The 277770-nt window shown below is 36.8% G+C and overlaps 5 protein-coding genes and 2 pseudogenes across 8 annotated transcripts; 5 read left to right on the forward strand and 2 right to left on the reverse strand.

The window, feature by feature from the left end:
- Positions 1-3335: 3335 nt before the first annotated feature.
- Positions 3336-40725, forward strand: ASB15 (ankyrin repeat and SOCS box containing 15). Of its 3 annotated transcripts, none has more exons than XM_012762061.2 (11): positions 3336-3456; positions 9394-9465; positions 14154-14290; positions 15896-15948; positions 16033-16164; positions 16724-16882; positions 22598-22843; positions 24475-24646; positions 26249-26819; positions 27340-27493; positions 31685-40725. In XM_012762061.2, exons 3-11 carry the CDS (start codon positions 14184-14186, stop codon positions 31855-31857), a joined length of 1767 nt encoding a protein of 588 aa, XP_012617515.1. In that variant the 5' UTR covers positions 3336-3456; positions 9394-9465; positions 14154-14183; the 3' UTR covers positions 31858-40725. The 3 variants fall into 3 exon arrangements, with proteins under 3 accessions (XP_012617515.1, XP_075862706.1, XP_012617516.1); XM_012762062.3 differs by lacking the exon at positions 3336-3456 and adding an exon at positions 3465-6222; XM_076006591.1 differs by lacking the exon at positions 31685-40725 and having other exon boundaries at positions 27340-29602.
- Positions 40726-47922: 7197 nt separating this feature from the next.
- On the forward strand, positions 47923-56825 carry LMOD2 (leiomodin 2). The gene is made up of 3 exons (XM_012762068.3): positions 47923-48309; positions 54583-55932; positions 56444-56825. Exons 1-3 carry the CDS (start codon positions 48037-48039, stop codon positions 56468-56470), a joined length of 1650 nt encoding a protein of 549 aa, XP_012617522.2. The 5' UTR covers positions 47923-48036; the 3' UTR covers positions 56471-56825.
- Positions 56826-71265: 14440 nt separating this feature from the next.
- On the reverse strand, positions 71266-143159 carry WASL (WASP like actin nucleation promoting factor). The gene is made up of 11 exons (XM_012762069.2): positions 142728-143159; positions 103910-104044; positions 101237-101323; positions 100785-100881; positions 97173-97196; positions 90273-90441; positions 89191-89233; positions 88051-88204; positions 82320-82840; positions 77743-77851; positions 71266-73893 (listed from the first exon to the last, which is right to left on the reverse strand). The coding sequence occupies exons 1-11, from the start codon at positions 142842-142844 to the stop codon at positions 73832-73834; spliced, it is 1518 nt and encodes a 505-aa protein (XP_012617523.1). The 5' UTR covers positions 142845-143159; the 3' UTR covers positions 71266-73831.
- A 14890-nt stretch (positions 143160-158049) lies between these two features.
- Positions 158050-158234, forward strand: LOC142873176 (uncharacterized; annotated as a pseudogene).
- A 50907-nt stretch (positions 158235-209141) lies between these two features.
- Positions 209142-218441, forward strand: HYAL4 (hyaluronidase 4). The gene is made up of 3 exons (XM_012762084.2): positions 209142-210095; positions 216054-216143; positions 218046-218441. Exons 1-3 carry the CDS (start codon positions 209142-209144, stop codon positions 218439-218441), a joined length of 1440 nt encoding a protein of 479 aa, XP_012617538.2.
- Positions 218442-236145: 17704 nt separating this feature from the next.
- Positions 236146-258163, forward strand: LOC105869919 (hyaluronidase PH-20). 2 transcript variants are annotated; one of them, XM_012762070.3, is made up of 4 exons: positions 236146-236285; positions 247127-248283; positions 248731-248820; positions 257579-258163. In XM_012762070.3, the coding sequence occupies exons 2-4, from the start codon at positions 247333-247335 to the stop codon at positions 258083-258085; spliced, it is 1548 nt and encodes a 515-aa protein (XP_012617524.2). In that variant the 5' UTR covers positions 236146-236285; positions 247127-247332; the 3' UTR covers positions 258086-258163. The 2 variants fall into 2 exon arrangements, with proteins under 2 accessions (XP_012617524.2, XP_075862301.1); XM_076006186.1 differs by lacking the exon at positions 236146-236285 and adding an exon at positions 245158-245243.
- An 8849-nt stretch (positions 258164-267012) lies between these two features.
- LOC105869921 (transmembrane protein 229A-like) lies at positions 267013-270287 on the reverse strand (annotated as a pseudogene).
- Between the last annotated feature and the right edge of the window lie 7483 nt (positions 270288-277770).

The raw sequence follows: 277770 nt of genomic DNA on the forward strand, positions 1-277770 counted from the left end.
GAAAGAAAGAAAGAAAGAAAGAAAGAAAGAAAGAAAGAAAGAAAGAAAGAAAGAAAGGAGGGAGGGAGGGAGGGAGGGAGGGAGGGAGGGAGGGAGGGAGGGAGGGAGGGAGGGAGGGAGGGAGGGAGGGAAGGAGGGGAAGGAAGACCAATTAGCTTTTTAAAAATTTATTATGACTTAATTTTAGTTGAATTAAATTTTAGTTACATTAGGCAGGAAGTAACTGTTAACCCAAATGAACCCATATTTTGTGTTTAACAGAATATTTAACACACATGAGTGCTTTCCATGTGCCGAGGACTTTGCCATTTACTGTGGTAAATGTAACTGAGACCCAGTACAGAATACTCCCCACTCTCTGCTCATCACTAGTGTAGTATAACTAAACATAGCACCACCTTACTAAAACCTACCCTCTTGTCGCAGGCCTTTGTGCAGCTGCATGGCAACTAAATGACCAGAGTGATGTCAAGAACAGTAGTTCTTCCAGGGGCCTGTGACATCAGCACTGCTGATACATTTGTCTCACATGGTATGAGTTGTTTGATTTCCAGCTTGAATAAAATAGTGTAAAGCACAGCAAAAACAATTATTAAAGTTCTGTGAAGCATACTGGAAATAAAGGGTTTATTTTCTTTTCTCATGTTTTTCTACTCTGTTTTATGCACATTTTAAATAAAATGTGCCTTTTTTTTTTATCACAGATCCCAAGGCTAAAATAATGAACAAGCACAGAAAAGGAGGAAGGAGGAGCAGGAGAAAGTCGGAAAGATAGCAAAGTAAAAATGGAGTATACCAAGTTAGTTGTATATAGGAATTGCTTACTAAACAGCAAAATAATAGGATGACTTCAAGTAAGGCTCTCCAGGGTATTTGAAGAATACCATTGTGCTCAGAAGGCAGAGATAAAACTGTAGTTCTGATAAGGCTTTTTAAAGAATAGGCTGGATTAGAAAGGACATGATAAATGTCTTTGTTGGGGGTATGACTAATATGATTGTATGACTAATCACAGCAAGAAGTGTATTTTTTAATTCACAAAGGCCTGCAAGCTCCACACTTCTTTTCAGGAACACACAGTACCTGTGGGCAAATTAAGGGGTATAATAGTTGTATGTCCCTTACAGGTGAAGGCCAAGATGCTACATTGCTCCCTGGAAATTCAGCAACAATGCTATTCAAATCCTTTATTCCCCAAATAGAAATGGATAGGTCCAAGGACAGTCCCTCTAACACTGTGCTCCACCTATTTTAACCTGAGACTCTTCAGTTGCTATAATTATCATCTTGAAACAGGACATGCATTCTTGCTATATATAGATAAAGGGATGTGTGTTAGATCAACAGTAGTATTCAATAGTCCTTCACTGTTAAATCACACCCTCTCCTAAAACTCACCAACACCAGACAAACCAGAGACACATTGTTCTAAAAGCTAAGATACACTTTTTTTTTTCCACTTTGAAAAAACCCAGAGTAAAGCCAACTTTCAAAACAGGCAAATGTGGAGATTATTATTAACATTATGAACAGATCATTCTTTCAAATATTTGAGTTACTCAAAGTATGTTTTATTGTGTATGTATAGGTAACTGCTTGAGAAATAGACCTCATAAATACAATAGATGATGGGAGCCATTATCGTTGTGTTGTTATTATCATCATCATCATTTGCTCCCATACTACAGAGGAATAAATTGAATCTCAAATTTACATAATGCATCTAAGGTGACAGAGAGAGTAAGCAGTAAAATAGGACTTGTTCATAGGTCTTTGTCTTCAGTACCATGTTCTCATGCATTTTACCACACAGTCTCTCTCTTTTTTTGTCCTTTCTGTCATGTTAAGCATTATTTTAAATACCATATGGTATAGGTAGATCTATAATAACTGCTATATAAATGAATAAAACAGGCATAAATTCACAAAACAGGCCTAAGTTAAGAGAAGAAATGTCATTGAAATGTACCAAGTCACATTTTTAACTGTTTGGTTCACATTTTCCCATAAATTTGCATTATACTCTCTATAAAGTTTTATGTGGAATTTTAATATTGTAAGTAAAAAAGTGTCTGAAAATTAAAGTATTTCATAATACTGGTTGCTTTTTGAGATTTATTTACTGAAAAATTTCATATTAGATTAATAATTATAAAATGTGCACAATGACATAAACTTCATCCTTGACTATTTCAGCTAAGAAATGGTATAGACACAAAATATTTCTCAGAATTTGCTTCTGGGATGGCTGAAATGCACCCTCCTATATCGCAGTTAAGGAGGAATCAAGGCCTCTCGTTTCACATTCATAGTTTTTCAAATTTTGAAACAAAACTGGTAAAGTCACCACAACCCACATATTTATTCATGAACACTGAGTACAAAGAAAAGATCAGAGAACTGAGAAGAAAAACAAAAGCATATAGTGTTCCCAGAAGCCTAGGAAGTGGAGTTTCAGGAAAAAAGAAGAAATCAATGGCAGCAAATCCAACAGAGGGACTGTAAAATGAGAAATGAAAGTGAATTTAAAATAAGACATAAGTTTCTGATGTAAATTAGAAACTAAGAGGCCACTGAGATTGTCAAGAGGAGCTGTTTAGTGTGGTGGAACGGACAGAAGCCAGATGGCTTTGTGAATGCTGACAGTGGCCCGGGTCAATCCAAGGCCAGCCATGTAAAAACAAATTTAAGACAGTTTATTTTCATTAGAAAATCAGCATGACTGTAAACTTATCACTTTTTTTTTAGAAAACAATCCTCCTCAATTAAAATTCTAATTTTATGCTTGTTTTACATCTGCTACTCACTGTTTTTAGATTATATGTGCTCAATGACTTGACCTAAAAATTCTTGATCAGATTAGATGTCACTGACTGACCTGTCTCCATCTGTGTATCAGACTGGCAGTTATTAAATGCAAGTCAAATGAAAGACAGTAAATTAGCGTAACAAAAAGATTATATTTAATGAAATCAGACCTGAGTCTAAAAGTTGAAGAATGAGAAATAGTGCGTGTTAAAATTTGTCAGCAGAGGATTAGGGTCTGCCAACGCACAGATTCACAGATTTTTCTCCTGAACAAACACCTTTAAAATATGTTTTAATTCTATTTAAGTGGTTTCATTTTGTTCCTTCAGCAGGAACCCTCCTTGCAGCTGAATTGGCAGATCTTCTGTTTTCATGAGAGCTCTTTGAACCAATCAGGACACAGATAATCTTATTATACCTCTGTGGGCTTGTGTTCCTTTTGATGAGAGTCTAGTGAAGTCATGGGTAATACTTTACCATGTGCCAGGGACTGCTTATGTTTCAGTTGTACAAGGTCAGATCTTAATTTAACCACCAACTGGATATTTAATTTTAGATACACAGAGGAACACATTGGCTCCAGGGCACTTCCTCTGGTTTAGGAAGGCAAGTCCCTGGATGAGAATGACAAGATGATCATTCCAAAAGGTGAGATTATGAAATATTTGATCTGTACTTCACCAAATGGCTTATTGAGCAGTTCAGTATTGGTAATATTTTAAACAGATGGAAATGCAAATTGGGGCAGCTACTCATTTCTTTCTTTCTAATGGATCACCTGTGGGTTTGTCGGTCTAGGGCCTTTTTAAATTACAGAATAAAGCCAGGGTTGTTTTGTTTGTTTATAGAACATCAACTCAATTGCATAATTGTTAAGCATAACAAAAAAAATGTATCATGAGAAAAACAGCTCAAGAATGAATATCCTTATAGGAGTTGTCAATATACTTATTATAGACTCATAGACAGGTCTTAGCTGACCCCTTGTTTCTGAGAAAAAAATGAAATGATTTCTGTGAATAATTAAAATAAATCTCTGTCAAGGTTTTTTCATCACCTGTTGCAAAAGATGAATGCTTTATGTCCAGATAGAAAAATTCCTTAAAATAACTTAGATGAAAAAGAATACATTGAATAAAATTGGAAATTTGCTCCTGCAAATTACGTCACAAAATGTTGAAGTTGGAAAGTCCTCAAAATTTATCTGATACCATCACCCATATGGTTCTAAAATGAACAGTTACCTTTTAAGAAACATTTTACATCTAAATGATTTGATTTTCATGAAATAGTGATATGGACAAGGGAAGTCCTATCACTGCTTTGTGCTGAGAGTGTTAAATTATTGTAATAAAAATTACAACCTTACACTTCAGTTGTTTTCATGGGAATACCTTATTTTCAAATAAAATTTTGCCTAAATTCTTTATATTTCCACTGGAGTTGCTGAATGAGTTTGCTAGGTTTTTCTTTGTTTGTTTGTTTGTTTGTTTGTTTTTGCCTTTAACACAGACTTTATTTTTTTAATATTTTATTTATTTATATTTTAGCATTTTATGGGGGTACAAATGTTTAGGTCACATATATTCCCTTTGCCCCACCTGAGTCAGAGCTTCAACCGTGTCCACATCCCCTGGACGGTGTGCTCAGCACCCATTAGGTGTGAATATACCCAACCCCGCTGCCTTCCCCCCCACCTGCCCGACATCGGGTGAATGTCATTACTATATGTGCACATACGTGTTAAACAGTTAATACCAATTTGATGGGGAGTACAGAGTTTGCTAGTTTTTGCTTAAACCTCTTTTAGAAAACTTTTTCTGAGGCTTTTGAATTTTTAGCTTGCAAAATGAGACCACCCTCTTTTCCTTCATAGCAACCAGACCATCAGTTATAGTACATTGGTTAAGCCTGCGTGGACTCGATTGCCATGTGGCTGGGTTATATCCCACATCTCCACCGCTTGATAGATGTGTGGGCTTAGGGAAATTACCTAAACACTCTGTGCTTCAGTTTCTTCATTTGTGGAGTGGGGGGAAAGTATGTTGTGGAAATTAAATAACAATCTATTTGATGCAATGCCTGTCACAGGTAAACACTCAACAGCTGTTAGTTATAATAATTACCAAATTCAATATAACAACTATTTATTGAGGACTTTCTGTGTGCTTGACTGCATGCTAAACTTTGAAAATGAGGGAAGAGATTTGTGTTGTTTCTGCAGAAAAATCTAAAATACATTATTTAAATGCAGCAAACTCCCTGAGGACGTGGATACTATATGTCTGTGCCTAGCTCCGTTCCTCGAACATAGCAGACATTGAATACATATTTTTGAATGAACGCATAGAATGGTCTGAGAATCCTTAGAGAAAAAATAATAAGAACCGATGCGTCAACTCTCCTCCTTCATCTTTTTGATTAGTAGAGCAAGGGAACGTAGTAAATGCTGTGCATCTGTATTTCAACAAGGAATTTGGCAATATCTCTTGATGATGGTCTTGTTATCAAAAAGGAGAAATTAATACGGATGGTTGTGTCTTTAAGAGGATTTGTAACCGGATAAACAGCTTTTCTCGAAGGGCGCTAACTAATGGATCAATGTCGACCAGGAGACCTCTGTCCTGTGCCAATTTCTGTTCAACATTTATCATTATCAATGGAACATAAGTGCATACGGAAGGCATTCTTATTAAGTCAGCAAGTAGACCAATACTTGGAGAGATAGAAAGTGCATTAGATCTTAGCAGATGGAAATAAAGGTCAAATGTTAAAAAGATGAAATGTAATAGGAATAGAGCCCTGCACAGAATTTCACAGTAAACAGTGTGGGGAAAACACATGACTTGCAGGATTTAGGGAAACAGGGGTCTAAATCAAGTGTGTAACATGATAGCCCCTAAATTAATCTGAGCTTGGGCTAAATTAACAAATGTATAGTGGTTAAGAAAAGGGAGGTGGGGAGTGGTCCACACCCACTTAAAGCTGTATTGCTCTGACTGCACCTGTTGTGCTTCATTCAGAGCCTGTGTGGTTCAGAGCCACTTTTAGAAAGAGATGGGTAAATGAATGTGTTTACAGGAAAGCAATCAGGAATGCTCGAAGAAGGTGAAACCAGTCACAGGGCGAGTAGTTATCCAGACTTGAGAACAGGACAAGGCTCAGTGGAGACCTGACAGCCTTTCTGGGAGACATTTAAAGGGCTCTCATGTTGCAGAGGAGTAACACTTTCTCAGCGTGGCTCTGGGAAAAGAGACTATCTCTGGACTACCAAATAACGTTTCGAAGAGATGAATTCAGCTTCACTATTTTTCCTAATTGTTAACGCTCGCCGAAAGTGAAGGGCTGCATGAGGAGGTAGTAAGCTGAAGCTGGCCAAGTACCCGCGGGGCATGTCGTAAATGAAATTTACAGGTGGGGTTACCTGATGATCTTTAACTCTGAAGTTTCATGATTCTAGGGAAAAAAGGAAAAGAAAATAATAAGGGTGTCAGAATGCCTGTTCAAAGGTGAAGAATAGAACTAAAACTGCCAAGAAGTATTAGAATCCTACTCTTCCATTCCAGAGGAGTTCACTCACAGAATAACAGCACGTAATGTTCACTGACTACTTGTAACACAGCAGACACAGCTAATCAGGCAGGCCAGGGTTTCAACGAAGTTTCAACCACTGCACTCAACTGCCTTGAGCAGAAAGAAGCCAATGGCCTGTACATGATTTCAAAACAAGATATAAAGAAATGGAATGCCACATTATTGTTTGAGTGAGTTTCAAATAGAAAAAGATTAGACTTGAGCATCAGACGGGAACTTTTGCTGTCTCCAATGAAATACACCATGCTAGGAACAAATACTTTTAGAGAAAATATATGTATTTGTATGTGTATATTTACATGTATATGCATAAGAATAATACTTTTTAAGGTCCAGAGGTATTTGATTTTTGTTATTGTAGCTAATTAATGTAGCCAAAATGTTTTTCACTTACCCAATTGTGCAAACAAAAAGCAGCTTTTTTTTTTTTTTTATTGTCTGTAACTGGCCTCACCTTCCTGAGGAGTCACACCTCTCTAATTAGTGGAAAATAAAACTTTTGGTCTCAAGCAGACAGAACAATAACTTAGGTATTGAAGCCTCTGCTTGGATGATTCAGGTAAATGGATAGGTCTTTTTTTATTTCTGCTCCTTCTCAAGCCAAGAAACTCTCCCCACCCGTTTCTACCTGCTTTACTGTGCATTTGGGCATTTTCCTTTCTCCTCAAGGTCACCAAGGTTGCTGGCCTGCTCAGCCCTGAGAGGTAGATGCCAGGCCAGTTTTCCGGGCTTTGTGAGTTTTGGCTCTATGAAGTCCATCTCAGTTCTCTTTTGTTGTCGGTGGTGGTCGTGAAAACACTTAAGATCTACCCACTTAGCAAATTGCAAGTAAACAATACAATATTGTTGCATTGTTGTACATTAGATTTCCGGAAATTATTTAACCCCTTGACCAACATCTCCCTATATCCCCTCACCCCAGCCCTTGGCAATCACCATTGTACTCTCTGTTTCTATAAGTTCAAGTTTTTTAGATTCTACATATAAGTGAGATCTTGCAATATTTTCTTTCTGTATCTGGCTTATTTAATTTAGCATAATGTCCTCCAAGTTCATCTATGCCATCACGCATGGCAGGATTGTCTTCTTATTAAAGGCTGAATAATAATTCCTTGTAAATACATAGCACATTTTCTCTATCTATCAAGGGACATTTGGGTTGTTTCCGTATCTTGACTATTGTGAATGAAGCTACAATGAACATGGGCGTGCAGATATCTCTTAGAGATACTGATTTCAATTCCTTGGGATATATACCCAAAAGTGGATCATAAGGTAGTTCTAGTTGTAAATTTTTGAAGAACATTCATCCTGTTTTTCATAATGGTTACACCAAAAAAAAAAAAAAAGATAACTATGTGAGGTGATGAATATTTTACTTAGCTTGATTGTGGTGAATATTTCACAAAGTATACATATATCAAATCATTAACTTGTACACTTTAAATATATACAATTTTTCATTGCAAACTATACTGTAATAAAGTTGGGAGAAAATGTCACTCTTAATTCTTTAAAAGTGGTTAGTCATATGTAGTTAAATATCATACTTAAATTGACACTTTTCCCACAAAATTAAATATTCTTTAAGTATATGAATTTTAATAAGTGTATAGTATTCCATTGATTTTGTATATAATAAAGTCTTATAAAATGTCTTATAAAGTATATAATACTGTCTTATAAAATGTCTTCCCTATTGTTGGACATTTATGTTGTTTCTAATGCTTTGGCAATTTAAACACAGCTAAGATAAACATTTTCACATAAAAATCTTTTTCACATCTCTGATTATTTCTATAAGATAGATTCCTAGATATTGACTTTTAGATAAAAGAGAGGGCTTTATTTATAAAGCATATTATCACACTAGCTTGTGATCAGGGCATGTCTATTAATAAGTTGCCTTTTCATGGGCCATTCTTGCTCTACTCTTTTCTATTCCATAGGTTTATATTAGCCTAGAAATCCATGAACTTGTGAACCTAAATCTCCTTCCTAAACTGTTGTGAGTGTAGTTTTCAAAAGCTAACAAGCAACTTCCCACATGTCTGTCATAATTTAATTTGAATTGGAAATCAATAGTAGAGAGTAAAAATTTCTACTTTTGTAATATGAAACTAGAGATCAACAAAGCTAGTATGACAGATTCTATCATGAGTATATTTACAAATTAAGCATCACTCAGTGGAGCCCCAAAATTGAAAGTGAATTTGGCAAAAATATATCTATGACCTATAGAGGAAAGACAAGATTAATCTATTCTTTGGCTAATCCTAAGAGTAGTGTATATTTGATCATTCAATTATTCATTTGTTAAGTAAATACTTACTGAATTCTCATTACATGCCAGATATTGTGCATAGTGTCCATAGAGACTATTTTGCCTTTTATATATTTTCTAAAATGTTGAGTTATATCTCTTTGAGGCAACACAAAATTAGCATTTGTTTTCTGGACTAAGATTGTTCGTATGTGTGTATATAGGTTTTAAATTTATCAGCAGAATGTATTGTACTGTTAAAGAAGATGTTATTTAAACTGATCTAATTCTCCACAACCATCCATAGAATTCCTTTCTAGTAGAAAAGGCAAAAACCATAAGAGGGAATTGCTGTAACTTATTCTTTGTAAGTAAAAGTTACCTGTAACTGTGGGTTGGAATCCAATTCTGATAGAGAGTTATACCCCTCTCTCTGAAATCTCTAGGGGGCTAGTTGACTCTGATGCTGAAATCAGCCCAGTGAAACCATTTATCTGATTAGCCACTTTGTGCTACAGGATTCTAAAAAAAAACAACTGTTTAGCCACCAAATGAAAACCAAAGTTATAACAAAATTTTATGTGTATTGATTTCACTATATCTTTAAAATTACATAATAAGTAATCAACATACAGAAAAATGAAAATTAGCATTGTTTTGAATATAACCACTGTATTTTCTTAATAATATCTAAAAATGAAAATGTACTTTTACTCTTCCTTTAACAGGGTACAGATTGATGATTCTTCTCTGGGACCCCCAGTAGATGAGCTCAGTTCAAGAACCATAGCAGTTTCAAGGTAAAAGAAAAATTCCTCAGGGAATTGGTATCCCCCCCATTCCATGCAGCAAAAACCTGCACTTCCTTCAGAGCCCCAGGGTTTCTATTTGATCTGACCTTGTATAAAACTTAAAAAAAAAAATTACTGTATTGCTTTTCTCTTATCACCTCCCACTAGATCTCAGCCTTAGACCTTCTGTCATGTTCCCAGCTTCGTGCCATCCCCAGTAACTATTCCAAGAGATCCTGGTTCTATACTGAGTGTAGGGATGATGCTATTGGTATTGTAAAAGGGACACTGGAGGATGGAACAATAAGCCCTATAGGACAGAATCTCTTACTGATGTAACAGAATGACACTGATGTGACAGGTGCTGGGGGCAATGTGACATTTGTGGACACAAAGCCCATCCTTGCACCATGGAAGCAACTGTCCACTCAGTGTACTCTTAAGGCCAGCCCTGTTTAGGACCCCATGGAGATGGTTTCAATTTTGTTATATGCCCAAGATAGAGTGTGAGGGCAGGTGGGGCAAACAGACTTGGATATAATCGGGATTAAACCAACTAAACAGTTCATGGGGGTAAAAGTTACATTCATCCTTGTTCAGGGAAAAGGAGAACCTTGGTTCCATGCTATGGGAGCTGCCGTGTTTCAAAGGAAGCTCTGAGGGCCGTCTCAAACATATCAACTACCTTAACAGTAAGGCATTAGCATGAATCATAGATTGGAGGTAGTTTAAATAATCTGATGCAAGAAGGTGCCATGTGCTTGTGTTCACTCCTGCCTCATACCTTGCAACATCGTACTAACCGCCTGACCACTTCAGTCAGGCACCAACTGGTATGTTGATCCTGTTTTCTGGACAGTAATGTCCAAGACAAAAAGTACAGGATTGAAGGCAAGCTTTCACCTCAGACCACCCTAAGCAACATAAAGCCTTATTGAATGGAAACAAAGAAAAAGATTTATGTGTCCCTGGAAGCTATTTTTTATTTTTGGAAGTTATTGTCATCAAGAGCTGGCTGTTAAGAGCAAGATCAAAGTGTTTTCTTTTAAAGGCAACTGCCTGTAGGATGTTTTCCAATAACTTCTAAAAGACCTTAAAAGTGAAGGTACTCGCTGCTCTGTCCAGGCTCTACTTACTGTCTATGGCCATACCACCCTGAACGTGCCCAATCTCGTCAGACCCTACTTACTAGCTCTGTAATGTTGGGTGAGTCTTTTAACCTTTTGAAGCCTCAGTTTCCACTTATGCACAATGATTCTGTAATACCTATAACACAGAATCGGAGTAAGGATTTAAAACAAAGTAGTCCATACAAAATGCTTTGCACAGTGCTTAAAACAAAACAAGCACTTGGTAATTTATGATTATTACTATTATCACTATTTTCATTATTGCCAAATATATTCTAAAATTTACATTACCACTAAAATTTCTCTTTTCCAACTATCTAAATTTAGGATTTAATTTAGCCTGTCTATAAACTAAACAAATAATTCTTGATATCTGAGTAATATATTTGGCATTTAGCATTTAGAAATCTTTAATTTAGTGGTTCTTTACCAGGGAAACATGAAAGAACTTCTGAGGATCCATGAGTTCCCTAAAATTATTTGCAAAATTTTGAGGGGGTATGTCTTCTTCTGGAGAGAGAATCCATAGCCTTCATCAGATATGTTCCTGACCCTAAGCAAGGCTAACCAGACCTTTAAATCCTCATTTAAAGGTTAATTGTACCATTTATTTGCCCCAATTATTTTATAAACCATCTACTTATGGAGAATAAATGATCTCACTAATGGGCTTCCCCAGAATAAGATTGAGTGTTAAATGGAAAATTATTAAGAAAGAATCAATTAATTTCTTTAGACTGAGAATTCTTTAGACTGGCATAACTGTAAAGAGGTCTTAAAGAATGTCAAAATATTATCTGGCCTTTTCTTGTACTTCTGAGTGATAATTTATTTCAATCATTTCTAATACACTGTTGCTGGCCCTCAGTTGGGATTGAGTCCTAGTCATTTTAAATTTGAAGTATAGATAAATAACTTTCCTTTTGCCTTTCTCATTGCATCTTGATGTCTCTAAGTCGATTGCTAAAATGTTCCTTTGATTGTCTGGCTGACACCTTGATTCACCTACACACAGATCTTCACTTCATCCCAAGCTTTTGGTAAAAGACTAGAGACAGCCTGTGTCAGGTTGGAGTTTGTCCACATAGTAAGAGTTTTCCCACCATTTCTATACTGCTGTCAGGTACAAAACAGTTAAGAACTTAAATAACTTTCTTCTTGATAGTAGTTAAAAGGACATTTTAAAAAAATAAAAAACTTTTTACAGACCAACTAAGTTCTCCAAGGAGCCTATGGTATGTCATGTACTGGGAGCCCAAATTTCAAACGAGATTAGATTTAAGCCAGTGATTTAAATAGGTGAAAGGCTCTGTATCCCATTACTAATCCCAGAACCATGCAATCCCCCATCACCATGGAAATATCAGCAAGAAAGGCAACAGGCAATGCCACAGGTTTAACTTTGTCATCTAGCTATGCTGGCTGAAGGACTCAGTTCTTAGCCACTAGAAATGAGTCAACAACTTTTTTCCAGTGACCACTGAGAGCAGCCATTTGCTATAATTGGCCAGGAGTGGAAATAGAGGGAAAAGATCTAAAGGAAAAGGAAAGTAAATTTTTTCCTCAGAAAACTAATTGTTCAAATGAGAAAACAAAAATATGTGAAGAACTTGTAAAGCAAACATGAAATGAGTGAGTAGAAATCCAAACGTTAGAAAAACATTACATAGGAGGAGATAATTACAGATAAAGAAGACTGGAGAGAAACTCGAGACTGTAGGAAGGGCTTCCACTGGAGGAACGTCTTGAGCTGGGTGTGAGGCAGCGTGGGCTGTGGGTGTGGAACAGCTGGGAAGGCTTCGTGAATGAAGAGGAATAAGATGGAAAAGCACAGAAGAGAAAAAAATGAAACAATCACACTTGTTCAGTTGAATAAAAGACTCTGTACTGAGGGAAATGGAGAACAAGCAGAGCCTGGGTTATGTTTTAGTGGTCATTCAGTACCTCATTCAACACATATCTGTAGCCCACAAAGCATGAGATGATGCTTTTCTAGGCACTGAGGTTACACACTAATTCCCTGATCTTATTTCATTACATTCTAATGGGAGGAGCTAGACAATGAGCCAATAAATAATAAATTAAAAGTAAAATACCATTTGGATTTCTGTGGTAAATCAGATTCCTAGAGCTCACATCAGCCTTTTGAGGAGATTGAGATATCACAGTGTGAGGGAGCATGCTTAGCGGAGCATTTTACCAGCTCACGTGTGGTCTCTGAACATTGTCACTATTCTATCCCTTCTGTCCTGAGGTGATGGTAAGGCCACTGCTATGGAGCAATGAACAATACAATCATAATGATGCCATTGAGTTCATGTGCAGTCTGTCTACAGGTCAGGGACCTTGGCTATTAGCAGGTATAGAACTGTCTTCAGAGTTTGAGATTATCTAACCTTGGAGAATGAGAAGAGTTAAAGCTGTGTTTTATAAATTGCCTAGAGAACACTGTTTTGTTTTTCTCCCCTTGTGAAGAAATTCTACAATGTAAAATTTCATATAGAGAATATATTTTGGCTTGAAAATACCAATAATCAAAAATAATTTCATATTGGTCAGTCAACACAGCTGTAGAACTATTTGATTTCTGCACTTTGCTAAGTTTTCCCTCTATAGAAGATAAAACAATTGATCCAATAGTAAAGGGAGATATTCGCTCTTCTAACTGGATATGTGGAAGAAATAAGTCAGTGAGGAATAATCTAGATTTTTTAGTATTATATTCAGAAGAGAAGGGCCAGTCAAGAAAAGTGGCTTGTGATAGAACTGGGAAAAGGAATGAATGAGGAATCTACAGGAGGGTTGGTCTCTGGTCTCTGGATAGAGTTCAGATGGCTTTTATCTTCAAAGGATACTCCAAGATGAGTCATACCTTACAATGAACCATTGCTGGTTTGTAAAGAATATAAAGGATCACTGTTCTACATTACTGCCACCATCTCCTCTTTGAGTTGAATTTTAAGCTTCTAATGCACTAAATAAAATAGTGTCACAGAAAACTGACCAAAATTAGTGTAAATCAGAAGCTCTGAAAAAAGTGAACTCTTATAATCTCATTACTGAAAAGAAAACCAAAGGTTAGAAAGTGTTGGAAGGCCGAGGTGGGAGGATCACTTGAAGCCAGGAATTCAAGATCAACTTGGGGAATAGCGAGATCTCATCTTTACAAAAAAAAAAATTAAAAAATTAGTCAGGTGGTGGTATATGCCTGCAGTCCCAGCTACTTGGGAGGCTGAGGCAGGAGGATCACATGAGCTCAGGAATTCGAGGCTGCAGTGAGCTATGATCATACCACTGCACTCCAGCTTGAGCAAGAGTGTGAGACCCTGTCTCAGGAAAAAAAAAAAAAGAAAGTACAGACACCTTAAAACCTTAAAGGGTAGGTAATTAAATGTTTCAGCAGTTAAACCATTTTAAGTTAACAAAAGGGACCTTATATATAATGGGGATTAAAATGTTAACTGCATTCATATTTGTTAAATAGGGAAAGGAAAATGCATTTTAGTTTTTAATTTTGCATTTTTCATGTTAACTCTGTTCTGTTTGGTGTCATTTGCTCATAACAAGAAATTGCCTCTTTCAAAATTGTGTATCGACATGGACACTAATGATGACCCTGATGAAGACCATCTTACAAGTTATGATATTCAGCTCAGTATCCAAGAATCCATTGAAGCCAGCAAGACTGTATTTTATCCTGAAAGGTAGTATTCAAATTGACTGTCCTCCCCCAAATTTCTTTATGGCATTCATTTCTTTTTTTCTAATTATTTTATTTTGTACAATTCCCTTGTTTTCAAAAGTTATTTCTGTCTTGTCATTTCTTATTTTGTACATGTGTGCTTTCTCCTTTCTTTCTTGATTAAATTAGCTAGGGGTTTGTCTCTTTTCCTGTTTTTCAAATATAGTGTTTTATTTTATTTTATTTTATTTTAGCGTCTTATGGGGGTACAAGTGTTAAGGTTACATATATTCCCATGCCCCCCTCCCCCCCCAGTAAGAGCTTCAAGCATGTCCATCCCCCAAACGTTGCACATCTTACTCGTTGTGGTTGTATATACCCATCCCTCCCCCCCCACCCTCCCGACAGCCGATAAATGTTACTCCTATATGTCCACTTAGGTGTTGATAGGTTAATACCAATTTGCTGGTGAGTACATGTGGTGCTTGTTTTTCCATTCTTGAGATACTTCACTTAGTAGAATGGGTTCCAGCTCATTTCATTATAAGATAAAATGAATGCTGTTTCCTAACTTCTTCCCTAAGAAAATGTTTATCTTTCTTTTCTGGCAGGGAATCTAATGGTTTGACAAGGACCACTGTGCATAGGTTTTAGCAATCTTATCTTCCATAAATCTCAACTCATGTGGAAAACAGAAATAATCTAGCTGGGAAATTCCTAGTTGAATTTTGGTGTATAGAATTGCCTATTTTCTAAATTAATGTGGAGTCAAAATGACAATAAGTAGTTAGAATAAATTTGCAAGTACAGTTTATGCAACCATTGTATAGAAAGGTAACAGAGGTCTGTATATTTTCGAGCTTGTTCTGCTACTGACTCAGCTAACCTTTTATAAGTAACATATTACATTTTTGCATTTTTAAAATATGAAGAATAATGCTAACTCACCTCATTTAGTTCAATGAATGGGAGGAGAGCTGTGGGCTTTTGTTATATATGACAAAGTAATATATAAACCACCACCTATGTAATTATCTACTATCCACATGATAGGAGTTAACAAATTAAGATGTGCATAAAATTGATGGATTATGTAAGTAGGAGTTATTGAATCTACAAATGCAAAACTAAATTTATGTCTTGAACAACACACATTATACTTCTGACAGAAATAAAGTTTAGTCTACCTTTACATTCTAATATTTAGAATCTTATATTATGAAATTTAGTAGTAGTTTTCAATAGATTCAGTGTTATAAAAATTCTTGCTTTTGAGCTTTTAAAAAATGAACATATTACATATAAATTTCTGGTCTTTAAAATTTTTCCCTTATCTCCAATGGATTTGGGAACATTAGAGTTTCCTGGAAGACATTCACAACCCTAGAATGCTAGCAGATATTTTCTGCTTAATAGGGTTAAACAAATTTGTTATGGAATTCCTTGCTTTTATTTATAAAACATACACAGAAAATGTTCTTAGTTCCAAGCTATCATAAATATACTCCGTATCTGACTTCTAGACATTTATATTTTAAAAGTAGATAAAATGAGTAGAAATTAAAATTTGGAGTTCCTTGTAGTATACCACTACTGTAAATATGACTTATTTTTATTTCTTTGGTAGATTTGTACCCCTAAGTGATCAAAACAGAAAACTTGTGGAGGCCATAAGACGAGGTAAATGAGTATATTGTCTACAGGGATTGGAGAATCCTCCTTGCAAAGATAGACATTTGTTATTAATCCGTGTGTTTAATTTAGGTCACATTCTTGAGCTCCAGGAGTATGTGAAATATAAATTTGCATTGGATGAAGCTGATGATAAAGGATGGTTTCCGTTGCATGAAGCTGTTGTTCAACCCATTCAACAAATACTTGAGATTGTTCTGGATGGTAAGAGAACATAAAACCCCTATGATCAAATCAAAGAAAGAATGTAGAAGTTATATGTGTTTTCAATGAACATAACAAGCAAAGACAAAAAAAAAAAAGCAGAATAAATGATTAGTTGAAATTTGAAAAAGGCAGTACCCATGTTTTAAACTCAAAGTACAAAAATTAGCACATTTTGTGACAGGGCGTATGCTTTTACCTAGGAATGTGACACAGGTTGGTGAGAAGGTATGGTTACCCCAAAAGCTATAAAAAGTTTGTATATGTCATAAATTAACTGATTCAAATATGAAGGCTTTTTTTCTTTGGGCTGGTGAGAATTCTACCATTGTACCACCTATGTACCGTACTTTTTTTTTGGAAGTCGGTTTTTAATTTTTCATCTTGAACTATCTCTTGATAGTTTGCCATTTGGTAAACTTTTAATCAAAGTCTTTCCTTTTTCATCAATTGTGTTTGTTTGATCTTATATATATATAATATTGGGTTATTATGATTTATGTGATATCCTGGTAAGTAAATATTTTCAACTTTTCAACATGATGTTTTCATGTCTTAGCATCCTATAAGACACTCTGGGAATTCAAGACCTGTGATGGAGAAACACCCTTGACTTTGGCAGTCAAAGCTGGTCTGGTGGAAAATGTAAGAACTTTACTGGAAAAGGGAGTGTGGCCCAATACCAAAAATGACAAAGGAGAGACACCCCTTCTCATTGGTAAATGACCTTTTTATTCTTAGAAATTTTGTAGTTTGAAACAAATAACAAACATTTAATAAGTATTTATTGAAAACCACTGTATATTGGCTAAAATTGTGTGACCTCAATTGCCTGAGCCCCTCTGTAACCCTCATCTCTTCTGTCCTATGATTTTGTTTTCCCATCCCACAAAGAGGTCAAATGTGAAAGATGGCCACATCCATTAGCACCCAGTTATAGAGAGTTCAGTTAGCCAGGAGGGATCTGAATTAGTTTTATGAAGCCAGAGACACCAATTCTAAAGGAATATTCTCTAGGTACCCCCCAGTTGCAAGGAGGGTTCCATGTGCAATAGGTGTCCCGAAAAAAGTGATAGAAACGGATTCCACATCAGAATGATCAGGCCAAACTGGAAGGATGTAGAGCCAACAGATTCTGAGCACACAAATGCAAAGCATGGCACTATCAGGGGGTTCCCATTGTGGCACAACAATGGAAGAATGATAAATCGGAAGGTTCATTTACCAGCTTCTTCTCTGTCTTTTATGGCCTGCTATTGGTGAACAATAAGAATTGGCAGATCTGTTTGTAAAAGGGGAGAGAGATGCAATCATGGGCCTACAGTTTCCTTGTATGTAAAATTGAAACACATCTACTGTGTAGAATTGTTATAAAAATTAGAGGAAATGCATATATAAAACCTTTCATACATGACGCTCAGGAGAGGAGAGCTGTTGGGAAATTGTGTGTGTGTGGTGGGAGGAGGGGAGGAAGAGGAGGTGAGGACATAAGACTATTTACCAGCAACCACAGAGGAAGGGGATAAAGCGCCATGAGCTACATTCATAGCTAGTTAAGCACCACCACTGAGTCTATTCACAGAGGAATCACCAACAATTTTTTAAACAACCTGAATATTGCTAAGAAAACTTAAACAAGTCATCAACATTAGTAAAATATCTGCACTCGATGGCATGAATCCAAGAACATCGATGCAACAAACATTTATGGAGAAGTCACGTTAAGCCAGATGCTGCGCTGGACAGTGTGGATGTACAGATGAATGGACTAAGCTTCCTCTTCTCATAGAGCCTAGAAGGAGAGTTGGATATGATTTAAATGGAATATTAGTGTTACAAATGCTATTAGAAAGGTATATATGCAACGTAAATTAGGAGAATAAAAAAAAACAGTGAATCTGTGAAGCCTTCAAAGAGCCTTGCTTTCCCGAGTTGAGACTTGAGGGATATAGAGGGGATAACTGGCAGACAGGGGAGGGGAAGGCTGCTAGGCGGCTGTTCTGCCCCTGACTTGTGGTCATCCTGGTCTGATTCCTTCCCTCCCATTCTTGCCCCCGCAGAGCTCTCAGCCTTCCCAAACTCAGATCAGATCAAACGATCTAATCATGATAGTTAGAGCACAGGCAAAGCTTCCGTAACAAAAAACGAAAACAGATACACAAAGCAAACAAGTAAATGAACCATGACTTAAAGAGAAAGAAGCCATTTCTCTCTCACACATCATCCCAGAGGTGAGTGGCCCAGGTTTGTCAGGGTGGCTTTGCCAACATTGCTCAATGCTTGCTCTAACGTCACCATTTCCCAGGAAGCATGAAGGAGAAAAGAGGAAGCCAGGAAGCCCTGAGAAAGCATCTTCAATTTAAAGTGGGGACCTCAACGTTGCACAGAGTGTTTCCATTTATATCCCATTCGTTCAGATTTTGTCACATAGCCACACCTGGTGCAGAGGAGGCTGGGATATTTAGTCTTTACCTGGATGGCCTGTGACCAGCTAACATTTGGAGGCTTCTGATACTAAAAGGAAAAGGGGAAGCATTAATACTGAGGAAGAAATAGTACTCCCTGCATACATTTCAACTAGCCTTTCTGTGACAATATCATGATGCTTTTCATAAATAACCAGAACTCTTTTCCTGAAGCAAGCTTTACAGATGCTAAATGGAATATGCACCTGTGGGTTTCTTCACCACTCTTAATATGATCTGTGTTATATTTTTTAAAGCCAGCATAGACCATGTAATATTTGCAACAACACATGTGTTATTTCTATAGGTAGCCTTTGGTTTCAGCAAAAAACAAACATCTTTTCGGAATTGTACACTGCTTCACGTTGCAAATATGGAATTATTCTCCACTTGCTTTCCTCAATCCACTTATTTCTTAAAGGAAATTAAGTCATGATTACTAGTCATTGGTTTTTGTTTTGCTTCGTTTAAATTTTTCTTTAATGATTAAGGCCCACAACACAGAATTAAGCATTTGACATGCATTTCAAAATTCCATATGTTCGTTTAATCTCTACTCTAGCAAGATCTAGAGTGCAGGAAAGGAATTTTTATCATTGAGTTACCAAAATAAAAATAGAATTAACATTCAGAAATAATATATCTTAAAAACCAATGGTAATATCAAGAAAGGACGAAAGTCTTTGTAGAGGCAATATCCTGGAGGTGCCCCCGTATGTCCTCATCATCCACACATCTGCAGGAGAGGGATTTTCTTGGGTTACCTTCTTCAGGATCTTTGTTGTGAAACCCATGCCAGGTCTTTTTAAGTTCTATAGGAAAATGGATCATCCATGGCATGTCCTCGGTTTTCTTATGGGCTGCTTTGAAATTCGCTACTCACAGTTCCTTAAGTTGCAGAGGAGAGAGAAGAGAAAAAAAAGTATTGTCTCTTTTTTTTCTGCACAATGTCATTTTTATTTTTCTTTGTCTGGTGCCATCATCTTTGTCTCTATTTATGGAGTATCCTTAAATGGCAAAAAATAAAAATACTTTTGGTCCCTCCAGGGCCCTTCCCTATGAGCCATCTGGCCCTTGCTTAGGGTACTTTTTTATATGTTATAGTCATGCTACACAGTTACCTGCTGAATGGTGGATGTCTAATTTGTGAGGATCTGACACCCATTAAGGGGTTTGGGATTTGGACTTCCTCTCTACCCACCCCCAGGAGTTGGTGTCCCAAGCCACAAGCTTATCCAGGCCAATGGAGCCCGGGCTAGAGAGAAGGCTCGGGGAACCGACTAGCATGATACTTCAGCCCCATGGCCCTCTGTTCCTGACAACCTACGCCATTTACAGATCAGTTCATTTTTCCTTCAGACAGTTACTTTCTCACAGATCAATAGACATCTTCCTCACTCCATCTCTTGTTTCAATCTTGTCAAGATATCTCAGAAAAATCTTTTTTTCTGTATATTTTATGAGTCAGAAAAACATTCATAGCTGATAATACGTTACATGAGCACAAAGAAAGAAAATGACAAATTCAAAATAAAAAGGAAAAGTACCTGCAAATTATACAGTGTTTGAAAGTGCCTATAATCTATGCAAAACTCACTATCTAATTTCCTAAACTCTTCAAAGTAAGCTTGATTTTCTTTAAGCATTACTATTGAAGACACAAGTTGTTTTTTGTTTTTGTTTTTGCGACCGAGTCTCACTTTGTTGCCCAGGCTAAAGTGAGTGCCGTGGTGTCAGCCTAGCTCACAGCAACCTCAATCTCCTGGGCTCAAGCGATCCTGCTGCCTCAGCCTCCCGAGTGGCTGGGACTACAGGCATGCGCCACCATGCCCGGCTAATTTTTTCTATATATATTAGTTGGCCAATTAATTTCTTTCTATTTATAGTAGAGATGAGGTCTTGCTCTTGGTCAGGCTGGTTTCGAACTCCTGACCTTGAGTAATCTGCCCGCCTCAGCCTCCCAGAATACTACGATTACAGGCATGAGCCACTGCGACCAGCTGAAGATAAGTTTTAAAGTTTGAAAACTAAAGAATTAAAACATTTCTGAAAAAATTCTAAAGAATTCTAAATTCTAAATTTTGGAATTTTAAATTCTAGAGACTTAAAAATTATATATAATAAATATAAAGCATATATAAAATTTTATATATATTAAACTCTGGAAATTTTTAGTTATTTTACTTAATCAGTTATGTTACACCAATACTGTGCCTTTTCGTTATTTCAGTCATTTATGAGTTAAGAATGTCTTCATGAGTTAGCTTGAGAGAGGTTTCCCACCATCTGCATTATTATTTCTATGGAAAATATATTCTTATTTCCCAAAAAAATTAAATTAGAAGTGAAGCTTTGATTTTTAAAAAATTAATATTAAGTTGAAGATGTCCCATATATGCTATTACTCTCATGAAAAAAAAGAGACTAATGTTGCTAATCAGTATGTTCTGAGTCAGAAAAAAAGGAAAATAGATCATGAGGGAAGAAGTTCATTATTTTAATATATTTTTTCTAATTATTAAAAAAACTGCAATAGGAGCAAGAAGATAAACAAGGACACATTTCTTCATTCGTTTAGCTCGCTTGATGTGTGCTTTGCAGTAACACCAGCTAGGATGAGGTAATTCACTGTAATTTGAGCTGCCAGTGGCAGATGGGAGATTCCAGAGAGAGGCATTTGTCAACACATTCTACTTTAGACAGTGAGCAGGAGAAAATGTGGAACCTTGCTGCAGTGGTGGCTTGCTTTCCTCCAAAGGAAGTAGGCAAGTTTGTCTTCATCCTCTTATTACACCATCGGGAACCATTTTCCTTGCTTTGGCATTAGAAGCTTCCACCTCCTAGCTGCCCTGGAATGTTCTATGTGGCCTCACATCTCCTCCTGCCTTTCCCAGCAAAGGCCCAGTCTTTTGAGTCTCTCTTCAAATAGAAGACAGTATAGACTTCTTCTCCAGACTGTAGATTCCATGAGTGAGAGCCCAATCTGTCCACAGTGCCCAGCACAGAGCCTTTCAGTTAGCCAGCAGGCATTAACTGAGTGAATGCATGAATGAGTGAGTGGATGAATGAGTGAATGTAACTGCATTTATCTCCATTTGCAGGGGGTAGTGCTCACCCGGATCTGTTTCACATTAAGATTTTACTTATTGACAAGAAAAAAAAATGTTTTACATATCTCATAAGTATTTACAGCAAAATGGAGACAATCTCTTAATGATCCAAAGGGGGAAAAAACTTTTAACAGTGTAATTTGAGCTATTAGAGACAAACAGAGAGGGAGGGAGACATGTGATTTACTGAGCTTCTTAAATTGTACTATATTATCTGCCACTTCACCTGTTTAGAAAAGTTGACCTGCCTGGATTCTAAACTGTCCCGTTGATAACCTCCCATTAAAAGTATAGGAAAGAGAAGTTCATGCAATACTTACTGCTGTCTTTGGTGGAAGAAAAAACCTGTTTCTATGAAGGAAAACTTGGTAAACATTATTTACACATGAGACTAGGACTCCCAGGTCCTAGGAGTGATAAAATGTTATTAATAGTAATTATTATTTACTAAGTTCCTATTATATAGTGGGTACTATACTAAGCATTCTACATACATTATTTAATTTGTACAACCCCACAGTAGATGTTATTTCCATTTTGTTAATGAAGAAATGGAAGTTTAGAACGAGTAAGCACGGCATCCTTATCCAGCAACGCACACTGTTTTCCATGAAACTCTTACCCCTCCTCCGGATGTTAAAGAAAAATCAGTATTATCTTGCATACTTATACTCCACAAATGGAAATTTGACTACGAGAAACAGAAGGCATTAGAGAAATACAATATTCTCTTGTAGAAGAAAAGATTATAACTAATATATATTTTAATATTAAATTTGGTTATTAGTTTCATATCTCCTAAGGTATTTGTGTGAATATACTTACTGTTGTCTGTTCTTTTTTAAAATAATTTTCAAGCTGTAAAGAAGGGCTCCTATGACATGGTGTCCACTCTGATTAAACACAACCCCAGCCTTGACCAGCCGTGTGTCAAGCGATGGTCGGCAATGCACGAAGCAGCCAAGCAAGGCAGAAAAGACATCATAGCTCTGCTACTAAAACATGGAGGCAACGTCCACCTGAGAGATGGATTTGGAGTCACACCGTTAGGAGTGGCTGCCGAGTACGGTCACTGTGATGTGTTGGAACATCTAATCCACAAAGGTCTGTGAAAAGGAATTACACTCTCCTGACTTTTGTCCTGCCTCTTGGACACTCCTTTTCTCCTTTCCTCGCTGTGTCCTCTTCCTCCCCTGAGTGTAACTGGGCATCAGGCTTTCACACTCAGCCCCACCAACAAGCCCCTATGCCACAACTCAGTTAAACCCTATATATTGTGGCCTACTGCTTTCTGTAGAAACAGCAAAATTTTCACATAGATAGCTCCTTAAGGCTTCTCCTAAACTGAATTTTTCCTCATTTTCTACTTACTGATATAATTTCTCTCAGCCAGGACTAAAAGGTTGGGTTTACCTCTTTTTCTCCATCCCCTTCTTTCCTAAACCCAATCAATTGCAAAATCGTATAGCATCTCTCTTGTCCCGATTTTTGCAATCCATCTGCCTTCATGGTCAGGTCCCTCACATCTTCCCTGGACCAGTGCAAATATTTTCTAATCATTCTCTGGCTTTCCAGTCTCGCCATCAGAGAATCCATGCTACATACTGCAACTTGGTTCCTCTCCCTAAAGGACAGCTACAATAGTGTCAACTATTCAAAAAATCCCTACGGCATCATCCTGAATTGTTTCTCCAGGTTTATCATTTACTATGCCCATCTTGTATGCTACACTCCAAACAAAATAGACTAGCAGTATTCCCCAAAAAATCTGGCATGCCCTCTGTCTGGGTTTAGTTCAGGTCTTTGCCCTCATCTCTCCAGCACAATTCAAAGTCAATTTCTTGAGACACCTTTTTCCCTAATCCTTTCCTAATTCTCCCCACCAGATTGTGTCATTGCCCTTCTTTATATCCTCAAAGGATATAACTAAACAGAACTACAGAACCAGCAGTTAAGAGACCTAATTCCTAAACTGGTTAGGTTGGGTCACCTACTCATTGTGAGACCCTCACCAGGTTAGCTCAACATCTGGTCCTCAGTTTTCTCACCTGCAAATGAAGAGTAGGACCACATGGTCCCCAAGGATCCTCTATGTGGAAAAGATGAATATTTTTGAGCAAACTGTATTTAAATATCAACTAAGCCCTGTGAAACAAGCTGATTTATTCCAGTTTAGAGATGCGGCAATAGAGGTGCATAGAAGTAAATGGCTTGTCCCCAGTTCTCACAGTAAGCAGCGGAGCCATAATTCAAACACAGCCCTCTGTCTCCTGCATCATACCACCTAGTCCTGATGTCATTTGAATGTCACACAGTTTGTGTTCTCTGATGACATTTTGTTTCATTTCCCCTCTAAGCTCCTTAAAGTAGTCAAACTTATTCATCTTATGGTCACACACAGTGTTTGTGTATAGAGGGTGATCGATAAATATTTGTTGAATCGAAAGAGTGTTAATTATCGTCTTGAAGTAAAAAAAGTCTAATGATCCCTTTTTCTGAAAGTATTTGCCAGTCATGAAAATTGACTTGCTAGTTTCTCTCATGTTTTTGTGACCCAAAGATTTTCTAATAAAGGGAAGGATGCTGGGTAACTCTCTGTTGAAAATATTGAGAACATAGCAGCTCTGAATTCTATGCGTTTAAGTTCTAACTAGAAAGGAAAACAACAGGTTGTTTTTAAGGGGACTATTTTAACAAGGCCAGTTATCCTCATGCCATGTGTTTTATGCTGCCAGGTGGTGATGTGTTTGCTTTGGCGGATGATGGGGCATCAGTCCTGTTTGAGGCAGCAGGAGGTGGCAATCCTGATTGCATCTCCCTCCTGCTGGAATATGGAGGAAGTGGCAACGTACCTAACAGGGCAGGGCATCTTCCTATACACCGAGCTGCCTACGAGGGACATTATCTGTGAGTGATAAATTACAGGGTGATCATTTTAAGTTAAAAATGCAAATTTATATATGCAGTATAATCACAAGTCTCTCTTTATATATATACTACCCTCCAAAAAATCCAAAGAGAAATAGTCAAAATGTTCACAAGTTTTGTATTTAGATGCTTGGAACTTGTTTGATTTTCCTCCTTCTTATCATATTCTTATACTTCCAAAAAATGAATTTATAATAACTTTATGAAGAAAAGAAATTCTCTTTTAAAAGGAATTAAGTTATGTGAGAATTCTGCACAAGCCAACCAAGAGTGCCTTCCTGTTCAGCAAAACACTACAGAATTTCTAAAAATTTTGCTTTTGATAAAGGATTAAAATTTGTAACAATACTATCATTGTTGCTACAATTATTTCTTAACATCTCCAGGATTTTATAATATAATGTCAAATATATTATGTCAAATATATTCTTCAATAGAAAAGTTTCATTATGAGTTTAGATTTCTTTACTCCATAGAAATGGTTGGATGGATTTTTAAATCACAAAATGTGCCATAATAAACACATCAATAGAAGTCTAGAATCACTGTATTAAACTACCCACCGTGAGAAGATGGTTGCAGTCAATTCAATATATTCTATACGTTGAAAAACTTTGAAGTAGTTAGGATATGTAGTTTTCAGTGGCCACATTGGCTAAGTGGCCAATTACGTGTCATTGATGCTAAGTGACATGTTGTTAAAGTTTATCTGGATTTACTCCCAGTGTTCATAAATTCACACATGGGAGCTCTGAATTAGGCACAAGAGATCGAGTTATCCTTGCTTGTGGCTCTCATACATGTCTAGTTGGTTAGTCAAGTGTGAAATTTACAACAGTTTATCACATGTACTTAGACACATAAGCTGTTACCTCAATTGGACAGATGTAAGGTTGATAGAATAATAAAGACTTTTATTTTGGCTAATAATTCAATTACAAGTTGTATGAAAGCAGACAGTATGTACATGGTCAATATTTTAAAAAAATAGATTGCTTAGGAATCAGTAAAAGAGGAATAATTAATGAGAAACCTAAATTCTAGACCACCTCCACATCTAACCGTGTGACCTTGGACAAGTCATTTTACCTCCCCAGACTTCATATTAAATGAAGCAGTTGGACTAAATTATATCCAAGGTCATTTCCACCTCTCACTTTCTATGATTCCATGATTCAAATGGTCAAGATTATGAAGCATTCTTCTATGGCATCAGAAAGGCTTACTTTTATATTTTTTTATTAAATAGCACTGGTTGCTTATAAAACTTGTATTGTTCAGAGAAGAATTGGAAAGTAGGGAGGGTTCCTGAGGAACCAAAGTTCTAGGACCATTCATATAAGATCCAGCACGTTTCTCAGGAATATTTAGAATAGGAAGATAAATCTAAATTGAACTAAATCACACTAAAGTAAATGTTAATAATAGTTTGATGGACAAAGATTGTTTCAGTATAAGGTTGTCTAGTGAAATTAAGGGAAACTAAACAAATTGCCTTCACTTATTTAGTGAAGAAGCTGATTTTTTTCAATTTCTTGGTTTTCTTTATGCCATGTGGATATTTGACTTTTTTTTTTTTAGTGTACTGAAATATCTTATCCCAGTAACATCCAAAAATGCAATTCAGAAAAGTGGGCTAACACCAATTCACTCAGCAGCAGATGGACAAAATGTACAGTGCCTAGAACTGCTCATTGAAAATGGTTTTGACGTCAATACCCTCCTTGCTGACCACATTTCCCAGAACTATGATGATGAGAGAAAGACTGCGCTATATTTTGCCGTTTCTAACAATGATATCCGTTGCACGGAAGTCCTTCTGGCAGCAGGTGCAGATCCAAACCTAGATCCCCTCAACTGCCTACTTGTGGCAGTGAGGGCCAATAATCATGAAATCGTCCGACTGCTTCTCTCCCATGGAGCTAATGTCAACTGTTACTTTATGCATGTGAACGACACGCGTTTCCCCAGTGTCATTCAGTATGCCCTAAATGACGAGGTAATGCTGAGGCTATTGCTGAATAATGGCTACCAAGTGGAGATGTGCTTTGAATGCATGCATGGGGACATCTTTGGAAATTCCTTTGTGTGGTCAGAGATAGAGGAAGAGGTACTGCCAGGATGGACATCTTGTGTAATAAGAGATAACCCGGTGAGTTACATCCTTTTCTGTTTCATATTGGGTCATCATCCTAACTCTTACAAGCTTTCGCTCATTTAGGGATATTACAAGAAAAGAAAAATCAACTCTAATTTTTAAACTTTTTTTATTCTTGAATTTTTGTTTACAGTGATATGGGGATATAAGCATAAAGCTAACAAAAAAAATGATGTTGTTTATTCTTCTTGAATTGGAAACTGAATGTAGAAGAACTTGAAAATTTATGAGATTAATCACTAATGCTTCATTGGTGGAATATCAGGGCTAAGTGAAAAGAAGCATAATTCTTCTATGTTATGTTAACTACAATCACATCAGAGCCATGCATATGTCTTCAGAACTGATAGTTTCACAGAAACAAGGAACCAATTTATCTTTCATTTTTGTTCATTATAAGGAGGGATTTTTTTATTTTCTGTAAAAGATAAAGAGTAATTTTATAACAAAATTGAGTGTTTATATATGTGGTAAATTAAAGTACTACAAAGTTAAATTTTGTCAATTCTCTCAGTTTTGTGAGTTTATTACAGTTCCTTGGATGAAGCACTTGGTAGGCAGTGTAATTCGTATATTAATAGATTACATGGATTATGTCCCTCTGTGCGCTAAACTGAAGTCTGCGCTAGAAGTACAGAGAGAATGGCCAGAAATCCGCCAAATACTAGGTAAAAAACAAAACTTTGCCTACACTTTCTTTTTTATTAAAAATGTATGTGAGAAAAGTCTCTTAAGGTCTTCTTTAATATTTTTTTCAGTGCTACTTTATTTTCAGAATTATCTGGGGTTGTTAAATCATCCCTAACACTTTCTTTGTTGTAAGATATTTTTGTTGTTGTGTTTCTTGATATTTTCCAACTCTTTAGTTGTATAATGAGTAATACTATACCTATATTAACATTCTGACTAGAACTCATTTTTTGAAAATTAACTTCTATAATATCATGCAATATGTAGTCTGCAATCTCCATGTGGGCAGGGATCTGTATTGTTTCTTTTTCTAGTATATTCTCAAGGTTTAGCATAGTTCCTAGTAAGTAGTAAATAATCAATACTTATGGAGTAAATGAATAAATGGTAGGGATTATAATTACCCTTTTTGACTTGCTTTCACTCAGGTCTTTATTGATATAATCTTACCATCAAAGATTAGTTATTGTGAAAATGAATCCTATTATAAAGGCTGGGCACCATGGCTCCTGCCTATCTAATAATCCCAGCACTTTTGAAGGCCGAAGCAGAAGGATCACTTGAGGCCAGGAGTTCAAGACCAGCCTGGGCAATAGTGAGACCTCATCTATAGATATTATAAAAGTTTCAATAAAGTACATTTTAAATGACTCAAAACAAGGGTAGAAACTGGAAAAAATTCATAGATTGGAGAGGTTTTCTCTTTCAAAATATGAGTTTGGAAAAATAAACTTTCAAAACCTACTTGGAAATCAATGTCATGAAGCCTAAAGAAACATCATAGAACTTAATATACTTAAATCTGCCTTCCCCTGGAAGGAGTTCTTTAATAGAAGAGATTTTGTGGCAACTAAAGCAGAAATATTAGCGATTCTGATAAAAATTTAGTATCGTGACCCTAGAAATTGAGTTCTGTGGTCACATAGACCCAAGATAGGGTGCAAGTCTGGCTGTGCCTAGGAGTAGGATTGCTGGATTATATAGTGTAAATATAATTCAGGGCTATTTTCATTGAAACAAGCAATAATTTATTGATATCATTTTTGCTTCTCTAAGAGGAGAAAGACTTTTTATTTCCTGTAAAAACACCAAGATAGTCATACTAGCTGTGTGACTTTGAGCAAGTTACTTATCCTTTTTATACCTGAGTTTTCTCACTGCAAAATGAATTTCACATAGTCATTAGTGCACATGTTCACTCTTGGCCTTCAAAAGGAATGGAGACATTGCAAACCTCACCAGCACTGATTTTGATCAGTTTCCCCAGAGAATACAGATCCCTAGACACACTGGATACCAGAATTGGTTGACACTGGTAGATGGCATTCATTGGTTTTATCCGTAAGTCAGTCTTACAAGTGAAAGACAGATTCATCTTTAGAGAACTAGATTATTTCATATCTAGGGAAGGAAATGTACAAGATGAACCTGGATGGAACATCTGGATACCAGATAGAAAAGAAATTCTTAAATATTTCAAGAAGCATGTCAAAAGAAGTCAGGAACCCACATGAAGAGAGTCCCACTGGCCAAAGATAGGACAACTTAAGTTTCAAAAAGGATAATTATTTCAATGAGTTGAAACTTACCCAATAAGTTTAAATATATGATATTTTAAAAACTGGTCAGCTCCAGAGAACAGTAAAAGTTCAACTTATTACCTTGAAAATTGGGATAAAAAGAAAGATTTAACTGTTTGTTCTGCCTTACCTATATGATTTGTGCTATTAGTAACCAAAAAGTAAATGAGTAATCCCTTAATAAAAATATTCCAAATAATAAACGAAAAGGAAATTCTATAATTAGATTCACCATTTTGTAGCCCCCACTTTGATATAATATAATTATATCAAATTACATTATTTGATATAATTAGATATCACCATTTTGCAGTTTATCCCCAGTAAACTAAAGGATATAATTATTGAGCATCAACTGCTGCTAGTATCACCTTATGCAGGCCCCAGTGAAACGACACAGCACCACTGCAGTTTGCCAGAGAAATCTAACCTGAGTCTGATCAAGTCCCTGGGTCCAGCTACCAATTTGCAAAAAATAGAGAAGACAATGGAACTGCACCGTGAAAATGTAATCAGTAAAATTCAGGTTGTTGGAAACTGCAGGGCATTTGGGTTCTTCCAAAAATTAATTGACAGGACGAGAAGAGGGTGCAGAGAAGAAACTGCAGATTAAAAAACATTTAAAGGACATAACAAAATTTAAAAGTAATATTGTCAATACTATATAATGTGGGGATAGTGCACTTAGATAATGAAACTTTGAAGGAACTGATTACTATACAAGTCAGAAGGGTTATTACTTATGGGGGAAGGAAAAGGTGAAGACTGAGTGGATTGCGGAGGAAATTCTAGGGTGTCTAGCAAAGTTCTATGTCATGACCTTGGTTGGACTTTGGAGGTAACTAAAGATGTTAACCTGATCACTTTTAATAACTTAGAAAACTATACATGTGTGTAGTTTCTCTATCTGTATGTTATTTTGCAATAAAAGTATTAAAACAATTTGGAGATTGTAACTAGGAAAAAACTCAAAGGCTTAGATAAATTAATTTTCCATAGTTATAAACAGAAAAAGCAAAGACTTGAACCCTCGCCTGTCTTACTTCAAAACACAGGCTCTTTCTATAATACCATAGTACTCCTGTCATAGAAAGAATAGATACTGTTTCTAAGTGGGAATAATTGTCTGCATGTTTTTATTGAAAAAGAATCACCAATTCTAATGACTTTGGAAAGGCAATCCAAGTAAAAATAAAACCAGGGAGTTTTTTGTTGTTTCAGTCATACGTTATTGCAACCAGACTCAAAGCCAGTTTATTGCTATGAGCACAGATAACCACTGGATGTCAGGATTCTTCCAGGTATACGTATGACAGCGTATTTGTTAGGGAAAAAAGTAAAATAGTAATTTTTTTAAAAAGATGGATTTTTTCCCTACCTATTATGGTAATAATAGTGTTGCCTTAATTTTTGGAAAACATTGTTTTAATTTTAAAAAAGATAATTTGAATGCTTATAATATCACATGTAATAGAAATGTGATCACATTTATTATTAAATTGAATGATAGTTAACATTTATTTAATGGTTACAATGTGCCAAACACTTTTCTAATACTTTGATTTAATATGATTTAATTCATTTACTCTTTAAAGAACTCTGTGAGGCAGATACCATTAATATTATCCACATTTCACAGATGAGAATACTATAATAAAATCACAGAGTCAAGTAACTTGCCCAAGGTCACACAAATACTAAGTGGCAGAGTTAGGACTGAGTCCAGAACCTTCATCCCAAGCCTGTGTGCTATGCTGCCTTTTCATTAATTCATATTGCTGGTATAATATATCAATATATTATAGATCTATATAATATAGATTAAGAATTGAAGATAAAGATTAACAATAGATACTTAAATAACATTAGTGTACTTTTTTGAAAATATAAAATGTTTAGACATCAGACACTGGAAACAAACCTCGGATTGAATCATGGATGATGTGGAATCACTTGCATTAATGTTTCCTGGATAATTATTCATCAGAAAGTTTGTTGTTGTATTTCTTTTTTAGAAACAGGTTCTCACTATATTGCACAGGCTAGAGTGCAGCGGCTATTTGTAGACATAATCATAGCACACTACAGCCTAGAACTCCTGGGCTCAAGTGATCCTCTTGCTTCAGCCTCCATAGTGGCTGGAACTATAGGTGTGTGACACCATGCCTGGCTTCTATACTACTTAGTTCTAAAAAATGGACAGGTTATATGAGTATTTACTTTCTTTTTTTTTTTTATTTATTTATTTTTTTTATTTTAGATAGCCTTTTTCTGTCAGAGAGTATTTACTTTCTTAAATCAAGTCTATTCATTCACTTAACAAATTCTAGTTGAACATCTATTGTGAGCCAAACTTTTCTTGGCACAGAGGCAGACTAAATCTCTGCCCTCATGGAGTTTGCATTCTAGGGGAATGGTCTAAAATACTTAATTGCAATATGAATTTCACTTAAAACCACCACTTCCTAAAGTGCATATACATGTTTTGCAGAAGGACACTATTCATGTTATTCTAAAACAATCTGTATCTTACAGATCAATCCACTAATATTATTTTAAATTTTTGCTTGTTTTCCCCATTCATTGTAGAGAATCCTTGTTCATTAAAGCATTTGTGTCGGTTAAAAATTCGAAGACTTATGGGACTCCAAAGACTCTGCCAGCCAACCTTAATGGAGAAGCTTCCTCTACCACCAGCTATTCAAAGATACATATTATTTAAAGAGTATGATCTCTATGGACAAGAGCTAAACTTGCCATAACTTAAAATTAATATTTTAATATGTGGTTTAAAAATATTTTAAAATGTGATTCCCTCAAAGTATTTCTTAGAATCAGTTGGCATCCTTAAGTATATTTAAGTCCATTGACAATTTTATAGGTGAATCAAGTGTTCTAATGGGAACATCATGATTTACTTCTTTAGCCACTTCAGTACAGCGCTCACGGGCCTCGAAACCTTGCCTACAGCTGGCACTTACAGTCCCCACGATAGTTTGTTCTGTGCATTGAGGACAAATCCATTTTGCTCTTGTGTGATGAGGAAAAAAGCTTTAAAGCACTGAAAGCTTGTCTTACTTTACAGGCAGCTTTACTTGTAATGTAAATCAGAATAGGTGACATATACATATGTTTTCATTAAGGTAATTTTTAATGTTCACAATTTTATTTTGATAAATGAAAAATTAGAAAAGTCATTATCACGGCTGTCGGCTAAAGTCGATGCTGGTACCGAAGTGGCTAAAGACCTTTATGTTTTTAAAGATAGCCAATATTTTGTATTTGAATTATTGCTGGTTATCTTCATTTGCTACAAGTCTTCAAACTCTATCAAGTGGCTCCCACAATGTCCAGGACCAAGTCTCTATGTTTAAAAAACAAATTAGCCACTTTCTCAAACCCACATCTCTTGCCAGTTGCTGACCTATTTTCCCTGTCTTTCATGGCTCCACTGCCTAAAAGAGCTCCTCCTGCCTGCATGTTCACACACTGTGATCTAGCATCTACCCCTCTGTTGCTCTTAAGGTCCCTAACAGCCTGTTTGTTGCTCAATTCAGTGAGCATCCTTCAGTCCTCTGTCCAGTGGATTCCCACAGCACCTGACACTGTTGTCTGCTCCCTCCTTGAAATGGTACCTCTTCCCTTTGCACAGTACCTTGCTCTCTTGGCTCTTTTCCCACCTCTCTGGCCACTCTGTCTCAGGCTTCTTTCTACATTACTCATCTCCTGCCAGTCCTTTAGTAATATATCTTCTCTTCTTATGCATTGTTCCCTGGGAAATTTCATCCACCTCCACGGTCTCAATCATTTTGCTAGTGACTACAAAATTTATATCCAAAGCTCAGCTCTTTCTCTCATGTGCTTGAGACCCATGCAGACAATTGCCCTGATGGACATTTGAACACAAAGACATCTCAAATTCAACATGTCCCCAAAGGAACTCACTACCTTCTTCCACACACACACACACAAAAAAAGGCTTTCTCTTTTATATCCTCTAGCTCAATAGTTAGCACAATGAGCAATTCAGTTTCCAAAGGAAAAAGCCTGGACGTCAGCCTTGACCACTCCATTTTCCTCACCCAGTATAACAAATCACCAAATCCTATTATCTCCTAAAGTTATCTTCTTCTACTCAGTGCCCTGGATTGGGCCCCAAAGCTGACTGTTGTCTCCTTTCTCTGGGATAATACAATGCTGCTGTCTGGCTTCCTGCCTCTGTCGCACCCTCTCCCATACACACCCTACATGGGTCCTTTACACACTTAGGGAGAGCCTCACTCCTCTGCTTCAGGTCATTCCCATTGCTCTTAGGTTGAACTCCAAAGTTTTCTCCTGGTCGTTCATGATATAATTCCTGCCTTTCTCTTTCACTTCATCTCTTGATGTCTCCCTTTCCTCCCTTCCCTTTAACTATATTAAACACCCTCTAAAAGTTTACTCTTTACACAGCGATTCTCAGACTTTAAGATTCTGTACAACGGTAGTTTTTGCTTTGTTAATTTTAAAAACAGAATCACCTATTTTTTTAAAAAAATGCCATCTACTATCATCATCATTTCATAAAAGAGGGGCCATTTTAATGCCAGAACATAAGATAGTCATAAACTTAGCCATTACAATTGATTGACTTTAGCTTTGCAAAGACTTACCTCACTGTCCTTATTCCCCCATTGACGGGTGAAAATTTCACTGTGGCTGGAAACCACTGCCATAAAATAGACCACACTCTCTTACACCTCAGGGTCTTTGTATTTCCTTCTCCCTCCACCTGAAACACTCTTTCCACTTTTTCTGCTCTTCTTCATCTGATCAACTCCCTCTTACCCTGCAGGTCTCAGCTGAGATATCACTTCCTCTAGGATGGGAGACCCAAGCACAGCGCTTCTCATGCAGTGTTATAAGTGCCTATGTTCCCGTCTGTCTTCCTCGCTAGATTGCTAGACTGTAAGCTCCGTGAGGGCAGGGTCTGTGCCTGTTCTATTTTCCAGTGCTTTTTCAGGGCCAAACACATTCCCTAGAGAATAAAGAGAATTTATTCCCTAGAGAATAAAGAGAGTTCAATAATTATTTGTTGAATATATTGAATAAGTGAATGTTATATAAAACCCAGACAAAAATAATCAGTGACCTCATGGTAAAGTGATAGTTTTGAATTTCTGAATTAGTTATGTGATCTTCATTGTAATTATTTAAATTCATTATTATTATATTTTAATAATGTATTTTTCTTATATTTATGTTTATCTTAAGAGTTACTATATTCTTTCAATGGTAATACTTCACTGGTTTGTACGTTTTTCAAGTTGTGTTTCGATTTAGTTACCTTTGAAAGATAAATAAGTATGGGGGAAAAAAACCTGTACAATATAGGGCTATAATTTTAACCTCTTATATTCTCTAGAAGATATATTTTATATAAATTAAACTGTAATGTATTTAATCTCATCTGTAATGTGTCGTATAATTTTATCATTTCTATTTTGCTCTTTTAATTGTGATTAAAATTTATTGTTACCTAAAAATAATGCTCTAATAAATAAAAAATAACAGCGAGGATGTAAGTCTGCTATATGATGTTTCAGTACACTAAAGCTTTGACTTTTTCTTTGATGTATTTTTGTGTGAATATATTCAAGAGATACTTGGATATAAAGGAATGAATTAACTGCACATGCTATGGGTTTTGAAAGTGGTTCTTTTGTGAAGCAGGAGAAAAAAATGTGTCTTATGAAACTGAAAACTGAAGCAATTGCTATATCCAAAACAGATTTGATCTTTTGCTCACCACATTTTGGACTTTTCTAGCAGTGGTTTTTGTTTTTGTTTTTGTTTTTAGTTTTAGTTTTAGTTTTTTGAGACAGAGTCTTGCTCTGTCACCCTGGGTAGAGTGTAGTGGTGTCATGGTAGCTACAGGCCTGCACCATCACACCCAGCTAATTTTTGTGTTTTTAATAAGGATGAGGTCTCACTCTTGCTCAGGCTGGTCTTGAACTCCTGAGCTCAAGCGATCCTCCCCCATCTGCCTCTCAGGGTGCTAGGATTACACTGCACCTGGCCTCTAGCAGTGTTTTTATTTTTGAGAGGGCTGGATGGAAAGAGGAATTAGTTTCTATCTCATTAGGACTCTGTTTCTGCTAGAGTGTGTCACTTTATCTGGGAGAGGGTAACAGCTGCACCTCCCCAGTGAGCCTTAGGAGAAGCCAAACATTCTACCGTGGGGCCTGTTTAACCACTGTGGAATCAACTTGGTAGAGTTTGGATGCCATCTTCCCATGCTGCCAAGATGTCTGTGGCTGTTTCAGACGCTGTGTTTTGTTTTATATCACACATAGAGTCTGGGTGGAAAAAAACAGATCTGAAACTCTTCTTTGAGTGTGCGTTTTTTTGTTTTGTTTTGTTTAGTTTTTCTATAGGTCACCATCAAATAGGATCTCCATTTCTGGCTAAAAATAATTTCAAGAAGGACATTGAAAGCAAGCCTCCTGAAGAATATCATTTAATCATTTTTAATTAGTCACAAGACACATTTCCAGGCAATACGGTGACAGTGCTGAAGATGCAAAAACGATGAGATAATACTTATAGGTAGTACCCCCTTTAATATAGGCTTTTGAACAAAATCATATGGGTCATATATCATGGAAACTAAAACAGGATGGAGTCTCTCATGACAAAGAGAACACACTTAAGCCTTTTGCTAATCATCGACCTTTTACTAGAAATTCCTATCCAAATTTTGGTTTCAAGTAATTATTCTTATGTATATAGCCATCATCCAAATCACAATTTTTTTATTTAGGACATGAAAAAATTCTAAGCTGTTTCAAGTTATTTATGAAACAAAATAAATGTTACATGCATATATACACATGAGTCTATGTATATAACATATACACATATAATATGTACACATACACATACATACATGCACTGCAGTATTGCAGGTTATTGCAGTGCCATATGTAATGCATTAGGCAAGGACATATGCTTTATACTTAAATAGACATTATATTAAGTGAAATACGCCAGGCACAGAAAGACAAATACATGATCTCACTTATATGTGGAATCTAAAAAAGGCAAATTCATAGAAACAGAAAGAATAGTAGTTACCAGGGGCTGGGAGGTAGGAGGGATTGGGGAGCTGTTGATCAAAGGATACAAAATTTCAACTAGACAGGAATAATAAGTTCAGGAAATCTATTATATAATATGGTAACTACAGTTAATAACAATGTACTGAAAACAAGAAAGTAGATTTTAAGTGTTTTCACCACAAGAAAAGTATGTGAAGTAATGCATATGCTAATTAGATCAATTTAGCCTTTCTGTAATGTATACATATTTCAAAACATCATGTTGTACACTATAAATATATATGTTAGTTAAAAAATACAAAAATAGACCAAAAAACTCAATTACCTTTATAGTATCTTAAGTGAAACATGCAAATAAATATTATCATAAAAAAAAAGACTGTGAACCATTTTGAACCAGGCTGTGGATATTATTAGCTTCTAGATTTTGAACAAGGCATGAGATAAGTGTATAAAGCACTATATGTAACACAAAGTAAGTACGTGTGAAACCTGAGCTCCCCTTATCACTATTACATAGTAGCAGTGCCAATGACAGAATTACAAAAGTCAAGAACCTGGTCTTAATGGTACAGAGCTGCAGATTGTCGTGATTAGATCTGAAAATATGAAAAAATAATGTTAGGAATACATATGGCATCTTACTATCATCTCTAAATTCTTTGACAACATTTACAGAATGAAAACTTAGCAGAGAATTGTCTCTAGGCAATAAAACCCCACATACTCTTTTGCTTAGTAAAGCCCTGATTATTAATTGTTGATAAGAGAAGAAAGCGCTTCTCAAGGGAGAAGATGTGTAGAAGAAATAAACTTATTTGACCTCAGTGGCCTGTGTTGTGTAACCTCCATACTAGGGATGTCTGGGGATTTGCTGTTTTCAGAAGGATACAGTCTAGTAATTTGAATCTGGGCACTGGGAGCGCCTGAGTTCTAATGCTGCATTGGCCAGTGATTGCACCCGAGGCTCTTGACAGGTACTCAACATTCTGTGCTTTGGACTCTAGTAAACTGGGGACAGCCATTGCCCTGAAAACCTTCCACCCTGGGATCTCCCAATGAGATTTAAAACTTCTTAGAAGCAGCCTATAGTGTTGGAAAATGTAGAAGGTATAGGAAGCACTAAATATGATACTTACCTTTGGATTGAGTAGGTGTGAGACACCAGTATCTGGTTCTTTCTGTTTGAAACAAAGTCCATGCCGTCTTCTCAAGGAAGCTCCTTTTTTACGCTTTGTGCAAGTTATACAACTAGGCATGATATGCAGTGGCCAACAATTTATGTTCCTGAATGTCTGAATATAATTACCCAAATTGGTTTAGTATTGTTTCAATGATGCAAAAATTTTAATCACTTTAGAGGATTTGGCTCTGCTTTGCTTTGACTCAATGGAAGCCCCTCAACCTGGGCTCAACTATGCACCCAGTTTCCTCATGTGGGGCCTGCCCTTCACAATCACCTGAAGTACCCCAAGAGGTTAAATTGAGTCTGTGGGTTGGAGGGTGCCCTGATTAAACCTGAACTTCAACAAAACTGAGTTGTATACTTCCTACAGTGATGCTAGAGTATCTGAAGACCTTCTCTTCAACAGGAAACAAAGCCTTTTATTTCACAATCAAAAATAAGGTTTAAAATCAAGTAAATTTGAGAGCGGTAGAATGATATTAGAGCCTTTGTAAATAACAGGCTTTGATAAGGGCAAAAGGGTGAGAACCTCAAGTCCATAGAAGAAAAAGTGTAGATATTTTCTACAGCTCAGAGACTTGATCATTTATTTTATGAATATGGAAAGACTCTGGAGAAACATCAAGTGCATTTTAATACATATGTAAAGACTATTTCAATAATAATGTTTTTCATTTGTCCCATTACAGCTCACAAGGCATTTCACATATATCATCTCACTTGATTCTTATAATTACTCTAGGAGCAGGGCAGGGAAGGGGTTAATTGCATCCACTCTATAGATCAGGAAATGAAACTTACAGTTAACTAAGGTGGTAAATGACAGAGGTTCCTGACTCCAAATCCCAAGTTCTTTCTATCTTATCATTTCTAGTCCATCAAGAATAAGGAGGTCATCATTTGCAATAGCCACAAATTGGGAACAATTCCACTTCCCATCAGCTGGTGAATGAATAAACACAATGTGGCATATCCATACCACGGTGTCAGCGTGCTACAACTTGGATGAACCTCCAAAACAGTAGGTTAAGTGAAAGAAGCCAGACATAAAAGATCACAAATTGTATGATTCTATTTACATAAAATATCCAGACACAGTAAATGTATATAGACAGAAAACAGGTGAGAGATTGTCTGGCTTCTGTCTGGAGGGTGGGCACAAGGAATCCCTTTGAGGTAACAGAAATATTCTAAAATTGGTTTGTGGTGATAGTTACATAACTTGGTAAAGCCACTTATTAAAAAAATCATTGAACTTTACAGTCAAGGTGGGTGAGTTGTGTGGTGTGTAAATTATATCTCAGCAAGTCACCCTAAAGAAAAGAATAGGAGGAGCACATCTCTCACTGGCAGTGATGCCATGTTTGCAACCTCGCTGGGTGGCCCAGCAAAACAACAGAATCTGGCTCCGAGGAAAGCATTTGGTTCTTGTGCTAGCAGCACATGATTTATTAGTTTTGTCCTGCTGATAAGACCAGTAAGAGCAGATGATGACACAGGCTTCAAGGGCAACACAAAACTTGCTGCCTTCACTGATCTTTCTGGACCTCAACCTATAACAGAAATAAGGGCCTGAAAAAGGTCAAACTGTATTACAAGTTGTCCCTTTCAATCCATCCCCAAATATTTTTGGGAATTAAAACCCACGTTCCTAACCAAAGCCAGTAATCAGAGGGCAGGGGAGTGTCCTTTATTCTTCGTACCACTGGAGATGGCTCAATGGAATTGTCCAGGCAGAAATCAGGAGATTGTCTTCACCAGAGTGGTATAGTGAAACAGCAATATCCCAAAGCTGAAAATTCCTTTTAAAAGCTCTGCATTTCTGCTTATAGATAGGACATTGGTACTTTAAGATAGAGTCTGCAATCCTCTTCATTTGCTGGTATATTAATAAACTCCTCTTTCCTTCTCCTCAAACCACCCGTCCTGGCTGCAGAGACAAGTACCGAACTTTTGGTAACAAACCCAGATAGATGCAGCTTGCTCTGCCAGCCTCTGACATCTTCATGCTGGTTGTATTATAACTTTTCTGTTTTTTTAAATTTAAAAAACAAATACATGAAAACATATAGATTGTTTTTAAAAGTGAGTTTCCAGTACTGTTAAAGGCATGAATTGGCAAAGGATCATATAACTAGTAGGATGAGTCTTTTGAAACACTGAAAACTAGCTCATATTCCCTGAGGATGCAGTAGAAAGGAGAACTAGGAGAAAGGGAGGAGAGCCAGGCAGAAAATCAGAGAAGGCAAATACTCCAGAGGCCATGCATCTCGAAAACACAGGGGAACTGTGGAAGTACAGGTCAGTTAGGAGCTGTGAGTCTGTGCGAAAAGACAGTGCCCTTGATTTTCATGATAAAATTGCAAATGAGAAAGCTCAGTAAGCAGATACCAGCTTTTAAGCACTAACTGTCCCATTATCTGGCACAGAGTCCCCATATTTCTGTCCTCTGATATTGACTTTACATTTCTACCCCCCTTCACCACAGGATTCAAGCTTGTCTAACCTTTAGGGTCCCATTTCCCTGCAGGACTTGGGCTTTCTAAAGTGACAGTCATCATGAACCTGAGGAGGGAGCCATCCCAAGGAAAAGACTCATGTCTTGGTCTCTCGCCCTTCCCATCATTCTTCCTAATACCATAGTGAGCAACTCTGTTCAAAACCGTAACACCAACACTTGGGGTTGCAGCTAAGGTAGCTGCTAAAATGAATGAAAGACCTTCTAGTCCACCCCAAGTGAAATTTCCTTTATTAGAACTTCAGGTGATGTATCCCAAATGTTCCTGTTCCATAAGTGGAATTCCATATTGGTAACCTGCTGTATAAGATTAAAAAAAACCTGATTGATAAAATTCAGCCATTTGTTTCTCCATTTCTTTTCCTGGAAATCATTTTTTTGTCTTTGCAGTCGTAACATTATCAGTTTATCTTTTCATTTGCTTACATGGGACTCATTTTTACATGTTGAATCAGATCAACAAATGGTAATCAGACCTACTATACACAAGGTAAAACATTAGATGCTCTATTATAAATCTCTGTCTTTCATCCCATCTGTCTTTCACTTTGGTACATTTTGAAATGACAAACTAGTAGACCTCAATGTGAGAAGCAGTTTGGACTTATAGAACATAACTATACCCACCATTTACTAGCTGAGCATACGTATGGAGATTTTTTTCTAACCTTTCAGAACCTCAAAATCCATTTTTATTCCTTGTAAAATGGAGGTAATACAGTAGTAGTTAATTCAAGTGTTACCTCACACACAGTAAGTGGTAGTATGCATAATTATTAAATGGAGATCATATAATTATGTTATACTGCCTGGCACACTGACTGTATATAAAAGTATTTGGTAAACTATAAATGTTATGGAGTTGCAAGATATTATATTATAAATAGCTCTAATAATTTTAAATTTGACTCATGCTCACTACCACAAGCTGACATAGCTGGGAGATTTGCTTGACTGCCAAGCCTGAGAGTGAAGACTTGATAAGGGTATTGCCAGTTCTCATCTGATCCCTGTGGCCTGTTTGGTTGTTGTCTGTGCAGAGCGTGACCTCTGCTTGACATTCTCCCCTGGGAGCCTCTTCCCAGCCATCTGAGAAGCTCCCAGCAAACAGACTGAGCAAAGTCGGAAGCCTAACTTCCTTAGGAGCCATTACATTAGTTTGGCAGCCTGATTACAAACCATCTGTAGGAAATGTTGAAAACCCAAACCTGTGTAAGTGGGAAACACGTTAGATCTATTTCAGAAAGCAACCTTTCCCCTGTATAGTGAGAGAGATGAGATAAGACTTTTTTTTTTAAATGGCAAGTATTATAGGAGGGTGAAAATTAGAAACACCTTGTTAACAGTAGACTTTTGACATTTATGAAAATAAAAGAATTTCCAAGTTTCTAAATTTGCAAGTGACAATATAGCACGATTTCCATATTTCTGCATCAGCAATCTGAGGACACTTTAAATAAGAAAGGATCCATCCATGAAATGAACAAAAATACCACCATGAGACCTGAACACTTAGTAGCCAGTTGGGCTTGTTCATTTGTTTGATGGACACATTCAAAGGCAGACTGACCATGAAGCTTCAGGACTTTGTAAATGTTAGGGTCCTCAGGAGTAGTGGAAAGTTCTGGGTGCAGGGAGAAGCCAGGTTACAATTAGGTAGCATTTCTCTGAAAGCATTTTATAGAAACTGCTTAAAGATGCCTCAAAAGAAAAAAAGTTTAAATCATCTAAGATCCAGTAGGTTGTCATGATTTCTATTATCGTTTTAAGTACATCTTCACTTTCATAACTAACTAAGTATTATTATTCTTAAAGAGGTCCCCAACACTGTATAACCCTCAGGCTCTATAAGACTTGGTTTCACCCTTGCCTATACCCCAACTCATCTGATTTGTGTTTAACTACTTCCTGAATATGTAATAATTATGCTAGGCCTTGGGGACAGGGAATGGGGCAGACAGTCCCTTCCCATGGAGAAAACACCTTTCCTGTGAAGACCTATTTGAAACATGTAATTACAATTGGGATACTGCCATGAAAGAGAGTTTTGTGGGAACTAGAGAACTACGCTGGCCCCGGACATCAGGAAAGACCTCCCTGAGGAAGCACTACTTAAGATCTGTGCAAAGTATAAGAGGCAAAGGCTTTCCAGGCAAGGAGAGGAGAAAGTGTAATATGCTTGGGGATGAGCAAGTGTGGAGAATTCAGCCCGGTGTGGCTCAAGGGTGAAGGCTGCAGGAAGTGACCCAAGTGGAGGCTGGAGAGGTGAGGAGAGCCTGATCCTGAAGGGCCCAGAGATCACAGTCAAAGGTTCTGTCTGCAGGACAATGGAAGTCACTAGCAGGCTTTAGAAAGGGAATGACCTGATGAGATTTCCATTTTTAAAAGGTTACTCTGGCTGCATTGTAGAAAAGGGAGAAAGAATCATGCAACAGTGCATCGGGGAGGCTGTTAGTCCATTGTCACCATCACCCAAGAAAATGAGGACAGCTTAGGCTCAAGTTGAGACAAGGGGAATATAGCAAGAAGTGAAATAGGAATTCAAGAGCTGCTTAAAATATAAGAGCCCAGGCCTTATGATCGAATATGACCACGTTGGTGAAGGAAGGAAGCAGGGGTAACACACAGGCTCTAGCAACTGGTGGAGGAGGACACCATTTTCAGAAATGTGGAAGTCTGAGGGTGAGGATGGTGAAGGCAGAAAGGGACATCAAAATACTGGTTTAGGGGAGGTTGAGTTTTAGGTACCAGCAAGACACTTGATAGAGATTTTGTAGGTAGTTTCATGAAACATTCCTAAGCTTGAAGATACAGATCTTCTCAAATCATTGAAACAAAACATATTTAGTCTGTGAGTGACAAGGGTCTACTGTAGAATAAAGCAGAGGACCAGTGGAAATGAAGATTTTAATTAAATATAAAATATATATTACATGCTATATATTTTAATATTAAATATATTAATTAAATATATTCATGTTATACATTCATTTAACTCTGTCTTGTGGTTATAATTAGGAATGCCTAAGCATTTGGAAGTATGAATAATCTCTGAAATTACCAAATTCTTCCTGAAATTTGGGGATTATTAGAGTAGGAAAACAAAAAACCAATTGGTAGAGTCTCTCGATACTTCTAAACATTAACTGCCTAAAGAATACAAACCACAAGCAAAGTAAATTGTCTTCAGGAAGTGGGACTGTCCTTCCACACAGATTGTTACACTGAAGTAGGCATGACATGCATGTGTAGTTAGGAGGGCTCTGATCACCACCTATAAATACTATTTATTGAAATACCAGATGTGCTGGCAGGGCTGGTGTTGCTGATTTTTTGGAGGCTCTCATGAATTTTGGTCACTTTCTTGTTGAGTCTCCATTAATGTCAGGACACTTGCTAAGAAGAGCAGTGGCCTGTTAGGCAACTGTGGCAAACGATGGCTGTGGATGATGGCTATCGGGTAATGCTAGAGACGCCCACTTAACAATAGATGATAATAAAGTCTACAACTACTTGGCATGAGCTAGAGAGCCCCTCAAATAAAAAGTATTCAACAACTTTAAGCACCTACCATGTGCAGGACATGGTACTGGTTGACTATTAAAAAGGGGTTAGGGGCAGATACCAATGCAATTTTTAAAAAATAGTACATGAATCAGAGACAGTTTCTGCCTCAACTCCACCTACTTTATACCTCTTTGCCAAAGTCTGGTTTTTGTTTTTGTTTTTTCCTTTTTCATATTCTTTTGCCTTTGCTCAAAGGCTGCTCTTTTTGCCTGGAAAGCTCTTAATCTGATCCTGTGCCTTCTCTGACTCTAAGGACATGGGCTGCGCTGCTTCTTCTCTCCTGTCCTTGGCTCCGGGCTGGAGCTGTCACTGCACTATGTTATTGTCAGCCGTCTGCCTCCCTCTCATGAGTATGAACTCCTTGAGGGCAGAGACTGGATCAATTTCTGGTTTTCTGTTTGTAATCCTACCTTTCAGCACAGACCTGTCCCAAAGCAGGTAGTTGGAAAATGTATGTTGAATAAACAAACAAACACAAATAATAGCATTTTCAGGAAAAAAAACAAAGGGGGAAAAAAAGGTTGAAAGAGGATGCTGTATTTTCACTGAAAAGAGAATTACCAGTATATTAGGAGATACAGTATATCTGAGTGCATCTTACTGGGAATCAAAAACTATGAAAAAAAATTCTCCCCTAGGTAGAAATTTTTTTAAACAAAAAGATGCTAGTTTTCAAAAGGCTTGTATTATTGTTGACTCTAAAAACAATTCTCAAAAACACAATGTGACCAAGTAAAAATTCCAAAATATAAAATGCTGATGCTTGGAATACATATGTGATTGGATTTTGTTTTTCAGTGTAGAGAAGGTTCGAAAAAAAATCTAAATTATTCATCATACTTCACTCCAGCCAGGGTTAGGTGGTGGTGTCTGATTACTCAGCAGAATTTACTCAATAGATTTAAAGTTTATGGAGGATACTTGCAGGGGGATCCAGTGAACTAAGATCATTCATGAGTTCTAATTATTATCATCACCAGAGTGATTTGTAACAAATATAATACAATATCTAAATAACCCTTGTTTTTAACATAGTATCCTTGAGAGGTCATAATTGTTTTTCACTGATGTTGCCACACAGCAAAAATGCTTTTTCCCTTCTGGAGCCATTTTCAGAGTCATTAATGACACACCCAAGATTTGGGAGAAAAAACTCATGTGAAGCTAAATTTATTCTGGGTTGTCCCAATAAGAAAATTAAAAACATATGGATGGATTTTTCAAGAGATCGGTATCAATAAAATAGAAAGAAGAATTTTCTATAGATTTAAGCCATCCAACAATGGAACGAGTTTTTGAAAATGTGCTATTTTCACCGAAGATGTTCCCAAGCAAACACTAGATGATCACTTACAGAAGTGATGTGATAGAGAATTCATGTATTTGAAATTCCCTTTGAAATCTAAGAATTTGTGATTCTAAGAATATCTGAGTAATTATTTTATAGTCACACAAAATGTGTATTATAATCTGCATGCAACAAGTCCTAACTTTCCCACATCTGTACTCAAATATTACCTTATTACAGAGATCATCCTACATGAATATTACCCCATGATCTTTCTTCCTTCTTATCCTGCTCTATTTTTCACCACAGAACTTCTGTCTGTTCTAGTCTGTATTTATGTGTTTGTTTATACATTGTCTGTCTCCCTCAACTAGAATGTAAGCTCCATGAAGGAATGGACTTCGTTGGTTTTGTTCACTGCTCTACCCCCAGCAACTAAATTAGAATCTAGTATGTAGTGTGTGTTTAGTAAATTGGCAAATAAAATTGGCAAAAAAACATAAAAGTGTTACAGAAAAATTACAAACATGAGAGAGACAGAGTAAAACACAATTCCAGTACTTTTGTACATAATTATATACCCTAAAACTTACACAGTGGTCAACATATGAGACATGTTCAATAGATAATTGTTAAAAGAATGAACTTGTGCTATCATTTATATGCATTTTTCTCTCTTTTATTAAAGCACATAGTTTTTTACGTGGTTGTAATCCTTATTCATCTTTTTATCTAAAATGTCTTTATACAACTGAATAACTCATCTCATCCAACAGATTTGGCTGTCATTACTTGAAGTCATTGCCAAAAATCAAACCCATTTCAAATTAAAAAAAGATGTTTTGCCACTGAGGCTATACAAAATTATATGCTACAGGCTATAAAAAAAAGCCAGTGAACTCATAATTTCTAGTTTCATCATCATCATCTCTCTTATTAGCATCATTGAAAAGTGTCATAGTTATTTCTGGAGGCAGAATACTCCAATGAGTTAAGATCAAAATAGCCAAAACATTCTTGCAAAAGAACAAAGTTAAAGGACTTACACTTCCCGATCTCAAAGTGCAAAATGAACTGCAAAGGTACAGTAATTAAGACCATGTAGTATTGGCATAACGATAGACAGATAGATCAATAGAACAGAATTGACTATCTAAAAATAAAGCTTTACATTTATGGTCAATTAATTTTTCACAAAGGTGCCAAGGTAATTCAATAAGGGAAAAGATCGTCTTTTTAACAAATGGTGTTAAGACAACTGGAGATTTGCATGCAAACAGATGAATTTATACCCTTACCTTTTACATACAAAAATATTAAGTCAAAGTGAGTAGAAAGTACAAAAACCTAAAACTATAAAGTTTTTAGAAGAAAACATGAGCAAATATCTGTGGTCTTCGGTTTGAAAAAAATTTCCTAACACTAAAACACAAGCAATAGAAGGAAAAAAAATCAATAAATTAGACTTCATGAAAATTAAAATTATTTGCTCTCAAAAGACACCAAAAGAAAAGACCCAGAATTGGAGAAAATATCTACAAATTATATATCTGATAAAGTACTTGTGTTCAGAATATATAAAGAACTCTTACAACTCAATAAGATGACAACTCAATTTAAAAATGGGCATAAGACTGGAATAAATATTTTACCAAAGAAGAGCTAAGATGGCTGATAAAAACATAAAATGATGATCAACATCATTAGGAAAATGATTACATTACTAGGAAAATGAAAATTAAAACTACCATTTCACACCCACTAAAATAACTATAATTAAAAAGACAAACAGTAATAGAGGAGGATGTGGAGAAACTCTCATCCATTGCTGGCAGGAATGTAAATTGGTACAACCATTTTGGAAAACAGTTTTTCAAAAAGTAACTTTACAATATAACCCAATAATTCCACTACTACATATCTACCGAAGTGAAATGAAAACATGTGGCCACTCACAGATTTGCATTGTAAATGTTCACAATAGCATTATTCATAGTAATCCAAACCTAGAAACAATTCAAATATTCACCAACTGCTGAATGAATAAACAAATTATATATTATACATGTATTCATAAATGTATATTTTTATACATATATATTTTAATAGACTTTTATATATCTATATGTTAACATGGTATTTGTCTTATGAATTCCTATAGGCAATATATCTATTTTAACACATTTATAAGAATATGTTCTCATATATAATTTCAAGTTAGCATCTCTTCAATTTTCAGTCCAGGTAAAAATCTGGGTTCAAATTTTAGCTCTACCACTTCTTAGCTCTGTTCTCCCAGGCTAGTTTCTTAACTTCTCTGAGCCTGTACTAGTAAAATATGGACAATAATATATACCTTACAGCATTGTGGGATTAAGTGATATAAAACATGTAAAATGCTTAGCACTACAATGACACAGCGTAAGTCCAGTCCTTAATAAATCATACCCAGTATTTTTATTTGTCTTTTTGGCGCTTTATTTGCAAGTTTAGTTTTTCACTAACACGTATGGTAAGAAGAAGGAAGCCATTTTGTGCAGTGGAGAAAGCTACTTCTGCACTTCCAGCTGTCTGACTTCAAATTTTTTCACTTAATCTTTTTGGGCCTTCAGTTGCCAAAATCTATAAATGAGAATCATGTTATTCATCTCACAGGACTTAGGTTAGGGAACTATATTAGAGTGCTTTGTAAACTGCAAAGTGCAATACAATTATAAAGTACTAAATCATTATGACCTTCTGTTCCCATCAATACCACCCACAGAATGTTTATAGAAGAACCAGAAAAACTACCCACAGAGTATTGTAGAGACATGCCTCAACCCCTAAAATTATAATGAAAGGATCTTTTCATGGCCACTGCGGTGATAGTAAGTCATTTTCAAAATAAATTTTATTCCCTGTTGTTTGAACACACAGTAAGACATGTGTTAGTCCTTGTCTGAAACACTCTCTGCCTGTCCTCATGAGCTATCAGCTCAGCTAAATATGGCCCTGGCCAGTATGTTAATAATCCCCACTGGTTCTGAGACCTCCATCCACCACCGATGTGACATTCTTTGTGTTCAAATGTCTAGCTGACGTCTGATGCTTAAAACAGCGCATGCTTTCACCCCTCTCCACATTGTCACAGCCCTGTCTCACCACTCTTAAAAGGCTACTGCAGCCACTCCTAGCACACACAGTTGCTGGCCTGCCTTCCCACTTGCCTCTCTGACTGCTTCTGGCAGCCTTGAATGCCTGATTCTTCGAGCTCCTTGCGGGTCTGACAAAGCAGGGACCATGTCTACCTTTGGCTACAGAAGAGGACTTAGTAAATATGAATCCATCGATGAGGACGAGCTCCTCGCCTCCCTGTCGGCTGAGGAGCTGAAGGAGCTGGAGCGGGAGTTGGAAGACATTGAACCTGATCGCAACCTCCCAGTGGGGCTAAGGCAAAAGAGTCTGACAGAGAAAACCCCCACGGGGACATTCAGCAGAGAGGCACTGATGGCCTACTGGGAAAAGGAGTCCCAAAAACTCTTGGAGAAGGAGAGGCTGGGGGAGTGTGGAAAGGTAGGCTGCTGGGACTTTTCTTTGGCTACTCCCACCACCCCACCCCAAACCCAGGCACCTCTGCTTTCTCTAACTTCTCAGTCCGCATCACTCTAATCTTCTTATAACCCATTTGTAACTGCGACTAAAAAGTGTCTCAGGCTGAGATGTAACTTCTATGACCACCCTGTGGATCATAACATGTAAAATTCTTAACTGGGGTTCTTTGATTGACTAAAAATGGGAATCTCAAGAGGAAAATAATTCACAACCAAGGTATGGGTTTAAATATTTTCCTAAACGTAAGTCTTATTTGAGCTATAAGTTGGTGATATAGCATATAAGTTTCTGAGATAAGTGTGTGTGTGTGTGTTTCAGTTAAGCACATTTATTTTCTCCTATAAAAACAAAAATGGGAATTCTGGTTGCTTTGATTGTGACAGTGGCTATAGTAAACATAGTTCTTTTTTTCTAACACCAGGAAGTGTAGGGTGGCGGGAAGTGCATGGGACTGAGAGTCGGGGGCCTTGTAGTCCCTGCTCTGTCATTAGTTTGTTAGACCTTGAATAGTCACTTCTTCAGGATTCTCTTTCTCTTTGTCCATTGAGGGAGTTAGACACAGTGTTTCTTTTGCAAATCAAGAGTCTCTTTGAGATTTTGATAAGTTATGGACCTTCTCCTCAAGAAAATACACATGTGCTTATGCAAATACACACAAACTTTTGCATAGGTTTTTCACATGACATCCTGAAACCCATCTGAGGACCCAGGTGAAGCACACCTGTGTAGATGATCTCTAAGACTCCTTCCCACTTTATAATGATGATTCTGAGGCCAGGAAATGTGCTTATATTGGAGCTCAAGTCTACTAAGCTCTTGTGTACTGCCTAGTAAACAGTTACTTTGAATTTGCCAAATGAGTCATTCTCAGAAGCAAGTTCAAAAGACTGTCCTCGGGGGGAAAGAACAATCACATACAATGTTAATATGACAAAGAAATTCTTCCTGAATTTATGAAAGAACACAGGTCAGCCAGGAACAACAGTTTAAAACCTCTACACTCCACAGGAATCATCTAAAGTCAAATTGGCCTAAAGCCGAAGGCAAGACTTCCACAGTACTAATCTAGGCGCTGTTAGCTGATCTTGATGATAGGGCATGCGGGCCACAATTGCAGCAAGATATGTGTGAGCTGTGTCCATGTCAATCATCGCAGGATCGGTCACTGGGATCTGGCCAGTGACTGCCAAGGGCCACAGCGGCCACCCAGGATGAGGAGCTACAAGGGGAGGTGAGGAGGAAGGACAGTCAATTTCTCCACAACCATCATTTTAAGAGGTTTTTCTTTTTTCCTCTGATGTGGGAATGAGCATCTAAACAAAGTCTGATAAAATATAATGACATTTTTAATATATTCGTTAAAAAATTTCCCTAATAAGTAAAAAATTATCTCAGAATATCCAGGACATAACAGCCAACTGTAGCAATAACCCAACAAAGGCATTTTAATGTCGTAATGTCATGAAAGTGGTGGGAACCAAAGGGCAAAGCCTGTTGTCAGCTGTGGACAAAACCCACCTGAGCCTGCCAAACGTTTTGCTTATCACTGCCAATGGCTTATCAGGTCAATTAGAAAGGCTGCCGTGTTTATGAACTTTGATTCCTTTCTCGGCTAGTTAACTTTTCTCCCACTACACTTTCCCCGCTGGCCAGCTATCTGTAGTCACACGGAGTGCTGAGCAGAAGCTTGCTGATTGGGGCGGGGGGCGGGGGGGGGGTGGTGAAAATCCAATTCCCACCACTGGAAAAAACTCAAAGCAGCTGAGCGGTGGGTTGGGGGTAGCTGCATGAAAAGCCCCAAGGTAGGGACCATGAGAAGGGGTGAGGGATCTTGGTTAGCAGGTGCTCTGTAAAGGCTTATGAAAATCAAGTGTACACCTGTTGAATGACAGCCTCCTGTCCACCTGGGTTCACACAAACTTATGCTGCACTGGTGTTCCCAGGGGCCCTAGGAGACCCACTGGCCCAGCTCCCCCAGCTGGGGCATCTGCTGGATCTCAGGCACAGGTGCCAATGAGTTTCCTCATATTACATATACATTATCTCACTTCCTTCTTACCTTTCTGCACATGAGACTATGTGAGGTTAAGAAAGGTGAGGTTACTGTGAGGTTACTCAATGACCGTGCAATCGTGAATGGTGCTGCCATAAACATTCAGGTGCAGATGTCCTTGTAATAGAATGTCTTATGCTTTTTTGGGTTGAACACGCTTGAAGCTCTGGCACAGAGAGGGGGAGGGGTTGTAGGGGCAATATATGTAACCCCAACAATATATGTACCCCCATAATATGATGAAATAAAAGGAGGAAAAAAAAGAAAGTTATTCAAGGTTAACGTTTTGCAAATAGAACTGAAATTCAAACTAAGTTCTGTTGGCCCAAAGACCATCTCAAAATTGAGGGTGCTCAATCAGCAGCATCACCTGGGAACTTCTTGGAACTGCACATTCCAGGCCTCCCCTCGATCTGTTGAATGAGAAACTCTGGGGATGGGGCCCAAGGATCTGTGGTCTCACAAGTACTCGAGGTGATCATGACACAAGCTAAAGCTTAAGAACTGCTCAAATACAGCTGACCCTTGAACAATACCGGCGTTAGGGCAACCAACCGTCCAGTCCAAGATCTATATCTAACTTTTGACTCATCCCAAACTTAACTACTCATAGCCTACAGTGGACCAAAAGCCTTACTGATAACATAAACAGTCAATTAACACATATTTTATATATTATATATTTTCTATACTGTATTCTTACAATAAAGGAAGCTACAGAAAAGGAAATGTTAAGAAAATCTTAAGGAAAATATATTTACTATTTATTAAGTGGAAGTGGATCATCCTAAAGTTCTTCATCCTCATTGTCTTCATGTCGAGTAGGTCGAGGAGGAAGAAAAGGGGTTGTGGCAGAGGTCTCAGAGGTGGCAGAGGTAGAAGAAAATCCACATATAAGCGGACCCGTGCAGGTCAAACCCTTGTTGTTCAAGGGTAACTGTATACTATAGTTTGTTTGAGACCCAGAGAAGTTTAATGACCTGTCTAAAATCGATCTGTTCTTTATGGGAGGAACCAGAACCAGAACTGAAAACCAAGCCTCTTGTCTCTTTGTTCATGTGATGATGTCAGGGAGGTGATCACAGGAAGTGCTTGGCCCCCTCCTTCTCATTGCCTTATGTATTCTCTAAGTGTACCAACATCCACCTTCTCCCCATTCAGCCCCTCACCATCCCCTACCTCCTCACCCTACCCCCCCTTCCCACCTCCATTCTCCAACGTATCAGGGTTGACGCCAAGGCAGTGGCATATAGAAAATTGCAATAGAACAGTCTCCCAGTGCCAGAATAATTTACAAAGTAGGCAAAGTCCGGTTTTTGCATCCTTCTACCTCTCATCTCTAGGCAACTTTCTCTCTTCTGGTGTTCTTTTTCCAGATGTCCCCCACCTAGTGTGACTAGCCATCTCAGATTCTCCAAAACTATCTAGATTTTAGAACTAAAAATCCTGTTACCTGGGCAATGCTTTAGGCTTAGGCAAACGGGGAGAGTTGGTCTCCTTATCACCATCCCCACCCCCAGACTCTATCGTTGCTTTTTCCTAGAGCTAGACCTGGCTCTCAGCTGCTGCTAATCAATGTAAACTTAGATCCATTCAGGAAACAAATATTCATTGAATTCCTATGACATGCTAAGCACTGCGCTAGGTGAGAAAAACAGACATGGCCCTGCCCTCACCCAGCTAACAGTCTTAATAACCTAATACTAATAACCTAACAAAGTTGATGGATATTTTATGGGGGAGGTATAATGCTGTGAGAACCCCTATTGCAGGAATAATTTGAGGGGGCTGCCTAAGAAGGCTTTCCAAAAGAGGTGTCATTTAGATGTTATATGACAACTCACTTCGTTAAATAATTATCTTTCTAGGTACGTTTTGAGGGAAAAACAGCTCTTGCAGGTAGAGCCTAAAGGTCTTTGTAAAACCAAAGGGGATAAAATATAAAGGTGGCATAAAAAGCCATATACCTTGGATTTTGAGACAGACCCCCTTTACCTCCAAATACTAAAACAGCTAAAAACGCACACTTATAAACACATACACACACACACAGCTGAGATGGCATACAATTATAAAGGATTTGGGGCAGGGTGGGGATGAAGAAAACTCAGCCTACGATTCTTTCCTTCCTCCAGTTAATCCATTTATTCCACTGCTGGCCATCTAAAGCTTCCTCCCTCTCCTCACACATGCCAAGAGGGTTAGCTAGAGCCAAACTCTTTTTTGTGTGTGTGTTTTTGGGTTGTGACTTGCAGCCAGCTACAGCAAGACATCTCCCTCTCTCTCTCTCTCTCTGAGTATCCCTCTCCCTCCTGCTCCTAAAGCAGTGAGTAAATTAAGACTGGACGGGTCATCCCAGGAGGGGTTGAACCCTTCCCCAGGCCATCACTTGGTGCCTGCCACTCCAAACAAGTGGATAACTGGAAGCTGTTTTGTGATAGCAACCGGGCAAACAAACTTGGAAACATGTACAGTGTTTTCCAAAGCTCATCCACATGCCTCAGGCAGCAGGAGCTCTGGGGGTCAAAAAAAAAAAAAAAAAATAGTCGCCATTGTAGAGGGAAGAATCACGGCTTTGAGGACAGAGGAGGGTCCTAGGGCTTCAGAGATTATAAAGAGAAAAGGACTAAAAAGATAGCATGAGGGAACACTGGGCTCTATCATCAATTTCTAGACTTTTTTAAAAAAAGAAAAGATAGCAAGAGGCCAGGCGCAGGCCGAAGCAGGAGGATGGCTTGTACTCAAGAGTTCAAGACCAGCATGAACAAGAGCAAGACCCCATCTCTGCTAAAAATTAGAAATAATTAGCCAGGAACTACTAAAAATAGAAAAAAATAGCCAGGCGTGGGGGTGCTCACCTATAGTTCAGCTACTCGGGAGGCTGAGGCAGGAGGATCGCTTGAGCCCAGGAGTTTGAGGTTGCTGTGAGCTAAGCTGACAACACAGCACTCTAGCCCAGGCAACAGAGCAAGGCTCTGTCTCAAAAAAAAAAAAAAAAAAAAAAAAAAGGGAAAGGAAAAAAAAAGAAAAGATAGCAAGAAAAAGAGAAGAGTCACTTGGGCTTCTCCCACCCAAGTATTAATTAGCTTCCAAGATCAGACAGGATCAGGCACACCCAAGGTGGTATGGCCTAGACACTTGGGCTTCTTTGTACAGTAAGTGTTGTAAATAGGAAAGACAAAGGTAGAATGGAATTGTGTTTGCCTGAAAGCCTTTCATAATTGATACCTGCTAAATAATTTAAGACCATCAGGCTGGGCAATGACTTACTTCAAGATTTTCTACTGTTCTGTGCTGTTCCACATTATGGGTTAGAATCCAGTGGGCACCACGAGTGATTATCTTCTTGTCTTCTGCAGTCCGTCTCATTTCACCCTGACCTCACTGGAGGTTTCAAGCTGATTTGCTGAAAAGGGCGACCTGAATGTTTTCTGGTTTTTGATCTCCTGCTGTCCTGAGCAACAGTCCCACCCCCGGACTGCTCTTCCCCAGACCTGGGACCGGCACAGCAGCGCCCTCAGGTGGTGTGGAGTCGCCGCGTCCCGGTGCCGGGCTCTACTGCATTAGGCAGAAAATGCTGGAGGAGCAAATGACACCCCTCCTTCTGTCTACACTGAGACAAGCCAGGGCAGAGAGCACTAGGCTTTTGTCACATCTACTATAGATGGCATATTTGGAGAAGAATTTTTGAACATCAAAAAGGGGAGCTTATGAACATGTTGTACATTTTTGTTGCAACCTTTGTTTTGGGTGGAAAAGCAAGGAAGGACAAGGGGTGATTCCAGAGGGAGAGATGAATTTGCTAAATTGAAGTAGATGAGGAGTCAAGTAGTGAAGAATCAGCAGTCAAGAAATTGAAAATTCATCAAGGGTTTTCCAAAGCTTAAGTTCTGGCTTATTTGTTCAAACTGACAAATGATAATAGATTTTTATTCAATAATTGAATTCTGGATATTCTGTAGCAAACAAAAGAAATATTTGCATAAAAAGCTTTTGAGAGTTATGCAACAAAATGCTAACCTTGGTCACCACAACTAAAGAGATCTCAGAAGCAGGGGAATGCTAACTTTTTTTTTCAATTGTAGACTTGTGTATTATAATACTTGCCATGTGCTACTTTTGTAAATTTTTAAAAACGTGCTTAAAAATGAAAAACTTAATGATGATACCATACTCTTTAGGTTGCAGAAGAAGATAAAGAGGAGAGCGAGGAAGAGCTTATCTTCACTGAAACTAACAGTGAGGTTTCTGAGGAGGTGTATACAGAAGAGGAGGAGGAGCAGGAGGAGTCCGAGGAGGAGGAGGAGGAGGAGAAAGACAGTGATGAAGAGGAAAGAACAATTGAAACGGCAAGAGGTATTAATGGAGCAGTCAATCACGACAGTGTCAATTCTGACAGCTCTAAGCCAAAGACATTTAAAAGTCAAATAGAGAACATAAACTTGACCAACGACAGCAGTAGAAGGAACACAGAGTCACCACCGGCTGCCATCCACCCTTGTGGAAACCCTACGGTTATTGAGGATGCTTTGGACAAGATCAAAAACAATGACCCCGACACCACAGAAGTCAATCTGAACAACATCGAGAACATCACGACACAGACCCTTGCCCGCTTCGCCGAAGCCCTCAAGGACAACACGGTGGTGAAGACCTTCAGCCTGGCCAACACGCGCGCCGACGACAGCGCGGCCCTGGCCATCGCGGACATGCTCGGCGTCAACCAGCACATCACCAGCGTCAACGTGGAGTCCAACTTCATCACAGGGAAGGGCATCCTGGCCATCATGAGGGCTCTGCAGCGCAACGCGGTGCTCACGGAGCTGCGCTTCCACAACCAGAGGCACATCATGGGCAGCCAGGTGGAGATGGAGATCGTCAAGCTGCTGAAGGAGAACAGCACGCTGCTGCGGCTGGGCTACCACTTCGAGCTCCCAGGACCACGGATGAGCATGACGAGCATTCTGACCAGAAACATGGACAAGCAGAGGCAAAAGCGGATGCAGGAGCAAAAGCAGCAAGAGGGGCATCATGGAGGATCCGATCTGAGGACCAAAGTCTGGCAAAGAGGGACGCCGGGCTCTTCCCCCTACGCATCGCCCAAGCACTCTCCCTGGTCGTCCCCCAAAGTGCCCAGGAAAGTGCAGACTGTGAGGAGCCGCCCTCTGTCTCCCGTGGCCACACCCCCGCCTCCTCCTCCTCCTCCTCCCCCCCAGAGTCTGCCCGCACCTCCTCCCCCGCCGCCCCCTCCTCCTCCACTCCCCGAGAAAAAGCTCATCACCCGCAACATCGCAGAGGTCATCAAACAACAGGAGAGCGCCAAACGGGCATTACAAAATGGACAGAAAAAGAAAAAAGGGAAAAAGGTTAAGAAACAGCCAAACAACGTCCTAAAGGAAATAAAAAATTCTCTGAGGTCAGTGCAAGAGAAGAAAACGGAAGACAGTTCCCGACCTTCCACCCCACAGAGATCAGCTCATGAGAATCTCATGGAAGCCATTCGGGGAAGCAGCATGAGACAGCTGAGGCGGGTGAGTGACCTGAGAACAGCCATTCGGGTGCAGATTTAGTAAATGGGTTGGCCTCCATTGCATGATGGTACTAAAGTCTCCTCTTTAAAAACTTATTAATATTTTAAAGTATTTTAGTGTGTGGGAGTAAGCATACCACGATGGAAGCACAGGAGCAGGCATGTGAGTGAGGACAGTTCCATTTGAGAGGTATGCCTGGGCCACCTTCTTAGCCTGTGAGTCTTATAAGGGCCAGGACCATTTTAAGACACTCCAACATATAAAAACCCCACTTCCTTTAATAAGAAAATCAGGGAGTATAATCTACATCCCAAAAGGATTCATCACTTGTCAAAACTTTTACCGCAAAGTTGCAAGTGATTGATACCTAATTTATAATGTAAATTATGTAGCAATAATCAGTCTGTGTTTCAGTTCTTCTCAGAGAATCCTGCTAGAGACATACCCTACAGGTACTTTTCACTCTATCATTTGTGTTGTTTCATTGAAAGAAAATCCCCTATTTTTGTAGGTGGAAGTTCCAGAAGCTCTGCGATAAAAACACGATCTTTAGAAGAGGATGCAGAACTGTTCAGTGGTATTAAATAAAATGGATTGTGAGATGTTTCTTAAATAACTTCTTCAATTTGAAATGTTCCCTGACTTTAAAAATAGCCTCACCTGTTAATTCCAAAGAGAATTTTAAGAAACAATAGCATGTTTCTTCTGTAAATATGAACATAAATTTCTTTTTTTATGTTGTGAGATTTGTATTGGCAAGAAGCATTTAATTTAAAGATGCTCTTCATATCTCTGGATGTGTTGGTAACTCTGAGCTATAACCAGTTAATGAAATGTGCTGTTATTTTTGTAATCCCAATAAATTTGGATTGAAGTTTTCCCATTTTTTAAAAGCAGAACTAATACTTTTCTGTGAGTTGATACATCTTTCAGGTGTGTATGTAATGTTACTGAATATTAAAAATATTACATTCTGACCCAAACAAGGTTTGGGTCCTTAGCATTTGCATTCTTTGTTTCCTCATGTCTAAGAAAATCTGATCAGACTTCTTTCTAAAGGACTAGAATCAAGAAACTTCTTAGAAGCCTCTTTTGAGAGTGAGATAAAAGGCTGGGAAAAGACCTCAATGTGGCCATTACCATCTTGGATTTATTGATGCTAGACCCAGGATGGCAGCTGATGCTCATGTATTTCCATAAGTCCAATAGGTACACAAAGGTCAACTTAACCGTTATTAAAATCAATTATTCCAGAAGAAAAATTGAAAGTTAGGAATTTTCCTGGTAGGAAGGAAATAAATGCTAGGAGAATGCCTGGAAAATAAGCCCCCTAAATTCAAAGCTACCTTGTAACTGATGCTAAAGGTGAACTATTCAAATCTCCCTTTATATTCTCCTTGGAGAAGCCTTAGTCCAGCGGGTCTCAGCCTTTTTTTTTTAATTTTTATTGTTTTTGCTCTACAGAAATTGTGATGCTAACATTCACAAAATACACTTAGGGACATAGGCACATGTATTTGCAATCCACAGCTATCCCTGCACCCCGCCCTTGTCACTCAAGAAGGGTCTGAATTCAAACAGAGAAAGATGTATTGAATTGCTTTCACTACACACTAGTCCTCCACTCTAATTTATGAAAAGCTATAAATCCTTTCTAAAGTCCTTTGTATTAACTATGATTAGTGATGTATCCTTTGTGTCCTACAGATTATAACAGTGGTCTTGGCAAGCTCTCTGGGCCACTCATTCGATAATTGTTTGTTTCATATACAGAGTTTTGAGTTATCTACAACTGAGAGGATTGTTTCACTAGAAAATTTCTCCATTAGTTCTTCAGTCTCATTCCTTTAGTCTGTCTCTACTGTTCAGCCATTCTCTTACCGAATAAGGATCACTGATATAATCATTTAAAGAGGGTTCCAGAGTCCTGTGAGCTAAGTCAGCGCCCTGGCTCCATGTGGTGGGGGAGGGTGATGGACATTTTCTGAGCTAAGTTGTCTCATGCACTTTTCACAACAGCCTTAAGAGGTGCTATTCCCATTTTACGGATAAAGAAACTGAAGCACAGAGAGGTTAATGTTAGTATTCCCGACCATAAAGCCTATACTCCTGCGTCACTGCGCCTCTCTGCTTCTGTCTGGACAGAAATCTCCCACAGGCTCCCCATCCTTAGAACAGTGGAGATTTCCATTTCCTTGGTAGTAATTTCACTATTTTGAGCTCTTTCCATCAGTGTTCATAATTATGTTCATTCTTGTTGTTCAAAGAAACAAAGGCTAAAATTTAGGTTTTTAAAAAGGTGTGTGTATGAATTTAGAACAGAAAGACAAGACAGACCTTCCTTTTCTCCGCCCCTTGTATGTGGGCGAGGATGGGGCTCTTGTAAATCGAAGGGGAGGAGTGAGAGGTGGATAGCTTCTAAATCCATTCTGATATGGCAGAGGAGCAAAAGTTTGCTGATAAACTGGGTCATTGATTAATCCCTGCGGGAATCCCAGAAGGGAGGTGTGCAGCAGCCCTCCTGAGTGAAGAGGGCTAGCATGTGTTGCTGAGTGCTGTTAGGGCTGGGGAGACTGTCCAGGCCTTCTCACCACAAGTGAGTGATTAGGAAACATGTTTTCTTCTTTGCATTTTAAAAGGCTGGAGCCTTTTGTGCCTTAGGAGAGAACAACATGTACTTTCTAGAGACGTCACAAAATTTAAGATACAGGCCTTCACTTCCAATCTATAAAACAAAATATTAGAAAGCCCATAATAAGACAAGTATGGTATGATCAGATACTAAGTGGGTACATTTATCACTAAGAAAAAAAAAATTTAGAATGTGTTATTTCAGAATCCAGTACTGTGAACATGCAAAGTATCATGATGATCATTATTCAGCATAGAACAGGGATCCTAGCTCATCCTCCCTGGAAACTCACAGAGCTGGTATGAAAACTAATTAGTTCATCCTCTATAAAGAGCTTTCAACTCACTGGGAGGGAAACAGTCCAAGAGCAGACAGAGTGTTTAGGCTGTGATTAATATGTGCACATTAATCTCTGCAAGTACAGCTCATCCTGCTTTGCGACAGGGCCAGGATGCTGAGTCCACTCTGCTTTATGAGCCCTGCTGCCATAGGTATTTAATAACTCAGTGTCAGCAGGATCTTGATTTAATACCTGCCATGCGATAGTTATTACCAGTGAGTGAAAGGAAATGGTAATAACAGGTTGCAATGTCTACATTCAGATGCACTAAAGACACAGGTAAATCAATATGTTCTTGCAAAGCGTTCATAACAACTTCCTTTCACAACAAAGTTAAAACTGTCCCTTTTTTGTTTCTCTAAGGCTCTTAGGGAGGAACTTTTGTTTTGACAAATTGCCAAATAGCATGTTCTAAAACATTAAGAATTAATCTAAGACTTACAAAACTCAGAAATACGATACTGACATTGATGGACTTAAGGTCCACAAATATTTTCTGAGTGCCTACCATGTTCCAGATGCTCCTCTGGACACTAGAGATATACAGTGAACAAAGGGAATAAAACCCCTGTCCTCGTGTAACTTACACTCTAGTGTAAGGAGGGAGCATGCACTATTCCTTCATGCACCCACGTATTTATTTATCAAGTGGCTCCCGTGTACAAGGCACTATCCTCTATGCTGGAAAGAACAAATTAGAAATTGTCCTCTACCTCAAAGCAGTGGGAATCCTAAGGAAATCAACCCTCCCAGAAGAACTCTTAGTTCACAAGCTGTACAAAAATAGGTGTTGGATGAATTTGAGCCAAATTTTACCATTAATCCTTGACCTAAAGCAGATATGGGGGTAAAGGAAATCTTCTCAGAGAAGGTCACACTTCATCTGGATTTTTAAAGAAGAGAGAAATCACTAGGCTAAAAAAAAAAAATCTTGTGATAGGGGTGGGGAATGGGGTAGGACATTTCAATTTGAGGAAACAGGGTATTATAGAAAAGGGCTGGAAATCATAAGACAAGGTCATTCTGTAAAACCAACAATTTGGTAAAAAGTTAATATTTCAGTCTTTTTTCTAGTGTTGATAATTTGGGTGGAGTAAGAATAGGACTATTGTATGTGATCATTTAAAAAAAATCGGAACATAAATATACACAAAAGGACAAAAGGAATCCCCATAATCCCACCCACGCAGAACAATTACTGATGATCTTTTAGTGTATATCTTTTTAAATCCCTTAAATGCATATTTGATCATACCTATAACTATTTTTTCTACAAAAAGGGAAAGACAGCTTATATGCCATTAAGCAACCCCATTTTATTTCAGCAATTTCAGTAACTGTTGTATAAATTATTTTGATTAGTCTTCTCTCTGGCGTTATATATTTTGTTTGTTTCAGCTCATCCTTTAGTATTTGGTTATTCTAACTTTTAACTTTTGCAAAAGCCCTTAGAAGAAATGATTGGCTGACAAGTCACGGCTAAAAAGCCATCTCCCAGATAGACTAGAGTTGTGTGGCATCATTGTGGTACACCAAAACTGGAAATTAGGTTTTGACTGAATTGTCATGTTTACCAAGTTTCTCTCAGCCAAATTAGATGCCTGTCTGAACCACGGAGCCCATATTAGTAAGATGCATTTCAAAAATCTGGTAAAAATTTCTATATCTGCTTAAAAAGGCTGGTCTGGGCTGAGAGCCACAGGAACCTGTCCTGAACAACTTAGTGTAAGCTAAGGAATGTGAACTTAATTATGAAAGCCAAGAGGAGAGCCAAAGGATTTCAAGAGGAGGAGTGACATGATGTTTTTTATAGTCTTTTAAAATATGACTGTGTAACCAGGAGAAGCACAGATTCAGCGAGGCCCAGGCTGGTGGCAGGAAGACGAGTTAGGAGACCAGTATAATGGTCTAAAAACGAAGTGATAGAGACTCTAACTGTGAACGCTTTGTAGGTGTGAGGAGGTCAGAACCCAGAGAACAGTGACTAAGAAAGCATCAATGCCACAGAATTTGGTTACTAGTTAGATGTTGGTGGCAGGGAGTAACAGAAGAGCAGTGTCTAGGTTGATACCTGCATTCCTGGCTGGGCCAGGAATTTGGGTGGCCCAAAATGCCAGAAAATGGGACAAGGGATTTAAGATACATTATGTTTGAGGTGCCTGTCCATTTGAATGGATCTAGAATGGTGGGCGTGGGATTGATGCTGGCAGTAAGGATGTGGGGATTTCCGTGAGACCAACTCAGTGAGATTGTAGAGAGTAGCAGAGACAGAGAGAAACCAGGAGAGTCACGTTGTGAAACAGAGAGCTGCACTAAGGAAGGAGCAGTCAACAGCATAAAATGCCTCAGTGAGTCCTAATGCTTGAAAATATTAACAAGAATTGTTGACCTTGGCCAGAGCAAGTCCATAAGACAGTGGAGATGAAAACCAAACTGTAGGGTAGCATGGTATGACTCCCCAAGGTGAAGAGTGTAGTGCAATGCTTCAAAACGTGAGTATGCTGCTCTGGGATAGAGTCAGAGGGTCTACAAAGTCTCAGGTTAAAGAAGGCACATCTTCTGGTATGTCATTTTACTTGACATGAAAAAAAAATATTTCGTGTGTGTGTGTGTGTGTGTGTATATATATATATAAGATCCAGATAAAATAGACTGAAAACTTCATTCCATCTTTGACAGCCCAAAGTCTTCTGCAGAATTTCTAGAATTCCTGGATGGAAGTGTGGGCAGGGGGAGGCTTATCTGCTTGTGGTCCCCTTTGGCTCCACATTCTAAGTTTGCACTTTGCAAACCGACGATTAATGCCCCTATTCCAAACCACATTGACCACATCAGCCCTCTTTCTTGATTTCACAAACTCAATATTGCATGAAAATTGGGGAAATGAATATGGGGTTGACATTACAGCAACACAAACCACTTCAAATCGAACATGCCCTGTTAGTAAACATCCTCTGGCTAACTCACCACTAGAGATTTTTTCCCACTGGCTATTTAATCCCACACATGGTCTGCATTTTTTTGCTAGTGTATCACTTCCTTCCTCTTCTCTTCTCATGATTCTGCCTCATTACCACCCTCCTAGATTACTATTGAGAATTCCAAATTTTTCTTCTTTATTATGCACAGCAAATTCAGCTCTCTCCTCTCAAAGGCAGTTCTAGCTCTATCTTTGCATATCCAAACTGGTCAATGTGGTCAGCAGATTAAAGGGTCTTTTATTTAACAGGACCTACCCTAAAGTTATAATTGCGAAAGGAATTTTCTCCCCTCTGTAAAATGGTACATTCTCTCCTTGACCACCACAAAACCCTTGTTGAGTCACTGATAATCTTTTGTCTGGACTATTGCTGTTGCTTCCTAACTGGTTTCTCTGTCTCCATTTTTTTTCACTCCCAATTTGCCATCAATGTGCCAGAGTGATACTTTTCCAAATGCAGTTCTGATCACATCAGTGACCTGCTTAAAATTCTTTAATGGTAACCCGTATTCTACAGAATAACATGTCCTGATTATTTTTCGGCCTCATCTTCCATTGCTTGTCCTCACATAGCCTGTGCTTGAGCCAGTACTGAGAAACTTGCAGCTCACTGAATAGGTTATGTCCACCTCTTGACAAACACCTTTTTACATGCCATCTACCTGTTTGGAATTCCCTTCCCACTCTTCATATCTGGTTAACACCTACTCATCCTTCAAAAAAGGCTTTGAGAGATGACTAGCTTATTAACCCAAGGAGATGGGGGAAAAAACACCGTTCAATAGAGTGTATGTTCTACTCCACAATCTCCCTGGGTGACTTCATCTAACCACCTATCTTTAAATACCATTCACACCATATGACTCCTACATCCTTACTCTAGCATAAATTTAACCCTTACAATTCTAGACCCACACATTCAAATGGCACCTCAAACATAACATTTAAAACTGAACTCATCTTCCTCTTCCAAAACCTGCTCCTACTACATTCCACAGTCTTGCATATAACTCATTGCACAGTTTTCTCTGCCCTCATCCCTCCCATCTTCCCACTGGACAGTTAGCTGTCTTTGATTTCTGTAGACTCAACATTGATGACAAGTTCTAACAGGGTATTTGCCTTGAGCTCTTTAAGGACATCAGCCATGTCTGATCTTGTTAGTGTCCCAGAGTCAAATGCATTTGATTAATGTTTGTTGAATGAATGACCCCTAGAACAGATACTTTACTTGCATTGTAGTTTTTATGATAATAGCATTCTGTGTTTCTGATATTGTACAATGGCTACGATATGCTAGACAGAAAATACCTCTGGTTCACTCAACACCTTCAGTCAGCATGAGACTCAGGTCTTATTCCTCAAACACCATCCTGGCTTCCCCACCTCCTTGTTTTTGCTCCTGCTATCTTCAGTTCAGAATGCCCTTTTTTCCATCTCCTTGGAAAATAAGCTACTTATCTTTCAAGGTTCACTTCTGTGAAATTTGTTTCATTCTTCCCTCCGAGTCTTCATGGTCCCTCATCCAGACTTCTTTTCTGGTACCTACTACATTTTGCCTTGTATTATACTATTTGTATACATGTCTTAATCTTTGTACTATCCTACTGGATAGATATCCTGGAAGTCCAGCACTGTATCTTATCTTTGGGCCTTAAAAACAACAAGGACTCAATACATATATTTGAATAGATGGAAACAATCAGCTACTCAACAATGAAGAGAAAACATGCCAATATCCTGTCACTACTCCTTTTCCATTGTTCAATGACCAGATATTACATGAATGGTTTTGCTCAGCTATGAAGAACACTCCAATCAGTCACTCATTTTGGAACTTCATGACAGAAAAGACATATTTTTGAAAACCATATAATTAGATGACATGTTGACATATTAAAATATTTCCAAGCCAAAGAGGGAGAATGTTAAGTATTTTACCCTCAAATACATTTAGTGTGTAATATTACTGGACTCTATGGTAACATGGTAAGCTCCCCAACAAAGTCAACTGCTTATTAATAGAATTGCTGTATTCCATGGCTTTTACTTCTTGAAGAAGGATACCAAGATCTGTGGAGCAATCCATGGATTAATGGTGGGTAAGCCCAGAGCCTATTTGGGTGGATATATGTGGGGAGACATCCAGCCAGCAAATAAAAAGCATGTCTAGTTAGGAAAGTCATTATCATGTGGCCCTTGTGTAGTGGTGGTGCTGGAGGTGGGTGCATGTGTGGGACATGTAACCATGGGGTTCAACAAGAGCAAGCAGTGACCTAGACTTTGGCAATGGGGCTTAAGGCATTTGTCTTCCACCCTTGGCAGGGCAGGAGAAGGGCTAGACAAGCTATATTCCAAATCTGAGTAGCTCAGATGGGACAGGTGGAGCCTAGGAATAAAACAAGAGTACTAGTCACTGGTCCTGTTTGGATAGTTAAAGAGCAAATGGCCTAGAGCTCCTTATAAAATAAGCGTCTCCAGAGTGGAAGCATTGGAAATGGTGCAACAGGAGAGGAATATAAGCATGTCTTGTCCTGTTATATATAAGCTGAAAACAAATCATTTGTCTTCAATTTTGATTTTACTCACAAATATTTATTCTGAATTCAAAATTTTTATGTTGATCAAAAAGGCTCATAGTTGAAAAACAAGGTTATAGAGGCAAGATGTGTCCCAAAGTCTAGGACAGCAGAGGACCTACCCATGAAGGCTAAGCGGCTCCAAGGAGCATATCACTAAGGAGCAGCCAATGAAAGTATTTCACTCTAACATTGCCACATTTTTAAGCCAGAGTTCCAAAAATATCCTCCTCCCTCAGACTCCACCCCTTTCCTATGTGTGCGCTGGGGGCAGTGGTCAGGCTGTAGTCATGAGTGGCTGTGCAGGCTTCACCCAGAGAGCCTTTGGGCAAGCCAATGATTGACGACAACAGGAAAACGGAAGTCCTATTCCCTAAATAAACCATCCTGGGGAAAAATTATTATAATCTTTAAAACCCTAACTCTTGAGTACATTAGACAAATTTGCAATCTAAAGCTTAGGTTTTTACTTTAAGGTATTATCTCTTTGAACCCTGGCTACTCTGGAATAATTTTTATATGACTAATCACTTGTTCCAGATTGAAACATTGTCTAATTAACTGTATAATCTTTACAAGTTAAAAAGCAACACAACTTTTTTGGAGTCATATTTTTAGAATTTTTAAAAATTAGGCACATAACTGAAAAGGATGGTAATCTCCTCACATCAAAATACTGTAGTCATAGCACACACTGCTAAATTTCTCTCTCCCTGAATGAAATCTCAGTTGATCCACAATGATCCAATCCCTGTTCCATAAACAGAAAAACAAATTATCTAGTCACTCTAAGGTTACAATTTGCAAGTTATCTTTCCTGAATTGATCATGGAATAATTTCACTTCAAGCTGGGGGTGGGTTAGTGGTAGCACCACAGATTAAAATCCAATACATTCACATGAACAAATGATTCAACAAATAGCAGGTCAAAAGGACACTTTACATTGAAGCAAAATTGGAAAAATGAAGCATTTGTTTTTCCCTCTGAAATCACATTTAAGGGGAAGAGTCAGAGGGAAAATACATTTATTTGTATCTATTTGTGAATGTCTTTCTAGAAGTTATACTTCAATCTTCTGCAGCTCTTGCTTTTTCAACAAGTTACCAATTGGGAGTTATGGAGACTCTGCAGAAAAGCAACAGATGGCTGAAAATATCACATTCAAGAGGAGCAAGGTAATACTCACCAACTTTCTCTAAATGCTGCCACAAATTTTTGGTGACTCTTTGCAAAGACGTGTAGAAAATTTAACAGGAATCTTGACCTGTCAGAACTTGTTGGAGTGGATGGCAATCCTGTTACCCTAGAAGCTGTCATTAATAAAGCTGTCTTTAAAAAATGCAAACTTTTAAAAAAAATAAGCAAAAAAAAAAAAAAGGAAAACAAATCCAAGTTGTTCTTGACATCCATAAATTAAAAATCACCATTGGGTTAATATGAAAGAAACAGGAAATGCTTAAGAAGACACACTGGCAGAGATTACTTCAAATTCACAAAGAGGACGCTGAGGTAATTCCAAATAAATTCTTGTGTAATCATTTATGAAGCACTTGGGATTACTCAAACATACCAATTACCTAATCTGAGATTTCAAATGTAAAAAAAATATTTTAATGGTGTTGGAGTTAAGGAATGAGGATCAGGGATGAGCAAAGCAAAGAGGAATTATAAAAAGCATTCTATTTACATATTTCAAAAATCTGGGGCTGTCCTAATCTCAAAATTTGCCTTGGCTTGCCTTAGTGGCTGCTGCTTTAGCTGCCTGGTTATGATTATATTTTCCTTTCTGTTGCATTTTTGGGTTTTGGTTTTTTTTTTTTTTTAAACAAAATGTATTTTCCTTTGGGTCTTTGCATGTGCTTATAAGCGGAAAAATCCCAAGCTTTCTATAGTTGAAGATATTGGAGTAACATTTTTATTTTTTATCCATACTATCTCTGTTGCCTTAATGCCACCTGGCAGGCAGGGTACTACAGTGGTTAAGGGTTTTTTTTTTTTTTTTTTTTTTTTTTTTTGAGACAGCGTCTCACTTTGTTGCCCAGGCTAGAGTGAGTGCCGTGGCGTCAGCCTAGCTCACAGCAACCTCAAATTCCTGGGCTCAAGCAATCCTGCTGCCTCAGCTTCCCAAGTAGCTGGGACTACAGGCATGTGCCACCATGCCCAGCTAATTTTTTACATATATATATCAGTTGGCCAATTAATTTCTTTCTATTTTATAGTAGAGACGGGGTCTCGCTCTTGCTCAGGCTGGTTTTGAACTCCTGACCTTGAGCAATCCGCCCGCCTCAGCCTCCCAAGAGCTAGGATTACAGGCGTGAGCCACCGCGCCCAGCCTGGTTAAGGGTTTTTATTAAGACAGACTTGAGTTTGATGCCCAGCCCTGCCATTTACTAGCTATTTAACTTTGTGCACATTATTTAATTGAAGTTTCATTTGTCTTAGCTGAAAAATTGGAGTATCTTGCACATATAAAACATTTCATGAAGTACCCAACACTTAATAAGTACTGGTTAGTATTATAATGAATGCTTTTACCTAAAAGGAACATGTTTTTCCTAAAAGGAAAACATCTCAGTGATGAAAAGCCTAGGGATGGGGTGAGCACAGCCAGTAGACTTTTGGAGGTCCCTTTAAATGGCTTCATCATTGTCATCAAAAGTAGTCCAGTCTGAAACTAGGTGAGGGCCCACCCATATAACACCCCGTCTTGTAGAAAGGAAACAGGGCCAGAAGATGGCCCCCTGAGGAAGTTAAGAGAACACTCTACACTGGGGAAATGTGAACTTAGTGGGCAGGTGTCAATTGTGCCTTTTGGAAAGTGTTTATTAGAAAAACATTTCAATGGACTGGGAAAAATATAGCCACAACAAAGCAGGACCAATATTTGAAGGTGTTACTGCTATTACAAGACATCCGTGAAGTTTTCACTATGCTCCCCATCCTCCAATATCAATTCACTTATAAGTTATAGAACCCGCATGTGCAAAACCAAATCCTCCTTTGTGCATTTCATATGTCCCCTACCCTTTTAACATCTGACAGTTACTATCAATTGCTGTAATAGGGGAGGGAAGAGGGAATGGTAGGAACTATAAAACAAAATTGTATTGGATAATTTCTATAAGTAGTAAGCAGAATGGAGGTTATTGCCATAAATCAGAGAAAAGGCAAAGCTGGAGAGCGATTTAAGGGGGCAGTGCTTTCAAGAGAAGCAGTAAATGAAGACTTAAAATCAAGCCCCTTAAGCCTCAGAAGCCTGTTGTTTCTTCTGGCTTTCTGCTCAACATTGTACAGTAGTTTCTATCTTTTGAGAAGATGCTGTGGAAAAAAATGCCATTGGAAATTTAGGTCTTGAAACCAAACACTTGGGATAGATAGTTTTCTACATTTTAAACTCTCCATCTCTACAAAAAATAGAAACATTAGCTGGGCACACAGCAGGGTGTGAGCAGTTGGCAAGCGAGCAAAACTTCATCTGTATTTACAGCCGCTCCTATTGGCTCACATCACAGCATAAGCTCTGCCTCCTGTCAGATCAGCAGCATTAGATTCTCATAGGAGCGCAAATCCTACTGTAAACTGTGTGTGGGAAAGACCTATGTTGTGTGCTCCTTATGAGAATCTGATGTCTGATGATCTGAGGTGGAGCTGAGATGGTGATGCTAGCGCTGAGGAGCAGCTGCAAATACAGATTATCATTAGTAGAGAGGTTTGACTGCACAATTAATGTAATGTAATTGAATCATCCCCAAACCAATCCCCACCCCACCCTACCCCCTGTCCGTGGAAAAACTGTCTACCATGAAACCAGTCCCTTATGCCAAAAAGGTTGGGGACTGCTGGTCTAGCGTACATTGAGATTTAGCTGATAATCTGAGTAAAATTTGGCTGTTATACATTCACCTCAATAACTCAAAAATAATTTTATCAGCTTTTTCCTATTAAAAGTTTTCATCCTTCAAAATGGAGATTCAAATACCATTCTTATTAATAACTCTACTCGCTGAGCATTCTCTCAATCATCAATCTGTAAAAAACAAAAGCTTGGAAATTCTTTATATTCTCTGCCTTCTTTATAGACTCCCACTCTAGCTAAAAAAGAAGATTGTTTCTTTTTATGTCAGAAGCTGATTTAATGGGCTAAATTATACTTGCTTTACAGACAACTATAAAATTGAGACATGAACAGCTTTGTTTCCCTATAGTGAACTAGACATAATACCTTTTACTTTCACTTGTTTTTTCGAACACCATGAACACTAGATCCATGTTTTAATTTCCTACCTCTTTTCCATTAAGGTTAAAGTACATGAAACCAAATTAGAATCTCCTCTTTCTCATAATAAAGCCATGAAATTGCATTTAAAGTGTTCAGTTTGTCCTTGTGTTCCTTGGAAGAACTCCCGGTCTTTAAATTGACAGTGCAGCTGCTGACTGAAAATTATTCAGAAAGATTAATATGTTTTCAAACTAATTTTCTGTCAGAAAAGTTGATCAAAAAGGTTTACAAAATTATGTTTAAACAAAGACAATTTCTATTTATACCCATAAGAAACAAAAATAATTTTGATATACAATGAAAAACTCGACCTCATTTCAACTCAGTACTAAATGACAGAAGTACCCTGTGATGACCAAATGCTTGGGCAATGTAGAGTGACCGCCATCGCTGAGCCAAAACACAATCACATGCTTCCGAGTCACAGACTGGCTCCTCAAAGTGAGCCAGCTTTTCTGGGCAGACATGGGCGCAGGATGCTGGTGGCTTCCATCAACACCCAGATGTTATGAGAGAAAGAAAGGGTGACATATGTAGTCATAAATCTTTTAGAAGAAAAACTAAATCTGCACTTTATCCTTAAATTTAAGAAAAACAGAGAAAAGGATACAACATTATGGTGCATGAAGAGCAAATGAACTAGTCTCAGATCTGGCTTGTAACATTAGATACCTCTAACTGACCTTGGGCAAGCCCAACGACTCCATTGTATGGTACTCCCACCTGTGAAATCAGAGCATGAGCTTGGTGGTATCCACATGCCTGCTTGTTCTGATATAACTCAATGGTCTCCAAATGTCTTTCAGTTGTGAAATAAGTATTTTAGATTTAAAGGATGTTAGTAGTTAAGGACCTATCTTACTCTATTGTTGTATCTTAATGTAAACCACATATTTAGTTAATAATTAGCTGTTTAAATATGGTGACACGATGCTTTAAAAAATCCTTAGAATTAGCTTTGGATGAAAAGCCTCCCACAGCAATAACTAGCAATAACTAAGATAAAACTAAATTTAGGTCATGATAGACCAACCAATTCAAGACAGAAAATAATGTGTTTTGTTCAAGTTCCGTAATGTAATTTGATACTGTTAAAACTGAACTTTCTCTTCTATAAAAAATTTTTTTAAAAAACCCTTCTTAAGGTAGGAGATTATGGTGATTGTTAAAGAATTCAGGGGCCACTTCGAATTTACTAAAATTCTCCAATACACAAATATCTGACTGAAAACCACCTATAAATTACTATCTTATATTTTACTCAAAATAATTGCTGTTCATACCTTAATTTGTCAATCTTGATGGTGATGCAGTGACCAGTTTTGATTTCTACTGGACTTTTGTAAAAGTAAATACAGTATCAATAGTTAGTATAATCATTTATACATATTTTTTTAAAAGCTATGGTAGATGAATCTGGACACATTTTATTATAAAGACAAATATTTCAGTAGGCTCCTCACAGCAATGGAGGGCTACCAGTTATCACATATAGAAGAAGTAAAGGCAGTCTTAGCATTAGCTACAAAGTATACTTCCAGCACATTTGTAACAGTCCATTTATTAATACTATACCTTTTCCCAGTGGCTCCTTAAAAAGTTAAAAAAAGAATCCATGAATAAATGACCAACAGATTATAAAAGAATGCTGTTTTGGATGTGGGATGTGACAGTATAAATAAAACAAACATGGCAAGGTAAAATTTCCCAACTTTTCCATAAAGGATTTTTCTGTTGTACTATAAATAGTTCTTATCTCTATGCTTGTCCTTTAGGAACTTCATTGCTAAGACAGAGTTATTTCAGGAATCTCTGCTAATTAGAAAAATAGATGGCAGGAACAATTCCGAGGCACATTTCTCTTTAAAAATATTTTTTTAAGACTTTAATACATTCTTAAGTGTTTATGTTTATATAACAGAAACAACTTTTTAATAGAAAAAAATATTCTTGAAACGGTTGTTAAACTTGGCTAAAGCTCTTAAAAGGCATTTTGTAGCATCCTACACACTGGATTCCATAACTCAGTTTAATCTTCAGACACCCACTTGTGCCAAGGCAGTGAAACAGAAAATTCTGTTTATCAAAAATAGAGTTTCCTGTTTAAAATGAACACCAGAGATACTGTTTATTAAACGGTATCTATGTCCCACACAAACTGCTATATTGGGTATTTACTAAAACTACCAGTAAACTCCAATATCATTCTCATTTAAAAACTTCAATATTTTTGGTACATGAAAGAATTCCAAACAGTTTGACCTTGCAATGCGAATGCTCTGTATGCCACAGCAGTGGCTTTCAGGGGAGCCACTGAGCAGCTGTCATGTTTCCCAATAGAACAGGGTGTAACATTCTTTTGCTCACCATGTTTATTTAATGGCACACTCTAACTCTCAGGGCATGCAGTCTGCTGAAAACTTCAACCATTATCATTCCCTGCTGTGAACCCTTTGCTATACAGTTTGAAATATTTTTACGCACTGTGATCTCTTAACAATAAACAAATAAAAACACACTATTTTTTGCTATTTGGGTCAAATTAATTTTATTATGCTCCATGATGAATTGCCACCAGTGCAACATCCTATTCACTATACATTTCAAAAAAAATTCACATACTAAACAAAATTTCAGTTTGAAAATGAAATGATTGAAAGTCTTTATGAATCTCATACATACAATATGTGGCTAGCCGAAATTGTCTATCACGTTGCATTTAGATATAAAAAGCCTCATGCTAGTTTGTTAAACGCGAAGGCTACCAGACAATCATTTAGCTGGAGTATATGCGGGAGGCTTTCAGACAATGCACAGGTATAGTGCTGCCCAGAGTGCAAGATGGTGGAGGACTGAAACATGCAACCTTTTATCTTACTTGGTAAAGTGGATTCAGTCTTCCTGCCTGGACTGAATTCCACAGCTGCTGTGTTTCAACCAATAGTAATTTAGACTTTGCGTAACAACAACAAAAAGTCTTCTTTTTCTTTAAGAAAAAAGAATAAACGTAATTACGTTTGGCAAATTACATATTCATCTTATTTAAAATTGTGTTTCTAGCTCAAAGAATTGATATTCTCTTCTCAGAGAGTTCCAGATAAATATTTATATATGAAATTTAGCTGGAAAATCCTGAATTCCTTGGCCAAAAGTTAAAAGAGATCTTAAATTGGCATTACCTTAAAGACATCTCTAGAAAATTTAAAATTTTTTATGTCGGGAAAAAAAAGAAAATGTTTAACATTATTTAAAATAATTATAATGTTCCATTTATCATTTACACAAATTCCTAATTTTATTGGTTAGTAGTTGTTCAGCCTCATCCACACCAGACTCACTGAGCTCAAGCCACAGTAAAAATGATAGTAAGCAGAAAAAGGTTTCTAGCAGCAGAGGGCACTGTTTTTGCAAGAAACAAAAAGTCTAGAATCTTTCCCATGTGCTTAAATTACTCTTGCAAGGAAGGTAACATTCTTTGAATAACTTAACTATTTTACTGCACCACTTACTGCTTTCAGCAATAAAACCTTTTAAATTATTTCTTATGATAACTAGATGCATGATCACTAGAGATTATGTGATAACTGGTTAAAATTCAAGCCACATCTTGCAGGTCCAGCCTGTCAAGATCATGCCAATACTAGATTTTGGTCGGTACAATTCTAGATAGCATAATTTTTAGTTGGATATTGTGACTATAGTAATGAAATACATCTGGAACTACATTCTGTATATGACTCAATGTGAGAAAAATATGTCTGTATTTAAATCAGATAATTTTCTACCTAAAATTTAAAGTAGGTAGGTGTGATAATTAGCACTATAAATATGAAACAACCACCTTTAGGCAGATTAGTGTACTGTAGAGAGGCAAGGAAACCCTAATTTTAACACACCGTTTAGTATGCATAACAAATGTGCAGGTTGTAAAATTTATTTTTAAAAATCTATCACTCAGTTATGTGTTCCAAAAAAATTTGACATTGGGACCACCAATCTTTTAAGAAAAATGTAACCCATCACATCATACTTGACAAAAACCTTGAGAAATTATCAAAATAAAAATTATGGCATGTTAGGTTCAGCGTTAGCATGAACCTAACATTGGCAATGGCATTTCTTTGCCAACTAGATTAACCTCAAACCATACAAACTGCAAAATAAAAATACTTAAATTCCACATGATTTCAATAATGTTCTGATTTGTAAAGCATTTTTAACCAAATATTGGTATAACCATAAATGTATACCCTTTTCAGTTCATGTAAAACGAAACTACTCCCCAAGCGCCCTAAACTCCAACTTAAATATTAACTTTTCTATTTCAAAATAATACCAAAAATATTTTTAGAATTTTTGTCAAAAAGAGCCTACCACATTTGCTATAGCATAAAAATAACCTCCATCACGAATAGGTATATAGGGTTCCTTATGAATCCAGCCTGCACATACCACTCCTGTACCAATAACAGGCAGTATTGCTATAAGAGGTGTGTTACTGATTTTCTCCACTAGTATCTCTGTAGTGATTTTATGTAGAGCATATTGCTAAAATTTGAGAAACTGCATCAGTGTAGTGATGTCTAAAGAACTGTGCAATCTGTCAGCTTCAACATTCATATGTAGCTTTGTATTCAAAATGAAGGGGCTAAAGAAACTAAGGTTTGCATCACTTAAAAAAGAACGTAGTGCTATACTAGATTTTTATAAGAAAATTTAGGTACAGAAAAAGTAGGGTATGAAAATAGTGTTTTCCTTCTGGCATTATAACTAAATTACATTAAGGTTTTTGTCAGTCTCACATATAGTATTTAAACTCCCTTGTTGATGGAATGAAAAATATTCACAAGTCAAGTGAGCATTGTGGTGTAAACTTGCACACAATAACAGGGAGTAGCTTTGTAGAGGATTATGACAAACCTTTACAGATTAAATGAGGTATTGCACAGATTAATAAAAAAAAAGCAAAAAAGGCAACAAAAATATACAGCAAATTGGTAGAACATTTACATGATAATTTTACAGAACCCATAGACAGAAAGTAGTGTTTAGTATTTCACCTTAAAAATATATATATAATATATAGATCAGTCTTCCCATTCATCATCGTCCTCAAAATCTTCTTCATCATCTTCATCTTCATCTTCATCTAGAAAAAAATCATCAAGACAATTAAAATATATTCATAAATAAAATGACATTAGATAATTCTTGAGTGAGTTCTCCTATTAACTCCTAAAAGACAAACTGTTTGATTCTTGGAGGACTCTGATTACTAAAACAGCTTAAAATAAATTTTATAACATACATCTAAAGAACTATACACACACACACACACACACACACACACACACACACACACATATATAAAATTCTATACAAAGGGTTATTTGAAACCAATCCATGGCAATACTGGTACTTGAAACACTGTGAAGTGAATACAACATTGAACAGTTACAAATCTGGGACAGTCCATTCTATGAAAGTGCTGAAATTAAATTAAAATCAGTCTTACATGAAGTATGTTCCAACTCACATATATACATGGGAACTTGACTCATCTGGCTAAAGAGTGCTAGATGATATAAAAATGCATTACTGTTTAAACCAGGGGTCCTCAAACTTTTTAAACAGGGGGCTAGTTCACTGTCCCTCAGACTGTTAGAGGGCCGGACTATAGTTTAAAAAAAACTATGAACAAATTCCTATGCACACTGCACATATCTTACTTTGAAGTAAAAAAACAAACGGGTAAAAACACCCGCATGTGGCCTGTGGGCTGTAGTTTGAAGATGCCTGTTTTAAACAATGTAATCTCAAATTTAAAGACTGCTCCAGATAGCCTGCATCTGCGATGGAATAACTGACAAATCACAAGTGGTTTACTTGGGGAGGGCTTTGATCATTCAAAAGTAAAGTGAAGATTAAGATAGGAGTCAAAACATTTGGGTCTTTTTGCCTTAGTATCTACCAAACAAATTTCAACCTGTATGTCTGTTAATGTGTTAATCACATCTGGGTTCTCCTATCTGAATTTCAGACTTGCCTATCATGAAACCAACTGCCTTGTATCCTTCATGTGGATTCTCAAACTCAAAACTTCGTAAGTTTTATCTCCTTCTTCAACTTTCTTCTCCCCCTCCACCCTAGTCTGCTCCTTCTCAATAAATGGCATCCTCTCAGGTGATAGGCCAAAAACCTAGAAATTATAATTGCTTCCTCTTGTTTCACTATCCAGTCATCAGGTCTGCTCCTCCTCATCACTTTTACTGCTATTCCTCATACCACCATCATACTCTACTTGGATTATTGCAACTCTATAGTCTACTTACCTCACAGCAAATAGAATGATAACATTTAAATTCTAAGATTTAAAAATATGTTGCTACCTTTCTTAATGTTCTCCTGTGGCTGACCACTGCTATTTGAATAAAAGCTGATGTTACCTCACTCTACAAGACCCTATGTGATTTGTCCAGTTACTCTCTCCTCCTCTCCCAAGTTTTTCTCATAATGCCCGCTCCTTCAATTCACTATTTCTGGTAAATGGCCTCTTTTCGTCCCTCAAACTTTCCAAGCTTACTCTTGCTTCAGAGCTTTAGCAGTAGCAATTTCTTCTGTTTGGCTGAGTCTTTTCATCATTTAGGTGCCACAAAAAACACCTCCTCTTCTTTCCTCACCATCCTATACATAAAGTATGTCCCTTCCTCACAATCAGTAACTGTCTATTCCATTTTATTTTCCTCATAACCCTCACCACTACCTGAAATTTTTCTATTTAACTTGTGGATCAATAGTCTTCATACTAGAATATAAGCTCCATGACAGCAAGGATTTTGCCTGTCTCATTTATCATTGTGTTCTCAATACCAGAACAGTGCTGCACAGAAGCTATTCAATAAATGTTTGTTCAATGAATGAATAAAAATTCAGATGTCATCAAATTCTATGAGCACACTTCTACTTTATATCAACTTTCCATAATTACTAACCTCTTAAATATATATACTTCATAAAAGCCATAAAAGGCCAAGTTTGTACAGAGAGATAGTGGCTAAGCAACTGCACTTGACAATGATAAAGAGCCCATAACATCTGAGTGATATTACGTGTGGGCTAGATGTTCATTTTCCCCATATAAAATAGATTGTTTGAAGGTTTTTATAAAATTCTTATAAAGTACTTGAGTGCTAGTATTAGAACTTGAAAATTAACAGAAGCCAGATAACTTGCCTTGGCACCCAACTAAGTTATTACAACAATAATAGTTACTTTTTACTTATTTAAATCTGGTGGTGAGCTCTAAATTGTTACAGAATTTATTTGGAAAGAAGTTCTATTGACTTTGTGTTAACTTTTATGTTTACTTTACTAGTAAGGGAAATAATACCCAACCCCAAAGTTACTAGACATGCTTCACAAAATTACCTGGATGAAAAGCATCCAGTATACCCAACTATGCTGCCATTTGCAAAGTGACAAAAATAGGAATTTATCAGCATCCATGGTGAAGAGAAGTAGCTAATAATTCCATGATCAGGTACTACCATAGGAATAATAGTTAAAAGAAATGGGACCAGAAATAAGTAAAAAGCATGCTATTTATTCATTACATCATCATGACTATTATATAATATTAATTATATCTTAAAAAAAAACCTCACTGTAGGGAAGTATTTAGCAGAACCCACAGACATCAGAACACAATAAATGCTTCCTCATGATCATATATTTTATAGAAACCTTACATTTCTTCTAGACAGAATGAGGATCTTTTCTTTATCTCTGATATTAGCAGCTATCAAGATTCTTCTTGAGCATTTTCCATATCTGAAGTTATCTTTTCCTATTCAGCCTAAACTTCTTGGTGTTTAGTTACCTGAGTTTACTCTCAACAGTCTTAATTCTAAGAATTCTTAATTCTTGCCATCTCAAACTTTTGCCATAAGGCTCCTCCGTGCCAGTCGCTGTATGCATTCAATGACACATTGATGAAGGACCTATTTTTCCTGCCTTCAAGTGTCTTCAGTGGTATGGAGACAAATGTACAAACATAAGCTGAGACTTAATACTGATGTCAAATTATTGCTGCATGTTATCTGACACCTACCCTGAGGATAAAGGTGGAGTGAGAAAATGGCCTATAAACAATTTTCAATTTAAGTAGCCATATTTTTAATAGCATTTTCAGTATCAATTGTGATGTCTTTAAAGTTTAGTTAACTTTTTAGCATGAATCAGGTCAGAAAGTCACATTTTTCACAGGAAAATTTGGCCATCTGCTAATAAAAATAATGTAAACCAGCAGATAAATGTGTTCTAAATAAATATTTAGAATAATAAAACAAACCTAGGAAAACAAAGCCCTCTTTAATGACTGTTTCTAAAGAAAAGGTGTCAAAAATACAACTGACAAGTAGTTCTGCTACCAATTCTAGTGATGGGCAGAAACCTTGTCAAAACTAAGCCATAAAGGAAATAAAGTAGGTGGTCCCAATAATCACAGTCTCTCTTTCTACCCTTCTAATTAAAGCTCAATTCCCTGTCCTCATCTTTGATTTATCAGAAGCATTTGAACTTCTGATGATCACCCTATTTTCCTTTAAACTTCTTTACTTGGCTTCTAGATACCACTATCCAACCCCCAGATCTTATTAGACTTCTCTTTTCTATCTAAATCCACTTCTTTGATCTCATCCAGTTCCACAACTTCAAATACATACCATCTATGTATATCTTATTGACATGCAAATTTATATTAACAGTTCAGACCTTTCCTGTGAATTCCAGACTCCTAACCAAATGCCTACTCAACATCTACATTTGAATTTTTAATAAGTATCTCAAATTTAGTATGTACAAAACAAAATTCCTAATTTTTCCTCTCAGACTTTCTGAGAGGAGAAAGTTAGTGACAGTCATAAAACAAAAATAATAGAGTATCAAACAAATTTATTAAACAAATAAATCACACACACACACATACACACACAAATACCTGAAGAATGAATGGCTTTGCTCCTTTTCTGCATCACTTCCATTAATGCACCCACAATTCCTGAAGTGGGTGCAGGTGTCGGTGGTGTAGACTCTTGGCCATCAGATACCTTGGAAAAGAAAGTTAGCAAAACTCAATAAAAAATCCTTAGTAAAGAATCTTTTATTCAGCTCTAAGAAACAATGGTGATATAGCACACCTTATATTTTCCTGGTTAGAGCTGGAACCCATACTACTAAGTGAAGTATCCCAAGAATGGAAAAACAAGCACCAGATATATTCTCCAGCAAACTGGTATTAACTGAGTAGCACCTAAGTGGACACATAGGTGCTACAGTAATAGGGTATTGGGCAGGTGGGAGGGGGGAGGGGGGCGGGTATATACATACATAGTGAGTGAGATGTGCACCATCTGGGGGATGGTCATGATGGAGACTCAGACTTTTGGGGGGAGGGGGGGAAATGGGCATTTATTGAAACCTTAAAATCTGTACCCCCATAATATGCCAAAATAAAAAAAAAAGAATTAAAAAAAAAAAAAAAAGAATCTTTGTTTCAAGAAAGTCTTACTATCTTAGAATCACTTATTATCTTAAAAGAAAATTAAAAAGAATCAAGCCCAAGACTGGATTAAATAAAGAGAAATAAATTGCTGTCTTAAAAGAATTACTCAAGAAATATTTCCTCTTCTTCTTAGTCTATAAGCCATTGATACATTTCCAAATCAATATTTATATTTAGATTAACAATTCAATCCTTGCCTAAATGATACTTGCCCTTGCAGCTAAGTTATTTCTGTTCATTCCAGCATACAAAGCTTTAAATGATAAACTTTAAAAACTATTACCAAAGGGCATATTTTATAAACCTAGGGTAATATTTACATTCCTAGAGTTGTTAAGTGGGATGCCTATTTAAGATATCTAAGAGCAACCATAGAAACTTACGTTCTCCTAGAAAATTCAGCTCTATGTGTTTATGTTATATTTATACCTCATATAATTTAAAGTTGTACCTAATAAGTATATATTGTAATTCAAAATGAACCTCCCTTCTCATAGTGTATAACTTTTGAGATCAGTTGAGAAGCTTTCAAAATGTATTTTCCTCATAAGGCAACTATCCCTAACTGAAGTAAATCCATCTAGTCCAAACTACATTCAGAAAACATAGACTCTCATTAAAATCTAATTTCTCAGGACAATAGTCCATACAAAATTATCTCTTGCTTCCAACATTCATACTAAAAAAGAGAGAATACAGGAAACCTATAGATGTTTTCCCTGTTTTTTTTTTCCAGGGGAAAAAAAATACAATTTAGAAAGTACTGCTGCTCTAAGTGGACTTTGACCAGAATGAGCAGTTGTTTTTACATGTTCATTTTGTGAATTTTGTCTATGGACTTTTATTATCCATGTAAAGGTATAATTGTGTGTGTGTGTGTATGTGTGTGTGTGTGTGTGCATGTGTGCACGCTTGTGTGAGTTACTTATTTCAATAATTAAAGGTATAATTAAAGATAAAATAGCATAGCTGTACCAAATAATTACCTAAGTTTTTAAATGTATATTTTTATTTATTTGAAATTCTAAATCATTTCCCACAAAAAATTATTTTATTAAAATAAACTTTTTTAATTTTTTAATTTATTTTTTTTTATTGAGACAAACTTTTTTATTAAGACAAACCGCATTTTGTCTTTACAACTCTTCTCCTAATACTACTTGTTCTTTCTGGACTTAAGACCTTTATTTTTCTTTTTTTAAGAAAAAGTAGCTCCCCAGAAAATACAAACTCATTCATTAGTATTTATGCTTCAGGGACTGTGTATTAACTGTTACCAATATAGAAATGCCACAAATGAAAAAGATAACACAAATAGTTTCAGAGCTTTGTATTTCTGTATAAGGCTCTCAAAGAAGTATAAAAGCAACCAGGACATTTAGATTACCTTTAAGCAATCTGATAATATAAAGGAGATAATACAAAGTAAAAACACACATTAACAAACACATTTTTTTAAGTACTTACAAGGTGTACTTGTCCAAGTACTTTGAAGTACTATGAACACTTCAATTATTCAAATTCAAAATAGGTGAGTACTTACATACCCTCCTGCTAGCTCTTTAAAGTAAATCTATGTTTTATGTTCTTCATATTCATCACAGAATGGATAATTTAGACAGCATATTTAAAGAAACACAGCCAGAGAAATTTCAACCACAGAATGATTATTTTTTTGAAACATAAAATTGTGGACTCAGATCACATGTATAACATGCCAATAATGTACTGATTATGCATTCTATGATAATACACTGAATGCAATCAGAAGGAAAGTGATGACGATGATAATGATTCTGAGATAGTGTCTTGCTCTGTTGCCCAGGCTGGAGTGCAGTGGCACAATCATAGCTCAATGCAATCTCGAACTCCTGGACTCAAGTAATCCTCCCCTCTCAGCCTCCCAAGTACAGGGGAATATACCACATCCAGTTATTTTTTTTTTTATTTTTGTAGAGATAGAGGCTTGCTACATTGCCCAGGCTAGTCTTGAACTCCTGGCCTCAAGCAGTCCTCCCACAGCATTGAGATTATAGGTGTGAGCCAATGTGCCTGGCTGGGAAAGTGATCATCTAGGATAAAAATGGCCTACTATTCTACACTTAGAACGGGAAATATTTTTCTCTCTAAAAGAAATTTAGAGAGCAACTGATAGGGTTGGTTTTCTTTTTTTTTTCTTGGTGGGGGGTAGGAGGGGTGGGTTGAGATGGGAAGAAATGATGGTGAGAGTAAATAGAAAATTTAACTCACCAACTTTTTAAATTAAGAAAAGAGGATTCAACTTTATTCATTAAAAATAAAATATCACCTTATTATAGCTAAATGAGAGGAAAAAAACCCAAAAGCTTGTAAAAAGGAAATAGAAAAGGAAAAGCAAAAAGGTAGATTAGGAGTGGGAGATATGGGAATGAGAATGACACAGGAGCTAGCAATGATTCCAAGGCAAAAGCTGACAGTAAATGACCTTATGAAAACCTGCTATTCACCTAAGTTGTGATCATTTTGACATTAATTCTCCCCACTAACCACTCTTTAAAGTTCTTCAACCCATCCTGGGAAACCTTCAGTCTGAACTAAATGGCAAAAGGGAGCAAAAATGATTGCCATTCTGAATACATGTAAAGAAAAGATCTAGACGTACTTTAAAGTTCAAATACTTCTTAAATCTATGCTATGCTAAGTTTAAATGTTTTCATTCAATTAATTGTTTCCTATTCATCACTCTCCTCCTAGCCAATGTGTCTCAGATCTAGAAAGTTACTTTAATTCCTTAACATTGTGAAATAATTTCAGTTAAAATATCCTTCTGTTATCTTCATTCTTCTCACAGAAAAATCTACCATCCATTACCTACCTTAAGTCCTGTAGAACACATTACATATAAAGGCTCAGAAGAAAGTATGTAAATGTAGACAGGTTAGGCTCTATGATAGGAGTCAGCAAACTATAGTCCATGGGCCAAATCTAGCCTGTCCTCTGGATTTTTGTTTTTTTCCCCCTGGTTTGTTTGTTTACAACTTAAAAGCTAAGGATGGTTTTTACATTTTTAAATGGTTAAAACAAAAAACCAAAAGAAAAATATTTGTGATGTAAAATTATATGAAATTCAATTTCAGTGTCCAAAAGTAAGTTTTATAGAACATAATCATGCCTATCCATTTAGGTACTGTCTGTGGTTGCTTTTGTGGCGTAACAGTAGAGTTGAGCAGTTGTGACAAGAGACTATAAGCCTAAATAAAATATTTAATACCTGATCCTTTATAGAAAAAAATTTTCTAACCTCTAGAAGATTAAATGATCATCTCACCCAATTCAGATAATCCTAAATTATCTGCCATTACTGTCAGAAATTCTATTAGAACTCTTTCAATTTTCTGAGTCTGATTCTCTACTAATCCAAATTTCAAAACATGGACACTTTAGAATATGATTTAGTTTTCATAAAGTTACTAGTCTGGATTTACCAAAGTGATGGTAGTTGGTATCAAGTAGAGGTATTTTTTTTATTTAATTTTTTAATATATTTTTTTACATTTTTTTCCTCTTTATTTTTTTTCCCATTGGATGCCAAGTTCTAAAGTAGGGCTATTTTTAATTTCCCATAGTTTAATAAGAATTTTTCTTTAAATTAAAGTACCTTTCATTTAAAAGTAAAGTCTAGAACAATGAATTGTAAAATTATATGAAATTCTAGAATAGATAAAACTGATCTATGGCGATTAGATCAGTGATTGTTTTTGGAAGAACTGAGAAAAGGCCTGAGGGAACATTCTGAGGTGACAGAAATGATGTATATTTTAGGTATGGGTTACACAGTTACAGATAATTATCAAAACTGAATTAAAAGTTTGTGCATTTTTACTGTACATAAAAATATTAACATATCCATAGGGTTAAAAAGCTAAATAGCAAGAGAAAAAAAACAAAAGAATAAACCTTTCAAAATGTCTTATAAATTACTTTAAAATACCATTATGACAGATGATCTAAAATGAAAAGAACAGATTACTTACAGATTTTAGTTGAATACCCTGTCGTATCTGGTCTAAAAGCGCATCCCGTCCAGAGCAGGACACTGGTCGACTGTTCTGTTCCACTTTTTTTAGTTGAGCACCCTCTCTAATTTGATCTAAAAGAGCTGCTTTGCTTCCTGCAGGAGTTGGAACTTGATGGTCCCCATCAGAAGGGAGGCCAGGAGGAGGCGGCGGCCCAGGTGGAGGAGGAGGTGGAGGCGGTGGGGGTGGTGCCACTGACCCTGCCACTGATAGAGGTGGAGGTGGTGGTGGAGGCCCTGAAGGTGCTGAGGAGGGAAGAGCTGGAGGTGGAGGAGGGTACATCCTATTTGGCGGCGGTGGAGGGACTCCTCCACCAGGCCTGGAAGGAGGCGGTGGTGGAGGTGCAGCTGTGGGAGCTCTTGAGGGTGGTGGGGGAGGAGCACCTCTTCCTCTGGCAGGAGGCGGAGGAGGCCCTGAGCTATGTGGAGGGGGAGGAGGAGGAGGAGGCCCTCCCCTTGACGGTGGTGGAGGTGGTGGTGCTGAAATGAAAACAGAAAAAAGGAAAAGCATGCTTTTTTCCCCCCATAATCATCATATTGAAAAGCAACTCACTTTAACAAGTATGAAAATGAAATAATACCAAGAAAAAAGGGCCTCATCTTTGCATTTACTTTTCAATTTTATTTGGGAATTCTCAGCTTAAAGATCACCTTTCTTTTGTCTCTTGAAAAATATTGGCTACAACAACAGAATTTAGTTTTTAGGAATCAGAACCAGTTCTGAAGGTAAGGAAGAATAAACCCTTTTCTACTTTATATAATAATAACAAAATCATATCAATGAAACTAAACACTCTGATTAATAAGCATTACTTTACATTTTAATAAAAATTAATGAATACTTTCCCTATTTAAAGAATCAAGTATATACAGGTTTTTTTTAAACAAAATTCACATTCAGAACTATATAGTGTGGCATAACATATTAGAATTTATTAACATTAATTTGAGCTAAAACCCAAATACAATGCTTTTCTTTTAAAATGTAAGCCTTTGTCATCTAATTTATATTTGTACTTTTATTTTACAGTATAATGTCATATATTTCTAAAAGATAGCCTACAATTCTAGTTATGGCATTATGAGAGGTTGGCTGCCTACCTGAAATGTTCAATCACTTATTCAGGAGATATGAACTGATTATTAACTGAGAACTTCTATGAAGTATAAAATTAAAGTTATTAATAAAAAATTACCATTATTCTAGTAGTAATGATATTTGTATTCTTATTCAACAAGTGAAAATGTAAGATATAATAGTAAATCAAACTCAAAGTAGACCAACATTAAACTATATTGGAGAATATGACTAAAACATTAAAATACTAAAATTTATTATATTTCATGGTTTTACTAACAGTATATACAAACTCATGTAATACAATACTTCATTATTTCTCCATTCATTTAAAAAACAGAAAAATTAATATTTTTAGGAGTAGAGAAATCCTAGAATCCATAACAGCTATTTGTATTTACTGATACAAAGTATAATATGATATCCATGGATAGTCCTACCCAACCTATTCAACTATAAATATCTATCTTAATTACAAAGAACATCTGCTCAATAATGCAACAACACAAGAGAGGAAAAAACTCCTCACTTCAAAGGGAATAAAATAGTGTCTTATGATTTCACCTATGACGAACATGGGAATCATGCTAGAAAAATTTATCAAATGTAATTATATGCATTGGATGAAACATGCAGAAAAGCTAATACTCACATAGCTATTGTATCCTGGTATATAAAATTTTCAAACTGGAAACCATATAAAGCTGAAAGCAGGAGAGTTTTCCCACTAAAACATAGGCTACTGCAGTGGCATGCTCCTATGATATACTCCAAAGGTACAGTGGAAGTCTGGGTGTTGCAACTGAAATTCACCCAATTTTATAAATGGACTCACAAGAAGGAGACTTAAAACTAGCTATAAACAAACTCCTTTTCTAAGATATTTTGCAATCAAAGAGGAAAAAGGGATGATATGACATATATGTATTATGTATACTCCCTAAATGATATGGTCTATTAAAGCTTTCAAGCATATACAAAATTTCATTTTAATAAGTTTTAGTTTTGTATTTCAAATATCAATGATATTTGTCTAGACTGACATTTTTATGATTTGATCATGTTATTCAAGAGGAAAAGGAGTCAGCCTATCCTATTTCACATGGTATTTAGATAATCATTTCTTGGGGTTTCACTAAGAACTTTGGATTCATCATTTTTTGTATGAGTTTTACATATAAAAAACTAATGTTCTCTTGAGCTTGCAGTAAGTAAATTTATTGAATTAATTTGTATTTTCACTAACACCATTCAAATAACACTAAATCTTTGCTCAAGAAAAGGAAAAGCCTTAATTTATAATGAATAAATTATCAGCTGCATCCAGTTTGAGTGTAGCACAAGTTCAGGGTTTCTATTATCTTGAAAAGTGACAGCAAATGTCTTTGTATTTTCTTGAGGAAATGATCTATTACCAACTTTCAATTTTTACAGTCTACATTATAAGTACACTAAAAAGAAAGTATGCAAAAGATATGCTATATCCCAAGGTAAAAATGTGAATGAATTAAAACAGGAGAGGAAAGGACAGATGTAATGATGTTAATTAGGTTTACATGCACAAAAATGTCTGCTAGGCAGACACCACACACCACTATGAGAAAGTCTGTAGTCTACAGACTTCTCATAGTCTATTTTCAAAACGAATAAGTCACCACAAACACCAGAATCAGAATTACAATAGTATTTTTTAGATTTTTAAAAAACAAAGTAAAAAGCATGAAACAAAAGTTATAATAAAAGCTGCTATTATCAAAGTTTAGTTAAAAGGAGGAAAGAATGGAGCTTATAGAAAAAAGCCTTTCTTGATGGCATACTATTAAAAAAGGTTGATATACTTAAAAATAAGTATTATTTCAGATCAATATTAATATTAAGAGTACTGGTATATATGAAATAACTCTCTAGAAAGTTACAGGAATTATAAGAAGAAATTATAAAATAACATTAACTTATACTTTAAAAAATGCAGTATTACAGAATTCAAGAAACATTAAAGAACTACTCTCATGTACTCTCTCATCAAGATAAAACAAACAGAAAAATTTTACTTGACACAAATTAAAATTTATGGAAATACTGGCAACTCCCTGAATAGCCATGTGTAGAACTGCGTGTTTACTTACGTTAAGTTCCCCCCTCCCCAACCCAAATTAATGTATAAATGTAAACTTATTTTATACAGGTTACCGAAAAAATGTCAAGTGTCAAAAGCAATCACTAAAAATAATAAATATAATTAGTATTAATCAAAACAACAGAGGTGCTGTGGGCAAAAAGAGTTGTTTTTTTTTTTAATCCACAAAATTTCAATGAAATTCTCTAAATTACAAAGTTTAAGCTCTGGCTCATATAAAAATTAGTTTTCTTTTATTTTAGCATCTATATGCCCAAAACATTAGTTTAAGTGCAGGGTACAAAACCTCACTGGAAGTTAGATTTGGAGGCAGGATATAGTTGGATATAGTTGGAGGCAGGATATAGTTTGGAGGCAGGAGCTTTAGTTGCTTTGAAAATCAACATATCACAGCATGCACAATTTAGAGCACTGGGTCAAATAATGTCTAACATACATACCACTCCATTGTGGTGGACCTACAGAACAGATCACTATGAGTTAATGGACTTCAAACAATGTCACGCACACAAAAAGAAATGTTGAAAATCACAAGTCTATTACCTTTTTATACGCCTGATCACGTGATTTTACAAAGTAAGTGTCAAGAGATTTGACTCAGTAGGTTTTATAAAGCCATTTCTAAAACAACTTCATCAACTTCTCCCTTTCTAATTTATTTTTTCATAGTTTAGTATTAATTTACATTATGTGCTCTGCCTGGGAAACATTTCCTTAACAAATTGTTAATTTACCTTTCTACTAATCCTTTTTTTAAAAAATTGTCTTATGAAAAATCATTCTTTGGCATCTAAAAGGTTCCATACTAAGAGTTAGGTTCTTGAATACAGTAATAATTTTTCAGACCTTATCCTTTGTTCCCAAAGTATGTTTTTTAATACCTGTGTCTTTTTTGGCTTGTTTTAGGTAATTCAACTAAGGAAAGACCTTGCCTAATTTAATGTTTTAAAAACAGGTAAAACAAAAAGCAATAATAATAAAGTTATAATGAGTGAGATGTGCACCATCTGGGGGATGGTCATGCTGGAGACTCAGACTTGCGGGGGGAAGGGAGGAATGGGCATTTATTGAAACCTTAAAATCTGTACCCCCATAATATGCTGAAATAAAAAAAAAATAAAAATAAAAATAAAAACTAATCAAGTTAATATGGTCAACTCTTAGTTTATTCAGGTGACAGGGCAGCAGTATGCATGGTCCAATAATGTTCAAGAGTAATTTATAAACTTATAAATTCAGAAAGCTGAGAGACCCTGAGCACCTTAAACCTGGTAGTATAAGGTGTAGGGAGGTGTAACAGTGGAGAAAAAGAAAGTCAAGGAACACAGAAAAGTTCTCAAGACCTGCTATCATCTACACCCTAACAGTAAGTATGATGGCCTGGGAACATTTAGAAACAATGGTACTACTGCGCCCAAGGTGTGTTTTTAAAAAATCCACAGAATTTGGAAATGCAATTTTTTGCAAAGTAAAAATAAATTAGCATCATGCTAGTTTCCAAAGAACTGTGTATCCACAATAGTAATTATGACATTATATTTGCTTTACATATCTGTTTCCATGCTAGACTATAAAATTTCTGAAGGCAGAAACCTTATCTTTACATTTAAATATCCTGAGACTGGTGCTGGCATTATAATGTTTACTGAATATGGGAATAAGTGAATGAATGAATCAATCAATCAAAGACTGACTGAACACTGGCAGTGAAATAGACAGGCAAGCCAAATATCTAATTTAAAATGACAGTTAAAATCTTCAGAAGAATGCTTTAACTGAAAGTTTTACTCTGCCACACTTCGTATTATGAGTATGCAAAATCTAGGAACAAGAAAAGAAAGGAATCCCAAATTAAAAGGTGGCAAAGGCATGACTATTATTAGAAAACTGAGTTATTTTATCTGCATTGTAATATGATAATTGTTAAGACACAACTAAAATGCAAGGTGCTTTAATAAATTATCAGATCTTAAAAGGTTGCAAATTGTGCTCTCAGGTACTAAAAAGAAATTTTAGACTTTATCCAAGAAAAACAATTTGTATTTCAAAATTAACAGAAAGTTACAGTATTTATATTAGGAAAATGTTTGCATTACTAATTACAGAGTGATTATATTTAAATTGTTACTTCTGAATTATAATAAAAATTTAATGGTGGTTTCTAGGATTCATTAAGTAAAACATTTAGACAACTATAATTTCTTATTCTAAAATAGTATATCTGGAAGATTTTGTATGAATTTTCATGAATTTAATAAAAGAATTTTTAATAATAAAACAAAACCTTGCCAAGTTTTTTTAGTTATATGAAAATAATGTAAGACATAGTATGATGGGCCATATAACATGTCCATAAATTCAAACATTCTGCTCAAAGAAAGGTTCATGTGAATATATGTAGCTATCTTCCATTAAACTGACCTCAAAAGATTTAAAAGAAAAACAGACCAAAATGCCTAAATAAAAATAAGTTACCTTGCCTTCGTAGTTCATTTTTAACAGCTTCAACACCTCCTGTTTTTTCAATAAAGTCATATATAACTTTTGATGTTTCTCTGTCTTTAAGTTGTGCCTCTGAGATTCCACACATATCAAAAAGATTCTTCAATTCTGGATCCAAATTATTCAGCTACAACAGATAAAATAACTGCTAACTATAAAAAAATCTATCCCAATTTTCTAAAAATAAGCATGATAAAAATTAATTCTCAGCTATATCTTATGAAATTATTTTAAGTTTATAAACCTTTAACATGGCTATATTATTTATGTGCTAACTAAACTTTCTCATTAAAAAACTGAACAGATAAAAAGAATAGATTTTCTATTTTATCCTATTTCTTTTTCATTTCCTGTCTTCAGAAAGAGGACATTTCATTGAAATTTCTCCTAACCTATTCATGATTTAGACATCTCCAATGCTTACTTATTTCAGCTTGTCCTAAATAAGTTTATGCATAATCATGAAAAAACACACAAAAAGTAAATCGATTAGAAAATCTGAGGGCAAGGACCTCCCTATAATCCCAAGCACTTTGTACAGTGCCTAACAAAATGGCACTCAATATGTTTGTGGAATTAAAAGTGCAGTTATAATAAAAATAACCCAAAGAATTTTTGACCCCAATCAAAATAATATTTCTCTTCAAAACAGTTTAGCCAAACCCTGATTTTTACCAGCAGTTTCACCTACCTTGCTCATAGTGCTAAAAAATAATAAATGAAATTGCCAAAAAGGATAGGAGAATGAACAGATCTAGATAATTCAACAACTGAATATTCAGAATTTGATTATACTACTTTCCAGTAATTTGGTATATATTCCCCCCAAATTATCACTTGGCAGACATGACTTTCTTCCCTTGACTTTCAAAGCATAAGGATTTTTACTTATATAGTATGTAAAGCCAAGGGATTCAAAAAATTTGTCTTTAGAGACTTAGCCATGAGTAATACTATGGTTTCAAACTTCAGTGGTATACATACCTAAAACACAAGTACATTCATATAGACTCTAAAATCCATAAAAATGAATAAATATAAAAATTTAAAGATAGGTTAAAACATTCCCACATATTTCGAGTAATAATATACATGGCTTGAAAATATACTTACATCAAAGCCTGTATTTGGATCCCAACCAACATGTCCAATGTGCCTAAAAGAGAAAATAGAAAAATACGGAAAAATAAAATAATGGGCATTAAAACCATAACATATGTGAAATCCAATAAACATTTGGCTTTGAATTTTTAACTGGAACTAATAGTTTTCATAGACATAACCATATTCTAGGAAAAACTATATACAAGGAGTCAGGAGACCAGGATTCCAGGCCTGGCTCTGCTACTAATGCAATCTAAACATTTTTGTGTACTCTCTCTGAACATCTATTTCCTTAAAAGTCAAATTAGAAGAAGAATACAAATATTTTATATTTGAAAGGATAGGAGTTTTATAATGAGCTAATAAAATGATGCTTGAAATATGTTATATAAATACTAAAGGTTTTTTTTTTTTTGTTTTTTTTTTTTGAGACAGAGTCTCACTTTGTTGTCCAGGCTAGAGTGAGTACCGTGGCGTCAGCCTAGCTCACAGCAACCTCAATCTCCTGGGCTTGAGTGATCCTTCTGCCTCAGCCTCCCGAGTAGCTGGGACTACAGGCATGCGCCACCATGCCCGGCTAATTTTTTTTTTTTATATATATATATCAGTTGGCCAATTAATTTCTTTCTATTTATAGTAGAGACGGGGTCTCGCTCTTGCTCAGGCTGGTTTTGAACTTCTGACCTTGAGCAATCCGCCCGCCTCGGCCTCCCAAGAGCTAGGATTACAGGCGTGAGCCACAGCGCCCGGCCAATACTAAAGGTTTTTACTGCCTCTAGGCAATTTCCAAATATTATTTATAAATTGAAGAAATCATTTTTGCCCAATAATTAGTTGAAGAAACAACTTTAATTTTTCTCTTCTGATGGGTAGAAGAGTAAATAAAATGTAAGATTAAAAGAACATCTACTGAGCCATTTCCCTTTTTAAAAATAACCAAAAACTCTAACAAAGTCCACGGTTAAAAATATATACAAGTGATGAATGTAAGCACCCTCCCAAAAAGAAAACAAAATAAATTTTCTAACAAGTCAAGAGCAGCAACGAATACATCAAAAGTAAAGATAAGAACAACAAAAGAACTGTCTCACTGGAAATTGCTTGGTGTTCCAATATCTGCCTTGGTTAATCTCTTCTTTTTAGCTTTTCCTTTCTTCTTTTCTTTGGTATGAGAGATGTTGTTGACTTGTGGACTGTAAAATCTATTTGTTGTGATTTCTGGATTTTTTATGTCAACTGTAGCCATGGGCAGATTAGGACCTACAAATAAAGCCACAGTAAGTTTAATTTAAACCTAAACTTTGTTTGTAAATAATAAAGTATTGCCTGAATTTCAAAAACCTCTAATAAATTCTTAAACACACTAGCATAAATGCATTATTTCAAAGCAAACTTGTATTTTTATAACATTAAATCTCATAAAGAATATGAACTTTCAACTACAATTTCCATTTCATTGGTCTGATCTCTTAAATTTTAACTATAATAGACTCATACTCAACACAGTGCTCATTGGTCAAGTGTATATATCATACAACAATAAGGATAAGAAAGTATTAATAAAAGAAGCATCTACTTTGTTTTAAATTTAACAAAAAAATCTAGTCCTAATTCTGTTTCAACTATTAGTCCATGAGGAAAAAGTACTTAGAAAATTTTTACTACCATTTTCCCCAAAATTGTCATATTTAAGTCCAGTAATATTTTTCACATCAGTACAAATAAACCCTGACTATGAGAAGTACAGAGTTTTTTAAGTTCAAAAACTTAAAATGGAAAAATTATTAAAACATTCACCTTCTGCAAGGATCAATAGTAAAAATAGGCCGGGCGCGGTGGCTCAAGCCTGTAATCCTAGCACTCTGGGAGGCCGAGGCGGGCGGATTGCTCGAGGTCAGGAGTTCGAAACCAGCCTGAGCAAGAGCAAGACCCCGTCTCTACTATAAATAGAAAGAAATTAATTGGCCAACTAATATATATATATAAAAAAAATTAGCCGGGCGTGGTGGCGCATGTCTGTAGTCCCAGCTACTCGGGAGGCTGAGGCAGCAGGATTGCTTGAGCCCAGGAGTTTGAGGTTGCTGTGAGCTAGGCTGACGCCACGGCACTCACTCTAGCCTGTGCAACAAAGCGAGACTCTGTCTCAAAAAAAAAAATAAATAAATAAAAAAATAAAAAGAAAAACGAAAAAATAGTAAAAATATCTCAGGCACTTTCAGCTAATATCAATAAATAGCATCTTCAGAAGTGACACTAAATGTAGCACAAAACTTGTCTTATAAATCACAGAAATATTCTTGATCTTAAAAGCATGAAAGTCTGAATGCAAAGTATTCAACTTAAAACTCTTATAAATTTAACTAAAGGACAACACATGTTCCTTAGAGACCCCATTTTAATATTATGATTCTCTGAAAAAAACTCCTATCAGATCAAATTCCTCTGAGGTGATTACATTAATGACAACTTTCAAAATTTATAAAATATTGATACTATTATTAAGAGTTAACACACAGCAAGCTTAAGATTGTTCTTCTTAGACCTACTTGCAAGGTTGGTCCTTAGCTGGTATCTGGGAACTTGGATTTCAAAGGGTTCCTACCATTCCTTAATAAAGTAGGCTCACTGTCCCCTAAATTGTTTGTGCTAACAATGTGGTTTACACAGAACACCTGCTTTCCTTCTGGGAGTCTGGAATCTTGGTATGTGCTAAGCAAAGGATACTGACATGACTAGCCCCTAATAAAAACTCTTGGCACTAAGTCTCAATGAGCTTTTCCTTTAAACACATTTCACATGTTGTCACAATTCATTACTGGAGGATTTTTTTTTTTTTTTTTTGAGACAGAATCTCGCTTTATTGCCTAGGCTAGAGTGAGTGCCATGGCGTCAGCCTAGCTCACAGCAACCTCAAACTCCTGGGCTCAAGCGATCCTCCTGCCTCAGCCTCCCGAGTAGCTGGGGCTACAGGCACGAGCCACCATGCTCGGCTGATTTTTATATATATATATATTAGTTGGCCAATTAATTTCTTTCTATTTTTTTTTTAATGGTAGAGATGGGGTCTCGCTCAGGCTGGTTTTGAACTCCTGACCTTGAGCAATCCGCCCGCCTCGGCCTCCCAGAGTGCTAGGATTACAGGCGTGAGCCACCGCGCCTGGCCATTACTGGAGGATTTAAACATATCCTCTGTGACTATACTGGGAGAAGCTTATGTGTGGTCTCCCATGAAATTCATCCCATGTGTCTTTCCCTTTGCTGATTGTGTTTTAAATCTTTTCACTATAATAAATCTTTGCAATGAGTACAACCATATACTGAGTCCTGTGGGTACTTATGGTGAATCACCAACCATGGAGATGATCTTGGAGATCCCCAACACAATCACAGAATGGCAACTACAAACCTTACAAAGTTATAAGTTAATATATATTAGGTGATTATTAAATGCCAATTAGACTGTAATTCTTCAATTATGTTAAAAATATCAAATGTGGGGTGGGGGGGACCTAATCTTAGGGAGGTGGCGAGTATTTTGGAGGGGAAGGGCATAACTCTAACCCTTCTTAGGGAGAGGCAAAGATATACAATGTAACAAAAATGTCAAAAAAAATCAAAACAAAACTTTTTATCGGGTGGTGGGCAGGCGGTAGGGGGGAGGAGGAAAGGGGTGTATGCTTCCATAACGTGTGTGATGCACACCACCGGGGGACTGGACACATAGGGGGAGGGTAGGGGGGCAGGGGCAATATTTGTAACCCTAACAATATTTGTACCTCCATAATATGATGAAATAAATAAATAAAAATCAAATATATCCTATCATTAAAGTTATCTGAAAGAAAAGTGTTTACCTATATATGTAAATTTTATATAAATTTTCTCTCAACTCTACTATTAAAGATGAAACAGAGCTAAAACAAATTCATGAAAGCCATGTGTCACCTTACCAGACAGGTACAGAATCTGGAAAGATGAATATTTTCAATATCACCGAAATTCAGCTTTTTCCCTTAATACTGAAAGCCTATTTACATATAAATATAGTATGCAAAAGAGCTAAATGTTTTATTTACAATTTCATTTAAAAATCCATAGGAAGTTGCTGATATTGGGAAAAAATAATTCTTGGAAAAAATGGAAGCTAGTGAATAATATGGAAAAAATCACTAGAAGCTCTTTCAGTGTCAAGGAATAATCTGAAAATAACTAGATAGCACAGAATGATCTGAAGGGTTGACTAAATCAATAGGAGATTTATAACTTTAATTTTTCAAATTTGTTCAATTATCAGATTTTAGCATTTACTATAGTTTCACAAAATAAAGGATTTATTGAGAAATTCCAGAATTGAAGGGTTAGAGGTTGAACTGGGGTCACACTCATACCTTCACAGACTGACCTAGTGACTTATTTTTACTTCGTATTTCCCTTTCTGACCTCTCTGCCCTTACAACTTATCTTTACTAGTCAGTATCAGCAACAGCATCCACAATAAGATGTTATAAATTACTACTGACTCTCTTATCTTTACATCTAATAAAATTTAAGAATTAACTTAAGATAGATTTAGAAGTATCAGAATTAAGCACTATATTTATACCACCCTTTCCTGAAACAGGTGTTTAGTAACTATAAGGGAACAATAAGACATATTCACCAGTAAAAAACAAAACCAAAAAGCTGCTTTAGCTTATACAAAAGCAATCTATATTATACTATGGGTGATATAAATGAAAACAAGAGTTGGATTAAATTTAATGGTTTAAATTATCCAACCTAGACAGTTCTTTTCTGAAAAGTAAGTTAAGGTTCTTGTAAGCCTGATTTATAACTTACTAGAGAAAGTAATTCAGCTATCTCTGAAGAAGGTTCAAGAATGAAGAGAAGAGTAACAAAACAAGAAGTGGTATGCATAACGAATAACAGTGTTTAATTCTATTGTAGCTGACCATGTTTCTATTCTTCCCTCTCCCCAAAAATCAGGCATAGATATATTGTTATGTATCTGCCATGCAGTTTACAAAGCCTTGGCATTACCTCTGTAGAATCATTACAGACAAATTCCATTAGTACTAGTTAAAACATTTTTTAAATAAGTTTACATAGGAAAATCTAGATTACAGAGATGCCTGAAGTTTACAATCAGAGGCAAAGGTGAACTTGAGTATCTTGGTTCCTAGCCCCTTACCCTTTCTATTAACTATTCTACCTTTTACACAAAAGTCAAACTACAAAGTGATTGACGATGCTAACTTTACAAATGTCTTAATATATTATTTCTTTAACAATTTATCAGTTCGCTCAGTTTGTAGTTCAACAATTCATCACTCAATAAATATTTACTAACAACTTTCAGAATTTAGAAAAAAAAAAGATTTTCTACACATCCAAGAGATTAGTTTCTTGGTTATTTCTGTTGACAATCGTTATTAAAGATTTTGAATACTTTAGGAAATAAGTTTAAAATGGTATTCTAAAGCGTAATTAAATATCTATTTAAAAAATGACACACTAGGCCGGGCGCGGTGGCTCACGCCTGTAATCCTAGCTCTCTGGGAGGCCGAGGCGGGAGGATTGCTCGAGGTCAGGAGTTCGAAACCAGCCTGAGCAAGAGCGAGACCCCGTCTCTACTATAAATAGAAAGAAATTAATTGGCCAACTAAAAATATATATACAAAAAATTAGCCGGGCATGGTGGCGAATGCCTGTAGTCCCAGCTACTCGGGAGGCTGAGGCAGCAGGATTGCTTGAGCCCAGGAGTTTGAGGTTGCTGTGAGCTAGGCTGACGCCACGGCACTCACTCTAGCCTGGCCAACAAAGCGAGACTCAGTCTCAAAAAAAAAAAAAAAAAAAATGACACACTAAAAAAAGTGATAACATGTTTAAGGCAAAGAATCGTTTTGTAACAGTGTAAAGTTTATGAAAGATCTGGTAACAGATATGTACTCTTGAGTCATTTCTAGTAAAGTTTAATTATTCCATTTATGAAATTACATTCATCCTAAGAACACCTACCACCTACCCTGGTAGGTGTTTCAGCCTTCCTGAAAAAGAAGGGGGCTATTTTCCTTATTTTTCAAAAAACAAATGATAAATTATCTCCTTCTGATTAAGGACAACTGTCACAGGAAAAGGTTTTTAAATATTCTTATGAACTGACATTTCTAGTTATTTTTAAATCTAAAAGAATTCAAGTTTTCCATCAATTAAATAAAAAGCAGAGAACTCTCACCAAGGTAAAATAGTTGAGAAACAGGTGGCCCAGAGGCCTCTGATGTCAAGCAGTCATGAAGCTGAGAACATATCATTGGAAAGCAAATAAGCTAAAATATGAGACTGACCAATAAAGAAACTGAAGGAGTTAGTGAGGAAGACACTGAATTACATTTTAGGAATATATGTAAATTCTACATAAATTTTCCTTTTAATAATTGTAATTTGAAAAGGTCTGGTAAACTGATAACCTAAATAAGCATCTGAGAAAAGGCAACTCTGTGGATACTGCAAGACATGGTTAAGGTGCCCACTGCCACCTAGTGGTAGTACACCAAATGCAGTAATGCTGCCTCCAAAACAGTGGTCTCCACATAGTGGGGGAGAATAAGATAATGAATCGACTGCAATGTAGGAAAAAATATTAAAACTTCCATTTTTTATTTTGTATGTAATATAGTAATGCCATACTATATGTAGATTTTATAAATAAATAAATATACAAGTATTTTCAATATGTGCTGCATAATTTTGTCCTTTAATGACACTACTTTAAAAAAAAAAAACCTCTCCATTTTTTTTATGTCGGGAAAACAAACTTAAGGACAAAATTAGCAGGCAATATATAAGAAACAAACCCCAACAATCCCCAATAGTTGTCACAGATTTAGAACTTGGGGCTGGGTGCGGTGGCTCACGCCTGTAATCCTAGCATTCGGAAGGCTAAGGTGGGAGGAACCCTTGAGGTCAGGAGTTCAAGATAAACAAGACCAAGACCCCATTTCTACCAAAAACAGAAAAAATTAGCTGGGCATGGTGTAGCACACCTGTAGTTCCAGTTACTCAGGAGCCCGAGGCAGAGGATCGCCTGAGCCCAGGAGTTCGAGGTTGCAGTGATTTAGATAATGCCACTGCACTCTACCCAGGGTGACAGAGGAAGACTCCGTCTCAAAAAAAGAACAACAACTTTGTGTTATATAGTAAAGTCTTCCTTGAATAATCATTCTAAGTTCTAATAAGAGGCTCTGAGAGGCCTTTAAAAAGAAGCAGCTTTATTTCTTATTATAATGAAGGTTCCTGGTGCAATGGTTCTTTACTTTCATAGTCAGGGACCCTTTTAAATGTGATGAAAGCCATGGATCCTCTTTCCAGAGAAAAGAACACAGATACTTATAAAATTTAGTACATAATTTCAGGGAGAGTTTATGGAATTCAGGATGGAAACCGTTGAAGATCTTTTACACCTTGATATCCTATTTTTACTCCCTGGTATTAAATATTTAGAAAATGAATTCATAATACTTCAAGTGTTCATTATTAAGTTAAAGATCAATGTTACACGGAGCTATGATTAGTTCTAAACTCACTATTACAGTAAATTAAAGTATAAAATAACTATTTTGAAATAAGAAAAAAGGATAAATCTTAAAGTAGAAAAGCAACAAATATGTTAGATAAAATTTACTGCCTTTAGGGAAGATCTTAAGACCAGACTGTATAGTTTCCAAACTTAATCTACCATGGATACAGAATTAAAATATAAGTATTAGTGATCGTCACCCTATGTATTCTTCCTCTATGCTATGAAAAAAAACCCCAAAGAACGGTATGTTTCCTAAGTCTCACCTGTCATTAATTAATTTAAAATAAGAGCACAAGAAACTTTAGTATTTGCTCATAGAACTAAATATTAGGTATTAATGTAAGGTACATGTATCCACAAGAATTAAACTATAATCTAAAATCTTCTGATCAATGATTGTCAAAGAGCTTACCATTTGGGGGGTCTCGTCTTTTCTCTGTTAGAAAATAAATTAGAAAACGTTATTAGACATATGTAATACACCACCAACATAAAAAACTGAATTCACTTAAGCTCTTCTAAATTGATGTACAGGTGATTAAGGAGAAATGATATTTGGAAGAACTGACATTTAAGCAGAGATCTAAATAAAATGAAAAAGGGGACAATATATTCAAGGGCCCAAAGGAAGGCACAACATAAAAGAACATTACTAGGACTAGACTGGTGGGAGCAAAAGGCACAATAAAAAGAAACAAGTCAGAAGGAACAGTCAGGGACTGGATTACGTAGGATCTCACAGTCTGTGGTTAAGGACTATAGATTTTATTCTTTATATGATAGGAAGCTCTTATAGGGTTTTGAATAGGGCAAATGACATGATCTAATGTATTTTGTTAAAATTTTACTGTGGCTACTGTGTGGAAAAAAGATAATAGAAGGAATAAAGTGGCAGCAGGGAGACTAATCAGGGAGCTAGAGTGGTAGTCTAGATGACAGATCATAGAGGCTTGGACTGGGATGGTGGTAGCAGAGGTGGTAGAAATCATCAGATCCAGGGACATATTTTTGAAGGCAGAGCCAACAAGAATCATTGAGAGGACTTAAAATGGATCATGGTAAGCCTGAGAGACGAGGTAGAGCAAATACCTTTTACTGAGACAGGAAAGAATAGAAGAGGAATAGGAACAGATTTGAGTGGTGCTGGGGTTGAGGATACAGACATAGATCAAGTGTTCTGACCAGACATGTTAAGTCTGAAGTCTGTACTGCCATCCAACTTGAATAGACAGTGTCTGAAAGTCAGAGGAAAAGTCAGTACTGAAGATAACATTTTGAGAGTCATCACCACACAGATGGTTTTGAAAGTTATGGGACTGGACGAAAGCACAAAGGGGATGAGAATACCCAGAAAACTCTAGGCACTGGGACAGACCAGAAAAATACTCAAAATACAGCCAATTAATAATTAGGTAGGAGGAAAACCAGAATGTCTATCAATTCATTGCATTCATATTCTTACATACCAGGTGTGCTCAGAATAAGACACTATTTTGGCTTTAAGAAAGTTCAAAAGTGGTTTAAGAATTTTAAATGTAATTTCCACAAATTTTCTAATATAAAACTTTCTGAAATTATAAATAACTGAGGCAATAATTAGTTTATAAATAATCACAAACAAAAATCAATAGGACTTAACTGGTAGACAAGTTAAAAATCCTAGCACTAGGATATATAAATGTATTACTCTATCTGAAGATCTGATAAAGTAACTGTCTTAAACATTTGAAGTAAGCCAGTCCTGCCTACGTCAATAAACGTCAAACTCCAATTTCCAAGGTGATGTTATCTCTGTACCCAGGGAGGAAATACTTTTTTAATTGGTGGATGACACAAAAATGGAAATATAGTAAGATAAATATAAAAGTTCAGAGTATAATATAAATTCCAAGAAGCAATTACTTAGATTTATGACACCATCCTGGCTTGAAAGTGAAAAGAGGGGGAGGAACTGGTTGAACAAATCAGAATGGGAGCTAATGGTGGGAGGCATTTGTTAGAAATATTTTCAGAATAGTGTTTAATCAAACTGAGGGATGTTTTAGTATCACAGTGCTTAGACTACATATGGAGTACTGTGTTCAAATTTGAACACCATATTTTGAAAAAGATGTAAAATCTATAGTGGATTCAGAGCATAGTATTTAGGATGATATGACTATAAACTATATCATAGGACTATTTCAAGAAACTGGAACTGGTTAGACTAAAGAAGAGATAAGGAGAATAGGATAGATGGTTCCCAATACAAAGTGGCTATTGTGAGGAAAAGAAAATAAACTAATTCTTTGTTGCTCTACAAGTTGGATACCGTGGGTCCAAGTTAACGAGAGGTATAGATGGAGTTTGACTCAGCATAAAGGGCTATCCAATGATGACTCAGCTGCCTCCCTAATGTTATGATCTTTCTGTTTCTGAAACACTTTGCCTAGAAGTTTAAGAACAATATAAAACAAAATGCCTGTGCCAGGTGAAAGGCGCCTTTAACTTGCCAATTTCAAAATCAATTATTTTATATTTTAAGAAGTATTTTTTACCCTTTTTTATATTGAAAATGTCACGTTTTGATTGAAAAGAGCCCCAGACAGCCCTGGCCTAGCATCATAGGATGCCTTTGAAATAAGCAGTGAATTATTCCTAAAGCTGTGGTTTCAATACCATAGCTTTAAATCCTTCCCTATCATGGAATCAAGTGATAAATGTCCTTGGCCCCCAAAAGTAACAAAAAATAATAGGCCCTTAATGATTCTCCTATTCACTCACAATAAGTACAATATAGTAGTAACATGGCAATAGTGAAGCAACAATTTAGTTCATCTGATTTCATTTTTGCCTCACCTCTCTCTTGGAAACTTAGTAAAATAACAATAAAGATGTATAAAGGATGAATATATGCTTTTGCATTGCTGTTTTCCATATCTGCCTTTTCTTGCTTTATTTCCTCTTATTGGTAAAGCACATCCTTGAATACAGTGATCATCAAACTGGGGTAACATGTACCCTTGGAAGTAGAGAAAAACTTTTCAAGGAATGCATGGGTATGGCTAGTTTTAAGAGGATCTGTTTGTCAACCTCAACTCCCATATGTTCCCTCCTAAAAGTGATCTGCTTAAGATGATAATTTTAGAGAAGTTCACCTTTCCTAATCATCCTCCACTTTAAAAGAGAAAAGCTTTATATATTATTATTGTTAAACAACAGTTCCACACCAATTAATTTAAAGCTCTACACCAGGCGTCCTCAAACTATGGCCTGCAGGCCACATGCAGGTGTTTTTGCCTGTTTGTTTTTTTACTTCAAAATAAGATATGTGCAGTGGGCATAGGAATTTGTTCATAGTTTTTATTAAACTATAGTCTGGCCCTCCAATGGTCTGAGGGACAGTGAACTGGCCCCCCTGTTTAAGAAGTTTGAGGACCCCTGCTCTACACTATCCTGCATTATTCTCTAATTGTTTTATATGTGTTAGAGTTGTCTCATGCACTAAACTAAGTTCCTTATAGTTTTATAGTATATAGCATTAGGGGCAGAATAGACAGGTAATGTTTACAGATCTTGTCTGCAACTCTACTTATTTGCTTCTAAACTTGCTTAAAGTCTTTGTTGAAAAAATATTAAATACTTTAAAATATGTAAGCTACAAATGATGTCATTAAAAATATAATTTAAGAATCACTATACATGGAATTTTATCAACAAAAATGATTACGAGGATGGATCCTTCAGTAAATCTAAAAAAATTAGTTCTCAATAAAAATATCATGTCTCTTAAGGTAGGAACAATCACATTTTTTTAAATAAAGGGCCAGATATTAAATTTCAGGCTTTGAGGGCTATATAGTCTTTGTTGTAGCTATTCAACTGTGTTGTGGCAAAAAAAGTAGTCACAAGCAATGTAACCAATGAATGTAACTATGTTTCAATAAAACTAATTACAAAAACAGGCAGTGGACCACATTTTCCCCTTGAGCTGTAGTTTGCTGTCCCATTTTAAGTAATTAATTTAAAAAAAGGGGGTGTTTACCAGATTTCCTTTGTCGCCGGCACAACAGGTCTGTAACTGCTTTTCGGAATTTTTTTGCTTCTTCTTCATTGGCAAAATTAAGGGCAACTTGACAAGTCTGAAATGTTTTCATAAAAAAGGTGAAAGAACAAAAATGCATGAATTTAGCCTTATATAACAAAAGTGATGATGACCAACAGAAGTACATTTTTAAAGAAAAAAGGATAACCTTATTAGCAGACATTATTTTATGATCTGAATAGCTTCAGAAGGCAAAAAGCATGGAGAACCTAAAATAAAAGACTACGTTACCTATCACAGTAGACACTCAAATAATCAACTAAATACTTCATTTTCAGCAAAACAATAGTACATTAAATTTGATCTTTCAATAGGGCTCTATAAATAATTTGGATTAGAAAAGGCAAGCAAAGTAAAAATTAAACATGGCAATAAATAAAAATATGACTTACATCTCCAGCAAAGGTATGAAAATATCCTCTAGGACTATTATATACAAAGTTATTGTATAGCTCTTGTTCCCACAATAGTTTCCCATCCTAGAAAAATAAATTAAAATTAAAATAAGAACTACCAAGAAAAAACACCTCTAGGAAAACAAAGTAGATGGCTCATATTGAGGAACTGTTTATATAAACAATAACGTTTATAAACACATATATTACATACATGTATAACATAATTAGCATCAGATAATTCAATTAGTAATTTCTTAATAACAAAACAATGAACACTAGATAATGTTTCTTTTGTAAAACCTACATATCAAGCAAGTTTAATTCAGTATGTTAAGATATAATCTCATTAGCCAAGCACTTCCAAATACAGTTACTTGGTCAAATACATAACCAGAGTAATTACTAGAGATCATCAATTCATGTAGAAGGAATAGGATACTTTTGTACATGTACTGATTACCAATACATAATTCATTAACAGTATTTAGACCATGTGCCATCAAATACTACAGGAATACATCATACTCTTTACTTCAATTTTATATTAATAAACGGAGGATAGTCAAATGTATCTTCTCCGTATTGCTCATTAACAATCTTCGAATTCTTAACTTACAGAGTTGTCTGCTAATTAAATGCTAGTACAAGTAGTATCAATCATGCTGCAGAAAGAGACTGATGATTAAAACACATCAATTTTAAACTATGGATACGAGAGCCACGGATGATATCCATATCAATCACCATAGTATAAAAAATATATTTAACTTTAATACCAAAGGTGGCTAATTGTAAGTTTTCATCAATGGTTATCTATAATTGGAAATAAATGGTTAGAGAAACAACTACTGCCTTATTCAGAAATGCAAGGTTCCATCTAGATCACAATTTTAAAATATGCAAAATATAATGTACACACATTAGGACCACTGTAATGAAATTCCTTTCTGAGTCTTAGTGGAGTTGTATTTGTGTTCCATTTCTAAATATTGCTTCCTATTGGTGATGAAAAATATATCAAAGTACTTAGCAAACCATGCATGTGTTCTCCATCCTGCAGAATTACTACCACAACAAGCCACTGTTACTAACAGGAGCATGCCATATCTCTCAGCTGTCTTGGGATACCGGGAAGCAGATATTAAGTAGCACTAATCAGCCAGGTTTGGTTGGCTCATGCCTATAATCTCTGCATTTTGGAAGGTCAAGGCAGGAGGATCACTTGAGGCCAGGAGTTCAAGACCAGCCTGGGCAACACAGCAGGATCCCATCTCTACCAAAAAAATAAATAAATTAGCCCAGCGTGGTGGCATGCACCTGTAGTCCCAGATACTCAGGAGGCTAAGGTAGAGGATCCCTTGAGCCCAAAAGTTCAGGGCTGCATGCAGTGACCCATGGTCCCACCACTGTACTCTAGCCTGGGCTACAGAGCCCAGGCTATCTCTTAAAGAGATATCTTTATCTTTAAGAGCCTATCTCTTAAAAAAAAAAAAAAAAAGGAAGCAGCAGAACTAATTTACAAATTACAGTACAGTAACTTAAATCTCATTTAATCTTAGTGAAATACTTGGTAACAGACCCAGATGATCATCCCATTTTACAAATAAATTAGCTGAGGCCAGAGATGTAAAAATGTTTGACTGTGATCTGTCTGACCATATTAGTGCCTGAGAATACAAAGGCAGTTCTAGTGTTTGGTAGTTAAAATTCCATTACACTTATTGCCACATATAAATTTAACCGTGGAAACTTATTTACAGAAAGAACTTAAAAGAACTAATGAAGACTTCACCTTAGCAAAATGATAATTACTTTTACAACAACTATAAGAGATGAATACCTGAGAAAGGACATCTAATCTATGACAATATGATCTTATGATTGGGAGTGAGAAATATCAGGCTATAAAAATCTGAATATATCTATTATGAGAAACAAGAAAAAATGGATAGCAAATACATTTTTATAAATATTGTATAATGCTTTAAATCTGGGCTAAATAATGGTACACACCAAGCTAAAATATTCTTTTGTTGTTCCCTGAAAGGACTACGTATGCTATTCTTTAATGGACAACATGGAACGGAGTACCATTAGAAAAAGAGAGAATGTGAGTAATCCTAGCACTCTGGGAGGCCAAGGTGGGCGGATTGTTTGAGCTCAGGACTTCGAGACCAGCCTGAGCAAGAGCAAGACCCCATCTCTACCAAAAATAGAAAAAATTAGCCGGGCATAGTGGCACGTGCCTCTAGTCCCAGCTACTCGGGAGGCTAAGGCAAAGGATTGCTTGAGCCCAGAAATTTGAGATTGCTGTGAGCTAGGCTGATGCCATGGCACTCTAGCCGGGCAAACAGAGTGAGACTCTGTCTCAAAAAAACCAGAGAATGTGCAGAAAGCCCAAGACATAAAGGCATAAATTTCTTTAAAAATGAGCTTTAATATGTAGTAGCAGTGGGAAGATAAAAAAGGAAACCATTCAAGTTCTGGGTTAGGACATATTCCCATTTGGTCACATGTCCATACTTCAATATCTAAAATCAAACTTCATCCTTCTAATATTAGTTTAATTTAAATATTACATAGAGGATAAAACATCTATAGTAAAGTATAATTGAGGCAGAAAACCTAATCACCTACAGTTTAAACTGAAAGCAAAACAAAACTCACCTTAATGTCAAATATTCTTAAAAAATAAGATCTCTGTGGATTGTCCTTAACAAGACAAGCAACACCACTGCATTTCTTTGACCACATACAGTTCCGATCTGCTGCAAATAACTGCACTACTGCTGAAGACATAGTCTGCAAAATATAAAATTTATAACCATTACATTCAAAATAATACTCAGATGACCACAGCCCCTGCTGATATCTTGATTGCAACTACCCAGCTATGGTGCTCCTGAATTCATGATCCACATAAACAAAAAGATAATAAACATTAATTGCTATTTTAAGCTTCTACCGTGTTTCTCCAAAAAGGAGACAGGGTCTTATAATATTTATTTTTCCTCAAGAAGACACCCTAGGGCTTATTTTCAGGGGATGTGTTATTTTTTTTAAGTACAGTACAACAATCTACATTTATTCAAATACAGTTAAGTCGTCTTCTTCTGGAACATCATCATAGTAAAATGGCAGCCACAGCTTTCCTTCTTTCCCCTGGGGACACACAATACCTAAAGCGGAGCGTCCGAGCGTCCGGCTCCTCACTTCACTGAGGAGACTTTCCCCTCAAAGCCTCAGCTTGCAGCACACACAGGATGGCCGGGACCTGACAGGGGGAGCTGACCTTGTTGGTGGGACTGCCTGCACCTTTCCGGTCACCTCTGGGATAGCAGCTGTCACGATGGGGCAGAGGAGAAGGGCTGCTCATCTTCTTTACCACTCCGTGAGGAAATGCATGGGTAGAGCAGATACGCTGCACAGACATGCCCATCACTAGGTCTTATTTTTGGGGTAGGGCTTATATTGCGCAAATGCTTAGAAATCCTGCTAGGGCTTATTTTATGGGTAGGTCTTATTTTCGGGGAAACATGGTACTTTTTGAAGTAATTTCTTATGCAGTAATTAATAATACAATAACCATATTCTAATACAAGCAACTTGTGACTTCAAATCCTGTATTATTACTCCTGTATATAGTTTCCCAATAAAGTGAACATTTAAGCAATGAAATAGTAGTATTGGTAAAGGTTGACTTCTACAAAGCAGTTAATCACTTTAGTATAAGTCAAACTTGAAAGCAAGATTTATGGTTACTGATTATAGTGCTATATACTTTTAACATATTATCACCCTGGAAGGTAAACTATCATCTACCTTCTTTTTAAAAAATGATAAAAGTGAGAGGAAAAAAGATCTTAAGTTATTTGCACAAGTGACCACATAGTTTGAAAGCTATACTGATATGAAAAATGATTTAAGTGACTACTGTTTTGATTTTTCCCAGCATAGTACCTAGAAAACCCTTTCAAATGCACAGGAGAGAAGCTAACTCATTACATGCACCTTAGCGCATTAGGGTTTCCCAGTATGCCACTGCTGCCACCTTCCTCAAGACTGTATCATAAAACTATGGAACTTCCATTTTAGTCTAAGTTAAATTTCTATTATATTATAACCTTAGAATGTAACTATTTAATCTTAGTTTCTGTAAAAGTGATACACCCATTTACTGATAATAGCACTTATAAAACCTCTGAAAGCAAAAATCATGTTTCCTGATTTAGTAACCTCATTCCTAAACTAGAAATTAAGGAAATTATTTAGAAGTTAAAATATCTGTACTTTAATGAAAATATAAATATTTTATATGGACATGTTAATTATGTTTTTTTAAAATAGAAAGAAGAGAAACAACTAAAAATAGGATCTGATTAAGTAATTATAGTACCTTAGTTAAATGGAATTTGGGCTTTGTAATAAAAAATAGATCACATTAAGATCTGGAGATACGTGGTTTTAGGTTTACTTAGCTATGCCTGAGGACTGCCTCCTTTGGTAAGGATTCTAAAGCAGTATTATCTGTACAAACCTTCTATAACAATTACTAAAGTCAGAAATGTAAAATCAGTTTACCACTAGGGATCAAAAGTTCATAAATATTTGCCCAGATAACAGCGTTCAATGTACATTTTTACCTTCACACGCTAAATTCATCTTTGAATTTCACGTCTGTCATGAGGACACAAAGAAGTAGGACAATTTCCACAAGAAGAGCCATTAAAAATTAGGAAAACTTAGAAACAAGAAAAATGTTTATATTCGGACACTGGGTATAAAAGAGGAGACTAAAGAACATGAATACACCTTTGGCCTGCTCAAAACATGCCCTTATTTTTCTGCAAGTGTACAATCTCAGGATGATAGTACCATACGCTTCCTGCCCCTAGGACTGAAAACTTCAGAAAAATGGATTTTGCAGATATTATCCAAAGGTATCAAATACCACGCTGAAAAATTCAAAACCAAGTAAGAAAATTTGTTTTTCTAATGAGAATTCATACAAATTAAAGCCTCTTAAGGATATTATTATCAAAATGCAATCATTTCTTAAAAGAAGAACAATTAGGAAATGAGATAAGCCAACATGAAGATCTAAAAATCTCCCTAATTTACTTTTTAACTAGAAAACAAGTAATAGCTTATGAACAAAAAATCTGTTCTTTATTAATAGAGTCTGAAATTTAAGTATGAAAATCCCCTTGCCAAAGGACCAAATATTAACATTGTAATATATCGCGTGGATATACATGTGAACTTACAAAAAAAACCCAAAAAATCCTAAATTAAAAATCCACATTTAAACATTTATATAAATTTAAAACAAACTCTTAAAACATCTGCTTAAGAAATACTCATTTAACAATGCTACAATTTCCCACACAGACATGGTTTAGCATTATAAACTTTAATCTTAAACTGAAAACCTAACTATTCATAAGCAATTTTCAGTAACTGGATTTTTAAAAATTTGCTACAATCTTATCTAAGTGTTTCTTATCTATTTCACTTCTTTCTTTAAGCTGGCAAAGTCTGAAAATGATATAACATAGCACCTTGTAAAGCCTTTTCTGATTAATTCAGAATTATAATAGCTTACACACATTTAATACAGTATATAAATGCTAGACAATATAAAACAGTAACTATCCCTTAAACTCTAGATTGACAGTGGCTTAATTAAGTTTTTAAAAACATTCCTTCCATTCTTTTAAATTAATTACAACTAATCAACTCCATTACTTCTTGTCTTTCATAATCAAGAAGATATTAATGAAAAACAACCTAAGAACACATGCTTAGGAAGGGAAATCTATTTCTTACTAGCTCAATAATGTTAAGGTTAAAATTTGTTAATTAAAAGAAAAAAAAGTACTGTATCAACTTTTGTAGAAACAGAACTTATCATATCTTATGTATTCCTGATATTTCACTAATGAGTAACTGCAATAACACATTCACCCTCAGAACTTTGATTGTTTAAGGGCAGAAATAAGATATGGCATGTATTCTGGGAAAATGAATTCCTTCCCCCAATTTCTTAGGTTGAAATGACTGTCTGCTTTTTCGTCACATTTCCAGAGTACTTGTTTGTGTATCTTCTGTTACTCTGTTCTTCATTGATCCTATTCTAAAATAGAATAATATTTTTATTGATTTCTTACTCATTAAACAAACTGCAATTCCCTTAAGCGCTTAAAATAGTTTTGTAAGCCTATACTTTCACTCCACCTATACATTGTCCCCAAGTAAACAAATATTTGTTAAACTGAAAATTGCATGTTGTGATTTTGATAATGATACTAAGATAATAAGAGAATGACTTTGATTATAGAATATATACCCTGAAATATTGTAAAGGGGCATTATGTCTGCAACTTACCCTCAAGTTAGTCAGAAAAAAATAACATGCATGTATGGATGCATATCCACACACACACATATGGGGGGAGAGGGAGATGGAGAGTGAGATGGGGAGGGAGGGGGGGAGGGGGGAAGGGAGGGAGAGAGATCGATCGATCCATGGTAAATGTTATAAACATTTGGCAAATCTGGATAAAGGATATGTAGGAATTCTTTCTGCTGTATTTGCAATTTTTCTGTAAGTATGAAATTATTTCAAAATAAAAACTTTTAACAAGCACAAATGATTCATAAAAATTATAGGACTCTTAGCCCTCTTTCACAGGCGTAACAATCTTGAAAAGCTGGTTCTCTTCTCAGAGCCATTACCACCACTATATACATTAGCCACTGTCGTACCAACCCAAAACTAAGAAGATTGCCACTTCTTCCAATTTCCTCTTTATATATAACAACTTTGTTAAAAGGAGTTCCATCCTGAGTAAGACTTAACCTGCGAACATCTAGCACTTCTACTGTTTATATTCCTTTCACGTTTTCAGAACAACTACGTTACATAACAGGTCAGGATAAGAATTTCAGATCAGGAAAACAGGTGTTTCTTTAATTACAGAATAAGCAAATGACAGAGTAAAGACTGGAAAATACCAGGCCTCATGGGTCACTTTTTTTTATCAATTAACTTTCTACAATAAATACTAAGATGACTTAGTACTAAATAACTGTTTGTAATATTTTAATAATGTAAGAAAAGATACAGTGTTGTTAAAGAAAATATTTAAAGATATACTTTAAAGAAATATCTAAAATAAACTGAGTATGAAGAAAAATCATAAGAATAAAGTCAAGTCTTTTCTATGATCACTTTGGCCTAAATTAATAGTGAAACACTCCAACTTTTATATGTATGTACATGTCTGTGTGTGTACTTGGCCTCAATGCCTAAAAACTTATCTGGGAAAATCTATCCTAAGTTTCCTCATTACATAAAAGCTAAGCTCTAAACACATTCCTAAGTGCTCTGATGATATATAAATACAAAATCACCCATTATTTTTTTTTTATTTTGGCATATTATGGGGGTACAGATTTTAAGGTTTCAATAAATGCCCATTTCCCCCCCTCCCCCCAAAAGTCTGAGTCTCCATCATGACCATCCCCCAGATGGTGCACATCTCACTCATTATGTATGTATATACCCGCCCCCCCCTCCCACCTGCCCAATACCCTATTACTGTAGTACCTATGTGTCCACTTAGGTGCTACTCAGTTAATACCAGTTTGCTGGAGAATATATCTGGTGCTTGTTTTTCCATTCTTGGGATACTTCACTTAGTAGTATGGGTTCCAGCTCTAACCAGGAAAATATAAGATGTGCTATATCACCATTGTTTCTTATTATACTAAACATAAAGTTGACCCTTGGACAACATGGGTTTTAATTGCATAGGTCCACTTATACACAAACTTTTTTCCAATAAATACCCGCCATATGGATGGGTTCCATATCTGCAACCATACGCCACTCAAAAATAGAGTATATGGAGGGTCGACTTTTCATGTTGGCGGGTTCTGCAGGGCCTGAGAATGCATGGCTTTTGGTATCTACAGGCAGTCCTGGAACTAATCCCCTGTGGTTACCGAGAGGTGACTGTGAAATTTTAATCTATACATTATAGAAGGAAGTATAAAAGAAAAGAATTTGGCTGAATTCTTATGGTTAATTATGCAGTGATCTCAGGCAATTTTCTAAATAATGAAAGTATGACAACACCTCAGTTATATGTCAACCTCAAAAAACCAATACAGAAACCAGCAATTTGAAAAATAAAAACAATATATCTGGCAGTAAACAAGCAACTCCTGAATGGTGAGTATCATTAAAAACTATCCAGGAAGAGAAAACATAAAAATTCACTTTGAAAAATTCACTTATCACTCGGTGATTTCCAAAATGAGAAATAACCAGAAAAGGAAAGAGAAAACAAAACAAATATACAAACAAAACCAGTAGAGATTAAAAAAGAATACAGCAAAGACAGAAGACTCCACAAGAAATAGTTAATTTTTTTAAAAAAGCAAAGCTGGAGGAATGGATGAGGAGGAGGAGGACAAAAGCAAAAAGTAACAAACAGAATCACAACAGTGATAAGAAACGGAGCCAAAGAAAAATAGCTGCCATCTTAAGAACCAGTTTTTTTGATCTTAGATTTTCAAGAAAATATCGTGCTAGACATATTTGTTCACCAAATGTTTACAAAGTACTTACTATGTACAAGGGACTGTGATAATTGGGGAATGAAGACTGGAATAAAAAGGGGGGTTAAATGCAAAAATGAATTAGACAGATAGGGTCCTTGAGAAACACACAGTTTAATGAGGAGACAGGCATTAATAACTATTACAAATGCTATAAAAGAAAAATCCAGTATGCAAGAAAAATGTAAAACCTAACTACGGTAGGAAGGCTTCCCTAAACTGACATTTTACCTGAAGAATGAAAAGGTATGAGTCAGATGAAATAGGGAGGAAAGAGTATTCTAAGTAGTTACATCAACAAAGATTTTGCCATGGCAAAGTGCTAGGGAAGGTTTGGAACTGTGTAGGGTAGGAGATAAGAAAGAGAAGAGTGGCATGGGAAGAAGTTACAGACTTAATAATAAAATAATATCAAACATAGCTCAACTCTGTGGTTTAAAAAGATAAACACCCATATACAGTTTGGAAACCTTGAGTGGAGAGAGATGTGGTACAATAGTATATTATTCCATAACGCCCCTTAACCCAAGTTCTTACATATTCTCCAGCCCTACTGATTCTGGATTTGTCCACATGACTTGCTTTCTTGAAACTAATGCCCTAAAATATGAAATCGAAGACTACATGGAGAGAAAGGCCCCAGCCCATTCCACCTATCCCTTCTGGGCCCAGTCCCCATTAGATGTGGTAGCTAAATGCAAGTGCAGGAGTGAGCCTCAGTGGCACCAGCAGACGAACCACAGAATTATGAGAAATAGGCTGATATTGCTTTAAATCACGAAGTTATTAGGTGGTTTGTTCATAGCAATAGATAACAGATGTAGGGGATTATTTTAATATACTAAAAACATATGGCTTGTAATAGATGGTTCTAGCTTCTTCCTCCATTCCATTTTTACTGGACATGTGTTTAAAATTACAAGTTATCAAAATTTTTTAGTTACAAATCATAAAAGTTTTAGACCTCATTTTCATTACCAGTGCATATTCCTTTTTGAACTATTTATAAAAGTACTTTATATACAAAAGTCATACTGAAAGGTGTGTGCTGGGTAGTAAGCTAGGCTCATTCACTAAGTCACAATCACACACTAATCTCATATGGTACCTATGATTTAAATTCATACATCTAGAAAACTGTCAATTACTACGTGGCATAGATTATTAGCATTACCTGCAAGCAATTAAAATTACAGATGTTAAACTGTAAGTGGCAAGGCTCATACTGTATTCTCCATGTTTCTACTTTAAGGATAGTCATATACAAATAAAGGTTGAGAGGGATACTGATCTTATTATAGACTGAGTCATATTTGCAAATGGGTCAGGACACTGTTAAAAGGGCAGTTCATATGTGTGGCTTGCTCTTCTGCCTCTCCCTTCCTTATAGTTTAAGTAGACCTCCTTAATAGGAGTTTTTGTTTTCTTTCCTCACTGTCTCTCTTACAAGGTTGGTTGGATTATATAGCAAAACGTGAAATTCGGATTTTCAGGGAATAAAGTTGAGAAGGAGGTACCCTAGGATTCCCACCTCAGTTAACCAAAGTTTAACATTACCAGCTGAAACTCAAGTCCTGATAATAACGGAGAGAAAAGAAAGAGACAGAGAGAGAGCGTTTTCTTTTACTCTGCTACTACTTTGAAAGAGAGAGAGTTTTCTTTTACTCTGCTACTACTTTGCCATTACTCTTCCCTCAAAGAACAGTTTGGGATGACAAGGTGAAAAAGTAGGTAAAGTAGGTACTACATATTGTGGTCACTGGTAGGATTTGTGTCTTCCTGAATTCTAGACCCAAATAGCATCTAATAACATTTCACCATAAATTTTACCAAACATTTAATCTCATCCCTTCATTTTACAGATGAAGTCAGTTTATTTGCCAAAGGTTATATATATATTTTTTTTCTACAGCTTTATATGAACTTCCCAATTAGCTATTAATTTTATGTTCAATATACACTATTCAATAATTCATCCCACTTCCTCATGTGTTATATTTTTGCTCTATCTCATCTAAATGAACCTCCAAGAACCATATATCCTTAACATGATTTTATTCTTCTACTGCCCCTCCCCCTAATTTGGTTTGCTTCTTACCTTATTTTCAGGGAAGGAAAAGAGAAGCAAGGCTTGGCAGTGGGGGTGGTAGAAAGTATAGGATTGTAGGTGCATAGAAAAAAGGATCTTTATGAAAGAAAAAAGTCCAAACAGACATAAGTTGTTATGTCCTGGGACAAAGGTAGATTTACCATGAAGCCAATTAAGTTTAAGTTTCATGGTCCTTCACTTGGAAGATCCTCCTAAAAGGCTTGGCTTAATTAGCTGGGCATGGTAGTGGTAGCGCCTGTAGTCCCAGCTACTTGGGAGGCTAGGGCAGGAGGATCACTTGAGCCAAGGACTTTGAGGTTGCTGTGAGCTAGGTAGACGCCACAGCACTCACCTGGATGACAGAGTGAGACTCTGTCTCAATAGATAGATAGACAGACAGACAGACAGACTTGGCTTGTTCTCCTCTGGGGCCACATAAGAAGTAACAGCAACCCCAACCTCATGCATATGGGCTCCTCTCTAGCTAGCTATCCCTGAAGGCAATAACCTGTCCTATCCCTCCTGTACCATATGATGCATCTAGACTCAATTTTTAACCCCAAGGCAAAGGATCTGAATGAGCACTGCCCAGCTCCTGCTGGGTTTGGTATACTATTAATATGACTAAACTTCATGGACACTTCTGGGGTAGTCAAGCCAATTGATATCTAAAGTTCTTCCCTGGGCAAGAAGCATCCTTGAAGCAAAGTGAAGGATGTTACAGATGTGCCATTACCAGTAACTAGTTTCAAAAATTATCTTTCAGCTTCACAACTATCAATAACAAATAAATTCTGAATAAATATGTTAGAGCAGCATTTTTCTGTAAAGGCCCAGTTAGTTTTTATTTTAGGCTTTGTGGGCCATATGGTCTCTTTCAACTTGGCCACTATAGAGCACAAAAGCAGCCATAGATTATACAGAAATGCCTGTGCTGCAGTAAAATTTTATTTAAAAAAAAAAAAAACAGGCTGGATCTGGTCCATGGACAGTAGTTTGTCAAGCCTTAAAACTGTCATGTAAAGAAGCGATCAATGAATATGTGGCCAAAATAAGCAGGAAAAAAGTAGCAAAGAGTTATATCATGTAGTTAATAATAACTTACAATTACTAATATGTTAACTTAATAAGTTATAATAATGAGTAATAAGCTATTTTTCTAAATTTTGTAATGTTTATGGTATTTTTTATTTGTTGTGATCTTTTCTGATATGAAATAAACACTTTTATACGTAATTTTGGATTCTTTTTCTTAAGGAAAAGCCCTTCCAAACTGTACAAAAGCTTCAGACTACAAAACCCAGATCAGCCTTGCCTAGGGTGAGAAAATGATGCATCAATCCAGAACAACAGCATTTTTATATGAAGCAAATGAACAATGATATAAGCCAATATATTCATTTTGCCAAACCATACTTAATGAGATAACCTTTTAATATACAGTGATCTTATCCACTTAATTTTCTTAAAACCAAGGCTAAGCAACTTCAAAAAACCACGTAATAAGATAGGTAGGAAATGGCAATGGGTGTGTGTGCCAGGAGACTCTTAAGAATCCTTCGTGTAACATTCTTGATAGATGATTGATTGCATAGCATTTGATTAAATGCTTGCTGAAATGGGGAGTTCACAACTTCAGGGAAAAATTATCTCTTTTAGCAATAAGTATATCTTACTGTTTTAGCTATTTATCAGCTTAGTTAGAAAATTTTTAATGCTGAACCTAAATATCTTTTCTGAATACAATACTATCGTTATTGTATTCTTGATTCTTTCATTCAAATATCTGTTGAGCATTTGCTATGTGGCAGGCACAATGCTAGGCACTGTAGCTACAATGATACAAAACTGGAGGCATATAAAGTATCCTCTAATTATAATATACTTCTAATTTCTGTGTAGTGGCAATGACATTTTTGATTCCACAGAGATGTGCCTCCAACAACACTACTTCTCTTTTTAAGGTAAAATTTATTTTGATAATTCCTCCTATGACCTGATTTATGAAGCCCTTATCGGTCTAGTCACCCTTGTTAAAAATGAAGTAGATATTTTACATGTGGTCTGATCAGTGCAGAGTATTAGCAAAATGATGAGGAAAACAATGTGATTCCAATTGTAAGAAGAAATGTATGTGCAGCCTCATTATTATCTATCACACTATATGCTGAAGACACATGGAACTGTCTCAAAAGCTATTATCCTCTCTCATATCCTGATTCTCCATTTCAAAATCCATACTCCCAAAAGTGAAACACCCTCTCTCTCTCAACCGTCTACCTGGCTAACTCTTCTTGCCTTTCAAACTTCAGCTCAGATATCACCTATGGGACCCCATGCCCTACTCTCCCTCAATCTGGGACAGAGGCTTATCCATTGAGTTTCCACAGTCCCTAAGTGCCTTCACTATAAACATTACTGTATTATGATCAGTTCACTTAGCTCTCCTCACCAGATCATCAATTCCTTAAGGATAGGGTCCTGTCTTATTTCTATATTCACCTAGCTCAATACCAGGCACATGGCATGCAGCTATGTAATTGTTAAAATTAAAAACAAATAAAAGTGTTAACATTTAACCTACCGTCATAGCCCACTACTTATGAGGATAAGCACCATACGCTTGCCTAACAAGATACTGTGTTCAGCTTCAGTCATCAGAAATCAGAAGGAAGAAGCAGTTCCTCTTATCCATGAAACTTGCCAAAAAGATTCTCTTCAAAAAAGTCAGTGGTCTGGTCAGGTAAATAGGTCCTTTCGAACTATACAAATGGTTGGGCTAAATATTTTTTAGTGAATAAGAAATGCCATTTAAAAAGATGAAATATAGAGTCAAAGGCCAATAAGAAGCAAACATGCTAAGAAACTAATTTCTTTTCAGAAAAAAAAAAACTTTCAACAAGAAAAATTATGATATCTGATAATAGCTAATACATGGGTTTTCACATTAAGAGGCATAGATACTAATAACAACTCTCCTGGGAGGAAGCCCAATCTAAGGCTTAATTGACGGCAGAACTGCCAGAAATTCTCTCTAGTCTACGCCACATTCTCAGAAAATACAGGCAAGGACTGCTTAAACAGTATTACTTAAGAAGAATGCAACAAATCTACAAAACACTGAAGTGACAGTTTCTGACTATTAGCAGTGATGAGAAATATTACAGAATCAAAGATAATAAACAGTATTAAAAAAAAAAAGCTATATCTGGCCATCAATAACCCTAAAAGTCAAGTCTCACTATGGTCAAAAACGAATAAATTCAGAAGACACAACAGGATAAGACAGACAATTTGCATCCTACAGTAACAAAAGTCTCTAGAGCAAGAAATATAGCATAGTAAAACATATGGTACCCAAAATGTTCACGTAGACAACATAATTTATCATATAAGAACTGAAATACGTTCAGCAATGTATTTGGTCTATTTAACCAAATGAGAGTGAAGGGGTAACACAACTTTAGAATGATTTCTATAAGAATCATTAAGTATGTAGGCTGGGTGTAGTGGCTCATGCTTGTAATCCCAGCAATCTAGAAGGCCAACAGGAGGATCGCTTGAGGCCAGGAGTGGGTAATACACAGAGACCCTATCTTGATGAAAAATTTTAAAAATTAGCCGGGTGTGGTGGCACATGTCTGTAGTCCTAGCTACCCAAGAGGCTGAGGTGGAAGAATCACTTGCGGCTAGGAGTTCAAGGATGCAGTGATCTGTGAATGTGCCACTGCACTCCACTCTAGCCTGGGCAACAGAGCAAAACACTGTCTTTAAAAAAAAAAAAAAAAAAAGCCATTAAGTATTTTAAATCTTAAGCTAATTCAAATCTTCAGACCTTAAAATTATCCAAAATTACTCAGGCAACTGGAATTTTCTAGATCACCAAGAAAAACACCCACTGACTTATGAAATAAGCTACACAATATGACACTATATAGCTGCTTTAAAAAATAGGCTCTTTAAGGAAAGATGGATGAGATACACTTCTGTGGAAAAAAAAGCAAGATGCAAAAGGTAGAGTATGGGGCCGGGCGCGGCGGCTCACGCCTGTAATCCTAGCTCTCTGGGAGGCCGAGGCGGGTGGATTGCTCGAGGTCAGGAGTTCGAAACCAGCCTGAGCAAGAGTGAGACCCCGTCTCTACTATAAATAGAAAGAAACTAATTGGCCAACTAATATATATAGAAAAAATTAGCCGGGCATGGTGGCTCATGCCTGTAGTCCCAGCTACTTGGGAGGCTGAGACAGAAGGATCGCTTGAGCCCAGGAGTTTGAGGTTGCTATGAGCTAGGCTGACGCCATGGCACTCACTCTAGCCTAGGCAACAAAGTGAGACTCTGTCTCAAAAAAAAAAAAAAAAAAAAAGGTAGAGTATGGTAACATCTGTACACAACAGCAGGAACAAAATAAATAACTTGCATTTGCCTAAGTATGCACAGAATTGTCTGAGACGAGACAAAACTAGTATCAGTTCCTGGCTGTGTAGAGGTTTTGTGTGTGCATATGTGTTTTGTCAGGGAAGGGATGACAAGGCAAATGTAGGATCAGATATAAGAGAAACTTATTTCTTTTCATACTTTTTCATTTATAAACCATGTGACTATTTTAGCTCTTCCAAAATTAAATACTGAATTGAAAAATATACACACAAAGGGAAGAAAAAGACCTATTCAAGTTACAATATGGTATAACTCTTGGGAAAAAAAAGATCATCTTTCTGACCTAGAAACTGTAACTCAGAAGAATTTTGAGTACCTTTTAAGCCTCCCCCTAAAAATTGAAAATGAACATTCCTGAATAACATACTACAGTACCTATAAGGGGTTAAAGTAATAAAAATCAAATGTCGGTTACTATAGGGAGATAGCCTATGTCTATAATGAAAGCCAACATCTATGATTTCTTTAACAAACTTTCTCCTTTGAACTCTTAAATATGATTAATCAAGATAAGCAAATTTAAAATTCAATTGGCTTTATCTTCCATATTTGTTATTCTATATTCAGCAACTCTTAATTATTCAAGCATTTAATGATAGTCACAGGGATATATGTACATATTATATAAATAGCCACAATTAAATTGCTTGACTTACACATACACAATCAAGGTGGGGGAAGAACATGCAAAGGTAAAGTTAATCTGAAAGCAAATGAACAAAACATGAGAATCTGAAAGCACAGGGTAAAAATATAAGGACTTTTTTTTTTTAAACAAGGAACAGTTTAAATTCAACATACAACCTAACTAAGGACTTCAAGAACAACATTTGAGACGCTCCCATACATTATACATAAGAATTGGACAGGCAAAAAAAAAAGGGCAAGAAACCTTTCTCAAGTTTTGTTTTTAAGATTTATATTCTATTCATAACTTAAGAGACTTAAAATTAAAGCATAAAACATTAATAATGAGCTATTCAATAAGCTGAATAAATTATTTCTTTAATAAACTAGGGTTTATACTTCCTCAGAAAGCTTAACATGGCCAGTTTCAAAAACCAACTTTTATTCAAAATGTATGAGTCAACATACATTTAACTAACTCCAGTTATTACTGCAATTCAATGAACATGCATAATTAGATATTCAATTGACACTCCCCTCAAAGGAACAGGAAACTGACTGTATTAAAAGGAAAAAGTACGTCACGCTATTTTTCTTTTAAAACACCTTTACCACTAATTTTACCACTAATAAATCAAGAACTCGGGGAAGGAGAGGAAAGAATGTGAGGATTTTATGTAATACTACTCTATAAAATTACATTATGCACTGTAAAGGCAAAAACAACAAGCTGATGATTTTTTCTTTAAACAGAAAAGGTAACCCTTAGATCTCATGTACACAGTTAGTAACTTAAATGTTCTATAGTTTTTAAAATGTCTCAATTATTTGGGAATGATTTCACTTCAAGTCAAACAAGCTTTCCACACGTTTACTGTTCTTTCCAGGGAAGCCCCAGATCTGGGTGGCTGGGGGTAGAAGGGAGGTAAGATGCTACTGTTAGGTTCTGGACTCCTTTTCTTTTTGCTCTCTGGAGCTGCAGTGTCTAATAAGGTAGCCCTAACCACATGTGACTGAAGAAAGCTAAAAATTCAGTTCCTCAGTCTTATAAGCTATATTTCAATTTGTGCTCAATAACCACAGGTGTCTACTATCTATAGTAGACAGCATCAATAGAAGATAGCATCATAAAATGTTCTGTTGGACAGTAATGTTCTGGGAAGTTCTAGGGAAGAGATTTTATGCAAATACTTTCTTAACACAGCATATGGATTTTATAAGGTCAAGGGAAGGTCAGAGTTGAGATCATTATACAAAGGAATGTTCATAATGAAACGAATTAACAAAATCATATTTATTCACAAAATGTCTGGCTAACTTAGAGACTAAATTTGAACAGGGCATTAATTCAATTTAACAAATACTACATGCAAAAAATAGAAAATTAAGAAATGGTCCCTGTCTTCAAGGAGTTAATAACCTAGGAAAGGAGACATGTTTAAAAAGTATGCTATAAGTACCAAAGTGAAAGCAAGAACCAAAGTGCTCTGGGAAAGAAGGGAGCCCTGAATTCTGACTGGACACAGGTGAAGGCAGAGAATCAGGGATGTCCCAGGGATGAACAATCTCATGACTGAAAGCATAGACTCTGGGATAGATAGATTCCACCACTTACTAGCTATGTGATTTTAAGCAATTATTAAACTACCCTATCCCTGTTTTCTCATCTATAAAATAGGAATAATATTAGTAACTTTATTTAGTTAATACATGTAAAATGTTCTGAGCAGTCCCTTCATAAAAGGGTTATTAGGATTAAATGAAATAATAATATGCATAAAGTGCTGAAAACATTGCTTGGCACTGTATGTACTTATTAAATGCTAAGTATTATGATATTCATATTATCAGATTTATCAGTTGCAGTATTTCCAATCAGGTCATTTTACAGCTCTATCACTAGCTTACAGAAGCTAGTAATTAAAGGACGAGTATTAATATTTCTTTTACTTTCCACAAGTTAGTCAATTAAAATAAAGAGAACCATAAAAAAAGCCCAAGCTTCCAAAAACAAGATAGCCTTATGCCTTAATATCTGCAAATCTGGGATCACAATTCTAACTGAAAAAGTACTTCAGTATAGTAAATATTTTACACAGTGGCATCTAAAACAAGTTTAGGTCAGTGAGAAATCAAATTAATAACTATGTACAATATTTTAACAGGGTTTTCTCTAGCTTATACACATATGACAAACCTACCTTGCAGGTATTGCCTGTTCCCCACCCCCAATATTTCCAATGTTAGAGACTTACAGTCTTCTTTCTAGGGACAAGCATCTGTACTAAGCTCAATCAATTAAATTAAGATCCTCTCCCAGGAATTTAGAATTCCAAACTGAGACACAAGACTCATGGGTTGGAGGAAGAGATACCTGGAAAGAAGTTCCACTGATTCTTGCTGTTTTTCTTAGAGCTTCTCAACCTCCTGCTGTTCCTGAAGCTTTATTATTCAATTCTGTTTTGGATTCCATGGGATCCTCCAGTAGTCAATAAATTCATTTTTGCTTAAGCCAGCCAGAACTAGTTTACATTATTTGTACAAAAAGAACCTTAACTAACAATAAACTTCTTAAAGTACATATTGTGTATACGCTCATATCTCTGATATTTAAATAGGATTCAATGAGAAATGACAAACTTTTGCTTTATATGTACATGCTATTACATACGAGTATATAAATGAGATTTGAAACTTATACGTTGCTTTGGCCTGAAGTATTGTAACAGCCCCCTAAAAAAAGACTCTGCCTCTTATTCTCTCCTTCATGAATTATTGCCAACTATCTTTTAATATATAATGTTCAAAATGTAACAGGTTCCTACTTGATAAAATAAGGTCGAAACTCTTCTTCAAGGATTCAGACTCTTTTTAGTTTGAGGCAATTAACACTTTCAAACTCATCACTTGCTATTAACCCAATATATGTCAGAAATAGCAGCCAAATAATCTGCAGAACCCCCCCCCCAAACATGCCATATTTTCTCAGCTTTCACAGTGTTTACTCTGCAAGAATATCATATTGGAAACTTTTCAAGCTCCATATATGCAGTTCAAATATCACTCTCTTGACTTTTTCCTGATTTCCTCAAGCAAATACTTCTCCCTCTCTGCTTTCCCATAATATTTCACTTATACATCTAATGAAGCATTGATCATTGAATGCCTTGTTATAGGTTACAGTGTGGGGATATGCTTCACCAATACACAGTTCACCTTCTAAAGATAAGGGCCACGAACTCTTCAACTATGTATCCTTAATCCCTAGCACAGAATTTATATGCATTTTGCACTTATTCATTTGCTGAACCGAAAGGGGTATCTTTCTTAGAATCATATTGATTCTAAGAAATTTGCTACATTATCAAATTATCTTAAATAAATTTTTCAGAAGCATAAAAACTGCTAATCTGTGGTATTAAATTTTTTTTAGAAGAATGACAATTTTCTTGTTGGCACTTCAATTCATCATAAATGTTTATACGACATGGTGAAAAACCTCAGTTAATATAACCTAATTTTTTAAATGCCACAAACTACAGGGATTTGCTTCCACCACATCTTCCCCCATGGAAGGAGTAAAAGTTTGGGGACAAAGAAAGCATACCAAAGTCAGCATACATTTTTAGAAGGAATGTCCTCCCCCGACTAATTTTCAACGTACATCAAGGCCAGATGAGCACAAAAGCAGGAAATAATTTCCAGTACATTTAGTTAACTGAACAATTTTGTGGTTTTCAAGTCAGTCTTAAAAACAGATGGTGTTCCATCTTTTATATTATACATTGTTGTGGCACATACACTGTACATAAATGAAATGTTCTAGTTAATTGCTCAATAAATACTAAGTATGCCCATCACTATTGTGCTAAGAAAATATAAGGCATGGACTTCTAAACTCAAGATGCCAATCTTTAAAGAAAGGAAAGGAATAATTTGAAAACTAAAGATATGCAAAGATAACACTTAGAACACATGTAATTTTACAAGGAATTTACACCTCTGAAACATATTTCTATTTTAATTTATATCGGGATATATTTCTAAAAAAAGAAAACCAAACCACTTTCTTGAACTATCATATGCCTTTTTCCTCACCAGTATCCCAAATAAAAATATTAATATCAACTATTTAGAACTAAACACTTGTATCAGGCATAGTGCTGAGAACTTTACTTGTATTTTCTTATTTAACATCAACCCTAGAAGGAACCAACTTCGCACATGGGTAAGTAAAAGTGAATCAGATTCAATAACTTGCCCATTGCCATAGAGGTAGCAACTGACGGAACAGGGTTATAAACTCAAATATGCCTATTGGAGAGCCTGTGTTAACCACTGTACTGTGTTTCAGTGCAAAAAAATATTTAAATTAAATGTCCCACTGGCTTCTAAATCGTGGAGGTAGAATATCAATTCCTTCTCTAAACCAAAAATTTTAACTGCACATTAAGTCTGTAAGAATCCCTAATAGTTAATTTTGGTCACAAGAAAGAAATATAAATAGATGAGTGTTTTAAAGCAAACATAATTTCACCATTACATATTAGCTAGATATCTAAAGGGTATTTTTTAAAGGTTCTACAAAGCCAGCATTAATCCTGTTAGCAAAATCCTGTTAATAAAACAAAGTTATTACAAGAAAATTTTAAACCAAAATACCTCATGAATATGGATGTGAAAATCCAAAATATTAGCAAGTCAAAGACAGCAATTCATAAAAAAGAGTAATTATTACCAACTGGGGTTTAATTCAGGAATGTAAGATTGGCTCAACATTTTAAAATCAATGTACTTCACTACATTAACAGAATTAAGAGAAGTATCATATGATCATTTCAACATATACAGAAAAATGTGACAAAAGTTAATACCCGTTCATGATTAAAGCTCTCAGCAAACTAGACAGAAGGGAACGTCTTCAATCTGATAAAGGGCATTTGTGAAAAATCCTGCTTTCTCCACACATATCAAGAAAAAGGCTATTTGAGTTCCGGCAGAGTCGTCAAAAACAAAACAAAACAAAACAAAACAAAATAAAATAAAGAACAAGGCTAGTATGCCCGTTCCTACCATTTATATTCAACACCGTATTAATATTAGAAGTCCAAGCCAGATAAGTAAGAACAGTAAAAGGGAACAAACAGGGGAAGAGAAAGAAGTAAAACTGGCATTACGCACAGAAGACATGGTTATGTACATAAAAAATACTACAAAATGCCAGGTTTGGGCACAAACACAAAAAAGAACTACAGAATTTTTGTAAAAAGAGCTACTAGAATTATTGAATTTAGCAACAGTGTAGGATATAAGATCAAAATATCGTGTAGTTATGTATGTTAACAATTCACAATTAGAAATAAATTTAAAGTATCACTTATAATAGCAGAGAAAAATAAATTCCTAGAAATAAGTAAATATTGAGATATTTCCATAGTTTGAAAAATTCAATATTGTTACAATATCCATTCTCCCCAAATGAATCAATAGATTAATTCAATCCCAATCAAAATCCCAGCAGGCTCTAGGAAAGAAACTTGACACATTCACTTTATTTTATTTTATTTGAGACAGAGTCTCACTTTGTTGCCCAGGCTAGAGTGAGTGCCATGGCGTCAGCCTAGCTCACAGCAACCTCAAACTCCTGGGCTCAAGCGATCCTACTGCCTCAGCCTCCCAAGTAGCTGGGACTACAGGTATGTGCCACCATGCCCGGTTAATTTTTTCTATATATATTAGTTGGTCAATTAATTTCTTTCTATTTATAGTAGAGACGGGGTCTCGCTCTTGCTCAGGCTGGTTTCGAACTCCTGACCTAGAGCAATCCGCCCCGCATAGGCCTCCCAGAGAGCCAGGATTATAGGTGTGAGGCACCACCGGGCCTGACACATTCACTTAAAAAGTTAGATGGAAATTCAAAGGACCTAGAATAGCCAAAACAATCTTGAAAAGAGAAAAAAAGTTGGCTCATCATACCTGATTTTAACTACAATAATAAAATCAATATTATATTAGCATTAAGGACAGAAAAACAGATTAATGGGACAGATTAGAATACAGAAATAGATCCAAACATACATGGTTGACTAATTTATGAAAAAGGCTCCAACTCAATTCAATGAAGAAAGATAAGGCTTTTTAACAAATGGTTCTGTATCAAACAAGCAACTATATAAAAACAGAACCCGAAAAGAAAAAATTCATATGATCATCTCATATGAATTTCACATAAAAATAAATTAGAGATGAATCATAAACTTAAACAAAAAGCTAAGAGTAAAAAGCTTCTAAAAGAAGCAGAAGACTGTCTAGGTGACCTTGGCATAGGCCAAGATTTCTTACAATACAAAAAGCATTTTCTAGAAAAAAAAAAGATAAATTAGCCCTTATCAAAGCTGAAGTATCTAACCCATCAAAAAACATAATTTTAAAAATATTATGCAAGCTACAGACTGGGAGAAAATATCTAAAGTACCTATCTCTAACAAAGTCTTGTGTCCAGAATATACAAAGCATTACTTCAAATCATTAATAAATAACCACTGTCTATATGAACAAAAGACCTCAAAAGCTACATAAAAAACAAAGATACACAAATGGCCAGTAAGTTTATGAACATGTGTTCAATATCATCAATTATCAAAGAAATGTAAATGAAAATCACATTGAGATACCATTTCACATCTACTAGAATGGCCAAAATTAAAAGGACCAGACCAAATGTTAAAGAAAATATGGTGCAACTGGAAGTGTCATACATTATTGGTGGAAGTGCAAATATTGTACAGCCACTTTGAGATCTGAAAGTTTCTTATAAAGATAAATATACAGCTTCCCAATGACAATGTAATTCCTTTCTTAGGTGTCAGTCCAAAACAAATAAAAACATGTGTTACACATACCAAAAACATTCACAGGAACCTTATTCATAATAGCCCAAAACTGGAAACAACTCAAATCTCCATCAAAATGAAAACATAAAAACAAATTGTGGAATATTCATCAATGAAAAACTACTGAGCAATAAAAAAGGAACATGTATGCAATAACATAGATGAATCTCAAAAGCATTCTGAGTGAAAAAGGCCAAAGCAGGCATAACTAAAGCCATGATGATATGAATCAGAAAGCAATTGCCAAGGGTGAAGAGGAAAGTGGGGGAGAGGCAGGAATTAGGAATTAATTGGCTAATAGGGACCCAAGGGATCTTTTTGAGGTGTTACAGATATTAGAAATATTATTTCTGAAGTGCTGGTTATATAATGTCTCACTTGTCAAAATTTATCAAACTTAATATTTAAAATCTATGTATTTTATTGTATAAAAATATAATTTAATTTTTAAGTGAAAAAAAGTATCACGATATGAAGTATTAAAGCAAACCACCAAACACTAATGACTTCTTATATTTGACACAATTTTGTTTCAAGGTAGCTACATAACTTAGGGAGAAAGTTCTTATTAACAATAAATATTAATGCATCCTTCCTATTTGCTTTATTTGAAAGGAAACAATACCTCACTTTACAAGGGAAATACATAAACTTGACTGTAAAATACATTATTATATTTATCTTCTCACTCATTCACTTTCATTTTCAAGTTGAGATATCTCAAAGAATACTTAGAAAAATCATGCCCAGCATTCAAAAATCACATTTTAAAATTCAGAACAATGTTTATGAAATTAAATATAAAAAATACAACTACTTATATTTGTTTAAGGTTACATGGGGATTGGGCACTTTTAAGAACTACAAAGAATACACTAGATTATCATTATAAAAGGTACAAATTATTGGAAAGTAGAATTTGGCAAGGCAAAAATCAAATTTTAAAAAGTGCTTACCCTTTAACTGAGCAAACCTATTTCTTGGATAGTATCTTTGTAAAATAACAGATCAAGTCTGTGAAAATAGATAAAATATGTACACACACACACCCTGCAACACTACGTTGGCAGGGGAGGAAGAGGAAAAAAGCCTGACCATCCCTAGGGAATTGGTGAATCCATATAATGTGTCCACTGATAGTGATATACCCACTGACATGAAACAATGTCCATAAAAAATTCATGTCTGTGCCTGTGGAGGTGTGTCTGCTGAGAGTAAGTACATTATGTGTGTTGACATCATTCAATAGTTCATGAAAAACAAAATCTGGAAAGATTTGGACAAAAACATTAATAAGTGTTATTTCTGGATGATGGATAGATGATTTTCACTATTATCATTATTACTCTGTGAACTGCCTAGTCTGAACTATCCAAAAGAAATATAATGTGAGCCAAATAAGCAATTTCAAATTTCTAGTAGCCAATATATAAATAAAAAGTGAAACTAATTTTAATAAATTTTATTTAACTGAATACATAAAAAACACTATTTCAACATGTAATCAATATTAAAATATTAAATAGTTCACATCCTTTTTTGTATGCCTTAAAAATCCAGTATATATTTCATACTCACTAAACATTTGAATTTTAATCAATCATATTTCAAAATTGCTCAATAGCCATATGTGGTTAATGTCTACTAAATACTATACTGGACGTTGCAGGACTAAACCTTCAATAATGAGCACTATATTTTTAATGAGAAAGAAATATTTTTTAAATAAGTCACTTGACTGCTATTAGAGCTTTTTCTAAAGTCTCACAGCTGTGTATTACATAATTTTTTGGATTCCTTCAAACTGTTTCCTAGCATTCTGTAGCATTCTGTGGAAGATTCTTGTTTTTAGAAATGAACAGGTTGATCTAAGGTTATGGAATAAAGAGATACAACATGACAAAATCAATTTAAAATGTAGTACTAAAATGAGTCTTCCAGTATGTGTGTGGGTGTATGCATGAAACCAATTCCTTATTTACAGGTTTTCTGATAGTGAATTTCTGACAGTTAAATTCAATAGTTACTGAATAGGTATATACTATAAGCATTACTTTGGGCCCCCTTAATATAAAATTATAATCGTTTAGAGTACATTTAATCAAATAAGGAGTTAAAAAGCTTCTCAAACTTTCCTAGGTCTTTCTCAAAAATAGGAAAAAGATTATAATAGTTGCATCAAACAGAGACTCAAAAAATTAAGAATTCAATCAGTCTGGCTGCAAATAAACCTAAAAATTCCTACTGGAGGAATTTTCTTTTCCTGTAGAGGGAAAAGGATAAAACTGCATTTGACGTCTCTCAGAACCAAGCAAAGAGAAGAGAGTGGAATGAAATATTTAAAGTAGTGAAAGAAAAAAAATCTACCAATCTAAAATTCTGTATCCAGCAAAACTATCTTTCAAAGTGAAGGAGAAATAGTTCTCAAACAAAAATTGAAGTAATTTGTTATCAGTAGGCCTGCCTTGTAAGAAATGGTAAAAAGTTCTCCAGAGAAGAAAAATGATATAGGTCAGAAATTCAAATATACAGAAAGAACATTGTTAGAAAAGGAATAAATGAAGCTAAATAAAATATTTTTATTTTTCTTATTTTTAATTGATCTAACAGGTAACAGTTTGATTAAAATAACAATAGCAACAACATGTTTAGTTATTATAAATTTTAGATAAGTAAAATTAATGACAGCAATGTTATAAGGCTATAGTCCTCAACCTCTGGGCTGCAGATCAGCACTGGTCCGTGGCCTGTTAGGGGCGGAGCCACACAACAGTAGGTAAGCAGCAGGCAAGCAAGGGAAGTCATATGTATTGTCATATGTATTGACAGCTGCTCCCCATCACTCACCTCACTGCCCAAGCACCACCTCCTGTCAGATCAGTGGTGGCATTAAATTCTCATAGCAGTGTGTACCCTACTATAGCTGTGCATACAAGGGATCTAGGTTGCACACTCCTTATGAGAATCTAATTCCTGATGATCTAAGGTGTAGCTGAGGAGGTGATGCTAGTGCTGGGGAGTGGCTGCAAATACATTATCATTAGCAGAGAGGTTTGAACAATAAATGTCATGCACTTGAATTATCCCAAAACCATGCCCCTACCCCTGGTCCATGGAAAAATTGTCTTCTATGAAACTGGTCCCTGGTGCCAAAAAGATTGGGACTGCTGTTATAAGGGATGGGAGAAAGAAATTGGGAATACTCTGTTATAAGGTACCTCCACTACCCATGAAGCAGTATAATTTGAAACTGAACTTAGATTAGTTGTAAATGTATACTGCATATTATAGGGCAACCACTAAAAAATTTTTAAACAGAAGTATAATTGATATGCTAAGAGAAGAGAGACAATGGAATCATATAAAATCATGAATTAAAATCAAAGTAAGCAAAAAAAAAAGTGAAAGAAAAAAAAACAAGGACAAGAAAAAGTTATAAATACAGCTGATATTAATCCAACCATATTAATAATCATCTTATATATGAATACTCTTAAATATACCAATTAAAGCACAAAGACTGTCAGAATGGATATTTAAAAAAGATTCAACTATAGCATCTACAAGAAACCCACTTAAAATAGAAAGACACAAATAAATTAAAAGCAAAGAAACAGAGAAAAGATATAGCATACTAACACTAAATTGAAAGAAAGCTGGAGTAGCTATATTAATTTCAGGTGTAGCATGCTTCAGAGTTAAAAAAAAAAAAACAACAAAATTATCAGGGATAAAGAAGGGCACACATAATGATAAAGGTGTCAATACTCCAAAAAGATATAACAATCTGTAAAGTGTATGTGCTTAACAACAGAGTATAAAAATACATGAGGCAAAAAGCCCACAGAACTGCAAAAACAAATATAGATAAATGTACCATTTTAGTTAGAAACTTCAACACTCCTCTATCAGTAATTGACAGATCTGGCAAGCAAAAAATCAGTAAGGATATATTGATAGCTGAACTGAACAACACCAAATCAACTGGATCTTGTTGACATGTATAGAATACTTCATCTAACAAATCCAAAATATACATATTCCTCTCAAACTCACATAGAACAATCACCAAGACAGACCACACACATGGGCGATAAAACACACCCTAACAAATTTAAAGAATAGAAATCATACAAAGTATGCTCTCAGATCACAGTGGAATTAAACTAGAAATCCATAACAGAAAGAGCTAGAAAATTCCAAAATATTTCTAAATATACTTCTAAATAACACATGGTTAACTTAAAGTCTCAAAAGAAATTTTAAAATATTTTGAACTAAATGAAAATAACAAATCATCAAAATTTGTGGGATGCAGCAAAGGCAGTGTATAGCACTGAATGTACTAGAAAACAAAAAAGATCTAAAATCAATGACCTAAGCATCTACCTTAGGAAACTAGAAAAAAAGAAAGCAAATTAAATCCAAAGTAAGGAGATGAAAAGAAAAAAATAAAAATCACAGTAGAAATCAATGCAATTAAAAGTAGATCAATACAGAAATGAAAAAAAATCAATAAAATTGATAAATTTCTAACCAGACTAACAAAAAAAAAAGGGAAGATACAAATTACTGACTTGATCAATGGAAGAGGGCTATCACTATTGATGCCATAAGCAGTTGAAGAATAACAAATAAGTCTTATGAACTCTATGCCTACAAATTTGATAATTTAAGATAAAATGGACCAATTCCTGAAAAGACATAATCTAATCAAAATTCACAAAAGAACTAGACAATCTGAATAGGCCCATGACAATTAGAGAAATTCAATCAATAATAAACTTCCAAAGGTTAATAACCTTTCAAAACTGGTTTCTCTGGTGTATTCTACTAAACATTTAAGGAATAAATGATACTAATTCTTTACAATCTCTTCCAGAAATAGAAGGAAATATTTTGTGACTATTCTGTGAGGCCAGCACTGTGCTAATTACCAAAATGAGAGAAAGACTTAACAAAAAGAGAAAATTACAAGCCATTATCTCTCATAAACAAAGATGTAAAAAACAAATTAGCAAATTGAATCCAATAATATATAATAAGAATTATATACACTATACATCATAACCAAGAGGAATTTATTCCAGGTATGCAAGGTTGGCTCCACATTCAAAAATCAACTACTATAATCAATCATATCAATAGGCTAAAGAAAAACCATATAATCATATGGATAGATGCACAAAAAGGGTTTGACAAAATCCAACACCTATTCATGATAAAAACTCTCAGAATAGAAGGGAACTAGATGAAGAACATCTACAAATAATCTATAGCTAACACTACACTTAATGGTGAAAAACTAGATGCTTTCTCCGCTAATACTGGTAACAAAATAAGAATATCCCTCACCATTCTTATTTGACACCATTCTAGAACTCCTAGCTAATGCAGTAAGAAAATGAAACATATACACACTGGAAAGAAAGAAGTAAAACTGCCATGCAAATGACATAATTGTCTATTAGAAAATCCCAAAGAATCAAAGAAACAAAAAACTTCCAAGAATTAATAAGCTATTAGAGAAAGGCTGTAGGATACAAGGTTAACATGCAAAGTCAATTGCTTTCCCATGTACCAGCAATGAACAATTAAAATTTGAAATTAAAAACATAGCACCATTTACATTAGGACAAACAAAATAAAATACCTAGGTATAAATCTTACAAATATGTGTAAGATATACATAACTACAAAATTCTGATGAAAGAAATCAAAAACGTTAAGGAGAGAGAGTTCGTGTTCATGGATAGGAAAACTCAATACTGTGAAGATGTCGGTTTTCCACAAATGGATCTAAAGATCCCCAATCAAACAGAACCCCAATCAAAATTTTATTGTTTTGTAGATATCAACAAACTGAAGGATATGAAAAGGAAAAAGATCCAAAATAGTCAACACAATGCTGAAGAATAAGAACAATATCAGAAGGCTGACCCTACTTGTCCTCAAGACTTACTATAAAGCTATAATAATCAAGGCAGTGTGGTATTGTCGAAAGACAAATAGACAAACTAGATTGGTGGAACAGAATAGAAAGTAGACCTATATAACTGATCTTTGACAAAGGAGCAAAGACAATCCAATGGAGAAAAGATAATCATCTTTTCAACAAATGATGAAAAACTAGACATCTACCTGCCAAAAAGAAAAAGAAAAAATATAAAAGAAAAGAAAAAGAAAGAAAAAAAATCCAATCTAGGCACTGACCTTGCACCTTACACAGATCAACTCAAAAATGGATCATAGATCTAAATGTCAAATGCAAAGCTATAAGACTTTAAAAAGAGAACATAAGAGAAAATTGAGGCAACTTTGGGATTAGCAATGATTTTTTTAGATACAACACCAAAAACTATCATCATGAAAGAAAAACTATCATCCATGAAAGAAAAAATTGAAAAATTAGACATCATTAAATTTAAAACTTCATTTGATAAAAAAATGAAAAAAACAAGTCACAGACTGAGAGAAAATATTTGCAAAACACATATCTGATAAAGAAATTGACTCCAAAATAGAGAAAGAACTTTTAAAAACTCAACAATAAACAGCCTATTTAAAAAATAGACAAAGGAAGAAGATAAACAGATGCCAAATAATCATATGAAAAGATGGTCAACATCATATGGCATGAGAGAACTGCAAATTAAAACAATGACATACAACAACAAACCTATTAGAATGGCTAAAATCCAAAACACCACTGACAATACCAAATGCTAGTGACGATATGAAACAACAGGATTAGGGAGCCATCTGTAAAGTCTATATACTGTATGATTCCAATTTTATAACATCATGGAAAAGGCAAAACTATAGAAAATGTAAAAAAAATCAGTAGATTCTAGGGTTTGAGCAGGGGAGGGGAAGGATGAAAAAGTAAGGCATAGGGTATTTTTAGGGCAGTTACATTACACTGTATGACACTGTAATGGTGGATACATGACATTATGCACTTGTGAAATCAAAACCCACAATCTGTACAAAACAACACAAAGAGATGAACTGAATATAAACTATGGATTTAAGTTAATAACAATATATCAATATTGGTTCATCAACTGTAACAAATTTACATACTAATGCAAATTATAATAACAGATGAAACTGGGAGGGGGAGGAAGATGGAATATATAGGAACCCTCTGTACTTTCTGCACAATGTTCCTATAAACCTAAAACTGCTATAAAAAATAAAGTCTATTAATTTAAAAAAAATTCAAGCCAGCTACCTATATTGAGCAAGTAGTCCTTCAAACATAAATATAAACCAGCAACCAAGAATAAGCAGACAATGGAGGAAAACCTGTAGCAAAGAGCAGACTGAACCTGTCCTTATAGAGACAAGGAATATATATTTTTAAGAAAACCCAAATCAAACTTCTACAAATAAAAACTGTAATGTCTGAAATGGGGGGAAAAAAGTGGATGATTTTAATGGCAGCTTAGACATTGCAGATAAAATATTTTTGAATTTAAATACATAGCAACAATTACTATCCAAAAGAAATATAGAGAGAAAAAGACAGAAGAAAAAAAAAAAAAGACCCATGCAGCAGTGAGCTGTGTGGCAACTTCAATCAATCTGATATATGCGGCACATAAGTCCAGCAGGGCCAGGGGAAAGGAGAGTAGATATGTGAATAAAAAATGTCTGAAAATTTTTCAAAATTGATGTAAACTTATTTAAACTCATAGATCCAAGCAGCTCAAAAACTCCAGCATAAGAAACAATAAGAAAACTACATAAAGGCACATCATAATCAGATCCCTTAAAACCAGTAATGAAGAGAAAAATTTAAAAAGCAGTCAGAGAAAAAGAGGTACATTATGTACACAAGATGAAAAAAAAGGACAACAGCAGGTTTCCTGTCAGAAAAAGTACAAACTGGAAGATACTCAAGTAACATCTTTAAAAAAACAGAAAGAAAAAAACTATCAAACTAACATTCTGTATCCAGTGAAAGGATCTTTAAGAATCAGGGCAAAATATAGACTCTTCCAGAAATACACAGCCAAAAGAATTTATCAGCAGGAGACCTGCACTACAAGAGATGTTTAAAAAGAAAGGAAAAAAAAAATACTTTGGGCTGAAGGAAAATGATACCAAAGAGAAATCTAGATCTCTACAAAGGAATTAAGGGCACTAGAAATGATAACCAAGTGGATAAATATAAGGCTTTTTTTCTTACTATTTAAATCTCTTTAAAAGACAATTGAATCTTTAGGGTAAAAATAGTAACAATATATTACATCTTATAACATTTGTAGAAGTAAAATACATGGCAACAATACAGCATAATAACCTAGAGGGAAGCAATGGAACTATGCTACTGAATGTGCGGTAATAGCCCATGAAAGTAGACTGTCATAAGTTAAAGATATGTACTGTACCTCCTAAAACAAGTCAGAAAACAACAAAATAAAGTTGTAACTCATAAAAAGATTAAAATGAGATAAAGAAAGGCAAAAAAAAGGGAAAAAGAAAAAAAGACAAATAGAAAACAAATAGAAAGATGTTAGATTTAAACTCAACCATCTCAATAATTACATTAAATGTAAATAGTCTAAACAACCATATTAAAGGAGAGATATTGTCAGGTTGAATTTAAAAAGCAAGCTCTAACTATGTGCTACACATATGAATCCCATTTTCAGTATAAAGACACAAACAAATGAAATGTAAAGGAACACAAAAAGATGACACCAATGCAAAGACAGGTGTAGTGGCTATATTAATGTCAGGCAAAGTTGATTTCAGGGCAAAGTATATCAGGGATGAGGGAGGTCATTTCACAATACCAACAGAATCAATTCATCAAGAGGACATAACAATTATAAATGTTTATACCTACTAAAGAGGTTCAAAACATACGAAGCGAAAGCTAACAGAACTGCAAGGAGAAAGAGACCCATTCATAATGATAGTCAAAGAATTTGACACCTCTCTCAATAACTAATAAGAGTAAGCTGACAAAAAAGGATAAAGAAGACTTGAACAAAACTACGGATCCACTTGATATAATACTTGCAGAACACACTCTGCCCAACAGTGATATACACCATTTTAAAGTGCACCTGGAACATCAATTTAGAACATATTCTGGGCTATAAAAACACTGCTCGATAAAAAGGACTTATATGTTCAACAATGGAATGAAGTTAGAAGTCAGTAATAAAAATATATCTGGAAAATCCCTAAATGTTTAGAAACTAAATTTCATACTTTTTAAAAACCCATTTAAATTAAATAAAAATGAAAACACACAATATCCAATATGTGGGATGCCCCTACAGCAGTACTTAGGATAAAAAGTATCTATATTAGAAAAAGGAAAAAGGTCTCAATTATATCAGTAGTTACTACCTGAAAAAAAAAAAAAAACTGGGGGTGGGGGAGGGGGACACAAAAGTGAAGCAAGCAGAAAAAAATAATAAAGAACAGAGCAGAAATCAATAAAATAAAAAAAACGGCAATCAGTGAAACTAAAAGCTGGTTCTTTTAGGCAATCAAAAAAATGTATAAACCTATGGCCACACTGATCAGGAGGAAAAAATACGATGCCTGAGACTGAATTTAAAATAATATAGGAAAAGGAAAACTAGGTAGAGAGAGCAAACAGGACTGGACATGAGTTGAAACCCACTGAAACAGGGTAATAGTGTATGTAGTTCCATATGCTATTCTACTTTGTACATGTTTAAAAGTCTATATAATTAAAAAAAAAATGTTTTTAAAAAAGGCATGAGAGGCCTGGCACAATGGCTCATGAATGTAATCCTAGCACTCTGGGAGGCTGAGGCTGGAAGATCACTTGAAGTCAGGAGTACCAGGCCAGCCTAAGCAAAAAAAAAAAAAAAAAAACGAGACTTCAAGAAGAAACAGTTTCTACGAAAACTAGAAACAAATTAGCCTGCTGTGGTGGTATGTGCCTATAGTTCCAGCTACTCAGGACGCTGAAGCAGGAGGATTGCTTGAGCCCAGGAGTTTGAAGTTGCTGTGAGCTAGGCTAATACCAGGGCACTCTAGCCCTGGCCAGAGGAAAAACAAACAAACAAAAAAACCAGCTCCTTTACTAATAAAGAGATTTCTTAGATATTTAGGTAATTCACCACACTTAAGAGATCATTTCACTTAAAAATTTGTTTTGGACCCACAGGAATAATAAACAACTTCATCTCTAAATAGTTTTAGCTTCTTCAAATCTAAGATAAAAGTTTAACTTTAAAATACAACTTGAAAAACATTTCATTGTCCTAAAGTGATTGTGTATTTGCCTTGTGATACTATAAATCTCCTCATATCATTTTTAACAGCATCTTACATTCCTAGATGGTATGTGGTATTTGCTTTCCTCTTTGCTTCAATCTAGCTGGTATTTTTTTTTTTTTTTGAGACAAAGTCTCACTTCTGTTGCCCAGGCTAGAGTGTGTCAGCTTAGCTCACAGCAACCTCAAACTCCTGAGCTCAAGTGATCCTCCAGCCTTAACCTCCCAAGTAGCTGGGGGACTACAGGCATGCACCACCATGCTTGGCTAATTTATTTATATTTATATAAATATATATCTATTTTTTTTAGTTAGCCAATTAATTTCTTTCTATTTATAGTAGAGACGAGGTCTTGCTCTTGCTCAGGCTGGTCTCAAACTCCTGACCTTGAGCAATCTACCTGCCTCGGCCTTCCAGAGTGCTAGGATTACAGGTGTGAGCCACTGCACCCGGCCTCTAGCTGGTCTCTAATGGGTACTCTCTTACAGAGACAGATTTCTATAGTAAATCTTCAGGTCAAATTAAAACCAAGTTTAAGTGGAGTGATGTGTGCCTGTAGTCCTATGTACCTGGAAGGCTGAGATGAGAGGATCGCCTGAGGACAGGAGTTCAAGGCTTCACAGTACCAAGATCATGCCTATTGAATAGTTGCTTCACTTCAACTTGGGCAACATGAGATCTTGTCTCTAATTTAAAAAAAATAGTAATAGTAAGTTTTAAAAATCACTAGGGCAGAAGAACCAAGAAGCCAAGGATACTGAGAATGTCTTCTTAATAGTTTATTTTGTGGCGCTATAACAGAATACCAGAGACTGGGTAATTTATAAAGAACTGAGATTTATTTCTTACAGTTCTGGAGGGTGGGAAATCCAACGTCAAGGGGCCCACATCTGGCAAGGGCCTTCTTGTTGTCTCATTCCATGGTGGAAGGGCAAAAGAACATATGACAAGAAGGGACCCAAACTCACCTTTTTATCAAGAACTCATTCCCTCAAAAACTAATCCACTCCCACAATAACAGCATTAATCCATGCAAGAGGGCAGAACCCTCATGACCTAATCACCTCTTAAAGTCCCACCTCTCAACACTGTTGCACTAGGGATTAAGTTTCCAACACATGAACTTTGGGGGACACATTCAAACCACAGCAAAAAACAATTAAACTAACAGAAAGTAATAGTAACTGAAATATGATGTTACTAACTATGGATCTTTCATTTGATCCTATTTTCCAAAAGGGGCTTTTCTAGATTTAGACCACATTCAATTATTTGGTCTCTTTAAAAAATGGTCATAATTCCTCTACAACATATTAACTCCAAAGAGAAAATGTTTCTAATTAATTTCACTCTCCTATATTGCTATTAGGGTGGTGCAACCTTCTAATACTTCTGAGAATACTGACATAGATGAAATAAATAAAAATGGGGTTTATTTTTTGTTATACTACATTTATGAATACAGTTAAATATGACAAATATCTTCTAATTACTAAACAATGCTTAACACAGCAGGTCCTCTAATAATGTCATCTTATTCAACATCCTTTCCTTGTAACATTGATGAGAGAAAAAAGAAAAATATCCTCGGCCAGGGCCACTGTCTGTGTGGAGTTTACACATACTCCTCACGTTTCCATAGGTTTTCTCCAGGTATTCAGATTTCTTCCCACATCCCAAAGATGTGCACATTAGGTCCATTTATGTGTCTACACTATCCCAGGAACTAGTGTACTCTGCAATGGAATGGTGTCCTGTCTAGGACTGGTTCTCATCTTGCAACCTAAGCTACTGGGATAGGCTCAGACCACCCGTGACCCTGAACTGGAATAACTGGGTAAACACTTACCTTGTTTTTATTAATCTTTCTTAATGTATGTATAGCTCACATTTATTTTGGTGTTTAATATTAGAACTGTTTTGGTCTTTATTTAGAAGTTTGGTGATGTTTTTGTGACTAGAAATATGCTGTAGGAACTTAATTTTTGTTTGTATCAATCAATCTATGGCAGGGGTCCTCAAACTTTTTAAACAGGAGGCCAAATCATTGTCCCTCAGACTGTTGGAGGACTATAGTTTTAAAAAAAACTATGAACAAATTCCTATGCATGCTGCACATATCTTATTTTGAAGTAAAAAAACAAACGGGCAAAAACACCTGCATGTGGCCTACAAGCCATAGTTTGAGGATGCCTGGTCTATGGTAAACTAGAGGCATTATATGTCCTTCCACGTAAAGTCAAGTTTCCAAAAACCTATCAATGTTTTAAGGACTAACTGTACTTTAAAATACTAGATTTTTCATATATCAATAAGAATTATATTTATAATTAACAATGTATATTGTATCACTGTGAATAAGAAGATATGGACTTACTTTGTTTCCAGAAATTTTATAGTAAAAGTGAACTCTATTAAAGAATGCTGGGTTTCTTATCTAGGGGAACAAAGCTATAATACTACTTCTAGACAGAATGTTTAAAAACTCAACTATATCTGCTGTTAAATATACATATAGTTTTAAAAACTCAACTATATCTGCTGTTAAAATTTACTTTTTCTATTCAAACCTAGAACAAGCTACCATCACACTTCCATTAAAATTATTCATAAAAAAATCTATGGAATATGGACAGAAGCGAAACAAACAACTACAACCACATGATCATTTGGAAAAATCTTGCTCTTACCCATTTTCACACAGACTTTAAAAAATCAAGTTTTAGAAGACTAGAATACTGATGTACATGGTAGAAGCTGCTCAGTAGCACTACAAGTGGAACCCTAATCCTCTGTACTTCAGCCAACACGTAAGCATGCTCCGATTATATACCATGCAGAGAATCTCAAATTTCCTAGTCAAATCTGCTTTCTAAGCAAGATATTTCATTTTATTTCTACACTTGACAATCTGACATTATTCACAGATACCATTTTTATGTTACATAAAAGATAACTTTTTAAAAAGTGTTATTTTAAATAAAATCCCTTAAACTGTCTATAAAAAAGAGGAGAGAGAGGTGGCCAAAAAGGGAGTAGCAGAACTCCAGAGGCATGAGAATAAGGAAAGGCCCAGCCAGATTTTTCCTTTAATAATTCTAATATCCAGACCACAACAAGAACAGAGGTTGAGAAAACAAGAAATATATTAACAGTAAAAGATAAAACCTAGGCCTTCACATCTAAAAAGGAAGCAGAAATGCCTGATTTAGGCATCCAATTGGGTTTCAGAAAAGTTCCGTCTGAGGTTCTGCTGTCTCTTGGTATTAATGGTAGCAAAGCATGGACTAAAATCCAGAACCCCTAACTCTTTCATCAGTACCCCTTTCTTCCTCTTCACTCAGCAGCCAGGGATGCTCTGAGTACCCAGAAACTCCCCAAAGAGATTTCTGCAGACTGCTCCTTAACTTTTAATTTACATGTCCTATAATTAACTGACTTTAAACAAAATTGTAAGAATTGATTTACCTAAATCAAAATAATATTATAATAGAGTTCAATATTTTACTCTAAATCCTCCCTGCCAGCAACAGGAAATCTAAACTGAGTACTGAATATTATTAACATCTTTCTTACATATGCTTCTCCAGACTCCTAGAACACTCTGTAAGTGCCATGTACTCTAGGTACATAATTACATAATTATTAGTCTTTGAAATCCTTGACTAAGCCCATTTTACAAATCTAGACATTAAGGCTCAGATTGCTTAAGAAATGCACCTACACTATAGAGCTAAGAATAACCAGAAAGAGGACTTATATCCCAGTCCTACTGGACTCTTCGAATCTCTTCTCGTGTGTACAGTCCACCCTATATTACATATACTTTTGTGCTCATCTTTTCCTCAATACTAGACAAGGGTACCTTGTCATCTTTGTATATTCCAAATCCAGTGAATTTTAACCTTTCCTCATGACTCCAGGTGAACTACATTCCCAGCCCTAACTTCCCACCAGCTGTGCCTTATTCAAGCCATCATCGTGCAAGACAATGATCCCTCTAAGCACATTTCTCCCTCTTACAGGGGTCCTCAAACTAAGGCCTGCGGGCCACATGCAGCCAGCTGAGGACATTTATCCAGCCCCCGAGGTGTTTTTGTCACTGCTGCCAGTCCTGCTTAGCAGCCAGACTTGTCCCAGGCCCACAGTGCGCATGTGTGGAATGTGCACCGCACTCTCCAACAGCCCTCCAATGGTCAGAGGGACAGTGAACTGGCCCCCTGTTTAAACAGTTTGAGGACCCCTGATAGAATCACTATCTAAAAGGTCTGATTTAGAACAGAAACAACATACTGTGCTACCTATATTAGTTAAGCAACAGAATTAAACCATTTTGTTCTCCTAATAAACAAAGATTAAAGTCCAGATACCATGTGCATTAGAAACTAAAGGTTTAACAACCTGATCAAGCAATGAGAAATGTTGAATGACCTCCTAAGGAACAAACAAGGGAGCAAGTATAGTTATTCAGTCCATAAGTATTCACTGATCTGTGTGCTAGCTGTTATAAAAATTATAGACTACTTAGGCATAAGTCTCTCCCCCATAATTATATATAGTGTAAGGAAACAAACAAAAAAACTAACTAGATAATATAATTTAAAACAAGTGCTGAAAAATTAAAAGAAATTAAGAAATTAAAAGAAATTAAGTTGATTAATAAAAATGCCCTCTTAAGTATCACTAAGTCTTGAAAAAACAAGCCAGGTGAGTTCAGCAGGGAAATGTAATGGTCAACACATTATCAACCCCAATCCATTTAGACCAGAGGTGACTCTGAAGAAAAATTTTCTCCTAATGTAACACTACCAGCTAATGAGTGGCATCAGAACTATTTACTTTATGTAAAAGTACATAACATATATTTATATATTACATATCACTTTAAATGAAACCTCAGTTTCTATAAAATGTTTCTAAAAACTGTGACACAACAGATTTACTGAAGATTCACTTCCTTGATGAAAACCAATCACCAATCCAGAGTCTCATTAACATCTAGGCATATTTCCAGTTAATGAGATATGTACGTTTCTGAATACTTTTTCTGCTGGTGGTTATAATGCATGTTTTTATCGAAATTCCCTCCCTCACCCTCTATGTCTAACTGGGACTAAGTTCTGCTGCAGATGTTTTAATTGTCCTTGAATTCCCACCAATACTGCCCTAATTCAGGCCATCATCATATTTCATGTGCAGTACTGTAAACACCTATCTGATCTTCTTTGCCTCCACTCTCACAATCCTCAACTCACCTTCTATACTGCCTCTAACATTCCCTGTAAAACTTTCTAAAGTCAATCTGATATCGTGGTTACCCACTAACTAGTGCAATATTTCCTCAAGTGTATTTCCCTCTTACAGCTATGAAATGCACATTGATATCTTAAGGGGTCAGAGAAATGCTGTACAAAAACAGCTTGCTTTAACTTAATTTAACTTTCAGTCACAAAATATAGACCAAAGAATTCCTATGTGCTCGAAGATTACCCTCTCACAAAACAGGAGATTTCAACAGTGGTTCGCAAACTGTAGTATGTTAGAATTTCTGTCAAGCTTGCTAAAAATAAAAATGTCTAAGGCTCACCTCAGATCCAGTGAACCTAAGTATTATCTAGGAATTGGCCCTACCCATATACATTTCTAATACTTTCTATAATGATTCCAATGCATACCTAAATTTGAGAACCCAAGCAGAAACCCTCCTTGTTTTGTAACAAACTGTTAGTATGTTTCCCAACTCTCCAAGCTATTTCATACCTTTCATCAAACTGAGGAATACCTAGTAACTTAAATATTCAGGTGTCACCCATTCTAAAAAGGTTTTACTCATCCTCTCTTCCACCATCCTCTCCTTATCTCCTAACCTAAACTTTTATAAAACTAGTTTCCACGTATTTATTTATACACAGTCCTAATCCACACAACCACCCCATGAGATAGTATCCATATTTTACAGATGAAAAAAATCAAACCTAGGACAGAAAGGTTAAGAAACTCATCCAAAGTGACCCTGTGTTTGACCTTATGTTTGCTGTTTGCTGATTACAAAGCCAAGGCATCTTCCATTGTGACATCCAGCTTCTTACACATCACACCGAAGTATTGACTTACTCATCATTTTACATATTTGTTTCCCATTTCAGAGCTGGTAAGCTCCCTTAGGGCAAGTATCAACCTTCCCTGATTCTGACCTCAAAATTTATTCAATAAATGTTTGTTGGATGAAAGAAGAATTGAAGCCCCTCCACAGCTGGGACTGTAACCACTTCTCTTTTGTTTCTTAAATTCTCAGAGCTCTAAATTTGGTCTGACCTGCAAATCTTATTGCTGTGGATTTACTAAGGGACTATTTATCTCAGTATTGTTTTAAACTACAAAAGGCTGCATAGTAAGCAAAGGAAGGAAAATTTATTCCCCCAAATTAAAAAACATCATTCTTCTTTCACTCTCTATTAACTAGGGACTTCAAATTTTAAAGTAATCTCCAAAATAATTTCATTCCACAAGAACAGGCAACTTTAACAGTGTGGTTTTAAATGACAGAAATTCAAAAGGTAAAGCTGATTAATAATAAACAAGATAAAGAAATTGAGCACTGAACACTGACAGCCTATTTGGCAATCTGCTTATGCTAACCAATACACAATGCTATCTTTATCACTGCACTCTTCTATATCTATTATCTATCTTTTGAAACCAGTAAATACTATAGGTAAGCACAGAGCAATTAGTATACAAGTGTATAAATGTAACATCTTTCCTAAAATAATGTGTCTGGTATGTAAAACATAAAACCTCCACTTTCTTCTTGATACAGATTACATAGCAAATGTAATAAACCAGCAAAACTGAAATTTTTTTTTCATTTCAGGGAACTAACATTCAAAGTGCTGGAGATTTTCCTAAGCTGAAAATATACAAAAATTAGCACTGCTTTAAGAATCTTACATTTTAATTATTTTAGTTTTTGGTGAAAAAATGACTTTAATACTACTTTTAGAAATAAATCAATAATAAGAAAAAAAACTTCTTCTACAACAACATGACATAGAGAAAAGTATAACACGACTAGGAATCAGGAGTCCAGTTTTCTAGTTCTGGTCACATTACTAAATTGCTGTGTGACTTGCTGCTCAATGGCTCGGTTTTCTCATTTATTTAAAAAAGCGTGTGGGGGAAGAGGAGTGACTTCATTATCTTTAAAGTTGTTACCCTAAACTCTGATTTTGAGCCACCCCTCTTGTTTCATTCTTCTAATCAGTAAACTCAATGTTCTTTAAATTCTGAAATATGAAACACATCTGAAATTGAAGGGAACGATTCAATCTCCCTACTAGATGGCACAAGATACAAAGGTTAGACGCATATAAAGTTAACAATTAATCCAGTAACTTTCCAGAAATTGTCTAATTCTAGCTTCTTAAAAAAACATGTGTAATCTGGTCTGGTTTATCTAACACTACTAATAAAAGTTATAAAATGGTGCTGCTCTGTTGAAATTTCCATAGGTGTTTCCTGGGTTCCAGTGGTATATATTCTGCAGGTGCTAGCAAGCAAAGAGGGAAGAAAGGGACCCAGCCAGCATTTCAACAAACCACAGTTCAGGCCAGTCACCCTCAGTAAGATCCCAACCAGGCCTACACCGCGAAGCAGAACCTCCCCACCCCCAGAAGCGCCAACAGCCAATGTAATGAATGCTTCCGTCAACAACACACATTCCCCTTCCCACAGCAGAACCGCTCGCTCCCAACCAGCCATCTGGGGCTGGAATCCACCACACAGCCCCAACCTAAGAATCATTCTCGGCCCCAAAGGCCAAGAACTACCAGAGACTGAGGTTTCCTTGCGCATGGCTGCGGGGAGAGCAGCACCCCTCCCACCAAGGAAAAAAAAAAATCAGTGAGAAGAGAAATCAGGCCTAGGCGAGATTGCTGGAGAAATAAACCCTGTTTCTCTGCAACGAGGAGCAGTAACATTTCTTGCCCTTTCTCTGATCCGAAGAGTGCCCAGAAACCATGCACTCGACTTCATTTCCTCCTGGAATCCTTTTAAAGAGAGGGTTAAATGCCACCGATGGTCCACTTCATTACCAGATCTATCCACTCCTCAAACCGGGCATTGTTAAGGAAAGTAACCCCAGATCAAGTAGTAGGTGAAGAGGGCCAGAACAAGGGCCCACTTGCTGAGATGAAGCAGCTTGTGCAAGAAAATCCCCTTGCGGCCTGAAAGTAAAGTTTTAACCAGCAGCAAGGACGCGGACGGGGGCCCGGCCAGGCTGGGTTCCAGGGCAGGCCTGCGGAGGTGACACTCCCTTGTTCCCCAGCGGCTGGGAAGGCGGCGTCCGGCCGCCCCGGCGCGCGCCCTGGGAGCAGGGCGAGGGCGCGGACGCGGGGCCGGGGCCGGCGGGCGGCCTGGCCGGCTGCGAGACCCTCCCCGCGCCGCTCCCGCCTCTTTCCCCACTCCCACTTCCCGGCCTCAAAGCCCGGGCCCGTGAGTTAACATCAGGGTGGCGACGCGGGTCTGGGTCACTGACCACACATTTCTTGCCGAGGAAGGTGAAGAGGGACTCGTTCTCCTGCGGGGTCAGCAGCAGGGACCCCACGTTGGTGACCCTCCGCGGCGGCGGCGGCTGCTGCTGGCCGGAGCTCATGGTTGCGCCGGCGGGGCTGGGAGTCCAGGGCCGTCTGCTCCGGCGAGTGGGCGAGCGCTCGTTCCCCCTCTCGGTGACAGGGGCGGGGAGGAACGGGGTCAGAGGCGCAGCATCCCGCGGCTCCTCTGGCGCGGGGAGGAGGACGCCAAAGAAGGGGAGCAGCTGAGAAAGGGAAGCTCCCAGCTCCCGCCCGGCTAGGTTCGTGCCGGATGGTCGTTGTCCTCGCACTCCGGCGACTGCGCTAAACTCTCAACTCCTCCTCCAACCCTCCAGCAGCGGCGGCGGCGGCGGCGGCCGCACAATCCAACATGGCAGCGGGGGCGGACGAGACCACAGCACGGAGGACGCGGGGGAGCGCGCCGGAAACGCGCGGCTGGGCCGGGAACCCACCAACCCAGGCGGGCCTCGCCGCGCCGGCTCGAGACCCCGCCCCCTTCCGGCCGAGGCGCCGGTCGCGGGCGAAGTGGAACCGGGGTCTGCGGTGCCGGCCTCGGCTTCTGGCCTCTCGCCTGGGCGGATGGGTACCCGGACCCAGCGACTGTTGCTTGAAGAGAGGATGTAGGTTCGTCTCCGCTGCTGAGCAGCCGGCCTCCCTTCTGCGGGCGCACACCTTGGCGAAGCGTCTGTGAGGACCCAGGTGGGCGCGGAAGCGGGACGCTCAAGCCGGTAGTCAAAAAGCCTGGACACTGGAGGCGGAATTTTGGGGCGAAGAGACGCGCTCCCTTGTGTTCCTCGCCGAGTTCGATCAGAGCTGCAGGTGTCTGGGTTTTCTCAACCTTTGTCCAAACTGCAGCAGTGGAAGTGGAGGAACAAACAGGCCTCTCCCGGAATTGAGAAATAGATCTCCTTGATGCATGCAACAAAAACCAAATGCACTGGACTTCTACCGCCCACCTGGCGTGTCACGTGGGATAAATGTATTCGTGACATTTAAATTCCAATTCTTTTAAGGGCCCTGACCACATTTTTTCCTGTCTCCTGAACTGGAAAACATCTCTTACCCCCCTCCACCCATCTTTTTCTCTTTCTAAACAACTAAAGATCTTGTTTGGTTTTTTTTAGCTAAGATAAATGTGCCTATTTTGAGATGTCACAAAGAAAAATGCTTTATCTGGTTTAGACCTTAGAAATAAATCTCAATTTCTTAATGCCTCAGAATATTGAAAGTTACCTAAGATAACGCCCTTTGTTCTGTAAATTAAATACTAAACAACTTGTTGTAAAACAAAATATTACATTATAGAAATCATAATACAGATTGCAATGAATCATAAAATAGGCATCGGACTGTTCTCCACATTTAAACGTATTAGCATTTATTGCATAAACACCATGTTGGCTAAATACTCCAATAAACAAAAAAGTTTTATGTTAGACTTAAACATCTATGACAAACTGTGGGAAAACTTTGATTTTAACATCTCTGATAGCTCCCAATAGAAATCTCTGATGTACTCAACAAATTGATAAACTATCCTCAATGAACTTTGAGAACATTATAAAAAATTAAAATTCAAGCTGCCCTTAATTGGCTGAGAAGGAATAAATCTACAAAGGAAAATGAGTGTATAGCCTTGGACATTCTCACATAAAATACAGAAATTTCAAAATTAGACTTGATTAATAATAGGGGTAAAATTGAATTTTAAAAAAGCAACAGGACTTGTTATAAAATAATTAACTTTCAAAAACAGTACTGGAAACATAAACTTGGAGTTGCCTCTTAGTTACAGAGCTAACAAACCTAGAAGCTAAATCAGTTTGCTTTTTATCAAAAATGTAACTACTCTAAATTGTAAGCACAGTTATAGCAGAAAGCATACAAATTCTTGAGAAACGATAAAAATTAGAGCCCTGTTAACAAGCACAGTACCAAAAGTACAGGCTTCAGATAGGCCGAAGTTGTAGTTCCTGTTATGCCTCTCAGAACCTTATGGACTTAGGACAAGTTGCTTCTGTAAGTCTGTTTCCTCATCTCTAAAATGAAAATAATTTCTGTTTCATAAAGGTGTAGTATAGAGATAATTACACCTACTTCAAAGCTGTAAAATAAAAGATTGCAGCTAGATAAGGAGGAATAAGTTTAGTGTTCTACAACACTGTAGGATGACTATAGTTAATACATTAAATAGTTTCAAATAGCTAGAAAGATATTGAATGTTCCCAACAGAAAAATGATAAATGTTTGAGATGATGGATATACTAATTACCTTTATGTGATCACTATACATTATATGTTTAGCAGCATCACTATGTGCCCCATAAATATGTATAATTATTAGATGTCTATTAAAATGTTTCAAATAAAATAAGTTATAAAATATTTTAAAAGATAGCACAAATAAAGTACCTGATACATAGTAGTTATTAGTTGTTTACCATTGACAGTTTTTACCTGTGGTCTGTTCTGCTTTCCCTGAACTAAAGAAAGGATCAAGACTTGGCTTGAGATATGTATTTTTACCTTTGTTCAATCTAAGTCTGATTCTTCAAAAACTGTCCTTCAAATTTACAACTCTACATAATTCTGCAAATACATGATGATGAACTTGAGGCATAATCCCTTTTGTTGGCAGAATTTCTGATTAGGCTATATATTACACCTAATAGCATATATATATATCCCAGTATGCCAAATTAACAAAACTATTAATAACTACACGTCCAGGGATGGAATCCTATTACCTTCTAATTAATAAAAATTGAAAGATAATTTTTATACTAGAAATGCCTTTTAGAACTTGTAGACCACCAAACTATTTTGAAAACAGGAAAGAGAAGTGGGAGAGGGCTGTGAAAAAAAGAAGCTATGAAATAACAGGTAAATGGACCATCTCCATTCCTTGAAGAATCTGTCCCATGCTGAGAACTACTGAGTTCCAGCCATCTCACAATCTCTTATTAGCCTAGACTATTTGCCATTGTTCTATTTTCTTTAGACTCAAAAATTGAAAATTATGACTGTCATAGACATTTCTTTCAAGTCGAAACCATTTTTTCAATTTTTCCTCAAAATTTTAAACATAGTACTTTGTTCCCAAAATTATAATTTTTTATTTTCTATCCTTTGTTTTTATTGTTGTTATTTTTGCTTTTCTCTTGGCTTTTCCAAATATTTGGTGACGTTCTTAAAATGCATAAAATGTAAGCATGAATGTTTCTCTGGAAATACTACTTCCTTTCTCGTTTGAGATGTGAACAAGCAATATTGGGGGATTCCCCCACACCATGCAAAAAAGATTCTATTTTCCCAGGCTCAATCCTGAGACCAGGCAGTACTGACTGTATTTATTTCAAAAGTTTTAGTCCTTTCTTCCTTTCATTCTTGATAGCATATCCTGTATTTGGCAGAACACAAGACATCTTTCTCTTTGTTTTCTTTGGCAAGTTATTTTCTTATCTTAAATTCTTTTTACCCAGTTTGAGAGATTGGATTTGATCCAGAAAATAAGCCTTCTGTTTCATTTCAACTGAATGTCTTGAAGTTTGTAAGCTAGGTTACAAAGACTGTAGGGATTTTATTTTCATATACGTGTAAAATGCATATGCTATATTAGAGGTATATGAATATATAATAACTAAGAAAAAAAGTAATTCTTTTTTTTTTTTACTTCGGCATATTATGGGGGTACATATTTTAACGTTTCAATAAATGCCCGTTTCCCCTCCTCCCCCCCCAAGTATGAGTCTCCAGCATGACCATCCCCCAGATGGTGCACGTCTCACTCATTATGTATATATATACCCGCCTCCCTCCCCCCTCCCACCTGCCCAATACCCAATTACTGTAGTACCTATGTGTCTATTTAGGTGCTGCTTAGTTAATACCAGTTTGCTGGTGAGTATATGTGGTGCTTGTTTTTCCATTCTCGGGAAACTTCACTTAATAGTATGGGTTCCAGCTCTAACCAGGAAAATATAAGATGTGCTCTCTCACCATTGTTTCTTAGAGCTGAATAGTACTCCATGGTATACATATACCACAGTTTATTAATCCATTCTTGGTTTGATGGGCACTTGGGCTGTTTCCACAGCCTTGCAATTATGAATTGTGCTGCTATAAACATTCGAGTGCAGGTGTCTTTTTTGTAGAGTGTCATTGGTAGATGCCCAGCAATGGGATTGCTGGATCAAATGGTAGAATCACTTGTATCGCTTTAAGATATCTCCATATTGCTTTCCACAGAGGTTGAACTAGTTTGCAGTCCCACCAGCAGTGTAGGAGTGTTCCTCTCTCTCCGCATTCACGTCAGCATTTATTGTTTGGAGATTTTTTGATAAAGGCCATTCTCACTGGGGTTAAGTGATATCTCATTGTGGTTTTGATTTGCATTTCCCTGATGATTAGAGATATTGAGCATTTTTTCATATGTTTGTTGGCCATTCTTCTGTCTTCTTTAGAAAAGTTTCTGTTCAAGTCCTTTGCCCACTTTTTAATGGGGTTATTTGATTTTTTCTTCCTGACTTTTGTGAGTTCTAAGTATATTCTAGTTATCAGTCCCTTATCGGATGCATAGGATGCAAAAATTTTCTCCCATTCTGTAGGTTGTCTGTTTACTTTCATGACTATTTCTTTGGCTGTGCAGAAGCTTTGTAGTTTGATCATGTCCCATTTATTTATTTTTGTTGCTGCTGTGATTGCCTTTGGGGACTTCTTCATAAACTCTTTGCCCAGGCCGATGTCTAGGAGAGTGTTTCCAACTTTTTCCTCTAGAGTTCTAATAGTTTCATACCTTAGGTTTAAGTCTGTTATCCAGCGTGAGTTGGTTTTTGTGAGAGGTGAAAGGTGTGGGTCCTGTTTTAGCCTTCTACAGGTGGCTATCCAGTTTTCCCAGCACCATTTATTGAAAAGGGAATCTTTTCCCCAGTGTATATTTTTGTCTGCTTTGTCAAAGATTAGATGGCTATATGAGGATGGTTTTATATCAGGATTCTCACATCTGTTCCACTGGTCAATATTCCTATTTTTGTGCCAATACCATATTGATTTAATTACTACACTTTAGTAGTATAGTTTGATATCTGGCATATTAATGCCTCCCATTTTGGTTTTGTTGCCTAGAATTGCTTTTGATATTCGGGTTCTTCTTTGGTTCCATACGAAGCATAAAATTATTTTTCCTATATCTGTGAAGAATGCTGCTGGGATTTTAATAGGTATTGCATTGAATCTGTAGATCACTTTGGGTAGTATAGACATTTTGATGATGTTCAGTCTACCGATCCACGAGCATGGTATGGATTTCCATCTGTTTACATCCTCTGCTATTTCCTTCCTCAGTGTTTCATAGTTCTCCCTGTAGAGGTCTTTTACGTCCTTGGTTAAGTATATTCCTAGGTACTTTAATTTCTTTGTTGTTATTATGAAGGGAATTGAGTCTTTGATTTGGTTCTCAATGAGGTTGTTGTTGGCGTATATGAATGCCTCTGATTTCTGTGTATTGATTTTGTATCCTGAGACTTTATTAAATTCATTGATCAGTTCCAGGAGTTTCTTGGTTGAATCTTTGGGGTTTTCTAGATACAATATCATATCATCAGCAAACAGTGAAAGTTTGATCTCTTCTGCCCCTATTTGGATACCTTTGATTCCATTTTCCTGTCTGATTGCTGTAGCCAAGACTTCCAGCACTATGTTGAACAGAAGTGGAGATAGTGGGCAGCCTTGTCTGGTTCCAGTTTTAAGTGGGAATGATTTCAATTTTTCCCCATTCAGTATGATGTTGGCTATGGGTCTGTCATAATATGGCTTGTATCATTTTTAGGTATATCCCTTCTATGCCTATTTTCTTAAGTGTTCGTATCATGAAAGGGTGCTGAATTTTGTCAAAAGCTTTTTCTGCATCTATTGAAAGAATCATGTGGTCTTTGTTTTTGCTTCTGTTTATGTGGTGAATTGCATTTATAGATTTACGTATGTTGAACCATCCCTGCATCCCTGGGATGAAGCCCACTTGGTCGTGGTGGATTATTTTTTGATAAGTGTCTGGATTCGGTTAGCTAAGATTTTGTTGAAAATTTTTGCATCTATATTTATTAGGGATATTGGTCTGTAGTTTTCTTTTTTGTTGCATCCTTTCCTGGTTTTGGTATCAGAGTAATATTCGCTTCATAAAAGGTGTCGGGGAGGCTTCCGTTCTTCTCGATGTTGTGGAATAGTTTCTGCAAGATAGGTACTGGTTCTTCTTTGTAAGTGTGGTAAAATTCGGGTGTGAGGCCATCTGGACAGGGACTTTTCTTTTTAGGGAGATTTTTAATTGCTGTTTCTGTTTCAGCTGTTGAGATTGGTCTGTTCAGGGAATCTATTTCTTCCTGGTTGAGCCTAGGGAAGCTGTGTGTTTCTAGAAATTTGCCCATTTCCTCCACATTTTCCAGTTTGTGTGCATAAAGATTTTTGTAGTATTCATAAATTGTATCTTGTATCTCTTTGGGATCAGTTGTGATATCTCCTTTTTTGTTCCTGATGGAGCTTATTAGAGATTTCTCTTTTCTGCTTTTCGTTACCTTAGCCAATGGTGTGTCAATTTTGTTTATTTTTTCAAAGAACCAACTTTTTGTTTTATTAATCTCCTGAATAGCTTCCCTGTTTTCAATTTCGTTTAGTTCTGATTTGATCTTGTTGATTTCACTTCTGCTGGGTTTGGGGTTGGTCTGTTCTTCTTTTTCCAGCTCTTTGAGTCGTTTCATTAGATTGTCTATTTGTGATCTTCTTGTCTTTTGGTTATAGGCATTTATGGAGATAAACTTTCCTCTCAGAACTGCTTTAGCTGTGTCCCAGAGGAGTTGATAACTTGTCTCTCCATTGTCGTTTTCTTAATAGAATTTTTTTATTTCCGTCTTGATTTCTTCATTTATGAAGTAATCATTTAGTAGGAGGTTGTTTAATTTCCATGTTTTTGTGTAGAAATGTGAGTTTCTATTAGGGTTGATTTCTAGTTTTATTCCACTGTGATCTGAGAAGGTACATGGTATGATTTCTATTTTTTTGAGGTTTACTTTGTGTCCTAGGATATGGTCAATCTTAGAGAATGTCCCGTGAGCTGATGAGAAGAACGTATATTCAGTGGATTTTGGGTAGAATGTTCTGTAAATATCAGTCAGACCCAATTGTTCTAGAGTTTTGTTTAAGTCCATTATTTCTTTATTAATTTTCTGTTTGGAGGATCTGTCTCGTGCCGTCAGTGGAGTGTTGAAATCTCCGGTGATTACGGAGTTGCTATTAATCAATTTGCTTAGCTCCAGTAAGGTCTGCTTTATGAATCTGGGTGCACCTAAGTTGGGTGCATATATATTTAAAATTGTTATCTCTTCTTGTTGAACTGTGCCCTTCACCATTATATAATGACCCTCTTTGTCTTTTACTACTTTTGTTGTTTTAAAAACTAAATCGTCTGAAATTAGAACTGCCACACCAGCCTTCTTTTGGCTTCTATTTGCTTGGAATATTGATCTCCACCCTTGTATTTTTAGTCTATATGCATCCTTGCAGGTTAGATGTGTTTCCTGAAGACAGCATATACTTGGCCTGTATTTTCTTATCCATTCAGCCAGCCTATGTCTCTTGAGTGGAGAGTTTAAGCCATTCACATTTATTGAGAGAACTGATAGGTAAGGTAGATTACTGTTCATTCTGTTAGGTTGGATGTTGTTGCTATGATTTCTGTCTTGAGCCATTGTAATATCTGGCCTTTAATATCTTTGGGTTTTGGTTGTTTTTATATTCGTGGGTTATTATTATGATGTTCTGTGCATAACGCTGTTTTAAGTACTTCTTGTAGGGCTGGTCTTGTCTTGGTGAATTCTCTGAGCCTTTGCTTGTCTGAGAATGTTTTTATTTCTCCTTCATATACGAAGCTTAGTTTTGCAGGGAATAATATTCTAGGCTGGGCATTGTTTTGTTTCAAAAGAGTGAGAATGGGGCCCTAGTCTCTCCTTGCTTGTAAAGTCTCATTAGCAAAGTCTGATGTTATTCGAATTGGCTTTCCCTTGTATGTTACTTGCTTCTTTTGTCTTACAGCTCTTAGAAGGGCCTCTTTAGTTGATACTTTGGTCAGTCAGATGACTGCATGTCGTGACGTCTTCCTGTTTGCATTGAATCTCCCAGGGGTCCTCTGAGCTTCTTGAACTTGTATATCAAGATTTTGAGCAAGGCCTGGGAAATTTTCCTCTATATCTTCAAACAGCTTGGCCAACCCTTGAGTGTTATCTTCTTCCCCTTCTGGTAACCCTATGACCCTCACGTTAGGTTTCTTCACATAATCCCACAGCTCTTGTAGGCTTTGCTCTTTTCTCTTGTTTCTCTGCTCTATTTCTGTGACTGATTTATTTAATTGGAGGGTGTTATCTTCAAGCTCTGAGATTATTTCGTCTGTTTGATCTACCCTGTTCTTGAGACTTTCCACTGTATTTTATAGTTCCTTGAATTGATTCTTCATTTCCAGGAGTTCGGTTACACTTTTCTTCATTGTGTCTATTTCTTTTTCCATATCCTGGAGGCTTTTTGTGGTTTCTTTGTGTTGGTTATTGAATTGTTGTTGCAGTTCGGTGAGTGTTCTTATGATCCACAGACGAAATTCCTCTTCTGTCATATTGGTTGCCTGATTTTGGTTGGTGTCCATTTCTAGGGGGCTGGTGCTCCTCTTTGGGGGTGTGTTTTCCGTTTGGTTCCTCATATTTCCTGAGTTCTTTCGCTGATTTCTTCCCATGTCGATCAGTTGTTGTTTCTTTACTTTAGGTTATTGTTTGGGTATTCACACACCTTGTTTAGTTTCTGAGGCGTTAGGTGGTGTCTGTGGGTGAGATTGGACCACTCCCTGTATGTTGAGTCAGTGGGTGCCGTGGAAAGGCTGTGCAAGATGCCATCCCTGTCAGTAGGTGGCGTTTGCTTGGAGGAACAGGCTATGCTGTTGATTTTATGTCCTGTTATCAGCTCTTGTTCTGGGCGGAGCTGGGTTGGGTAAGCCTGCCCTCAGGCAATTAGCAGGGGTCAAAGTTCTGTTCTCTGCTTCCAGGAAAAGCTGTCAGGGAGGGGCTGGAATGGTCCTGCTCAGCCAGAAAGTCTGGGTGTGGGGGTGGGCCTGTCTGAGACCAGCAGTCTGGAGCGGGCCTCGCTTCTTTCCACCCTCCCCAACTCCACAGCTACTCCTGGGCCTCTGCCAGCAGGCCAGACCACAAGCCACCAGGCCTCCCCAGATTGTGATGCCGGCGGGAGGTTCCCTGCACAGGAACACCACCTGGGCTGGGCGCACGGCCTCCTCTTGGGAAGAGGGTTGCCCTCTAGGATGCTGATCCACCCCTGGAGGCACACACACCTCAGTAGGCTGTTCACGTATAACCCTTCTGTGCCCCGGGCAATGCTAGCCCTTGGTGCAGGGGATCTGGTCTGCAGGTCCGACCTCTGGGTCCCAGAGTTCAAACTGTATCCCCACCAGGGAGAGGAGTTCTGGTCCCAATTCACCCACAGGGAGCCCAAACTGGGTCTATGTCTCTCAGCCTCTGAGTCAGCACCGTTCTCCTGGGAACACCGTGCCAGCAGCACCTGGGAGAACTGGCGGGTAGGGAGCTCACAGTCTGAGTTCCCCTGAGTCAGCTGTAGGGTCCCAAAGGGAAGGTCCCGTTCCCTGGAGGTGCCTCTGGCTGGTGGCTGTATTGTCTCTCTGGGCAGCCACGGGTAGGGTCGGCGGAGGGGAGGAGGAGGCAATATGGCGCCTGCCGAGCGGCTCGGGTCTGTGCACATGGAGGTGCCTGGAGGAAGTTGGGAACCTGGTGCCACGTCTGCTACAGGCTCACCGCTGGCTGGCAGCAGCTGTCTCTGGGCTGGTGCCCGCAGGTCTCTCCACCCGCTGGGGAGCCCACCAGCAATACCAAATGCAGGGGAGTGGAAACAGCAAATCCACCTACCCTAGCTGCTGGTCTCCGGGCTGCTCCAGTGGTCTCAGCCTCCAGTTCTCCTCCGCAGCCTCCTCCCGTGGAGTCTCCCGGGGTCTCAGGTACCCCTCCTTCCGGCCCTCGTCCGCTGTATGCTCGTCTTCTTGCTTCTTTTTTCTAATTCCTGCTAGAATCTGTCTTTTCTGCAGAGACACTCTGTCTGGCAGTGTTTCTCGTCCGCCATCTTGCTCCACCCCCCCCTCCGAAAAAAAGTAATTCTTATGTTTAATTTCTTCCATTTGACTTTCCTTGTTTCAAGTAGAATATATTCTAGTACTTTTATTTTCTTCTTTCCTTCTTTGCTATGATCCTTTAAGATAAAGCCTTCACTTTAATAGAAAACATGAAGGTAGCTTATTTATGGAAATGAGGGCATATTTTCAGATTCATTCCTGCTGTTATGTTATATATACTTTGCAAGTTTCTTTTGTTCTGGTTCTTTGTTATCCACTTTTCTTCTTTACAAATGTCATTGTTTACATCCTATTACAAGTCCTCTGATAGTCCATCCTATCCCCCTTGCTACTATTGATAATTTAAAATATAGTGACACCCTTCAGGGTGGGGGAATGTAGAGGGAGCAGCACACAGGAATCAATGGCATTCAGCAGCCATTGTAGCCATAATTGCTGGTACTGAGGAGGTACTTGACCATGGCAGAACCGAATTTTAGAAACAGAAAAACAGCAAATCTGAATTCAGCATGGGCATTGAACACCACTACCGTTATGCAACCTTCAGTGTCATGTGTTTATAAATATTCATGTTGCAAAATATCTCTGCACATTTTTACGTACATTTTGCATATAGCAGTGCTTAAGAGAATTTGACCTAGTACATGTTCTCCAAAGTTAAATGTTAAGTATTTTATTTTTCATCAACTAAAATCTTGAAGAGTAACTATTTAAAATAGCAAACTTTTTCCTCCTCTCGTTTTTAAATTCATTTCAGTGTAAGCCTCTTTGGGGCTTACTTTTTTAGGAATAGTTTATTTACAAACCATTCTTATTTCTTGTTGATGTTAGTGGAAAATTAGATTCTTATTCATGCTAGTAAATTACTAGTGATAGTTATTACCACTATGTGGCCTAATCTCCAGATACTTGATACATACCTTATTCAAGAGATGATTTGAAAAGCTAAATATATTATAGTTCCCAGGACGCTGCTTACTTGTTATCTGGCTGCTGCTCTTTAACATTAATGAATATTCAATGGCTCTTAGTTTAATTATTCCAAATGAGAGAGGAACAACATTGGCTGTTTTACTGTGATGTGCTCAAGGTCAATCTCCACTACAGATGAGTAGGCAGCTTGGATCCTTGGGATAATTTACAGATGTCATATGCCCCATTACCTCACTGAAAGTATTGGGGTAAAGCATATGGTCTTTACCATTTAACTTTTTTTTTAAATCAATTTTTATAAAAGTGATAAATACACATAATTTAAAAAATCAAATAATACTATAAAATATAAAACAACATAAAACAGAAGCTCCATGCTCCCTTCTCTATCCCTATTTGCTCACCTTGAACTCTTTGAACTGTTTCTTCCGGTATTTTCATATATATTTTCTTAATAGTATGATAGTTGCCATTTATTGATTGATCAATTTAAAGCATTATCTATTAACTTCCTATTATAAATGGTGACGATTTCTTTGAAATTATCACTTCCTTATTTCTTCTACCACAATATATTGATAACTATAGCACAATGCGTGTTAAGTCACTATCAAAAAGAATAATGTGTGTTATTCTATAGTGAGTCATGTATTGCACTATGATTATATTTACATTCTTGTACCGATTTAACTATGTTGAGATTGTTTTCCCCTCATTAATTTTCTTAAATTTTCTTTTAATTTTTTTATTTCCCCTATATTTTTAACTATAAAATCTCTCCTCATCTTATTTTCCACATAATCAAATGTATCAGGAATCTATTAGATGCACTACGTTTATTTTTTTAATCAGAGACCTCACTTGTAAAGCCCTCCATCGTCCCATATTAGTCTGACTGTTGCTACATGGCTATTGTCTGGAATTTTCTTTAGTTAGCATACTGGGGTTTCCTTTCACCTCCTTTCTGTATTGAACCCTTTGTTTCTTGTATTCCATGTTATCTATCTTGGTTTACCCCTTTGTTTTGGTAAGGTATATCCTTTGGTGACTTCCTAAGAAAAAGTGCCTAGAAAGTAAAATTTTGAGACCTTGTATATCTATCTGGTAGTTTTATTATAATTTTACCCTGGGCTGATAATTTAACAGGGTAGAGAATTTCAGGTTGAATATCAGTTTTCTACAGAATGTCAAGGTGTTATTTCACTGATTTTTAATTTTCAACATTGCTGATGAAATATGATGATGTTATTCTGATTCTGATCCTTTGTATGTGACTCTTTATTACCTCTAAAAGTTTTTAGAATTTTTCTCTTTGTTCATGGAATCCTGAAATTTGATGATGCACCATAGTGGGGTATTTTTATATTCACTGTACTGGTTATTCCAAAGGTATTTTATCTAAATACTTATCTCCTTCAGTTTCAGAAATTTTTCTTGTGTTATTTTCATATCATTTTCTCCCCTCAGTTTTTACCTGTTCTCTTTCTGGAATGCCTGTTGGTCATATGTCAGACTTCATGATTCATCCTCCGCCCAGCTAGAAATTACATCCAAGTTCCATTGCAGAGCTCCTCAAGTAAGCTTTTGACTATTGTCATCTCTAGGCACAGACACCATAAATCCACCGCTAAAGTTGGGGATTAGAAACAAGAATCTCTCCCGAGTTTCTAAAAGCTGGATGTACCACTGCAACCCTTGCCGGAATGCATTCCCTGTGCCACCTGCTTCTTCACTTTATGTGCTTTCAAATCACAGTTGCCCGTGGGTGTGTCTGATTTGGAAAGGCCACATGCCTGTGTGCGATCTGCAAGGAAGCCTGAGATTTCATGTTCAACTTTAAGGATATGCAGAATCATAAGGTCAGAAATTCTGTGAAGACAGAAAAGGTGTTCAAAAGGTACTCAGCAGCTAGTTAATTCAACTGGTGATAGTTGGAACTTCAGGACATTCATGACTAGGGAAGGGGTCTTTTTAAAGACACAGCAACAATATAAAATTTTAAACATAATGCTTGCTTTCTAATTTTATCGAGATGATAGCATTTTTATGTACTATATTACATGCATAATAAAATTATAAAAAAGCAAGCAATTTTTTTAAAATTTCATCTTCTGGCCTCATACAACATCTTTAAGAAGAGATAGCAATGTTTTCCCCCTACATCAACTAGTTGATTTATCCTTGGAAAGTTACTAATGGTTGAATGGACTGATACTATAACTTCATCAACTTTGATATCATTTATCTACAAATAGCTATTTCATTGATTCATTAAGGAAAATCAAAGTAAGTTATTTTAATATATCATATTGTCAAAGTCAGTGATACACACAGATGTTCCATTTGCAAATTATAATTACTTTTTAAATGTCTGTCTCCTTTATTAGCTTAAAAGTTCTCTGAAAGCTGTTATCATGTCTTATTCATCTTTACATCTTATTCTTAACATTGAGAAATGTGTGGTATATTGGTAGGGATTTGGGATAATTAGCATGATACGATTGCCAGAATAGCACTTGGGCTTAAAAAGCAACTCTGGAAGCAAGTTCAGTACCAAGGAGTATTGGAAACTGAAGTGAAAGCAAGAACCAGGGTAAAAAGTCAGTAAGTCGGCATCCCTATGGACTGAGGGACACATACCAGTAGCTCTAAAAATGTGGTTCCTCTGCTAGCAGCATTAGCATCACCTGAGAACTTGTCAGAAATGGAGATTCTCAGGCCCCATCTAGATCTGCTGAATCAAAAATTCTAGGGATAGGAGTCATCAATCTATGTTTTAACAGGCCCTCCTGGTGATTCCAATGGACTGACCTTTAAGACAACATGCAGGAGATTAAATTTACCACCACCACCACCAACCAACCACCTTCCTCCCTCTCCCCAAGCACATAAGGCAGAAGCATTACACAAACTGTCTGAATCACATTCCTTTTGAGGAGAGGGAACTTGTAATGGACCACTGGGATTCATTCTTGTCAGTTTAAGACCTAGATAGGGTAGAGTCTGTAGGCAGAATGTCTTCATTGTTCACATCTGGCAAAATAGCTGCTAGGGCAAGCGGGGATTAGCTATTCTAATCTGACTTCTGATGGTAACTAGTCATGTAATCTTAGTGAAGTCTCTCAACCTTTGTATGCTTCTATTTACTCATTTGTGAAATGAAGCAATGAATTAACGATTACTAAGGTCCTTTTCAGCTAAAAATTATATAATCAATCCCATGTCTTTTGGTTTTAAAAAACATCCAGTATTTTAGAAAGCAATGGGTAAAAAGTGCATAAGAGAATATAAACAATTTTATATTTTTTTCACTATTACAAATGCCTTTTTGGTGGTGTGAAAATGAATATATTATATTCATTATAATCTAACTCTGTTAGAAGAGAGGGTGATAAGAATTACAATCCCCTGAACCTAAAAATCCTACTTTTAATGAAGACCTCAGTGCAGGAAGGAAGGGTAATTGGTGACTATGGTTTCATGGAATTATTGACCTAGTATGTATCATTTATATTCAAAACTAGATTGCCTAATACTTGATAGTTGTTAAATCAGCCATAACTCTCTACTCCCCATGTCCGGAGGTTCATATTTTAGTTGTTTTTTGTTGTTTTATTTGTTAATAGATGAGGAAAAACATTGAATGCTCAAATAATTTATGCAGAGTCAATGGTAACATTAGAATACGTTGATTATTCCTTGTTTAGGAGTCATTCAGCTCAATATCTTTATTTAGAATCAGTGCATTAGAGCTGACAGAAGCCTTAGGAATTATGTAGTTCAAACTCCTCATTCACCTATGCCTAAAAATGGAAAAGGCAAAAAAGTAAAAAAGAATATGTGGATATATTTGGTTTATTACATAGCATCAGCTGTTGATTAAATGTGTATAAAAATTCATCCAGAGACAGCATAATATAATGAAAATAATGCAAACATTGTAGTCAGACAGACCTGAGTTGAAGACCAACTCTACAGAAGTCAAATTACTTGACTTCACTGTACCTCAGTTCTCTTATTTGTACAATGGAGATAATACCTATCTCATTGCCTTGTTGTAGGAACTTGAAATAATGTATGAAACAGCACCTGCTACAAAGCCTGGCACTTAATTGTTGCTCAGTAAATGATAGCTATTACTACCAAACTACTCAACTTCAGGGATCTCTGACATAAAACATTTTCAAGAATGATAAGTCATCTGCCCCATGATGTACAGTCCCTTTCCACAACGTTGGAGATAAAGCTGGGCTTTGTGTCTGCGCCTGCATATTCCTACGACTTCTCAGAGTCCTGTGGACAATGACTGGGGAGACAAACCATGCAGGAGACAGCTGTCTAGAGTGCACAATCTTTTTTTTTTTTTTTTACCTTTTTTTTTTATTTCGGCATATTATGGGGGTACAGATTTTAAGGTTTCAATAAATGCCCGTTTCCCCCCTCCCCCCACAAGTCTGAGTCTCCATCATGACCATCCCCCAGATGGTGCACATCTCACTCATTATGTATGTATATACCCGCCCCCCTCCCCCCTCCCCCATGCCCAATACCCTATTACTGTAGTACCTATGTGTCCACTTAGGTGCTACTCAGTTAATACCAGTTTGCTGGAGAATATATCTGGTGCTTGTTTCTCCATTCTTGGGATACTTCACTTAGTAGTATGGGTTCCAGCTCTAACCAGGAAATTATAAGATGTGCTATATCACCATTGTTTCTTAGAGCTGAATAGTTAGAGTGCACAATCTTGATCTTGATTCGTCTTCAGTTTCTTTCACTTACTGATAGGTTAATATCTTGTTTTGCAGAATTCATTAACGACTCCAAATAACTCTTTGGGGAAAGAAGAGGAGCTGTGCTTCACCATTGAAAATATCACAAGTAATTAAGTGACCAGTATAAAATGTGCAGAAACAAGCTATTATAGATGTCACGTGGGGGATGTTTTGGTTTTGATATTTGTTTAATGTAATTATTTGTAATTTGCCTAACAACCTGTCTAAAGTATATTAAACCAGTGTTTACATGAAAAAAAAAAGAAGAATGATAAGTCAGACTACTCAGCCATATTTATCTGTACTTTATCCATATAAATGTGTATAACCTGAACAATCTATAATAAGTAGAACAATTTTTAAAACATTTCCCTGCTGTTTTCTCAGTTCTTGGGTTTTTAATACCCCCCAAAATTTGCCATCTCATCAATAATTACAAATTTGTCTACTCTTTAAGATTGGATCCCTAAATCTTAATGTTAAATTAACTAAGTATAGCTTATTGTTTAACTTATTACTGTCTTGTTTTTCACTAGAGTTTGAAAAAAAAATCATAATTAGGACTTGTGTTAGATCAAGTTCCCTAGAAGTAGAGCCTGAGACAGAGATTCAGACACACATGATTTATTGAGGGAATGTTCTTCAAGAAACACTTGGAATGAGGGAAACTGTATAAAGAAGGGGGATATTGATGCAAGTGACATGGTCTCAGGTGAAGTCTAGCCTTAGCCTGAGCCATAGGAGATGAAGCTCTGGAACATAAATCACTCCACAGAAATGTCACCTTAAGCAAAAGAAGCAGCCTTTTGTATGTCATTGATATTATACATTTAGCCATTGACACTGAGGAGAGGGAGGACAGTTTGGGTGCTGACTCCCATTAGCCAAAGGAAATGCCGAGTCTCTGAAGTAGCAACTGTGACCCATTGGCAGGAAACACGCCTAACAGCTGAAAGATGTGTGCATGGTCTGGTCAAGGGAACTGGGGAGGAATACCAACAGTATAGTTTCTTTAACTGGAAGGTTTCCAAATCCATGATTTTTCATTTGAACTCACAGCAAGCCAAAAGCTAGTTTCTGATTTGTATGAGCTGAAATCTGTACAGCCAGGGAAACTATCACGGAAGCAGACAGACAACCTACAGAATGGGAGAAAATATTTGCATGTTACACATTCGATAAAGGGCTGATAACTAGAATCTATATAGAACTCAGGAAAAACAGCAAAGAAAAATCAACCCTATCAAAAAGTGGGCAAAGGACATGAACAGAAACTTTTCAAAAGAAGACAGACAAATAGATAACAAACATATGAAAAAATGCTCAATGTCTCTAATCATCAGGTAATGCAAATTAAAACCACAATGAGATATCACTTATCTCCAGTGAGAATGGCCTTTATCAAAAAGTCTGAAAACAATAAATGTTGGCATGGATGTGGAGAAATAGGAACACTCATACACTGCTGGTGGGACTGCGAACTATTACAACCTCTGTGGAATGCAATATGGAGATACTTCAAAGAGCTACAAGCAGACCTACCATTTGATCCAGCAATCCCATTACTGAGCATCTAACCCAAAAGAACAAAAGATTTTCTTTAAAAAAGACATCTGCACTAGAATGTTTATAGCAGCACAATTCACAATTGCAAAGATGTGGAAACCACCCAAGTGCCCATCAATACATGAGTATATTAATAAAATGTGGTATACACATACCATGGAATTCTACTCAGCCACAAAAAACAATGGTGACCTAGCTGGGAAATGTGCCATTTAGGTGTTAGCCCCCTACAGTACAGAACAGAGCAGAAGTGTGAGAAATTGGCTTCATAGCAAATAGTCAAGGACAGGTATAATATTATTTGCTAAAATAACCTTAGAAGGTTGTATTTGGCCTTCTAAGTTCCCGGCCCCTACTCTCTTTCAGATACAGCAGCAGTTGTGTCATATTTCCAATTCATTTCCTCATGACTGTACTGTTCCCATTCAGAATTTCTGCCCATTACTAACTTTCAAATCATTTGTTGATAACCAGATCCCATGTATCTTTATTCTTTATCATATAGCCATGTGCTCTTCTTTGAAAATGGATGTCCATGCTCCTAAGCAGTGGTAGCCATGTTTATATTTTGTGGCCTTGCCCTCTTGCCATAGAAGATTGGACCAAGGGTGAACACCTAATCTCAGCTGGGTCAATTGAATTTGTCTCCTGTGATCTGGGAATCTGTGCATTCTAGATGTTAGTATGTGCTAATTGCATGAACCAAGGATATGTAAGCTCAAGGAATATAGAATGGCCATTTTCTCTGTATGTGCAAGAAGAGAAAGCAATTTGCAGACAGAAAGCAAAATGAAGCAGACTTACAGAAGAAGCAGAGATGGGAAGTCATGTGCCCCCAGAGAAAGAGATACAAGGAAGAGTAGCCTGTGTCCTAATAGCTTTCTAGTTCCTAGTTTGGGTCCTTCTCGAAGCCCAGTTTCACGTTTGGATTCTGAGAAATACTCCATTATCCTATATATTTTCATCTTTTTTTTGCTTTTACCAGGGGTTTTCTATTACCTGCAACTAAAAGATACTTGACTATGATAATATTTTAACTAATTTGAATAAGCAGTTTAAAAATTAAATTACTTATTCACTTTCTCACATTTCCATTTTTTTCCTTGTAGTTAGAAAGATACAGAAAGTGGAATACTGGTTACTTTTTTTTTTCATCTTTATCCTCTTGATGCTGAAGCTGTTGTGTGTTTATGATATGTTCTGGGATTTTAGACTGATGATTTTGCACTGATGAAAGAGGCAAGCTATCTTAAGCATTAGAACTGACTTGGCATGTTAACTCAGTTCCCACATAATGATGGTATCTACATGCATGCACATTATAATGTTCTGTCACACAGGAGGAGAATGTGTCACCTTGTCACAATTTCCTGTTTTAATGCAAGTCTATACCATCTTCCTCAGGCTCTCCAAGCAACTTTGGATTTACTGTGTCATAAGAGACAACTGACAGCCTACTTCACCCCAGCCTGAACTTACTGGAGAGACTTCTTTTGCTCTCATTTCCACTCCATGGTAGCAGTTTTGTGATCATTGGATAAATGGGTTGAAACAAGGCATTCAATTGTGCCTATTGCCATAACCACTCAAAGCAGCTCAACAAGCCTCATTCTTGCTAGAAGGGCATGGAAGAAAGAACAATATGTCCTTCAATTTTAAGGATATATTTTTACATGCCTCAGAACACTGGACCCCAGAATGTCCCTGAGGCTCCTCTATTTGATAGTATTTACATCCCCCTGGCATTCATTTATCTGACCAAGGACCTAGTATACTTGCAAATTCTTGTTCTACAGGTCACTTCAGCATGATGTTATCTTATGCAGTGACCTAGCATGATATCCAAGTGGAATAGGAAAATGGTCTAGGAGAACAGACATCTGCATGAGAAATGAGCTGACCTGTGAGCCTCACAATATCCGTCCAATTAATTCCCATTTGTTTTAGTTAGCCTGAGTCAGATTCTGTTGTTTGTAGAAACCTTAGGCAATTCTGAACTTGAAATCCTAAGTGATTCTAAAATTTGTACCATGAAGGTAGTTATAGGAAATAAATCTCCTAGAAAATTGAATTATTTGGAATCAGTTTTCTGGCTGTGATGAGGCAAGAGGCAGTGAAACTCTCACTCATAGTCCAAGATAAGAAACTAGCATCAGACAACAGAGAATTACATTATTTATTGCCTTTGGTTATTAGGATTTAGAATCTCCTGAGATTCTAGAAAGCTTTAGGGCAGGGGTCAGCAAACTATGGCCAGGGCTCAATCTGCCCTGTTGTCTGTTTTTGTAAATAAAGTGTTTTTTGAGACACAGTCATGCTCATTCATTTAGTATTGTCTATGGTGTATTTCATGCTACAACAGCAGAGTTGAGTAGTTGCAGTAGAAACTTTATGACTTACAAAACCTCAATATTTATTATCTGGCTCTTTACAGTAAAAGTTTGCCACCCCTTGCTTTAGGTAAATGTACAGTTTTTGCTATGAAATAATAAACATGTAAGTAATTCAAGAATGGTGAGACTGCATTGGATAAATTAACTAGTAAGAATGACAAACTCCCTGAATTCCTGCCTCTGAGCACAGCCTGATACTCAGGGACATTCTATGATAAATCCTGAAAAAATCTATCTCCAGTAGTTTAGGACTGAGATAGCCAAAAGTGAAACTCATGATTTGATCCAGGGTTGCTAAACTAATGATTTATGAATTAAAGTATCATAAATAGTTCATAATGAGATAAGACATGACCACAAAAATAATCTATAACAAAGAAACATACTGTTTATCTTATTGTAAATTTCTTATAAAATCATTGAACTTAGGATGTTATTGTTTTGTGTTGTTTTTCAATAGAGACAGTTATTCAAGTGTACTGATCTTTCTGGTGGCAACAAATAGCTGTTGGTAGATATTTTTGAAATAGAAAAAAGAAGGAACACATTTACTGTGTCCCATCAAGGTTTTTAACCATGAGTGAGAAATTAACTCCTTTTCAAAAGTAACTGACATTGTGTAAAGTATATTTTAAAAGTAGTCATTTGGAATTTTGTCCATCATTATGTGATTTTTAAAGTTCAAAATGATGAAGTATCTCACCTGTAAAAACTTATGTTTCTAAACTTAAAAGCTTTGAAACTATCTTCTAACCTGTTAAAACTTCTCCAAATAAAAAGTTTTAGTATGTTTTATGTTTGGTAAAAATATAGAAATGAAATATTTCTCAATTAGTTTGCAAGAAAATTACTATCAAAATTTTAACATATTTAGAACAGGTAATACAATGGAAACACATAAGCATCATGCTTGAGTAAGCAAAACTAATGGTGCACTTCTTCCATTTGCATCTTCATATTTTTTTTGTAAAGTATCCTTTTCAGCTATGGCTGAAAATAAAGTACACTATAAACACAAACTCACCTTATAATTAAGCCTTTGGATCACATGTCAAAAAGTAGTAAGCTAAGTTTTCAAAAATTATGGAGTATACTCAGTCACACTGTATGCACTAAATAGTATTTTCTTAATATTTTAAGGAAAGAAAAAAGTTGTCTTACTACTAATTTATTGACCTTTTTTTTTTTTTTTTTGAGACAGAGTCTTGCTTTCTTGCCTAGGCTAGAGTGAGTGCCGTGGTGTCAGCCTAGCTCACAGCAACCTCAAATGCCTAGCTCACAGCAACCTCAAATTCCTGGGCTCAAGCAATCCTACTGCCTCAGCCTCCCGAGTTGCTGGGACTACAGGCACGAGCCACTATGCCCGGCTAATTTCATATATATATATATTAGTTGGCCAATTAATTTCTTTCTATTTTTATAGTAGAGACGGGGTCTCGCTCAGGCTGGTTTTGAACTCCTGACCTTGAGCAATCCGCCCGCCTCGGCCTCCCAGAGTGCTAGGATTACAAGCATGAGCCACCGCACCCGGCCAATTTATTGACCTTTTAAAAGAACTATCTTTTGGTATCATTGATGTTCTTTATGGTTTTTCTGTATTCTATTTGATTTCTGATAATTAATTATGATGCTAGATGCCCTGTATCAAGTTGAGGAACTTTTCTTGTATCCCCAGCTCTGTGAGAGTTTTCCCTCATAAATGAATGATAAATTTTGTCAAATGCTCATTCTGTATCTATAGATAAACTCATATGGTTTTCCCTGGTTAGTCTGTTGATATGGTGAATTACATCGACAAACTTTTAAATGTTGAAACAGGCTTGCATTCCTGGGATAAACCCTAGTTGATCATGATGTATTATCCTGTCGCTTAGTTCTATTTGTTAATATTCTGTTAGGGATTTTTGTGCCTATGGCATATTGGTCTATGATGATAGATCTCATCTATCAGCCCTACCAGTTGAAGGACTTCTCTGATGCTGATATCATTGATTTCTAAGTAATTCCAATTCCTCTGTGCCCTGACTCCAAATACACTGTTGTTTCATGTTGAACTCCCTTATGGTGAGACACATTGTTCTGGATCATCTCGCTAGTACCAGCGTCTGCCTTTAGAACCAGAACTTTTCCATGGTACTTGAAGCTGCATATACCACCAGTTCCTGCTGAGTTTCAATGGTAACTCGATTTCCAGTTAGTTCTCAGACACTCATAGTGTTCTCTATCCTACTGTCTTTAGTATTCTCTCAACATGAAATTCAGTAATTCCTTGACAGCCCTGGAATTCTTCAAGTGGCAATAAAGGTAACTAAAGCACCCACAGGTCTGGCCTCTCTGTGCTCACTGAAGTACAGCACTTTGCCCTTCCTGAAGCCTCCTCTTTTGCTGTACTCGACATTTCTCTGTCCTTGCTCTATCAGTGATTCGCCTTCTTTCCCATATTTTACATGTTTTTTCCCCTCCATTTGCTCTTTCTGATATTTATGTATACGTACATATGTTCAAATATCTCTCAAATTAAGATAACAACTACTTTCATTAAAACAATCACTTTAAATAAATAAATGAACTGCCTTGGCTGTTCTGTTACTAATCTGTAGCTTTTCTCTTCACAGCCAACCTTATAATAAGAATAATCTACACTTATTGCCTCCATTTTTCCTTTCTTTTTCTCTCATCAAGCAATGTGAGGTTGTTTCTACCCTAACATCATTTTAGTGACTAAAGTAACCAGTGACTTAGAATTAATAACTACTAACCCTGAAAACATTGGAAACCTTAGTTATGTGACATACTGGTAGAATTCGACGCTTTCTCCTTCTTTGCAGGCTTTCTACCATCGACCAATATGATGTCTCTCTCTCCTATTTATATGATTACTCACTGTTTTTTCTCTGGCTCTGCATCTTAAACATTGTTTCCACCCAGAGTTCTATCATTATGCCTCTTTTCTTTGGCCTTGTCTATGGTAGAGATCCCAATAAGATTTAGTGAATAGATTAATATGTTAATCTAATTCATCAGATTAACATAAACTAGTATTACTGAGCACTTATTATATGCCAAACACCTTGTTGAATGCTTTAGATATATTCTTATTTAATTTAATTCTTTCTCAGCTAGTGGGAGGTATTATTAACAGCATGTTTCAGATTAGACAACTTGCCGATTCAAGTCTGGGTCTTCTGACAGCAAAGCCTATGTTATGCCCTTAAAAGTGACACTATTAATGTATATGGCTTTTATTGCCATCTTTGTGATTCTCAAATAGCTCTCCAGACCTCTCTTTTGAGGCTTAACACTATAGCTACTTTAAAGATAAGCTCCTCAAAGTCATCATGCATAAATCTGACATGATCTTTGTTCAAATTCTTCCTCTTCCAGTGTTCCCTCACTTAATGAATAATACCACCATATCCTCTTTTCCTATTAGAAACCCCCAAACCATAATGTTCTCTTATCCCTTACACCATTCCTGTCCTCTAATCTCTGGTCAGCACAAGCTGTCAATTTTACCTCCTATTAGCTCTCTACCCTACTTCTCTTTCATCTCTTCTGCCTGTGCCCTAAGTCAAGCATCTGTGACCACCTTACTTGTCTCCCTGTTTTCAGTCTCACTGCCTTGCCCCTGATTTGTCCTAGACATTGTTGACAGCATGCAAGTGAGAATCTGAACACATTACTGTCCCCACTAAAAGTTCTTCAGAGGCTCCTCATTGCTTGCAGGATAAGATTTAAGTTCCTTACTATGATGTGTAAAGCCTTATAATATCTTTCCCTTCCAACCTCTTAGCCTCACTCTCACTAACTCCTCCCGCTGCCCCAAACCCTGAATTCACACTTTACATTCCACCACTCCTGGTAGTTGCCTGAACAGGCCACATTTTTTCACATCTTATTCCCTCTGATTGGAATGTCCCCTCTCCTGTTTCCCCAAGTTTGTCTGTCAGGTGAGCTTTCCTTCGATGATTAGGTCAAGCATTTACCACTTTTGTGAACCCTTCTCTGAATTTCCCAGGTGAATCGCTCCTTGTTCCTCTGTGCCCACATTGCAACTTGAATGCAATTTCATCCTAGCTTAAAATAAACTTATTTGTACTTATTTGTTTGCTCATCTGACTCTAAGGAGATGAATCCTGTATTTTTGCAAGTATTTAGGATATTTATGAAATAAAAAATATAAACTCTTAAATTTATCCAAAACTTAAAGGAACCACTGCTTTTGTAGTCCACCTTTCTGGAGTCAGCATTTCTTCAACTAATTCACTACCAAAACAGTGCAGTTCTTTATCTTAGTCTTCATATTTATTTAAACCAAGGCTACGGTTGAAACTACTTTATCCCTAAAAATAGCAAACAATATACTCTTCCTGCTTCCTTAGTAAGGCATTGTTCCAAGGATGTCTATTTTCTGGATATGTTTATTCTCTAGATATGTACTATCACTGTCTCTTGTTAGATTAGGCCTCATTTGTTATCATCTTACTTTTCCTTAAGCTATTTTAATTTCCTTTCCATGATATGCTTTACAAGGCCAACCCCTGGTCTTTCCCTCATTTGCCTCTTGCTGTTGTTCTATTATATCACTTGTTCTTTCTTTAACAACTAGATTCTTGATTTCCCACTCTGCAACCTCTGCTCCTATAATTCCTAATTGAAAAGGCTTGAAAAGCCTACACTTGCATTTCTAACAACTTGTATTCTGTTCTGAGGGACATTATGCTGTTCTCTTTCATATTGGGAAAGTTTCCTAATTGTAGTTGCTACAGAAATCTTTGAATTATAAAAAGCCTTTTTCTTTTTGTCTTAAATAATAGTTATCTTTTGTTCTCTAGATTTTCAAAGCGTATGAATCTGTTAGCAATATATAACCCAAAGTATTCTAAAACTACCTCAGACAGCATAAACCCTAATTGTTTGCTATTCAGCTGGTTTCAAAACCCAGTAATAGATGTGGGATTTATGAAAGTTCTCAATGGAAATGCACTTCATTGAAACCCTAGGTAACTTAAGTTTTTTTATTATTATTATAATTCAATCCCTGGAAGGCTGTTATTAATATGGCTGTACCATATTAATTTAAGTCTCTCATGGAACCAAATGCACTAAGTTCTATTTTTAAAACTCTTGACTTTAATAGAGAATTGTTATAAGAAAAAACGTTAGGAATTAGCTTTACATTGATTATTTTATTTGATTATAAAGCTATTGCTGAGGACATTTTTCTTAAGTAATAAAAAGTAATAGTCTTTCTATAAATGTACTATATGAGAAATTTCTTTTGGAATTTAGCTGCAGAGAATGAATAGATTTTCCAGAAACACTGGTATAATTTTTCTTTTCTGATAATAGTTATAAAATATGTATTTCTCCCCAACTGCCTGCCCCACCCCTGGCTACTAGGATACTCAGACAAAATTTGATACACAATCACATTAATCATGTCAATGTTTCCAAAATTTGGGGACATTTGCATAGCACTTCATGATGTTTACCATATCCTTGTACTTCCAGAAGAATGATTTATATTCCAATTTTAATAAAATTATTTTATTATGTTAACAAATATATTTTAAAAGAACACTTGGGTGTGATGTGCTAGCTATATATTTAATTCACATTAAAATAATATTAAACTATTAAAATAAAAAATTATTTGTGTGCTGTTTAATATCATTTCATGTACTATCAGTGGTACACATGTCATACATTGGAAAATATTAAACTATGTTAACCTTTAGGATTGGCTCATTTTTGTCCTCCTATATTAGGTTCTGGTTTTCTATTTAATAACTTTATTGTATATGCCTTTTGTTACTTCACAATATCTTTTCTAAAAGGGACTTTTGACTGCAGGTGGCAGAAATTTATGTGTAATTAGCTTAGATTTTAAAAAATGAATTGGATGTATCCATTCTCATAACTGAAAAGTCCAAGATATACCTCTTCAGGCTTAGCTGGATCCAGGCCTCAGTGACTTCAGTAGGTCTTGGCTTTTCATCCTTCACCCTCAGCTTTATCCTATGTAGCCACAATTCTTGGGCAGGCTCTGTCCATATGCTGGCTTTCTGCAGTTCCAGGACATACCCCCAACCAGCTTAGCAATAGTTTCAGGAAAAACAACAAGGAAAGAAAATGAAACAAAACAAAACAAAACAAAAAAACTCCTCTTTTCCACAAGTAGAGCAAAAGTCTTAGTCAGCTCTTGTTGACCTGACCAAACCTATCACTGTGTCATTACCTTGCAGTTTGATTGCGAAAGCTTGGATCACGTACTTGGGAGAGATGGTTCAATTCCACCTACACCACGTATATTAATAGTGGAATAGTTTTCTAAAGGAAATGATGTGTGCGATTACCAGTGGTAGAGAAAATGAGTGCCCAAAACATCAAAGACATTGAATATATATCACAAAGTAGGGTTGCTGGATTTAGGGAGGAAAAGCAGGACATCAAGGTACATTTGACTTTCAAATAAACACTGGAAAATTACAGTGTAAATATGTCCTATGCAATATTTGGGACTGCTCATATGAAAAAATTATTTTCTATTTAACTGGCCATTCTGTATTTTGTCTGACAATCCTACCACAAAGGTATGTAAATAAATTTGTATGTAAATTTATAAAGAACCAAATATGTAAGATTAAGGTTAACTTTAAAGGAATAAGAAAATAAGTAATCTCATATTAGGCAGCCACTTAATGCATCCAGAATCATAGGTGCTATGAAATTATATTGCCACAGCAAAAATAAATAACATTTATGATCAGACTTCCATCATCAAAAAAACTCTAAACAATTTGATTTCAACAATTTAAGTAATGTATCCTCTCTTTATTTTCATAGGTTTGGTTGATATAATTTAAGTATCTATATTTTCTACTTTCTGGTTTTATTAAGATATTTCCACTTATTTATTAAGATATTTTCCACTGTTTTATTAAGATATTTCCACTTATTTAGCACTCCTGAATATGTAAAACTAAAGGGCATTTTGGTTAGATTTAGCAATGGCTGTCACAATATCTTCTTAATTCATCCTGAGGCCACGAGTCTTAGGATGCTTTTTGCTCATGTCACCTGATCGATTTGTATAAGGCAGGCAGATTCATCAGTGTGTACTGTACATCTGCACCACCCTTATAATAGTACGTCAGTTGCCATTTCGGGAGCTACATCTTCTCCTGTTGTACATAGTCTTGGTAGGATTGTTGATCCAGATGTCCTGTCTTTGAACAGCTGGGCATGTGCTCCATGTCAGGCCAAGCAAACAATTCCATCCCTGAAATTTTAGTGTTAAGAGGAGTTACTCTGGAACTAAAAACGGAGCTGATTCATTGTGATGGCTAGCTGAGGAGATTGTCTATTAGTTTCTTTTTGTGATGAAACCAGGCAAATGAGGTTGCCCTCTCTTTTGTCCTGTGTAAGATGTATACAAGCCTCCACTTCCTTCTAATAATTTCCTTCATGTATGCTAGTGTCTGTTTGTAGAGATCTATGAGCTTTTCTGAGTATATGTCTTATTATTTTGAAATTTAAAATTTTATATTTCATATCAGCTTATAAATCCAACATGAGAATCTATCAATACTGATGTAGAATTTTTGTGATATAGTCACAGTGAGAGAAACAGAAATAATGACTTTATTACCTCTGTCTGTTTAGTTATCTTTTTTTTTTCTAAGAAGAATTATATATTCAAGAAAAGGGGTCTACCTTAATTAACTTCTCTTTCTTCATCAAGTATCTATCATGATCAAGATACAGCATTCTTGAGAAGATTTAAAGATTAAAAACATAGTTTTGGATTTCAAAGAATTAATAAAGCAGGTTGGGTTCCATAGGAAGCCAGCTCTGAGATGGAGTTTAGTAGACTGTGTATGGGAGACTCCATGGGATCTATACTTGTCGAAGAAAGGGGAAGGAAGCAGGAGTAGGTGGAGAAGGAAAAGGTGAATTGTGGAACAGACCAGGCAACAGTTCTACCCAGTCCAGGAAAACCTCTGGAGTTATAATGGCCCTTCTGAGCATTTTCAAGATGATGTCAATGAGTCATTGGGTGTGAGCTGCCAAGACAAGGCATGACTTTGACTGAAGTGGCTCTCTTAAATGGAGCGATCCTGAAGCAACCGGCAGCTGAAGGCTCTGCCAACAGTGCTCTCAGCAGCTGGGGCAATAAGTCCTCCCGGAAGGAGGATCTGGGTGATGCATTGCAGTGTCCACTGTAGTTAACAATCCAGTACAAGAGATTATGTGTGCAAACATCTCTCTACTTTGTAGTTTACATAGTCCTTTTGTAAATAATTTGATAGAGTAATAATAGCAACTTCAAATCCATAAGGGAAAGAGATTTGAAAAAAAAAACAAAAAAACAAAAAAAGTGACCATTTACTAAAACTTGACCATTTGCCCCCAGGGAAATATATAACAATGTCTAGGAATATTTTTTGTTGTCGTAATAGGCGGTGCCACTGGTATCCAGTGGGTAGTTTTCCAGAGATGTTGCCAAACATCCTATAATGCACAGGACGGACCCTCAACAAAAAAAGAATTATAGGTAAAATATGATATGCAGACTTTTGGATTTCACAGACCAGTGAAATTTCCCTGAAAAACCGAGATGACAAAAGTGTGGTTATTAGCTTTTATTTTGCCAAGTAAGGCTTTTCTTTTTTAGCTTAATCATTAAAGAGAGAGGGTATTTTAATACTAAAAGTTAGGCTAGACATAATTTTAGAATAAAGTAGAACTTCTTAAACTGAATAAATATATCTTTATAAAAAATTCACTACATTGATTTTATTTATCTCATTTTATCATGGACAGGGAAAAAGTTTGTCATTGATAGTTTGTGGACTGGCGTTTGGAAATTGTTGCCTTAAGTGGGATATTAAAAAAAATGTACCATGGAAGTTCTAAGGAAAACTTTGTAGAAAAGGTAAATTAAAGCTAGACAGTTCTAGAAAAATAGGTAGCGATGTGAGTCAGGGAAGAGATTTCTATTTGGGTGAACAGTGTGAGTGAAGGCCCAGAGATTGGGAAGAGAAGGGTGTAATCAAATAAGAAAGTGCTATAATCCTGCTCAGGAGGGACCTTTGTCATGTAGAGGAGTGTTGAGAAATGAAACTAGAATATATTGGGGTCAGATTCTTCTGTAGACAGTGGAGAGGTAATAGAACTTTTTAAGCAAAGTATTTATATGATCAGGGTCATGCTTTAAGGAAAGTAATTTATTAGTAAATAGGTTTCACTTATTATAGGCTTAAAATGGATAAAGCATATTACATATGCTTAAAAAGAGATTCTGTACCTCATTCCAAAGCTATTGTTGTAGTCTGTGAAAGGCAAAAGGAAGATATGGATTAGGGATGTGGTGTTGAGAATATGAAGGAGGAGATGGATGTGATAAATATAGTAGGAATAGAACCACCAGGACTTGGCAATTTATTGGGGGGCTTAAGGAGAAGGAAGAGAAAAAGATAGGGGTAGTTTCATTAATAGAAAAAGATAGTGAGGAAGAGAGATCTTAGAAAGAAAATGAAAAGTCCAGTTGCAGGTATCATGAATTTAAATATTTTGCCTTGGGAAGAGCAGGCTGAAGAGAAGAGCTATTTTTAAAAATGTTTTTTTCTTCTTGTTATAATACCATAGATCAGCTTCAACTGACAACTAAATAAAGGTAGTCCTTGCTTTGCATGGTACTATGTTAAATGGATCTCATGCCTATCAAAATTGTTTCCGTACTCTTTACAGAGATCAAATATCAGACAAAATGGTACCATGCAAAATGAGATCTGCCTGTATATAGAATTCAATACGACATATCAGTGTTGCTGTACCTTAGCACTATCAATATTTTGGACTGTATAATTCTTTGTTTTGAGGGGCTGTCCTTATAGGATATTTGGCAACATCTCTGGCCTCTACCCACTAGCTGCCAGTAGCACTGCCTATTATGACAGCAAAAAAGGTTCCTAGATACTGTGAAATATCTCCTTGGGGGCAAAATCTCCCCTGCTTAGAACTATGGTAATATATGTACATGTAGATATAGACGTACAAGTATAAATCAGCATTAATAGTGAGAGCTAAGGCATCTTATTATTGATCTTGTTTGTGACTGATGGGGAAATGCCCAATTGATGATATCATGACCCATCTCCATGACCAACATTTCTCTCCTTATTACCTCTACATAAAGACTATCCTTATTGTATGGCCACTGGTGAAATTTATGAAATATATTGCTTGTACTTCTGTATCTTCAACTCATGGATTCACAGTTACTTTGCTCTAACAATGAAAGAAATCATCCATACTGGATATCAGGGAAATCTGTCAGTTGCTGCTCTCCCGCACAATTCCATAGCTATTACTTATATTTGAACTTGTATTTGACTTCAGTTACCCAGCTTGTTATTCTCTTCTGCTTATCAGTGGTGGAACTATGCTATATTGTGTTGCCTCCCTGATAATATTAATATATTGGTTGCAATTCAGAACGTTTTGGTTGTTATAATATTGTGGCATTTTTGTTATGGATAATTTGTACTTCACACCAACTACTTGTTTGTTGGTTAGTTTTATGTGGCAACTTGACTGGCCACAGAGTGCCCAGGTGAAGCATTATTTCTGAGGGTGTCTGTGAGGATGTTTCTGGGTGACATTAGCATTTGAATTAGTAGACTCTGTACAGTAGATTGCTCTCCCCAGTGTGGGTGGGCATCATGCAATCTGTTGTCAGAATAGAACAAAAGGCAGAGGAAGGAGGAATTTACCGCATTTGCTTCCTTCCCAGCTGCTTGAGCTGGGGCGTCTCAATTCATCTTCTCCAGCCCTCACATGGGGGTTTACGGGACTGGCTCCTCTGGTTCTCAGGCCTGTTAACTCAGACTGAATTACTTGGGCTTTCCTGGGTCTCCAATTTGCAGAGGGCAAATCACAGGACTTCTGAGCCTTCCCAATTGTGAGCCAATTCCTCATAATAAATCTCCTTTTTTTTTTTTTTTTTTCATATAAAAAGCTAGTGACTCAGGAAAGCTGGTGTAATTCAGGACAAGTTTGAAGGCCAGATATGTATACCTATCTCCTACTGGTTCTGTTTCTCGGAAGAACCTTGACAATTCAGTTGGATTTGGAGAGAAGTTACAGAGACTGGAAGCAGAGTGTTTGGTGGATAGAATTCAGCCATGGTTCAGGCAATAGTGAGCATGAGGGCTTCAGATTTTAAAAGTGGAGCATCTTGATGGGTAGAAAGAACATAATCATGGGTACCTGAGATGAATGATACTCTGATATCTAGATGCAGTTGTCATCTGAGAGGCTGGTGCACAAATAATAGGATTTCCAACCATCAAAAACAATGTTTTCGGTACAAAATTTCAAACTCAGAGACTAAGGATTTTTTTCTTTTTCTTTTTCTTTTTTTTTTTTTTTAAAGGTCCTTCATCTTAGTGGTGGGAATGAGTGACTAGACAAAAAACTGAGACTGAAACTAAGAATTAGGGACAAAGCAGAAGTCCATTTATTTGATCTGTGTGGTAAAGAAATTGTGACTTATGGAATAGTCAATGAAGCCAGTGGAAAATGAGGGATCTTTGGAAGAGAATTATAGAAAATTATCTTAAAGCCAGGCTCTGCCTGATGAAAGCTGCATGGGTAGTTTCTTCCTCAAGTTAGAAGGAAATGGGGTGGGGTGGACAGATCAAAGTATGCAGAGGGCTATCTGCCAAGTGAGGGACAATGAAGCTGACAGCTGATGCTAGTGTGAAAAAACTGCATTTGATGGCAGGCCAGGCCACACCCATGGAAAGAACTGATAATACCAACTATTTATGACATACCACAATGTCTCCTAAGAATCATTAACTGTCTTAATTTGGTTTTCTCTTTTTTTTTCCCTAAGTCATAGGAACTGGTATTCCATTAGTATGTTTATGGTGGTTTAAATCTACTCTTGCCCAAACTATTCTTTAGTTTTTTCCTGATTCTTGCTCAGACTTATTGTTTGCTTCTTTAGATTTTGTAGTCAATTAAGAAGTTTTTGCTATTAATCTCACAAATAGTTCATGTGCTTTTGTATGAGTTTCTATTTGCGTATTTGTGTAGGAAAGAATCATATAAATTGAGGTTTATCGAATTTAAGCCTAGTCCTACATTTTTTAAAAAATAAATATTTACTATTTCAATTATTTAATACTTACCTATTTAAGAATAATATTTTCTTTGTTATTCTCTTTAATTATTTCCTTTTCTATGGAAGATTGAGATAAGAATAAATTGATTACTATCTGAATTTACATTATTGATTTTAATATTTATTTATACTTGCTCAATGTATACTACTTGTTCAAAAAAGAATAACTTCAGTGAACTTATATTTTTTTGGATAAACCTTATCACATAGGATGTTTTTACTTAATATACATTTCCCACATGGTGGTAGCTTTTAACAATTCAGTTTTACAGTAGGATGTGTGTGTACACACGTGTTAGTGTACACTTTCTTTACGGCAACCAAGTCATTGTTTGAGTCAACCCATCACTGTTTGCTTTACTTAAATCTCTTAAGCTCATGATTCAGAATCAAAGAAATCTCCACCTAGATGGGAATTTTTTAATTGTTCAAACTGAGCTTTCTTCTTCTTAAGCAATGGTCATGTTTTGTTTTAACCTCTTCCTGAAAGTTCCCTGATTTCTTTTTTTTTTTTTGAGACACAGTCTTACTTTGTTGCCCAGGCTAGAGTGAGTGTCGTGGCATCAGCCTATTTCACAGCAACCTCAATCTCCTGGGCTCAGGTGATCCTTCTGCCTCAGCCTCCCGAGTAGCTGGGACTACAGGCATGCGCCACCATGCCCGGCTAAGTTTTTGTATATATATTTTTAGGTGGTCAATTAATTTCTTTCTATTTTTGGTAGAGACGTGGTCTCTCTCAGCTGGTTTCGAACTCCAGACCTTGAGCGATCCACCAGCCTCTGCCTCCCAGAGTGCTAGGATTACAGGCATGAGCCACCACGCCCGGCCCTGATTTCTTTATTAACAATTTCATTTAGTCAGTCAGTCAATAAATCCATATTCATCCATCCATGAAACATTTGTTTCACAATCTGTCACGCATAGCCATCTGCTTGGCAGAAGGGAATCAAAGGTGAATGAGACATTGCCTCACAGGCTTCATTCTTGCCCCTGTGCTTTGCTCATTCAGTGTGGTATGCTCCCCTGTCTTGACCTTCAATTGGCCACCAAATCCTGTCAATTCTGCCTTTTCTTGTCGTTAAATCTGTCCTTTGCTGTTCTTAGCAGTCCTTCTCTGTCACCATCATCCTAGGTCAGATGCCTACCTTTTATTACTGGGATAGCTGCCACTGCTAATTAATGAATCTCTCTTCTTCCTCTGATTCATATTCAATGCTGCAGCGGAGGCTCTTCCTGAAATGCAAATCAGGCTTTGTCACAAGCTACTCAACAACTCTGCAGTATTTTCCATTCTCCTCAGGATGAGGTCTAGATCATTAGCATTCTTCAAAGCTTTTTCTGATCTGACTCACATATATCTCACCTGCCTCATCCCTTGGCATTCTCATCCCTGAAACTCTTTAGTTCTTTGAACATGTGTTCTCTCACCTCTGGGTCTTTTGAGGCACTTCCCTTCTGACTCTTCACCTCAACGTTCTTTATCTCCCACCTTCTTTACCACCATTTTTTCTTGCTAATTCCGACTCATACTTAATGTCTTGGCTTAGATCTTTCTAGTTCCAGGAAGTTTTCTCTGGGTTAGGTATCTCTTCTTTGAGCACCTTTCCCATAAACAGTATTGAAATTGCTGGCCTTCTTGTTTTTATGTCTCTCTACAGGCAACTTGAGAGCAAGGAAAATGTCTTTTCTACTTTGTATATCTGGAGCCTAGCTTAGTGCTTGTTTCATTGTAGGTGCAAAATAAGCACTTGAAAGAATGATTGAATGGGATTGAATGGAAGAACAACAATTCAATGACTGAATGGGAGAACAACTCAAATATTTTAAGAAAATAGCTAGACATTTTTTAAATGCCATGAGAATCTACGTTTGATATTCCATAATGGAACTATAAATAGAAAATAACCAATGACTTTTTTTGTCATATCTGGAATAAGACCAAAATACACCAAAGTCACTTTGCTTTGTGCCATGTATAAAATGCTGCTGTGCAGCCCATTTGTGACAGAAACTTAGATTTAGCTTCCTTGATTATAATCTCTGGATTTTTTTTTCTCCTTGTTAAATGACACTCCAAAATGTTTTGATCACTTTCCAGATGAATCTTTAAAATAGCAAACTTCCCTAGGCAACTGGTGTAATGGAAAACCCCTTAACCCAGAATTTGGAAGACCCGCAGCTGTATGGAAAAACAGAGGAAATACCATGTACCTCAAGTTTGCAAGCTCATACTGGCCAGGCCACTTTACTTATCTGGAAAATGAGAGGAATTGGATTAAAAGAAGTTCTCACAGGCACACCCAACACTTACCCATTCTCTAATCCATTTTAAATAGAATTAAATATAATTAATTTACACATTTTTAATTTATATAAAAGTTTCAAGGAAATGTCTACTATATAAAATGAGATATATGTCTATATGTCTCTGCTTTGGAGTTATCTTAACTTGCCTGTAAATCCTTACATGGCAGAGATCTCAGCTTCAAACTGGACTGGGCCTACTGCTGGTACTCAGGCATGACTGGGCATCTTTTGGAAACTGGTAGGACAAACCTAAGAAGAGCCTGATTTTCCATGGGTTAGTTGGCATGAGGACTTTTGTTTTGGATTGCAGGAAGTCTGAGGAAATTTTATGCATGGGAGCCTGGGAGCTAGAAACAAATACAATGGAGGGCAACATGTTGTCTCTTTCCTGATCCTGTTTTAAATCTCCACCTTGGAGAGAGGTACTTTGGGTGGAAGCTGAAGGTGCAGTTTTCATGAGTGAAGGTGAGGTTTGGAGAGAGATGTTTTCTACATTTTGGAGCAGCACACTGCAGCACCAGCACGATGAGTTGGGAGTGAAATGTGATTTTCTTTCTGATCCTTAAACTGCCGGATGGGAGGTACCAGAGAACAAATGTTTCGACAGCAATGATGCATCCCTTCAAGTGATCTCTCAACTAAACTTGGTGAAAGGATCGGTTGTGATCACACACAGGATGTTCCTGGAGACTCTGGAAAAATAATTATGGTGAAGGGAATTTTGCAATAGACTATTGTCCCATGAAATACTTAGGGGAATAACAAGCTAACCAAATGTGAGTAATTACTATTAACAAAAACTCATTTGCACCTTAGGATGATGAGACTATTTCTAAGCCATACACTGTCATTGTGTCATTTTTATGGGAGAAATTCTCCCACCATGATTTATACTTGCTCTGTAGAGAATGGTGGTCACTGGCCACATGTGTCCACTGAATACTTGAAACGTGGATGGTCTGAATAGAGATATGCTATAAGTGCAAAGTACGCACTGGATTTCTGAGACTTAATATAAAAAATAATGTAAAAAATTAATCATTTTTCTGTTGATTACATGTTGAAATAATAGTTTTGATATATTGGGTTAAATAAAACATATTACTAAAATGAACTTCCTGTTTCTTTTTACTTTTTTTAATGTAGGTACCAGAAAATTAAAAATTACACATGTGGCTTGCATTATACTTCTGTTCAACAGGGCTCACTGATACATAACATTTGAGCACTAAATTGTATGCCACTTATTTTACTTTTTAATTCACACATGCAATTTTTGGCTTGATATAATTATAAACTCCTTGAGGATAGGTTCTGTGTTTCTATTTTTCATTTTTTCCAGGTGTTTAATGTATTGTTAGCACTTGATTTCACTATATACTTGTTGATTTGAATTAGTTTAAAAAGATTATTTGTTTATTTCTGTAAAACTGTGAGCCTCTTTTGGATTGTGTCCTAGATAAGTGCATTTTGATTATAAAAAGAACTTTGTCTTGATAAAAAAAGTATTCAGTTTAGAAAATGTGCTAAGGAATAATAGAATTATTTTAATTCCATCATGAACTCATTTTTCCATCTCCTTATTTTATATTTCAGAAATGGGAAATTTCAGAAAAGCATCAGGGCAAATTTCTTCATTAATGTTTTTGTTTGTTTCTTTGAGTCATTGTTAATTTATACCAGGAGAAATATTAGCTGAATTTCTAAAATTCTAAGCTATTATTTTTATTTTTAATTACTTATTTCAAAATAATTTTCCCACCAAAGTCTTATAAGAATAGCACAAGAAACTCCTACATACCTTTCAAGCAGATTTATCAATTATGGTTTTTTTGGCCACATATGCTTTGTCACTTCACATCTATCTATCAATCACCTATTCATATCAACTTTTTCATGAGTCATTTGGGAGACAGTTGCAGACATTACATTTCTTTATTCCAAAATACATCAGTATTTCCTAAGAATAAGGATATTCTCTTACAAAGAGCTACAAGTAGAACTTCCATTTGATCCAGCAATCTCATTACTGGGCATCTACTCAAAAGAACAAAAGACATTCTATAAAAAAGACACCTGCACTCGAATGTTTATAGCAGCACAATTCACAATTGCAAATATGTGGAAACAACCCAAGTGCCCATCAATACATGAGTGGATAATAAAATGTGGCATATGTATACCATGGAGTTCTACTCAGCCACAAAAAACAATGGTGATATAGCACTTCTTGTATTATCCTGGATAGAGCTGGAACCCATTCTACTAAGTGAAGTATCACAAGAATGGAGAAACAAACACCAAATGTACTCACTCTCAAATTGGTATTAACTGATCAACACTTAAGTGTACATATAGTGATAACATTCATCAGGTGTCGGGCAGATGGGAGGGGGAGAAGGGGATGGGAATATTCATACCTAATGGGTGCGGTGTGCACCATCTGGGGGATGGACACGCTTGAAGCTCTGACTCAGGTGGGGCAAAGGTAATATACGTAATCTAAACATTTGTATCCCTGTAATATGCCGAAATTTAAAAAATTTTTTAAAAATGATTAAATTCATAAAATTTGACACTAATTTGATGCAATTATCTATTATATAATACATATTTAAATTTGGCCAATTGACTGGGGTCCAATTCCTAAACATGTATTCCACTTAACTGCCATGTCTTTCTTAGTTTCTTTTAATCAAGCATTTTTTTTTCTTTCATCTTTCATGACAGTGATATTTTTAAGATTCTGGGACAACTGCTTTGTACAATATCTTTTGATGTAAACTTCCCAGTGATGAGATGCAGATTATGAAACTTTTGGCAGGACCACAGGTGAGTGATATTGTGATCTCAGGCATCCCATCAGGAGCACAGGATGTCAGTTTGAGACTTGGGCAATGTCAGTTTGGTTAAGATGGTTTCTACAGGTTTTTCAACTGTAAAATTACAAGTTTTGTTTTTGTAACTCCTAAATAATCAGTAGGGAGATACTTTCACAATCTAAATATTCCATTCTTCTTCAAACTTTGATTGTCAATCTCCAAACTTCCACCTATATTATTAGTTTATATCAAAGACTCTTACCTGAATTAATTATACTTATTCATATTCTTTAACCAAAACAATATATTGCAATAGATTAAATGCAGAAGTAGATATGAGTAACCAAATGAATTCTATTAAACAGACATTTAAGAGATTTGTGAAACTGTAAAACAATGCCACTCTTCTCACTAGTTTATTTTTGTTTTGGGAAAATAGAGCTATTTACATACAAATATGTTATCCATGCTAATATGTAACAGGCTTATATAAGGTTCCAGATTCTACATTTCAACTAAACTTTATTGTTATTTTAAAATGAATTTTTGTTTTTTGAGATGGGGTCTGGCTATGTTGGCCAGGCTGATCTTGAACTCTCAGCCTCCTGCCTCAGGCCCTCCCCCCAAATGCTAGGATTACAGGCATGAGCCATACCAAACCCAGCCTATTTTAAAATGAATTAATAAATATCATTAAAAATTTCTCAGCATTAATTTCTAATATAGTAAACATCAACAGATATAACCCACATAAACAAAGCCCTATGAGGTCCTCAATAACTTTGAGAATACAAAGGGGTCTTAAGAAGAAAAAGTTTGAGAACTGTCGTCCAAGACCAGATTGAATGCGGATACCAGTGCTACAACCTGGAAATGTCTTGGGACAGTGACAATGAGGGACAATTGAAACAGATTCCCAGATTAAGTCTGTCCTTTGGACAAAAGCATCTTCAGCATAGGCCTAAGATTTTCTCTAGAACATCATTATCTTTTAGAAGTATATAACGTAATGTTGAAACGTGAAATAATATGGTATCTGAAATTTGCTTTAAAATAATAAGATGGAAATAACGATGGTGGTGAGGGTATTAAAGAAATGAAACAGGCCAGGCGCGGTGGCTCACGCCTGTAATCCTAGCTCTCTGGGAGGCCGAGGCAGGCAGATTGCTTGAGGTCAGGAGTTCGAAACCAGCCTGAACAAGAGCGAGACCCCATCTCTACCATAAATAGAAAGAAATTAGTTGGCCAACTAATATATATAAAAAAAATTAGCCGGGCATGGTGGCGCATGCCTGTAGTCCCAGCTACTTGGGAGGCTGAGGCAGAAGGATTGCTTCAGCCCAGGAGTTTGAGGTTTTGTGAGCTAGGCTGACGCCATGGCACTCACTCTAGCCTAGGCAACAAAACCAGACTCTGTCTCAAAAAAAAAACAAACAAACAAAAAACAAAAAAAAACACAACAAAATGAAACAGTGCTGTTAATTGTTGAAGTTGCATAATTGGTTCATGGGGATTCATTATAAAATGTTCTCTATTATATGTTTCAACATTTTCAAAATAAATTTTTTTTAAAGATTCCATCTCTAGATAAACTGTTTAATGGTATAGATTCAGGAGAGAATCAAGCTTAATTGCCTGAAATGTCATAATTATTTAAAGCTTGCGTTAATTATGGTTTGTTGGATTTACATAATATCTTTCTTCTAAAGAGTTCAAACTGATTCACCTTGGCTCATTTTTAAAACATGAGTACTTATTATCTATTTCTTTGGCCTTTTAAAACATCTTTGGGAAGTTTGCAAAGTAAAAACAAACATATCAAATACACATCCAAAACTACCATATAATAACGAATAAAATCACTGCATTTTTTTTGGAATCAGCTGTAATACAGTATATGTAACTTGTATGCAAATTATGTAATTTTCACTAAAAGTGTAGGCCCTAAAATCAGATAGACTTGAGTTTGGTTCCTGGCTCTGCCTCTTTATAATGACATTAACAATAATACTGTGTTTCCCCGAAAATAAGACCTACCCATAAAATAAGTCCTAGCAGGATTTCTAAGCATTTGCGCAATATAAGCCCTACCCCGAAAATAAGACCTAGTGATGGGCGTGGCTACGCAGCGTATCTGCACAACCCACGCATTTGCTCCCCGAGCCCCATCAAGACAGCTACTATCCCAGAGATGACAGGAAAGGTGCCGGCAGCCCCACCAACAAGCTAGGCTCCCCCTGTCAGGTGGGTCTGGGCCATCCTGTGCGTGCTGCAAGCTGAGGCTTTGAGGGGAAAATAACATATCCCCTGAAAATAAGCCCTAGGGTGTCTTCTTGAGAAAAACTAAATATAAGACCTTGTCTTAGTTTTGGGGAAACATGGTAGAAATACCAACAAAGCCAATGTTTATTGAGCTTGATATGTGACAGGTTTTGTGTTAAATCCTTACATAGTAGCTGGTTACTTTTACTCAGTGGATAAGCTGCCCAAATCATATTGCTAAGGATTTCATCAGGAATTTGAAACTAGGGTACATGATCACCATCCTTGCTCTTATCCACTGTACTACCTTGCTCTATCTTACTAGCCAACTTCCTTGGGCAAGTTATTTCTTCTTTCTCAGCCCTAGTTTCCCATTTTACAAAATAGTGATAAAAATAGTAACTACCACATAGGCCCAAGGATTACATCAGATAATATATATCAAACACTTGACACTGGCTGGCAGATAAGAATATAAGAAATACCAGCTACTGTTATTTTCATTGTTCATTTTTCTTCAGTAAGGTGTATAGCCTTTTTAGAATTATCACTTAAGAATATATATGAATATATGAAATCATCTGAACAGCCAAATATAAAATATCTAAGGTAGTTTTAGAGCTCTCTCTCTAATATGGTAGGCACTGGCCACATATGCATTTAAAACATGGCTAGTCAGAATTGTGATGGGCTACACACACCAGACTTCAAAGATTTAGTAATGAAAAATAAAAGTTAAATATCTTATTAATATTTTATATTAATTGCATATTTAAATAACACTGGATATATGAGTTAAAATATTATTAAAATTAATTCTATCTGTTATTTAAATTTTTTTAAGGTGGCTATTGGAAACTGCAAAGTTAAATTGTGACTTTTATTGTTTTTGTATGGACACTGATAGTCTAGAACTTGAGTTACTTCATAAATGGTGATTCCCGTATGAAGCTTTTTCCCCCTTGCATCAAAGCCTGAGATACTGCTGCCTTTTACTACTTTAAATCATTTACAGTGTGGTCAATAACCATACTATAAAAGAAAGGAGAGATTGTTGACCTGTGCTATCCAAGTATTTTGAGTGGAGTGGCCTCCAGGCTAGAAGCCAATATTCTTCCACTGTCTTCCGAACTATATTGTGTATTATTCCTCCCCAACAATATAACCCTATCTTTCAAATTAAATAGTTTCAGGAAAAGAGGTATAAAAATAGTGAGGATCCTTAAGCTAGAAAAACAAAATATATCATTACGTTTAATGAGCTATGATCTTCCTGTTGGTATTTTCACTACAAATAGTAAGATGTATATTAACATAAAACAGGTTTTTTATTGATCATATTAATTTAGTTTTTTTCCAAAGTAAATTCCAAAGAAAACAAATTTCATAAGAATAGATTCACCATACATCCTGGTTGACCTGGCACAATTCCAGTTTGTACCTGTTGGCCTGGCATAATTATTAACTAGCTGTCAAGTGTCCCAGTTTGGGCAATGAATTACACAGTGACCCTTCATATGATCCTCACTGATGAAAAGATTTGTTGGTTAAATAAGTTTGGAAAATGAATCATACTCTATCCCTCCTTTCAGAAATTTACAACACATACTGGGCTTCTGAGAAGTCTTATAATAAAACATGTTCTAACTTGGTGTAACTTAATGTTTCTTAAATTTATTTCATCATGAAACTCCTTTTTTCCGATGACACATGTTAATATCCCACAGAACATACTTAAGAATGGTCTAACCACATACAGAATTTTTCAAGGCCAGGTTCTTGACTAACAGGTTTCTACTATAGAAGAAGTTACAATGTTTGAATCATTATGTAAATAAATATATAATCTTTATATATAATAACCCCTTTGACTTTTTCTAGAGCATAGCAGTGACATGAGCAGATATCTGCTTAAGGAAATGTTTTTCTTTTATTCATGATCAGGAAATCTGAGTTTCAGCTCTGAAATTCTGATTCATTTCAGTTAATTTCAATAAATATTCATCCTATGCCTCCTATACATCAAGCTCTGGGCTAGAACAAATGCAAAGATGATTCAGACATGATCCCGTAACCTCAAGTTGCATATATATATATTGGGCTTGGTTTGCTTCCTCTTTACAGGAACCGATTTTTTTTTTCAATTTTTTGTTGATTGGTTTTTCATAATCTCATTTTTACTTCTTGTCATATCACCAGCATTCTATAAATATTAGTGGAATCAATGTAGTGGTAGAGCATACAGGATTGCGTTAAGTGATATAACAAGGTGTAAACAAAGTGTTATTAAAGTGTACAGAAGGGACTGCTCAATTCTCAGGATCATTGAAAAGGATTTCACTGTGGAGCTGCTTTGTAAGTAAAGCCTTGGGGAAAATTAAGATGCTGACAGACACAGAAGGAGTGTAAGTATTTCTAGGTACAGAGAGTTGTTTGTACAAAGAAGCAATGACATGAAAGTCTATGTATGTCCATATTCCTTCCGTGCTGCTGGGAATAGGTTGGAATGATGGGGGGCAAATATAAGGTTAAAAAGATAATTGGGAACCCCAATATAAAGGTTCTCTAAATATTATTTAAGGAGACTGAAGAAATGACCCATGGTTTTAACTACTGGATTTTATGTCATGAGTACCCTTTTGTACTGGACACCCAAGTAACTCTTTAAGAGCCTGAAGAGGAACTTTCATAGGTGTGTTAAACCTCTACCAAATAAAGTATGCTGAATTTGGTCACTCCCTTTCAATAAAATAATTATCATAAACTGTGTTTATAATCTAATCTAACTATTTTAGCAAGAACTTCCTCCAGAGAGTACCTGGACACTGTGTGTGTGTGTGTGTGTGTGTGTGTGTGTGTGTGTGTGTGTCTATGTAACAGCAACAGAGCATATTTGTAAAAAGGAGTTTAATTTTGTGGTTTGACTATCCTTTAGTTTTCCATCTGTATAATAAATAATTTTCCTGGCATTTTAAAATATGTTTGGTCTTGATTTTTAAAATAAGATATCCAAGAAATGAGTTCAAACTATGTCTAACCTACATATTTCAGAAAATTTGCACAGATTTTTTGCATACTACATTGTAGCAAAATTATAATTGGTTTTTGAAACTCTTGGGATGTTGCTAATCTAGAACCTTACATTTTTTTTTTTTTTTTTTTTACCATTTGAGAAGCCGTTTAATTCAATTAGAAATGTGACACGAACCCCCCCCCCGCCCCCCACTGACTTTACTTAATGACTAGCCACAGGAAAACAGAAGTTTAGAGGTTTCACAGCTGCCGACAGAGAGTCCTTGGAAAGAATTATTTTGGAATATTCTTACTGTTGCTAAAGAAGGGAATTAGAGAGGTCAGAAATAGGAAGCCAAGAAGAAAACAATCTTGTCAGCATTCGAAACTGATTACTAGGGAATTACTTTGTGGTTAAAAATCCACAGTGTTTCAGCAATGTTATTTAGTAAGGTTTATCCCAAAGGACTTTCATTGCCCGTGTTTTGCTACAAATAAATTTGCTTACCTTAACTCTATAAAGAAGCTTAACAAACCACAGCTGCTTTGATTTGAATTTGCCAGTTTTCACAACGGCTACCAAGTCCATTGAAAACAAGGAGCCTTTCAGGATGTGGGAAAGACCTTGGCAGTCACAGGTTGGATTATGTGGTTATTGCTCTTGTTACCGTACATATCTTAGAATAGTCAGACACTGAGCTGTGTGGCCTCCACCCTTAACAACTAGAATCCTGTTAATTGTGTTGGGGCTGCTTCTATGGAGTGTAACAAAGGGAGAAATGGTGTTTTTCTAATCTAAACTGGTTGAATAATTCACTTTTATTCTTCCATTTGTTTTAATACTGGTGCCATAAGCAATTATTAAAAAATTAAATATATTTATTTCTTTGAATAAACAAAAAAATCTCTCACTGGGATTAGCTAGTCACTGTGCCATTTATGCAGGGTAGTGGGGAGCACATGAGTTGTAATTCAGAGGACCTACATTCAATTTTCTACTTATTTACTATTTGATTAACCTTGTCTAAGGCAAGTTTTACTTCCTCAGTCTCAGTTTCACTATTTTTTAAATGGGGGTAATGGTACCTATACTGAAATGATGTGATCAAAAGAGATTGTGTATGCCAAGTATTTGATTAAAACAATAATGTGCTATACTCCTTCATTTCCCATTCTTCCCACAAATACATCTTTACTTCCTTCCCCTTTGTTTCTTTAAGTTCCTTGAACTCAGAGCTAGACGAAGGCATAGGACACATGGACAGCCTCACTGTGTGCCAACCTTTAAAAGTGCTCCCAGGCTTGGGTTACATTGAAAATACATTGCCAAATGATGCAGGCTTTGATCTGCTATCCTAGGCAAAATGTAAAATTTTGGTCCCATTCCAGTCAAAAGAGGCAAGCCCTGAGCAGAAATAAAAATACAAAACAATTAGGTGGGGCACGGTGGCTCACGCTGGTAATCCTAGCACTTTGGGAGGCTGAGGCAGGAGGATCCCTTGAGCCCAGGAGTTTGAGGTTGCAGTGAGCTATGATTGTACCACTGTACTCTAACTCAGATCACAAATTGAGACCCTGTCTCAAAAAACTAAAAAACCCCAAAACTTTCCTTGTTAGAGTTACCCTACCATTTCTGAGCTTTCTTACACATAAGCAGTTACAGATAGCCAGAATCCAAAGGTTCAAAATGTAGGCCATAACACTTTTTAATGGAAACGTGATTCATCTTTTTATTTAAAAGTTTAATTTTTGATTGTGCTTCCAACTAAGTGGTCACATTTTTTCAAAACATTGACTCTGCTTTAACCACTAAGAGTCAATCAGTAAAGCAATTTGTTTCTATGAAAATTTTTTTTATTAATATAATTTTTATAGCCTCTAAATAAGTGCTCAACAAGTACTTTTGGTTCAAAGAGGTGTCAAATTGTTTGCTTGCCAATGATGCTCCAGTTTTCTTGTACTCACTATGATTTTTCCACATATTTCCGCTTCCACACATGCTATACTTACTCTACTTTTTTCACTACTCATCTTTTAAGTCAACTAAAAAATCAGTTCCTCTATAATACCTTTCTTTCCCTCTTATTTCTGTACAGGGAATTATGATACTTCCTTAATTCTAAGATACTAGCTTACTTTTTGCAAATCAAAGGAAAACAAATAGAATATTAAAGTATGCGTCAGTTTTAAGGCATGTTCCAATGGAGAAACACTAAAGTGATCAAACAAGTTTTAAAACATAGGACGTGTGGTAGTTGCTTTCTCCTGTGAGCCATTCTAGCACATGGTATGTTTTCTACCACATTATAGATACTTATACAATCACATTATATATCTATATCTATTTTAACTGTAAGAAGTATGACTTTTATCCATAATACTTGCATGAAGTAAAAGCCATTTTACTTTATTTTAAAAAATCAAAATCAAAGTGTATTCACTTTGAACTCCCCTGTCAACATGCCTAATACTAATTACTAACAGGCCCTGGGTTAGCATTCCTCAAGATTCCCAGGGGCATTGTATAGCTTATCCTATATCATCGTGGAGGAGAGGCTTCCTGACTTGAGTTCGTTCTCGCTGCCTAATTGTCAGGCTCATTGCTCAAGCCCATGTGGCTTGCTAGAAAGCAGGCTGCTCTGTTGCTTGTGGAGTACCCTTCCTCCATGCTGAGCTCAGCCCTAGGGCCCTTCCCCAAGGCTCACAGCTACCTACATACCTACATGCATTTCTCGTCAGAAGTTCTGCCACCTATTGGGATTCTGAGTGGAAATAATACCTAAATCCCTACCCACCTCAGAAAATCACCTCTAGGGTCCAGTCACTCCTCTCTTCAATTTCAAACAATAACGTCTATCCACTCCCCTTCTGAGATGAGGAAGTATAAGTTTCCACAATGGGCCTGAATCTCAAACAGTTTAACTTCCTCTGTTCATGTCTGTTGAGTGGGGGAGGGGCAACTGCAATATAAAGAGAGGGCAAACTTCATCTCTTCAGGTGCAAGACAGGAAAAGCAATAATTTATTTTACCATGGTGAGTCAACAGCAGGAAAAACCAAAAGTAGCATTAAGCAACAATCAAGACTTAACCAGTTGGTTTGGTGTGTGTGTACACCCCTCCCAATGTTCTTGCTCTCCAGCAACCAACATGGTACATGTTATCAGCTAGTAAATATGGGCTCATGAACTGAATGCATTGTGGGTTACTCTTCTTGTCTTCTAGAGTAATATTGGTCTTAGAGACTTTTAGATGCATTAAAATAGGAAGCTAGTTGAATTAGAACTCAGGAACCAATCTCTGTTCTCTAATCATACCATTTTGATTAATTTTCTCCCAGATGTACGTGGAATATTGGTTGTCAAACACGCTAAAGTGGAATTTTAAAATTCTGGGATCTAAGATAGATCTCAGCTCTACTCTACTTTTAACCCCTGAAAAGTCATTCTTTTTGTGCCACTGTGTCTATTCACATATTGTGAAGTAACTAAAGTGTTCCGAATTTAGATGAAAAGTACACACTGTTCATGGAGGCTGCATAAATATTTTTGAAAGTATAATATTTGATGGGTACACAGATACTTGTACTTTGCTTTTGTTACATATTTAGCAGTTAGTTTATATCACTGACAAATGTCAAGAACATTTGGTGTGAGAACAAGGAAGTACCTTGGTTACTGTGCAGTCACCAGTGAACACTTCAAAGCCTGTGCTATTTCACTACCTTTGTTTACCTTCCTTCATTATAAATGCATTTTTAACCCAATTTTCAAGCTCGTTCTTTAGATAGCTAAAGCCTCATGCTACTGCTTTTCATCCTTTCACTACCTAACAAATATTCACAGCCAGACCACTACCATACATAAAAGATTACAGTCACTCTGATACAAATTACTTATAGGACTTTTTATAGCACAAATTAAAGAGAAGGACTAAACTCCAGAGATTGCAATGGCCTGTGAAGATTTATTTATCTAGCACATATTTATCAAGACATCTTCAGCAAGAAGCTATAGTGGGCTCTGATAAAAATTATGATTTATCAGTAAATGCTACCCTCAAGAAGATTATTTCTGGAGGTGGAAACAATGCAAACCCACAAATAGCTATAATTCAGTACATGAAGTGATGGATAGTATAAAGAATAGAATTCAGAAGAGGTAGTGACCACTTTCAGCTAGAAGAATTGAGCATTTAAGCTTGGAAGGGTCATTGCATTGTGCCTCAGAGAATGGGCTATAGCCCATTTGGATAAGGGGTGACTAAGGAGGAAGGTATTCCAATGCAAAGAATACCTTGAGCAATGACACACACATAGACCACAACAGGCAAATCAGCTGCCCCAAACAACAGTGAGTAGTCTTGTGTCATCATATTTCCTACTTTGGCATATAAAATTCATATTTCATTGAAATAATGGAAGTTGTTATTACTAAACTTATGCTCTATTATTGACTACTTCACAAATATTCAAAAATTGACCAACAGAAAATATGTGGAAAGTAAAATAGTACTTTCTGAAGTCCTTTTGATTGTTTTCCACATATCTCTTGTCAAAGTAAGCTGTTAGTTCAGCTTTTGTATTAGTCAGCGTTCTCCCAAGATATAGAAGCAATATACAATATGATGCATATATGAATACATATATGTATATATACACACATACACATACATGTACGTACACATATATATGTTTGTGTGTGTATATACATCCTATTGGTTGGAGAAAGAAAAATTGAGAGCAAGAGCAAGTGAGCTAGAGAGAGAGAAAACGAGAGAGTTTTAAGGATTTGAAATCACATGATTATGGGGGCTGGCAAGTCTTAAATTTGGAGGGCTGGTGAGTAGGCTGAAAACTCTGGCAAGAGTTTATTTCACTGTCTTGAGTCTGACACAGTCTGCAGGCAGAATTCCTTCTCTGAGAGGGATCTTCAGTCTCTTCTCTTAAGGCCTTCAAGTAACTGGATAAAACCCACCCACATTAGCCTATTCTAGTTGGCGTGTAAAATTGACTGTCATAGCTATCACGACTCATGAAGACATAGCACTAACAAAACAGGAGAAACAGTGAAGTCCTTCATTTGTTTACAAAGCTCATTAAGTTTTGTAAACATTTTTGCACATATAATGTTAAAAATCCTGTGAGGAAAGAAGGGAACATCTTATTATCAACAGGTTCCAACTGATGAATCTGAGGCACATAAAATATTAAAATCTTGATATTTAAGGAGCAAGAAACACCACAGCTGATGTCAGAATGAGAACTGATATCTTCTTACTGATTATTTAGTGATCTTTCTATTGTACTATCTATTAAGTCCCACCCAAATTCCTATAGCATTTATTGTATGTAACCCTCTCTTGAAATTTAGTACAAGGTACCTTTGTTGATATATGTTCTATCTAGACAACTACATTCTAAGACATGCTTGTTTATGAACAACTGTATTATGTCTTATATATCACTGAATATCAGTAAATATTTATTAAGGAATGAACTATGTTATACATCCTGCTTATGTTGATTAAACATTCGTTTATATAGTTTGTGGTGATACACTTCTTGAATTAGTTTTCAAGGGGGATTAACTGTATTGCAGTTCTTTCCATAAAGTTGGCAAGTCTGAGAGGCCTAAATTCTTCATATTAAGAAAGGCTTATGAGTTGCATGGGCAAGTTGCTGAACTTTAAGGTTTAATTTCTTTATCTGTAAAAAGAAAATGATAATAGAACTTTAGTAATGTGTAAATAGAAAAAGAGTTACTGTTTGTATAAAGGTAGGAAGAGCTCTTTGACACTCAAGATGCAAGAAATGTCACATTTCTTTACTTTCTAAAGAAAGCCATTTCCAAATCACAACTTATCAGGCTCAATGATAAGTCCAATACCAGTTATTAACTGTGGTTATCTCCATTGAAACTCATGACATCCCTGGGGCTTACATATACCTAGGAGAATTGGTGGTGGTGGTGGTGGGGGCTAGTTCTTGGTCTGCAGGGATGACCATTCCCCCCTTGGCTCCATTTGGTTGCTATATACAGAGCCACTGTGCACACCACCTTCACAAGCATGGGGGAAACTCAGTCTTCCAAATGTACAACGGTAGTTGAGCACTGTTTGTCTGTTATACACTGGAGGCAGCCTCCTTGGGTGGGTTGACATGATACCCCTTCAAAATGTTCCCCTTTGCTGATGGCACAAATATCTTACAAAAGGTGCTCAAGACACAACATTAATGGCCAATTATCATTTGTATTCAAACATCTGTTCCCATACAAGGACTTGTTACCACCAGAGTGCTGAATCCAAGCACTAGAAGAAATCCATAATCCTCCCCATGTCCAGTTTAACTCTTTCATTGCTGAGAGCTTTGAGATGAGTCCTATTAACTGTCACTCTGGAGATAAGGGAAATATAGACCTTAAGGGCATAGAACCCTGACATTATTCTTTCACTGATGAAAACACAATAGGAAAAAAAAAAGTCTAGATACTGATCACTTTCTCAGTAAATCACACTATTGTCCAGGCATATCACACAACATGTAGTAATTGCTCCATTTATGTTGCTGTTTATCATTGCTATTTGGAACACTATAAATGTTTATTGGTTATGCTTCACTGAATTTTCCATATCTTGAAAAGCTTTAATGTGTAGAAAGAAAGACCCTAGAGCTTTTGGAGTCAGACAGCTCTGGTTTTGATTCTTGGCTCTGCCTCTTATTATCTCTGCACACTTAGGTAAATGGCCTTACCCAGCCTCAGTTTTTCTTCTGCAAAATTAATCGTGAGGGTTAAACACACATAACACATATAGCCTTAGGCTTTCCGTGCCAGGACATGTAGATATCATATATATATACTTATTAATATATCCCAAATCTAAAGGCTTTGAGTCCACACCTGCTTGAATAGCACAAAATTCAGTCTTTTAATAGAATGCCATCCTGTTAATTTACTGTCTGGGAGGTCCTGTGGGTGAGGTTTGCCCACCGTCCCTTTGTTCTCATGTCCTGTCTCACCCCTAGATTGCTGATCTCTTGCTTTTCACTCTCTCTGGCGAGTAGGAAAACTCTTTTAGAGTCAGAGATATTTCTCTCAGAAGAATAGTTAGGCCCCTACAAATAGATCTCTTACATCTCAGCCTTCCCTTTTCACAGCACATTGGTACTTAGGGAGAAGGGACCAATATCAGGAATGGTTCAGCACAGTCTCCGGCTACCATGATCCGCTGCTCCCTCTGACATTCGGGTAGCGACCAGCTCAGGCCTGCTCTTCCAGACCTTCTCTGGTTGGCTCTGAGGTCTCTTTGGGCCAGCCTCCCTCAGGGGATCCCAGTCACCTAGACGGGTCTGTGGATACCTGAACATAACAACTGGATTAATTTTGAGTTCTCTTTTACAGATAGCCTAGGAGCATGCAAAACAAGCTATGTGTCTGGGCATCTGTTCTGGTGTTTTAGAACAGTCTATGATGGTCGAGAAAATCCTGGAAATTTCTATAATGGGAAGCTGTGCTATCCAAGACATACAGAGGACCTCACACCATGCTTGAAACTTGACCTCGTCCAAAATATTCCTTAAAGCAACTAGTACTTGCCATACATAAACTCTCAGTAAATACAGTTCCTCTTTGTCTTCTTTGCTTAAGAACAATTTGATGTATTTTCTAGACAGTTGACTTCAATATATTTTGTCTTTATGCCAAGCTAACTGATAAAATCTAAGACTTAAACTTGCTTGGGTCATGTTGCTACATAGAGCATTCCGGGACATGGGAATATACCATCAATGTGGCCTACATGTTATAAGCGTGACTGGAATAATCAGAAATGCTACAAGCAGAATGTTTAATAGTTACCTAGGAAGAGTCATGGGACTGCATCATGGTGGGCTCTCTACAGCTTGTACCCAACATGCTAGAGATTCTTACCAAAATGTAGCAGAGTAAAACTGGTTCCTTGATTGCTGTGTGACAGAGATGCATAGGATAGGATGCTTGGGTTAAGAGTATAGGGCTAAGCAAATAAATAAAAACCTTCCCCAGGGCTTACAAGAAAGCAGGAAGCCAACTATTTGCAAACTATATTGCAGGGAAACAAAGCCTCTGCAAAGTTATGTTTAGATGGACTCTGAACTTTTGCCAATGCAAAGAATAAGAACAATTTATAAATCCCTAAAAGGCACTGAAGGCACCAAGTGGCAATTCAAACACAGAACAGTGTAGGGTTAGACTTCATGGGAAACAGAAAACCATTAGTGGAGCTAGGATGGCACAGCAAGAGTCATGCAGACCTGGCCAAACCTGAGACAATTCCTTCTGTCACTTTGGCTTAAAGATTCTCACAAATTTTTTAAGAGAGAAAGTCTGTAAATTGAATTTTTTTTAAACAAGGAGCATTTATATGGTGGGTTTTTTGTTTTGTTGCTTTTTAAATCTTTTTAATTTTTTATTTAAATCTTTTTCAGCTTTGTTGACGTAACATTGAGAAATAAAATTGTCTAAATTTACGGTGTACAACCTGATTATTTGATATATGTATGTATTGTAAAATGATTATCACTATCAAGTCAATTTTCTTTTATGATGTGAACATTTAAGATCTAGTCTGTTAGAAAATTTCAAGTATACAATGCGGTGTTGTTAACTACAGGCGCCATGCTGTACATTGGATCTCCAGAACTTTTTCATCTTATTACTGAAAGTTTGTACTCTTTGACCAACATCTCCCTATTTTCCCCACCCCCAAGCCCCTGGCAGCCACCAGTCTACTCTCTGCTTCTATGAGTTTGACTTTTTTAGATTCCACTTATAAGTGAGATCATGCAGTATTTATCTTTTTCTGTCTGACTTATTTCACTTAGCATAATGCCCTCAAGCTTCATCCATGTAAATGAGACCCTGATACTTGAAAGCTGAAAAGCAAAACCCATTTTTTTTGCCTTTGTAAAAAAAACCAAAAAAAAAAACACCTCACCATTATTTCTAAAACTAGACCACAAACAGGGGTGAAGAAGAGCCCCCTGCTGGCCTTTTACTAATAAGTGCTGAGTGAATTGAAGGCCTACACTAAGGGGCTTGGCCTAGCATAGGTAAACTTTCTAAAATTTCTAAGGCACTTGGCTCTTTGATGATAATAATCCCAGGTTGTAAATAAACCTCTCATCATTAGCAGAGTCTGCTTTAATTTACCTGGGTTTCATATGAACAGCTATCAATCAGAAATGGTAATTTGAAAAGTCATACACCTTCTACTTAACCCTGTTTCCTGAGAAGAGAATTTAGTTCTTCAGGTCTCAATTCTAAAGCTCTGAAACAACTTTTATTTAGAAGCTTAACTACACCTATGGCAATAAAAATAATCGGAAAAAGTGCCCACAATTACCCATTCCTCAATAGGCAATTCCCTATTTGCCTTTCATATTCACCCACCAGATGGTGCTACTTCCTTACATATTCTAAAGACATTGACTTCCTTCTGAAGGAAATTTTTACAGTAAGTTTTAAATGCCCTGTCTTAATAATCAAATTTTCAAGCTCCTATTACTCAAGACTCTGTCATTCAATAGGAATTTTATAAATGGAAACCTGTCACTGGTAGTTGAAGAGCTAGTTGCAACACATTGAGATATTTACCTTTGAAGTCACGCATGTATTTAAACCAGAAGCAAGGCCAAGTAATTACAGGTAAACTGCGGTTGTAGAAACTGTGCAATCACCAGAGCCTCCACCCTTCTACTCGCTAGGTGCCTTACTCTTAACAAGTGAAAGAGTAGGTGTGTTCCCTCATTCCATAAACACGTCTTCATTTAAAAAAAAAGAGAGAGAGAAAAAGATTGCCTATAGTGATCTTAGAACTATAATTTGGCCTTTAATAAATATTTATAAAGGTCTTGCAATATTCTTTTCAAACCACAAAATATAAGGCCATCTCTAAAAAGGAATAACCATATTTATCACGAATCTAAAAGCAACCCTGAAAAAGAAAGAGCTGAAATTAGACAAGGGCAGGTGGCCAAGTGTGTGAATCATGTTCCTGAGGCTGACACAGAGATGAATCCAAGATTCCATTCCCTACGTTTCCTGGTCCTTATGCAATTAGATGGGTCCATAGGACAGGTTCTGATCAATGAAATACTAGTGGATGTGTGTGTCATTTCCAGGCTGAGGAAGTGATAAGCCCATGCAATTTTCTCATTTTCCTTTTCCTCTAACAGCTGTGGTCTCTGGTAGCGGTCCTGTTAGGTATTGGGCCACAGAGCTCCACCCCCCGTCACACAGTGCTGGGGGTTGGGGGAGGCGGGGCAGCAGGGACAGTGGGGGCCCCCCACTGTCCATGGAAAAATTGTCTTCCATGAAACTTAGAAGAGGTGAGCAGCCAGCACAGCTGCTCCACTCCCCATCGCTCGCATCACCTCCTGAGCTCCGCACCACTCACCCCCACCCCCACCCCACCTTCCTTGGAAAAATTGTTCTCCATGAACCCGGCCTCTGCCTAACAGAATACCTGAGGAAGCTGCACCGGGAGGATGGTGCAGCTATAGAATGATGACAGTTCCATTAGCCTGGGGCTCTGAGTGACTGTGTCGAGCAGAAAGTTCTGTCAACTCATGTGGGAGACGTAATGTGAACAATAAACAAACTTCCTTTGTGCTAAGCTATAGAGATTTTAGGGTTGATTGTAACCCATGAGCACATGCCCAGAATGCAAGCTTTCCCTCGGCAAGGTTGTGCTGCTTGATTCTGTTTCTGATTATTTATCTTTGCATCTTTTGTTAGGGTGTAGATTTTAAGTCAATCTATATTTATCTGTATTACCTATTGTTTGAATCCTTGGCTTTCATTTTCCTCTCTTTACAAGGATTAACTACAAAAATTTTAAGAAAAGGGCATTTTTCCATGAGCTTTATAGACATAACTGATTGGAGTCCAACCAATACCATTCTATAATCTGTTACATAACCTTCATAAGCATCAGTTTCATCATCTCTAAAATGAGATTTATAATAGTACTTATATGATAAGTTTGATGTGAGAATTAAGTCAGATAAATACATTTTGAGTAATATTCTGAAAATTAATAATATAATTTCTTTATTGTCTTTCTGAGCTCATGACTTTTACTTTAGTTTTAAGGAGGCTTCCACTGTATAGGATGAATTTAAAATTTGTTATATGAGGAAGGAAAATGGAAAAAATAAATTAAAACTCAACTTTTTTTTTTTTTTTTTTTTGAGACAGAGTCTCGCTTTGTTGTCCAGGCTAGAGTGAGTGCCGGGCGTCAGCCTAGCTCACAGCAACCTCAAACTCCTGGGCTCGAAAACTCAACTTTTGACATATAAACTTAGATTGTACAGCAAGACAATAGCTTTGTAAGCCTGGAGATCTCAGCTAAGCAGTTGTGCAGTGATGGAAAGATGATGTCACTCTTTCTGCCTATGACCACCAGGCCCTCTCTGGGATAAAACTCACTCCTTTTCTAAGGGGGATTATGGGAAGAAGAGAGAATGAGAGAGTGAGCTTGAAGGAAGCAGATATCTCTTTGTATTTTTCCCTCTTTGGGTTTTATCTCTGGCCTAGAGCTGGATATTCTTTAATTACGAAATCTTAGACAGTGGAGTGGTACTCTTTCACCCTCCTACTCAGTATTTGAGACTCTGGGAGGAAGTAAACTTGTTGGCTGCCATATGCCAATCTGAAGAAGAGTCACATAAAAATGTACTACGGTCAGGTGGAAGAAGGCCTGGAGATTTAGCTTTCCCGTGCTGCTTTTGATCCAATGTGGTATAGCCTGACCTCAAGTCACTGAACAGCCAGCTGGAGATCTTTTCAGAAGGAGTCACCATAGCAGAATAAGAAGGCTAGTGGCAAGTATTTTAGAAAAGGCTTAGACCAAATGGGAGGCATAGCAAGACCTAGAGCCGTTAGCTGGACCAGTTGGAGATAACATGGGGCCTAGAAAGCCAGGAGTCATTACCAGACCATGACTGATGATAGAAAAACAGATCATGGTTATACAAGCCTTAAACTTGTTCTTGGAGTCATTTATCAACTCAATTTTCTAATTCATAAATTTGTGCTTTTAATTTTATTATTTCTTTTTATAGGATTGCTTTTTTAACAATTAGCCTTTTTATTTTTATTTTTTTATAGGGATTACATCTCTCTTTGTTGCCCAGGCTGGTCTTGAACTCTTGGGCTCAAGTGATCCTCTTGCCTTGGCCTCCCAAAATGCTGGGATTATAGGCATGAGCCATCATGCCTGGCTAAAAATTATTTTTCTAACTAATTGAATTGAATGTTTGTTTATTTTTTTATTCCTTCACTTTGAATAATCAAAGCTATTGGAATACAAAGTGTTAAGTATGCATTTAATATTAGCATGCTTTAAAGTGTTAGAACATTTTTTTTTTCAGATCCAAATATGGATTAGAAGACAAGTATCCACCAAAACGGTGCACATTCCTTTGGATAGAGATTTAAAATTAGAAGCTAAGAACAGATACACTGGAGGTCAGGAGAACTTGCCATGATGGGTAAAATATCACTTGCTGGGTCCTAGGAAATTGGTGGCCAGTGGCTGGTAATGAGATGGAGAAAGGAAATGCCATCATTCTATGAAGCAGGTAGCAACTAACTCACGAGTGGAAAAGTGACTGAAAGGATGCAGAGAGTTGGAAGAGCAGGAAGCATAGAGAAAAGTATAAATGAAAATAACACCTCTCAGTGCCCCATCGACTAGCACTGAACATTGCTGGTTAGTTGAATGGGAGTCCAAGTGACAGCCTACGCCAAAATGCCTTGTTTTTTTTGATGATTGGATTGCCTGGTAGACAAAAGCATTAATGACTAGGCATTTAACGATGAGAATTATTTGGGTTGTATTTATAAGTTTTAGTATGTAGTATTCCAGTTATTATTTTTCTAATTCATTTGAAATTATATTCTTTAAAACTTCCATTGACCAAATTGTTACTTGGGAGCATAATTTGAATCTGTAAAAAACTAAGATTTTTGTGCATCCTACTTTTATTATTAATTTCTATTTTATTTCATCATAGTGAGAAATATGTGTGTGTGTATGAGTGTGTGTATTGTATTTAGAACAGATTGTGGGAGACTAGTTGGGAAGCTATTACAATAATTAAGGTGAGAGCCAACAGTGACCTGAACCAGAGTGGTAGCAATGGTAGAAGTCTGGATATATTTTGAAGGTAAACTGAAAAGGACTTGCTGATGGATTCAATTTGTTAGAGGAAAAACGAGTAAAGAATGACTCCAAATGATATTGTTCCTACGCCAGGCTTCATGTCGTCCTGCCAGACCATGCGCATCGGGGATGGCTTCCCGCTCCAGACACCTGCAACCTTCCCCCTGAAGTGGGGCTCTGGCCCTGAGCGGATCACTGGCGGCACCGGATGGTTAACAGGAGAGTGAAGAGGTGGAAGGTGAATTTTGCCTCATTTTTCCTGTTAAAAAGCAGATCAGCTAGCCGCCCGCTAGGGGCGCCATGCACCATGTTTCCGGACAAGTTTCAAGAATTTAAAAATATTTCTTCCTCATTGAAGAGGAGAGTTTGGGATGGGGATTGGGTTCCAAAGACTTTGGCCTGGGCCGGAAAAGGGGTCTGTTTTCCATAAGGTCCTGGTCTTGCATCATGCCTGGGGCTTCTCTTTTCTCTAGGGGTGGGAGGAACTCTGAACTTTTATCTTGACCCACCTTCTTTCTCTACTTGTATATGAGGATTGGAGGTTAGTGTCTAAAGCTCAAAAGTACATGTTTTTTAACATTTTTGGGTAAAGATTGAAATAAAGTACTGTGAAGTTTTTGCAAAAAACTTAAAAAATAAAATAAAATTACTATTAGATAAATCTTGCCTTTTCTATATTGGTATTCTGTGTTGCTTTCCTCTCATATAGTCTAAGTTTTTGTCTTTTTTGCTTTGTATAATAGATGTACTCATCTCTCTTTCTAGAATACTAGTTTGATTGCCACCTGCAATGGTTTAGGCTATGGTTTATTTGTCCTTACCAAAATTCATGTTGAAATTTGATCTGCAATGTGGCACTGTTGGCAGGTAAGGGCTGGTGGGAGGTGTTTGGGTCATGGGAACAGATCTTTCATGAATGGCCTTTCTCAATGTGGTGAGTTAATTCTGACTCTGGTGAGACTGGATTAGTTCTCACAGGAAGAATGGGTTGTTATAAAAGCCAGGACACTACTCTGGTTTTGCCTCTTGGTACATGACCACTTTGCCTTTGACCTTCTCTACCATGTTATGACACAGCAGGAAAGTCCTAGAAGCCAGGGCCATGCACTTCAACTTCTCGGCCTGCACAATGGTGAGTTACATAAACGTCTTTTCTTTATAAATTACCCAGCCTCAGGTTTTCTGTTATAGCAAAACTAAATGGACCAAAACACTACCATATTTTGAAACTCATTTTTAATTCTGAGGAACTCTTTTTTTGTGTGTAATGTGATTGCTTCTTTTCCATAGTGCTTTGGTTTGTAGATTCAACAGCTTCTTAAATCTCTCTGAGAATATTAATTAGATTTTTAAAATTATTTCTGTTGTTATATATGCTATTCTGTTCCATTTCTTCTTGGATCCATTGTTCCCTTTGTTAATATCTTCTCTTTTATATCAAATGTGTGGTTTGTATCAAATGTGTGGTGATTTTTGGTCACCCATTTATATTTATAAAGGACAAGAGTAACTGAAAAATCTGTCCCAGGAGTTCTGCTCCCCCAGCCCACCCCACATTTGTTTGGTTATGTTTACTCAACAGTAGTCTTACATTGAATGGGAAGATGGACTGAAGACTTTGTGAAAGAGGCAGTGGCACTTTAACAAGTAAAATTTCATCTGGACCATGTAAGTAGAAAACAGGCAGGTTGGTGGGAACCCCATAATTATCAAAGCAAGGAGAAAATTATCATGGGAAAGGAGTATAATTCCCTCATGGGTTGAGCAGCCTTTCCTTTTTTATCCCTTCCATGCCCACTGGAAAGACTCAGCTAGGAGTGGGGAACCTGTGGCCTTGGGGTTATATGTGGCCTTCTGAATCCTTGAGTGTGGCCTTTTCACTGAAGCCAAACTTTACAGAACAAATCCTATGTCCATTTTAGCTCTGCTTTTGTAATTGGTCTAACATACAAACTCTGAACCCTATATAGGAAGGGCTTTCTCTATATTTGAATACTTTGGGGTCGAATGTCTCTACTGATTGCCATTCTACATACTGCATGCAGTCGAATGGTCTGATTCTGCTGTACTGGGAACAATACTGTAATTGATTGCCCTGATAATTTGTCCTTTATCCACTTCCATTTTTTGGTTATTAGAGGTTTTCTTTTCAATGGAAGGAACAACTCATCTAGAGAAACTTTCTACTATGGTTTTTGTTCTTTGTGTTTTTTTTTTTTAATTTTTAAAAATTTCTGACTTTTTCAGGCTTTGGAGTCATGTCACTCCTTCTTGCTTTCAGCTTTATATTGTATTTTTTCTAATGATATCTGCTGAAAATAGCATAGTAAATAAATGTATGTGCTCAGTTCATCATCTTGAGCCATTAGTTCCAGTAAATTCAGGTTGTTTTTACTCAGGTTGGTACCTAAGGGCCACTAACAGTCAATTATTCCATTATCATCAAGAATAGCATATTAATATCTATTTTTTTAATGATATATGTTGTAGGATGCAAAGCACTTGGCTGTTTTTTTCTCTTTAATTTGGAAATCTTATATACACAGTTTTCTTTACCTTCCTATTTTTCAACTAAAGTAAAGATTCAAAGTTTTCTTTCTTCTTTCTTATGTGAGTGAATTTAAATTGGGTATTTTCAGAAAGCAATGGCCATGTACACCAAGATGCTTTTAAGAGAGTCTAACTTTGGTTGTAAAGAGATTTAATGCAAGCCTCCTGTATAACTTAGAGGACTGAGTCACCTTTGTAATAACATGTTTCTCTGAACTGTGACAGGGCATCCTTTGCCACTCAACCTCTGCTTTGCACCAGGTGACTAAAGGACCAGCAGCAAACAAAAGCAAAGGTAAAATATACTTTTTTTCTTGTTTGAAAAATTTTAAAGATTGTTTTTAGAAATTAGAGAAGTTAGAAGAAAACCAATTTTAATCTCTTGGAATACCCAATTTCTTTTTTAGCTTACCTTACTTTATTTTTCAGATGCAGTACTTTTTAATATGTGAGCTTGATTTTTATGAACCTATCACCCTAAAAAACACATTTGTCACTGATGGTTACAAGTTAAATTTCAGTTAACTTGTTATTTATTATAAATGTATATTACTTTAATGACTCACTCAAAGCTTGCTTCATTACTCCTTTACATGCACAGTTTCTTGGAAAAGCAGCTTTTGCAGTATGTTGGATTATCACAACCCAATTCTTAACTTGAGATAGCATCAAAATATTCATGAAGCAGGTTAGGAAACTAACTACAAATAAGCCTTAGGAACATAGGGCTTTATGAGAGACCCACAACTTTAATATTTTTTAATAACTGATAGCTGTGAAGAATTCCTCAAGCTAACTTTGTGGATGTAAATATTTTCCGTTAGAGTTTAAAAGAATTTATTTGATCAAGATTTTATTTTTTCATAATCTTTAATGAAGTGTGTTTTTCATACTTCAATCTACAGTTATATCTACCATGGTGGGCAGTACTAGATAACTATTATTTGGAAGAAGTATTGCAGAGTTTTTAAAAAACATGCAACATTTAAAAGGGTTCAGAAAGCAGATAATTTTTAGCCATGAAAAGAGGATTTAAATTTTCTGTCCAAATACCATTCAAGTGACTGAATATTTAGAGATAATAATCAATAGGCACACGAAAAAACCAAAATCTGCAAGTGATTGGGAAGAGAATAAATAGATACACATATGCATATACATACATATAGATAAATTTAGATTTTCCAGAAAAGAAAGAATATCTACCAAAATAGTACAAGAAATATAAATCTTAAGTAATTTAACTCACTGAAGAGAAGAAAATCTTAAAGTCAGGAAGTATTCTAATGATGAGGAAAAATATGTTTACTTCAGTAACTGTATATATCAGATAAAGTTAAACATTTGAAAAATTATTAGTTGAATAAAATAGTTTAGGCAATAAAACTCAATATCTCTAACTCCTCTATGGCCAGCTCCTGAGTAACTAATCTCTAGCCTTTCTTATTTTCAAACCTTACATTAAAACAAAACAAAACAAAATAGGAACCTTACAAGACAAAATTTTTGTACTGTCATCAGCATATGTTGACTTGAATTAACTTAATAATAGTTTGATTCTGAATTTCACCTGTTACACAAAACCTTCCTTTCCGTATCTCTCATGTATCTCTCATGCTCTCTGACATGCAACCATCTTACGTACCAATCAGAATTAGAGTGACACTGAGTTGACCTGATTGTTTCATGGCTTTCAGAATTCCTTCAATAAATGTGACACATATTAGAATCATTGTTACTTGAGATACTTTATGTATCATATAAACATGATACGTTTTATCATGCTGTAATTGCTCCAATTTCTAGTGTGCTGCTGATGGTAACTGGCTCCACTGAATGAGATTTTGACCTCTTTTCTTTACTGGCTTCTTTACATTGCACAAAGCTTTCCTTATTTTGTGTTGTAAACACACCAGGGTAGTTGGACAGAAGTCAAAGAAAGCAATCAGGTTTGAGAGAGGATTTACAAAAGGAAAGTATGAGGAAGAATAAAAATAAATTAAAATAATGCCATAAACATTAAAGAATAAAAAACAAGGTCAGAGGTTGATCTTCATCAAAAAGGTATATAATTGTGTAAAATAAAATGAAATTGAAGTCCTTAAGAAATTCTAAGAAAAATGTGGAAGTTTAATTGGTAACATACAATCTTGCTTCCCAAGTTACTTAAAGTTAGATTGGATAAATCACCAAAACTAATATGTAGCCAAGGAAATAAAACAGAACAACCATCTTTTTCTTATCCAATTCCTTCAAATACTTTTATCTGTTGTAACTAGTTTTACCATGTTTACAATCAGAGGAGTCCTGTTACTCTATAGTATTATTTATCTACTTGTAATAAATAACATACTGATATTATGTGTTCCATTTTGTGGTGCATAATAATGCTAGTCAATTTCTTCAAGCCTGCTGTTGTTTCTATTAAACACCTACTAAGCTATTAACCACAATTAGTTTGCCTTCACCATAGGGACTTAACTAACCTGCAATTAGCACTTAATACCAAAGTGTCAAATAGGGCCTTAATTTAAAGCTCTGGCTAATGGTGGTTGCTTCAATTAAAAACAAATTCTTCTTATTTTCTGAAAATTTCAGGGCTTTTCTTGTTAGATTACAGAAAAGCTTACCATTTTCTCATGTGACATTATAAAAATGATCTTTGTAACAAAATCCAACTCAGATGTGACTTTCTGTAGGAAGCCATGACTGATTCCTTATGCTATAGTCAGAATCAATTTGCATCTTCTTTTGTATATCCAAAGAACTTTCAGTTTTTTAATTAAATTAATGGTTTTTAATTTCCTACTACAGCAACATAGTATAAAATCCCAACAGAGCTTGCATCCCAAAAAATTCTCAGCTAACCCCTGCCCAGTTTTCTCACTTAGCCACTCAGTTCTCTTCCCTGGAACATCCCTCCAGAGATATTTTTCAGTACAAAAATTATTTATATATGTGTATATGCATATATATCCCTTAGAAACATGACAACATTCTATACACTGCTTACTCTTTTATTTTATTTTTTTTTTTTGCTTACTCTTTTAAAAAATTGAAGCATAGATACAGACAAGTGTAAAACACATATATATTTTAAAGAATATTTTAATATCTCATGAATGTGCATATCAAAATGAAGATATTATTATTATCTTATTATTTTTAATGGTGCATAGTATTCCATTATATAGAAGGCCATGCTTTATTTAATTTTTCCCCTAAAGATGAACGTTTGTTTCCACTCTTTGAAACAATGACAAGCAATGCTGCAATGAATTGCATAGAAGCAGAATTTGTAGGTGAAAGCTTTTGTGCATTGGTAGTTCAGATAGAAATTTCCAATCTTCTGTTTCCACTAGGAATTCACCCTTTCCTCATTGCAAACAGGTTGTAGTCTATTCCCGCACATTTCGCCTTTCTAAAATTTCTTACCTTGCTAAAATATGCATACCTGTTCAGAGAGGTGACTGCCATTTTTAAAGACAGGTAAACCCTAGTTTCCAAGTTATTCCTGGCAGGATTGAAGCAGAATTTGAAATTAAGCCGTGTTCACCTCAGATAGGACAATGTGATCTGGCCAAAATCTTTGATCTCTCAAATGCTTGCCCTTCTGCTCCAGTCTTATACCCTGACATTCACATCTAGGATCTGGAGAATCCAGATCCAACTCTCCTGTTTAAACACTGCTCTGGTCCTCAGGCCTGACATTGGGCCTCCACTCCCAGCCCTAGTTTCTGTCTGGTCACCCTGACAAGTATCCCAGCCCTCCTAGTCAATGGCACGGGTCATATTTTGGTGAAGGGGACTGTTTTAATTATAATCTTGATTATGGACATTGAAAGGACTTAACTGACATTTCACAGATCACTGGATTGTTTTTTGAGTTCAAAAACTTTAATTGGAAATCTGAAGATTTAAATCAACTTAATGTTATTTTAGGGAGCTTGGTTGAAAATAGGTTGACAGAGGGAACATTTTATTCAAAATGTGGTCCTAAGACTTTGTGTGCTTTTCCAAGAAAGCTGTTGATCTTGGCTGCAAGAAATTTCAAGTCCTAAAGGAGGATAATACTTTCAGAAAAAGACTAAGTATATACTTTTTTGCAAAGACAAACATATTCTCTCTCAGGTTGCCTTTCTTAAAAATGCAAAATGTTCTTGCTTCACAAAAAAATGCAATCTTTCACACTGAATAATAATGAATTCACCATTAGCAAAAGTAATACTGAAATAGTCATTTTAATATATCAAAACTTAAGTTTATTTTTAAGAAGACTGGAAAGGAAGCAATTTTGTGCATTCAATATAGCATAGCAGTCATTCATTTAGTAAGAGTGAGAACATTTGGTATTTTGTGACTTATACAGTGACCTTGGTTTTTTTTTGTGTGTGTGTGCTTAGACAAAATCAGAAAGTGGCCTTGCTTTGTCTCATTTTATTGTGGCCTGAGAGTAAACCTGTCTGAGGTTAGCATTCTGTGAAATTATCTAATGGGAGCATTATATGGCCTAGCTGTGAGTGCTGCCAGCTTTCAAATGCTGGGGGGTTACTCTTTTTTTTTTTTCCTTTTTAATTTACCACAAGCAACTAAGCTTCTACGGGGAAGGAGTGACGGGGAAAGAGGAATAAGTAGGGGAGAGCAGTCATTTATTTAGCAGGAGAGAGGGATGTTTGGTATTTTGTGGGTTGCACAGTGACTTTGTTTTTTTCTGTGCTTAAACAAAATTAAAAAGTGGCCTTGCTTTGTCTCATTTTATTGTGGCTGGAGAGTAAACTTTCTAAATTTGACGTTCTGTGAGATTGTCTAATGAGAACATTATACAGGTTAGATATTAGTACTGCCAACTTTTGAATGCTGGGGGTCACTTATTTTTTTAAATTTATCGCAAGCAACTAAGCTTTAATGGGGAAGGAGTTACAGGGGATATAGGAATGAGGAGGGGACAGAGGCTTCTTTTCAGCTGTATATGGTGACCCTGTCTCCCCTAAGGGAACCTCCCTACCTTCTTCACTATCTCCTCTATTACCTGGAAGAAGGAATAGGAATGAGGTGAGGTCCTGGGGCCTACTTGAGATAGGCCCTATATCTATGTGCTGCTTTTGTCACATTCCCCTGAGTGGGACAAAAAGATTAGAACTGTGATGCCAAGATCAATGTAAGCCTTCCTCACTGTGACTCTTCCTTCCACTGGAGGAGGAGTCTGAGGAAAAAGCTATTTCCCTCTACCCTGTGGCTTTCACGGATGTGTCATTTCACTGGAAATCATCTGTCTATGGGCCTTCAAAATGTTTTTATAGATGTTTCCCTGTTGAAGGAAGGGAACTGGTCCTTCATATAGGCTCCCAGAACAAATCTTGCTCCTGGGGAGAGAAAACTGGGATAAAATTTAAGGGACAAGTCCAGGTTAATCTTCTCACTCATCATCCCTGCCCTCAATATCTTGTCAACTCTTCCTAAAATTCTACCACTTAGAGATTTGGTTAAGCAAAGCTCCCTGGGAAGATTATGGAAGAGGGAAGGGAGAAAGAAAAGGAATGGTGGTGACTCACGGTTGCTGGGTTGCTGCGCTACAACAGCTAGTGGAGATGCAGGCAGAGCTCAGCAGAGGGGGCTCTGATGGCATGGGGAGGGGTGAGGGAAAGGGGTCTCGGGGAGTTATGAAGCAAGGGCATGCCTGGGGAGGTTCCCTGCTGAAGGAAAGACACAGAGAAACAGACAGTGGGAGATTGCACAGTGGGGAAAGGGAACTGATAGAAGTGTCTGGAAGGTGCCACGTGAGGGAATGTCCTCACAGCAAGCCATGTTTAATTAGCAGAGCGACAGAGGGTGTGCCAGCACCATGACCTGGCTGTGCGGGAAGCAGAAACCTGAGACGTACAGCAAGCAGAAGACAAGCTCAGAATTTCACTTCTTGATTTTTTTTGCCTGTCTTAATTCTGTACACACATATTTTATCAGGAGCTATGCCTGCCAACTGCCATTTAACAGGCACCTTCAGTTCTTGGAATAAGGAGAATAGTAACATTCCAGGGTAGAAGAGGAGAGTCACTTGGTAACTTTGTAATAAATGAATGAGGACAGTCCTGTGGCAGTGAGGAGGGGGCTGATCAAGGAGGAAACAATAGTCAGTTGAAAACTATGTTTTGAATAAAACCAAAAGCAGGATGTGTTCCAGCAGAGGAGATTATTTTAGTACATACGTATAGTCTTCTCTGACAAGAATTGTAGTCATAAAGATAAAGATAATCCCCCCCCATTAATGACTTCTTATACAAATCCATTATTCTTACTCTGGGGCAGGGTATATAATAAAAAAACCAAACAGAAAGGGCATTCTTGAGTACCACAATTCTTTTCATACTCATATAATTAGATTCCCTTGAAAATACTGTTCTCTCCAATCTGTAATTTAGACTTTCAGCATAATATATCATGCTACTAAGTGAGTTAATCTTTATTTTTTAAATTTTATTATTTTTTTTTATTTCAGGATATTATGGGGGTACAGACATTTTGGTTACATGTTATGACTTTCTTATTCATCTTTGTGGTGTGGGGGAGTAGAGATTTTTTCAATGGATGAAAATATCTATAGCTCTTAAAAACTGATATTTTGTGTATATCTATTTACTCAGGGCTTCTTAAATGTCTTTGAATAGAATTTCATAAATTAATCAAAATTTGTATTTACCTCAGTGTCCTAGGCCTGAGAAATGCTATGAGGTTTGGCTGGGGACACCTGGTGGTTGAAAATGATAATGACATACAACAGGCAGCACACACCAAGGCTTTGCTGGAGGAAACGCTCAAACGCTCAGGTTCCGAGTAAACAGCCTCTTATCCATCAGAGTTCCTGGCTGTAAGCAACTGAATCAAAACCTCCCTTACCTGAGCAGAAAAGTGCTGTCCCATGAAAACCATGTTGCCACTTAATAGTAACACCATGGACATCAGGGTCTGGATGCCCCCACAGGCCTGCTGCTCCTGGACCCTGTCACCTGTTTGAATCTCAAGACCCCAATTCAAAGTCTGGCATAGGACACATCTAATTGGCCTGACCATGGTCATATACCAGCACCCAAACTGCAAGGAAGGCTGGGAAAGCATCTGGACATTGTGGCTTATTTAATGTCTCCCATGCAGAAACATACGGTGCAGAATTTACTCCAGAGGAAAGGGGTCCATATCCTGGGCCCTCAGCGAAAGGACAAATGTCAACTATAGACCCTAACCTCACTAGGCATTAGGCATAACCATAATGCATAACTTTCATCTTAATAATACAGGAGATTGTAAAGGCTTTATGCCATCAAGCCCTTTGATGAGCTCTTTGAAAAATAATTATTTGGTAGTCGTTTTACAAAAAGATGACTAAAAAGGAAACTTGACAAAGTAGTTGCTGTCTTCTTCCCTCTCCTACCGTTCAAGCGCCTACCTATATTCCAGGCTCAACTTGTGTGTCTTCTCTGAGACATTATTTGCCACTGAATCACTTTTGCTTCCTACCTACTTCCTACCCCCACAAGAAGTAATTGCTCCAGTAAATTATCATGTGGCACTTGTTATGCATTTTTATTATTACAATTTTACATTGCCTTGCCTTCCACGTAATGTGACGATGATCAGGTTAGCCTCTTCATCTCTCTAAGCCTCAGTTTCCTCATTGGTAGAATGGAGATGTAATTATAAGCCTTATAGAGTTATTGTAAGATTAAATAAGATATGTATTTATAAAGCACATAAGCATAATGCCTGGGATTTGATGAGTTTCCCAAAATGATAGTGAATATTGTTTTACATCTTTATTGATCATGGGTTCCATGAAGGCAAAAACCATAACTTATTCATTTCGTTTTCTAGACACAGGGTACTATGTCTGATACTCTATGAATGTTTGTTGAATTGCATTGTCGGCCCCTGAATAGAAGTGAGGTCACTATACTTGCTTCTATATCTCAACTTATTTATAGTTCTCTGTAAGACTTTAAGTAAAATGCACTTAGAAAATATAAATGTATAATAATAATAATAATCATTCAATAGTTGAGTCTTTTTCCTCAAAATTATCACTAATAGAAAATTAAATCTCCCCACAGGTTTTCCAAAGTGCATCAAAGCAGAAGATAACATAGGATTTTCATCTTATCATGAAACTATTATCTGAAGGACAATTAAAGCTTTGTGTTGTTCAACCAGTACATCTCACATCATGGCTCTTTATCTTTTTTATTCTGAAATCTATGTCTTCTCTAAAACCTGCCCGACTTCCAATTTATCAAAGGAAACCCTTTATAGCTGCTTGGAATGCTCCAACAGATCAGTGTTTGATAAAATATAACTTAAGACTGAATTTGAAAATGTTTCAGGTGATTGGAAGTCCACTGGCCAAAGCTAGGGGGCAAAATGTCACTATATTTTATGTCAATAGATTGGGATACTATCCTTGGTATACATCAGAGGGGGTCCCCATTAATGGGGGTCTTCCCCAGAACATAAGTTTGCAAGTACATCTGGAAAAAGCTGACCAAGACATTAATTACTACATCCCTGCAGAAGATTTCAGTGGACTTGCTGTTATAGACTGGGAATACTGGCGACCACAGTGGGCCCGAAACTGGAATACAAAAGATGTCTACAGACAGAAGTCAAGAAAGCTTATTTCTGATATGCAAAGGAATGGATCAGCTACTGATATCGAATATTTAGCCAAAGCAATGTTTGAAGAAAGTGCAAAAGCTTTCATGAAGGAAACCATCAAATTGGGAATTAAGAGCCGACCCAAGGGCCTTTGGGGTTATTATTTATATCCCGATTGCCACAATTATAATATTTATGCACCAAACTATACTGGGTCATGCCCAGAAGAGGAAGTTTTGAGGAACAATGAGCTCTCTTGGCTCTGGAATAGCAGTGCTGCTTTATATCCTTCTATTGGCGTCAGGAAATTCCTTGGAGACAGTGAAAACATTTTGCGCTTCTCACAATTTCGGGTGCACGAATCTATGAGGATCTCCACCATGACATGCCATGATTATGCTCTGCCTGTGTTTGTCTACACAAGGCTGGGGTACAGAGATGAGCCTTTATTTTTTCTTTCTAAGGTAAGAAGCTACTTGACCAATGGTGGGGGATTTCCTCCGTATTTCTAAAAGAGACGTATCTTGATTAATTATGCTTTTTGATGAATTGATTCCAATTAATTGTCTGTTAGCTAGGAACATAATTCTTCCTTGAGTAGTCAACCACTTAAACTCTTCATTTATGCAGACTAAATTTTGATTATCTTATTTTATTATTATTCTTTTAAGGAACAAAGTAAGGCAGGAAGGAGTCAAAGTGAAATACCAGCAACTACTATACTTCCTGCCCCCCAACTTTGATTGTACTTCCTTAAAATTGTACATTTGGAAGGCTATTGAAATGACTGGCAGTGAGCATGTTAGAAAATCAGAAAGCTTGTTTTAAAATGGAGTCATTTGCTCATATACACGGAAGTAAATTGGCAATATTTCTTTTTGGCCTCACCATCTCAAATGTCAAGAAAAATTGCATATTACCAGCTTCAAAAAAAGGTATAAGGAAGGTAAAACAATGTGAATATACTTAACGGTATTGAACTGTATGCTTAAAAATGACTAAAATGATAAATTTTAGGTTATGTGTTTTTTATGACAATTAAAAATATTTTAAAAAATTCTAAAAAGATATGAGAGAGTTTGCAAAACTGTTAAAAGTAGATGAGTCTATAGATTTAACCATCTGGGTTATTATTGCCTCTATGAGCACAACTAATGGCAAGTGGACATGGGAGGTGTAAGTTTCTAAATTCAATACTTATGTCATGAGTAGATGGTTTCATATCCCTAGGTTAAAATTTAGAGATAGAAGTTTTATTATGTATGATTATTTTTACTCAAGCCATATATGCTGCCAAAGCATATATACAAACCATGAGTGTAACTTTTTAAATAGGTAACCTTTCACCCAGATTTTCTCTCCCTTCTCTCTATGCTAGTCTAGCCACTTAAATGGATACTTCCAGGGAAAGCAGTTGGTACTCTAACCTTTGGATGTGGGTAATTATGTGTAAACTTTCTACATGGATAAGACTGGAGGCTTGTTCTGGCTTTCACATTTATGATGCAGTGGTGTTTTAAGATATTACTAGATACCAGGGGCTTAATGTACTTCAATGGAGGCATTGCTTCTTCTCCACCATTACAAACTTCAATTCATCAGCATATGTTAAAATAAAAAGACATTCTGAGTGTAAGGCATGCTAATTAGGAGCCTTAGGAAGGAGGGCTCTACCCTGACCAGTAGTATCTGTGGAACATACACAGAGTAGAGTGTATTCATAAGAGGGAGAAATGGCGTATATGTAGGAAGTATGGTATCTGCTCCAACACCATTCATGAGATGAGACAGGAAAAAAGTCTTTATTGTGAATTGATATTTGTACTACCCAGAAAAATCAGTGATAAATAGTTGAATGAAGAATGACAGGAAATCAATACTATGTGAAAGGTTTAAAAAAGTCATCTAAATATTTACAAAATAATCTTGACTCTAGCATTGAAAGTTAAACACCGCCTTATTTTGTAAAACTTTTTTTTTCTACATTTGACGAAATATTTTTCTTTCTTTAGTGATAATAAATATATTTTTGGAAGAAACAAACTTTTTTTTTTCTTTTTTAATTTGAGATAAGTCTTGCTCTGTTTCCCTGGACTGCAGTGGTGCGATCATAGCTCACTGCAAACTTGCACTCCTAAGCTTAAACAATCCTCCCACCTCAGCCTCCTGAGTAGCTAGGACTATAGGCACGTACCACCATGCCAGGATAATTTTAAAATATTTTTGTAGATACAGGTCTTGCTATGCTAATCAGTCTGGTCTCCAACTCCTGGGCTCAAGGGATCCTCCTGCCTCAGCCACCCAAAATGTTAAGATTACAGGCATGAGCCACTATATCCAGGCAGAAACTATAAACTTTAAGGGACAACATAATCATTTCAAAAGATTAATTTAGATTATGAGTACATTCTGCATATTCTGTAAACTTGGGATAAGCTTCTTTCTCAAGTGGCTATCGCCTCAGAAAGACTTCTCTTTTTTCTCAGGAAAAAAGGAACAACAGTTTGGGTCTCATCCCATTCTGCACCCTTTTCCTTTCTGAATGGCAAGCTATTCTCAAGTGTTTTAAACCATCAATGTACCCACCATTGTACCCTAAATGACTACTAATGGCTTCCATTTGTTATTTTCTCAGCAATGTCTGCATTTTAGCATACACACACACATACAGTTAAGATTAGAAATAGCATTTGCCAGTAAGTAGCAAATCTCTTAACCTCCCTGGACCTCAGTGCTTCAGTGTCTTAATGTACAAAATGGGACAGTATTACCTGCCCTACTCACCTAGCAGAAGTATTATGGGAATCAAATGAGAAAATGCATATGACAATTTAAAGCACTACAGAAATATGTGTGATGTGGCTGTCAGTTTTTACAGATACCAAACCCTTAAACTTAAAATCTCATGTCATACATAAGATGCCTACACTACCTGCATATATATATATATATATTCATATACATATATGAATATGTATATATGCATATATGTATATGCATATATATATATATATATAACCTTATGCTGTGCCTTTAAAAAACAATGTAAGGAGTTTTCCTGATTATGGATTTAAAGATGTTTACTCCTGCAATTGATTAAAGCTCTCTCTGGTAATGCACAAAGGGAGCTCATTAGTAATGCTCCAGCTCCCCACAGTGGGCGCCTTGCTGACATGCACTCTGGTAAGCCCAGGCACTGAACCCACGTGTGGAGACTGAGTCCTCTGGTCACCCCACCCTCTGCCTCTGAAACCTTAATTCGAGCCTGAGCATCATGGGTACAGGCAAGGCAGCCCTACACCACACTGGGACCTGGGAGGTTCATTTTCACTACGTCTGCTTTGTTCTTTTATTTCTCCTTTCATGTGACACCATCTTTGTGGCTTATGATCTCAGGTGGTCCCAATCCACTCCTAGAGGCATCTTTTCTGTGACTTCCCTTACTGGGTAATGAATGGCCTTGCTTTTCTAATTCCCCAAGCACAGCTGCTTTGTGATTTATTCAGGACCCTACTCTCTGCTGGTGACAGTGAACTAATTTGGTGAGAAACTAATTTGAGAACTGATTTGGAAGAAACTAATACCAGCCTCACAAGGTGTGGCTTTTACCACAAACATCTGTAGCTTTCATACTTACTGAATGTGTAGGAATAACCTATAAACACAAACTGTAAATACTGTGTCCCCTCCTCCTTCGATGGCAATGCCTTAACCCAAAGGAAGGCTGTTGGGGATTTCTGCCTCTCTGATCACACCATGTGAATATCACGTGTCTGGATTCAGAAAAGTTTTGAAGTAAACGGAGTGAGAAATTCTGCTCCCCAAAGAGGCAACAGACATGGACCCCACAGAGTCTGCAGTCTGGGTGCTGCATGGACGGCTCCTCCTCTGTCCCTATTAATCACACCTTTGATAATTTTCACTGTTCTTTCATTTACATTAGCTTATCTGAGCCTCACAAAACCTCCGCACATTCCTGTCATGTCAGCTCTGACCTGTATGACAGATACCGTGGTCATAGGGAATGAAAATGGATGTGAATCTGAAAGATAAATTAGTTAAATCCAAAATCTCTTTTGTTTTATGAAAGTTACCAGAAAATTGCCCCCCCCCGCAAGAAAACTTAAAAACTCAACTTGTAAAACTTTTGAGAATTAGACTATAAAAGTGTCAGAGAAGGAGATTTATCTCTCAAATATCATTACTGATATAAATTATCCAAGGAAAAATACAGTTTAAAGTTCTGCTTTTTTATTCTACCAAATCACCCAATTACATTTTCCAGCATGTCCCTGGTGAAAATTCAACCTTGGAGTAGCAGAATGTATTATAATTTAAAAAACTAGGAAACCAACTACCTACATTCAACTCTTAATTTCCTCATGAAACAGTCTCTATCCTTGTTAATCTTTAAACACTAAAACAATAATCCTTTAAGGTTACAAAACCAAAATTTCCACTGCTGAAATCTTGCTTTCACATATCTTAATCATATTGAGGAAAATCTCAGTGGCTTTATCATGGGTGGATGAGTCATAAATGAAGCCCATTAAATCAGGTACTTTGAAATTAAACACAGGTTATGTTAGAAAACAAATATAAAGGCTGGGCCAAATCAGGGCCTGCAAGCCCTTCCTTAACACTGTTTCTTTGCCAGGCCTTGGAATCAAAATGCACAAAACCATCCACGTCACTGCACAGGTGAAGTTCCACAGGGACATGTTGTAAAATGAAAAAGGAACCTGGTCAAGAGGATTGCATTTGAAGCAGGAAAACTTTTGGATTCTGTTTTTGGATCATATATATATATGAAGTAGTTTCTAGGTATATGCCCCTAATCAATTTTAATTAAACAATTGATCACTATTTACAGGCTCATTGTCTTCAAAAATATTAGATTGGTGCAAAAGTAATTGTGGCTTCAGACCGTGAATTTTAAATCATTATAACTAGGCTGAAACACATCTTTGTTAATCAAAATAGGAACGATTACAATCAACACATTCTTGCCAATTAGAAATAAGTTCGTTTATTCTTGTAGCATAAAAATCCATGCTTCGGGATTCGACAAACTTTTTGAAAGCATTTTCTGCATCCTGTTGGTTGTGGAAGCATTTTTCCTGCAAAAAGTTGTTGAGGTGCTTGAGGAAGTGGTAGTCAGTTGGTGAGAGGTCAGGTAAATATGGCAGATGAGGCAAAACTTCATAGCCCAATTCATTCAACCTTTGAAGCTTTGGTTGTGCGACGTGCAGTCAGGCATTGTCGTGGGGAAGAATTGGGCCCTTTCTGTTGACCTATGCAGGTGTTGCAGTTTTGGGTGCATCTCATTGATTTCCTGAGCATATTTCTCAGATGTAATGGTTACACAGGGATTGCTGTATTGGATCAGACCGGCAGCAGACCACCAGTGACAATGACCTTTTTTTGGTGCAAGTTTGGCTTTGGGAAATGTTTTGGAGCTTCTTTTCAGTCCAACCACTGACCTGGCTGTTGCTGGTTGTCATATAAAATCCATTTTTTATCGCACCTCACAGTCCAATCAAGAAATGGTTCATTTTTGTTACGTACAAGAAGAGAAGATGATACTTCAAAATGACGATATTTTTTTGATTTTCGGTCAGCTCATGAGGCACCCACTTATCGACCTTTTTCACCTTCCAATTTGCTCCAAATGCTGAATGACCATAGAATGGCTGATCTTGAGTTCTTTGGCAACTTCTCATGTAGTTCTGAGGATCAGCTTCGATGAGTGCTTGGAATTGGTCATTGTCAACTTCTGATGGCTGGCCACTGTACTCCTCATCCACTGTACATCCTCATCAAGGCTCTTGTGTCCTTTGCAAAACCTCTTGATCCACCACTGGACTGTAGGTTCATTAGCAGTTCCTGGACCAAATGTGTTGTTGATGTCACAAGTTGTCTCTGCTGCTTTATGACCCATTTTGAACTCGAGTAAGAAAATTGCTCAAATTTGCTTTTTGTCTAACATCATTTCCATAGTGTAAAATAAATATAAAGCAAACAGCAAGTAATAATTAGCAAAAAAACATAAAGCAAGAAATGTACATTACAATTATGTATAACATAACCACATTTATTTAAGAATATGTTCCAATATCAAATGGCAAATTTTAATAATCCTAAAACCACAATTACTTTTGCATAAACCTAACAATATCCTCCATGGCAAAATATAAATTGTTCTTCAAAAATATTTATGTTTTTTGCATATGATTACAGAGTATGATTTTAAGCATTGGTTCGTGCAACATGCATGTTACTCTAAAAAAGTGAAGAATAGTCTCGATGGAGTATCTGAGCTCAGTTCCAGCCCTATTATACTGAACTCAGCCTCTAATTCTAATCCCTGGTGAGTTGTTTTACATTCAAATTAACAATGTACTCCACTCTCTTCCATCTAGCAAGATCTAGTCAGTACCATAGGAGAAAGTGCTGCCTTGGGTGCCGCAGGCATTGTTATTTGGGGAGACATGAATTTAACTTCATCTGAGGTAAGTCAGTACCTTGAAGGTATTATTAATGTTTTTTTTTTAAAGTACTTACTCTGTTTTCTTGTAGAACTCACTCTAATCAAAGCTGTCATGGTCCCCATGGTAAACCAGCTTTAGACTAAAAGTTCAAATTAGTGCCTGATACACAGAAAGGGCTCAATAAACATTGTTAACTTTTATAAAGATAGTTATTATAACACCACATTTGTTGAGTATTTACTATGTGCTGAGACTGTGCTAATAGATTTTTTCTTTAGCATTTGCTCACTTACTGTTGCCATGAGGCAGTGACTATCATCTTCATTTATAGATGAGGAAATAAGAGATGAAACCTAACTAGGGTAACAGGCTAGTTAGTGGAAGAGCTGACATTTGCCATAGACAGTTTGACACTGGAGCCTTTGCATTTAACCACTACATAAAACATGTTATAGTCTACCTTGAGAAGTAGAAACAGGTGGTAACTTTTTTTTTTTTTTTTTTTTGAGACAGAGTCTTGCTTTGTTGCCCAGGCTAGAGTGGCATCAGCCTAGCTCACAGCAACCTCAAATTCCTGGGCTCGAGCAATTCTGCTGCCTCAGCCTCCCGAGTAGCTGGGACTACAGGCATGCGCCACCATGCCCGGCTAATTTTTTCTATATATATTAGTTGGCCAATTAATTTCTTTCTATTTATAGTAGAGACGGGGGTCTTGCTCTTGCTCAGGCTGGCTTCGAACTCCTGACATTGAGCAATCTGCCCACCTTGGCCTCCCAGAGTGCTAGGATTAAAGGCGTGAGGCACCACGCCCAGCCTAGGTGGTAACTTTTTAATCTCCATGCTGAAGTTATATTTTTCTCAACAGAGAAATTAGCTGAAAATTAAAAGCATTTAAAATAGGATTTATATGTCTCTTCAAATTTCTCCCAGCTGAGATATTTACTCCAAGAAATCTTCCTAGTTTTCCCCAATCCACATTAATCACAATCTCTTCCACATTTCCAGATGTCATTTATGTCTCTATAGTGTAACACATTTTGGCTTGAATTATAAAACTGGTACCCTCAACATTTTTTGTCAAATTGAATTTTTTGCAAGTCCATGATGATTTGATATTATTCTTAGAATTTCACAGGCTCAATTTGTTGCTACTGAGATATCACTCATGAAACTATTTATGACTAGGTCAACCTATGACAATTAGGTAGAAACTGAGGGGATCAATTTCTGACTTTCCAGGTGTGATATTTCCACTATGCTCCCTATGTGGCTGGCGAGAATAGCTTCATCAGGAAGTTGGGTGCACAACCCAGGTGGCCTCTATTTGGAACACATAATAAGAATCACACACACACAAATTACCTAATCCCTCACAGGCTTTATTTTTGTGTTTGAATTGTATAGAGAAGTGTAGGACCCAGGACAGTTGATATTTGAGCATAATTAGCAGAATAATCCAGAAAGTTACAGGTTGATGTTCAACAATAAATGGTAAAAGATGATGATTCAAGTTCTAACACCACCATGAATGGCACAACATACAAGGTGGCCTGAGGACAGCAGCTGTGGCATGATTTTTAATTTGGGTTTGTTCCTCTCCTTTTCATGTTCATTAATTTGGGAGTTAAAAGGTGGGGGCGATGTTGTAAGTTGGTAGAAGGCAAGGTCTCATATGTTGATTCTGGGGCCCATTTGTAAGTTCGGTTGCACTATAACATATTCTCCATATCTTGCCCCTTAGACCTGTGCCCTTTCTGATCTGGGACCCCTCTGTTATACTGCCTGGGAGCCTAAGAGTTCACCAACTGGAACCAAGCCATTAGAGTTCAATCAAGTCCAAAGAGCTACCTTGTGGGCCTGTAAGCTCTAATCCGATCAGTACCAGAAGAAACTAAAATTCTTTTTTTTTTTCTACATTTCTAGGGTAACTGTACAAAGGTGAAGCAGTTTGTGAGTTCTGATTTAGGGAGCTACATAGTCAACGTGACCAGAGCTGCTGAGGCGTGCAGCCTTCACCTCTGCAGGAATAATGGGAGGTGCATAAGGAAGATGTGGAAAGCTCCTGATTACCTTCACTTGAACCCTGCAAGTTACCACATAGAGGCCTCTGAGAATGGGGAATTTACTGTGAAAGGAAAAACATCTGACACAGACCTGGCAGAGATGGCGGAGAAATTTTCCTGTCATTGTTATCAGGGATACGAAGGAGCTGACTGCAGAGAAATGAAGCCGGCAGATGGCTGCTCTGGGGTTTCCCCTTTTTCTGGCTCACTAATAACACTATGTCTGTTGGTTTTAGCAGGATATGGGAACATTTAGTTGTGGGATAACTGTGTTTAAAGGGAAGTGTGTGGCCTCTAGAATATTCACCTAGGAAAGAGATGAAACTCATGATTATTTTTTCTCTCATGAATTCCACTGAGATGTACTACAAGTGGACATTATTAATGTCACTCAACATAAACAGAAACCCGTTATTTGCTTCCAGTTTGGCTAAGAAACCAGATCCAGTAATAAAATCAATATACTCTTCTCCCTTACTGAAATGTTTAAGTTGGATTTAAACTAATGTGGTATATTTTAATCTTTATAAGAGTGCACATACATGAAAATGTACATATGAATATTAAATTATTGATTTCAAAGACCACTTTTCCAGCTAGCAATTTATTTAAGGAAAGATTACTGAGTAATTGTCTGATTCTACGGAAGAGTCACCTCAGGGCATGACCTGGTCAACCGGTTCACCAAAGAGGACCAAAAGCAGAGTTTCTGTTCCAGCCTCAGGTTCACACGAGGCTTCTGCTTTTCATCTGGACTCATTGAGTACAGAACCATCCCTGGTGTGACTTCTCATGAGAGGCCAGGGGCTGAGGCAAAGGGGGCTGTTCCCAAATCATTGCACAGGCATCTGTTCTGATGCGGCACCTCTCTCACCCACTATGAGTCCTTCCCTCACAGACCCTGGCAGCCTGAATACTGTGAAAGGTTTTGGGATAATTTCCATGCTTGCCTAAGCTGTCACTGGTATAGATCCAGAAGCTGGAGCCTTGTTAATAAAAACGCAGTTAGTGACTTTTGCAAGCAAAAATTGTTGTTTATAAAAAGATTTAATAAATAACATTTAAGGGACCTAGAAGTGCTCTTGAAAAGGGGTCCTATGAGAAATGTTAGTTATTTTTACCTCCCCACTTATTAGTTTTGAGTAGCGGATTTAGAATCATTTTGAATCTAATTTGAATCATGGTTTTACTACCATTTAGTTGTGTGACCCTGGGCAACTTATTTATAGTCCCCATTTTGTCATCTGTAAGTTGGTAATGTAACCCTACCTCAGTGACTTATTTTGAGTACATGGAATAACAATAACAAAGCCTTGCATACTTTGACTATTAGTACATGTTGCTGATCCTCAACCAGCAATGTTTGATCACTCAAGTAGTGGAAAAGCTCAAGATAAAACAGGGTCTTGGGCAATTTCCTCTTCCTGATGCTATGTTCTATTTTATATCACTTATGCATTGTATCATTCTTTCGAGTCATGTTCAGTTGATAGGATTTCCTTCTCCTGGAGACAACCTTCTTAGAAGGTAAACTCAAGATAGTTATCATGTTGTTATAATAGGAATGATAGTTGATTCAACCTCCTCCACCTCTTTTTTTCTGTGAAACATTTGCAATACACGTCTGCTCTTTTCAGTTCTGGGTCTCTGATAATTAGAAGTTCTTGACATGATTAAGTCCTAATTTACAAATGTAAAATACAAATTAAATAAAGCAAAAAATGTTTATTATACCATGAATGACAGGTAGCATTACATAGATTAACTTTTTTAAAAAATTAAATTTACTTTCATATTAAAGATGACATAATCACATTATAGAAGATTTGTAAAATAGAAAATTAGTAAAAGAAATCACCGATAATCATTATAACATACACTGGTAACTTTCGGTGCATTTTTTCTAGCATTTCTTGTAAAGAATTATTTACATGATTGTAATAATAATATATGAATACTTTTGCACCCTGCATTTTTGACTTAACTATATATGATAGTGGTTTTCATGTTATTTCATAATCCTCATAGAGATTATTTAAAAACATTTTTAAGATCATATTATAGTTTATCAACTGGATGTAACACAATTCAATTAACAATTTTCCTTACATTTTGATTTTGAATGTCAAGCTTTTACTATTAATATTTAGTCACCTCAAAAGAGAAGACCTTGCAGATCACCCTCCTAATTCATTCATTCACTCATTGATCAATTTGTTTATTAGTCAATTTCTTCAGCATTACTTGTTATCAGGAACTGTAGAGGCTTTGGAATACATCCTTGAACAAAACAAAGAGTCCTGACTTCTTGGAACTAACATTTTAGCTGGGGTAGACAGTTATTAAACACACAAATAAGCAATTGATATCATACATTAGAAGAGGATAAGATTTATGGGAAAGAAAATAGAGTGGGGGAGGGTGGGATTTTTCATGTGTTAGCCTGTCATGGCCTGATTACAGGACGGGGGTGACACACAGAACACATACATAAGACGCAGACAGACAGAATTGGCTGCAGTCCCAGAAGAATAAAGTACACAGAGACAAGAGATGGTTTCGGACTGCAGCACAGTAATGTGCCAGTCGTTTTATTTATATACAGTTTAACTGGGCAAGCATCCTGCAGCTATTTTCTCATGCCAGCTACTTTCCCAGCTACTTTTTGGTATGTGACTTTCCACGGCCAACAACACCTGCTTTTCCAAGTCAAAGCAAAAAAGTGTGGCCTTCTATAAGACATGGCCATCTTTTGATGTCTGTCACTGCTTTCAGATAATAAAAAATCTCGGCTTGAGTGCGAGACCACAAGTCCTTGGCCGTCTTGCAGTGCCTGGCACTGGGTGCAGGATGCCAGACAACGTTGGCTCCCATGCGAGACAGCAGGTCCTTGGCCATTTGCCTGGAGAAACAGTTCCTTCAGCTGGTCAACAAGCCACGTCCTGCTAATTGTGGACGTGGGCACAAGCAATGGGCTCCAGTTCTGCTGATTTTGGGTCTCAGCCAATCTGACCCAGGGACAGCTCACTTCATTACCCCTCATCCAGCAGGTGTTATTTGAATGAAAATTTGAAAGCAGAAAGGGAGAGGTAGCCATGAGGATGTTTGGGGAAGGGTGTTCCAGGCGGGTGAATCAGCTGGTGCAAATGTGGTATTGGGCCTGGTGTATTCAAGGAACAGCAAAGAGGAACTGGTGCTGGAATATTTCCCTTCACCATCAACTTCCCTTGTTTATTCTTTGGTCTGTAGCACTTATCACCTATGTCATCTGACATAGTATATATTATATATTTGTTTATGTTCTGTCTTCCTTCAAAAGAATGTAAACCAGGAAAACAAGCACTTCACTTTGTTCACTGCTAGAACACTACTTTCTACAATGCCTGGCACATAGTAGATGTTCAGCAAGTATTGTTAAATGGAGGAATCAATGAATAATTTAGAAACCTGAAACAGTGGCACGTATAAATATGTTAAATTTGTTTTTGTTTTCTACTCTGCACACTAATAGTGAGTTATTGCAAAGTCATTCCCAACCATTACTGTTCTATTTTAATCTTAGCATATTAGCCTATGAAAGCACACAGTCTAACTCACCTGTGAAGAGTTAAGGCCTGGAGTGAATAAATCACTTGGCAAATTCAAACAGCTAGCTTGTTAAAAGGCCAATCTGGAATCCCAGTTGCTGAGTTTTCTTTCTACGATAACTTTGTCTTCCTCTTATAACTGAATTCAAATATGTTTATTCTGCTTTTTACTGTGAATTTAATGCATTTTTAATTTCTCTTGATTTGGGCTGCTACTCCAGTTTATGTTCAGTGAATCTGCACATCTTCCAGCTGTAGATTATCTGTGGATTTAATTTGCTTTCCTTCTCCTGGATAGGAAATCCACCTCCTAAACTGCTTGATGACCTCAGCTTCTTAGGATCATATTAACCTCCCTTTATGGAAGTAGCAATATACTCAGTCACTCTAATCTTTGGTGTTCTTCCTTATAAAAGGGAGATAATAGTGGTGTCTTTTGTCCTTTTATACAGATTTAATGATATCTACTAGTTAACACAGCAAAACCTGGCACATAAAAAAACCCTAGCAAATTTTAGCCATTATTACCAAGTACTTTGATATTGGTCCTCATAAAAGCTGTGATAGATAATATTATCTCTATTTTGAGGTAGAAATTATATATGACTCAGAGCAGTAAAATAATTTACTATCACACAGAAGTTCCCAGGCCTTAGACCTTTTCTTTTCCACTTTACAATAATTATATTTCAATCAGACCTCAGAAGAAAATACAGAAGACTTATTTGCATGTATTGTTTTCTTTCTTTCTTTCTTTCTTTCTTTCTTTCTTTCTTTCTTTCTTTCTTTCTTTCTTTCTTTCTTTCACCAATTTACAGAGAAATGTAGCTCACAAATATACTGATTCTGGTATCAGGCAGTCAGTACTTTTATCAACCACATGGAAGAAAACCCGTTAAAATAACCTGTCTATTAGCAATGCACCCATCTGACATACTCTAAATATCTAAATATTATTTATCCATAAAAGAAACCAGAGCCCCTAAGAAAAATGTCAAATTCAAGTTCTAAGACAGGAAATGTATAAGATGCATTTGTAATATCTTGTAATACCACAAAACAAGGAAGCTATCAGAATAGTATCAAAAGCATTCATAAGCCAACTTAAAGAGTCTCCCATTGCAATGGATGAGAAAATTTTAAAAATCACTAAAACAACCCCACTGCAATGGGTTGAAATACATTAGGTAAATTTAAATCCAGGAAGTCAAAATGATACTAAAAAAAACCAAAAACAAACAAAAAAAACCCTTCATTAGACACCTTTGATGGATATTAATTAGTGAACTCATTACTCTGAAATCTGGTAAAGAATCAACCATTTATTCTGCATTTCCTACACAAACTATACCTGAGGGTAAGTGAACAGTGAAGGAGAGTAAGTTTCTTTTTAGTCTAGCCAACAAATGAAGAAAGTATAATAGAATTAAAAGATAGCCACTCTTTAATCCCTAATAAATTAATGGATAGGGGCATTGATCCTCAGTGGCTGCTAACATCAGAAAAAGAAATTTAACCAGACACCACTTGGTTGAAATATGAAACATCAGCTAAGAATAATTCTTCCAGAAGTGAAACTGAAATCTAATCATGCCACTAAAATCTAGCTACTCCCAGTGTTTCTTCAGCATGGTTTGAGAAAAAAAAATGAGCCTACTAATTCACAGAAAACATAAGGGACAAGAAAATGGTGAACAAGTTAGGGATGTAATAATCAAAATTCAGATCCTAGGAAACTCCATCGAGCAAAAAGCCTGGATTTATCAACAAATAGTGGGAAAAAAATGGAGCAAGAACCCATGTGTATATCAACATGGGGCTTTTAAAATAAATTATAGTATATCTGTACAATGGGGTAGCATATAGTTTGAAAAGGGAACGAAGAATGACATCTTTATGCTAATGTCAAAATATATCTAAAATAAAATTGTCTTGTTAAGACTTTGTTATTGTTACCAAGCAATCAATGAGCTCTGTGTCTGATGCACACAGAAACCAATACGATGGACAGTGGCCTTTGGGAAAAGAAAAGCCTTCTTGCAAGTGCATTGGCCAGGAAATAGGAGGAAATATTCCAATCTGTCTCCCCAAGCTGGGGTCAGGATTGGGTTTTATAACCATAGGGTAATGAGGTGTGATCTGGTCCATGCTATGGGGTGATGCCAGGCCTCTATCTGATTGGATCCTGGATCCTGCCATGTAGTGGCTGCTTCTTAATTCAATTCCTGTTCCTAGGTCCAAGTATTAATAGTTAGGTTCCACCTGTGGTTGCATACTTGGTTTATATGGGCATGCTCAGGTATGTCACCTTCAACCTGGGGGTTCACAGCAAATGAAAAACAACTCACAACTTTGTTACAGAAAAGTTGAGACAGATTTGTCTGTTGCAGTTACGTTATCTAATCATATTAGGAGAAACTCATGACCTTATACATTAGAAATATATTTTCAATCACATTTTAAAAAGACTTCCTAGAGATAGCTAAACTCATCTAAAGTTTCTTAAGCATCTAATGAGTGTAAAACTCTAAGTGATATAGATTTTACAAAGCTATTAATGATCAAGGAAATGATAATCTCATTGAGGAAAGGGAACCAGGAGAAGCCATCTTGAAGCCATATACACCACATGTAAAGTAATATGTATTGCTATCAATTTTTTGAGATTTTGCTTATTCTAAACCTTGAACAATAGCTCTGTTACAGTGTTGTAATTGTAAACTTATAAAGATTTAATAATTGGAAAAATAAATTTTGTGCCAAAGTGAATATTACTACCATGCTTTTTTCCCCCTACCAGATAATTAAATACAGAAAGACTCTGCTACTTTCGTTTTTAACACTGATCTTAAGAACATGGAAAAATTTGAACATTACTAAAAATTCATATGTGAACTGGACACTTGGTTCCATTTAAAAGCCCAGGAGCCATTAATTGTTTTACTTCAGTATCATTTCATTCAAACTTAAAAAAAGAGTACTTTGTTCTTTGTGTTTGAAAAGTAAAAGTTCTTAGGTTATCATTGGAACTACTTATTATATTCTGTAGCACTACGATGTCTAGTATGATGGTTAATTTTATATGTCAACTTGACTGGGCCATACAGTGCCCAGATATATGGTACCATATTATTCTGAGTGTGTCTGTGAGGGTGTTTTGGGATGAAATTAACATTTGTTATCAGTGGACTGAGTAAAGCAGATTGTCCTCCCCACTGTGGTGGGCTTCATCCAATCTGCTATAGGCCTGAACAGAACAAAAAGGCAGAGAAAGGCAGAATTCAGCTCTGTCTTTGAGCTGGGACATTGGTTTTCTCCTGTCTGCAGATTCAGATTCATACTGAAATTATACTATCAGCCCACTTGTTGCTCAGACCTGCAGACTCCAACTGGAATGATCCCATTGGGTCTCCTGGATCTCCAGCTTTCTGACTGCAGATCTTGGGATTTCTCAGCCTGCATAACTGTTAACCAATTTGTTATAATCTCTCTCTCCCCCTGACACACACACAGACACACACACACACCCATCCTATTTGTTCTGTTTCCATGGAGATGGTGAGTAATCCACTGAGAAAAGTAATTTTCCACTATCAAATTTATTGCTACCCACAAAAAACAAGTCTTGGCAAAGACGTGGAGAAATTGGAACCCTTGCTTACTGTTGGTGGAATGAAAAATAGTGCAGCCACTACAGAAAAAAATATGAAAGTTCCCCCCCAAATTAAAAATAGAACTACCATATTATTTAGCCATCCCACTTCTGAATATTTACCCAAAAGAATTGAATCAGGATCTCAAAGCGATATTAGCCTTCCCATGTTCATTGAAGCAGTAGTTACAATAGACAATAATTTAGAAATAATATAAAGGTACATGGACAGATGAACAGATAAATAAAATGTGGTATATACATATATTGGAATACTATTAAACCTTAAAAAAAAAGGAAATTGTACAATATGCAACAACATGAACAAACCTTGAGGACATTATGCTAAGTGCAATAAGCCAGTCACAGAAAGACAAATACTACATGATTCCACTTATATTAGTTATCTAAAAATAGTAAAATTCATAGAATCAGAGTGGAATGGTGATTGCCAAGAGCTGGAGGAAGGGGGAAATGAGATGCTAATCAACAGGCATAAGGTTTCATTTAAGCAAGATAAATAAGCTCTAGAGATCTGCTGCTCAACATTGTGCCTGTAGACAACAATAATATACTGTACACTTAAAAATCTGTTAAGAAGGCTGGGCATGGTGGCTCATGCCTGTAATCCTAGCACTCTGGGAGGCTAAGGTGGGTAGATTGCTTGAGGTCAGGAGTTCAAAACCAGCCTGAGCAAGAGCAAGACCCCGTCTCTACTATAAATAGAAAGAAATTAATTGGCCAACTAATATATAAAGAAAAAATTAGCTGGGCATGGTGGTACATGACTGTAGTCCCAGGTACTCTGGAGGCTGAGGCAGCAGGATTGCTTGAGCCCAGGAGTTTGAGGTTGCTGTGAGCTAGGCTGATGCCACGGCACTCACTCTAGCCAGGGCAACAAAGCGAGACTCTGTCTCAAAAAAAAAAAATCTGTTAAGAAGGTAGAGTTCTCTTAAGTATTATTACCATAATAAGGTAAATAAAAAAATTAGAACTATATAAATACTGTTCATTACTAAGCTAAGTGGTATATTCTGATATTCCCTGTCTCATTAAAAAACAAAATTTATAGCTACCCAAAAGTAGATTACAATTCCATTGTCAAGGCAAAGTAGATAGTAAACTTTATATTTCTAATGACAGTTATTTTCCTTTAGCATTTTATAAATCCTTCATCAGAGTTTTCTGTTTTGTTGAAAACATGTTTTCTGATTACCATTCTTGGTAAGTAATGTTTTCTTTTTCTTTCTATCCAATTTTAATGTGTTATATCTGGTTTTTGGAGGTCTATAGTTTTGCTTCAGTGTCTAAGTGGGCATTTTTTTTCTTATTTTCCTGCTTGGCATATAGAGCATCCTCACAGGCAGATAGATGACTTTCATAAATTCTGAAAATTTCTTGGCCACAATCTCTTCAAATATTGTCTCCTCTTAATTCTCTTTTAATCTCTCATTTCTCCTTGCCTCTCTATGGTGCATTCAGGGCAAATTTTTAAGATTTATCTTCCACCTCACTAATTATCTCTTCAGCTGTATCTAAAATTTTAAATACTGATGACAAGTTAATCAATTTTCTTACTTCTCTATTTTTTTTTTTTTTTTTTTTTTGGCTTATGCTTTTGGTGTCCTCCAGAGAGACTGTGAATTCATTTCATCTGAGAATCACAAGATGCTGCTAATCTGGAGCCACAAGTGCCCATTCATCCTCCCTGGTAACCACTTATTGCCACTCAACAGAATTACCTATATTCCTCATCTCTCCCACACCTCTAAAATGAGGGTATATAAACTCCTGGACCCTATTTGGAAATTAGGTAATCACTCTGTGATTTTCCTTGCGCACATGGTAAATAATCTCTTTCTTTTATTAATCTGCCTCACTGTAAGTTGATCTTTCAGTGAACCTTTCAAGCAAAGGGAAAATTTCCCATCGCCCCCACAATCCCTTTCTGCAGATTCAGTGTGCTTCCCCTTTTCCCTTCAATATTGCTTTGCTTCCCATACCCCTAATAGGATCACCAGTATGATCAGACTAAAGCTGCCCACCCAAGGCCTTTACACAAAATTACACCCTTTCTTGACTTTATTCCCTTCCCTTTATTCCATCTGTTGCCCAGGCTAGAGTGTAGTGGTGTCATAATAGTTCACAGGAATCTCAAACTCATGGAATCAAGTGATCCTCCTGTCTCAGACTTCCCAAGTAGGTGGGACTACAGGTGTGCATCACTATACCCAGCTAATTTTCCTATATTTTGTAGACACAGCATCTTACTGTATGGCTCAGGCTGGTCTCAAAATCCTGGTCTCAAGCAATCCTCCCAGAATGCTAGGATTACAGGTATGATTCACTATGTCCATCCTCCCAGTTTCTTAAGAGTTTTTCCTCAGAAAACTTTCTTAATAAATCATATGAAACCTCATGTTAGGGTTTACTCCTGGAGAAACTAACCTAAGTCCCAATTACTCTCCAAATATTCAGTAACAAACTACATTAAAAAACCAAAAAGGAAGGGCAGGGGCGGAGGCTCACGCCTGTAATCCTAGCACTCTGGGAGGCCGAGGCGGGCAAATTGCTCAAGTTCAGGAGTTTGAAACCAGTCTGAGCAAGAGCGAGACCCCGTCTCTACTATAAATAGAAACAAATTAATTGGTGCTAATTCCTCCTAGTATGTAAAGACTTCTTAAGTAAATAAATTCAAAATGGCCAAAGCCTAACATGAGAAAAGGACATGAACAGGAAATCACAGCAAAGAAAATATGAATGGCTCAATTTCTCTCAAAATAAAAGAAATCATAATTATAAAGATAATGAGATACCATTTTTTAATTTTTTTGAGACAGAGTCTCGCTTTGTTGCGCAGGCTAGAGTGAGTGCCATGGCGTCAGCCTAGCTCACAGCAACCTCAAACTCCTGGGCTTGAGCAATCATGCTGCCTCAGCCTCCAGAGTACCTGGGACTACAGGCATGCACCACCATGCCCAGCTAATTTTTTCTATATATATTAGTTGGCCAATTCATTTGTTTCTATTTATAGTAGAGACGGGTCTTGCTCTTGCTCAGGCTGGTTTTGAACTCCTGACCTCCAGCAATCCACCCACCTCGACCTCCCAGAGAGCTAGGATTACAGGCGTGAGCCACCGCGCCCGGCCTGAGATACCATTTTTATGTTTCTCATATTGCCAAATATTTTACAATATATTACCGTACCAGAAATGAGTAGGGAATACTGTAGGGAAATGAGTTTTCTCAATTTTTGAAGGAAGTGCTAACTGGATATTATCTCCTTAAGTATTAGCATTATTTACAGCGCTTTAAAATGGACACGACCAACCCTTTCAACCCTGGTTGCTTTCTTTCCCATTTTTCTTTTTAAATTCTATAATATCAGCTATCACTTCTGAAATTATTTATTACTTATTTATTGTCTTCTATCCTTCCATTAGAATGCAAGCTCCATGAGAACAGAGCCTGTTTTGTGTAGTTTATTACAATATCCTCCATGCCTAGAACAGTGTTTGACATGTAATTAACGGTCTACCAACATTTGTCAAATTGTTGAGTCAATAAATTAAATAATTGACACCTATGGTATAGTTTGAAATGCCCTCTAAAACATCTCAGTATCCTACAGTAGTGTTTGAAGTTCTCACTTAGGCAATCAGTCAAAACACTGTGGAGGTCCAGGCTAAATGCACTAACATTATTACTATTATATTAATAGCACATATAATTCACATACATTTACGCCCTTATATAACTATAGATATGTAATAGAAACTACTATAGCAGAGAAATCTAAATAGAAGTAAGTAAGAGAAGGAACTGGACCAAGACAGCAGGACATTTGAACTCAGTTTGTGGGCCAGGAAGGATCAGGATCATGAAGTAGAATTTAATTAATTGCTACCGAGTGGATGCCAGGCCTTGGCTGCAGTGTGGGGAGCCTTACTTGGGGTGTAGAGATGATAGCCAGGGGGATTCTTAGGATGGAGTACAGAGAAGAAACCGGAATGGAAATCACAGCAAAGGACTTGGAGGGTACATGAGAACACCTGAAGCAGAGACGCGAACACCAGGCCGCAGAAGAAAACCACAGGCATCAGAGCAGCAGGCCCGTGAGGAGCAGGTTTGTCGCAGCCGCCTGGAGACCCGCGAGCCCCAGAGCGCAGGCGCGCCAGGGATTGTGGGAAACCCACGCCATTGTTCTGGTGGGCAGAGGCCAGTGAGGACCCGGGACGCTGAGGCGACCTGTGACAGAAGTAATGCAGGGTCCCCGACTTTGCCACTGTTAGGACTGTGGAACGGGACAGCATGAGGCGGGAAACCATCTGTCCTTTCGGCCACCCTGGGTCTGGCTCATTTGCTGCACCAGCCACACTTGAGTGTAGACAGCGGCTATGAGAGACTGGGGACTCCTAGGCACGGTGGGCTTTTAGCCAAACCTCCGGATTGTGTCCTTGGTTCCAGCCACACCTCTTTTGGCACTTCCTAGAGTTTGCTCTCCCTTAAAAGCTAAACCTTTATTCTAAAACCTTCCAGAGAGCCAGAAACATCCCAGAAGCCAGCATTTAGGTGGAAGAGATGGCTGGAGCTGAAGAACCCACCTGTCCTCACTCCACCTGGTTTGGTTTCCTCACCTGAACTGCTGAGCTGAGCCCCTGCAGGGCTTTGCCAACGGATGAGATATGGTTCTGAAACCTGAATCCAGGCGATGAGACTGAAATTTGCTTGGCCTGAGGTAAAAAAACAGTTGAGTGGCATCCGGAAAATGGGGACAATACTTGTGCCTACTCATGGGGTTAGATTAGTCAATATAAGCAGAGTGTGTAAGAGCGAGAGAAAAAAGAGAGAGTAGGAAAGAAAGGAAAGTAAAAATGTTAGTGACTGTTCAGCTCTCTTAGATTTAGGGCTGATGCTAGACTCAAGCGAGTGCCCTTTGTCCTGGTTCCTCTCTGTGCTTTATAGCACAAAAATTTGAAGGCCGGTGCTAACGGACCCAGCCTTCATACCTTCGTCATTGTATTTTTCTGAGAAAGTCACATAACACATCTGACTTTTAGTTAATCATTGTTGGCAGTTAGAAGGTCCTATGTATCACTAGGAGTATAAGGCCCCCATAAATGATTCATACTTACTTTAATTTAGGTAAAATATTTGTTTCTTAGTTTAAAGGACTTCATAAGTTCTTAGGTCTCATGATTTGGAAAGTTATTAAATATGAATACAGCATTTCATTTTTGCTGATGAAAGTTGAGTAAAGTAAATTGAAATATGAAAAATAATTAATTGCCAGGCTAACACCTCTAATTATTTGGAGAAAATAAACAAAAAACAGTTGTTGAGTTAGAAAAAAATTAAGAAATGAGGCAATCATTTTGTTAAAGTCATCTAAACCAAAAACAGGCAGATGGTTTCAAGGAAAGAGTAGTGTACTGGGGTATAGCTAAATGCATACCTTTTATGATATTTGGACTTTGGGCCTTAATTCCTTTTTTTATCCTAAGTCAGGTTGTTTATAACAGCAAAGTATGATGGTTAATTATATGAATGGAAAGACTTCCATAATCTACATTCTGTACCAGGCGATGAAAATATTCATTTTCATTCTCTAGACATGTCCTGGATTTGTTTCTTATTTTTATCTCTTTGATGAAAGAGACTCTTAGAATTAGCTAAAACTGGGGTTTCTAGCTTTGGGATGGTGGGCAAATTATCTAATGCTTTCTAGTTGCTATCTAATGCAATTTTATCTAATGCTATTCTAATTGGTAGCTAATGCAATTTTATCTAATGCTTATTTCCTCATTTGGAAATAAGATTGATAACTCTTACCCTACAGTGCTGCTGTAATGTTTAAATATCCTAATAGATTATTTACTGAAAATCCTTAGCTGACTTCATAATCAGTTATTGATTGTCAGATTTTAGCGATATGCTAGAAATTGCTTTTTAGTTAATATAGTCCCAATGAAATATTAAATACTTGCTGTGTTTATTTTAACATTAAAATTATAACAAATATCAGACAAAAAACTTTTTTGGTTAAAAAAGTTTAAGCCTTCAATAAATTTTACTGATGGCTTGGAATTTTGAAACTGTAGCTGTTGCATAGAAAGAATTAAAAGCAAATAACAAGCCATACATAACTGAGTAACAATATTTTTTATGAACCATAAACATTAGCTAAGATACTAATTAATAGATGCAACCTTGATAGACTCACTGCTCTGTGGTTATATTTACAACTAAGCATGTGCATTTGGGAGTTTCTTTTTAACCCTTTGAAGTTATCTTGCTGTCAGTTCTGGGTTTTTAGGTTCGGTTTGGTTTGTTTTGATTTTAAGCAAAAAGAGTAGGCTTTATAAAGACCTTATCCCCATCCCCCAACCTCATACTTGGTCCAAGCTCTTCTAGGATTCTGAAGCACAACAGCCCCTAATTCTAATAAATATTCCTGAATATTTTCATAGCTAATTTCCCAGATTCTCTCAAGAGTTCCTTCCTTTCCTGTGCCTTTTGTTAGCTAGTGAGTCTCAGGGACACTCCCATCCTGTCATCAACTAACCAGATTCTTACTTTCCTATTGCTCTAGCACTGAGTTCCTGTTTCTCATGTCTCAGGTGAGAATCATAGGACAGTCTTGATTTCTCTCTTTTTGGTGAGGAGACAAACACAACTGCCTAATCTCATCCATAAGGGTAAATGTGCTTAGGTTTTTATAAAGTAGTGGAGAAGGGCAGAGAGATAGGAATATTAATGCATCTTTATAATTTCATTAAAAGGTTGAAGTTGTAGTTCATTTTTTTGAAGCATTTGTCTTACATTTATTATATATGCTAGATGTATTGTTTATTTTAATAACAGCAGTAACAGCAATAACGGTTATTAATGATTGCTTACATCTTGTGGATGTAACAAACTAATATGTATGTAACATGGATGTAACATGCTAATAGCCAAAGTAAGTTGGTTTGACTTTAATACTGAGAAAAAATCTTGTTAACTCTTGCTTCTTTGATGTTTGATAACTGTTCTTCCTTCTCTTTTGTGAAATAGAAGCACAACCATCCTCTGGCCAGACTGATGTATAACCACCAAACACTAAAAAATATCTCGAGTCTATATTAACAATGTGTTGTCCCATTATTTGTTTTAAATGTCACCTACTTATTCCACTAATCCAATTTAAAAGACTGAAAATTTTTCAGGTAAGTCAACATTTTACAAGTCAGAAACATATTTCAATTGGGCTGAAGAAAGGAAGCTTGAACTTTAAGCTTAAAAGTTTTTTGTTTTATGTTTTTCCTTAGTAAACTCCACCACAAGGATACAAAGAGGCAGTCAAATTAATGAAATGTACTCTAAGGCTTGAGTTAGTTTGACAGGTTTATAGAGTCATGATCCACGAAGACTTCCTTGGTTCGGTTCCTTCTCAGAAGCTCACTTTATGGTGATACTCATGACTGTGGCACAGCACCAACATCAGAACTATTACTAGCTCCACTGCAGTTTGATTTGCCGAGTATTTCACTTTTAAATTTTCAGTTTTTTTAGACATGGGGTCTCACCATATTGCCCAGGCTAGACCTGAATTCCTGGGCTCAAGGACTTCTCTCACATCAGCCTCCTGAGTAGCTAGGACTACAGGCACATACCACTATGCCCAGCTTGCAGAGTATTTCATTTCCTCCAGAGAAATTACTTTTCTTTCTTAATTTCTAAGGAAAACTTGAATGCTAGCAGGTCTATGAATCATTAAATGGTCCTGGGCTTGTTCTTCTTTTTTTAATGCTTTTCACTGGTTTTCATGCAGAAGTAAGTGGGGGCAAGGACAATATTATTAATAATACTAACAGGAACAGCTTATTATATATATTTATTGGGTACTTCCTATGTACAAAGTGTAAGGAATAAAAAATAACTTTCTTATATTCTCTTATGCTCTGTAGCTGGATCCTATAAATTGAACTGTCAAAAGACAGATTAACAAGACACCAATGTGCATGTGTACAAAAAAGAACAACAACGTGAGGACACAGCAAGAAAGCAGCCACCTGTAAGCCAAGGAGCAAAACCTCAGAAGAAATTAACCCTAATAGCACCTTGATTTTAGACTTTGAGCCTCCAAACTGTGAAAAAATAAATGTCTATTGTTTAAGCCCTCTATAAAAGGAAAAAAAAGGATTGACAGAAGAAAAGAATATAAATTTTATTTAATATCTTCATGGGCACATGGAAACCTTCACAGGAAAAATGAAGACCCAAAGAAGCTATTAGGATCAGGAGCTTTATCCTTTTTTTTTTTTTTTTTTTTTAACATAGAACAATAAATTGTGGAAAAGTGACAAGACAAAAGAAAAGAGGTTTAAGCTTTTGGGGGCAGTAATTTGTGGGAAAGTCACTAAAAAATATACGGGAAGAACTAATGGAAGATAAGGATTATTTTAGTAGGTTCGTTTATACTGTTTCATTTCAGAATTGACTCCTAGTTTCCAGTGATAAGAATATTCTTTTCCTAATACAGGGAGAGCATCTTTCAAATGGAAAATTTTATATCTTGCTTCAGGAAGAAAGAGGAAGTCAGAGAGCTCTTCCTGCAGCTACTGTTGCTTAATCATTTTCAGCTCAAAACAGTCAATATGCCAAAGTGGCATGTTTTGGGGTGGCATGAAGGTAAACACCTTCATTTCCCCTATCTGAAACTTCATTATAAGTTTCTCATAAAAGCTGAATTGGTGGCTATGTAGAAAAGAATCATTTTGGTAGCCGAGTGGTGAGAGATCTTCAAAGGGAGAGAATAATGTATATTAAAATGAGAGTAAATAAGCAGAAAAGCTAAAATCTAAGCACATTTTCTCATATACCATTAAACTCAATCTCGCAACTCTGGGAATATGTCAGTCCAATAAAATGGTTGAGCCTCATGTATCTTAGGAGGCTCATCTGATATGTTTATGTGGTATGACCTTTATTAATGAAGGAACCTAAGTTTGTAATTGGCTAGCATATATGTTGGAGTATCTAGTGACAAAAGGAGCCGGGTATTTGAGCACACATTACCCTGACCATTTAGGCAAGAATCTTATATAACTTGTTGCTTGTTGGAGGCAAGGACCCCCAAAGACCTTCAACTCCCCTATGGCTCGTCCTACGCACGGGCTTCGCCCTGGAAAATTCCTAGGACAAAAACAGCACCCCACCCTCCAGCTATAGCTCCGAAAAGAATGCGCTCCATGAAGTGCTGACCTCGAAATGCTCCAGGGTGTGCTAACTGCAATTGTTCCCGACCACCTGCCAGGTTGGAGATGAGTAACCAGTCACAAACAGGATACCGATAAGACGCTGATTGGAGCTGATTAACCCAAACCCAAGACTCATCGTCACCCCACTCTATTTTTCTGTTTCTACTTCCTTGTTTCTGTATGCTTATAAAACCTACTAAGAATCCAAGTAAAGTAGACCTTGACAACTCTTTGCTTGGTCTCGTTCCTTTCTCTCGCCCATCTCTTTCAGGCATGGTCCCCCTTGACCCCACGAGTAACAGAAGGTCCCGCGGGCCAGGACAGTTGCTACATAGAATAAAAAGATCAGTGTTGTTCATAGAAATGTCAGAGTAGAACCTGAAATTCCCCAGGTCCAGTGTTTTCTACTTTTGGTTTGTAAAAGCAGAACATGTTGTGAAATAGTTGACACAGGAGACCTGCAGACTTGCTTTGGCAGGCATAAGGCATGGTTTTGTCACCCGACCAATTTAGTCCAAAGTTTTGGTCTACCTATATAAAATTTTGGTGTTAGGTAGCCTAATCAGGGAAGCAGCTGACCTACCCCAGGTCATGCAAGACTAGTCTACTAACTAGCCAAAACTTTTGGTGTTGGCAAATGTTTGTGCCCTGACAGGCAGTGCTAGAACCACTTATGAACTCTGTGAAGGGTTTGAAGATGCTGTGTGTGGACTCAAGCCACAAGGTTTGATTGCAATATTGCCTTGATATGTCATCTAGAAATGGTCCCGTATCATGTCTATTTTTAATATGAAGGGAAAAAATCCCTTCCAATGTCTTTACCTGAGCAAGGGATAGTCCTTGAGCATACATTGAGGTTTTTCCTGGCCAATTGAACTCACCAGAAGGAAAAGTAGAGGGATATTGTTTTTCTGGTCATGGATATATATATGCCACACACTTTCATTCATTCATCTTTTACAGTTGGTCCACCAGGTGCTCATATTGGCAGGAATGAAAACTAAGGTTTTTTGTTGTTGTGTTTTTTTTAATGCTATATAGATTTTTTTGGGAGCTCTTTCTCTAGATGTTGATATAACCAACAATCAGAATGATTGGTTAACATGACCAGGGTTTGGGAAGCTGGTGAGAGAAAGTGTCAGGTTTGTGCTTGACCTGTTAAAAAAAACCCAGTAATGCTAAGATGAGAGATAGTTTGAAAGAGAGCCCATAGTGGAGGATCAGAGGGAGAGTAGGATAGATTGAGACACGTTATCTCTAGTCAGCTTTTCAATAAATGGGGGGAGGGGGGTAGAGTAGGTTTTGTTTTTAAAAAGTTCCCCCTTACAGGGAGGAGAGAGACTCAAAAGGGGGAAAAGTAGATAGAAAAAAAATTTCTTGATTTGTGATCTTAGGGAAAGCTGTTTACTTTGTGATGTCATCTTGTTTCTAGAGCCTTGTAATTGGCTATGAAATCTTTACTATGAGGTCACAACCTGACAGGATGGCCTTCCAGTTGTCCTAGGAGTAATGATCTAGATTTAGCTTGCTGTGGCTCACATGAATGGAAGAAAATTTTTCTTTTATTATGATGGCTGTTGAGGTTGTTAGCAGTCCTTCATCAGATTCTTCCCAGCAAGGTAACAGTGCATGCTTTCTTCTAAAAATCTTGATGTGGTCAAAAAACATGGCAGGATTTGTCAGTCAATGTAGGCCACATATTTTGCTTGTTGAGGATATTTCCAAGTATACTAGTAAGTTCTTGTCATAGCGTCAAATTGTTTACTCAAATTCCCATAATGATCACTCAATCTAGGAATACAAGATTTTGAGATGCTCTTAGATATAGGGCGTCCAAAAACTATTCTGAAGAATTCCAGGTTTTCAAAAGGGCCAAAGGTAATATTCTTAGCCATTTAGAGTCCAGTTTCTTGACAGATTTTTATTATGTCTCTATTGTTATGTTTCACTTGTTCTGATGATTGAGAATGGCATGATTTATGAAATTTTAAAGAGTACTCCAGATTTTTTGTAAGTGGTTTATATCTGCTAAAAAATGAGTTTCTTGCTCTGATTCAGTCTATAAAGGGAGGCTCAAAATGAGAAATAATCTCAGTTATTAATTTCTTTACCACTGTCATGGTGTCAGCATATCTAGTTGGATAGCATTTAGTTCATCCACTAAACATGCAGCCAATAACCAAACAGAGGCATAGTCTAAAGCTGGAGGTAAATCTCTCAAATCCATTTGGAGTGTCATAAGGAGCAGCATAGGTCTTGGAGGATTCTCTAAGTTATGAGTAATTTGTTCAGAAAGATAGCTGGATTTAAGGTGTTAAAGTGATGTAAGATGATGGAGGGTTGGTTTATAGGCTGGTCTGCTGCTGTGTAGAGAGGTGCTGTGTCTTATGAATTTGCAAGAGAGCAGACTCAGAATGGGGAACATAGAGGTAGATGGGGAAGCCTAATGTCAGAGTACTGAATTTGTCAATTAGGGCAGCAGCTGTGGCTTCCTCATGCAGGCAGGGGACATGCCTGATGCCATAGGGTTTAATTAACTTGAGAAATATAGTATAGGACATATCTGAGAAGCAAAACATTTTTCTAGAATACCTGTAACAAGCCCATTATTTTCATGGCAATACAAGTGAAAAGGTTTGTCAGAATTGGGTAAGTCAAAATCTGGGTATGTAAAATGCTAATTTGAAGTCTTTACAGGAGTTCAATGCCTACAATTGAAAATTGTAGGGCCAGAAAATTGACTCTGAAGTAGCATCTGGAATGAGGACACATAAAGGTTTAGAATGGGCAGCAAAATTAGGAATCCATTGCTGACAATAACTAACTGCCCCTAGAAATGTAGGCAACTTTTTTTTGGTTTAGGGAGAGGGATGGGCAAAACTGACTCAAGGCATTTTGTGGTGAGTCTTTTTAGCATCCTGAAATATCTCATGTCCTAAGCAAGTAACAGTTTGCACCCACTGATGTTTAGTTCTAGAGATTTATGGCCCCATTCTGCTATTGCCTTTAGGAGAATAAAGGCATCTGTAAGAGTACCTGATGTAGCATGGCTGTAAAATAAGAGACTGTTTACATGCTGAACAAATGTAAAGCCTTGAACAGCTATAGGGTCTAAGTTGATTATATAGATTTGAGAAAATATTGAGGGGAACTTGAAATATCTCTGAAGTATTGGAGTCCATGTTAACTGTCTTCCTCTAAACATAAATGCAAAGAGAAATTTTGATTCAGGGTGCAATGGAATTGAAAGCTCAGCAGAGATTAATTACTGTAAATTAGGTTGTATCAGCAGAAACTGAAGTAAGAATAGTAGTTGGATTAGGGACTACAGGATGGTGAGGAATTACAAAAGAGTTCATGGCTCTTAGATCTTGCACAAATCTATAGATTTGATTCCTGCCTAAATCAACTTTCCCTTTTATTATTGGAAACATTGAGATATTGCAAGGTGAGGAAGTAAAGATAAGAACACCCTGCTATAAAAGAGAGTGTGTTACAGATTCAATTCTTTGTTTTGCATATTGAAAGGGTATTAGGCTACTGATAGGAAAGATTTATTACTTTTCCAGGCGATGCCCACAGGCTCTGCCCTCAGTAGCAATCCAACCTCATTTACATGTGAGGCCCAGAAACTAATTGGAACATCTTTTAAGATTGCATCCTCTTCAGAGGATTTTTAATTGAGATAGGTTTTCATTAGAGAAGGTAGGAAGTTTGAGGTTTGGTCTGAAGGTGGGAAAATAACATCTTTGTAATTACTCTTTATGGTGAGATTAAATTTACATAACAAATCCGTGCCTAAAAAGTTTCCCACTAAGGAGGCAGAAACTAGAAAGCCATAATGTATGTTAAGAGGGCCTACAAATATTGGGATAACCTGAGATGTGGACAATGAAACAGATTGTCTAGGAATTGAACAGCTTGAATAGAATTAGAGGTGACAGAGATAAATCCTTTAAGCCAATGGTAGAGAAAGTCATGCCAGTGTCAATTAAGAAATCCAATTCCTAGTCCACGATTTTAAGGATAGACAATCCTCTCCTTCATGTCTTAGGAAGAAGAAAATGGACCCTCTGAGGATATTGAGGTCTAGGGAAAATATTTAAGCTTTCCTTTCTTTTAAATGACAGACGACTGTTTTCCCAATGTCCTGGCTTTGTACAGTATCTGCAGACATCTTGGGATGAATAGAGGAGGCTCTGTGGTTGGAAGAAAAATGGGTGGGCTTTGAGTTACCCCTAGAGTCATAGGTATGTTTTTGTAAAGTCTCGATTTTCAAGGCATGTACTGTTGCCTTATGTGTTCTATGTGGTAAAAGTTTTACCTTTTGCTGGCTTCATCAGGTGTCCCCAAGATCTCAGCTTCAGCCTCTGGAGTGAATATTGTGTTCCAGCCAATGATATCCCATTCTCATTGCCAGAACTATAGGAAAAACTCTATACTCTGAACTTCTGTGCCTGGAGCCTATGAATTGATCCGACAAAAAGATTATCAGGAGAATAACATATAATTTTCACTTAATATTTTTACATATACACAGGAGCCTTCATGTGAAAAATGAAAACCCAAAGAAGCAGTTGGGATCCAGAGTTTACATACCTTCTTAAAAAAGAATGATAAATTGTGGAGAAGAAACAAGACAAAGAAAAAGGAGTTTAAGTTTCTAGGTGCAGTAATTTGTTGGAAAATGACTAGGATATATATGGGGGACTAATGGAAGATAACGATTATTTTAGTAGTACTGTTTATACAGATCCATTTCAGCATTGACACCAGTTTCTTGTAATGAGAATGTTCTCTTCTTGTGAGAAAATGTTTCTGAACTACCCATCCAACAAGGAATTAATACCCAGAATATATGAGAAAATCAAACAACTCAATAGCAAAAAATAATCAATTAAAAAATGGGCAGTCACCTTCAGCTCAAAATAAGCAATGTGTCAAAGTGGCATATTTTGGGGTGTCATATTCTGAACTCCTTCAGAGGCATTGTGCTAAATGTTTTATATATATTATTTCATTAACATTTCACAATAGGCCTGTGAGATGGTTGCTTTACTATCCACATTTTACAGTTAAAAAAACAAACAAACAAAACTAAGGTGCAATGAAGTTAACTTAGTAACTTAGACATTTACCGACATTGCTTAACAAATCCTTAGAAAGATAAAACTCCTTTGGTTGCTGAAGAGATTAAATTAAAGAGATTAAATAACTTGCTTGTCTTCATCAGAGGTAGATGATTAGAATCATTAACACAGTAGCTTAGAACTGAAAGTCTTCCCTTTAAAAGCTCTGTACTTCTGCTTATGTGCAGGAAAAAATGGATTTTGAGATGATAGAGTCTGCCATTTTTCCTCCTTTGCTAGCAAAGTAATAAACTTCTTTTTCTTTCTCCTCAAACCACTTGTTCTTGTTCTTCTGATGTGGCCTTGAGGGCAAGTGCTGAGCTTTAGTAACAGCACTCTGGGAGGCTGAGGCAGGATGATCACTTGAGGCCAGGAGTTCAGGACCAGCCTAAGCAAGAGTGAGACCCTGTTTCCACAAAAAATTAACTAGCATGGTGGGGTACACCTGTAGTCCCACCTACTCAGGAGACCGAGACAGGAAGATTATTGAGCCCAGGAGTTCAAGGTTGCAGTGAGCTGTGGTTAGGCCACTGTACTCCAACCTGGGTGACAGAGCAAGACCCTGTGTCCAGAAAAAAAAATGTTATACCCCCCATAGACAGAAGAAGACTGGAAATCAAATATTGTCCATGGATGAGAAAAAGCAAGTCATACAAATACCAAACCAAAAGGCCTGATCCATAATTGAACCTGTATTGCAGCAATAAAAGCATAGACTTTTAAACAGCCTTCCTAGTGAATCCTACATGGAATTGAAAGCAGGCAATTTGAGCATATAAAGGATATTAGCTTTGTTTCTTGCCATATTTTTGCTTTTTAATTTTGTCAAGAAAATTTTTAAGGCTAGCCATGACAACACTGTATGCATCTCAAAAAATTTAATCTTTCCATCAATTGTTTAGAATAAGAGATCTCTAATACACACACACACACACACACACACATATATATATAGAGAGAGAAACTTTTCAATTTAGCAGTCTAAAGTACTGATTTTTCTGGCCATTGACACTTTGAAGTTTTAATGGTGTATTTATTCTAATAGCCACCCAATTGAAAAGTGTCTTCATGTAAAACTCCAGATGTAATTTTAGGGCATAGAAAAAGCAATCTGAAAGATCGTGCCACACTCCCAGAAACAGGCTAAGATAGCAAAAAGATTCTTGTTGCCACAGTATTAACCACGTATATAACAAGACTTGAAATAATGAAAGACCCATATGAATGGGACTGCCCAAGAACTTGATACATTCTGAACAAAAACTCTTAGGTTCCCATCCATTTTTAGACTGGCCACTAGATGTGACCCGTAAAATCATGCCACCCAGATGGTAGATATCGAGAGAGCACTCCCACTCAGTTACAAGCCAAGTCCTCAAGGACATAAAATAAGATGAGAGGGAACATCATCTGGTACCCGTCTTTATGACAGGACAACACAGAGAGACAAAACAAAGGAAAAGACTATTTCTGGGAGAAAAGGGATTGAACAGATAAATAGTGATTTTTACCATCTGCTCAACCCCATTCCATGGAGAGAGGGCCCAGGGAACATGGCTGGTAGAAAATTCTTACCCTTTGCCAGCAGGTTACATTCACAGATTTTCTTCACTGCAACTTCCAAAAGAACAGAGCTTTTGATCATCCTGCTCGCAGATTACAGAAGAAAAAGATTTTCTGTAATGACTGAAGCAAAATTATACTATACGTGTAACCAAGACACAAACAACAGTTACTCCACTCAGTATCTAAGCTTTCACTTGGCAAAAGCAGATGAAATGGTTTCCCCCCAGTCATGCCTGCTGAGCTTCTGCTTGCAATTTTTTTTGGTTCCCTACATAGATGTGACAAAACGAAGACAGACATAAGGCCTCTCAAATTAGAACCAAAAACAAAATTGCAAGCAAATCAAATGTGGTTTCTCAAGCTCACATTCCCTTTAGCTCCTTAGGGGATATCCCCAACCAAACCAGGCACTCTGATGAGGCAAAGCCAAGTAGCCGGCCAAGGCAGAACCAAGTGTCTTAAGGGATAATACCTTGGTATCATCACATGAGAATCTGCCATTGACAACCAAGACATCTTCCAAGCCAAGTACCCATTTCTGACACTGCAAGATGAAAGCCCCCTCAAGGCAGCAATGCCTGGTCAGCAGCCAAACACTGGGATCTGTCCCTGAGTTAAAATCACTCATGCAGCTGTTGGATGGGCCCCTGATGGTAGCTGTGGCCAAGGGCTGATGTGCTATGGGAAAGACATCCACACTAGACTTTTATCTCAGTCTATTTGGATACCAATAATTTGTTATTAATAAACCAAACCGAGGATTCCTTATTTAGTACAGTAAAGCCAGACACTGGAACCAGGTGTTATAGCAGCAGAAAGAGGCATTTTTATTGCAAGATGCCATGCAAGGAGAACTAGCAGCTAGCACTTAAAACTCAAACTCCCACATGATTTACAAGCCAGGGTTTTTGTTTTCTTTTTTCATTTTTTTCCCTATAACCAAGGAGTAAGCTGGAAGTCAGGCAGGGCTGGCCCCAAAAGGGGATGGGATATCCTGAATTTTGGTGGGAGGCGGAAGAAGTTAGATTCAGGCATTTGTTTGTTTGTTTGTTTCTTTGAGACAGAGTCTCGCTGTGTTGCCCAGGCTAGAGTGAGTGCCCTGGCATCAGCCTAGCTCACAGCAACCTCAAACTCCTGGGCTCAAGCAATTCTGCTGCCTCAGCCTCCAGAGTAGCTGGTACTACAGGCATGTGCCACCATGCCCGGCTAATTTTTTCTATATATGTTAGTTGGCCAATTAATTTGTTTCTATTTATAGTAGAGACGGGGTCTCGCTCTTGCTCAGGCTGGTTTTGAACTCCTGACCTCGAGCAATCCGCCCGCCTCAGCCTCCCAGAGAGCTAGGATTACAGCCGTGAGCCAACGCGCCTGGCCAGATTCAGGAATTTTTGAATCAGTGGAAAGGAAGCTTAAGATGAGTGTGACAGGCCACCAAATTTCCCACAAGGGAAAATTTAGTACAAAGAATGGCAATCAGAGTTCAATTTCTCAGTTTCCTTTTATCTGCTTTTTCCATCCAGTATAGTTGTCTGAAAAACAACTCAAGAACATATGCTAAGATGCTATCTTTCAGTTTCTGCAGGGAACCAAAACTCCTACTGAGTGTGGCTAGCTTGGAGGGCCGTTGTTCTCATCAGGTTGTCCATTCATTTTTCAAGGCTAGCAGGTGCCTGGAACATCTCCTGAAAGAACTCAAAGTTTTCCTTTATTTTCATGGCTTGAGGGACCTACCAAGCCCCTCAAGAACCCTGAGAGAGGTTCCTGCTTGGTTTTAGTTGAATGTTTTCTGCTTTGGGGGATATTATACTGGTCTCTTAAATTTTTTTTCAAGATTCTTAGTTTGGATTCACTGTTACTTGTACCTAAAGGTATAAGTCAGCCTTTGGGTTGAACTTATGAATGAAGTACTTTAGAAATGATACACATCCTACTAAATGTGATTAGGATATAAGGACAATACACTTGCACTGCTGCTCATGTGGAATTTTGCTTTTTATTTTTCATGTTAAAGAATGATTCCTACACTATTTATAGAAGTAAATACATTAAAATTACCTTCAGTGTCCTGAGGCTTCCTGAGGCTAGAGGCTATTGGCTCAGTATTGTAACAATGCTTAGACCTTGTTAGTTGTTCTGAGGACTGCAGGGAAATGGAGACTGAGGAGGTGCCTTGTGAAGACTTAAACCCTAGGCCTCTCTCCTTCCCCCTTCCCCCTTCAGTAATGTTATGGTCTGCTTTCACCAAAGCTATAATCTTGCCTGTATCAATATTTGTTCATATTTCTGAATTTTATGTTTATATTTATGATAGGTTATATTCAAAATCTCTAACAATTTTAATGGTAAGAGGATTGTATTTAAATTCAGTTCTTAATTCTATCCAGTTAATATATTCATAGACTCCTGGGAAATGGAACACCAAAAGGTAGATTCTGGGGACAGTCTCTTAACTGACTTGTATATTTCTTCATTATGATTCTCTAGAGAGAAATCATTTGCTATGGAAATAAGGCATTTGTTGTGGAAAAGAAGAGCGAAGAATTAAGCCAAGAAATTTGGCTTTTTTGTTTGGCTTTTTCTGTCTGAGACACCCTTCTCCTTACCTCAAAAATCCCAATATTTTCATAAGATCATGTCGTATACCTTAAATATACACAATAAAATTTATTTGAAAAATATCCAATCATCAACTCCTCTTTTAGAAAAAAAAAAACAAGAACCCCTTGTACAAGCATCCTGGTGAATAATGCATAGGAAGATTTATGGTTCTTTTTCTTTCCATTGAATAGAAGCTGAACTTCAAATCTCTTCTGGCAAACTAATTTCTAGGAAGAAATTTTATTTTGTTCCCACTTTTTATTTCAGTAATGATATGATAGTTGGATGAAAGAAAATTATAAGATCAAAAAGATATAATGAGCTGGACAGGGTAGTTCACACCTGTAATCCTAGCACTTTGGGAGGCAGAGGTGGAAGGATCATTTGAGGCCAGGCATCTGAGACCAGCCTGGACAATATAGCAAGAACCTCATCTTGACAAAAGATTTAAAAATTAAGGGAATGTATTGATGTGCACTTGTGATTCCAGCTATTTGGGGGCTGAAGAAAGAGGATCACTAGGGCCCAGGAATTTGAGGTTACAGTGAGTTATGATCAGGTCACTGCATTCCAGCCTGGGTGACAGCAATACTCTCTCTTTCTCCCCACCCCCATATATATATATATATATGTATATATGTACATATATACATATATATGTATATATGTACATATATATGTGTATATATATGTATATTTGTATATATGAATATATGTATATTTATATATATTAAATGGATGCTTAGAAAATATATATATTCTTTCATATTTCTGAATTGTATCAATTCCTTAAGCATGTACATACATTTTTAAAATACCTTAACTTATAGTGTGTATTTTACTTTATTTCACTTAGTATTTTAGAGAAAAGTCTTTACATGTTATTTTATTATCTTTATAATTTGTTCTTAAACCTGCATAAATTTCCTCAGGCTGAAATATACCATATTTAACAATTTATCATTGTGTATTGAAGTTCTTTTCTTATTTCATAGATGCTACTATACATAGGGGTGAATACTATATCTGTGCATATCTACAGGTAGTTACCTAATTATTATTCCAAAATAATTTGGACTTATCCACAGACAAGGGATTCTGGTTTCAAACGCTTAGCTAGCATGTGTGCCTGTGATCAATTTTCTTTACAATAGGAAAAAGAGTTTAATTTCTTTTCTTTTTTTTTTTTTTTTAGACTGGGTCTCACTCTGTTACCCAGGCTGGAGTACAGTGACATGGTTTCCAGGGAGATGAGGTTCTCTATTAGTTTCTCTATTTAAATAGGTAAAGTTCTCTATTTGATACTTTAAATACTAGTAAGATGCTTTCTTAGATGCTAACTTCAAGTTCTGTTCCCAATTTTGTGCCCCCAAGGCTTTGTCTTGGATTTACACTAAAGAAGAGATATTTCATTCAGTCAATTTTCAAGAATAGAAATGTCCATTCTTATTTGAAGATTTCTGTGGGTAGAGATCTTCTCAATGGGCTCATTCTGCTCCATGTTTTTCTTATATAAAATGATCATGAGGAAATAGATTTGAATGTTTATTTCTTTTTTTTTTTTTTCTTTTTTTTTTTTTTGAGACAGAGTCTCGGTTTGTTGTCCAGGCTAGAGTAGCTGGGACTACAGGCATGCGTCACCATGCCCGGCTAATTTTTTTTTTTTTTATATATATATCAGTTGGCCAATTAATTTCTTTCTATTTATAGTAGAGACGGGGTCTTGCTCTTGCTCAGGCTGGTTTTGAACTCCTGACCTTGAGCAATCCGCCCACCTCGGCCTCCCAAGAGCTAGGATTACAGGCGTGAGCCACCGCGCCCGGCCTTGAATGTTTATTTCAATAAGATGAGTCTACTCCTGCCCTAAGATACAAGGAAAGTTAATCCTTTATTCTGTTTATTTCTCCCGCTCTGTGCCACTCAGACATTGGTGTTAGTAGTTGGCATTTAAAAGGAGTTAGTTTTTTCCCCAAATAATATTTTTAAGATGAAGATTTTCTCAGTTCTTGAGTGAAAAAGTTTATAAAGGTTTAAACTATGAAAATCTTTAGCTACTTTACATGTTCCAAACATGAATGAAAAAATCCATTATTTTCAAAACATTAGACTGTAATGCTTCTAAGATTTCATTTTATTCTGACTATTGTGTTGTCTTTAGAGAAATTTATTTTTCAGCCATGAGAATGAATGGATAATTTGCTAGAGTAAAGACCAAGTTTCTGGAAAGAATGGTATAATTCTTGTTGTACCTTCACATAGTGGTATGCTATTATCTAACTGAAAAGAAAAGTTCTAATTTCCTCCTTGAATCACAGAACATTTAAATATGTCCTTTTGTAGGTAATTTTTGCAAATACCAAATGACTCTGACCATTTTATTATACCACAAAAATGGTACCATATGGCAAAAGTGTGTGCTGTAACACTTCACTTTGTAAAAATCAGAAGGATAACACAATTTCACTTATCAAAGAACAAAAAGACCAAAATCTACATATTGCTTTTCTTAAGCTAGGCTGCTATTAATCCTTTCCATAGAAAATGTAAAGAAATAAAATGTTTTATTAACTTAGATTACATTACTGTAAGACTTGATCGAGCAGTGTTCCGAAGAGCACTTAAACTTCTTTGGTAGGAGTTTTTGGTTGATTTAATAAGTACAAGCAAACTTTCGACTTAACACCTCTGGCAGAAGTGACTTTCCCCTTCTCCCTGACTGTTCCTGTTTAAAAAGACAAAAGAATATGAAATTTCACAATTCTGTGACAGGCTGTTTTCAATATTTAGAGACCACTATAAGGTGGTCTGTCAAGAAGCAATAAATGAAAAGAATAGAGTCAACTTTGGATTTATTTTCATTCAATGGGATTTTGCCAAGGCATTACTTGGTACAGCATTCTGCACACCTAGGAAGGCAAAAGGAAAAATAGATACCTTCACCTCTCTAAAGGCTCTTTAGGGATTTGGGAAGATGAAACAAATGTTGGCCATTATAGAATTTGTATCATACATAAGAGGAAATAGTTTTATTGATTCCAAAATGAGGAGGTCCTCCATAGTTAAAAATTGAATTAAACTCCCTGCACATAAATTTGAGAACTTGTTAAAGCTTACAATCTTTATTATGAAATGCAGCATAACAATATGTTCTATGTTTCTTTTTTCAGTTATAGAGATACAACTTGCAAAACACTCCTGAAACATGAAACAAGAAGAATAATATTTAAATATAATATAATCATTATACCTCTTTATCTATCAAAGTGGCTTTATTACCCTCTCTTTCATCTGTTCTCATATGTTGCATCAAATATTGGGTAAAAAAGTGTGTAGGAAGAAATAAGTATTTTTATAAAAGTCATTACTCTTTGCAATGAGAGTGCTAAGGTTCAAGCACATCTTTTGGAGAAGCTTTGATGACTCAAGTGGAGCATCCCAGACAGTGTTCACCTTCCTTCTGATTCCATGTTGCTTGACTCTGGATTTCAGAGCATCACCTATTATCCCAAAGGTGCCTTTCCTCTGGGCCTGGAATGCCCCTACTGAGCTTTGTGTTGGAGCACTTAATGAGCCACTAGATCTGAGCCTCTTCTCTTTAGTAGGAAGCCCCCGAAAAAATGTCACAGGCCAAGATGTTACAATATTTTATGTTGATAGACTTGGCTACTACCCTTATATAGACCATGCGGGCACAGTTGTGCATGGAGGAATCCCTCAGAATACGTCCTTACAAGACCATTTGGACAAAGCTAGGCAAGACATTCTTTATTACATACCAACAGACCATGTGGGCTTGGCTGTCATTGACTGGGAAGAATGGAGGCCCACTTGGGCAAGAAACTGGAAGCCTAAAGATATTTATAGGACTCATTCTATTGACTTGGTTCGGCAAAAAAATGCAAGCCTCAGTGACGCAGAAGCTACCAAGATAGCCCAAGATGAATTTGAAAAGGCAGGAAAGGATTTCATGGTAGAGACTTTAAAATTGGGGAAATCACTTCGGCCAAATCACTTATGGGGTTATTATCTCTTTCCTGATTGTTACAATCATAATTATAAACAACCTGGTTTCAATGGAAGTTGCTTTCATATAGAAAAGAAAAGAAATGATGCTCTTGACTGGTTGTGGAAAGAAAGCACTGCCCTCTTCCCATCAATTTATCTGAACACCGTAATGTCTCCTACACAAGCTGCGCTCTATGTGCGAAATCGAGTTTATGAAGCCCTCAGGACTTCCCAAATACCTGATGCTAAAAGGCCACTTCCGGTTTTTGTATATGCCCGCCTAGTTTTTACAGATGAAACTTTGAAATTCCTTTCTACGGTAAGTAAATAAATCTGTTATGAAGGCAATGAACTAGTGTCTATAAAAAGTATTCAGTGAAATTTATTATTTTTGAAGGGAGTGAAATCTAGCTTTTAATATGTATACACAAGTAGTTCTATATCATTATATGATTTCAAAATAAGAATATATTTAATCTTTAATGTAAGATTGATGATCTCTTAGCAGGCATAGAAAATTAGATAATAGAGACAATGTACTAACTCGGTTTCTTTTACTTTTTCATGTGCTGTTCTCTTGTCAATAGAAGTAATTAAAACAAGAAAAGTATTTTTTATAGTAAAGCAATGGCTATGTAAAAGATATAGTGGAGAAATATTTAAATTACTATTATTGGGTCAACATGCTTAGCTATGGTGTTACTGTCCTGTGTATAACAATTTTATTTTATTTTCATGTGATAACTCTTTCTATCACATTTTCCAGGATGACCTTGTGAACACACTTGGTGAAACAGTTGCTCTTGGTGCCTCTGGAATTGTAATATGGGGAAGCCTTAGTGTGCTGAGAAGTACAGTAAGTTGAATTGGTAGAAAAATAGATGAAAATATTTCTACCTTTAATGTTTTCAAGGATTGTTTTGGCATGTAGTAGCAGGTGCTCAATTAATACTACCTGAATGAAAATATCTTGGATTTTTGTGGTTACTATAAGGCAGAAATACTGTACCTGTTTTTCAGTGAAGAAACAAATTCAGTGACATTAACTGAATTTCTCTAGGCTGCATGACTTTTATGTAGCCAAACCAAGACTATGATATCAATTTTTTGACATGGTGTTTGTGTCAGAAAATAGGTATCTCTTCCTTTAGTTTCATTCTTCTTTAATTCTCCACATCAGGTCTTTATTTCCCACCTCTTCAATTCTCTTGGCTCAGTGCAAGAGTAAAGGTGTCATAGTCACTGCCAAATTGGAGCTGAACTTTCCCTTCCCTGGTGGATGTGGAAATACTAATGACACCATGGAGAAAATCAAATTATGCTCATGGCCCAGGGGTTCTATCTTAAGACCTGTAGAGAATAAACTTTATACTCTAAGATCAGAATAGACCGTTTGGGAAGGATTATATTCATCTCTTCTCCTTCAGATACAACAGCCATAATCTTACTTCATTCAAAAATACTTAACAGCAGTTATATTCAGGAAATTCTTTGAAGGAAATCTGGGTCCTTCTGTCTATTTTGAATAATTCTATTGTCTCTAGTTTGATCTCCAATAAAAAGGAACAACAGAAAATATAAGTTCAGAGAAAGGTATGTGTCCCATGGTAAAATCTTTCATGTCAGAAAATTATTTTAAAATTATAATTCTACTAAGTATTTTCCTAATTTTTATTAGTTGTTTTCCCAAATCCATATCCTTTCTCAATGGTCCTATTATTTAAAATTGTATAAATATTTATAAATCTTTCTTTCTTTCTTTCTTCTTTCTTTCTTTCACTGAGAACTCTACTCTTACTCTGGGGAAGAATCAGTTAGGCATTCCTCAATGAGTAGTATAACATGATATGCAATATAAGTGCCATACTTGTTTTTTAATGGCACTTTAATCTTAGATTCATATTCTACTATCACACTTCCTAAATCGTCTTCACTATTATTCATGTCAGGGATAATCCTTCAACTTTAATATGATTATTTTCTTCTACTATCTTGAAATTGTCCCTTGTATATTCTGTTTGTATGTTTCTGCTACATTTCCCAATTTGTGTTCATTTTGAATGCTAGCTTTATCATTACTTCCCTTTTATTCTATGTCATTTTAAATCAGTAGAGTCATGGATTACTTGTCATGTTTCCACTCATTTACTGACAACTTGAGAAACCAGTAATTGCAGGTTTACTTGTATTTTTGGAATAGACCTAAAACAAATGTAAGTGAACTATTTTCCTTCATTTCCTTTTATTAGATCTAGTGGTATGACAGAGCCAGTTCTACCGGTCCCACTCATAAGACCTGCTTATTAAATATTCAGAAATTTTGTGAGCTAGTTGTTAAATACAGCCATTGTTAAAAATTAAATTATAGAAATTTATAACAAGATGAATTATGTTAAAAAAGGTAATAAATTTTCAGTATATGTATTATTTGACTTATTTTTACTATTATCATGCTCTTGAGATTATTTACATCTCTTGTATTTGTATAAGTGGAAATACTATGTAATGATGTGTTACTCTACCCCTTATTGCCACACTGTGTAGTGGTGGTGTACTCAATTCCCAATTCTGCATTCAGTAATGGTCAGTTGGTAGCTTGAAACTGGCCATAGTAGGAATATTTACACCATGGATATATGATATATGTGTATAGGGCTGTCGAGAAAGCATATAACCCTGTAATATGAAAAATAGTATTCATAATGTCTGGATACTTCCCAGACAGCACACACACACCACATACACACAGACACACACACATAATATAAACCAGGCCTTATCTATTAAAGAGTCAGTTTTAAGACCTTTCCATAGACTATATCTTATGTAGGCTAAAATTCTCAAAACATTATTATCCCTTTACTCCTCTTTGCCCCTAACCCTTGTCTTTGTGGAATTGAGGAAGCAACTGCAATGTTAACTGAACTTTTATAAATTCTCATATCCTTGGTACTGGGAACATAGCATTGAAGAATCTTGACAAAGACCATGTACTCTTAAATCTCATAAGTGCTTAAAAACAATAAAAAAACAAGAAAATATTTGATATCGTAAGTGTTATACAGGACATTAAAATAGACAGATGTGAGAGATTCACAAGAAAAGTATCCAAGAAGGGTATTGTCTAATTAAACATGTCATCTGAATGACAAGATGGAGTCAATTGTGTTAAAAATTAGAGGAAAGATCATTCCAAGAAGTTTGAAAATGAACCTGCCATGCTAAAAGTGAAATAACTCTTATGTCTAAGGTAGAGTGGGTGTGGGAGGGTTGTACAAGAGGAAGGAAGAGTTATACCATGTCATACTATGTACAAGTCAAGAGAAGAGATTGAATTTTATTCCAAGTACCATGCAAAGCTATTGGAGGATTAAAAAGATGGGTAGCATATTAGTTTTCTGTTGCTTTCATGAAAATTACAACAAATTTAGTGGCTTAAAAACTAGAAATGTGTTATCTTATAGTTCAATAGTTCAGAAATACAATGTGCATCTCAATGGGCTAAAATCAAGGTATCAGCAGGGCTGTATTCCTTTCTAGGGGATGGTCTTTACTTTCTCATTTGGGTTGTCAGCAGATTCAGTTCCTTGTGGTTGGAGCAATGAGATCTCCATTATCTGGCTGGCTGTCGGCTAAAAGCCATTTCCTGGCTTCTAGAGACCAGTATATTCCCTAGCTCATGGCCGTTTTGTTCTGTCTTCAAAGTCAGCAATGGTGACTTTGTATCTCTCCTCTTCCTTGTGTCTTATCTTTCTAACCCAGCTTGAAAAGTTTCTACACATATAGACTCATGTCATTACATTGAGCACATCCAGATAACTCAGGATAATCTCCTCTTCTCAAGGTCCATATCCTCAGTCACATCTGCCAAGTCCCTTTTGCCATGTAAACTGACATAGTCACAGATTCCAGGGGATTAGGGTGTCAATGTCTTTGGACGCAATTACTCTGCCAACAGTAGATGACATCATCCCAAGGAAGATAACAAGAAATAGATTCAAGCGGAAGCTGTCAAGATTCCTTGACTTGCCTCCCAGCCTACCACCACCACTTCCTTTGGTCTGCTGAAGGATTAACTCAGCCAGCATACTGGAACTATGATCAATGGAACTATTGATCATAAACATAAGTGACCAACTTCAGTGTTTTTAAAAGCACAGTGTCTAGGTTGTAGGATATACCACTCTCAAGATGAATCATTTCAGTTACTCATCTCTCATATTCTGCCAAATTTGTAAAAGAGCTGTCACTATTCATCTGCAATTAGACTATATGTAACATTTACATAAAGTATAATCAGTTGGACCTATTTAGTTGTTTTGAGTCAGCAATTTAAAAATCACTCTTAGATTCCCCAACAAGATGGCTGGCTGAATTTTGGTTGCCAGATCATCCCAGAAAGAAGAAAAAGTTTCAGGTGAAAAAACATAGTCCAGTTATAGTTCTGAGGAAAGAGTGCCAGAACCTACTGGTGATCACACAGGAAGAAGATGCAAAGCAGAATAAGAAGAAACAAGATTTCAAAAGACATAGACCTTTGAGGAACTTGGAGTTGCGTGCAAAGGGTAGGTGGGGGTGTTTATTTTTCTTCCTCGTCCACATGTGCCAGTCTTCTGGTTCCTGAATTGTTGGAGAGCTCCTCTGCTCTTACAAGCCCTAGCGCTGCTACCATCAGTGAAATGAGACCTTCTTAAGAACAGAGCACTAGGCTGCCAGCATGCTCTCTGTTGCTTCCCCCCACCACTGACCCAAGCCATTGTGGTGGGTGCCATATTTCTTGTGTACTCATTGTGTGCCTTTATCCTCTCCAGGGAGCCTCAGCCTTTCAGTTTCCTTGTCACTGCACCCTGCACAAATACTTCCAACCACCTGCTCAGACTGTGACAACCACAAAGGTCCAAGGTAACACAGGAGAGCTGCAGGATTCCCCAGAGTTCTGTCCCATAGTATTGGATATACTTATGGGACAGGAAGGTTACTTGAGCTATAAAGTTTTGGGGGATGAAGGAAAGTGGAATGTGACTGGCTTTGCTGGTTTGGCCTGCTGCCAGGGGCAAGAGGTCAGAGAAAGATCTGTTGGGCAAGGAGAGTGAGAAAAGAATAAACACCACTCCCATTGGTTGGACTATGAATTTGGGACTGCCCCAGCCCAACAAGCAGATTCTTTGGTGTGGTGGGGACAATTCTGCCCCTGCCTGGATGATTTCCCCATTGGCCTGAGAGCCAAGTCCTAATCTCTGTTGAGACAACACTTGCACCTGCTTTTGGGGAGCTTGGATGTAACCTGGCCCAACCCAGCCCCACCAGGCTTTGCGTTTCCTCCTATCTTTGTAGTGGCAGAGCACAAGAAGGGGTCCTCTGGGAGTTCCAGAGCTCCTCCCACTGCCTGGGCCATCCAAGTGCATCTCTTGATTGACGATGACCGGGCATAAGTCCCACAAACACCCTCACAGCTGACTGTTTCTGCATGCCCCACCTACTGGCACAGAAGTCAATTTGTATAGCCCATTACATCATTTACTGATTCAATTGCACACAGTTTGGCTGACTGTCATCCTCAAATGCCACCTATTAACTTAGAGATTAAACTGGACATCCCAATATATTTCATACTCTTAGAAGTGCATAGGGCTAGGGAAATACATAAGATTTCAAAGATCTTCACCTCCCTATCTTGACAGGAGGCAGAAAATCTACCTGCACACTTAGTACACCACTGCTATAATCTATAAATAACCAGCATTTGGGAAAACCACTGCACTAATGCTATCTACAACCAAGGTATTCATTCACATCCTAGGTACCCCCACAAAAAAAAATAACCACAAACAAAGCCAAAGATCCTTACCCAACATATGGTATAGTCACACCCTTAAGAGGAAGGGGGAAAAAGTTCAATGTAAACATAATTGAAAAACAAAATGATAGCCTCACCAGATGAGAAGTAATCAGTGCAAGAATTCTGGCAATGATATGTATGAACAAACAGAATGTAAAGACTACCTTCAAAGGATCACACCAGCTTTCTAGCAATGGACCCAACCAAAATGAAAATATGGAAATGATAGATAAAAAATTAAAAATACAGCTGTGAGGGAGCTCAGTAAGATCCAAGAGAAAGTGGAAACCAACTCAAAGAAACCAGAAAAATAATTTAGGGAATGGCTGAAAAATTTACTAAAGATATATATGTATACATACACACAAATGCACACACATAAACAAACAGAACTTCTAGAAATAAAAAAATCATTTAGGGAAACACAAAAAACAGTGGAAACTTTAAAAAATAGTCTAGACTGAGCAGAAGAAAGAATTTCAGAGCTTGAAGATAAGACTTTCAAATTAACCCAGTCAGTCAAAAGTAAAGGAAAAATAATCAAAAGAAATGTATAAAGTTCTGAGAAATATGAGATTATGTAAAATACCAAAACATAAGAATCGTAAGTGTCCCTGAAAGAGATGAAGAAAAAGAAAAAAGCTTCAAAAATCTATTTGAGGGAATAATTGAGGAAAACTTCCCTGCTCTTGCTAGAGATTTAGACACCCAGATAAAATAAGCTCAACAAACTCCTGGGAGATTTATTTCAAAAAGGATATCACCAAGGTACATAGTCATCAGACTAGCCAAAGTTAACATGAAGGAGGAACTCCTACAGGTCAGGAAGTGAAAATATTAAGTAATTTTCAAAGGAAATCCCATCAAACTAACAGCAGACTTTTTAGTAGAAACCTTATAAACTAGAAGGGATTGGGGTTCTATCTTTAGTCTTCCTGCCAAACTAAGTTTTATTAATGAAGGAGAAATAGTCTTCTCCAGACAAGTAAACACTAAGGGAATTTTTTACCACCATAACAGCCCTACAACAAATGCTCAAAACTTCTCTAAACATAAAAAAGAATGGTTGATACTCACCAGTATAAAAACACTCAAAAGTAAAATCTCACTTTTATTAAACAGTAACACAAGGGAGAAAACAAAGCAACTAGGTAGCAATCTAGACCTAGATTGGATGATGAATGGAACAGTGTTTCACATATCAATGAAATGATCTGAATGTACACAAATCAGTAGCATTTTTATATGCTAATAATATAGCCAAACTGAGAAGCAAATTAAAACTCAATACCATTTATAATAGCTGCAAAACAAAATTAAAATACCTAGGAATATACTTAATTAAGGAGGTCCAAGATATGTACAAGTAGAACTAAAATACACTGATGAAAGAAATCATAGATGACACAAATGGAAAAACATCTCAGGCTCATAGATTGGAAGGATCAATATTGTTAAAATGTCCACATTGCCCAAAGTGATTTACAGATTAAATTCAATTCTCATCAAAATACCAAGTCATGTTTCACAGAAGTAAAAAAACCAATCCTAAATTTCATTTGGAATCAAAAAAGAGCCTGAATAGCCAAAGAAATCCTAAGCAAAATGAGCAAATCTGGAGACATCACATTATCAGACTTCAAATTATACTATAATGCTATAGTAGCCAAAATAGCATGGTACTGGTATAAATGTAGACATGTAGGTCAAAGGAATAGAATAGAGAATCCATAACTGCAACTAACGGATTTTGACAAAGCAGACAAAACATACACCATAGAAAGGATGCCCTATTCAAGAAATGTTGCCTGGAAAACTGGAGAACTAGAGGCACAAGTATGGAACTGGATCCATTTCTTTCACCACATGCAAAAAGTAACTAAAGATGGATTAAAGACTGAAATATAAGACTTAAAGCCATAAGAATTCTAGAAGAAAACCTAGGTAAAACTCTTCTGGACATTGGCCTAGGCAAGTATTAATATTTATGACTAAGATCCCAAAAGCAAATACAGCAAAAACAAAATTAATAAATGGGAGTTAAGTAAACTAAAAAGCTTCTGCACTGCAAAAGAAAGCATCAACAGAATGAACAGACAACCTACAGAGTGGGAGAAAATATTTTCAAACTATATCTGACAAAAGACTAATATCTGGAATCTATAAAAATCTCATCAAATCAGCAAGAAAACAACAAATTACCCCATTAAAGAGTGGGCAAAGACATGAACAGACATTTTTAAAAAGAAAATATATTAATGGGGGCCAACAAACATATGGAAAAATACCCAACATCACTAATCATAGGAAAATGCAAATTAAAACCACAATGAGATACTACCTTACCTCTGTGAGACAGGCCATTATTAAAAAGTCAAAAAACAATAGATGGTGTGTATGCAATGAAAAGGTATCGCTTATACACTATTGGTGGGAATAGAAATTAGTAAAACCTCTATGGAAAACAGTATAAGTATGGAGAATCCTCAAAGAACTAAATGTAGACCTACCATTTGATCTAGCAATCCCACTGCTGGGTAACTACCAAAAGGAAAACAAGTCATTATATAAAAAAGAGACCTGCATTTGTATGTTTATTATGGCACAATTTGCAATTGAAAAGATATGGAATCATCCTAAGTTTCCATCAACTTATGAGTGGATACAGAAAAGGTGATATATATGTCATATATATACATACATACATATATCATATAAATTATATATGTATATATATATATCATAGAATACTACTCAGCCATAAAAAAGAATGAAATAATGAATTCTTCTGTAGCAACTTGGATAGAACTGGAGGCCATTATCCTAAGTAAAGTGTCTAAGGAACAGAAAAGCAAATACCTCATATTCTCAGTTGTAAGTGGGAGCTTATAACTGAGAGTTATAAATGGGAGCTAAGTGATGGGTATGCATGGTTGTCATACAGAATATTATAATGGGCATTGAAGACTAAGAAGGAGGAAGGTTGTGAGGGGGATGAGGAATGAAAAATTACCCATGGGGTACAACATACACTATTTGTGTGATAGAAACACTAAAAGCCCTGACTTCACCCCTGTGAAATTCATCTATGTAAGAAAAAACCATTTGTACCCCCTAAATCTATTGAAATTTAAAAATAATTTTAAAAATCACTCTTTTCAATGCTGTTTAAACTTGTCTGACAAATGTGGTGCTTATTACATTTATTTATAACTTATTAAGGGTCAACCAAAGACGTGCTAGGCCCTGTGTTAAACACTTTTATATGTATCATATCTTTTCATCTTCACAACAACCCTATTAGGTAAGTGCCATAATTACCTTTATCTTATAGATAGTGAAGCTGAAGCATAACCAGGTTAATTAATTTGCCCAAGTCACCCAGATAAGAAAGTAAGGCTTAGAAAGCTTGAGAAATTCCCAAATTCATACAGGTGGTCACTATCAGAACTGGGATTCCAGTCAGGTAAAATGGACACCAGAGGCCATACTCTAATATGAGTAGTTTATAAATTATTAAGGAAGATCGAGGTTAGGGTATGTGAAGCCTCAACTGGTCAATTATTCAGTGGCATGAATAGGCATGTGCAGCAAACTTACAAATGTTGCAAAAAATAGTTGGAATAATATTGCCTATTAAGGTACAAAAGATAAAATATTCCCTACTTCTTGCTGTGTCTATTTTTTTGTTCTTCCTTTAAAATTGTTTATTGCAGTGAATTCATATATGAACTAACTTGTCCTTTCATATTGTGACTATCTTATAATTTTACAGAAACCTTGCTTGAACCTAGAGGACTATATGCAGGCTACACTGAATCCTTACATAATCAATGTCTCCCTAGCAGCCAAAATGTGTAGCCAAGTGCTTTGCAAGGAGCAAGGCGTGTGTACAAGGAAAGACTGGAATTCAAGTGACTATCTTCATCTGAACCCAACGAGTTTTGCTATTCAAATTGGGAAAGGTGGAAAGTACATTGTGCGTGGAAAACCCACAGATAAGGACTTGCAAGAACTTTATGACAAATTTCACTGCAGCTGTTTTAATGACTACAATTGTAATACTAAAGATACTGTAAAAGACATTACTTCTATTAATGTGTGCATTGCTGATGGTGTTTGTATAGATGCCTATCTAAAATCAGAAGCCAGTGATCTACTTTCTGGCTTGAATGAAGAAACTTATTCCATTTCCTATGTTGTCTCATCCTTCACACCATCTATCACAATAGTCTTTATTAATATTTTGTTTCTCACCATGAATTCTGCTGTGAGTTTGTAATTCTACATGTTAGCTGAAATGAACAGTATGTACATTTTTAAATATGATTTTTAAACTAATTAAATGTCTGGAAACATCTCTCATTGAAAGATCATCTTTGAAGTTTTTTTTATTTACTACTAGTGAATGGTGGTTTCCTTTGAACTTGACAAACACTGCAATATTGTAGAAATTCTCAACCATGGATTCAATTTGTATTCTGGGACCCAACAGCTTGCCTATCAGTATTCTCCAGCTTAGAGTACACAAACTCATAACATTAGATCATTACATATGAAATGTACGATTTCAAATCAAAAGTTTAGTTTATTATGTCTTAAACAAGAAGCAGTGCAATCAAAGTATGTGCCTAAACTATCGACACAGTTTTGCCATCTTAATGGTAGCTTGCTTATGCCAGCAACAAAGAAGCTTGGAAAGTGAGTGGCTATGAAATCATGAAAGGTGTTTTCCACAGCTTGTTGAGAATTGAATATTATTTCTTGCAAGAAGTTGTCTAAAACCTGGAAGAAGTGGTAGTCAGGTAGTGCAAGGTCTGAGGAATATGACGGATGACAGACAGTTTCCAAGTCGAGCTTCTGTAGTTTGAGCAGCATTTGTTTTTTGCGACATGTGGTCTTGCAGGAGGATTGGCCTGTCTCTATTGATCAATCTTGGTTGCTTAATCGCAAGCATATTCATCATTTAATCCAGTTGGTTGCAGTAGATATCTGCTGTAATGGGTTGACCAGGTTTCATGAAGCTGTAAGGGATAATACTAGCTCTGGTTCACCAAAGAGATACCATTAGCTTTTTAAAAATGAATATTCAACTGTGTTTTAGCACTTCATCTTTATCCAACCATTGTGCTGAAAGCTTGCGATTGTCAAAAAGAATCCATTTTTCATCACATGTAACTATATGGTGTAGAAATGGTTCACCATTATGTCGTGAGAGCAAAGAAAGGCAAGCTTCAAGACCATTTCTCTTCTGGTGCTCATTTAATTTATGCGGTACACATCTATCCAGCTTCTTTACCTTAGCCATTTGTTTCAAATGGTACAAAATGTTGGAATAGTAACATCAAACCTTGCTGTTAATTCAGGAATAGGTTGAGATAGATTCACTTCCACTACACCTTTCAGCTCATCATATCCACCTTGGTGTAAGGTCAATGACGTGGCCACACGTGTGAACACCATATGTTGATCAGTTAGTGCCAATTTGATGATGTGAAACCCTGAACTGCTGCACAGGTAGAACAGTCATGAAGCTGGCCCTGCATATAAACACATGCATATATAGAAGTCTATTCTTGGAAACCCATTTTAGAAACTTATTCTTTCTGATCCCTGATAATAAACAATTAACTGTAAATGGTTGATAAAATAGAAAAAGAGAAGAAATAGAAGAAGTGGTGGCTGGAGATAGGGGATGCTTAAAAGTAAAGTCTAAGAGGGGCCACCTGGTCTAAGATATGATCATGTTAGTGAGAGAACACGATCACTGACATTAAAAGGCCCAAAGACAGAGAGGCAATGCCTCAATTGTATTGGCCATGAAGCTGTTACAACCACTAGGATTTATAACTTACGTAGTGTTGGGGGGTGGTGACGGGGACCTCTCAAGACAGCAGATGTCCACAGCAGTGGGAGCTACTCTGTTGGTATAATCATCAAGGTTGCTGGCAAAATGAAGGGAGAAGAAGAAATAATAATCTGGAAATATTGGTGAGGGGCTAGGAGGTCATTAATTACTACACTTTGAGCTAAGAGGAGCATGGAATGCTGCAGACCAGCCACCACCTGAGACGGCTGCGGGGAGACTGTGTCCCTAGAGGACAGCCACGTTTCAGGTGAGCAAGAAGGTGCGTAGAACATTCAAGCAAGAGTTTGAGAATACATGGAGTTTTGCTGATGACAGATTATGTGAATAATGAAAATACTAACAGTATAATAATAATTCTTATATAGGAAATACTATGTGCCAGAAATATATAAACACTATATATAAACTCATTTAATACTTACTGAAGCAGTATTAATCAAGTATTTTTATTATCCTTATGTTACACATTGAGGAATTGAGGCACAAAGACAACTGCAATTTTCCCAAAGTGATTTATTTACTAAGCTTATCATTCTGAAATTACTTTAGTAATTGTAGTGATTTGAATAGCATTCTCCCAAAATTCATGTCCACCTGGAAGTTCAGAATGTGGGTTTATTAGGAAACAGAGTCTTTGCAGATATAGTTACTTTTTGTGAGGTCATACTGGATTAGGGTGGGTGCTACACCCAAGGACTAGTGTTCTCACAAAAAGAAAGGACACAGACCCGCAGAGGGAAAGATTCCATGTGAAGATGGAGGCAGAGATTTTAGTCCCCAAAACAAAGACTTATCCAGCCTAAAATATCAATAGTGCTAAGGCTGAGAAACCTGAGGGCAAGTGCAATTATAGTGCCATAATGTCTCAGTCTTTCTTTTCAATTTAGGTATAGCACAATTATTGTTTATATCAATTTTCAGCATTTACATTGATATGACTGTTTCCTGCTGAGCCCAGAAATGTTCTATGAAGAAGTACTAACATATTTTTTAGATAACATTTACTTTTCATGAAGATAATTGTTGCCTTTTTTTCATTTACTTATTTTTGTAACTACCACCAAATCCTCCTACATCCCCCATTGGTCTCTCAGTATAATCTCCACATTGTTAAACTTGCCAATTAGTTCAAAGTTATTTTTCTCTTAGAGAAACTACCTTACTGAAGCACTCTGTCTTTATGCTCCACATTGCTGTGAAAATAGGCTCAAAGAGCTTAAATGTGCAAAGGTCACGAAGCTAGTTTGTGACAGAACTGGAACCCAAAAGTCGACAGTCTGTTTCTTGCATTTCTTATTGGTGGTTATATCGCTTATCTGTTGCCAAAATAATGCTGTGTAATAAACCATCTCAAAATTCAGTGTCTCCAGAAACTGTTTTTATTATTTCTCATATGGCTGGGGCAGCTCATCAGAGGCGGATCTGCTCCTTTTACCTCCAGTCTAGCCCAAGCCTGCTCTCAGGAGGACAGCGGAAGTGCAGGAAAACAGTCTCAGCTGTGCAGGTGCTTTTCAGCCTTTGATCATCACATCCTCTTAATGTCTCATTGATCAAAGTCACATGGCCGAACCCAAAGACAAAAGGCAGGAAAGTTCAGTCCAGCCATGTAGTAGTGGAAGGGGAGGGAGTCAATATTCGTTAATAATAACTGAATCTACTACACTGACTAGCAAGATATATAAATGACATGCAGCTCCACCAAAATGTCTAATGATTAAGAAATTAACTAACCTTGAGACTTCTCAGTTAGTCTCTTTTTGCTAAAGTATAAATCTTTCCTTAATTCTTACAGAAAGTATGTATGCATTAAACTCATTTTAAAGCAGTATTGAATATATCAAAATATTTCTGACTGGGCGCAGTGGCTCATGCCTGCAATCCTAGCACTCTGGGAGGCCGAGGCGGGCGGAATGCTTGAGGTCAGGAGTTCGAAACCAGCCTGAGCAAGAGCAAGACCCCGTCTCTACTATAAATAGAAAGAAATTAATTGGCCAACTAATATATATATAGAGAAAAAATTAGCCAGGCATGGTGGCGCATGCCTGTAGTCCCAGCTACTCAGGAGGCTGAGACAGGAGGATTGCTTGAGCCAGGAGTTTGAGGTTGCTGTGAGCTAGGCTGACGCCAGCCACGGCACTCACTCTAGCCTGGGCAGCAAAGCGAGACTCTGTCTCAAAAAAAAGAAGAAAAAAACTTTCAATTTTCTTTTTGCTTTTTTCTTATTTTCTTTTGTAGTTTTTGGATTTGGGGCCATACATATATGGCATATCCATTTGAAAAATGAAATTTAAATAAAATTTAACTAACTTATTAGAACCTTAAATCAGAGCATCAAAGTATCTTGCTCTGAGACTATATCTACATTTGAATGATAAAAATACACAAATCAATTTGACTCTTAATTAATATTCCTAAAGTTAAATCCTATCTATACAGACACAGAGCTTTGTTAGGGAAAAAGAAAAAAAAAAACCCTATCTGTATCTTTCAAATTTATAACAGAGCATATTTAAAAAATATGCTACTATAGCATGCTAATGTAATCAATCCTTCTAACCACTGAATAATAATAATAAATATATTTAAGAAAAAAACAAGGACATTTTAAAAGGCAAAAGACTTGTACATGTCTGTTTGAAAATTTTAAGCAGATTACCTTAACATATGCTTGTCTGTGAAAAAAAGGCAAAAGAATTCAGCTGTATAAATCACTTAATATACCTTGCAAGGTAATCAAAATAACCCCTACATTAATATAGGAAGTTATTATACACTACATGCATCATGTTTACATTTATTCCCATGCATTAGGTACTACTGTGATAATATAACATTATTTTTATGTGATGGTGTTTTTGTTTTAATAAAACTGTCTAACTTTGAGATCACAGAAAGAAAGACAAGTATGAAAAAGAAGTGTTTATGTATAACTATAAATTCAGTAGGAGATACTCTACTACTAAATCTTTACCTCTTCTTTTTTTTTTTTTAATTTCAATAGATTTAGAGGGTACAAGTTGAATTTGGCTGCATGTGTATGTCGTATAGTGGTGAAGTCTGGGCTTTTAGTGTACCCATCTCCAGAATAGTGTACATTGTACCCAATAGGTAATTTTTCATCCCTCACCCCTGCCCAGCTTCCTCCTTTTTAAGTCTCCAGTGTTCATTATACTACTCTGTGTGTCCTTGTGCAGCCAGAGCTTAGCTCCCACCCACAAGCGAGGACGTGTGCTGTGTAATTTTTGTTCCTGAGTTACTTCACTTAGGATAATGGCCTCCAGTTCCATCCACATTACTGAAAAGAACATATTTCATTCTTTCTTATGGCTGAGTAATAGTACTCCATGGTGTATATATACCATATTTTCTTTATCCACTCCTCAGCTTATCCCTCTCCTATTTGCATTTCTATAGCTTATGGCTAAATGGATTTTTCACTTTTTGTCTACATAATGTGAACTAGGTCATGTACCAGGGCTCTCCCTTGTCAGAACTCTCATGTAGGCAGGTGAACTGTAGAAGCAGTCAATCTGTAGCAGGCTCTAGAGTAAGAGCATGTCCGTGCTGAGGTTAAAAAATAAAAATAAAAATAAAGAAAACAAGGAATCTGTGAAGAATTCTTAGCTATTAAACTTAGGGCTTTACCCACTATGTCTGTCTCTCCCAGAAAAGCATCCTTAACTTAGCTCTGATCATAGTGCTTTCCTGCAAGATGCAATCAGGAGGGGTGTCTTACTTCTTTGCTAAAAATACACACTTTGAAAGCTAGCCCTCAGAAGCCTGAGGGGGGGATAACAGAAGGTGGGGATCAAACTGTGTGCACCTTGCTCAGGAGTGCTGTTTGTGCTTATGTTCTGACCCCAGGTCCTGGAACTTGACAGCACCAATCTTGATGTGACAGCACCAATTCTGTTATTTTCTCCTAGAAACAGATTGAAACTGCCCAAACCTGCTTTTAGTTTACAGTTACTTCTAAAGCCACTTAATTTGTAGTTGCCAATAGTGGCGGGTCTCTCAATTAGTTTCTAAATTGGTGTGAAAACATTAGTATTGTTTTGTTAATTAAAACATCCTTTGCACAGCATGATTTTCCCAGGAGTAGGTCAAGGAAAGTCCCCTGGGCAGCCCCAGAGTCCCTCCAGGGAGCAGGTTTGTGACTTTGGGAGACCCCAGGGTTAGTTGGTTTCCCTTCATAGACACCACGAGAGACTTCTGCAACTGCACCTCACCCTGAACCAATACCTAACAGGTCTTCAGGGATCTATTGTCTTTAAATATCACAGGATATATACAAAGCACTTTAAAAGAGAAGGCACACTAGAATGGCAAAGTGAATGTTCATTAAAATAGAATACAAGAAAAATAAATAATGCAAGCTATCTAACATATATAGAATACAGAAAAGTCATGAGAAGTTTTTACTTGAGGCAATCTCTTTCAGTCTTCACAGTACTATGTTTTAAGACAAAAAGTTACCATCTCCACCCCAGTTAAGTGTTTCTTCATATACTTGGTTGAATACAGAATTTATTTATGAACAATAACAAAACCTACAGTGGGTACAGAAAGGATACTGAACACATACCTACTTCCATCAATTTACTTGGAATCAGACTTTAAAGGAAGTCTTATAAATGTAGAATTCGGGGATAAATAAGTATATCATTTATACAAGTTAAAAAAAAAAAAACTCTCCTAACCTCAATAGGTAAAAAGTTCCTATTAAGAAGTCCTTCCTGGTATCTAAAATAAGTTAGATATTGCCTCTGGAGAGGAAGGGGGAAAATATAGTTTTATATACAATAGAGAAAACACTAGCAAAGACTAACGTCATAGTTAAGCATGGTTTATGGAATACTTTTTCATCCTTGATAAATCATTGCTATGACTTCCTCTAATTTGAGAGCAAATTTTTGATGGGAAGTGAATTAGAGTCAGTTTGCAGATTTACATGCTCAATTGTAAATTTACCTACTCAATGTCTGTGTGAAAATTTCTAAGGAAAGAATTCGAAGTTGGGTGAACACAAAAAGAAGATTAATTTAAATCTGAATTTATCTGGATACCAACAGGGGCGGATCCCATGGGAGAGGGTCATCCATTAATCAAATAGGAACTCTTCACCTTGGAGTCCTACTGGCTGCACCACATCTAGGTGAGTGAATTCCACAGAGAGGGCACAAGGGGGAGCAGACAGGGTTAAAAGGTCAAGAACAGAGGAAAGCCTCTAACAAGAAAGATGAAAGATGTTCTGAGACTCTAGAAAACATCATCTGATAGAGGGAAGACACAGCTTATGGTTTCTGAACAATGCCAGGCTTTCTTTTCAGTGTCTCTCTAATTCCTATTCCACGTATTCATTGATATGTAAAACATGGACTTACACTCATTGCTTTCAAATTCACAAAATCTTTTTTTTTATTTCAAAGTTCAGTCTCCTGAAGACTTTACTATCAGTGAATACAGAGGACTTCAACAGAGTAGGAGGGCTTTAATCAAACTTACAGAGTCTGTTTAAATTATTTTCATTTGTGTAGTTTCCCCTTTTCTGATTTCCTCCCTATATCATAAGAAATGCAGCGGTGTTAAAAAGAGTATTCTATAGCACTTCATGAAGTCCAGACATGCAGATGTATCTCTATTTGAAAACATTTTAATGCTTTGTTTAGATGTTTTAATGTTTTGTTTAAAAAGTTTTCTTCTGATAAAGCCACAGCTTAAGGTAGAAAGCTGTTCTACAAAACAGGTTACATCAAAAACTGAAAGGTGCAGAAGTCTGTTTCTGTGACTTATACGACATACTCCCATTAAAGAGAAAAAAAAAATTACCACGGTTATAATCTTTATTATAAAGTTGCTTAAAAAGCGGACAAAACAGGGACAAAACCTTGTGTTTATAGCTCTTACACAAACATAAAACTTAAATCTATACATTAATATAAGGCAAACGATAAAGCAATATAATTAATATGGTGGATGATATTGCTTGTTGAAAGTCAATTACAGGTATTGGGTTTAGAGTGGGAGGATGTAGCTTCTCATATTGTCCTCAATTCAATCTGTTTCTACACACCTGCTCACATAAATATAGTATTTGCATAATTCATTAGTATTAATATATTTTAGGTTCTTTTATTATTGTTACTTCAGTATAATCAAATCCACTGAGCAATCACAAAAGCCAATTTTAATTTGATAGTACTAGGTAACTCTGTAAAGCTGTTCTTTTCTTCCCTTGAAGATAAATTCAACTTTTTATAGTGTTAATTGACTCTACTTTTGTTTGGTCTCTAATTCAATAAGTACTGCATTTGGGTACAGAAAAATATTTTTGATGCTAATGAAGTAAAGTGATTTGACAATTCAACATGCAGGGTGGATATGGTGTAGTTCATCTGGGTTCAGTTCCTTGTATTATTATACCACGCATGTACCTTGTGATCAATTCATTTCCCATCACTTTTCTTTGTACAAACTACCATGGAACCTTGGTTCATTTGGTGTGCCTTAAAGTCATTGGCCTTTCACTTGGCACAGACTCAACAGCAACCACCAACAGTAACTAGAACTATAAGCAATGGCAGTAATATTGCAATACAAAAGTAGAAGTACAAGATGTAGAACATAGTTATATCATTACAATGAAAGAGCAAAAATTTTTAAAAGTTATCTTAGAAGCTAGTGGATCTCTAAGAATATGTCCATATCTTGGGGTGCAATTACTATTACTGCTGCTAAGGGAAGTTTTCATGATCCTCACTTATGCATTACATAAACATGTATGATACTCTATTTTTCTGGTGAGAAGTAAGTTTGCTATAACTTTGCCCTGAAAGAATATTTTCTTATTGTGGGAGAACAATCACATGATTTAACTGTGTCAAAGTGACCTTTCTTTTTCTGGAGAAGAGAACAATAACTTTGAAGACATGGCAACTAAATAAAATCTTTTGGAGAATTATTCAGTTAGTGAGTTATAAAAGAGTACGGCTACAAATATAAATGCATTCAATTATATAATGCCAGCTTCAGAGGAGCACTTGGAGTTTAAAGGGAAAAAAAAGACATGAGAAGAAATAATGAGTTCATCATTTTAAGTTGTAAACACTGATAGTTATGGTGAAGAAAAGTAAAAAATAGATAGGAAAATCCATTCAAGCACCTAAGAGCTTGAGGAAGTGTTTGATTTCAAGCCAAATGATTAGGCTACCTTTGTTCTATTCTAATCAGAGGATAAAGAGCTAATAAAGAAATAATTTATAATCATAGGCATTAAATGAACAGTTAATATTAGCTAAACTAATTATTTTTATACAAGATAAAGTTGAATAAAATGCTACTTTAATTTTCCTTTAATGTGATGATAGTGGTATTTAAAGATGTTTAGACAGATTGAATTATGTAGAAATGGGAGGAAAAGGGAGATAAATTATGAAACCATTGCACTAGGTGTCTATTCCCTCTGAAGACTGAGGGAATGGAAAAAAATGAATATAAACTATAATTCAAAAGATATGACTTTATTATTGACTGCATATAAGGTATGCAAGAAGGAAGAGGTTTTTTTACTCTTAAATTTTGATGCTTTTTGAATAAGCATCATCACTACAAGTAACATAATTTTTTAATTTCAAAATATTAAGGGGGTACAAATGTTTTTGTTATGTAGACAGCTTGAATCAGGGCTATTAGTGTGTCCATCACCTGAATAGTGTCCATTGTATCCATTAGATAGGTTTTTTTCTCTCTCCTCCTCTCCCTCCCCCCATCCCAAATAAATTTTGTTGAGTTCTAGCTTTTGAGTATTAGGTAACTGAGTGCTTGATTTGTTATACTCCAGGGAACTCTTTTATTTATTTATTTTCTTCCTGTCCACTCCTTGCTTCTAATAAAAGGTTAAGACTAAACTAGTTCTCCTTCAGAAACATACAAAATCATATTTCATTTAGCTTTTGTTCCTAATAGTAAGTAATCAGAACTATGTAATATAAACTTTCTGCATGTTTCTCTCAATAAATATTTATTTTCCTCCAGCAATGACTTTTCAAGTATTTGGTGTTCTGAATTTGAGATCTTTATGAGACTTTTATTTTCAAAATAAAAGTTATTATTAATAACTTCAATATTAATTGTATTTTGATAAAATATATTATATATAGTATAAGTGTCTGTTGGGATCCCACGAAAAGTGGGGCTAGTTTTCTCCTTAATAAAGAACGATTGTTTTGGACGAGGGTTTTGACTCATGGCATCTTTCACCCTTCCTTGGCTAGCTGCTTGTCTCTGTGACACCTATAGCCTCTCAATTCCTTTCTTGGTGGAGCTGTTTAAGTCTGCCAGGGGAAGTTACCAGGAAACTCCACCAGGTTGACAGGCATAGCTGGCTAAAGGCTGCTGGGTTATATTAGGTTGAGACTCCAATGACTCAAGCAGGGTGCCTGCTATTTAATCTACTCCTATACCTGCAGCCAATGTGTTTTTATTTTCTGAAGTAATTATAATTACTCTCAAAGCCCTGCTACTTAGACTTGGTGAATGAAGAAACATCATTTGAAAAGACAAGTAGGCCATAGGTATCATGACAAAAAAATTGTAGGAGCCAAAAGGAAAGTTCTCCTCCTCTGAAGGTTCTCTGAAAAATCAACTCACAAAAGGCAGATTAATTGGAAAAAAAGCATACAAAATTTATTTAACAAAGATACAGGGGAAATTGTCCATTTTTATGCTGAGGTTCAACAAAGTATGGACAGACATGTAGAAATATGATTGGACAAAAAGGGTATAATCTAATGCTAATAAACTGAGTGGGGAAACCTGTCTGTCTAGATTCTTCTTGGCCTCTGAGTATGCATTCCTTTCTTCTGGATACAGGGGAAAAACCCTCTCTGGAATGGGAGTCTCACGACCTATAGTCAAACAAGGGAATTGTTTGACTATAGTCAAATCAGGTAATTTCTTTACAGCAAGTTTTTACACAGTATCACCTGAGTTGCTGGAAAAGATTTCTCACTTAAAAATCTATTGATTAGGACTGCTTTCACATTTGTCAGGTTTTCACTTGTGTGCTAGACAGAGGCACTTTAAGGGCCATTAACTAGTTTGAGGAGCACAAGACAATGAGTTTCAGCAGTCTTTGGTAACTATGGCAAGGAATTAAAATGCAGTTGAATTAAAAAGAGAGTACACAAATCATTAACTCAGAAAATTTGACCAAATCTTGTAAAACTCACTGGTTTCTGATTTAAAGAACTTCCTTAAAAAAATATTAGTAGCTATCACTCATCTATGTCCAAGTAAGAAAATACTAGTTTCCCTTGTGTAAGGTATAATGGTTTTGCTGTTTGGGCTTGTAAAAGTTTTAAAATATTGAAGAGTTAAGTACTTTCAGTTATGCTTGGAGTAATATTTCAAATTTTTATACATAGATTCCTAACAGTCAGAAAACCTAAAATGTTGAGTAAAACATATTGGAAGAGTATGGAAAAGTGTATAAAAATTAAAAGACTAAAAAACCCACTCTGTTTTAAACGTGTAAAAATAAATTGCATTCATTTGTGGGAATCCAGTGACTTTCTTCTTTCTTTTCTTTTTCCTCCCCCCTCCTCCGCCCCCGGTCTTAGTTGGAAGGTACCGTACCAACTACGACACGTTGGAAAGTAGGTCCTGGTACACACTAAGGAATATCCAACCAGGTAAATACATCAGAGTGATGAGGCCCATGAAGTTGAGTGGGTAGTGAGAATAGTCCCAGGAACAAGCCCCGCACGTGCGGAGTCCCAGACCCCAGGACAGCTCCCACGCGTAGATGAAGATCACGTAGACGGGCACCCGCTTCCAGGTGCCCCAACCGCGGCTGTAGTGCAGGTGGAAGTAGAGCTTTTCCACCACGAAACTGCAGCTGCCATACATGAGGAAGGACCAGAGCGACGTGGCCACTGGTTGCTCCGTCCTCCTGCCCCAGCACGTTAAAAGAAGAGATCTCATCCAGAAAGCCGTGCATTCCAAAGAAAGGGAAGCGGAGCAGATCCAGCAGCCCCTGTCTGGGAGCTCCCCAGGCGCCCCTGGGGCCGCGAGGAGGGGCGGGCAGCGCGCCCCTCCGCTGTTGCAGCCGCGGGTACCGCAGGCGCAGGAAGCGCTTCAGGAACACTCGGCAGTGGTAGAGCGCCAGCACGTACTGCAGCGCCAGGTCCAGCGCCCCCGGCGCCGCTGCGCCCCCCGCTCCGCCGCCCAGGCCGAGCAGCAGCGCCTGGCCTGCCAGGGTCTGCAGCCCCACGTGAGCCGACGGGTAGAGGAGGAAGTTGAAGACGAAGGCGCTGGGACAGCGCCGCTGCTGCAGGTAGACCTTCTCCAGCGCGAAGTGGGTGAGCGAGTGCAGGAGGCAGCGGTAGGGCGAGGAGAAGCCCAGCATCCGGAGGTCCGGGCTGCGAGCGAAGCGCCGAACCGAGGACACGAGCACGTCCAGGGTGATCCCGTGCATCCCGTAGAAGTAGAGGCGCATCCAGGCGGGCAGCGCCGCACCCTCGGCCGGCGCTTCAGCGGTGGACAGCGACTCGGGGCAGCCCGCGGCCGCCTCGCTGAACGGGGCTCCAAACAGGCTGTTGTTCCATTTAGTCATCCTTTCCTCCTGCTAGGGAATTGTACGGAGGGGAACACCTCTTTTCTTCTTGGTATGGTGTGACTACTCCTGGCTCTTCTCACCATTCCTCACTCTCATATATGTGGCAGACATAATTATTGCAGCATTCTTTCCCACAAAGTCCAGACTTCACCTCATAGTCTTGTCCAACAGAGTGATCCAAGCAAACACCATTAATTAATCAACAGGAACTGGCAAGACAAATGAATCCTACTTAACATCCCCATTAGAGAAGGTATATAGGGCATCTCTTTCTTTCTGTGGAAATTAAATGTATGGAAATTTGCATTCACTTGATACACAACCACCCTTATGATTGGGATAACTTTATTTTATGAAAGTTCTCTCCCATGTAAGCACATATTCATAGTAGAGTTCTTTGAGACTGCAAACTTTCTTAGTACATTAAATGTATTGAGTTACACGTCACTATTTTTGAACATTGAATGTCATGAGGTAAGTTCCTATTTTTGTTCAAATTTAACATAACTCTTAGGAGCAAGAATAAATCCTTAGCAAATAAATGAGTTAGAATTTGTGTAACATTAAATTTTCAGTATTCAGCAATGAATATCAACAAAAGTATTAGCATGTCAAGTATACATTTCATAGCAGGGACTCAGGCTTAGTCAATACTGTTTTCTTTTGCATTTGTGTAGTCCCTTAAAGTTTACAAAGTGATTTCATATTTATTATCTCATTGGTTCCTTCTCTGCAATATTGTGTGGTGGGCAAGAAGTATCTAAAATAGGAAACTGTATTTCAAGAGTTAATAACTCTAGAGAAGGCTGGGCACAAATGTAGATGGTTTTTGAATTTAGCTTTCATTTAATTTTGAAAATATGCAATACTTTCATATCTTCAACATTTATAAGGTATAAAGGTACACAGAAAAATATTCCTCTAATATCTATCCCCCATCCACTCATTTTTCTTCTGGGATAATATTATTAGTATAGTATTATTAATAGTTCCTTGGCTGTCCATTCAGAGGTGGTCTATTCAATATATTCTCCACATACAAGAGAATAGAAGCCCCCCTACCATTTTTATGCCAATACTAATATGCTATACACGTTATTCTGCACTTACTTTTTTCAATTATTAGTTTTGTATAGAAATTATTCCAGATCTATACATAAAGAACTTATCTTCAATTATTTTAGAAACAGCTAAATAATATTGCATTGTTTGAGTGAATCATTATTTATCTTAACCAGGCCCCTATTGACAAGCATTGAAATGGTTTTAAATCTTTTGTCATGGTAAAAAAAAATGCTACAATATAAAAACCTTGAATGCAGGTTATTTCACTCATGTGGGAGTATATACATATGTTAAAGATAAATTTCAAGAAATGATGCTGTTAGGTGAAAAGGTAACTATTGTGACTATGATAGATATTGCCAAGTTGTCCTCCTAAGGAATTTCATCAATTTGTGCTTCCACCAACAATTATGAAATGATCTATTTCCACACACCCTTGCCAAAGATGTTATACTATACTTTTTGCTAATCTGGTAGGATGATAAACAGTATTTCACTGCAGTTTTAATTTTCACCTATCTTACTGTATTATGAGTACAGTGGGACATTATAGAAGTTCTTATAGATAAGAACTATTTGTCCTTCCTCTTTGTGAACTATCTGTTCATATCCCTTTCCACTGGGTTAATAGTCTTTTTAAATGTATTGGCAGTAGCTACTATTAGAGAAATTTGTCTTTTGTGCAAAATACAAGATTTTTGAATCTAAGTTTCACATTCTCAATACTATATTAAACAAATGAAATATCATTTCTAAGGATAGTGTCTCCAGAACTTGCAAATCTTTTGTATTATTCAATGTACTTGCATGTAATAATACTCCCCATTCTTTCTTTCCCTGTAAAGTTATTTCTTCCCCGTATTTAGTTTACAATGTTGATAAATTTCAACTACCCTCTAATTTTCCTTATTTCTGAAAACTTCCAAAAGTCCACTGCAAATAATCCTACCTCTAAGAGTATTCTTCCATATCAAGAGGCATTTCTTTTTCTGAAACTTCTGACCATAGTACTTGGAAACAAATGAACTTCTCCTAAACCACTTTTAGGATTTCAATAGCATTCAGGGGTGGGGAACCTGTAGCCTTCTGATTTCAGGATTGTTCTTTTTTAAGAACCAAAGGATGCAAGAAAAGCTTCATCTTTCTTTGCTGCACCCCTTTTAATAAACAACATGATATAATGGAAAGTACAATGGACTAGGCATCAGGAGTTCCAGTTTTCTAGTTCCAGTTACATTACTGCATTGCTGTGTGACTTGGCTGGCATTCAATGGCTCAGTTTTCTCATTTGTTTAAAAAAGTGGGCATGAGGGAGAGGGGGGACTTTATTCTCTTTAAAATTGTTACCCTGTATTCTAGTTTTGAGCCACCTCTCTTATTTCATTCTTCATATCAGTAAACTCAATGTTCTTTAAAGTCCAAATTCTGGAATATAAAACATCTGAAATTGAAGAGAACGACTGAATATCCAACTATATGGCACGAAATACAAAGGGAAGGCACTTATAAAGTTAACAATTAATCCAGTAATTTTCCAGAAATTGTCTAATCCTAATTTCTTAAGCAGGTGTACTTTCGTTTGGCTTATCTAACATTATTACTAAATTATAAATTGGTACTGATCTATTGAAATTTCCATAGTTGTTTCCCCAGTTCCAGGTGCTGGCAAGCAAAGAGGCAAGAAAGGGACCCAGAGCCATTTCAACAAACCACAGCTCAACCCAGTCACCCCCAGTTAAGATCCCCTAACCTCCCCATCCCTCCAGTGTCAGCAGCCAATGTAATGCATGCTTCAGTCAACCACACACTACCACAGCAGATCTGCTGGCTCTCCACCAGCCATCTTGGGTTGGAATCTGCCCCAACCTAAGAATCATTCTTGGCACAACAAGACAAGAACTACCAGAGACTGATGTTTCCGGGGAGAGCAGCACCCCTCCCACCAAAGGAAAACAAAAATCAGTGAGGGCAGTAGAAACCAGGGCTAGGAGAGATTGCTGGAGAAATACACCTTTTCTCTGCAATGGGGAGCAGTAATATTTCTTGCCCTTTCTTTGATCCGAAAAGTGCCCAGAAACCTGCACTCGACTTCATTCCCTCCAGAAGCCTAAAGGAAGATTAAAAGCCACCTATGTATGGTCCGCTTCAATATCCGATCTATCCACTCCTCAAACCGGGCATTGTTAAGAAAGGTATCTCCAGATCAAGCAGTAGGAGGTGAAGCAAGAGCTAGACATCAACCAGCTCCTGCAAAAATATCTCCCTGTGGCCTGAAAGCAAGGACGCGGACGGGGGCCCGGCCAGGCTGGGTTCCAGGGCAGGCCTGCAGAGGTGACACTCCCTCGTTCCCCAGCGGCTCAGAAAGGCTGCAACCGACTGCCCCGGCGCGCGCCCTGGGAGCAGGACACAGGGCGCGGGCCGGCTGCGGGACTCTCCCCGCGCCGCTCCCGCCTCTTTCCCCACTGCCACTTCCCGGCCTCGAAGCCCGGGCCGAGGAGGGTGAAGAGGGACTCGTTCTCCTGCGAGGTCAGCAGCAGGGACCCCACGTCGGTGACCCTCCGCGGCGGCGGCGGCTGCTGCTGGCCGGAGCTCATGGTTGCGCCGGCGGGGCTGGGAGTCCAGGGCCGTCTGCTCCGGCGAGTGGGCGAGCGCTCGTTCCCCCTCTCGGTGACAGGGGCGGGGAGGAACGGGGCCAGAGGCGCAGATTCCCGCGGCTTCTCCGGCGCGGGGAGGAGGACGCCAAGGAAAGGGGGGAGCTGAGAAAGGGAAGCTCCCAGCTCCCGCCCGGCTAGGTTCGTGCCGGACGGTCGTTGTCCTCGCACTCTGGCGACTGCGCTAAACTCTCAACTCCTCCTCCAACCCTTCCGCAGCTGCGGCAGGCGCACAATCCAACATGGCAGCGGGGGCGGACGAGACCACCGCACGGAAGACGCTGGGGAGCGCGCCGGAAACGCACTTCCCCCTTCCGGCCGAGGCGCCGGTCGCGGGCGAAGTGGAACCGGGGTCTGCGGCGCCGGCCCGTCTGTCGCCTCTCGCCAGGTCGATGGGTACCTGGACCCAGCGACTGTTGCTTGAAGGGAGGATGTAGGTTCGTCTCCGCTGCTGAGCAGCCGGCCTCCCTTCTGCCGGCGCACACCTTGGCGAAGCGTCTGTGAGGACCCAGGTGGGCGCGGAAGCGGGACGCTCAAGCCGGTAGTCAAAAAGCCTGGACACTGGGGAAATTTGGGGCGAAGAGACGCGCTCCCTTGTGTTCCTCGCCGAGTTCGATCAGAGCTGTAGGTGACTGGGGTTTTCTCAACCTTTGTCCAAACTTCAGCAGTGGATGTGGAGGAACAAACAGGCCTCTCCCAGGATCATGAACTAGATCTCATTGATGGATGCAGCAAAAAACAAACGCACTTGACTTATACCCCCCACCTGGCAAGTCATGTGGGATAAATGTATTTGTGACATTTAAATTCAAATTCCTATAAGGGCTCTGAACACATTTTTCTTGAATTGGAAAACATCTCCCTTGCCCCCGGCCTCTAATCTTTTTCTGTCAAATCCTAAAGATCTTGTTTTCTTTTTATCCAAAATAAATGTGTCTATTTGGGGATGTCATGAAAATACCTTATCAGGTTTAGTCCTTAGAAGTAAATCTCAATTTTTTAAAAAAATGTGTGTGGCTCAGAATATTGAAAGTTACCTAAGATAGTCCCCTTTGTTCTATAAATTAAATGCTAAAATATGTTTTAAAGTGAAATTTTTTACATTATGGAAATGATACTAATACAGATTGCAATGAGTTATAAAATAGGTATCTGACTGTTCTTCACACTAAGTGTATTAGCATTTATTGCCTATACTCTATTATGTTTGCTAAATACTCCATGTCAATAAGCAAAAAAACTTTATGTTAAACTTAATCAAAACATCTATGACAATAAACTTTGGGAAAACTTTGATTTTAACATTTCTGATAGCTCCCAATAGAAATCTCTGATATACTAAACAAATTGATAAACTTATTCCCAATGAACTTTGAGAACTTTATACAAAGTTAAAATTAAAGCTGCTCTTAATGAAAGCTCTAATTGGCTGAGAAGGAATAAGTCTACAAAGGAAAATGAGAATGTATATCCCTGGGTGTTCTCACATAAAATATGGAGACTTCAAAATTAAACTTGATTAAAAATGTTAGGGGAAAAAGTGAATTTAAAAAAGCAACAGGACTAGTTATAAAATAATTTGCTTTTGAAAAACAAATAGAAACATAAACCTGGAGTTATTTCTGAGTTACAGAGCTAACAAATCTAGATGCTAAATCAGTTTAAGTTAAAAATGCAACTCCTGTAAACTGAAAGCACAGTGACAGCAGAAAGTATTACAAATTCTTGAGAAATGATACAAATTAGAGCCCGTATATTTTCAAACCTGTGAACAAGTACAGTACCAAAAGTATAGGATTCAGATAGGCCAAAGTTGTAATTCCTGTTATGCCTCTTAGAACCTTATGGACTTTGGACAAATTGCTTCTGTGAGTCTTAGTTTCTTCATCTATAAAATGAAAATAATTTCTATTTCATAAAGGTGTAAGATAAATAGGGATAATTATACCTGCTTCAAAGTTGTACAAGTACAAAATTATGGGTAGATAGGAGGAATAAGTTCTAGTGTTCTATAGCGTTCTGCAGAATAATTCTAAACTTATTCTGATGACTGTAGTTAATAGTTTCAAATAGAGGATAGTGAATATTCTCAACACGAAAATGATAAATGTTTGAGATAACAGATATACTAATTACCCTCATCTGATCACTATACAATATATGTATTACATCACTATGTGCCCCATAAATATGTACATTAGGTGTCTTAAAATTTTTTTAAACAGCATGTATGAAATACCTGATATATCATGGTTACTTAAGTATGAGTTGTTTGTCATTGACAGTCCTTGCTTATGGTCTGTTCTGCTTTTCCTAAAGAAAGGATCAAGACTTGACTTGAAATATGTATTTTTACCTTTGTTTAATCTAAGCCTGATTCTTCACTGTCCTTCACATTTACAACTCTACATAATTCTCCAAATATATGGTGGTGAACTTGCTGTATAATCTCTTTGTTAGCATAATTTCTGATTAGGCTATATATTATACCTACTAGTCTATATACTAATGTATTCCAATATGCCAAAATAACAACTTTTTAAAACTACACATCCAGAGATGTCACATGAACACAACCTTGCCTACCTTAGTGGGGTCTGCTGAGAGTTTACACTGTGCTTGGGAACTAGACCCATGTCCAAGATTGTTAGTGTAGTGGGTACTGCTCAGTCACGTCTAGGGCTTGCCCTCAGCCATCTGTGGGTATCCCCCACAACTGCTACAGGCTCAGGAGACCACTTTTCAGAAAATACCAAATGTAACAACAGCTACCTGATGCTGGTCAGCTAGCAGTGAGCCTTTTGGCTCAGGGTTAAGTAGGGGCTTATGAATAAACAAACATAAGCAACAGAGCCAATGAAAGGAGAAGGGAAGCAGTGTGGGGGAGGAACAAAGAGGAGAAATGCTCAAATTTCAGTGTACATCCTATTAAAATGCAGATTCCATCCTAGATCTGAAGTGGAGCCCAAGAGCCTGTATTTCTTTTTTTAGAAATGGGGCATTACTCTGTCACCCAGGCTGGAGTACAGTGGTACCATTGTAGCTCACTGCAGCCAACAACTCCTGGGCTCAAATGACCCTCCTGCCTCAGCCTTCTGAGTAGCTGGGACTACAGGTGCTCACCACCATACCTGGCTAATTTATTTTTATTTTTTGTAGAGATGGGTTCACCCTACATTGCTCAGGCTGGTCTTGAACTCCTGGGCTCAAATGATCCTCCTGCCTCAGCCTCCCAAAGTGCTGGGATTACAGGTGTGAGCCACCACTGTGCAGCCAAAAGCCTCATCTCTAATAAGCTCCCAGGTGGTGTGGATGTTGCTGGCCCATGAAACACCTTGAATGGCCAGGTGTGAAGCAGTGGGGAATGGGTAGGAGTGAGACTCAGGGGCCTGCCTGATCTCCTGGGGCTGCCCTTTGCCAGCTGTGCTCAGGGAATTCGGCTGTGAGGCTTGAGGTATGAGAAAATACATATGAAGTATGTAGCATCACAGCCAATGTCAGTCATATTACAGGGCGATGCCTTTTTAGCACGTGGAGTTGAAGGTGACAGCAAGTTGAGTCTATCCGATTACAAAGGGAAAATAAAGGATTTTTAGATTGGTCTAAATCTTACTTCACCTTCTCCAAGCTTGGAAGAGAATTTATGGGTCATATGCCCACAAGATAGAGCAGGGGCTGCATGAGATAGAAAAAAAGCAAATGTGGTCAGATGTTAAATGATAGATAAATCTAGGAGAAGCAGGTGAGTGGCCATTGTACTATCT

This window comes from Microcebus murinus, chromosome 9 (assembly GCF_040939455.1).
Source record: "Microcebus murinus isolate Inina chromosome 9, M.murinus_Inina_mat1.0, whole genome shotgun sequence".
NCBI lineage: Eukaryota > Metazoa > Chordata > Mammalia > Primates > Cheirogaleidae > Microcebus > Microcebus murinus.

Excerpts from the sequence above, each read along its gene's own strand:
- LMOD2 (XM_012762068.3), top strand. The coding sequence starts at position 48,037 with ATGTCTACCTTTGGCTACAGAAGAGGACTTAGTAAATATGAATCCATC. Across the intron at positions 48,310-54,582 it reads GGCTGGGGGAGTGTGGAAAG|GTTGCAGAAGAAGATAAAGA; the intron begins GTAGGCTGCTGG and ends CATACTCTTTAG. Across the intron at positions 55,933-56,443 it reads GCATGAGACAGCTGAGGCGG|GTGGAAGTTCCAGAAGCTCT; the intron begins GTGAGTGACCTG and ends CTATTTTTGTAG.
- WASL (XM_012762069.2), bottom strand. The coding sequence starts at position 142,844 with ATGAGCTCCGGCCAGCAGCAGCCGCCGCCGCCGCGGAGGGTCACCAAC. Across the intron at positions 89,234-90,272 it reads GGAACACCAAGCAATTTCCA|GCACATTGGACATGTTGGTT; the intron begins GTGAGACAGTTC and ends TTTCTCTTTTAG. Across the intron at positions 77,852-82,319 it reads AGGGTATTCAACTAAAATCT|GTATCTGATGGCCAAGAGTC; the intron begins GTAAGTAATCTG and ends TTCTTTTCCAAG.
- LOC105869919 (XM_012762070.3), top strand. The coding sequence starts at position 247,333 with ATGAGAGTGCTAAGGTTCAAGCACATCTTTTGGAGAAGCTTTGATGAC. Across the intron at positions 248,284-248,730 it reads CTTTGAAATTCCTTTCTACG|GATGACCTTGTGAACACACT; the intron begins GTAAGTAAATAA and ends CACATTTTCCAG. Across the intron at positions 248,821-257,578 it reads TTAGTGTGCTGAGAAGTACA|AAACCTTGCTTGAACCTAGA; the intron begins GTAAGTTGAATT and ends ATAATTTTACAG.
- HYAL4 (XM_012762084.2), top strand. The coding sequence starts at position 209,142 with ATGAAACTATTATCTGAAGGACAATTAAAGCTTTGTGTTGTTCAACCA. Across the intron at positions 210,096-216,053 it reads CTTTATTTTTTCTTTCTAAG|CAAGATCTAGTCAGTACCAT; the intron begins GTAAGAAGCTAC and ends TCTTCCATCTAG. Across the intron at positions 216,144-218,045 it reads TGAATTTAACTTCATCTGAG|GGTAACTGTACAAAGGTGAA; the intron begins GTAAGTCAGTAC and ends CTACATTTCTAG.
- ASB15 (XM_012762061.2), top strand. The coding sequence starts at position 14,184 with ATGGACACTAATGATGACCCTGATGAAGACCATCTTACAAGTTATGAT. Across the intron at positions 15,949-16,032 it reads TGTGGAGGCCATAAGACGAG|GTCACATTCTTGAGCTCCAG; the intron begins GTAAATGAGTAT and ends TGTTTAATTTAG. Across the intron at positions 16,165-16,723 it reads ACTTGAGATTGTTCTGGATG|CATCCTATAAGACACTCTGG; the intron begins GTAAGAGAACAT and ends TTCATGTCTTAG.